This window comes from Symphodus melops (genome assembly GCF_947650265.1).
Source record: "Symphodus melops genome assembly, chromosome: 5".
NCBI classification, from domain to species: Eukaryota; Metazoa; Chordata; class Actinopteri; order Labriformes; family Labridae; genus Symphodus; species Symphodus melops.
In genome coordinates, this window is record NC_136695.1 from 6,040,710 (window position 1) to 6,311,062 (window position 270,353).

Below are 270,353 nucleotides of genomic sequence, written 5' to 3' on the forward strand. Positions count from 1 at the left end.
AAATGATGTTAATAGCTTTTTTACTACCATGCTTTATTTGAAATAAAAATTGAATTGAAATGGACTTGATTTTGTATAGACATTTCAGGAATCCAGCACATTTCAAGTCAATTCAAAAAACTTTATTTGTCCCCAGGGGGCAATTCAAGGGCACACAGAGCAGCAAATAACAACAGTGCAACTAATTTAATGTTTCCATAGTGATTGTTGTCATGGTTAACATTATTAAACAACAAAACAAAAAAAATACAGCTGAACATTCTATCCTTTGATGACAACAAATAAATAAATAAATAAATAAAAATCTCAGGAATCCAAGCACATCAAAGCACATTCTATCCTTTGATGACATCACATTCTAGCATCTACATACACAACAATGATGTCATAATACACGCTTATCTACAGCTGGAAACACAGGCACAAGAACAGAGCACACACAACAGAAGAACAAGGCAAGAAGGCGCGTCCCTTTTGTTTCAGAGATTTGAAAATGTCTGACGTCCACTTTCAGATTAGGAGAGCTACCTCTCTACAGGAGGTTAAACCTGCCCATAGGCAGGTTATGCCATGCTTGAAACAGCAGACTGCTACAATCACAGGTGCTTCACAGCTGACTTGTAGAAGCGACAATATGTCAAGAAGCCTTGTAGGTGAAATTCTCTGCAAACACCCACTTAAAGGAACAAAAAAAGATAGAATAAATAACATGCACAAGCATATCCAGAACCCTGCAGCAGACAAACAAGTGCAGTCAGTAATGGTACTTATCTCTGCGCTTGAGCTTGAGAAGCTAAAAAAAAAAGGGCCCAAGAAGACCGTAAGGCTCATGAAGCACAATCAAACTTTAGCGGCAGAGGTGGAACGTCTCAAAGAAGAGCTCCAAAAGCTCGAAGAGAAACATGACGAAGCACAGCTGATGAGAGACATAGAGGTGGGAGACTTGGAGCGTCGGCTGTCAGGGACGAGTGATTTCGAATATAAGCGTTATAAAAAGGTCCAGGAGTTGGAGGAAGATTTAAAGAACCAAAGGAATAGTTACCTTCAACTGGAACAGCAAGTGAAGAATCAAAAGAAAAAAATTGGCAAATTGAGGGGGTCACTGTCCCGAACAAAGTCACAGATGAAGAATCAGCAGCTGCTATGGGAGGAGGAGAGGTCCAACCTCCTCCAGTCCCTCAGCAGTGCCAAAGAAACGGTGCAGAACAGAGACCCAGCTATAGGAGCAAATCAAGGTGATGTACACCACATTCAAAAGCAAGACGACCATATCTTAGAAGCCAAATCAGCACAGGCTGATCTCATTGATGGCAAGCCGACTTTATTGATCACAAAAAAGCAGACCAAACAGCAACAGGCGGTCAATAAGACTGTGGAAGCTCCGTTGGTGAAGGAAAAGCAAACCCCTGCCGAGGCTTGTGATAAGACAACGGCTCAGTCCGAGCCCATAATGACTTTTGTTTCTGAGCTTGAGCCTGAGCAGCTCGGAGACAAAAGAGCTGAGGAGGTCAAAAGGCACAAGAAGCACAATAAGGCTTCAGCGACAGAGGTGAAACGCCTCAAAGAAAAACGCAAAAGTAACGGTGAGCAGCATGAGGAAGAGAAGAAGACGAGGAACATAAAGGTCACAGACTTGGAGCCTCAGCTGTTGGAGAAGAAAGCTTTTAAATCTGAGTCTCCAACAAAGGTTCAGATGTTGGAACAAGATGGAGGTTACCAGAGTCAACCTGAACTGCGAGTGCAGCTAAGGCAGCAAAAAGAAGACAATGACAAACTGAAGGCATCACTGTCCAGCACAATGGCAGAGATGGAGAATCAGCAGCTGGAGTGGGAAGAGGAGAGGTCTGTCTTCCTCTATTCCATCAAAAGTCTCCATCAAACTATCCAGAGGAAAAACGAAACTCTGGACAAGAGGAGAAACAAGCTTGCTAAGCTGAAGGAGAAGATCTCCCAGCTGGAGGATAGACCAACAAAGGATAGACCAACAAAGGATAGACCAAAAAAGAAATCTCTGTGGACAAGAGTCATCGACTTTAAAGACATGATCTTTAGATATATAGGATACTCTAAAAACTAACCCAAGGTATTAGTCTGACTATTTTTGGGCACTTATAAGCTTCTGCTTCGGCCCACTCCTTTTGAGCAGAATTACAACTGCTCAAATAAAATAAACAATAATAATATAATAACAATATATATAACAAATAAAAAAAAAAAATAAATAAATAAATAAATAAATCCTCATCGGCCCCAAATCCACCAACAACTTCTCCCTCACCATCGATGGCTCTACTGTGCTCCCTTCTCCCCACATCTGTAACCTCGGTGTCGTCTTCCACCCAACCCTCTCAGCTGTCAGGGACGAGTGACTTCGAATATAAGCTTTTTAAAATGTTCCAGGAGTTGGAGGAAGATTTAAAGAACCAAAGGGATAGTTACCTTCAACTGGAAGAGCAAGTGAAAAATCAAAAGAAAAATGTTTGTATACTAAATTAATATTCGAAGTACATATTTTAAAAGCCACACTAATTGGTTGAACAAAAAGTATGTTGGAAGAAATGGTAGGTTATGTACATTTATGCTATATAAGTTTAAGTCCAATGCTAATGCTAACTGCACAGGTTCAACCTGTAATTATGTTTACTCTTAGTCACATAGGGGGCTGCTAAATCTTGCTTGGGGGATTATTGTATACAGAGGGGAGGGGGGACAGCGGGTGTGTATTGTAACTAATGTCTTGTGTGTTGTCTGTCTGTATACTGCTACTGAATGCCTTGAATTTCCCTCGGGATCAATAAAGTATCATCCATCCATCCATCTAGGTGTCCTATCTTTAAATAAAATAAAAGGAGTATCTGTGGTACTTCTAATAAACACAGGAAGACTTTCTTTGCAAACCAACAGGTGGTGCCAAGGCCCAGTGTGATGGACACAGCCACACATTAAAACGGTTGTATGCCACACAACATTGCACCCACGTTAGTTGCAAACATTTTGAATAAACGACACAGGTTATTTCTTTTAGCTGAGCATGTTTATTAAAGCCTTTGATTTAAGTACACACATTCAACTTATTTAGTCACTGTTTGTTTATAAAGTAAAGTGGTTGTAATTTATTTCTCTTTTCCTTTTGAGTTACCTGGCTGGTGTGCTCGCCTTCCTGGTTGAGCAAAGGATGAGGCTGAGGGTGGAGCTTGACTTTATGGAGGAGGACCATACCAAGTGCTCAAATATCAGGAGGGGGGATCAGGGTCCCTTGGGGTTAATTTTAAGTTATTTTGTTTGCCGTCCTCCCCTGTGTGTTGGTTTTGGTTCTGGTCAGCAGCTTTAAATATCCCCCTCAGTTCTCATTTTGTCAGGTCTGCTAGTTGAGTTCACACACTGTTTAGTTAGCACAAGCTTTCAGTAGAGTTATGTTATTTTGACCTCTTTTAACAAATCATTGACTTATACACCCTGACGGTGTTTGTTCAGGTGTTAAGTAATATTTTTAAATAAAGAAACTTTGTTTTTTGAACTTTTAACCTGTGTTCGCTTATCTTGACTGCTTGGTCCATGACATTTGGTGGCAGTGGTGGGATCATCCAGTTAAAAAGAACACAGGTTGTTTTTTTTTGTTTTTGTTTTTGTTTATTTTTTTTCTCGTCTCAGGACATGCAGCGAGGAGGAAAAGGGACAAAGGGTGCTCGAGGAGAGGTTCAAAACCGTCTGACACCTGAGGTACAACACAATGGTGAGGAGGAAAATGCAGCTTCTGGAGGGGTGGACAGCACGGAGGACCTAGGTAAGGAGCCAACGATATCAGACCTGGTTTCCCTTCTTCGGTGTCAAATGGGGCAGCAGGAGGCAAGGGAGGCAAGGCAAAGAGAGGAAAATACCCGGCAGGAACACCGCCTGAGGGCACTCCAACACCAGTTTCAGCTCCTACAGGTGGAAGTGCAGGCCCGCACTTCCCCTGAGCCTCTGGCAACTGAGCCACAACCACCAGACAATGAAACTCAAGGGAGTAACATGCCCTACCCAACTGCTGCCAGCAGTGAAACTCTCAATCAATCCTACGTCTCAGGTCAGTCTCGTTTTCATGAGCCAAGATTGGAGAAACTAACGGACGATGACGATGTTGAACATTTTTTAATAACTTTTGAACGAATTGCACAGGCTTGTAGATGGCAGAAAAATGACTGGGTTTTTCATCTTATACCACTACTAACCGGTAAAGCTAGGGCTGCATATGTACACATGGATATTGATGATTCTCTTGATTATGACAGTGTTAAAACAGCGATTCTCCACAAATATGATATAAATCCTGAGACGTACAGGCAGAGATTCCGCTCCCTTGATGTAAACCCAGATGAAAATCCAAAAGAGCTGTATGCACGTTTGAAGGAGCTGTATGGGAAGTGGATTTGCCCAAAAGAAAAAACGGTCCAGGAAATAGGTGAAACCTTAATCATGGAACAATTTTTGAGAATGCTTTCCCCTGAGTTGCAGGTGTGGATAAAGGAGCACAACCCGGGTTCTGCAGCTGAGGCAGCAAAACTGGCTGACGTGTTTGTGGCTGCACGAAGAAAGGAACAACCATGGAGCTATACTGCATGGGAAAGGAATGATGGTGGCAAGCCTGCCCCTCAGTACCACCAAAGAACAGCCTCAGGTGTGGGTAAGCCTCATATGAGGGAACGCCAATCAAGTCATATGTCGGCAAAGCCTCCTGTGAAAACACTAGTGTGTTATCTATGTGGAATGGAAGGCCATACAAAACCTATGTGCCCCCACAACTCAGCTAAGCTAACCCAGATGTGTTTTGTTCCCCGAATGGTTGAGACTGCAGTTAAATTTGACCCATGCGCAAGAATGGTGCCAATTGAGATTAATGGAAGCACTCTTAAGGCACTAGTTGACTCGGGCAGTAACCAAACGCTTGTACACAGACATTTTGTACCACAAAGCATTATCAGTTCTAATGACACTATCCCTGTTTGCTGTGTGCATGGCGATGAAAAGCCGTATCCAACAGCTGACATGTTTATAAAGGTTGAAGGGCAAACCTACCTCCTGAATGTTGGTGTTGCAGATAATCTGCCGTTTGCTGCCATACTGGGTCGAGATCTGCCTGTGTTGTTTGATTTATTGAATCCCAGCTATGGATGTCATGTGGCAGTTACCAGAGCTCAAGCGCAGAAGCTGGAAGAGCCTTCTCAGACACTTAGTGCCCTGCCTTTCTATGATGCTGACCTGGAGACAGCACCTGGGAAGTCGCGTAAGTCCCGCCGACAGAAAAGGCAAGACAAATTCCATCACACTGTTGTAACTCCAACTCCTAGCCTGACACCTGAACTGCCCTTGAGTTTCAAAATACCTAATAATGTCATTGAAATGCAACAGAATGACCCAACATTGGCACCGCTTTTGAAGAGAGCTAAAAAGGAGGGACATGGAACTGACTCAGAAACGCAGAACGGTGAGGACTTCTTCATGAAAGGAGGTATTCTATATCGACAACAGGGATCAGACATGCAACTGATAGTCCCTACAGCAGTCCGAGAAACTGTGCTAGCCCTGGGCCATTCCATTCCATGGGCAGGCCATCTTGGAAAGCACAGAACCTTTGCTCGTATTAAAAAAACACTTCTTTTGGCCTGGCTTGCGCTCGGAAGTAACCTTATTCTGCAAAAGTTGCCCTCAGTGCCAGAAGACATCCCCTAAAATCCCCTCCAGAGCTCCCCTTCAGCCTCTACCAATTATCAGCACTCCATTTGAGCGGCTAGGGATGGATATTGTTGGCCCAGTCGAACGGAGCAAAGCTGGAAACTGTTACATGCTTGTAATAACTGACTATGCAACAAAATACCCAGATGTGTTTCCTCTGAAGAGCATCAAGGCTAAATCAGTTGCCTTTTGTCTAGTACAGTTCTTTTCCAGAGTTGCATTTCCTCGTGAGATCCTCACAGATCGTGGCACTAACTTCATGTCCACTTTGTTAAAACAGGTCTACCAGCTGCTGGGTATAAAAGGTTTGAAGACAACTCCGTACCATCCACAAACGGATGGACTCACTGAACGCTTTAACCAGACTCTTAAACAGATGCTTAGAAAATTTGTGAATGACACCGGTGCTGACTTGGGATCAATGGCTACCTTACCTCCTTTTCGCATATAGAGAAGTACCTCAAGCCTCTACAGGTTTCTCTCCATTCGAACTGTTGTTTGGTCATGAGGTGAGGGGGCCGCTCTCTTTATTGAGAGAAATCTGGGAGGCAGATCAGACGGGGAGGGGGGCTGTAAACATTGTGTCTCATGTTGTGCAGATGCGAGACCGACTGAGGATGATGAGTGAGTTGGCTCAATCCCACATGGCAGAGGCCCAGAGGCGGCAAAAGACCTGGTATGATCAGTCGGCGCGGCAGAGGTCCTTCAATCCAGGCCAAAGGGTGCTCATACTCCTTCCAAGTGAGGACAGTAAGCTGCTGGCTAAATGGCAAGGGCCTTATGAAATCCAGCAGAAAATTGGATCAACCACCTATCGAGTGTCCACACCAGGTCAACCTCGCTCCTGCAGGGTGCTGCATGTAAACCTACTGAAGGAGTGGGTGGAACGACCAGAGAAAAAGACAGAGGTGTTTCTGATAAGGAGGGTTCCAGAAGAGGAGGAAGTGGAAGAACAATACTTGCCTACAGCTTCTTCCCTGGACCTGGATCTCAACCACCTCCCTGAAGTACAGCAGTGTCAGGTGAGAGAGTTGTGCAAGTCTGAAATATTCCAGGAAAATCCTGGAAGGACTAACCTGGTTAAACATGACATTGTGTTAAAAGAGGGGGCTTCAGTTAAACGTTTGAGTTACAGGATACCCGAGCGCCTGCTGACTTCATTGAAGGAGGAAATCAACCTAATGCTGTCACTGGGGATCATTGAACCGTCAAAGAGCGAGTGGTGCAACCCAGTGGTCTTGGTTCCAAAGAAGGACGGATGCCTACGGTTCTGTATTGACTTCAGGTATTTAAATGCAATCTCTCAATTTGATTCCTACCCTACCCCCCGGATTGATGACCTGATTGAGCGCCTGGGGAAGGCAAAGTATCTGACAACCATTGACCTCTGCAAAGGCTATTGGCAGGTTCCACTCACTCAACGCTCCAAACAACTGACAGCCTTCCGCACACCATGGGGTTTGTTCCAGTTCACAGTCCTACCCTTCGGACTACATGGTGCCCCAGCTACATTCCAGAGGTTGATGGATCAGGTGCTGTACGATCTCTCAGACTTTGCTGCTGCTTATCTTGATGACATTGTCATTTACAGCACCACTTGGGAGGAACACCTCAGCCACCTGGAGACGGTGATGGCGCGTCTTCAGTCAGCTGGCCTAACCATTAATCCATCCAAGTGTGCCTTTGCCAAGACTGAAACTGAGTACCTGGGATATGTCATTGGAAATGGGGTGATAAAACCACAAGTGAACAAGATCCAAGCCATTGAGTCTTGGCTTCGGCCGGAGACAAAAAAGCAACTGAGGTCTTTCTTGGGAATGGCAGGATTCTATCATCGGTTTATCCCCCACTTTTCAGCCAGAGCAGCTCCCCTTACAGATATGATTGGGTCTAAATGTCCAAACCAGGTTCAGTGGACAGACGAGGCAGAGGCAGCCTTTCAGGACGTCAGGCAGTCATTGAGTAGGAGCCCAGTTCTACACAGTCCAGATTTCCAGCAACAATTTATCCTTCAGACTGATGCTTCAGAGAGGGGTCTCGGTGCTGTTCTCCTGCAGGGATCTGAAAAGGAGCGACACCCAGTGGCCTTCATCAGTCGTAAGCTGTTTCCAAGGGAAGTCAGGTACTCAACAGTGGAGAAGGAGGCATTGGCAATAAAATGGGCCCTGGACTCTTTCAAGTACTACCTTCTGGGACGGGAGTTTCTGCTGGAAACGGACCACAAAGCTCTCCAGTGGCTGGAAAAAATGAAGGACACGAATGGAAGGATCACACGCTGGTACCTTGCAATGCAACCGTTCCGATTCATCATCCAGCACATTCCAGGAAAGAGCAACTGCACAGCAGATTACCTCTCTCGCTGTCCCAGCGAGATTTTCGAAGAGGGGGAGTGTGTGATGGACACAGCCACACATTAAAACGGTTGTATGCCACACAACATTGCACCCACGTTAGTTGCAAACATTTTGAATAAACGACACAGGTTATTTCTTTTAGCTGAGCATGTTTATTAAAGCCTTTGATTTAAGTACACACATTCAACTTATTTAGTCACTGTTTGTTTATAAAGTAAAGTGGTTGTAATTTATTTCTCTTTTCCTTTTGAGTTACCTGGCTGGTGTGCTCGCCTTCCTGGTTGAGCAAAGGATGAGGCTGAGGGTGGAGCTTGACTTTATGGAGGAGGACCATACCAAGTGCTCAAATATCAGGAGGGGGGATCAGGGTCCCTTGGGGTTAACTTTAAGTTATTTTGTTTGCCGTCCTCCCCTGTGTGTTGGTTTTGGTTCTGGTCAGCAACTTTAAATATCCCCCTCAGTTCTCATTTTGTCAGGTCTGTTAGTTGAGTTCACACACTGTTTAGTTAGCACAAGCTTTCAGTAGAGTTATGTTATTTTGACCTCTTTTAACAAGTCATTTACTTATACACCCTGACGGTGTTTATTTTTGCCTTTGTTAAATAACATTTTTGAATAAAGAAACCTTGTTTTTTGAACTTTTAACCTGTGTTCGCTTATCTTGACTGCTTGGTCCATGACATAGCAGGTTAAGCAGAGCTGGACTTGTAGTTTTTAAGCAGTGCTGTTACTAAGTGTTGTTTTGGTTTGAGTCATGTGTTGTATGTGACTATAGCACAAGTCTACTCAGCCATTGACATGAGCCGATTGCGTGTATTGTGACAATGACAGTAGCAAATAAAAGTGGGTGATTCCCAGTTATAGTGGCAAGGCGGGGTTAAGTGTGTTGCCAAAGAACACGCGGACATGTGGCTGCTCAGGTGGGAGTAGATCTCACAACCTAGTGGTTATAAGACGAAAACTCTAACCACTCGACTACGGCCACGCAAAGGTTCCAGAGAATTTCTGTGGTTTTGAGGTATTCACCCCAAATACAGTGAATGGAGAGCAGTAGTGAAGATGAAATCCAAGCTGGCACAAAAGCGCGTTAGCAAATGAAAATGACTTTAAACTGTGAACAGATGTAAATTCACTGAAAACAAGTGGTTTTACGTTTCTATGGAAACGGACAGCTAGCCTGGTTGTTGTTATCTGTCATCAATCTGTTGCTAATTTCCATCTGTTGTCTAATCCAATTGCACAACAGCATGTGAAAAGGATTGTCAAACAGTGTTGCTTCCTAAGTGGACAGTTTGATTTCACAGAAGTGTGATTGACTTGGAATTACATTGTGTTGTTTAAGAGTTCCCTTTATTTTGTTGAGCACAGACAGACAGACAGACAGACAGACAGACTTTATTGATCCCGATGAAGGTGCTGAGCTTCTAGTAGTATGTGTTGTTTATGCATGTACAGTTGTGTTTGAGGTGGGGGTAGTGCCAGAGGTGTGAGAACAGACATTAAACAGTCAATGCAGACATCAGGGGTGCAGATTAAAAAACAGATGAAATCCATAACATGCACAAACATTAAAGCAGCAAAGATTAAGGCTAAGAAATTAATTTAATACATTATTTTATGATATTACATATATCATATAGGGCAGGGAACAGAGAAAGACTTCCCTTTATTTTTTTGAGCCCAGACTGATTGACAAAGATCGACAGACAGACAGACAGACAGACAGACAGACAGACACTTACATTACATTACATTAAAGCAGCAAAGATGAAGGCTAAGAAATTAATTTAATACATTATTTTATGATATTACATATATCATATAGGGCAGGGAACAGAGAAACACTTCCCTTTTTTTTGAGCCCAGACTGATTGACAAAGATCGACAGACAGACAGACAGACAGACAGACAGACAGACAGACAGACAGACAGACACTTACATTACATGACATTAAAGCAGCAAAGATGAAGGCTAAGAAATTAATTTAATACATTATTTTATGATATTACATATATCATATAGGGCAGGGAACAGAGAAACACTTCCCTTTTTTTTTTGAGCCCAGACTGATTGACAAAGATCGACAGACAGACAGACAGACAGACAGACAGACATTAAAGCAGCAAAGATGAAGGTTAAGACATCAATTGAATACAATATTTGATGATATTGCATATATCATGAAGGGCAGGGAACAGAGAAACAATTTTCCAGACTTCCACTTTCAAAGTGTATTAGCAGGTTAAGCAGAGCTGGACTTGTAGTTTTTAAGCAGTGCTGTTACTAAGTGTTGTTTTGGTTTGAGTCATGTGTTGTATGTGACTATAGCACAAGTCTACTCAGCCATTGACATGAGCCGATTGGGTGTATTGTGACAATGACAGTAGCAAATAAAAGTGGGTGATTCCCAGTTATAGTGGCAAGGCGGGGTTAAGTGTGTTGCCAAAGGACACGCGGACATGTGGCCGCTCAGGTGGGAGTCGATCTCACAACCTAGTGGTTATAAGACGAAAACTCTAACCACTCGACTACAGCCACGCAAAGGTTCCAGAGAATTTCTGTGGTTTTGAGGTATTCACCCCAAATACAGTGAATGGAGAGCAGTAGTGAAGATGAAATCCAAGCTGGCACAAAAGCGCGTTAGCAAATGAAAATGACTTTAAACTGTGAACAGATGTAAATTCACTGAAAACAAGTGGTTTTACGTTTCTATGGAAACGGACAGCTAGCCTGGTTGTTGTTATCTGTCATCAATCTGTTGCTAATTTCCATCTGTTGTCTAATCCAATTGCACAACAGCATGTGAAAAGGATTGTCAAACAGTGTTGCTTCCTAAGTGGACAGTTTGATTTCACAGAAGTGTGATTGACTTGGAATTACATTGTGTTGTTTAAGAGTTCCCTTTATTTTGTTGAGCACAGACAGACAGACAGACAGACAGACAGACAGACTTTATTGATCCCGATGAAGGTGCTGAGCTTCTAGTAGTATGTGTTGTTTATGCATGTACAGTTGTGTTTGAGGTGGGGGTAGTGCCAGAGGTGTGAGAACAGACATTAAACAGTCAATGCAGACATCAGGGGTGCAGATTAAAAAACAGATGAAATCCATAACATGCACAAACATTAAAGCAGCAAAGATGAAGGCTAAGAAATTAATTTAATACATTATTTTATGATATTACATATATCATATAGGGCAGGGAACAGAGAAAGACTTCCCTTTATTTTTTTGAGCCCAGACTGATTGACAAAGATCGACAGACAGACAGACAGACAGACAGACAGACAGACACTTACATTACATTACATTAAAGCAGCAAAGATGAAGGCTAAGAAATTAATTTAATACATTATTTTATGATATTACATATATCATATAGGGCAGGGAACAGAGAAACACTTCCCTTTTTTTTGAGCCCAGACTGATTGACAAAGATCGACAGACAGACAGACAGACAGACAGACAGACAGACAGACAGACAGACACTTACATTACATTACATTAAAGCAGCAAAGATGAAGGCTAAGAAATTAATTTAATACATTATTTTATGATATTACATATATCATATAGGGCAGGGAACAGAGAAACACTTCCCTTTTTTTTTTGAGCCCAGACTGATTGACAAAGATCGACAGACAGACAGACAGACAGACATTAAAGCAGCAAAGATGAAGGTTAAGACATCAATTGAATACAATATTTGATGATATTGCATATATCATGAAGGGCAGGGAACAGAGAAACAATTTTCCAGACTTCCACTTTCAAAGTGTATTAGCAGGTTAAGCAGAGCTGGACTTGTAGTTTTTAAGCAGTGCTGTTACTAAGTGTTGTTTTGGTTTGAGTCATGTGTTGTATGTGACTATAGCACAAGTCTACTCAGCCATTGACATGAGCCGATTGGGTGTATTGTGACAATGACAGTAGCAAATAAAAGTGGGTGATTCCCAGTTATAGTGGCAAGGCGGGGTTAAGTGTGTTGCCAAAGGACACGCGGACATGTGGCCGCTCAGGTGGGAGTCGATCTCACAACCTAGTGGTTATAAGACGAAAACTCTAACCACTCGACTACGGCCACGCAAAGGTTCCAGAGAATTTCTGTGGTTTTGAGGTATTCACCCCAAATACAGTGAATGGAGAGCAGTAGTGAAGATGAAATCCAAGCTGGCACAAAAGCGCGTTAGCAAATGAAAATGACTTTAAACTGTGAACAGATGTAAATTCACTGAAAACAAGTGGTTTTACGTTTCTATGGAAACGGACAGCTAGCCTGGTTGTTGTTATCTGTCATCAATCTGTTGCTAATTTCCATCTGTTGTCTAATCCAATTGCACAACAGCATGTGAAAAGGATTGTCAAACAGTGTTGCTTCCTAAGTGGACAGTTTGATTTCACAGAAGTGTGATTGACTTGGAATTACATTGTGTTGTTTAAGAGTTCCCTTTATTTTGTTGAGCACAGACAGACAGACAGACAGACAGACAGACTTTATTGATCCCGATGAAGGTGCTGAGCTTCTAGTAGTATGTGTTGTTTATGCATGTACAGTTGTGTTTGAGGTGGGGGTAGTGCCAGAGGTGTGAGAACAGACATTAAACAGTCAATGCAGACATCAGGGGTGCAGATTAAAAAACAGATGAAATCCATAACATGCACAAACATTAAAGCAGCAAAGATTAAGGCTAAGAAATTAATTTAATACATTATTTTATGATATTACATATATCATATAGGGCAGGGAACAGAGAAAGACTTCCCTTTATTTTTTTGAGCCCAGACTGATTGACAAAGATCGACAGACAGACAGACAGACAGACAGACAGACAGACACTTACATTACATTACATTAAAGCAGCAAAGATGAAGGCTAAGAAATTAATTTAATACATTATTTTATGATATTACATATATCATATAGGGCAGGGAACAGAGAAACACTTCCCTTTTTTTTGAGCCCAGACTGATTGACAAAGATCGACAGACAGACAGACAGACAGACAGACAGACAGACAGACAGACAGACAGACACTTACATTACATTACATTAAAGCAGCAAAGATGAAGGCTAAGAAATTAATTTAATACATTATTTTATGATATTACATATATCATATAGGGCAGGGAACAGAGAAACACTTCCCTTTTTTTTTTGAGCCCAGACTGATTGACAAAGATCGACAGACAGACAGACAGACAGACATTAAAGCAGCAAAGATGAAGGTTAAGACATCAATTGAATACAATATTTGATGATATTGCATATATCATGAAGGGCAGGGAACAGAGAAACAATTTTCCAGACTTCCACTTTCAAAGTGTATTAGCAGGTTAAGCAGAGCTGGACTTGTAGTTTTTAAGCAGTGCTGTTACTAAGTGTTGTTTTGGTTTGAGTCATGTGTTGTATGTGACTATAGCACAAGTCTACTCAGCCATTGACATGAGCCGATTGGGTGTATTGTGACAATGACAGTAGCAAATAAAAGTGGGTGATTCCCAGTTATAGTGGCAAGGCGGGGTTAAGTGTGTTGCCAAAGGACACGCGGACATGTGGCCGCTCGGGTGGGAGTCGATCTCACAACCTAGTGGTTATAAGACGAAAACTCTAACCACTCGACTACGGCCACGCAAAGGTTCCAGAGAATTTCTGTGGTTTTGAGGTATTCACCCCAAATACAGTGAATGGAGAGCAGTAGTGAAGATGAAATCCAAGCTGGCACAAAAGCGCGTTAGCAAATGAAAATGACTTTAAACTGTGAACAGATGTAAATTCACTGAAAACAAGTGGTTTTACGTTTCTATGGAAACGGACAGCTAGCCTGGTTGTTGTTATCTGTCATCAATCTGTTGCTAATTTCCATCTGTTGTCTAATCCAATTGCACAACAGCATGTGAAAAGGATTGTCAAACAGTGTTGCTTCCTAAGTGGACAGTTTGATTTCACAGAAGTGTGATTGACTTGGAATTACATTGTGTTGTTTAAGAGTTCCCTTTATTTTGTTGAGCACAGACAGACAGACAGACAGACAGACAGACTTTATTGATCCCGATGAAGGTGCTGAGCTTCTAGTAGTATGTGTTGTTTATGCATGTACAGTTGTGTTTGAGGTGGGGGTAGTGCCAGAGGTGTGAGAACAGACATTAAACAGTCAATGCAGACATCAGGGGTGCAGATTAAAAAACAGATGAAATCCATAACATGCACAAACATTAAAGCAGCAAAGATTAAGGCTAAGAAATTAATTTAATACATTATTTTATGATATTACATATATCATATAGGGCAGGGAACAGAGAAAGACTTCCCTTTATTTTTTTGAGCCCAGACTGATTGACAAAGATCGACAGACAGACAGACAGACAGACAGACAGACAGACAGACACTTACATTACATTACATTAAAGCAGCAAAGATGAAGGCTAAGAAATTAATTTAATACATTATTTTATGATATTACATATATCATATAGGGCAGGGAACAGAGAAACACTTCCCTTTTTTTTTTGAGCCCAGACTGATTGACAAAGATCGACAGACAGACAGACAGACAGACATTAAAGCAGCAAAGATGAAGGTTAAGACATCAATTGAATACAATATTTGATGATATTGCATATATCATGAAGGGCAGGGAACAGAGAAACAATTTTCCAGACTTCCACTTTCAAAGTGTATTAGCAGGTTAAGCAGAGCTGGACTTGTAGTTTTTAAGCAGTGCTGTTACTAAGTGTTGTTTTGGTTTGAGTCATGTGTTGTATGTGACTATAGCACAAGTCTACTCAGCCATTGACATGAGCCGATTGGGTGTATTGTGACAATGACAGTAGCAAATAAAAGTGGGTGATTCCCAGTTATAGTGGCAAGGCGGGGTTAAGTGTGTTGCCAAAGGACACGCGGACATGTGGCCGCTCGGGTGGGAGTCGATCTCACAACCTAGTGGTTATAAGACGAAAACTCTAACCACTCGACTACGGCCACGCAAAGGTTCCAGAGAATTTCTGTGGTTTTGAGGTATTCACCCCAAATACAGTGAATGGAGAGCAGTAGTGAAGATGAAATCCAAGCTGGCACAAAAGCGCGTTAGCAAATGAAAATGACTTTAAACTGTGAACAGATGTAAATTCACTGAAAACAAGTGGTTTTACGTTTCTATGGAAACGGACAGCTAGCCTGGTTGTTGTTATCTGTCATCAATCTGTTGCTAATTTCCATCTGTTGTCTAATCCAATTGCACAACAGCATGTGAAAAGGATTGTCAAACAGTGTTGCTTCCTAAGTGGACAGTTTGATTTCACAGAAGTGTGATTGACTTGGAATTACATTGTGTTGTTTAAGAGTTCCCTTTATTTTGTTGAGCACAGACAGACAGACAGACAGACAGACAGACTTTATTGATCCCGATGAAGGTGCTGAGTTTCTAGTAGTATGTGTTGTTTATGCATGTACAGTTGTGTTTGAGGTGGGGGTAGTGCCAGAGGTGTGAGAACAGACATTAAACAGTCAATGCAGACATCAGGGGTGCAGATTAAAAAACAGATGAAATCCATAACATGCACAAACATTAAAGCAGCAAAGATTAAGGCTAAGAAATTAATTTAATACATTATTTTATGATATTACATATATCATATAGGGCAGGGAACAGAGAAAGACTTCCCTTTATTTTTTTGAGCCCAGACTGATTGACAAAGATCGACAGACAGACAGACAGACAGACAGACAGACAGACAGACAGACAGACAGACAGACAGACAGACAGACAGACACTTACATTACATTACATTAAAGCAGCAAAGATGAAGGCTAAGAAATTAATTTAATACATTATTTTATGATATTACATATATCATATAGGGCAGGGAACAGAGAAACACTTCCCTTTTTTTTGAGCCCAGACTGATTGACAAAGATCGACAGACAGACAGACAGACAGACAGACAGACAGACAGACACTTACATTACATTACATTAAAGCAGCAAAGATGAAGGCTAAGAAATTAATTTAATACATTATTTTATGATATTACATATATCATATAGGGCAGGGAACAGAGAAACACTTCCCTTTTTTTTTGAGCCCAGACTGATTGACAAAGATCGACAGACAGACAGACAGACAGACAGACAGACAGACACTTACATTACATTACATTAAAGCAGCAAAGATGAAGGCTAAGAAATTAATTTAATACATTATTTTATGATATTACATATATCATATAGGGCAGGGAACAGAGAAACACTTCCCTTTTTTTTTGAGCCCAGACTGATTGACAAAGATCGACAGACAGACAGACAGACAGACAGACAGACAGACATTAAAGCAGCAAAGATGAAGGTTAAGACATCAATTGAATACAATATTTGATGATATTGCATATATCATGAAGGGCAGGGAACAGAGAAACAATTTTCCAGACTTCCACTTTCAAAGTGTATTAGCAGGTTAAGCAGAGCTGGACTTGTAGTTTTTAAGCAGTGCTGTTACTAAGTGTTGTTTTGGTTTGAGTCATGTGTTGTATGTGACTATAGCACAAGTCTACTCAGCCATTGACATGAGCCGATTGGGTGTATTGTGACAATGACAGTAGCAAATAAAAGTGGGTGATTCCCAGTTATAGTGGCAAGGCGGGGTTAAGTGTGTTGCCAAAGGACACGCGGACATGTGGCCGCTCAGGTGGGAGTCGATCTCACAACCTAGTGGTTATAAGACAAAAACTCTAACCACTCGACTACGGCCACGCAAACATTCTTGAGAATTTCTGTGGTTTTGAGGTATTCACCCCAAATACAGTGAATGGAGAGCAGTAGTGAAGATGAAATCCAAGCTGGCACAAAAGCGCGTTAGCAAATGAAAATGACTTTAAACTGTGAACAGATGTAAATTCACTGAAAACAAGTGGTTTTACGTTTCTATGGAAACGGACAGCTAGCCTGGTTGTTGTTATCTGTCATCAATCTGTTGCTAATTTCCATCTGTTGTCTAATCCAATTGCACAACAGCATGTGAAAAGGATTGTCAAACAGTGTTGCTTCCTAAGTGGACAGTTTGATTTCACAGAAGTGTGATTGACTTGGAATTACATTGTGTTGTTTGAGAGTTCCCTTTATTTTGTTGAGCACAGACAGACAGACAGACAGACAGACAGACTTTATTGATCCCGATGAAGGTGCTGAGTTTCTAGTAGTATGTGTTGTTTATGCATGTACAGTTGTGTTTGAGGTGGGGGTAGTGCCAGAGGTGTGAGAACAGACATTAAACAGTCAATGCAGACATCAGGGGTGCAGATTAAAAAACAGATGAAATCCATAACATGCACAAACATTAAAGCAGCAAAGATTAAGGCTAAGAAATTAATTGAATACATTATTTTATGATATTACATATATCATATAGGGCAGGGAACAGAGAAAGACTTCCCTTTATTTTTTTGAGCCCAGACTGATTGACAAAGATCGACAGACAGACAGACAGACAGACAGACAGACAGACAGACACTTACATTACATTACATTAAAGCAGCAAAGATGAAGGCTAAGAAATTAATTTAATACATTATTTTATGATATTACATATATCATATAGGGCAGGGAACAGAGAAACACTTCCCTTTTTTTTTGAGCCCAGACTGATTGACAAAGATCGACAGACAGACAGACAGACAGACAGACAGACAGACAGACATTAAAGCAGCAAAGATGAAGGTTAAGACATCAATTGAATACAATATTTGATGATATTGCATATATCATGAAGGGCAGGGAACAGAGAAACAATTTTCCAGACTTCCACTTTCAAAGTGTATTAGCAGGTTAAGCAGAGCTGGACTTGTAGTTTTTAAGCAGTGCTGTTACTAAGTGTTGTTTTGGTTTGAGTCATGTGTTGTATGTGACTATAGCACAAGTCTACTCAGCCATTGACATGAGCCGATTGGGTGTATTGTGACAATGACAGTAGCAAATAAAAGTGGGTGATTCCCAGTTATAGTGGCAAGGCGGGGTTAAGTGTGTTGCCAAAGGACACGCGGACATGTGGCCGCTCAGGTGGGAGTCGATCTCACAACCTAGTGGTTATAAGACAAAAACTCTAACCACTCGACTACGGCCACGCAAACATTCTAGAGAATTTCTGTGGTTTTGAGGTATTCACCCCAAATACAGTGAATGGAGAGCAGTAGTGAAGATGAAATCCAAGCTGGCACAAAAGCGCGTTAGCAAATGAAAATGACTTTAAACTGTGAACAGATGTAAATTCACTGAAAACAAGTGGTTTTACGTTTCTATGGAAACGGACAGCTAGCCTGGTTGTTGTTATCTGTCATCAATCTGTTGCTAATTTCCATCTGTTGTCTAATCCAATTGCACAACAGCATGTGAAAAGGATTGTCAAACAGTGTTGCTTCCTAAGTGGACAGTTTGATTTCACAGAAGTGTGATTGACTTGGAATTACATTGTGTTGTTTGAGAGTTCCCTTTATTTTGTTGAGCACAGACAGACAGACAGACAGACAGACTTTATTGATCCCGATGAAGGTGCTGAGCTTCTAGTAGTATGTGTTGTTTATGCATGTACAGTTGTGTTTGAGGTGGGGGTAGTGCCAGAGGTGTGAGAACAGACATTAAACAGTCAATGCAGACATCAGGGGTGCAGATTAAAAAACAGATGAAATCCATAACATGCACAAACATTAAAGCAGCAAAGATTAAGGCTAAGAAATTAATTTAATACATTATTTTATGATATTACATATATCATATAGGGCAGGGAACAGAGAAAGACTTCCCTTTATTTTTTTGAGCCCAGACTGATTGACAAAGATCGACAGACAGACAGACAGACAGACAGACAGACAGACAGACAGACAGACAGACAGACACTTACATTACATTACATTAAAGCAGCAAAGATGAAGGCTAAGAAATTAATTTAATACATTATTTTATGATATTACATATATCATATAGGGCAGGGAACAGAGAAAGACTTCCCTTTTTTTTGAGCCCAGACTGATTGACAAAGATCGACAGACAGACAGACAGACAGACAGACAGACAGACAGACACTTACATTACATTACATTACATTAAAGCAGCAAAGATGAAGGCTAAGAAATTAATATATATAATATAAGTTTAAGTCCAATGCTAATGCTAACTGCACAGGTTCAACCTGTAATTATGTTTACTCTTAGTCACATAGGGGGCTGCTAAATCTTGCTTGGGGGATTATTGTATACAGAGGGGAGGGGGGACAGCGGGTGTGTATTGTAACTAATGTCTTGTGTGTTGTCTGTCTGTATACTGCTACTGAATGCCTTGAATTTCCCTCGGGATCAATAAAGTATCATCCATCCAGCCATCCATCCATCTAGGTGTCCTATCTTTAAATAAAATAAAAGGAGTATCTGTGGTACTTCTAATAAACACAGGAAGACTTTCTTTGCAAACCAACAGGTGGTGCCAAGGCCCAGCGAAGGGCAATCTGTAGAGATCTCTTACTTAAAGACGACAACAAAGTGTTGGGTTATTAACACAAAGGTTTTTGAAGTAACAGAAGCCGTTTAGCTGTCGACGTCCTTGTTTGAGCACAGTTGCGTTCACACAGTGCGTTGAACTGTGAAATGTTAGGATGGCTTAGGCACTGAAATGATAAAAATCCAAGTGTTAATTAAATTAGACACTTTTAAACGTCTTATCACTCTCACAACACGACGCATTCTTGACTTGTTTACACAACAGACATTTTATTTGTATGTTCTTTCAAAGTCAGAAGTCTAATATATATTTTTGGGGCTCTGGTACACTGTGCACGGAGGCTATAATCCTGCAAACAGCAGCTCCTTTCCATACCCTTCCCCACTGTTGGCTATATTTTGAAGACCCAATTTAACATTTTATATGCAACAATAAAATAACAAGCCAGTATTTGAGAACATTTACACTAAAATATTCATGTCAAAAAGGCCCCTTTCTCTCAAATGACAGTTTCCTTTATAATTTCTTTTCGTATCAAAGTCTTTGTTAATCAAAACAAGCAGGGAATAGCCAGTGATGTGTTTGGCTGTTACATCAGGCTGAGTCGGTGACGTCAGTGAACAGTTGCTCATTGGCAAAATGGTGATAACGAACTTAAAAAAGGACATTCAAAAAAATTTGACATAAACTGCTTTGAAAAAAAAAAAAAAACCCATTGAACTCTCTTTACTGAAAATAAAACAGGATGCCTTTGTTGGTCATCAGAAGTAAATATTATATGTATAAAAACACTAAGAAGGACTTATTGATTGTTTGGAAGAGGGATACAAGCCAGTTTAATTTTGAACACAGCTCCACTATCATTAGCCTAGCTCTGTACTTTCATATTGAATAGGATTCTTTATATTCTTTAAATAGTCCATAATATTTGTATTTAATACATTTCTAATACACCTCTGTGATAAAAGCATTAAAGACAAGACTTACAGGGTAGTAAATGTCCCCACATTTGGTCTCATATTGGTACACAACCAGGACAGATAAGGTTTACCACCTTGTCAACACAACTATATAAATGTTTCTCAAAGAAGCTCTGAGCTATGTGCAATTAAAAATGATGTTAATAGCTTTTTTACTACCATGCTTTATTTGAAATAAAAATTGAATTGAAATGGACTTGATTTTGTATAGACATTTCAGGAATCCAGCACATTTCAATTCAATTCAAAAAACTTTATTTGTCCCCAGGGGGCAATTCAAGGGCACACAGAGCAGCAAATAACAACAGTGCAACTAATTTAATGTTTCCATAGTGATTGTTGTCATGGTTAACATTATTAAACAACAAAACAAAAAAAATACAGCTGAACATTCTATCCTTTGATGACAACAAATAAATAAATAAATAAATAAAAATCTCAGGAATCCAAGCACATCAAAGCACATTCTATCCTTTGATGACATCACATTCTAGCATCTACATACACAACAATGATGTCATAATACACGCTTATCTACAGCTGGAAACACAGGCACAAGAACAGAGCACACACAACAGAAGAACAAGGCAAGAAGGCGCGTCCCTTTTGTTTCAGAGATTTGAAAATGTCTGACGTCCACTTTCAGATTAGGAGAGCTACCTCTCTACAGGAGGTTAAACCTGCCCATAGGCAGGTTATGCCATGCTTGAAACAGCAGACTGCTACAATCACAGGTGCTTCACAGCTGACTTGTAGAAGCGACAATATGTCAAGAAGCCTTGTAGGTGAAATTCTCTGCAAACACCCACTTAAAGGAACAAAAAAAGATAGAATAAATAACATGCACAAGCATATCCAGAACCCTGCAGCAGACAAACAAGTGCAGTCAGTAATGGTACTTATCTCTGCGCTTGAGCTTGAGAAGCTAAAAAAAAAAGGGCCCAAGAAGACCGTAAGGCTCATGAAGCACAATCAAACTTTAGCGGCAGAGGTGGAACGTCTCAAAGAAGAGCTCCAAAAGCTCGAAGAGAAACATGACGAAGCACAGCTGATGAGAGACATAGAGGTGGGAGACTTGGAGCGTCGGCTGTCAGGGACGAGTGATTTCGAATATAAGCGTTATAAAAAGGTCCAGGAGTTGGAGGAAGATTTAAAGAACCAAAGGAATAGTTACCTTCAACTGGAACAGCAAGTGAAGAATCAAAAGAAAAAAATTGGCAAATTGAGGGGGTCACTGTCCCGAACAAAGTCACAGATGAAGAATCAGCAGCTGCTATGGGAGGAGGAGAGGTCCAACCTCCTCCAGTCCCTCAGCAGTGCCAAAGAAACGGTGCAGAACAGAGACCCAGCTATAGGAGCAAATCAAGGTGATGTACACCACATTCAAAAGCAAGACGACCATATCTTAGAAGCCAAATCAGCACAGGCTGATCTCATTGATGGCAAGCCGACTTTATTGATCACAAAAAAGCAGACCAAACAGCAACAGGCGGTCAATAAGACTGTGGAAGCTCCGTTGGTGAAGGAAAAGCAAACCCCTGCCGAGGCTTGTGATAAGACAACGGCTCAGTCCGAGCCCATAATGACTTTTGTTTCTGAGCTTGAGCCTGAGCAGCTCGGAGACAAAAGAGCTGAGGAGGTCAAAAGGCACAAGAAGCACAATAAGGCTTCAGCGACAGAGGTGAAACGCCTCAAAGAAAAACGCAAAAGTAACGGTGAGCAGCATGAGGAAGAGAAGAAGACGAGGAACATAAAGGTCACAGACTTGGAGCCTCAGCTGTTGGAGAAGAAAGCTTTTAAATCTGAGTCTCCAACAAAGGTTCAGATGTTGGAACAAGATGGAGGTTACCAGAGTCAACCTGAACTGCGAGTGCAGCTAAGGCAGCAAAAAGAAGACAATGACAAACTGAAGGCATCACTGTCCAGCACAATGGCAGAGATGGAGAATCAGCAGCTGGAGTGGGAAGAGGAGAGGTCTGTCTTCCTCTATTCCATCAAAAGTCTCCATCAAACTATCCAGAGGAAAAACGAAACTCTGGACAAGAGGAGAAACAAGCTTGCTAAGCTGAAGGAGAAGATCTCCCAGCTGGAGGATAGACCAACAAAGGATAGACCAACAAAGGATAGACCAAAAAAGAAATCTCTGTGGACAAGAGTCATCGACTTTAAAGACATGATCTTTAGATATATAGGATACTCTAAAAACTAACCCAAGGTATTAGTCTGACTATTTTTGGGCACTTATAAGCTTCTGCTTCGGCCCACTCCTTTTGAGCAGAATTACAACTGCTCAAATAAAATAAACAATAATAATATAATAACAATATATATAACAAATAAAAAAAAAAAAAAAATAAATAAATAAATAAATCCTCATCGGCCCCAAATCCACCAACAACTTCTCCCTCACCATCGATGGCTCTACTGTGCTCCCTTCTCCCCACATCTGTAACCTCGGTGTCGTCTTCCACCCAACCCTCTCAGCTGTCAGGGACGAGTGACTTCGAATATAAGCTTTTTAAAATGTTCCAGGAGTTGGAGGAAGATTTAAAGAACCAAAGGGATAGTTACCTTCAACTGGAAGAGCAAGTGAAAAATCAAAAGAAAAATGTTTGTATACTAAATTAATATTCGAAGTACATATTTTAAAAGCCACACTAATTGGTTGAACAAAAAGTATGTTGGAAGAAATGGTAGGTTATGTACATTTATGCTATATAAGTTTAAGTCCAATGCTAATGCTAACTGCACAGGTTCAACCTGTAATTATGTTTACTCTTAGTCACATAGGGGGCTGCTAAATCTTGCTTGGGGGATTATTGTATACAGAGGGGAGGGGGGACAGCGGGTGTGTATTGTAACTAATGTCTTGTGTGTTGTCTGTCTGTATACTGCTACTGAATTCCTTGAATTTCCCTCGGGATCAATAAAGTATCATCCATCCATCCATCCATCCATCTAGGTGTCCTATCTTTAAATAAAATAAAAGGAGTATCTGTGGGACTTCTAATAAACACAGGAAGACTTTCTTTGCAAACCAACAGGTGGTGCCAAGGCCCAGCGAAGGGCAATCTGTAGAGATCTCTTACTTAAAGACGACAACAAAGTGTTGGGTTATTAACACAAAGGTTTTTGAAGTAACAGAAGCCGTTTAGCTGTCGACGTCCTTGTTTGAGCACAGTTGCGTTCACACAGTGCGTTGAACTGTGAAATGTTAGGATGGCTTAGGCACTGAAATGATAAAAATCCAAGTGTTAATTAAATTAGACACTTTTAAACGTCTTATCACTCTCACAACACGACGCATTCTTGACTTGTTTACACAACAGACATTTTATTTGTATGTTCTTTCAAAGTCAGAAGTCTAATATATATTTTTGGGGCTCTGGTACACTGTGCACGGAGGCTATAATCCTGCAAACAGCAGCTCCTTTCCATACCCTTCCCCACTGTTGGCTATATTTTGAAGACCCAATTTAACATTTTATATGCAACAATAAAATAACAAGCCAGTATTTGAGAACATTTACACTAAAATATTCATGTCAAAAAGGCCCCTTTCTCTCAAATGACAGTTTCCTTTATAATTTCTTTTCGTATCAAAGTCTTTGTTAATCAAAACAAGCAGGGAATAGCCAGTGATGTGTTTGGCTGTTACATCAGGCTGAGTCGGTGACTTCAGTGAACAGTTGCTCATTGGCAAAATGGTGATAACGAACTTAAAAAAGGACATTCAAAAAAATTTGACATAAACTGCTTTGAAAAAAAAAAAAAAACCCATTGAACTCTCTTTACTGAAAATAAAACAGGATGCCTTTGTTGGTCATCAGAAGTAAATATTATATGTATAAAAACACTAAGAAGGACTTATTGATTGTTTGGAAGAGGGATACAAGCCAGTTTAATTTTGAACACAGCTCCACTATCATTAGCCTAGCTCTGTACTTTCATATTGAATAGGATTCTTTATATTCTTTAAATAGTCCATAATATTTGTATTTAATACATTTCTAATACACCTCTGTGATAAAAGCATTAAAGACAAGACTTACAGGGTAGTAAATGTCCCCACATTTGGTCTCATATTGGTACACAACCAGGACAGATAAGGTTTACCACCTTGTCAACACAACTATATAAATGTTTCTCAAAGAAGCTCTGAGCTATGTGCAATTAAAAATGATGTTAATAGCTTTTTTACTACCATGCTTTATTTGAAATAAAAATTGAATTGAAATGGACTTGATTTTGTATAGACATTTCAGGAATCCAGCACATTTCAAGTCAATTCAAAAAACTTTATTTGTCCCCAGGGGGCAATTCAAGGGCACACAGAGCAGCAAATAACAACAGTGCAACTAATTTAATGTTTCCATAGTGATTGTTGTCATGGTTAACATTATTAAACAACAAAACAAAAAAAATACAGCTGAACATTCTATCCTTTGATGACAACAAATAAATAAATAAATAAATAAAAATCTCAGGAATCCAAGCACATCAAAGCACATTCTATCCTTTGATGACATCACATTCTAGCATCTACATACACAACAATGATGTCATAATACACGCTTATCTACAGCTGGAAACACAGGCACAAGAACAGAGCACACACAACAGAAGAACAAGGCAAGAAGGCGCGTCCCTTTTGTTTCAGAGATTTGAAAATGTCTGACGTCCACTTTCAGATTAGGAGAGCTACCTCTCTACAGGAGGTTAAACCTGCCCATAGGCAGGTTATGCCATGCTTGAAACAGCAGACTGCTACAATCACAGGTGCTTCACAGCTGACTTGTAGAAGCGACAATATGTCAAGAAGCCTTGTAGGTGAAATTCTCTGCAAACACCCACTTAAAGGAACAAAAAAAGATAGAATAAATAACATGCACAAGCATATCCAGAACCCTGCAGCAGACAAACAAGTGCAGTCAGTAATGGTACTTATCTCTGCGCTTGAGCTTGAGAAGCTAAAAAAAAAAGGGCCCAAGAAGACCGTAAGGCTCATGAAGCACAATCAAACTTTAGCGGCAGAGGTGGAACGTCTCAAAGAAGAGCTCCAAAAGCTCGAAGAGAAACATGACGAAGCACAGCTGATGAGAGACATAGAGGTGGGAGACTTGGAGCGTCGGCTGTCAGGGACGAGTGATTTCGAATATAAGCGTTATAAAAAGGTCCAGGAGTTGGAGGAAGATTTAAAGAACCAAAGGAATAGTTACCTTCAACTGGAACAGCAAGTGAAGAATCAAAAGAAAAAAATTGGCAAATTGAGGGGGTCACTGTCCCGAACAAAGTCACAGATGAAGAATCAGCAGCTGCTATGGGAGGAGGAGAGGTCCAACCTCCTCCAGTCCCTCAGCAGTGCCAAAGAAACGGTGCAGAACAGAGACCCAGCTATAGGAGCAAATCAAGGTGATGTACACCACATTCAAAAGCAAGACGACCATATCTTAGAAGCCAAATCAGCACAGGCTGATCTCATTGATGGCAAGCCGACTTTATTGATCACAAAAAAGCAGACCAAACAGCAACAGGCGGTCAATAAGACTGTGGAAGCTCCGTTGGTGAAGGAAAAGCAAACCCCTGCCGAGGCTTGTGATAAGACAACGGCTCAGTCCGAGCCCATAATGACTTTTGTTTCTGAGCTTGAGCCTGAGCAGCTCGGAGACAAAAGAGCTGAGGAGGTCAAAAGGCACAAGAAGCACAATAAGGCTTCAGCGACAGAGGTGAAACGCTTCAAAGAAAAACGCAAAAGTAACGGTGAGCAGCATGAGGAAGAGAAGAAGACGAGGAACATAAAGGTCACAGACTTGGAGCCTCAGCTGTTGGAGAAGAAAGCTTTTAAATCTGAGTCTCCAACAAAGGTTCAGATGTTGGAACAAGATGGAGGTTACCAGAGTCAACCTGAACTGCGAGTGCAGCTAAGGCAGCAAAAAGAAGACAATGACAAACTGAAGGCATCACTGTCCAGCACAATGGCAGAGATGGAGAATCAGCAGCTGGAGTGGGAAGAGGAGAGGTCTGTCTTCCTCTATTCCATCAAAAGTCTCCATCAAACTATCCAGAGGAAAAACGAAACTCTGGACAAGAGGAGAAACAAGCTTGCTAAGCTGAAGGAGAAGATCTCCCAGCTGGAGGATAGACCAACAAAGGATAGACCAACAAAGGATAGACCAAAAAAGAAATCTCTGTGGACAAGAGTCATCGACTTTAAAGACATGATCTTTAGATATATAGGATACTCTAAAAACTAACCCAAGGTATTAGTCTGACTATTTTTGGGCACTTATAAGCTTCTGCTTCGGCCCACTCCTTTTGAGCAGAATTACAACTGCTCAAATAAAATAAACAATAATAATATAATAACAATATATATAACAAATAAAAAAAAAATAAAAAAAAATAAATAAATAAATCCTCATCGGCCCCAAATCCACCAACAACTTCTCCCTCACCATCGATGGCTCTACTGTGCTCCCTTCTCCCCACATCTGTAACCTCGGTGTCGTCTTCCACCCAACCCTCTCAGCTGTCAGGGACGAGTGACTTCGAATATAAGCTTTTTAAAATGTTCCAGGAGTTGGAGGAAGATTTAAAGAACCAAAGGGATAGTTACCTTCAACTGGAAGAGCAAGTGAAAAATCAAAAGAAAAATGTTTGTATACTAAATTAATATTCGAAGTACATATTTTAAAAGCCACACTAATTGGTTGAACAAAAAGTATGTTGGAAGAAATGGTAGGTTATGTACATTTATGCTATATAAGTTTAAGTCCAATGCTAATGCTAACTGCACAGGTTCAACCTGTAATTATGTTTACTCTTAGTCACATAGGGGGCTGCTAAATCTTGCTTGGGGGATTATTGTATACAGAGGGGAGGGGGGACAGCGGGTGTGTATTGTAACTAATGTCTTGTGTGTTGTCTGTCTGTATACTGCTACTGAATGCCTTGAATTTCCCTCGGGATCAATAAAGTATCATCCATCCATCCATCCATCCATCTAGGTGTCCTATCTTTAAATAAAATAAAAGGAGTATCTGTGGGACTTCTAATAAACACAGGAAGACTTTCTTTGCAAACCAACAGGTGGTGCCAAGGCCCAGCGAAGGGCAATCTGTAGAGATCTCTTACTTAAAGACGACAACAAAGTGTTGGGTTATTAACACAAAGGTTTTTGAAGTAACAGAAGCCGTTTAGCTGTCGACGTCCTTGTTTGAGCACAGTTGCGTTCACACAGTGCGTTGAACTGTGAAATGTTAGGATGGCTTAGGCACTGAAATGATAAAAATCCAAGTGTTAATTAAATTAGACACTTTTAAACGTCTTATCACTCTCACAACACGACGCATTCTTGACTTGTTTACACAACAGACATTTTATTTGTATGTTCTTTCAAAGTCAGAAGTCTAATATATATTTTTGGGGCTCTGGTACACTGTGCACGGAGGCTATAATCCTGCAAACAGCAGCTCCTTTCCATACCCTTCCCCACTGTTGGCTATATTTTGAAGACCCAATTTAACATTTTATATGCAACAATAAAATAACAAGCCAGTATTTGAGAACATTTACACTAAAATATTCATGTCAAAAAGGCCCCTTTCTCTCAAATGACAGTTTCCTTTATAATTTCTTTTCGTATCAAAGTCTTTGTTAATCAAAACAAGCAGGGAATAGCCAGTGATGTGTTTGGCTGTTACATCAGGCTGAGTCGGTGACGTCAGTGAACAGTTGCTCATTGGCAAAATGGTGATAACGAACTTAAAAAAGGACATTCAAAAAAATTTGACATAAACTGCTTTGAAAAAAAAAAAAAACCCATTGAACTCTCTTTACTGAAAATAAAACAGGACGCCTTTGTTGGTCATCAGAAGTAAATATTATATGTATAAAAACACTAAGAAGGACTTATTGATTGTTTGGAAGAGGGATACAAGCCAGTTTAATTTTGAACACAGCTCCACTATCATTAGCCTAGCTCTGTACTTTCATATTGAATAGGATTCTTTATATTCTTTAAATAGTCCATAACAGTTTGATTTCACAGAAGTGTGATTGACTTGGAATTACATTGTGTTGTTTAAGAGTTCCCTTTATTTTGTTGAGCACAGACAGACAGACAGACAGACAGACAGACAGACTTTATTGATCCCGATGAAGGTGCTGAGCTTCTAGTAGTATGTGTTGTTTATGCATGTACAGTTGTGTTTGAGGTGGGGGTAGTGCCAGAGCTGTGAGAACAGACATTAAACAGTCAATGCAGACATCAGGGGTGCAGATTAAAAAACAGATGAAATCCATAACATGCACAAACATTAAAGCTGCAAAGATTAAGGCTAAGAAATTAATTTAATACATTATTTTATGATATTACATGTATCATATAGGGCAGGGAACAGAGAAACACTTCCCTTTTTTTTTGAGCCCAGACTGATTGACAAAGATCGACAGACAGACAGACAGACAGACAGACAGACAGACAGACATTAAAGCAGCAAAGATGAAGGTTAAGACATTAATTGAATACAATATTTGATGATATTGCATATATCATGAAGGGCAGGGAACAGAGAAACAATTTTCCAGACTTCCACTTTCAAAGTGTATTAGCAGGTTAAGCAGAGCTGGACTTGTAGTTTTTAAGCAGTGCTGTTACTAAGTGTTGTTTTGGTTTGAGTCATGTGTTGTATGTGACTATAGCACAAGTCTACTCAGCCATTGACATGAGCCGATTGCGTGTATTGTGACAATGACAGTAGCAAATAAAAGTGGGTGATTCCCAGTTATAGTGGCAAGGCGGGGTTAAGTGTGTTGCCAAAGGACACGCGGACATGTGGCCGCTCAGGTGGGAGTCGATCTCACAACCTAGTGGTTATAAGACGAAAACTCTAATCACTCGACTACGGCCACGCAAACGTTCCAGAGAATTTCTGTGATTTTGAGGTATTCACCCCAAATACAGTGAATGGAGAGCAGTAGTGAAGATGAAATCCAAGCTGGCACAAAAGCGCGTTAGCAAATGAAAATGACTTTAAACTGTGAACAGATGTAAATTCACTGAAAACAAGTGGTTTTACGTTTCTATGGAAACGGACAGCTAGCCTGGTTGTTGTTATCTGTCATCAATCTGTTGCTAATTTCCATCTGTTGTCTAATCCAATTGCACAACAGCATGTGAAAAGGATTGTGTTGGTTACTACTTTACTGATGATTGATGAAAGCTCCTCATACGAATGATGCTGTTTAAGGAAGTACACTCATTCTCTAAAACTTTCCTTGATCAAGATCTATGTATAGCCACAAGTTCTGCTGAATACACCCACATCCCATTATTATCACCACACGTCTCTGCTTCTTTTAGATATTCCACGTGAAAACATGGGAGATAATTCAGTGGTGAAACATCTTAACAGTCCATATCTGAACTGAACTCAACAACCTCTATTATTTCTGAGTAAAGTCAGAAGAATTGTCTATTTTAGAATAATGGTTGTAGTTGTGACCTTAAAGCATCAACTATCCTACTATAGTACCTATCCTACTCTTCTGTCTGCATCTTGTCCCATCTCCCCCATCCCATTTCAAGCCCGGCACAGTTTAGCAGATGGCTGTTCTATTTCGTATAGGCTTCGCCCTCTGAGGCTATCGCTATTGGGTTTATCCCTCGCGCGCATGTGCAGCACTGAAGAGTTGTAGTCCACGACCACCCACGATGCGGGCCCCTCCCACAGTCAACCTGCCGGTATATAACCGGAAGGGACCGTGTGTTCTGTTCCCTCTTTTCTTCAGCGAGTAAGTATGCTACAAGCACCTGTAAGAGAAACATAAATTAACCATGTCTACCTCTTCCATCCGTGTGTGTCCAGAGTGTCAGACTGGGTACATCATGCCGGCTGATTCCCACCGTCTCTGTGAGGCCTGCCTTGGGCCGGAGCATGCCAGCCTGGCTTTAACTTCACGGGCAATGGGTAGCAGCTGCCTACGCCTTCCCCGTGATGACCTGCAGCGGAGAGCGGAAGCCCTCGCTGTAGCTGCAGAGCTGGTGTGGCAGGTGGGGGAATACACAATGGAACGGGCGATAAACATGCTGGACCATGGAGAGGAGTCTGCGGATTCACCGTGCTCCATCCGTGGGTCAGTGTCAGGGTTCCCATCCCTCCCCTCTCCCTGTCGGGAGGGCTGGAGGATGCACCTGACACCGTCGCCGAGTCAGATTGCCCAGGCTTCCCTGGGAATCGGGCTGCGAGCGGCTCCCGGCCCCCGCCGTCAGTGGGGACCGGGAGCCGCTCGGATAGTTCAGAGAGCCGAGGTAGATTGCCCAGGCTCCCCTGGGAATCAGGCTGCGGGCGGTGGTGGGGGCTGGGAGCCGCTCTCGCCCCCCGCCGGTGGTGGGGGGGTCTGCTTCAGGAGCTGCCGGGAATCATTAGAACGGCTGCAGCTCGACGGGGCCTCACTGTGCTGGTGGCTTCTCCGACCGGTCCGGCGAGACCCGTTGTGGCCGCGGTTCCCGGCTCTGACCCCCTATCAGGAGGGGGCAGCGGCGGTTTCGAGGCTCTTGAGGGCTCCGGTCTCCACCTACACTTCCATCACAAAAGTGGAGGGGGTGGCGGACCGTGGGTTCCCCCCGGTGCCGCCTTTGGAGGCTAACCTGACGGCCGTTTTCGGGGTCCGGGCCGGGGGTTCGGGGCGGCGTCCTGTCCCTCCATCGAGCCGGGATCTGTTAACAGAGCGCCTGACGGACAGGTCGCACCAGTGTGCCTACCAGGCCTCTGCTGCGGCTAATAATTTGTCCATGTTGGCTCATTCCATGTCGAGACTGGCGGTCCAGTCCCACAATGAGCGTACAGCCAGCTCGTTTTTTGTGCTAAAGAAACCCAGCGGGGCTGTATGAGCCAACTGCGACGTCGGCAACGAGACACCTGCTATCTCCTCAGTCCTCTTTTCACCGGAGTGTTCCTCACTCGGTGAGCTCTCCTGCGGACAGGTGGGGGGGCCATCATGAGCCCACGAGCGCTGGCTCGGCGCGTCGTGTGGACCTTTCTCTCCCGTCTCCATCCTGTGTGTGAGCCTCTGCGGGCTCACCAACAGCCCTGTCGAGTCGGCCCCCTCTTGGGCTGCACGGGAGCTCGCTCCTCGTGCAGTGGTCGGGGCGCTGACGTGGCTGATGGACAGGGGGCGGAGCCTCCTCTACATGTACGCCCGCTCTCGGAGCATTACTCCGTGTGGCGGCACGTATGTTCCCTGGACAGCTGGCTGGACAGACTGCTTCAACGGGGTTACGCCCTGCAGTTTGCGTCTCCCCCTCCACGATTCAATGGGGTAGTGGAGACGATCATGCCATCCGGGGAGGGACGCCTGGCTCTTCGGTCAGAGCTGCAGGAGCTCTTGACAAAGGGTGCCATCTCCAGAGTGGAGCGAGAGGAGGAGAGCCGGGGTTATTACCCCGCTACTTCTCTCGTGCGGAAGAAGACAGACGGGATGAGGCCCATCTTCGACCTGTCTCTTTTCAATAAATCGATTGTGGTCAGACCATTTCATATGTTGACAATCAACATATGGAGTGTGTTCACCAGGACGACTGGTTCACGTCCATCAACCTAAAGGACGTCTACTTCCATGTCACCATCCTCCCGAAACACAGGCAGCTCCTGCGCTTTGCGTCCGGTTTTTCCTGGCCCCACGCACGTTCTCCAAGTGCATAGAAGCAGCTCTGGCTCCGCTTCACCGGGCAGGGATGAGAGTGTTATCTTATCTGGACGACCTGTTGTTACAGGCTCGCTCCAGAGAGGAAGTAGCTCTCCAGACGAGGGCGCTCGTGTCTCATCTGTCGAGCTTGGGGTTCATTGTGAACTGGGCGAAAAGCTCCCCCATCCCATCCCGGTCCATAATGTACCTGGGGGTGATGTTGGACTCGGCCGACATGTCAGCGCGGCTCCCCCAGCAGAGGGTGGAGGCGCTGAGAGGATTATTAAGCCGAGTGAAGCCATGCAGCACGGTGACAGCTCTCACTGTCATGCGGCTGCTGGGCATGATGGCGGCGGCCCATGTCGTTATTCCTCTGGGCCTGCCCCACATGAGACGTCTGCAGCGGTGTTTCTTTGTTAACGCATCGATCCCCGGCTGCAGCGGAGACGTCTGTTCCGCGTTCCTTTATCCATTGTATTGGACTTGGCCCTGGGAAGGGCTACGTCACGCATCACAAAAGAAAAGAAAAATACAGAGAAAAAGATTTTTCACAGACGCATCCCTCTGCTAAAAAAATCATCATGTGCTGATCAGCACAGACAACAGGGCGTCAGCCCAGCTTCTCGGCATAGCCAGAAAGCTGCTGGTCTGGGCGAGCACACGGTTACTTTCTCTCCGTGCTCTGTATGTCCCCGGCGAACTAAACCGGGGAGCGGACATCATGTCAAGGGGGGGTCCTCGTCCGGGATCTTGGACCCTTCATGCAGACCTGGTTTCCCAGTTATGGGAAAGGTTCGGCAGAGCAGAGGTGGACATGTTCGCAGCACGCGAAAATGCACAGTGCCCCCTTTGGTTCTCCCTGAGCACAAAGGACGACCCTCCTCTCGGGGTGGACGCCTTTTCGCACCGGCTATGGCCGAGGACGCTCATTTATGCATTTCCCCCTGTCCCGTTGATTTCGAGCTTCCTGGACAGAGTGAGGAAGGAGAAGCTGTGCGCCATCCTGATCGCCCCGCTGCGCGAGCATGCGATGTGGTTTCCGTGTCTACGTCAGATGACGTCAGGCGAGCCCTGGGAAATCCCTTGGAGGGGGGATGCCCTCTCGCAGGCAGGGGGCGTGCTCACGAGCTACCCGATCATCGGCCAGCGTCTCTGGGCTTGGCCGCTTAACGGGCACATCTGGTAGGTATGGGGCTGGCTCAGGATGTGGTGCGCACTATTCAAGGCGCCCGGGCTGCCTCCACAACGGCATCTTACGCCGCAAAGTGGGCTGCGTTTCAACGCTGGTGCGGAGAGAGAGAACTCTCCGCTACTGCGTGTGCAAGCCTATACGAAATAGAACGTTGGTTACATACTGTAACTTCAGATTCTATGAGTATAGGCGCAGCCCTCTAAGCAGTGGGCCCCACTGACTCCGTGAACGGCTGAAGAAAAGCCCTTTATTGGGGAACAGAACACACGGTCCCTTCCGGTTATATACCGGCAGGTTGACTGTGGGAGGGGCCCACATCGTGGGTGGGCGTGGACTACAACTCTTCAGTGCTGCGCATGCGCGCGAGGGATAAACCCAATAGCGATAGCCTTAGAGGGCTGCGCCTATACTCATAGAATCTGAAGTTACAGTATGTAACCAACGTTCCGTCATGAGCTCGGGTCTGCTGAAGATTTCTGCCTGTTAAAAGGAAGTTTTTTCATGCCACGCTATGACGGATTAAGGTGGGCTCTTGTAATACAGCCATAAGTAAGGTCCTTTACCTGCTTTTTGTAAACATAACAATGAGCATGGTCTTGTTTCGTGCTCTTTTGTTAATGTTAACAGACAAACAGTATGGTCCTTTACCTGCTTTTTGTAAAGTGTCTCGAGATAACACCTGTTATGAATTGACGTTATACAAATAAAGATTGATTGTTTGATTGAACGAGAAGAGGATCATTTGAAAATAGAATGATTAAAAGTAGAATAATAATCTCTGGAGAAAAAACTCCATTACTCCGGCCAGTTGTATTTACATGCAGTCATCATTTGTTTTAAAGAGTCTGTTAAAGCTTCCTGTCCTCCTCTCCTTGATATTTGCCTTCGCTTTGACCTTCGCTGTCCCAGGTGCTGAACTGGAGCATGTTGTGTCATTTTCTTGATAAAAATAGAATTAAAGCAGTGATAATCTCCCTTTATATCGCTGTATAATGATTATACTCTAATATGTTGGATATTTCCTGCGGTCAGTGTGGAGCTCGGTCAGTCCAACATGAGTCAATGTTTAAATGTGACTAAATGAACAAAATGAGAAATGAAATTTGACTACAGATCAAGTAAAAACCTGCAAAAAAAGGGAGTACAAGTACAACAATTAAGCTGTTAAAGCTTCCTGTCCTCCTCTCCGTGATGTTTTTCTTGACCTTCGCTGTCCGAGGTGCTGAACTGGAGCGTGTTGTGTCATTTGCTTAGAAATGGTATAAAACAGTAATGAGCTTAATTCATATCGGTGTTCATGATTTCACCCCAATATGTTGAAGGTTTGCTGCAACTCCTGCTCATCGTGGAGCTCAGTCAGTCCAACAGGATGTCCCAGATTCACAGTGCTGTTCAGAGGGGGGCGCTAATGCTTCAAAGGATTGTGTTTTTAAAAGACGTGACCCAAGAAGAAGAAAAGCAGAGCTCTGTGTTCTACGAGGTTCTCAGACCAGACTTAAAGAACCGTGATTCCGGAGCAGGAAGTATTCAGCCCTCATCGTCTGATCTACTAAAATGTCTGGAAGAGGAAAGGGAGGCGGGTAGTTTGTCTTCTTCGCCCGTGTTAGTCGGCCACCATGGCCTCTCTTCGAGCAGCCCCCTTTTCTGCCAATTTCGGAAATTTGTGGGTGAGATTGAAATACATTGGAGATAGAGAACCCCCCTCTCGCGAGTATGTTGCTGAGCACCTGTTGTTTCAGACTTCTTGGATCACAGCCCAAGATATTTACTCATTCATCTCTTTGCCCAACAAACGTGATTTTGAGCTCATGTTCTGTAATGAAGCTCCTCTTCGTCGTTTCCTAGAGATAGCCTCCAACAAAACCAACCCTAAATGGAAAGACTGGGACATTGAAGCAGCAGCTGAATTCGAAACCACTTTCGTTGTTGTTAAATTCTGGACGGGTAAAATACCTGATCATGACATCGAAATCTACCTGAAACGATATTGTGAACTACTTCAGCCCCCCATCAAACCCGTTGATAAATTTGGGATTTGGTATGGTGTCAGAAAATATCGTGTCAAATTGCACAAAGACAGCAACGGCCACCCAGTCCAACTACCGAGCTCTATATCCCTCGGACCTTACAACGGCCGAGTGATTTATAGTGGTCAGGTGCCCAAATGCTTCATCTGTCAATCTTCTGACCATCAGGTTAAAGAATGTTCCACTATGAAGTGCTGGCGCTGTGGCCTCTTAGGCCACAAGGCCAGGTCATGTCAGGAGGAAAGTGAGTGCTCCCTCTGCGGACAAAAAGGTCACACCTTTTTCAACTGTCCGATGTCATACTCTAACAAGATGAAAAGCGCCAGAGCTGTTATCTCTTTAACAAATAGTGTAGATTCAGCTACTCCTCAGCTTATCCGTGCTGCTCCCCCTTCTGCCCTGGATTCTGAATCTGCCCCTCCTCAGCCCGATCAGCAGATCGTTGTTCCTCAATCTCAACCTGCGACGCTGCGGCCTCCTGATCAGCCTTTGCCCCAACTACCGACTGACGCCCAGCAGGAATCGGAGGAGTCTCCTTCTGGTGTGCTGCAGCCTGTGGAGGAGCAACAGGCGGAGACTGTCGGAGCTTCCGCTTCGATGGTTGTCTCGGAGATCAGCAGTCTTATCTGTGATAATGAAGATGGCGGTGTTGATGGTGGAGACTACGATGATGCCTGTGACAGTGAAAGAAACCGTGATGATGAAGATGAAGGAGAAGACTGCAAGGGAGACAGAGAGGAAGGTAGTGATGAGGGTTCGTCATACGAAAGCGCCAGTGAAAGCGATGAGCTCAGCTCGTCTTTGGTTCCCGGAGGACAGCGCACCAGCTCCCCTCTAGATTCTTCTTGTGAAGCTGTGAGCATCCCATCATCCTCCAGTTCCACTCATCCTTTCCCCACTGAGCTCGTCCCTGACGATCCTGTCAGCAAGAAGCGCCCAGCCTCTGCTGCGGATAATGGCAGAAAGAAACGACCAGACCTGAGGACAAGTATGTAGGTTTTCTCCTTGGCCCTTTTTCTCATGTGTACCCTAAACATTGCTTCTTGGAATGTGAGAGGTATACAGTCTGAAAAGTGTAGAAAGGAAAAAATGAACTACCTTTTACAAACTGATTTAGATTTTGTCTGTCTTCAAGAGCTGAGACTTAATTACTATTCAGATGTGGAAGCAGTCAGCCGCCTTTGGAATAAAGGTGTATGTGTCATATCCATCGGCGAGAATAGGGCTGATGGGGTGGGCATCTTTTTTAAAAATCATAATGTAGAAATAACGAAGCGAAGAGAAATAATACCTGGCAGACTGCTTATGATTGACTGTTTTTACCTGGGTCAAAAACTTAGAATAGTTAATGTATACACTTCACCTGATAGAGCTGGTAAAATGCAGTTATTAAAAAAACTAAAGGAGGTTATTAACGTGGGTTTTAATGTAATTTTGTGCGGTGACTTTAACATCATAACAAGTGAAAACGATAGAGTTGCTGCCACTTCCTTCAAAATTACAAGAGAAGGGAAATTACTTACTGATGTTTGTAATAATGCTCCTTTAAATGACATATGCAGGATCTTGAACCCTAATGGAATCCATTTTACTCGTTTTGATGGGAAAACTAAAACCAGAATTGATAGAGTTTACGTTTCCCCACAGATAAAACCTATCAGTTATAATACCATCCCCAATGACTTTTCAGATCACTTAATAGTCAAAGTACGCATTATATGTGATAAAAAAGACAGAAAGGGTTTCTGGAAACTCAATATACAATGTCTTAAGAATGTTGAACTAACAAATGAACTGAGTACCGAAATAAGTAAAATAATGGATTTAAGGTTTCTTGTAAAATCAGATATTGAACTGTGGGAATTAATGAAAACGAGGTTGAAGGATTTCTTTAGATTTAAATGTCGCGAAATAAACAAAATAAAAAATATTGAGTATAACGGCAATATTAAAAGATACATAGAGCTTAAATGTATCAAACAAAGAACAGAATTCGAGGACAATGAATTTAAAGACCTGAAAAGTAAAGTAGAAGTAATACATAACGAGCTATTATTTCATATGCAGAAGGTGAGTGGTACAGATGGCAGGGGAAGTGTTGCCCATACAATTTCTGTCAGCCAGAGAAAGAGAAACAGTAATTTTATAAAATGTATAAAAGACCTTAATGGTAAGTTGTGTTTTAGTGAGGAGGAGAAACGACGGGCCGTCGCGGAGAGCTGCTCCCTGATGTATGGGAGTTTAGTATCTGACGATGACGCCATCAACTCTCTTTTAGATATCATCAAACCTCATGAGCCTTCTACCTTTTTGTCTTTGTTAGGTGATTTTAGGAAAGATGAGGTTATCACAGCAATAGAACAGTTAAACAGTAATAAGTCTCCTGGTCTAGACGGCCTGCCCTCTGAGTTTTATAAACTGCTTTGTGATGACGTCCTCAACATCTTAACTTGTGCTTTTAATACAGGTTTTAAAAATGGCGTCTTACATGATTCCTTTTATCAAGGTGTCATGTGCATGTTGTATAAAAAGGGTGAAGAACATAATTTGGAAAACTATAGGCATCTTACAATCATGAATGTAGATTATAAAATACTTGCAAAAATAATAATGAACAGGCTCAATGATGTTCTGGACATAGTTATTGAGAAAGAACAAACATGTGCAGTTAAAGGTCGTCTGATGTGGGACAACCTTTGTTGTCTCAGAGAGATTATCCACGGTCAAAACACTGAGTTCTATATTTTGGGTTTAGACCAGAAAAAAGCTTTTGATTTTCTTTCCCATGACTATCTCTGGGCCGTTATGAAAGCTTACGGTTTCCCAGCTGACTTCATTAGCATGGTTAAATTATTATATGTAAAATCTGTAGTGCAGGTCAATTTTAATGGTGTGTTAACCAAACCCTTCCAGGTCTCCCGTGGCGTGAAGCAAGGTTGCCCATTGAGCGCTGCTTTGTATGTCCTTGCCATCAGTCCATTAATTAAAAGAATAAATAATGACAGCGCTATTAAAGGTGCTCTTATCGGAGACTCTCTCAGGGTGGCTTCTATGGCTTACGCCGATGATGTCACTGTTATCATTAGAAATCAAAGAGAGATGGACGCTCTGAACTCTCTATTTCGACTTTATGAACGCGCTTCAGGCGCTGTTTTAAATCAGGATAAAACTGAAGCTGTGTGGATAGGCTCAGAGCAGAACAAAACTGATATTAATGTTCAGGTAAGAGAAGAAATAAAAGTTCTTGGTATATGGATTAGTGGTAAGGATAGTTGTTTTTTAAATTGGTCTAAAAAAGAGAGTGAGATAAAGGAAGAGGCTCTGAAGTGGGAAAATAAAGACACCAGTTATAAAGTCCGTGTGAATATAGTTAAAACTTACATCGTGTCCAAATTATTGTACCTCTCAACTGTGTTTCCTCCACCTCCAAAAACAATCATTTCGTTAAATAAAATGTGTGTAAAACTTATTTGGGGAACCAATAGAGAAGTAACAAAAAGATCTCTTATGTATAAAAGTAAAAAAAATGGAGGTTTGGCTGCCCCCGACCTTAATTTATTGTTGAAAATTCCCTTTATAAAAAATGTGTCCAGCGCGTTGAACAGGAACGCTGCGTGGACGGGTGGAGACAAAACAAAATGGAACAAATTAAAAGCGAGAGCAAGAACAAAAATCCCTTATTATAAACTGTTATTTGGCGATTTTAAATCAAAGTATGAAGTTTTAAACATAAATTGGACTACATCTGCCAGTAAAGAAATCTATAAAATTTTAAATGACTTTGTAAATGGAGGATTAATCGAATATAAACATGTAAATCCTGCTGAGTGTGTTCAGATATCTGAAAATGTTCAGGAAAAACTATTGTCTGAACGCCTCCGGGACACTGCATGGCTAGTCTCGGTTAATAGACTTCCAGTAAGAGCAGTGGTGCAATGGAGTTGTTTTGTTAAAACAAAAAAGTGTCCCATGATCAACTGTACTGAGGATGAAACATTAGAACACCTGTTGATCCACTGCTATCGCACAAAGGAAGTCAGAACAAAACTGGCTGATGTAGGTTTTAAAGTTGTTAATAATTATAAATCTGTCATGTATGGTTTGTTTTCGGAGTCCTTCACGGATGACACACGGAGACTGTTCTGGCTGGTGATGTGTGTTATTAACACAACTATCTGGAAAACGAGGGCAAAAGTAGTCATCAACCAGCGCATGATCTGCAGTGACTCTGTTTATAAGAATATTATTTGTTTCCTTAGAAGAAGGAAAACCATGGACATAAAGAACAAGAGTCTATTACCCTGGGACCTGTTGAATATTTAACATGTTCCTTTCCTTTTTCCCTTTTTGTTTCGTTTTTTTTTTGCATTCTTTATTTTTCTGTTTTGATTATTTAGGTGGTGGGTATTGTAAATGTTGTGTGGTTAACCTGCTACCTTTAGTTTTTATCAGTCGTTTGAAATAAAAGTTTGTTCTTTTAACGTTAACACATGAATATTGGAAAAAAAATAAGACTATGAAGATATTTGCCAAACAACCACTTTTAAAAAACAAGAAAGGGGTTGGCGTCTGAGTCTTAAAGAAAAAAAAAAAAAAAAAAAAAAAAAAAAAAAGAAAGGGAGGTAAAGGACTCGGCAAAGGAGGCGCCAAGCGTCACCGTAAAGTCCTCCGTGATAACATCCAGGGAATCACCAAGCCCGCCATCCGCCGTCTTGCTCGCCGTGGTGGTGTGAAGCGTATCTCCGGTCTGATCTACGAGGAGACCCGCGGTGTGTTGAAGGTGTTCCTGGAGAACGTGATCCGTGATGCCGTCACTTACACCGAGCATGCCAAGAGGAAGACCGTGACCGCCATGGATGTGGTGTACGCCCTGAAGAGACAGGGACGCACTCTGTACGGCTTCGGAGGTTAAACCTGATCCTGACCCGCTCATACTCAAACCCAAAGGCTCTTTTAAGAGCCACACACTCAATCTGAAGAGTCATTTCTCAATGTCTATATCTCTGTCATAAGCGAGTAATATGCCGTGTAAACTGCTTGTATTTGTGCTTTTTAACGAACACAGCACTTACAATGTTGCAATAACAACGGAAGGAAAGAACAGTCTCGTGAAGGGCGGGAATAGTGTTACAAACATCAACCTCAATAATTAAAGGCTTTGACTCAAGTGTAAAAACCAAAGAGCACCGGATGCTAGACCTTATTTTTTATCGAAAACGACATGATACAAATGAGTCCTGTACTTCAGCCTCCTCGCAGTTAACGCACATATTCGACACAATAAATACAGTCAAGAGGCTTATTAAAAATCATGATGTTCATGATACATGAATAACATCATTGCACTCTTCATGAACCTCATGTTAACACACATGAGGCTTTACTTACGTCCATGAGGTATTAGGCCACATGTCAAACAAGTAGGACTGAAGCATGTAAAAGTAGTGCTGCATTCACTTTTGAGGAACAGCTCAAAGTAAAGAAGGTACAATGCTAAAGGCATGCATGTGAACCAACAACAAAAAGATAGAACAATACAAATAACAAGGTAGGTTTAAATATGTATTCAAGTCCTTTTTTAGGCCTACACCGTCAACTTACATTGGTTATTACACAGTAAATATAGGCTATCAATAGTAATAGTGGAATATTTGTCTCAACTTTCTCGAGGCTCGAAATGAGAAGATCATTTGGGAATTGCCAGTCTTCTGTTTACACCATTTTAATATTGAGTATGTGTCGGTCAAAACTCTGGTCTTTTTCCCTCTGAGGGGTTTCACTGCTGTCTCTTTCCTCCACTATCTTGCATGTTGACATGTTGCTGTCTTGATGGGCTGTACAGTTAACGGCTCAAGGTAACCTCGGGCATTTGTTGGCTTCATTTGTGAGTCGGCATGGCCTACTATATTTGGATGGCAACATCTGGAATAACTACTGAGAGAGGTCAGGGAAAAGGATTTCGGACCAAGCCCGCTCACTCCACACAAAGCACGGCCCTGAGAGCCCAAGCTCCAGCCAATCCCCTGTGAGCAACAGCACGCCCTCATTTGCATCAGCAGCAAATAAAGAGAGACTCCCGACCAGGCGTAGCCATCTGATCCTGAGACCACCACTCAGAAATCATGCCTGAAACCGTGAAAGCGCCCAAGAAGGGCTCCAAGAAAGCCGTGTCTAAGGCCACCAAGACCGGCAAGAAGAGGAGGAGGACCAGGAAAGAGAGCTACGCCATCTACGTCTACAAGGTCCTGAAGCAGGTCCACCCCGACACCGGTATCTCCTCCAAGGCTATGGGCATCATGAACTCCTTCGTGAGCGACATCTTTGAGCGCATCGCTGGGGAGGCATCCCGCCTGGCTCACTACAACAAGCGCTCCACCATCACCTCCAGGGAGATCCAGACCGCCGTCCGTCTGCTGCTGCCCGGTGAGCTGGCCAAGCACGCCGTGTCCGAGGGCACCAAGGCTGTGACCAAGTACACCAGCTCCAAGTAAACCCGCTGATAACCAGCAACAACATAACGGTCCTTTTCAGGACCACCCAACCCTTCCTTCAAGAGCTCAACTCCAATTCATATATTACAACATGCATGTGCATATTCCTTTCTTTCATTTGCACACTGCAATACATCTTCTACCCCTTTTCACAAACCTATCCATTCTTTCAACACGCCCCAATTCAAGGCAACTTTACTTTCACGCTTTCTTCATCTGGACAACATAAACCCACTCATTCACCTATTCACAAGGCTTCAATATATCACACTGCAACTTAGTGCTCACTGTGTAAGCTTACTGCAAGCGAGACCAACTTTCTGGATACTAATACTCTATACAAACGGCAGACATATCTAATGTTTACACAAGACACACATTAATGTTAGACAACACATCAAAACCTACTTTTGTCAGTGAACATCTGACTTACGCATTCCTCATGTATTGGACCATTTAACCCTTTACATTAGCTTATTACATGTATAGGAGACTGAATTTCATTGTATCACAAACCTCGCAGCAAGCCTGCGACTCAACACCCAGGGAGACAAAACCCACACTTACCGCGAGGGAGATTAAATCTCAAAAAGTTGCGTAAACAATATTGAGTATCTCAAAGGTAAGTAGATTTTACAAAGTACTTACCTGCAAAATACTGGACAAGTGCAGACGCATTCAATTTGCCTTCCAGGTTGCAGCTGAGGTGTGGGCGGAAGTGCTCACCTGAGACAACCCGGCACAACTGTTCCGTCGTTGTCAGTTCCATCTGAGGTGCTGCTCTGCTTTACAATAATATTGCATGAATTTTTTCCCTTTCCTCTCAAAAGAAAGAATATTTTAAAGGAATATTCCACCTCCGCGGTCAAAAGATTTAGATGTCATTGTCTCAGATTTCCGGTCTCCCCTAAAGCCAAAGAGGTGAACTTTAAAACATTCAATGACATTTATCCATGTGCTGAATTTCTAAGACGGATATTTCATTTGGACAGTAAAACAGAAACACTTGAGCACTTGAAGTTTTCCTGCAAGGTATGTGATTTATTTTGGAAGAATTTCACAAGTTGGACAGCCCGTAATAACATGGAGGTGCCTCCCCTGACATCCAACAGTGTGAAACTTGGTTTTATAATGGAGGACAGAAAATTAGAATTTAACATAAATAACTTACTTGTACTTGCCAAATATTTTCTACACAAATGTAAATACTCAAATACTGCCCCACTCTTCAGCATGTGTTTGAAGGAGCTGCAGCTTTATGTTGATTCTTTGAAACTTATGAAATCAAGGAAGGCCCTATATGTCTATGTGAGAGCTTGTCAGGTTTTGATTGATTGTTGTTGTTTTTCTGTTTGTTGCTCTGTTGTACAAAACAAACAAAAAAACAATAACATTGCACCGTGTATGTAATGAAACAAAAACTATTAAATGCCCATCTGCTCGTAATATGGGCTTTCAAGTCGTTAGAAAATACCTTTTAACCAGCTCAATCCAAAATAAACACAAAAGTGCTCACATATCTTTGGGTGTGCCACAATTACATGTGGGACAATAACTACAGGGCTTGGACCTCTTAAAGAGGCCTATAGCTTGATTTTTAGTTTGTAACACAATGAAAGGAATTTCTCTCACTTGAGATCTTGAAACGGCATGCACGTGATATCATCAATGGGATTTTTCGTTCTCAATTAAACCAAATGAACACAACCACAGTTGTCATCCTTCCTGTGTGCAATGGCTATAGAGGTTCAGAGAGACGTACTCCTATACACATACTGTGTTCATACACAAAGCTTCAATGTATTTTCTATGGATTCATTTCAACTGTTCACATTACACATTTCACAGTAAAGTGATATAAGCAGCCAATTTATTCACAACTCGTCGGCTGTTACAGCCCACTATAATCCAAATGATCTCCGCTGCACTGATATGAACTGTAAATAAATAAATGTGTCCAATCCCTGATCAGGAGAATGTCTGTCGCTCTAATCTGCTTTAATATCTTGTGTACAGTGGTTGCCACCTGGTTTAGCATCAAGGCTAACTTCTTCATGAAAAATCACAACCATACTTTTTTGTTTTCATCGAATCAGAAAAGATTGTGCTGTTAAAAGGTACAAGAATGTGACAGAACAAAGGGATGTTTAAAAAGCACTTCATCGACTTGGTGACACTTTTTTAAGGCACAATGAAAACGGCCTGCGACCAGTTGAGAAACTGTTTAACAATGTGTAACAAACACGTTTTCTACACGCTGAAATACTAAACAGAAAACCAATCAATCACCAACTCACCTTAAGAACAACTGTGACTTGACTATTTCAGAGACAAAACTGCTCTCCACACAAACTGAAAACTTAAAGTGGAATAAACACATTAAAATACGTAACATAAAACAAACCAATCAATAACTAATGATGAGGATATTTACTGTCAAGACAAACGCTCATTTCATACAGCCTTTGTTGATTTGATTAGTTTCTCAGCTTCTGGGTAAGACTAGGCTGTGCTTCAGAGACAGTAACCTGCTCTCCACACAAATGGAAACTGCTGTGATTCATTCAGCCCGCATTAACTCTCATGTCAGATTGTTAAGACGTACAGTTTCCAAACTTTAACTTTGTCCCCTTCTCATAAAATCTACCATTTAGTCGGACCTGGAGCTGAAACCGACAACAACAACATCATCTGTGAGTCTTTCTGACCGCCTGAGTCTGCGTGTGTTTACCTCCCCAGAAAAGTGTCCGATTAAAACGAAACTAATCAAAGTATAACGTCAATGCTCGTTTTGTTCGATTAACGGAAGCCTCTGCGCACACTAGCAACATTTTAAACGTTCACAGGTCTCATGAAGCCACTTTAGAAGCCGAAATGTGACGGAAAATCCCCGCGTGTTACACAAACACACCGGGTACCGTCGAGGTTTGAAGCCTGCTGTCGCGAAATAACGGAGCCCTGGCCCCCAAACACGAGCTGGGTCTGAAGAGAGGAGGGTTTTCTAACTGCTGCCACACATTTCTTCGTTTCAACAGATTGTCTGTCTGAGATATATCCCCACAATGTTGAAGATAAAACACAAAGTGTCGCCACATTTCAGGCGGGAGTAGGGCTTTCTGCAGGGGTTGACTCTTCACGGTTCTCATGTTCCATTTATGTCCCTCCTCCGCTCGTTCGCTCCGCACGTCCAGTGAGAGATCATCATGGCAGAAGAAGCTCCAGCAGTAGCCCCGGCGAAAGCCCCCAAGAAGAAATCGGCTCCCAAGCCCAAGAAGGAGGGACCCACCCTCCCGAAGCTCATCCTCAGCGCTGTGGCCGAGTCCAAAGAGCGCAAAGGTGTGTCTTTGGCGGCGGTGAAGAAGGCACTGGCGGCTAAAGGTGTGGATGTGAGCAAGGCTAACAAACGCATCAACACCGCCGTGATTAAGCTGGTGACAAAGGGCACTTTGTCCCAGACTAAAGGCACGGGGGCCGCAGGATCTTTCAAGCTCGCAAAGAAAGAGCCCAAAGCCGCCAAACCCGCAGCCAAGAAGGTCGCAAAGAAAGCTCCAGCCAAGGCAAAGAAGCCCGCCGCAAAGAAAGCGACACCCAAGAAGAAGGCTGCAGTCAAGAAAGTAGCAGTCAAGAAGTCCCCGAAGAAGGCAGCCGCAGCCAAGAAAACTCCGGTGAAGAAGGCAGCCAAAAAGCCTGCAGCCAAGAGCCCCAAGAAGGCTGCACCGAAGAAGGTGGCGAAGAAGACTCCCGTGAAGAAAGCTCCAGCTAAGAAAGCACCCGCAAAGAAGACTGCAGTCAAGAAGGCCAAGAAGTAAATCTTGAGACCACTATTCAAAGCATCAAAGGCTCTTTTAAGAGCCACCACAACTTCTAAAGAGTCTGTCCTAAGCAATCAGCTGTTCTCGGTTCTTTTATAATCTTGTAATACACACATATTGCACTGCACTGTTAAATGTACCTTTCTCAGGTCTGTAGCCAGCCTAATGCGTGTGCGGGCGCCTTAGTATCCTAACACATTTTTATCTTAAGCTACATGTAATTTATTCCTGCATACTGGATGTGTTATGCACTATACGTTCTTCTTTTTTCTTTTTTTAACAAAATGCTCCAAATTCTCAGTTGATTTATTCCCTCGTGATAAGATTGTGTTGTTGGTCTCGGTCTGTAGTACAGCATGATGTTACTTTTGTAGGTCCCATGGTTCCAACAGTTTGTGTTGAATTTCAGAGTGATTAGTTTGTTTTTATACTTAGAAAATATAATACCCAAAGTATCCTATAATGTCCGAATTTATTCTAGGGACTTAAAAATCATGGAGAGCAAAGGCTTTTAACAATGTCTCAAACAGTCCATGAGAAAAATGAAATCCACGGGACAATAAATCACTAAACAACTGTGCTTTCCTCCTCCATGCACACGCAAGAAAGTGCCGTTGTTTACATCTCAATGCTGCTACTGACACCTACTGGCCACAATGAATATTGCCCTGCGGGTGATTTAAACTGAAGCGGGTGAATATCTCCTATTTAAAGTTCCACAAATCATGTAGTAGTTTTGGCAAGCAACTTCCAGAACCAAATAAAAAAAGTTCCTCGTGTTTGTCTTTGGCAACACCCTGAACCCCAAATTACTCCGACTGCTTCAACACCAGTGTGTGAATGGAGGACTAATGATGTCAAAGCACCTTGATACGTCTGAAGACTAGAAATGTTGTTTCTGGCAGATTCAACCTTAGAAAGTTAAAAAAATATATATATATCTGAGGTAGAAAATACTCTTAATACTCTGGCATTCTGCAGCTATCGTTATTTCTCAATGAAAAGTCATTATTTCAGTAAAATTGAAATTAAGAAACCGTTCAGTAATATTCGTATTTTGTCATGTGGGATTATGGGATTTATAGTAAAATAATATACATTATTTCTGATTGTTTATTTTTTTTTAAAGTAGTTAAAAAAACAAAGCAAAACCTGTTTATGGTGGCTTGCTAAGATTGTAGAGAAGACACCATATGAACAGAAACAACAGCCCTGGTTATACTGGACGCAGGTTTGACCCCTGAAGTAAGATGTATAAACAAATGACACCTGCTGGAACACGCTGTGCCATTTGCCTTGTTGTTCTTTCTTCATCAGGGCCCTGCACTGTTAAATGTACCTTGCTCAGGTCTGTAGCCAGCTTAATGTGTCTCCGATTTTTTTTTTAATTTAAGCTACATGTAATTCATTCCTGCATACTGGATGATTTATGCACTATACTTTTTTTCCCCTACAAAATGTTCCGAATTCTCAGTTGATTTATTCCCTCGTCTCCTGATAAGTTTGTGTTGTTGGTCTCGGTCTGTAGTACAGCATGATGTTACTTTTGCAGGTCCCATGGTTCCAACAGTTTGTGTTGAATTTCAGAGTGATTAGTTTGTTTTTATACTTAGAAAATATAATACCCAAAGTATCCTATAATGTCCGAATTTATTCTAGGGACTTAAAAATCATGGAGAGCAAAGGCTTTTTACAATGTCTCAAACAGTCCATGAGAAAAATGAAATCCACGGGACAATAAATCACTAAACAACTGTGCTTTCCTCCTCCATGCACACGCAAGAAAGTGCCGTTGTTTACATATCAATGCTGCTACTGACACCTACTGGCCACAATGAATATTGCCCTGCGGTTGATTTAAACTGAAGCGGGTGAATCTCTCCTATTTAAAGTTCCACAAATCATTTGTCCCTCGGTGGAGAGGCCAATAGCTTCAAGTGTCTCGGCCACCACTTGTCCACGTATCTCAGCTTTTCTTAGGAGTAAACTTCACTGCGCCTGTTAGAAATGGATCAGGATTTTCAGAAAACATTCAATATATTGGAATGAAATGGTTATACATCGATATGAAGGAAAATTATTAGTGTTTACACGCAACAACATGCACAACATACTCCGGTTCAGTACCAAGGACAGCGAAAGTCAAAGCCAGGCAGGATGCGCTGACAGCTTCTTTCTTGGACTTGTATTGCTTTATTGCATGTTCTCGTCAATGAGTCTAACACGGCTGAGTAGCACAGACAAACACCACGGTGCATCTGCGCAGCTTTAAGACTCTCTGCGCGCCACTTTGAAAACGTTGTATACGCGTATAATTACAAGTGCTACAGCGGCAGTAGTTATGGCAATATGTGTAATCTGTGCGCGTGATATATTGGGAATTGGTTTATATTGTGTGGTTGCAGCAAGTCGTGTCCTTATTGCTGGACACGGGACTAGTTATAATATGTCATCTTGCAGTAGACAGTGGACAGTAGAGGAAGAGCTCTGAATAAATGTGGTGGCTCTTAAAAGAGCCGTTGTTGTGGTTTTGGAGCAGTAGACAGATTAAGCTCTCTCTCCGCGGATCCTTCTTGCCAGCTGGATGTCTTTGGGCATGATGGTGACCCTCTTGGCGTGGATGGCGCACAGATTGGTGTCCTCAAAGAGGCCGACCAGGTAAGCCTCGCTGGCCTCCTGCAGAGCCATGACAGCGGAGCTCTGGAAGCGCAGGTCGGTCTTGAAGTCCTGAGCGATCTCACGGACCAGACGCTGGAAGGGCAGCTTGCGGATCAGCAGCTCGGTGGATTTCTGGTACCGACGGATCTCTCTCAGAGCCACGGTACCGGGCCTGTAACGATGGGGCTTCTTCACGCCACCGGTGGCCGGGGCGCTCTTACGGGCAGCCTTGGTGGCCAGCTGCTTCCTGGGGGCTTTGCCTCCGGTGGACTTACGAGCGGTCTGCTTGGTTCTTGCCATCGTCTCTTGTCTCTCTAAACGGGAGAAAAAATGTACTTCGACACGGGCCGAGCTGCTCTTAAAGCGGAGGAGCGGGTGTGCCGCAGTGACGTTGCCTCAGACCTCCGGCCCCTGATTGGTGACGGGTTGCTTCTGGAGCTCAGCCCCGACGGGGGGAGCGAGCCCCCGCTTCGATCTCCGCTGCTCATTGGAGGAAAAGTTGTTCAAACTGTGGAGCCAAAGTCGGAGCGAGCCGCCCCCTGCTGCTCTGCTGGAAGCCTCTCTTCTGGTTGGAGGGGCAGGAAAACGCCCGCGCTCCGCGGACATATAATGGAGAGCATGTCCGCCTTGGCTACATTTCTCTCAGTCCCGACTCAAGAGATAAATAACAACCATGTCTGGAAGAGGCAAGACAGGCGGGTAGTTTGTCTTCTTCGCCCGTGTTAGTCGGCCACCATGGCCTCTCTTCGAGCAGCCCCCTTTTCTGCCAATTTCGGAAATTTGTGGGTGAGATTGAAATACATTGGAGATAGAGAACCCCCCTCTCGCGAGTATGTTGCTGAGCACCTGTTGTTTCAGACTTCTTGGATCACAGCCCAAGATATTTACTCATTCATCTCTTTGCCCAACAAACGAGATTTTGAGCTCATGTTCTGTAATGAAGCTCCTCTTCGTCGTTTCCTAGAGATAGCCTCCAACAAAACCAACCCTAAATGGAAAGACTGGGACATTGAAGCAGCAGCTGAATTCGAAACCACTTTCGTTGTTGTTAAATTCTGGACGGGTAAAATACCTGATCATGACATCGAAATCTACCTGAAACGATATTGTGAACTACTTCAGCCCCCCATCAAACCCGTTGATAAATTTGGGATTTGGTATGGTGTCAGAAAATATCGTGTCAAATTGCACAAAGACAGCAACGGCCACCCAGTCCAACTACCGAGCTCTATATCCCTCGGACCTTACAACGGCCGAGTGATTTATAGTGGTCAGGTGCCCAAATGCTTCATTTGTCAATCTTCTGACCATCAGGTTAAAGAATGTTCCACTATGAAGTGCTGGCGCTGTGGCCTCTTAGGCCACAAGGCCAGGTCATGTCAGGAGGAAAGTGAGTGCTCCCTCTGCGGACAAAAAGGTCACACCTTTTTCAACTGTCCGATGTCATACTCTAACAAGATGAAAAGCGCCAGAGCTGTTATCTCTTTAACAAATAGTGTAGATTCAGCTACTCCTCAGCTTATCCGTGCTGCTCCCCCTTCTGCCCTGGATTCTGAATCTGCCCCTCCTCAGCCCGATCAGCAGATCGTTGCTCCTCAATCTCAACCTGCGACGCTGCGGCCTCCTGATCAGCCTTTGCCCCAACTACCGACTGACGCCCAGCAGGAAGCGGAGGAGTCTCCTTCTGGTGTGCTGCAGCCTGTGGAGGAGCAACAGGCGGAGACTGTCGGAGCTCCCGCTTCGATGGTTGCCTCGGAGATCAGCAGTCTTATCTGTGATAATGAAGATGGCGGTGTTGATGGTGGAGACTACGATGATGCCTGTGACAGTGAAAGAAACCGTGATGATGAAGATGAAGGAGAAGACTGCAAGGGAGACAGAGAGGAAGGTAGTGATGAGGGTTCGTCATACGAAAGCGCCAGTGAAAGCGATGAGCTTAGCTCGTCTTTGGTTCCCGGAGGACAGCGCACCAGCTCCCCTCTAGATTCTTCTTGTGAAGCTGTGAGCATCCCATCATCCTCCAGTTCCACTCATCCTTTCCCCGCTGAGCTCGTCCCTGACGATCCTGTCAGCAAGAAGCGCCCAGCCTCTGCTGCGGATAATGGCAGAAAGAAACGACCAGACCTGAGGACAAGTATGTAGGTTTTCTCTTTGGCCCTTTTTCTCATGTGTACCCTAAACATTGCTTCTTGGAATGTGAGAGGTATACAGTCTGAAAAGTGTAGAAAGGAAAAAATGAACTACCTTTTACAAACTGATTTAGATTTTGTCTGTCTTCAAGAGCTGAGACTTAATTACTATTCAGATGTGGAAGCAGTCAGCCGCCTTTGGAATAAAGGTGTATGTGTCATATCCATCGGCGAGAATAGGGCTGATGGGGTGGGCATCTTTTTTAAAAATCATAATGTAGAAATAACGAAGCGAAGAGAAATAATACCGGGCAGACTGCTTATGATTGACTGTTTTTACCTGGGTCAAAAACTTAGAATAGTTAATGTATACACTTCACCTGATAGAGCTGGTAAAATGCAGTTATTAAAAAAACTAAAGGAGGTTATTAACGTGGGTTTTAATGTAATTTTGTGCGGTGACTTTAACATCATAACAAGTGAAAACGATAGAGTTGCTGCCACTTCCTTCAAAATTACAAGAGAAGGGAAATTACTTACTGATGTTTGTAATAATGCTCCTTTAAATGACATATGCAGGATCTTGAACCCTAATGGAATCCATTTTACTCGTTTTGATGGGAAAACTAAAACTAGAATTGATAGAGTTTACGTTTCCCCACAGATAAAACCTATCAGTTATAATACCATCCCCAATGACTTTTCAGATCACTTAATAGTCAAAGTACGCATTATATGTGATAAAAAAGACAGAAAGGGTTTCTGGAAACTCAATATACAATGTCTTAAGAATGTTGAACTAACAAATGAACTGAGTACCGAAATAAGTAAAATAATGGATTTAAGGTTTCTTGTAAAATCAGATATTGAACTGTGGGAATTAATGAAAACGAGGTTGAAGGATTTCTTTAGATTTAAATGTCGCGAAATAAACAAAATAAAAAATATTGAGTATAACGGCAATATTAAAAGATACGTAGAGCTTAAATGTATCAAACAAAGAACAGAATTCGAGGACAATGAATGTAAAGACCTGAAAAGTAAAGTAGAAGTAATACATAACGAGCTATTATTTCATATGCAGAAGGTGAGTGGTACAGATGGCAGGGGTAGTGTTGCCCATACAATTTCTGTCAGCCAGAGAAAGAGAAACAGTAATTTTATAAAATGTATAAAAGACCTTAATGGTAAGTTGTGTTTTAGTGAGGAGGAGAAACGACGGGCCGTCGCGGAGAGCTGCTCCCTGATGTATGGGAGTTTAGTATCTGACGATGACGCCATCAACTCTCTTTTAGATATCATCAAACCTCATGAGCCTTCTACCTTTTTGTCTTTGTTAGGTGATTTTAGGAAAGATGAGGTTATCACAGCAATAGAACAGTTAAACAGTAATAAGTCTCCTGGTCTAGACGGCCTGCCCTCTGAGTTTTATAAACTGCTTTGTGATGACGTTCTCAACATCTTAACTTGTGCTTTTAATACAGGTTTTAAAAATGGCGTCTTACATGATTCCTTTTATCAAGGTGTCATGTGCATGTTGTATAAAAAGGGTGAAGAACATAATTTGGAAAACTATAGGCATCTTACAATCATGAATGTAGATTATAAAATACTTGCAAAAATAATAATGAACAGGCTCAATGATGTTCTGGATATAGTTATTGAGAAAGAACAAACATGTGCAGTTAAAGGTCGTCTGATGTGGGACAACCTTTGTTGTCTCAGAGAGATTATCCACGGTCAAAACACTGAGTTCTATATTTTGGGTTTAGACCAGAAAAAAGCTTTTGATTTTCTTTCCCATGACTATCTCTGGGCCGTTATGAAAGCTTACGGTTTCCCAGCTGACTTCATTAGCATGGTTAAATTATTATATGTAAAATCTGTAGTGCAGGTCAATTTTAATGGTGTGTTAACCAAACCCTTCCAGGTCTCCCGTGGCGTGAAGCAAGGTTGCCCATTGAGCGCTGCTTTGTATGTCCTTGCCATCAGTCCATTAATTAAAAGAATAAATAATGACAGCGCTATTAAAGGTGCTCTTATCGGAGACTCTCTCAGGGTGGCTTCTATGGCTTACGCCGATGATGTCACTGTTATCATTAGAAATCAAAGAGAGATGGACGCTCTGAACTCTCTATTTCGACTTTATGAACGCGCTTCAGGTGCTGTTTTAAATCAGGATAAAACTGAAGCTGTGTGGATAGGCTCAGAGCAGAATAAAACTGATATTAATGTTCAGGTAAGAGAAGAAATAAAAGTTCTTGGTATATGGATTAGTGGTAAGGATAGTTGTTTTTTAAATTGGTCTAAAAAAGAGAGTGAGATAAAGGAAGAGGCTCTGAAGTGGGAAAATAAAGACACCAGTTATAAAGTCCGTGTGAATATAGTTAAAACTTACATCGTGTCCAAATTATTGTTCCTCTCAACTGTGTTTCCTCCACCTCCAAAAACAATCATTTTGTTAAATAAAATGTGTGTAAAACTTATTTGGGGAACCAATAGAGAAGTAACAAAAAGATCTCTTATGTATAAAAGTAAAAAAAATGGAGGTTTGGCTGCCCCCGACCTTAATTTATTGTTGAAAATTCCCTTTATAAAAAATGTGTCCAGCGCGTTGAACAGGAACGCTGCGTGGACGGGTGGAGACAAAACAAAATGGAACAAATTAAAAGCGAGAGCAAGAACAAAAATCCCTTATTATAAACTGTTATTTGGCGATTTTAAATCAAAGTATGAAGTTTTAAACATAAATTGGACTACATCTGCCAGTAAAGAAATCTATAAAATTTTAAATGACTTTGTAAATGGAGGATTAATCGAATATAAACATGTAAATCCTGCCGAGTGTGTTCAGATATCTGAAAATGTTCAGGAAAAACTATTGTCTGAACGCCTCCGGGACACTGCATGGCTAGTCTCGGTTAATAGACTTCCAGTAAGAGCAGTGGTGCAATGGAGTTGTTTTGTTAAAACAAAAAAGTGTCCCATGATCAACTGTACTGAGGATGAAACATTAGAACACCTGTTGATCCACTGCTATCGCACAAAGGAAGTCAGAGCAAAACTGGCTGATGTAGGTTTTAAAGTTGTTAATAATTATAAATCTGTCATGTATGGTTTGTTTTCGGAGTCCTTCACGGATGACACACGGAGACTGTTCTGGCTGGTGATGTGTGTTATTAACACAACTATCTGGAAAACGAGGGCAAAAGTAGTCATCAACCAGCGCATGATCTGCAGTGACTCTGTTTATAAGAATATTATTTGTTTCCTTAGAAGAAGGAAAACCATGGACATAAAGAACAAGAGTCTATTACCCTGGGACCTGTTGAATATTTAACATGTTCCTTTCCTTTTTCCCTTTTTGTTTCGTTTTTTTTTTTGCTTTTTTTACTTTTCTGTTTTGATTATTTAGGTGGTGGGTATTGTAAATGTTGTGTGGTTAACCTGCTACCTTTAGTTTTTATCAGTCGTTTGAAATAAAAGTTTGTTCTTTTAACTTTAACACATGAATATTGGAAAAAAAATAAGACTATGAAGATATTTGCCAAACAACCACTTTTAAAAAACAAGAAAGGGGTTGGCGTCTGAGTCTTAAAGAAAAAAAGAAGAAAAAAAAAAAAAAAAAAAAAAAAAAAAAGCAAGACAGGCGGAAAGGCCAGAGCAAAGGCAAAGACCCGCTCTTCCCGTGCTGGGCTCCAGTTCCCAGTCGGTCGTGTTCACAGGCTGCTGCGCAAAGGAAACTACGCCCAACGTGTTGGAGCCGGTGCCCCCGTCTACCTGGCGGCTGTGCTGGAGTACCTGACCGCTGAGATCCTGGAGCTGGCCGGTAACGCTGCCCGTGACAACAAGAAGACCCGTATCATCCCCCGTCACTTGCAGCTGGCTGTCCGCAACGACGAGGAGCTCAACAAGCTGCTCGGAGGAGTGACCATCGCTCAGGGTGGCGTGCTGCCCAACATCCAGGCTGTCCTGCTGCCCAAGAAGACCGAGAAGGCCGCCAAGAAGTAGAGACGCACGGCGTACACTCACCAACACAACGGCTCTTTTAAGAGCCACCCACACTCCACCAAGAGAGCAATTTACCTGAATGAATGAATCTGATTATTCTGATGATTTTAATATATATTTATTTTTTGTATATTCAACGATCTTTTTGTAAATCTTGAACATCACTTATTTTTACTGGACCCCGGTCACTTTTACACACTGACACTTTAAACTGTTTACAGTATTCTATGCTATACTTAATATTTTTGTGAAACCCCTTTTATTTCTTTAGCTATATTCTATTATTGTGAAACTGTGTTTATTGTTATTGCGTGGCCTGCGGAAAAGTCCTTCCATTTCACTGCACATCTGTATGAGCACGTGACAAATAAAAATCTTGAAATGAATCTTGACTCTGATGAAAATCAAATGGGCATAGTTATAGTTTGTGATAAGATACACGATGATAGGTGGGCTCAGCATAACAAAATCACAGACGTTGCTAGATAATTCATTTTAGTTGGTGTTCTGATATCAGTAGCTCTATGCGAAGCTGTTCAGCTTCACGCACGCAACGAAAAGTACAGGTTCATCTGCTGCACAACGGAGACACATCCGCCCTCATCTGCAACTGTGTGACGTGTCAATTAATCGCTCATTCACAAATGTTGCTTATCACGTAACTGGTGAGCTTTAATGAAGGCAAACTTCAAGCACAGTACACTTCCTTGGCCTCAATGGAAGCATCAAGGCCAGATACAGCGGGGACTCACGAATGCAGACTCAACAGCAAGACTCCAGAAAGGGCAGAGTTTTACACAGCCCAGGTCGGTACACAGATAACAAATAAACAAACATAACTCAAGTAACTTCAAGGATTGTGTAAGGAAGACGTGTGCTTTGACAAATGGAACGAACCGCGCGCACACACTCACAAGTGTTGGTTACTACTTTACTGATGATTTATGAAATCTCCTAATACGAATGATGCTGTTTAAGGAAGTACACTCATTCTCTAAAACTTTCCTTGATCACGATCTATGTATAGCCACAAGTTCTGCTGAATACACCCACATCCCATTATTATCACCACACGTCTCTGCCTCTTTTCGATATTCCACTTGAAAACATGGGAGATAATTCAGTGGTGAAACATCTTAACAGTCCATATCTGAACTGAACTCAACAACCTCTATTATTTCTGAGTAAAGTCAGAAGAATTGTCTATTTTAGAATAATGGTTGTAGTTGTGACCTTAAAGCATCAACTATCCTACTATAGTACCTATCCTACTCTTCTTTCTGCATCTTGTCCCATCTCCCCCATCCCATTTCAAGCCCGGCACAGTTTAGCAGATGGCTGTTCCGTCATGAGCCCGGGTCTGCTGAAGATTACTGCCTGTTAAAAGGAAGTTTTTTCATGCCACGCTATGACGGATTAAGGTGGGCTCTTGTAATATAGCCATAAGTAAGGTCTTTTACCTGCTTTTTGTAAACATAACAATGAGCATGGTCTTGTTACCTGCTCTTTTGTTAATGTTAACAGACAAACAGTAACGTCCTTTACCTGCTTTTTGTAAAGTGTCTCGAGATAACACCTGTTATGAATTGCCGCTATACAAAAAAAGATTGATTGATTGATTTATTGATTGAACGAGAAGAGGATCATTTGAAAATAGAATGATTAAAAGTAGAATAATAATCTCTGGAGAAAAAAAAGTCCATCACTCCGGCCACTTGTATTTACATGCAGTCATCATATGTTTTAAAGAGTCTGTTAAAGCTTCCTGTCCTCCTCTCCTTGATATTTTTCTTGACCTTCGCTGTCCCAGGTGCTGAACTGGAAACCTGAACATGTTGTGTCATTTTCTTGATAAAAAAAATAGAATTAAAGCAGTGATAATCTCCCTTTATATCGCTGTATAATGATTATACTCTAATATGTTGGATATTTTCTGCAACTCCTGCGGTCAGTCCAACATGAGTCAATGTTTAAATGTGACTAAATGAACAAAATGAGAGATGAAATTTGACTACAGGTCAAAACTCTGGTCTTTTTCCCTCTGAGGGGTTTCACTGCTGTCTCTTTCCTCCACTATCTTGCATGTTGACATGTTGCTGTCTTGATGGGCTGTACAGTTAACGGCTCAAGGTAACCTCGGGCATTTGTTGGCTTCATTTGTGAGTCGGCATGGCCTACTATATTTGGATGGCAACATCTGGAATAACTACTGAGAGAGGTCAGGGAAAAGGATTTCGGACCAAGCCCGCTCACTCCACACAAAGCACGGCCCCGAGAGCCCAAGCTCCAGCCAATCCCCTGTGAGCAACAGCACGCCCTCATTTGCATCAGCAGCAAATAAAGAGAGACTCCCGACCAGGCGTAGCCATCTGATCCTGAGACCACCACTCAGAAATCATGCCTGAAACCGTGAAAGCGCCCAAGAAGGGCTCCAAGAAAGCCGTGTCTAAGGCCACCAAGACCGGCAAGAAGAGGAGGAGGACCAGGAAAGAGAGCTACGCCATCTACGTCTACAAGGTCCTGAAGCAGGTCCACCCCGACACCGGTATCTCCTCCAAGGCTATGGGCATCATGAACTCCTTCGTGAGCGACATCTTTGAGCGCATCGCTGGGGAGGCATCCCGCCTGGCTCACTACAACAAGCGCTCCACCATCACCTCCAGGGAGATCCAGACCGCCGTCCGTCTGCTGCTGCCCGGTGAGCTGGCCAAGCACGCCGTGTCCGAGGGCACCAAGGCTGTGACCAAGTACACCAGCTCCAAGTAAACCCGCTGATAACCAGCAACAACATAACGGTCCTTTTCAGGACCACCCAACCCTTCCTTCAAGAGCTCAACTCCAATTCATATATTACAACATGCATGTGCATATTCCTTTCTTTCATTTGCACACTGCAATACATCTTCTACCCCTTTTCACAAACCTATCCATTCTTTCAACACGCCCCAATTCAAGGCAACTTTACTTTCACGCTTTCTTCATCTGGACAACATAAACCCACTCATTCACCTATTCACAAGGCTTCAATATATCACACTGCAACTTAGTGCTCACTGTGTAAGCTTACTGCAAGCGAGACCAACTTTCTGGATACTAATACTCTATACAAACGGCAGACATATCTAATGTTTACACAAGACACACATTAATGTTAGACAACACATCAAAACCTACTTTTGTCAGTGAACATCTGACTTACGCATTCCTCATGTATTGGAACATTTAACCCTTTACATTAGCTTATTACATGTATAGGAGACTGAATTTCATTGTATCACAAACCTCGCAGCAAGCCTGCGACTCAACACCCAGGGAGACAAAACCCACACTTACCGCGAGGGAGATTAAATCCCCCCGCGACAAATTACGTTTTTTGAATTAAATTGAAAAAGCGCGAACCAAACACCGCGATTTTAAAGCTTTTACACATCCACACAAATCTTCCAAATAAAACAGAGGACAAAAAGTTGCGTAAACAATATTGAGTATCTCAAAGGTAAGTAGATTTTACAAAGTACTTACCTGCAAAATACAGGACAAGTGCAGACGCATTCAATTGGCCTTCCAGGTTGCAGCTGAGGTGTGGGCGGAAGTGCTCACCTGAGACAACCCGGCACAACTGTTCCGTCGTTGTCAGTTCCATCTGAGGTGCTGCTCTGCTTTACAATAATATTGCATGAATTTTTTCCCTTTCCTCTCAAAAGAAAGAATATTTTAAAGGAATATTCCACCTCCGCGGCCAAAAATATTAGATGTCATTGTCTCAGATTTCCGATCTCCCCTAAAGCCAAAGAGGTGAACTTTAAAACATTCAATGACATTTATCCATGTGCTGAATTTCTAAGACGGATATTTCATTTGGACAGTAAAACAGAAACACTTGAGCACTTGAAGTTTTCCTGCAAGGTATGTGATTTATTTTGGAAGAATTTCACAAGTTGGACAGCCCGTAATAACATGGAGGTGCCTCCCCTGACATCCAACAGTGTGAAACTTGGTTTTATAATGGAGGACAGAAAATTAGAATTTAACATAAATAACTTACTTGTACTTGCCAAATATTTTCTACACAAATGTAAATACTCAAATACTGCCCCACTCTTCAGCATGTGTTTGAAGGAGCTGCAGCTTTATGTTGATTCTTTGAAACTTATGAAATCAAGGAAGGCCCTATATGTCTATGTGAGAGCTTGTCAGGTTTTGATTGATTGTTGTTGTTTTTCTGTTTGTTGCTCTGTTGTACAAAACAAACAAAAAAACAATAACATTGCACCGTGTATGTAATGAAACAAAAACTATTAAATGCCCATCTGCTCGTAATATGGGCTTTCAAGTCGTTAGAAAATACCTTTTAACCAGCTCAATCCAAAATAAACACAAAAGTGCTCACATATCTTTGGGTGTGCCACAATTACATGTGGGACAATAACTACAGGGCTTGGACCTCTTAAAGAGGCCTATAGCTTGATTTTTAGTTTGTAACACAATGAAAGGAATTTCTCTCACTTGAGATCTTGAAACGGCATGCACGTGATATCATCAATGGGATTTTTCGTTCTCAATTAAACCAAATGAACACAACCACAGTTGTCATCCTTCCTGTGTGCAATGGCTATAGAGGTTCAGAGAGACGTACTCCTATACACATACTGTGTTCATACACAAAGCTTCAATGTATTTTCTATGGATTCATTTCAACTGTTCACATTACACATTTCACAGTAAAGTGATATAAGCAGCCAATTTATTCACAACTCGTCGGCTGTTACAGCCCACTATAATCCAAATGATCTCCGCTGCACTGATATGAACTGTAAATAAATAAATGTGTCCAATCCCTGATCAGGAGAATGTCTGTCGCTCTAATCTGCTTTAATATCTTGTGTACAGTGGTTGCCACCTGGTTTAGCATCAAGGCTAACTTCTTCATGAAAAATCACAACCATACTTTTTTGTTTTCATCGAATCAGAAAAGATTGTGCTGTTAAAAGGTACAAGAATGTGACAGAACAAAGGGATGTTTAAAAAGCACTTCATCGACTTGGTGACACTTTTTTAAGGCACAATGAAAACGGCCTGCGACCAGTTGAGAAACTGTTTAACAATGTGTAACAAACACGTTTTCTACACGCTGAAATACTAAACAGAAAACCAATCAATCACCAACTCACCTTAAGAACAACTGTGACTTGACTATTTCAGAGACAAAACTGCTCTCCACACAAACTGAAAACTTAAAGTGGAATAAACACATTAAAATACGTAACATAAAACAAACCAATCAATAACTAATGATGAGGATATTTACTGTCAAGACAAACGCTCATTTCATACAGCCTTTGTTGATTTGATTAGTTTCTCAGCTTCTGGGTAAGACTAGGCTGTGCTTCAGAGACAGTAACCTGCTCTCCACACAAATGGAAACTGCTGTGATTCATTCAGCCCGCATTAACTCTCATGTCAGATTGTTAAGACGTACAGTTTCCAAACTTTAACTTTGTCCCCTTCTCATAAAATCTACCATTTAGTCGGACCTGGAGCTGAAACCGACAACAACAACATCATCTGTGAGTCTTTCTGACCGCCTGAGTCTGCGTGTGTTTACCTCCCCAGAAAAGTGTCCGATTAAAACGAAACTAATCAAAGTATAACGTCAATGCTCGTTTTGTTCGATTAACGGAAGCCTCTGCGCACACTAGCAACATTTTAAACGTTCACAGGTCTCATGAAGCCACTTTAGAAGCCGAAATGTGACGGAAAATCCCCGCGTGTTACACAAACACACCGGGTACCGTCGAGGTTTGAAGCCTGCTGTCGCGAAATAACGGAGCCCTGGCCCCCAAACACGAGCTGGGTCTGAAGAGAGGAGGGTTTTCTAACTGCTGCCACACATTTCTTCGTTTCAACAGATTGTCTGTCTGAGATATATCCCCACAATGTTGAAGATAAAACACAAAGTGTCGCCACATTTCAGGCGGGAGTAGGGCTTTCTGCAGGGGTTGACTCTTCACGGTTCTCATGTTCCATTTATGTCCCTCCTCCGCTCGTTCGCTCCGCACGTCCAGTGAGAGATCATCATGGCAGAAGAAGCTCCAGCAGTAGCCCCGGCGAAAGCCCCCAAGAAGAAATCGGCTCCCAAGCCCAAGAAGGAGGGACCCACCCTCCCGAAGCTCATCCTCAGCGCTGTGGCCGAGTCCAAAGAGCGCAAAGGTGTGTCTTTGGCGGCGGTGAAGAAGGCACTGGCGGCTAAAGGTGTGGATGTGAGCAAGGCTAACAAACGCATCAACACCGCCGTGATTAAGCTGGTGACAAAGGGCACTTTGTCCCAGACTAAAGGCACGGGGGCCGCAGGATCTTTCAAGCTCGCAAAGAAAGAGCCCAAAGCCGCCAAACCCGCAGCCAAGAAGGTCGCAAAGAAAGCTCCAGCCAAGGCAAAGAAGCCCGCCGCAAAGAAAGCGACACCCAAGAAGAAGGCTGCAGTCAAGAAAGTAGCAGTCAAGAAGTCCCCGAAGAAGGCAGCCGCAGCCAAGAAAACTCCGGTGAAGAAGGCAGCCAAAAAGCCTGCAGCCAAGAGCCCCAAGAAGGCTGCACCGAAGAAGGTGGCGAAGAAGACTCCCGTGAAGAAAGCTCCAGCTAAGAAAGCACCCGCAAAGAAGACTGCAGTCAAGAAGGCCAAGAAGTAAATCTTGAGACCACTATTCAAAGCATCAAAGGCTCTTTTAAGAGCCACCACAACTTCTAAAGAGTCTGTCCTAAGCAATCAGCTGTTCTCGGTTCTTTTATAATCTTGTAATACACACATATTGCACTGCACTGTTAAATGTACCTTTCTCAGGTCTGTAGCCAGCCTAATGCGTGTGCGGGCGCCTTAGTATCCTAACACATTTTTATCTTAAGCTACATGTAATTTATTCCTGCATACTGGATGTGTTATGCACTATACGTTCTTCTTTTTTCTTTTTTTAACAAAATGCTCCAAATTCTCAGTTGATTTATTCCCTCGTGATAAGATTGTGTTGTTGGTCTCGGTCTGTAGTACAGCATGATGTTACTTTTGTAGGTCCCATGGTTCCAACAGTTTGTGTTGAATTTCAGAGTGATTAGTTTGTTTTTATACTTAGAAAATATAATACCCAAAGTATCCTATAATGTCCGAATTTATTCTAGGGACTTAAAAATCATGGAGAGCAAAGGCTTTTAACAATGTCTCAAACAGTCCATGAGAAAAATGAAATCCACGGGACAATAAATCACTAAACAACTGTGCTTTCCTCCTCCATGCACACGCAAGAAAGTGCCGTTGTTTACATCTCAATGCTGCTACTGACACCTACTGGCCACAATGAATATTGCCCTGCGGGTGATTTAAACTGAAGCGGGTGAATATCTCCTATTTAAAGTTCCACAAATCATGTAGTAGTTTTGGCAAGCAACTTCCAGAACCAAATAAAAAAAGTTCCTCGTGTTTGTCTTTGGCAACACCCTGAACCCCAAATTACTCCGACTGCTTCAACACCAGTGTGTGAATGGAGGACTAATGATGTCAAAGCACCTTGATACGTCTGAAGACTAGAAATGTTGTTTCTGGCAGATTCAACCTTAGAAAGTTAAAAAAATATATATATATCTGAGGTAGAAAATACTCTTAATACTCTGGCATTCTGCAGCTATCGTTATTTCTCAATGAAAAGTCATTATTTCAGTAAAATTGAAATTAAGAAACCGTTCAGTAATATTCGTATTTTGTCATGTGGGATTATGGGATTTATAGTAAAATAATATACATTATTTCTGATTGTTTATTTTTTTTTAAAGTAGTTAAAAAAACAAAGCAAAACCTGTTTATGGTGGCTTGCTAAGATTGTAGAGAAGACACCATATGAACAGAAACAACAGCCCTGGTTATACTGGACGCAGGTTTGACCCCTGAAGTAAGATGTATAAACAAATGACACCTGCTGGAACACGCTGTGCCATTTGCCTTGTTGTTCTTTCTTCATCAGGGCCCTGCACTGTTAAATGTACCTTGCTCAGGTCTGTAGCCAGCTTAATGTGTCTCCGATTTTTTTTTTAATTTAAGCTACATGTAATTCATTCCTGCATACTGGATGATTTATGCACTATACTTTTTTTCCCCTACAAAATGTTCCGAATTCTCAGTTGATTTATTCCCTCGTCTCCTGATAAGTTTGTGTTGTTGGTCTCGGTCTGTAGTACAGCATGATGTTACTTTTGCAGGTCCCATGGTTCCAACAGTTTGTGTTGAATTTCAGAGTGATTAGTTTGTTTTTATACTTAGAAAATATAATACCCAAAGTATCCTATAATGTCCGAATTTATTCTAGGGACTTAAAAATCATGGAGAGCAAAGGCTTTTTACAATGTCTCAAACAGTCCATGAGAAAAATGAAATCCACGGGACAATAAATCACTAAACAACTGTGCTTTCCTCCTCCATGCACACGCAAGAAAGTGCCGTTGTTTACATATCAATGCTGCTACTGACACCTACTGGCCACAATGAATATTGCCCTGCGGTTGATTTAAACTGAAGCGGGTGAATCTCTCCTATTTAAAGTTCCACAAATCATTTGTCCCTCGGTGGAGAGGCCAATAGCTTCAAGTGTCTCGGCCACCACTTGTCCACGTATCTCAGCTTTTCTTAGGAGTAAACTTCACTGCGCCTGTTAGAAATGGATCAGGATTTTCAGAAAACATTCAATATATTGGAATGAAATGGTTATACATCGATATGAAGGAAAATTATTAGTGTTTACACGCAACAACATGCACAACATACTCCGGTTCAGTACCAAGGACAGCGAAAGTCAAAGCCAGGCAGGATGCGCTGACAGCTTCTTTCTTGGACTTGTATTGCTTTATTGCATGTTCTCGTCAATGAGTCGAACACGGCTGAGTAGCACAGACAAACACCACGGTGCATCTGCGCAGCTTTAAGACTCTCTGCGCGCCACTTTGAAAACGTTGTATACGCGTATAATTACAAGTGCTACAGCGGCAGTAGTTATGGCAATATGTGTAATCTGTGCGCGTGATATATTGGGAATTGGTTTATATTGTGTGGTTGCAGCAAGTCGTGTCCTTATTGCTGGACACGGGACTAGTTATAATATGTCATCTTGCAGTAGACAGTGGACAGTAGAGGAAGAGCTCTGAATAAATGTGGTGGCTCTTAAAAGAGCCGTTGTTGTGGTTTTGGAGCAGTAGACAGATTAAGCTCTCTCTCCGCGGATCCTTCTTGCCAGCTGGATGTCTTTGGGCATGATGGTGACCCTCTTGGCGTGGATGGCGCACAGATTGGTGTCCTCAAAGAGGCCGACCAGGTAAGCCTCGCTGGCCTCCTGCAGAGCCATGACAGCGGAGCTCTGGAAGCGCAGGTCGGTCTTGAAGTCCTGAGCGATCTCACGGACCAGACGCTGGAAGGGCAGCTTGCGGATCAGCAGCTCGGTGGATTTCTGGTACCGACGGATCTCTCTCAGAGCCACGGTACCGGGCCTGTAACGATGGGGCTTCTTCACGCCACCGGTGGCCGGGGCGCTCTTACGGGCAGCCTTGGTGGCCAGCTGCTTCCTGGGGGCTTTGCCTCCGGTGGACTTACGAGCGGTCTGCTTGGTTCTTGCCATCGTCTCTTGTCTCTCTAAACGGGAGAAAAAATGTACTTCGACACGGGCCGAGCTGCTCTTAAAGCGGAGGAGCGGGTGTGCCGCAGTGACGTTGCCTCAGACCTCCGGCCCCTGATTGGTGACGGGTTGCTTCTGGAGCTCAGCCCCGACGGGGGGAGCGAGCCCCCGCTTCGATCTCCGCTGCTCATTGGAGGAAAAGTTGTTCAAACTGTGGAGCCAAAGTCGGAGCGAGCCGCCCCCTGCTGCTCTGCTGGAAGCCTCTCTTCTGGTTGGAGGGGCAGGAAAACGCCCGCGCTCCGCGGACATATAATGGAGAGCATGTCCGCCTTGGCTACATTTCTCTCAGTCCCGACTCAAGAGATAAACAACAACCATGTCTGGAAGAGGCAAGACAGGCGGGTAGTTTGTCTTCTTCGCCCGTGTTAGTCGGCCACCATGGCCTCTCTTCGAGCAGCCCCCTTTTCTGCCAATTTCGGAAATTTGTGGGTGAGATTGAAATACATTGGAGATAGAGAACCCCCCTCTCGCGAGTATGTTGCTGAGCACCTGTTGTTTCAGACTTCTTGGATCACAGCCCAAGATATTTACTCATTCATCTCTTTGCCCAACAAACGAGATTTTGAGCTCATGTTCTGTAATGAAGCTCCTCTTCGTCGTTTCCTAGAGATAGCCTCCAACAAAACCAACCCTAAATGGAAAGACTGGGACATTGAAGCAGCAGCTGAATTCGAAACCACTTTCGTTGTTGTTAAATTCTGGACGGGTAAAATACCTGATCATGACATCGAAATCTACCTGAAACGATATTGTGAACTACTTCAGCCCCCCATCAAACCCGTTGATAAATTTGGGATTTGGTATGGTGTCAGAAAATATCGTGTCAAATTGCACAAAGACAGCAACGGCCACCCAGTCCAACTACCGAGCTCTATATCCCTCGGACCTTACAACGGCCGAGTGATTTATAGTGGTCAGGTGCCCAAATGCTTCATTTGTCAATCTTCTGACCATCAGGTTAAAGAATGTTCCACTATGAAGTGCTGGCGCTGTGGCCTCTTAGGCCACAAGGCCAGGTCATGTCAGGAGGAAAGTGAGTGCTCCCTCTGCGGACAAAAAGGTCACACCTTTTTCAACTGTCCGATGTCATACTCTAACAAGATGAAAAGCGCCAGAGCTGTTATCTCTTTAACAAATAGTGTAGATTCAGCTACTCCTCAGCTTATCCGTGCTGCTCCCCCTTCTGCCCTGGATTCTGAATCTGCCCCTCCTCAGCCCGATCAGCAGATCGTTGCTCCTCAATCTCAACCTGCGACGCTGCGGCCTCCTGATCAGCCTTTGCCCCAACTACCGACTGACGCCCAGCAGGAAGCGGAGGAGTCTCCTTCTGGTGTGCTGCAGCCTGTGGAGGAGCAACAGGCGGAGACTGTCGGAGCTTCCGCTTCGATGGTTGCCTCGGAGATCAGCAGTCTTATCTGTGATAATGAAGATGGCGGTGTTGATGGTGGAGACTACGATGATGCCTGTGACAGTGAAAGAAACCGTGATGATGAAGATGAAGGAGAAGACTGCAAGGGAGACAGAGAGGAAGGTAGTGATGAGGGTTCGTCATACGAAAGCGCCAGTGAAAGCGATGAGCTTAGCTCGTCTTTGGTTCCCGGAGGACAGCGCACCAGCTCCCCTCTAGATTCTTCTTGTGAAGCTGTGAGCATCCCATCATCCTCCAGTTCCACTCATCCTTTCCCCGCTGAGCTCGTCCCTGACGATCCTGTCAGCAAGAAGCGCCCAGCCTCTGCTGCGGATAATGGCAGAAAGAAACGACCAGACCTGAGGACAAGTATGTAGGTTTTCTCTTTGGCCCTTTTTCTCATGTGTACCCTAAACATTGCTTCTTGGAATGTGAGAGGTATACAGTCTGAAAAGTGTAGAAAGGAAAAAATGAACTACCTTTTACAAACTGATTTAGATTTTGTCTGTCTTCAAGAGCTGAGACTTAATTACTATTCAGATGTGGAAGCAGTCAGCCGCCTTTGGAATAAAGGTGTATGTGTCATATCCATCGGCGAGAATAGGGCTGATGGGGTGGGCATCTTTTTTAAAAATCATAATGTAGAAATAACGAAGCGAAGAGAAATAATACCGGGCAGACTGCTTATGATTGACTGTTTTTACCTGGGTCAAAAACTTAGAATAGTTAATGTATACACTTCACCTGATAGAGCTGGTAAAATGCAGTTATTAAAAAAACTAAAGGAGGTTATTAACGTGGGTTTTAATGTAATTTTGTGCGGTGACTTTAACATCATAACAAGTGAAAACGATAGAGTTGCTGCCACTTCCTTCAAAATTACAAGAGAAGGGAAATTACTTACTGATGTTTGTAATAATGCTCCTTTAAATGACATATGCAGGATCTTGAACCCTAATGGAATCCATTTTACTCGTTTTGATGGGAAAACTAAAACCAGAATTGATAGAGTTTACGTTTCCCCACAGATAAAACCTATCAGTTATAATACCATCCCCAATGACTTTTCAGATCACTTAATAGTCAAAGTACGCATTATATGTGATAAAAAAGACAGAAAGGGTTTCTGGAAACTCAATATACAATGTCTTAAGAATGTTGAACTAACAAATGAACTGAGTACCGAAATAAGTAAAATAATGGATTTAAGGTTTCTTGTAAAATCAGATATTGAACTGTGGGAATTAATGAAAACGAGGTTGAAGGATTTCTTTAGATTTAAATGTCGCGAAATAAACAAAATAAAAAATATTGAGTATAACGGCAATATTAAAAGATACGTAGAGCTTAAATGTATCAAACAAAGAACAGAATTCGAGGACAATGAATTTAAAGACCTGAAAAGTAAAGTAGAAGTAATACATAACGAGCTATTATTTCATATGCAGAAGGTGAGTGGTACAGATGGCAGGGGTAGTGTTGCCCATACAATTTCTGTCAGCCAGAGAAAGAGAAACAGTAATTTTATAAAATGTATAAAAGACCTTAATGGTAAGTTGTGTTTTAGTGAGGAGGAGAAACGACGGGCCGTCGCGGAGAGCTGCTCCCTGATGTATGGGAGTTTAGTATCTGACGATGACGCCATCAACTCTCTTTTAGATATCATCAAACCTCATGAGCCTTCTACCTTTTTGTCTTTGTTAGGTGATTTTAGGAAAGATGAGGTTATCACAGCAATAGAACAGTTAAACAGTAATAAGTCTCCTGGTCTAGACGGCCTGCCCTCTGAGTTTTATAAACTGCTTTGTGATGACGTTCTCAACATCTTAACTTGTGCTTTTAATACAGGTTTTAAAAATGGCGTCTTACATGATTCCTTTTATCAAGGTGTCATGTGCATGTTGTATAAAAAGGGTGAAGAACATAATTTGGAAAACTATAGGCATCTTACAATCATGAATGTAGATTATAAAATACTTGCAAAAATAATAATGAACAGGCTCAATGATGTTCTGGATATAGTTATTGAGAAAGAACAAACATGTGCAGTTAAAGGTCGTCTGATGTGGGACAACCTTTGTTGTCTCAGAGAGATTATCCACGGTCAAAACACTGAGTTCTATATTTTGGGTTTAGACCAGAAAAAAGCTTTTGATTTTCTTTCCCATGACTATCTCTGGGCCGTTATGAAAGCTTACGGTTTCCCAGCTGACTTCATTAGCATGGTTAAATTATTATATGTAAAATCTGTAGTGCAGGTCAATTTTAATGGTGTGTTAACCAAACCCTTCCAGGTCTCCCGTGGCGTGAAGCAAGGTTGCCCATTGAGCGCTGCTTTGTATGTCCTTGCCATCAGTCCATTAATTAAAAGAATAAATAATGACAGCGCTATTAAAGGTGCTCTTATCGGAGACTCTCTCAGGGTGGCTTCTATGGCTTACGCCGATGATGTCACTGTTATCATTAGAAATCAAAGAGAGATGGACGCTCTGAACTCTCTATTTCGACTTTATGAACGCGCTTCAGGTGCTGTTTTAAATCAGGATAAAACTGAAGCTGTGTGGATAGGCTCAGAGCAGAATAAAACTGATATTAATGTTCAGGTAAGAGAAGAAATAAAAGTTCTTGGTATATGGATTAGTGGTAAGGATAGTTGTTTTTTAAATTGGTCTAAAAAAGAGAGTGAGATAAAGGAAGAGGCTCTGAAGTGGGAAAATAAAGACACCAGTTATAAAGTCCGTGTGAATATAGTTAAAACTTACATCGTGTCCAAATTATTGTTCCTCTCAACTGTGTTTCCTCCACCTCCAAAAACAATCATTTCGTTAAATAAAATGTGTGTAAAACTTATTTGGGGAACCAATAGAGAAGTAACAAAAAGATCTCTTATGTATAAAAGTAAAAAAAATGGAGGTTTGGCTGCCCCCGACCTTAATTTATTGTTGAAAATTCCCTTTATAAAAAATGTGTCCAGCGCGTTGAACAGGAACGCTGCGTGGACGGGTGGAGACAAAACAAAATGGAACAAATTAAAAGCGAGAGCAAGAACAAAAATCCCTTATTATAAACTGTTATTTGGCGATTTTAAATCAAAGTATGAAGTTTTAAACATAAATTGGACTACATCTGCCAGTAAAGAAATCTATAAAATTTTAAATGACTTTGTAAATGGAGGATTAATCGAATATAAACATGTAAATCCTGCCGAGTGTGTTCAGATATCTGAAAATGTTCAGGAAAAACTATAGTCTGAGCGCCTCCGGGACACTGCATGGCTAGTCTCGGTTAATAGACTTCCAGTAAGAGCAGTGGTGCAATGGAGTTGTTTTGTTAAAACAAAAAAGTGTCCCATGATCAACTGTACTGAGGATGAAACATTAGAACACCTGTTGATCCACTGCTATCGCACAAAGGAAGTCAGAGCAAAACTGGCTGATGTAGGTTTTAAAGTTGTTAATAATTATAAATCTGTCATGTATGGTTTGTTTTCGGAGTCCTTCACGGATGACACACGGAGACTGTTCTGGCTGGTGATGTGTGTTATTAACACAACTATCTGGAAAACGAGGGCAAAAGTAGTCATCAACCAGCGCATGATCTGCAGTGACTCTGTTTATAAGAATATTATTTGTTTCCTTAGAAGAAGGAAAACCATGGACATAAAGAACAAGAGTCTATTACCCTGGGACCTGTTGAATATTTAACATGTTCCTTTCCTTTTTCCCTTTTTGTTTCGTTTTTTTTTTTGCTTTTTTTACTTTTCTGTTTTGATTATTTAGGTGGTGGGTATTGTAAATGTTGTGTGGTTAACCTGCTACCTTTAGTTTTTATCAGTCGTTTGAAATAAAAGTTTGTTCTTTTAACTTTAACACATGAATATTGGAAAAAAAATAAGACTATGAAGATATTTGCCAAACAACCACTTTTAAAAAACAAGAAAGGGGTTGGCGTCTGAGTCTTAAAGAAAAAAAGAAGAAAAAAAAAAAAAAAAAAAAAAAAAAAAAGCAAGACAGGCGGAAAGGCCAGAGCAAAGGCAAAGACCCGCTCTTCCCGTGCTGGGCTCCAGTTCCCAGTCGGTCGTGTTCACAGGCTGCTGCGCAAAGGAAACTACGCCCAACGTGTTGGAGCCGGTGCCCCCGTCTACCTGGCGGCTGTGCTGGAGTACCTGACCGCTGAGATCCTGGAGCTGGCCGGTAACGCTGCCCGTGACAACAAGAAGACCCGTATCATCCCCCGTCACTTGCAGCTGGCTGTCCGCAACGACGAGGAGCTCAACAAGCTGCTCGGAGGAGTGACCATCGCTCAGGGTGGCGTGCTGCCCAACATCCAGGCTGTCCTGCTGCCCAAGAAGACCGAGAAGGCCGCCAAGAAGTAGAGACGCACGGCGTACACTCACCAACACAACGGCTCTTTTAAGAGCCACCCACACTCCACCAAGAGAGCAATTTACCTGAATGAATGAATCTGATTATTCTGATGATTTTAATATATATTTATTTTTTGTATATTCAACGATCTTTTTGTAAATCTTGAACATCACTTATTTTTACTGGACCCCGGTCACTTTTACACACTGACACTTTAAACTGTTTACAGTATTCTATGCTATACTTAATATTTTTGTGAAACCCCTTTTATTTCTTTAGCTATATTCTATTATTGTGAAACTGTGTTTATTGTTATTGCGTGGCCTGCGGAAAAGTCCTTCCATTTCACTGCACATCTGTATGAGCACGTGACAAATAAAAATCTTGAAATGAATCTTGACTCTGATGAAAATCAAATGGGCATAGTTATAGTTTGTGATAAGATACACGATGATAGGTGGGCTCAGCATAACAAAATCACAGACGTTGCTAGATAATTCATTTTAGTTGGTGTTCTGATATCAGTAGCTCTATGCGAAGCTGTTCAGCTTCACGCACGCAACGAAAAGTACAGGTTCATCTGCTGCACAACGGAGACACATCCGCCCTCATCTGCAACTGTGTGACGTGTCAATTAATCGCTCATTCACAAATGTTGCTTATCACGTAACTGGTGAGCTTTAATGAAGGCAAACTTCAAGCACAGTACACTTCCTTGGCCTCAATGGAAGCATCAAGGCCAGATACAGCGGGGACTCACGAATGCAGACTCAACAGCAAGACTCCAGAAAGGGCAGAGTTTTACACAGCCCAGGTCGGTACACAGATAACAAATAAACAAACATAACTCAAGTAACTTCAAGGATTGTGTAAGGAAGACGTGTGCTTTGACAAATGGAACGAACCGCGCGCACACACTCACAAGTGTTGGTTACTACTTTACTGATGATTTATGAAATCTCCTAATACGAATGATGCTGTATAAGGAAGTACACTCATTCTCTAAAACTTTCCTTGATCACGATCTATGTATAGCCACAAGTTCTGCTGAATACACCCACATCCCATTATTATCACCACACGTCTCTGCCTCTTTTCGATATTCCACTTGAAAACATGGGAGATAATTCAGTGGTGAAACATCTTAACAGTCCATATCTGAACTGAACTCAACAACCTCTATTATTTCTGAGTAAAGTCAGAAGAATTGTCTATTTTAGAATAATGGTTGTAGTTGTGACCTTAAAGCATCAACTATCCTACTATAGTACCTATCCTACTCTTCTTTCTGCATCTTGTCCCATCTCCCCCATCCCATTTCAAGCCCGGCACAGTTTAGCAGATGGCTGTTCCGTCATGAGCCCGGGTCTGCTGAAGATTACTGCCTGTTAAAAGGAAGTTTTTTCATGCCACGCTATGACGGATTAAGGTGGGCTCTTGTAATATAGCCATAAGTAAGGTCTTTTACCTGCTTTTTGTAAACATAACAATGAGCATGGTCTTGTTACCTGCTCTTTTGTTAATGTTAACAGACAAACAGTAACGTCCTTTACCTGCTTTTTGTAAAGTGTCTCGAGATAACACCTGTTATGAATTGCCGCTATACAAAAAAAGATTGATTGATTGATTTATTGATTGAACGAGAAGAGGATCATTTGAAAATAGAATGATTAAAAGTAGAATAATAATCTCTGGAGAAAAAAAAGTCCATCACTCCGGCCACTTGTATTTACATGCAGTCATCATATGTTTTAAAGAGTCTGTTAAAGCTTCCTGTCCTCCTCTCCTTGATATTTTTCTTGACCTTCGCTGTCCCAGGTGCTGAACTGGAAACCTGAACATGTTGTGTCATTTTCTTGATAAAAAAAATAGAATTAAAGCAGTGATAATCTCCCTTTATATCGCTGTATAATGATTATACTCTAATATGTTGGATATTTTCTGCAACTCCTGCGGTCAGTCCAACATGAGTCAATGTTTAAATGTGACTAAATGAACAAAATGAGAGATGAAATTTGACTACAGGTCAAAACTCTGGTCTTTTTCCCTCTGAGGGGTTTCACTGCTGTCTCTTTCCTCCACTATCTTGCATGTTGACATGTTGCTGTCTTGATGGGCTGTACAGTTAACGGCTCAAGGTAACCTCGGGCATTTGTTGGCTTCATTTGTGAGTCGGCATGGCCTACTATATTTGGATGGCAACATCTGGAATAACTACTGAGAGAGGTCAGGGAAAAGGATTTCGGACCAAGCCCGCTCACTCCACACAAAGCACGGCCCCGAGAGCCCAAGCTCCAGCCAATCCCCTGTGAGCAACAGCACGCCCTCATTTGCATCAGCAGCAAATAAAGAGAGACTCCCGACCAGGCGTAGCCATCTGATCCTGAGACCACCACTCAGAAATCATGCCTGAAACCGTGAAAGCGCCCAAGAAGGGCTCCAAGAAAGCCGTGTCTAAGGCCACCAAGACCGGCAAGAAGAGGAGGAGGACCAGGAAAGAGAGCTACGCCATCTACGTCTACAAGGTCCTGAAGCAGGTCCACCCCGACACCGGTATCTCCTCCAAGGCTATGGGCATCATGAACTCCTTCGTGAGCGACATCTTTGAGCGCATCGCTGGGGAGGCATCCCGCCTGGCTCACTACAACAAGCGCTCCACCATCACCTCCAGGGAGATCCAGACCGCCGTCCGTCTGCTGCTGCCCGGTGAGCTGGCCAAGCACGCCGTGTCCGAGGGCACCAAGGCTGTGACCAAGTACACCAGCTCCAAGTAAACCCGCTGATAACCAGCAACAACATAACGGTCCTTTTCAGGACCACCCAACCCTTCCTTCAAGAGCTCAACTCCAATTCATATATTACAACATGCATGTGCATATTCCTTTCTTTCATTTGCACACTGCAATACATCTTCTACCCCTTTTCACAAACCTATCCATTCTTTCAACACGCCCCAATTCAAGGCAACTTTACTTTCACGCTTTCTTCATCTGGACAACATAAACCCACTCATTCACCTATTCACAAGGCTTCAATATATCACACTGCAACTTAGTGCTCACTGTGTAAGCTTACTGCAAGCGAGACCAACTTTCTGGATACTAATACTCTATACAAACGGCAGACATATCTAATGTTTACACAAGACACACATTAATGTTAGACAACACATCAAAACCTACTTTTGTCAGTGAACATCTGACTTACGCATTCCTCATGTATTGGAACATTTAACCCTTTACATTAGCTTATTACATGTATAGGAGACTGAATTTCATTGTATCACAAACCTCGCAGCAAGCCTGCGACTCAACACCCAGGGAGACAAAACCCACACTTACCGCGAGGGAGATTAAATCCCCCCGCGACAAATTACGTTTTTTGAATTAAATTGAAAAAGCGCGAACCAAACACCGCGATTTTAAAGCTTTTACACATCCACACAAATCTTCCAAATAAAACAGAGGACAAAAAGTTGCGTAAACAATATTGAGTATCTCAAAGGTAAGTAGATTTTACAAAGTACTTACCTGCAAAATACAGGACAAGTGCAGACGCATTCAATTGGCCTTCCAGGTTGCAGCTGAGGTGTGGGCGGAAGTGCTCACCTGAGACAACCCGGCACAACTGTTCCGTCGTTGTCAGTTCCATCTGAGGTGCTGCTCTGCTTTACAATAATATTGCATGAATTTTTTCCCTTTCCTCTCAAAAGAAAGAATATTTTAAAGGAATATTCCACCTCCGCGGCCAAAAATATTAGATGTCATTGTCTCAGATTTCCGATCTCCCCTAAAGCCAAAGAGGTGAACTTTAAAACATTCAATGACATTTATCCATGTGCTGAATTTCTAAGACGGATATTTCATTTGGACAGTAAAACAGAAACAGAAACACTTGAGCACTTGAAGTTTTCCTGCAAGGTATGTGATTTATTTTGGAAGAATTTCACAAGTTGGACAGCCCGTAATAACATGGATGTGCCTCCCCTGACATCCAACAGTGTGAAACTTGGTTTTATAATGGAGGACAGAAAATTAGAATTTAACTTAAATAACTTACTTGTACTTGCCAAATATTTTCTACACAAATGTAAATACTCAAATACTGCCCCACTCTTCAGCATGTGTTTGAAGGAGCTGCAGCTTTATGTTGATTCTTTGAAACTTATGAAATCAAGGAAGGCCCTATATGTCTATGTGAGAGCTTGTCAGGTTTTGATTGATTGTTGTTTTTTTCTGTTTGTTGCTCTGTTGTACAAAACAAACAAAAACAATAACATTGCACCGTGTATGTAATGAAACAAAAACTATTAAATGCCCATCTGCTCGTAATATGGGCTTTCAAGTCGTTAGAAAATACCTTTTAACCAGCTCAATCCAAAATAAACACAAAAGTGCTCACATATCTTTGGGTGTGCCACAATTACATGTGGGACAATAACTACAGGGCTTGGACCTCTTAACATAAAACAAACCAATCAATAACTAATGATGAGGATATTTACTGTCAAGACAAACGCTCATTTCATACAGCCTTTGTTGATTTGATTAGTTTCTCAGCTTCTGGGTAAGACTAGGCTGTGCTTCAGAGACAGTAACCTGCTCTCCACACAAATGGAAACTGCTGTGATTCATTCAGCCCGCATTAACTCTCATGTCAGATTGTTAAGACGTACAGTTTCCAAACTTTAACTTTGTCCCCTTCTCATAAAATCTACCATTTAGTCGGACCTGGAGCTGAAACCGACAACAACAACATCATCTGTGAGTCTTTCTGACCGCCTGAGTCTGCGTGTGTTTACCTCCCCAGAAAAGTGTCCGATTAAAACGAAACTAATCAAAGTATAACGTCAATGCTCGTTTTGTTCGATTAACGGAAGCCTCTGCGCACACTAGCAACATTTTAAACGTTCACAGGTCTCATGAAGCCACTTTAGAAGCCGAAATGTGACGGAAAATCCCCGCGTGTTACACAAACACACCGGGTACCGTCGAGGTTTGAAGCCTGCTGTCGCGAAATAACGGAGCCCTGGCCCCCAAACACGAGCTGGGTCTGAAGAGAGGAGGGTTTTCTAACTGCTGCCACACATTTCTTCGTTTCAACAGATTGTCTGTCTGAGATATATCCCCACAATGTTGAAGATAAAACACAAAGTGTCGCCACATTTCAGGCGGGAGTAGGGCTTTCTGCAGGGGTTGACTCTTCACGGTTCTCATGTTCCATTTATGTCCCTCCTCCGCTCGTTCGCTCCGCACGTCCAGTGAGAGATCATCATGGCAGAAGAAGCTCCAGCAGTAGCCCCGGCGAAAGCCCCCAAGAAGAAATCGGCTCCCAAGCCCAAGAAGGAGGGACCCACCCTCCCGAAGCTCATCCTCAGCGCTGTGGCCGAGTCCAAAGAGCGCAAAGGTGTGTCTTTGGCGGCGGTGAAGAAGGCACTGGCGGCTAAAGGTGTGGATGTGAGCAAGGCTAACAAACGCATCAACACCGCCGTGATTAAGCTGGTGACAAAGGGCACTTTGTCCCAGACTAAAGGCACGGGGGCCGCAGGATCTTTCAAGCTCGCAAAGAAAGAGCCCAAAGCCGCCAAACCCGCAGCCAAGAAGGTCGCAAAGAAAGCTCCAGCCAAGGCAAAGAAGCCCGCCGCAAAGAAAGCGACACCCAAGAAGAAGGCTGCAGTCAAGAAAGTAGCAGTCAAGAAGTCCCCGAAGAAGGCAGCCGCAGCCAAGAAAACTCCGGTGAAGAAGGCAGCCAAAAAGCCTGCAGCCAAGAGCCCCAAGAAGGCTGCACCGAAGAAGGTGGCGAAGAAGACTCCCGTGAAGAAAGCTCCAGCTAAGAAAGCACCCGCAAAGAAGACTGCAGCCAAGAAGGCCAAGAAGTAAATCTTGAGACCACTATTCAAAGCATCAAAGGCTCTTTTAAGAGCCACCACAACTTCTAAAGAGTCTGTCCTAAGCAATCAGCTGTTCTCGGTTCTTTTATAATCTTGTAATACACACATATTGCACTGCACTGTTAAATGTACCTTTCTCAGGTCTGTAGCCAGCCTAATGCGTGTGCGGGCGCCTTAGTATCCTAACACATTTTTATCTTAAGCTACATGTAATTTATTCCTGCATACTGGATGTGTTATGCACTATACGTTCTTCTTTTTTCTTTTTTTAACAAAATGCTCCAAATTCTCAGTTGATTTATTCCCTCGTGATAAGATTGTGTTGTTGGTCTCGGTCTGTAGTATAGCATGATGTTACTTTTGTAGGTCCCATGGTTCCAACAGTTTGTGTTGAATTTCAGAGTGATTAGTTTGTTTTTATACTTAGAAAATATAATACCCAAAGTATCCTATAATGTCCGAATTTATTCTAGGGACTTAAAAATCATGGAGAGCAAAGGCTTTTAACAATGTCTCAAACAGTCCATGAGAAAAATGAAATCCACGGGACAATAAATCACTAAACAACTGTGCTTTCTTTTTTCTTTTTCTTTAAGACTCAGACGCCAACCCCTTTCTTGTTTTTTAAAAGTGGTTGTTTGGCAAATATCTTCATAGTCTTATTTTTTTTTCCAATATTCATGTGTTAAAGTTAAAAGAACAAACTTTTATTTCAAACTACTGATAAAAACTAAAGGTAGCAGGTTAACCACACAACATTTACAAAACCCACCACCTAAATAATCAAAACAGGAAAGTAAAAAAAAGCACAAAAAAAAACGAAACAAAAAAGGGAAAAAGGAAAGCAACATGTTAAATATTCAACAGGTCCCAGGGTAATAGACTCTTGTTCTTTATGTCCATGGTTTTCCTTCTTCTAAGGAAACAAATAATATTCTTATAAACAGAGTCACTGCAGATCATGCGCTGGTTGATGACTACTTTTGCCCTCGTTTTCCAGATAGTTGTGTTAATAACACACATCACCAGCCAGAACAGTCTCCGTGTGTCATCCGTGAAGGACTCCGAAAACAAACCATACATGACAGATTTATAATTATTAACAACTTTAAAACCTACATCAGCCAGTTTTGCTCTGACTTCCTTTGTGCGATAGCAGTGGATCAACAGGTGTTCTAATGTTTCATCCTCAGTACAGTTGATCATGGGACACTTTTTTGTTTTAACAAAACAACTCCATTGCACCACTGCTCTTACTGGAAGTCTATTAACCGAGACTAGCCATGCAGTGTCCCGGAGGCGTTCAGACAATAGTTTTTCCTGAACATTTTCAGATATCTGAACACACTCAGCAGGATTTACATGTTTATATTCGATTAATCCTCCATTTACAAAGTCATTTAAAATTTTATAGATTTCTTTACTGGCAGATGTAGTCCAATTTATGTTTAAAACTTCATACTTTGATTTAAAATCGCCAAATAACAGTTTATAATAAGGGATTTTTGTTCTTGCTCTCGCTTTTAATTTGTTCCATTTTGTTTTGTCTCCACCCGTCCACGCAGCGTTCCTTTTCAACGCGCTGGACACATTTTTTATAAAGGGAATTTTCAACAATAAGTTAAGGTCGGGGGCAGCCAAACCTCCATTTTTTTTACTTTTATACATAAGAGATCTTTTTGTTACTTCTCTATTGGTTCCCCAAATAAGTTTTACACACATTTTATTTAACGAAATGATTGTTTTTGGAGGTGGAGGAAACACAGTTGAGAGGAACAATAATTTGGACACGATGTAAGTTTTAACTATATTCACACGGACTTTATAACTGGTGTCTTTATTTTCCCACTTCAGAGCCTCTTCCTTTATCTCACTCTCTTTTTTAGACCAATTTAAAAAACAACTATCCTTACCACTAATCCATATACCAAGAACTTTTATTTCTTCTCTTACCTGAACATTAATATCAGTTTTGTTCTGCTCTGAGCCTATCCACACAGCTTCAGTTTTATCCTGATTTAAAACAGCACCTGAAGCGCGTTCATAAAGTCGAAATAGAGAGTTCAGAGCGTCCATCTCTCTTTGATTTCTGATGATAACAGTGACATCATCGGCGTAAGCCATAGAAGCCACCCTGAGAGAGTCTCCGATAAGAGCACCTTTAATAGCGCTGTCATTATTTATTCTTTTAATTAATGGACTGATGGCAAGGACATACAAAGCAGCGCTCAAGGGGCAACCTTGCTTCACGCCACGGGAGACCTGGAAGGGTTTGGTTAACACACCATTAAAATTGACCTGCACTACAGATTTTACATATAATAATTTAACCATGCTAATGAAGTCAGCTGGGAAACCGTAAGCTTTCATAACGGCCCAGAGATAGTCATGGGAAAGAAAATCAAAAGCTTTTTTCTGGTCTAAACCCAAAATATAGAACTCAGTGTTTTGACCGTGGATAATCTCTCTGAGACAACAAAGGTTGTCCCACATCAGACGACCTTTAACTGCACATGTTTGTTCTTTCTCAATAACTATGTCCAGAACATCATTGAGCCTGTTCATTATTATTTTTGCAAGTATTTTATAATCTACATTCATGATTGTAAGATGCCTATAGTTTTCCAAATTATGTTCTTCACCCTTTTTATACAACATGCACATGACACCTTGATAAAAGGAATCATGTAAGACGCCATTTTTAAAACCTGTATTAAAAGCACAAGTTAAGATGTTGAGGACGTCATCACAAAGCAGTTTATAAAACTCAGAGGGCAGGCCGTCTAGACCAGGAGACTTATTACTGTTTAACTGTTCTATTGCTGTGATAACCTCATCTTTCCTAAAATCACCTAACAAAGACAAAAAGGTAGAAGGCTCATGAGGTTTGATGATATCTAAAAGAGAGTTGATGGCGTCATCGTCAGATACTAAACTCCCATACATCAGGGAGCAGCTCTCCGCGACGGCCCGTCGTTTCTCCTCCTCACTAAAACACAACTTACCATTAAGGTCTTTTATACATTTTATAAAATTACTGTTTCTCTTTCTCTGGCTGACAGAAATTGTATGGGCAACACTTCCCCTGCCATCTGTACCACTCACCTTCTGCATATGAAATAATAGCTCGTTATGTATTACTTCTACTTTACTTTTCAGGTCTTTAAATTCATTGTCCTCGAATTCTGTTCTTTGTTTGATACATTTAAGCTCTACGTATCTTTTAATATTGCCGTTATACTCAATATTTTTTATTTTGTTTATTTCGCGACATTTAAATCTAAAGAAATCCTTCAACCTCGTTTTCATTAATTCCCACAGTTCAATATCTGATTTTACAAGAAGCCTTAAATCCATTATTTTACTTATTTCGGTACTCAGTTCATTTGTTAGTTCAACATTCTTAAGACATTGTATATTGAGTTTCCAGAAACCCTTTCTGTCTTTTTTATCACATATAATGCATACGTTGACTATTAAGTGATCTGAAAAGTCATTGGGGATGGTATTATAACTGATAGGTTTTATCTGTGGGGAAACGTAAACTCTATCAATTCTGGTTTTAGTTTTCCCATCAAAACGAGTAAAATGGATTCCATTAGGGTTCAAGATCCTGCATATGTCATTTAAAGGAGCATTATTACAAACATCAGTAAGTAATTTCCCTTCTCTTGTAATTTTGAAGGAAGTGGCAGCAACTCTATCGTTTTCACTTGTTATGATGTTAAAGTCACCGCACAAAATTACATTAAAACCCACGTTAATAACCTCCTTTAGTTTTTTTAATAACTGCATTTTACCAGCTCTATCAGGTGAAGTGTATACATTAACTATTCTAAGTTTTTGACCCAGGTAAAAACAGTCAATCATAAGCAGTCTGCCAGGTATTATTTCTCTTCGCTTCGTTATTTCTACATTATGATTTTTAAAAAAGATGCCCACCCCATCAGCCCTATTCTCGCCGATGGATATGACACATACACCTTTATTCCAAAGGCGGCTGACTGCTTCCACATCTGAATAGTAATTAAGTCTCAGCTCTTGAAGACAGACAAAATCTAAATCAGTTTGTAAAAGGTAGTTCATTTTTTCCTTTCTACACTTTTCAGACTGTATACCTCTCACATTCCAAGAAGCAATGTTTAGGGTACACATGAGAAAAAGGGCCAAAGAGAAAACCTACATACTTGTCCTCAGGTCTGGTCGTTTCTTTCTGCCATTATCCGCAGCAGAGGCTGGGCGCTTCTTGCTGACAGGATCGTCAGGGACGAGCTCAGTGGGGAAAGGATGAGTGGAACTGGAGGATGATGGGATGCTCACAGCTTCACAAGAAGAATCTAGAGGGGAGCTGGTGCGCTGTCCTCCGGGAACCAAAGACGAGCTGAGCTCATCGCTTTCACTGGCGCTTTCGTATGACGAACCCTCATCACTACCTTCCTCTCTGTCTCCCTTGCAGTCTTCTCCTTCATCTTCATCATCACGGTTTCTTTCACTGTCACAGGCATCATCGTAGTCTCCACCATCAACACCGCCATCTTCATTATCACAGATAAGACTGCTGATCTCCGAGACGACCATCGAAGCGGAAGTTCCGACAGTCTCCGCCTGTTGCTCCTCCACAGGCTGCAGCACACCAGAAGGAGACTCCTCCGCTTCCTGCTGGGCGTCAGTCGGTAGTTGGGGCAAAGGCTGATCAGGAGGCCGCAGCGTCGCAGGTTGAGATTGAGGAACAACGATCTGCTGATCGGGCTGAGGAGGGGCAGATTCAGAATCCAGGGCAGAAGGGGGAGCAGCACGGATAAGCTGAGGAGTAGCTGAATCTACACTATTTGTTAATGAGATAACAGCTCTGGCGCTTTTCATCTTGTTAGAGTATGACATCGGACAGTTGAAAAAGGTGTGACCTTTTTGTCCGCAGAGGGAGCACTCACTTTCCTCCTGACATGACCTGGCCTTGTGGCCTAAGAGGCCACAGCGCCAGCACTTCATAGTGGAACATTCTTTAACCTGATGGTCAGAAGATTGACAAATGAAGCATTTGGGCACCTGACCACTATAAATCACTCGGCCGTTGTAAGGTCCGAGGGATATAGAGCTCGGTAGTTGGACTGGGTGGCCGTTGCTGTCTTTGTGCAATTTGACACGATATTTTCTGACACCATACCAAATCCCAAATTTATCAACGGGTTTGATGGGGGGCTGAAGTAGTTCACAATATCGTTTCAGGTAGATTTCGATGTCATGATCAGGTATTTTACCCGTCCAAAATTTAACAACAACGAAAGTGGTTTCGAATTCAGCTGCTGCTTCAATGTCCCAGTCTTTCCATTTAGGGTTGGTTTTGTTGGAGGCTATCTCTAGGAAACGACGAAGAGGAGCTTCATTACAGAACATGAGCTCAAAATCTCGTTTGTTGGGCAAAGAGATGAATGAGTAAATATCTTGGGCTGTGATCCAAGAAGTCTGAAACAACAGGTGCTCAGCAACATACTCGCGAGAGGGGGGTTCTCTATCTCCAATGTATTTCAATCTCACCCACAAATTTCCGAAATTGGCAGAAAAGGGGGCTGCTCGAAGAGAGGCCATGGTGGCCGACTAACACGGGCGAAGAAGACAAACTACCCGCCTGTTTTACCTCTTCCAGACATGGTGTAGGTTAATCTCTGAAGTCAGGACCTCCTCCATGCACGCGCAAGAAAGTGCCGTTGTTTACATCTCAATGCTGCTACTGACACCTACTGGCCACAATGAATATTGCCCTGCGGGTGATTTAAACTGAAGCGGGTGAATATCTCCTATTTAAAGTTCCACAAATCATGTAGTAGTTTTGGCAAGCAACTTCCAGAACCAAATAAAAAAAGTTCCTCGTGTTTGTCTTTGGCAACACCCTGAACCCCAAATTACTCCGACTGCTTCAACACCAGTGTGTGAATGGAGGACTAATGATGTCAAAGCACCTTGATACGTCTGAAGACTAGAAATGTTGTTTCTGGCAGATTCAACCTTAGAAAGTTAAAAAAAAATATTTATATCTGAGGTAGAAAATACTCTTAATACTCTGGCATTCTGCAGCTATCGTTATTTCTCAATGAAAAGTCATTATTTCAGTAAAATTGAAATTAAGAAACCGTTCAGTAATATTCGTATTTTGTCATGTGGGATTATGGGATTTATAGTAAAATAATATACATTATTTCTGATTGTTTATTTTTTTTTAAAGTAGTTAAAAAAACAAAGCAAAACCTGTTTATGGTGGCTTGCTAAGATTGTAGAGAAGACACCATATGAACAGAAACAACAGCCCTGGTTATACTGGACGCAGGTTTGACCCCTGAAGTAAGATGTATAAACAAATGACACCTGCTGGAACACGCTGTGCCATTTGCCTTGTTGTTCTTTCTTCATCAGGGCCCTGCACTGTTAAATGTACCTTGCTCAGGTCTGTAGCCAGCTTAATGTGTCTCCGATTTTTTTTTTAATTTAAGCTACATGTAATTCATTCCTGCATACTGGATGATTTATGCACTATACTTTTTTTCCCCTACAAAATGTTCCGAATTCTCAGTTGATTTATTCCCTCGTCTCCTGATAAGTTTGTGTTGTTGGTCTCGGTCTGTAGTACAGCATGATGTTACTTTTGCAGGTCCCATGGTTCCAACAGTTTGTGTTGAATTTCAGAGTGATTAGTTTGTTTTTATACTTAGAAAATATAATACCCAAAGTATCCTATAATGTCCGAATTTATTCTAGGGACTTAAAAATCATGGAGAGCAAAGGCTTTTTACAATGTCTCAAACAGTCCATGAGAAAAATGAAATCCACGGGACAATAAATCACTAAACAACTGTGCTTTCCTCCTCCATGCACACGCAAGAAAGTGCCGTTGTTTACATCTCAATGCTGCTACTGACACCTACTGGCCACAATGAATATTGCCCTGCGGTTGATTTAAACTGAAGCGGGTGAATCTCTCCTATTTAAAGTTCCACAAATCATTTGTCCCTCGGTGGAGAGGCCAATAGCTTCAAGTGTCTCGGCCACCACTTGTCCACGTATCTCAGCTTTTCTTAGGAGAAAACTTCACTGCGCCTGTTAGAAATGGATCAGGATTTTCAGAAAACATTCAATATATTGGAATGAAATGGTTATACATCGATATGAAGGAAAATTATTAGTGTTTACACGCAACAACATGCACAACATACTCCGGTTCAGTACCAAGGACAGCGAAAGTCAAAGCCAGGCAGGACGCGCTGACAGCTTATTGCTTTATTGCATGTTCTCGTCAATTAGTCGAACACGGCTGAGTAGCACAGACAAACACCACGGTGCATCTGCGCAGCTTCAAGACTCTCTGCGTGCCACTTTGAAAACGTTGTATACGCGTATAATTACAAGTGCTACAGCGGCAGTAGTTATGGCAATATGTGTAATCTGTGCGCGTGATATATTGGGAATTGGTTTATATTGTGTGGTTGCAGCAAGTCGTGTCCTTATTGCTGGACACGGGACTAGTTATAATATGTCATCTTGCAGTAGACAGTGGACAGTAGAGGAAGAGCTCTGAATAAATGTGGTGGCTCTTAAAAGAGCCGTTGTTGTGGTTTTGGAGCAGTAGACAGATTAAGCTCTCTCTCCGCGGATCCTTCTTGCCAGCTGGATGTCTTTGGGCATGATGGTGACCCTCTTGGCGTGGATGGCGCACAGATTGGTGTCCTCAAAGAGGCCGACCAGGTAAGCCTCGCTGGCCTCCTGCAGAGCCATGACAGCGGAGCTCTGGAAGCGCAGGTCGGTCTTGAAGTCCTGAGCGATCTCACGGACCAGACGCTGGAAGGGCAGCTTGCGGATCAGCAGCTCGGTGGATTTCTGGTACCGACGGATCTCTCTCAGAGCCACGGTACCGGGCCTGTAACGATGGGGCTTCTTCACGCCACCGGTGGCCGGGGCGCTCTTACGGGCAGCCTTGGTGGCCAGCTGCTTCCTGGGGGCTTTGCCTCCGGTGGACTTACGAGCGGTCTGCTTGGTTCTTGCCATCGTCTCTTGTCTCTCTAAACGGGAGAAAAAATGTACTTCGACACGGGCCGAGCTGCTCTTAAAGCGGAGGAGCGGGTGTGCCGCAGTGACGTTGCCTCAGACCTCCGGCCCCTGATTGGTGACGGGTTGCTTCTGGAGCTCAGCCCCGACGGGGGGAGCGAGCCCCCGCTTCGATCTCCGCTGCTCATTGGAGGAAAAGTTGTTCAAACTGTGGAGCCAAAGTCGGAGCGAGCCGCCCCCTGCTGCTCTGCTGGAAGCCTCTCTTCTGGTTGGAGGGGCAGGAAAACGCCCGCGCTCCGCGGACATATAATGGAGAGCATGTCCGCCTTGGCTACATTTCTCTCAGTCCCGACTCAAGAGATAAACAACAACCATGTCTGGAAGAGGCAAGACAGGCGGAAAGGCCAGAGCAAAGGCAAAGACCCGCTCTTCCCGTGCTGGGCTCCAGTTCCCAGTCGGTCGTGTTCACAGGCTGCTGCGCAAAGGAAACTACGCCCAGCGTGTTGGAGCCGGTGCCCCCGTCTACCTGGCGGCTGTGCTGGAGTACCTGACCGCTGAGATCCTGGAGCTGGCCGGTAACGCTGCCCGTGACAACAAGAAGACCCGTATCATCCCCCGTCACTTGCAGCTGGCTGTCCGCAACGACGAGGAGCTCAACAAGCTGCTCGGAGGAGTGACCATCGCTCAGGGTGGCGTGCTGCCCAACATCCAGGCTGTCCTGCTGCCCAAGAAGACCGAGAAGGCCGCCAAGAAGTAGAGACGCACGGCGTACACTCACCAACACAACGGCTCTTTTAAGAGCCACCCACACTCCACCAAGAGAGCAATTTACCTGAATGAATGAATCTGATTATTCTGATGATTTTAATATATATTTATTTTTTGTATATTCAACGATCTTTTTGTAAATCTTGAACATCACTTATTTTTACTGGACCCCGGTCACTTTTACACACTGACACTTTAAACTGTTTACAGTATTCTATGCTATACTTAATATTTTTGTGAAACTCCTTTTATTTCTTTAGCTATATTCTATTATTGTGAAACTGTGTTTATTGTTATTGCGTAGCCTGCGGAAAAGTCCTTCCATTTCACTGCACATCTGTATGAGCACGTGACAAATAAAAATCTTGAAATGAATCTTGACTCTGATGAAAATCAAATGGGCATAGTTATAGTTTGTGATAAGATACACGATGATAGGTGGGCTCAGCATAACAAAATCACAGACGTTGCTAGATAATTCATTTTAGTTGGTGTTCTGATATCAGTAGCTCTATGCGAAGCTGTTCAGCTTCACGCACGCAACGAAAAGTACAGGTTCATCTGCTGCACAACGGAGACACATCCGCCCTCATCTGCAACTGTGTGACGTGTCAATTAATCGCTCATTCACAAATGTTGCTTATCACGTAACTGGTGAGCTTTAATGAAGGCAAACTTCAAGCACAGTACACTTCCTTGGCCTCAATGGAAGCATCAAGGCCAGATACAGCGGGGACTCACGAATGCAGACTCAACAGCAAGACTCCAGAAAGGGCAGAGTTTTACACAGCCCAGGTCGGTACACAGATAACAAATAAACAAACATAACTCAAGTAACTTCAAGGATTGTGTAAGGAAGACGTGTGCTTTGACAAATGGAACGAACCGCGCGCACACACTCACAAGTGTTGGTTACTACTTTACTGATGATTTATGAAATCTCCTAATACGAATGATGCTGTTTAAGGAAGTACACTCATTCTCTAAAACTTTCCTTGATCACGATCTATGTATAGCCACAAGTTCTGCTGAATACACCCACATCCCATTATTATCACCACACGTCTCTGCCTCTTTTCGATATTCCACTTGAAAACATGGGAGATAATTCAGTGGTGAAACATCTTAACAGTCCATATCTGAACTGAACTCAACAACCTCTATTATTTCTGAGTAAAGTCAGAAGAATTGTCTATTTTAGAATAATGGTTGTAGTTGTGACCTTAAAGCATCAACTATCCTACTATAGTACCTATCCTACTCTTCTTTCTGCATCTTGTCCCATCTCCCCCATCCCATTTCAAGCCCGGCACAGTTTAGCAGATGGCTGTTCCGTCATGAGCCCGGGTCTGCTGAAGATTACTGCCTGTTAAAAGGAAGTTTTTTCATGCCACGCTATGACGGATTAAGGTGGGCTCTTGTAATATAGCCATAAGTAAGGTCTTTTACCTGCTTTTTGTAAACATAACAATGAGCATGGTCTTGTTACCTGCTCTTTTGTTAATGTTAACAGACAAACAGTAACGTCCTTTACCTGCTTTTTGTAAAGTGTCTCGAGATAACACCTGTTATGAATTGCCGCTATACAAAAAAAGATTGATTGATTGATTTATTGATTGAACGAGAAGAGGATCATTTGAAAATAGAATGATTAAAAGTAGAATAATAATCTCTGGAGAAAAGAAAGTCCATCACTCCGGCCACTTGTATTTACATGCAGTCATCATATGTTTTAAAGAGTCTGTTAAAGCTTCCTGTCCTCCTCTCCTTGATATTTTTCTTGACCTTCGCTGTCCCAGGTGCTGAACTGGAAACCTGAACATGTTGTGTCATTTTCTTGATAAAAAAAATAGAATTAAAGCAGTGATAATCTCCCTTTATATCGCTGTATAATGATTATACTCTAATATGTTGGATATTTTCTGCAACTCCTGCGGTCAGTGTGGAGCTCGGTCAGTCCAACATGAGTCAATGTTTAAATGTGACTAAATGAACAAAATGAGAGATGAAATTTGACTACAGATCAAGTAAAAACCTGCAAAAAAAGGGAGTACAAGTACAACAATGAAGCTGTTAAAGCTTCCTGTCCTCCTCTCCGTGATGTTTTTCTTGACCTTCGCTGTCCGAGGTGCTGAACTGGAGCGTGTTGTGTCATTTGCTTAGAAATGGTATAAAACAGTAATGAGCTTAATTCATATCGGTGTTCATGATTTCACCCCAATATGTTGAAGGTTTGCTGCAACTCCTGCTCATCGTGGAGCTCAGTCAGTCCAACAGGATGTCCCAGATTCACAGTGCTGTTCAGAGGGGGGCGCTAATGCTTCAAAGGATTGTGTTTTTAAAAGACGTGACCCAAGAAGAAGAAAAGCAGAGCTCTGTGTTCTACGAGGTTCTCAGACCAGACTTAAAGAACCGTGATTCCGGAGCAGGAAGTATTCAGCCCTCATCGTCTGATCTACTAAAATGTCTGGAAGAGGAAAGGGAGGTAAAGGACTCGGCAAAGGAGGCGCCAAGCGTCACCGTAAAGTCCTCCGTGATAACATCCAGGGAATCACCAAGCCCGCCATCCGCCGTCTTGCTCGCCGTGGTGGTGTGAAGCGTATCTCCGGTCTGATCTACGAGGAGACCCGCGGTGTGTTGAAGGTGTTCCTGGAGAACGTGATCCGTGATGCCGTCACTTACACCGAGCATGCCAAGAGGAAGACCGTGACCGCCATGGATGTGGTGTACGCCCTGAAGAGACAGGGACGCACTCTGTACGGCTTCGGAGGTTAAACCTGATCCTGACCCGCTCATACTCAAACCCAAAGGCTCTTTTAAGAGCCACACACTCAATCTGAAGAGTCATTTCTCAATGTCTATATCTCTATCATAAGCCAGTAATACGCCGTGTAAACTGCTTGTATTTGTGCTTTTTAACGAACACAGCACTTACAATGTTGCAATAACAACGGAAGGAAAGAACAGTCTCGTGAAGGGCGGGAATAGTGTTACAAACATCAACCTCAATAATTAAAGGCTTTGACTCGAGTGTAAAAACCAAAGAGCACCGGATACTAGACCTTATTTTTTATCGAAAACGACATGATACAAATGAGTCCTGTACTTCAGCCTCCTCGCAGTTAACGCACATATTCGACACAATAAATACAGTCAAGAGGCTTATTAAAAATCATGATGTTCATGATACATGAATAACATCATTGCACTCTTCATGAACCTCATGTTAACACACATGAGGCTTTACTTACGTCCATGAGGTATTAGGCCACATGTCAAACAAGTAGGACTGAAACATGTAAAAGTAGTGCTGCATTCACTTTTGAGGAACAGCTCAAAGTAAAGAAGGTACAATGCTAAAGGCATGCATGTGAACCAACAACAAAAAGATAGAACAATACAAATAACAAGGTAGGTTTAAATATGTATTCAAGTCCTTTTTTAGGCCTACACCGTCAACTTACATTGGTTATTACACAGTAAATATAGGCTATCAATAGTAATAGTGGAATATTTGTCTCAACTTTCTCGAGGCTCGAAATGAGAAGATCATTTGGGAATTGGCAGTCTTCTGTTTACACCATTTTAATATTGAGTATGTGTCGGTCAAAACTCTGGTCTTTTTCCCTCTGAGGGGTTTCACTGCTGTCTCTTTCCTCCACTATCTTGCATGTTGACATGTTGCTGTCTTGATGGGCTGTACAGTTAACGGCTCAAGGTAACCTCGGGCATTTGTTGGCTTCATTTGTGAGTCGGCATGGCCTACTATATTTGGATGGCAACATCTGGAATAACGACTGAGATAGTTCAGGGAAACGGATTTCGGACCAAGCCCGCTCACTCCACACAAAGCACGGCCCCGAGAGCCCAAGCTCCAGCCAATCCCCTGTGAGCAACAGCACGCCCTCATTTGCATCAGCAGCAAATAAAGAGAGACTCCCGACCAGGCGTAGCCATCTGATCCTGAGACCACCACTCAGAAATCATGCCTGAAACCGTGAAAGCGCCCAAGAAGGGCTCCAAGAAAGCCGTGTCTAAGGCCACCAAGACCGGCAAGAAGAGGAGGAGGACCAGGAAAGAGAGCTACGCCATCTACGTCTACAAGGTCCTGAAGCAGGTCCACCCCGACACCGGTATCTCCTCCAAGGCTATGGGCATCATGAACTCCTTCGTGAGCGACATCTTTGAGCGCATCGCTGGGGAGGCATCCCGCCTGGCTCACTACAACAAGCGCTCCACCATCACCTCCAGGGAGATCCAGACCGCCGTCCGTCTGCTGCTGCCCGGTGAGCTGGCCAAGCACGCCGTGTCCGAGGGCACCAAGGCTGTGACCAAGTACACCAGCTCCAAGTAAACCCGCTGATAACCAGCAACAACATAACGGTCCTTTTCAGGACCACCCAACCCTTCCTTCAAGAGCTCAACTCCAATTCATATATTACAACATGCATGTGCATATTCCTTTCTTTCATTTGCACACTGCAATACATCTTCTACCCCTTTTCACAAACCTATCCATTCTTTCAACACGCCCCAATTCAAGGCAACTTTACTTTCACGCTTTCTTCATCTGGACAACATAAACCCACTCATTCACCTATTCACAAGGCTTCAATATATCACACTGCAACTTAGTGCTCACTGTGTAAGCTTACTGCAAGCGAGACCAACTTTCTGGATACTAATACTCTATACAAACGGCAGACATATCTAATGTTTACACAAGACACACATTAATGTTAGACAACACATCAAAACCTACTTTTGTCAGTGAACATCTGACTTACGCATTCCTCATGTATTGGAACATTTAACCCTTTACATTAGCTTATTACATGTATAGGAGACTGAATTTCATTGTATCACAAACCTCGCAGCAAGCCTGCGACTCAACACCCAGGGAGACAAAACCCACACTTACCGCGAGGGAGATTAAATCCCCCCGCGACAAATTACGTTTTTTGAATTAAATTGAAAAAGCGCGAACCAAACACCGCGATTTTAAAGCTTTTACACATCCACACAAATCTTCCAAATAAAACAGAGGACAAAAAGTTGCGTAAACAATATTGAGTATCTCAAAGGTAAGTAGATTTTACAAAGTACTTACCTGCAAAATACAGGACAAGTGCAGACGCATTCAATTGGCCTTCCAGGTTGCAGCTGAGGTGTGGGCGGAAGTGCTCACCTGAGACAACCCGGCACAACTGTTCCGTCGTTGTCAGTTCCATCTGAGGTGCTGCTCTGCTTTACAATAATATTGCATGAATTTTTTCCCTTTCCTCTCAAAAGAAAGAATATTTTAAAGGAATATTCCACCTCCGCGGCCAAAAATATTAGATGTCATTGTCTCAGATTTCCGATCTCCCCTAAAGGTGAACTTTAAAACATTCAATGACATTTATCCATGTGCTGAATTTCTAAGACGGATATTTCATTTGGACAGTAAAACAGAAACAGAAACACTTGAGCACTTGAAGTTTTCCTGCAAGGTATGTGATTTATTTTGGAAGAATTTCACAAGTTGGACAGCCCGTAATAACATGGAGGTGCCTCCCCTGACATCCAACAGTGTGAAACTTGGTTTTATAATGGAGGACAGAAAATTAGAATTTAACTTAAATAACTTACTTGTACTTGCCAAATATTTTCTACACAAATGTAAATACTCAAATACTGCCCCACTCTTCAGCATGTGTTTGAAGGAGCTGCAGCTTTATGTTGATTCTTTGAAACTTATGAAATCAAGGAAGGCCCTATATGTCTATGTGAGAGCTTGTCAGGTTTTGATTGATTGTTGTTTTTTTCTGTTTGTTGCTCTGTTGTACAAAACAAACAAAAACAATAACATTGCACCGTGTATGTAATGAAACAAAAACTATTAAATGCCCATCTGCTCGTAATATGGGCTTTCAAGTCGTTAGAAAATACCTTTTAACCAGCTCAATCCAAAATAAACACAAAAGTGCTCACATATCTTTGGGTGTGCCACAATTACATGTGGGACAATAACTACAGGGCTTGGACCTCTTAACATAAAACAAACCAATCAATAACTAATGATGAGGATATTTACTGTCAAGACAAACGCTCATTTCATACAGCCTTTGCTGATTTGATTAGTTTCTCAGCTTCTGGGTAAGACTAGGCTGTGCTTCAGAGACAGTAACCTGCTCTCCACACAAATGGAAACTGCTGTGATTCATTCAGCCCGCATTAACTCTCATGTCAGATTGTTAAGACGTACAGTTTCCAAACTTTAACTTTGTCCCCTTCTCATAAAATCTACCATTTAGTCGGACCTGGAGCTGAAACCGACAACAACAACATCATCTGTGAGTCTTTCTGACCGCCTGAGTCTGCGTGTGTTTACCTCCCCAGAAAAGTGTCCGATTAAAACGAAACTAATCAAAGTATAACGTCAATGCTCGTTTTGTTCGATTAACGGAAGCCTCTGCGCACACTAGCAACATTTTAAACGTTCACAGGTCTCATGAAGCCACTTTAGAAGCCGAAATGTGACGGAAAATCCCCGCGTGTTACACAAACACACCGGGTACCGTCGAGGTTTGAAGCCTGCTGTCGCGAAATAACGGAGCCCTGGCCCCCAAACACGAGCTGGGTCTGAAGAGAGGAGGGTTTTCTAACTGCTGCCACACATTTCTTCGTTTCAACAGATTGTCTGTCTGAGATATATCCCCACAATGTTGAAGATAAAACACAAAGTGTCGCCACATTTCAGGCGGGAGTAGGGCTTTCTGCAGGGGTTGACTCTTCACGGTTCTCATGTTCCATTTATGTCCCTCCTCCGCTCGTTCGCTCCGCACGTCCAGTGAGAGATCATCATGGCAGAAGAAGCTCCAGCAGTAGCCCCGGCGAAAGCCCCCAAGAAGAAATCGGCTCCCAAGCCCAAGAAGGAGGGACCCACCCTCCCGAAGCTCATCCTCAGCGCTGTGGCCGAGTCCAAAGAGCGCAAAGGTGTGTCTTTGGCGGCGGTGAAGAAGGCACTGGCGGCTAAAGGTGTGGATGTGAGCAAGGCTAACAAACGCATCAACACCGCCGTGATTAAGCTGGTGACAAAGGGCACTTTGTCCCAGACTAAAGGCACGGGGGCCGCAGGATCTTTCAAGCTCGCAAAGAAAGAGCCCAAAGCCGCCAAACCCGCAGCCAAGAAGGTCGCAAAGAAAGCTCCAGCCAAGGCAAAGAAGCCCGCCGCAAAGAAAGCGACACCCAAGAAGAAGGCTGCAGTCAAGAAAGTAGCAGTCAAGAAGTCCCCGAAGAAGGCAGCCGCAGCCAAGAAAACTCCGGTGAAGAAGGCAGCCAAAAAGCCTGCAGCCAAGAGCCCCAAGAAGGCTGCACCGAAGAAGGTGGCGAAGAAGACTCCCGTGAAGAAAGCTCCAGCTAAGAAAGCACCCGCAAAGAAGACTGCAGCCAAGAAGGCCAAGAAGTAAATCTTGAGACCACTATTCAAAGCATCAAAGGCTCTTTTAAGAGCCACCACAACTTCTAAAGAGTCTGTCCTAAGCAATCAGCTGTTCTCAGTTCTTTTATAATCTTGTAATACACACATATTGCACTGCACTGTTAAATGTACCTTTCTCAGGTCTGTAGCCAGCCTAATGCGTGTGCGGGCGCCTTAGTATCCTAACACATTTTTATCTTAAGCTACATGTAATTTATTCCTGCATACTGGATGTGTTATGCACTATACGTTCTTCTTTTTTCTTTTTTTAACAAAATGCTCCAAATTCTCAGTTGATTTATTCCCTCGTGATAAGATTGTGTTGTTGGTCTCGGTCTGTAGTACAGCATGATGTTACTTTTGTAGGTCCCATGGTTCCAACAGTTTGTGTTGAATTTCAGAGTGATTAGTTTGTTTTTATACTTAGAAAATATAATACCCAAAGTATCCTATAATGTCCGAATTTATTCTAGGGACTTAAAAATCATGGAGAGCAAAGGCTTTTAACAATGTCTCAAACAGTCCATGAGAAAAATGAAATCCACGGGACAATAAATCACTAAACAACTGTGCTTTCCTCCTCCATGCACGCGCAAGAAAGTGCCGTTGTTTACATCTCAATGCTGCTACTGACACCTACTGGCCACAATGAATATTGCCCTGCGGGTGATTTAAACTGAAGCGGGTGAATATCTCCTATTTAAAGTTCCACAAATCATGTAGTAGTTTTGGCAAGCAACTTCCAGAACCAAATAAAAAAAGTTCCTCGTGTTTGTCTTTGGCAACACCCTGAACCCCAAATTACTCCGACTGCTTCAACACCAGTGTGTGAATGGAGGACTAATGATGTCAAAGCACCTTGATACGTCTGAAGACTAGAAATGTTGTTTCTGGCAGATTCAACCTTAGAAAGTTAAAAAAATATATATATATCTGAGGTAGAAAATACTCTTAATACTCTGGCATTCTGCAGCTATCGTTATTTCTCAATGAAAAGTCATTATTTCAGTAAAATTGAAATTAAGAAACCGTTCAGTAATATTCGTATTTTGTCATGTGGGATTATGGGATTTATAGTAAAATAATATACATTATTTCTGATTGTTTATTTTTTTTTAAAGTAGTTAAAAAAACAAAGCAAAACCTGTTTATGGTGGCTTGCTAAGATTGTAGAGAAGACACCATATGAACAGAAACAACAGCCCTGGTTATACTGGACGCAGGTTTGACCCCTGAAGTAAGATGTATAAACAAATGACACCTGCTGGAACACGCTGTGCCATTTGCCTTGTTGTTCTTTCTTCATCAGGGCCCTGCACTGTTAAATGTACCTTGCTCAGGTCTGTAGCCAGCTTAATGTGTCTCCGATTTTTTTTTTAATTTAAGCTACATGTAATTCATTCCTGCATACTGGATGATTTATGCACTATACTTTTTTTCCCCTACAAAATGTTCCGAATTCTCAGTTGATTTATTCCCTCGTCTCCTGATAAGTTTGTGTTGTTGGTCTCGGTCTGTAGTACAGCATGATGTTACTTTTGCAGGTCCCATGGTTCCAACAGTTTGTGTTGAATTTCAGAGTGATTAGTTTGTTTTTATACTTAGAAAATATAATACCCAAAGTATCCTATAATGTCCGAATTTATTCTAGGGACTTAAAAATCATGGAGAGCAAAGGCTTTTTACAATGTCTCAAACAGTCCATGAGAAAAATGAAATCCACGGGACAATAAATCACTAAACAACTGTGCTTTCCTCCTCCATGCACACGCAAGAAAGTGCCGTTGTTTACATCTCAATGCTGCTACTGACACCTACTGGCCACAATGAATATTGCCCTGCGGTTGATTTAAACTGAAGCGGGTGAATCTCTCCTATTTAAAGTTCCACAAATCATTTGTCCCTCGGTGGAGAGGCCAATAGCTTCAAGTGTCTCGGCCACCACTTGTCCACGTATCTCAGCTTTTCTTAGGAGAAAACTTCACTGCGCCTGTTAGAAATGGATCAGGATTTTCAGAAAACATTCAATATATTGGAATGAAATGGTTATACATCGATATGAAGGAAAATTATTAGTGTTTACACGCAACAACATGCACAACATACTCCGGTTCAGTACCAAGGACAGCGAAAGTCAAAGCCAGGCAGGACGCGCTGACAGCTTATTGCTTTATTGCATGTTCTCGTCAATTAGTCGAACACGGCTGAGTAGCACAGACAAACACCACGGTGCATCTGCGCAGCTTCAAGACTCTCTGCGTGCCACTTTGAAAACGTTGTATACGCGTATAATTACAAGTGCTACAGCGGCAGTAGTTATGGCAATATGTGTAATCTGTGCGCGTGATATATTGGGAATTGGTTTATATTGTGTGGTTGCAGCAAGTCGTGTCCTTATTGCTGGACACGGGACTAGTTATAATATGTCATCTTGCAGTAGACAGTGGACAGTAGAGGAAGAGCTCTGAATAAATGTGGTGGCTCTTAAAAGAGCCGTTGTTGTGGTTTTGGAGCAGTAGACAGATTAAGCTCTCTCTCCGCGGATCCTTCTTGCCAGCTGGATGTCTTTGGGCATGATGGTGACCCTCTTGGCGTGGATGGCGCACAGATTGGTGTCCTCAAAGAGGCCGACCAGGTAAGCCTCGCTGGCCTCCTGCAGAGCCATGACAGCGGAGCTCTGGAAGCGCAGGTCGGTCTTGAAGTCCTGAGCGATCTCACGGACCAGACGCTGGAAGGGCAGCTTGCGGATCAGCAGCTCGGTGGATTTCTGGTACCGACGGATCTCTCTCAGAGCCACGGTACCGGGCCTGTAACGATGGGGCTTCTTCACGCCACCGGTGGCCGGGGCGCTCTTACGGGCAGCCTTGGTGGCCAGCTGCTTCCTGGGGGCTTTGCCTCCGGTGGACTTACGAGCGGTCTGCTTGGTTCTTGCCATCGTCTCTTGTCTCTCTAAACGGGAGAAAAAATGTACTTCGACACGGGCCGAGCTGCTCTTAAAGCGGAGGAGCGGGTGTGCCGCAGTGACGTTGCCTCAGACCTCCGGCCCCTGATTGGTGACGGGTTGCTTCTGGAGCTCAGCCCCGACGGGGGGAGCGAGCCCCCGCTTCGATCTCCGCTGCTCATTGGAGGAAAAGTTGTTCAAACTGTGGAGCCAAAGTCGGAGCGAGCCGCCCCCTGCTGCTCTGCTGGAAGCCTCTCTTCTGGTTGGAGGGGCAGGAAAACGCCCGCGCTCCGCGGACATATAATGGAGAGCATGTCCGCCTTGGCTACATTTCTCTCAGTCCCGACTCAAGAGATAAACAACAACCATGTCTGGAAGAGGCAAGACAGGCGGAAAGGCCAGAGCAAAGGCAAAGACCCGCTCTTCCCGTGCTGGGCTCCAGTTCCCAGTCGGTCGTGTTCACAGGCTGCTGCGCAAAGGAAACTACGCCCAGCGTGTTGGAGCCGGTGCCCCCGTCTACCTGGCGGCTGTGCTGGAGTACCTGACCGCTGAGATCCTGGAGCTGGCCGGTAACGCTGCCCGTGACAACAAGAAGACCCGTATCATCCCCCGTCACTTGCAGCTGGCTGTCCGCAACGACGAGGAGCTCAACAAGCTGCTCGGAGGAGTGACCATCGCTCAGGGTGGCGTGCTGCCCAACATCCAGGCTGTCCTGCTGCCCAAGAAGACCGAGAAGGCCGCCAAGAAGTAGAGACGCACGGCGTACACTCACCAACACAACGGCTCTTTTAAGAGCCACCCACACTCCATCAAGAGAGCAATTTACCTGAATGAATGAATCTGATTATTCTGATGATTTTAATATATATTTATTTTTTGTATATTCAACGATCTTTTTGTAAATCTTGAACATCACTTATTTTTACTGGACCCCGGTCACTTTTACACACTGACACTTTAAACTGTTTACAGTATTCTATGCTATACTTAATATTTTTGTGAAACAACTTTTATTTCTTTAGCTATATTCTATTATTGTGAAACTGTGTTTATTGTTATTGCGTGGCCTGCGTCCATTTCACTGCACATCTGTATGAGCACGTGACAAATAAAAATCTTGAAATGAATCTTGACTGATGAAAATCAAATGGGCATAGTTATAGTTTGTGATAAGATACACGATGATAGGTGGGCTCAGCATAACAAAATCACAGACGTTGCTAGATAATTCATTTTAGTTGGTGTTCTGATATCAGTAGCTCCATGCGAAGCTGTTCAGCTTCACCACGCAACGAATAGTACAGGTTCATCTGCTGCACAACGGAGACACATCCGCCCTCATCTGCAACTGTGTGACGTGTCAATTAATCGCTCATTCACAAATGTTGCTTATCACGTAACTGGTGAGCTTTAATGAAGGCAAACTTCAAGCACAGTACACTTCCTTGGCCTCAATGGAAGCATCAAGGCCAGATACAGCGGGGACTCACAAATACTCAACAGCAAGACTCCAGAAAGGGCAGAGTTTTACACAGCCCAGGTCGGTACACGGATAACAAATAAACAAACATAACTCAAGTAACTTCAAGGATTGTGTAAGGAAGACGTGAGCTTTGACAAATGGAACGAACCGCGCGCACACACTCACAAGTGTTGGTTATTACTTTACTGATGATTGATGAAATCTCCTCATACGAATGATGCTGTTTAAGGAAGTACACTCATTCTCTAAAACTTTCCTTGATGACGATCTATGTATAGCCACAAGTTCTGCTGAATACACCCACATCCCATTATTATCACCACACGTCTCTGCCTCTTTTCGATATTCCACTTGAAAACATGGGAGATAATTCAGTGGTGAAACATCTTAACAGTCCATATCTGAACTGAACTCAACAACCTCTATTATTTCTGAGTAAAGTCAGAAGAATTGTCTATTTTAGAATAATGGTTGTAGTTGTGACCTTAAAGCATCAACTATCCTACTATAGTACCTATCCTACTCTTCTTTCTGCATCTTGTCCCATCTCCCCCATCCCATTTCAAGCCCGGCACAGTTTAGCAGATGGCTGTTCCGTCATGAGCCCGGGTCTGCTGAAGATTACTGCCTGTTAAAAGGAAGTTTTTTCATGCCACGCTATGACGGATTAAGGTGGGCTCTTGTAATATAGCCATAAGTAAGGTCTTTTACCTGCTTTTTGTAAACATAACAATGAGCATGGTCTTGTTACCTGCTCTTTTGTTAATGTTAACAGACAAACAGTAACGTCCTTTACCTGCTTTTTGTAAAGTGTCTCGAGATAACACCTGTTATGAATTGCCGCTATACAAAAAAAGATTGATTGATTGATTTATTGATTGAACGAGAAGAGGATCATTTGAAAATAGAATGATTAAAAGTAGAATAATAATCTCTGGAGAAAAGAAAGTCCATCACTCCGGCCACTTGTATTTACATGCAGTCATCATATGTTTTAAAGAGTCTGTTAAAGCTTCCTGTCCTCCTCTCCTTGATATTTTTCTTGACCTTCGCTGTCCCAGGTGCTGAACTGGAAACCTGAACATGTTGTGTCATTTTCTTGATAAAAAAAATAGAATTAAAGCAGTGATAATCTCCCTTTATATCGCTGTATAATGATTATACTCTAATATGTTGGATATTTTCTGCAACTCCTGCGGTCAGTGTGGAGCTCGGTCAGTCCAACATGAGTCAATGTTTAAATGTGACTAAATGAACAAAATGAGAGATGAAATTTGACTACAGATCAAGTAAAAACCTGCAAAAAAAGGGAGTACAAGTACAACAATGAAGCTGTTAAAGCTTCCTGTCCTCCTCTCCGTGATGTTTTTCTTGACCTTCGCTGTCCGAGGTGCTGAACTGGAGCGTGTTGTGTCATTTGCTTAGAAATGGTATAAAACAGTAATGAGCTTAATTCATATCGGTGTTCATGATTTCACCCCAATATGTTGAAGGTTTGCTGCAACTCCTGCTCATCGTGGAGCTCAGTCAGTCCAACAGGATGTCCCAGATTCACAGTGCTGTTCAGAGGGGGGCGCTAATGCTTCAAAGGATTGTGTTTTTAAAAGACGTGACCCAAGAAGAAGAAAAGCAGAGCTCTGTGTTCTACGAGGTTCTCAGACCAGACTTAAAGAACCGTGATTCCGGAGCAGGAAGTATTCAGCCCTCATCGTCTGATCTACTAAAATGTCTGGAAGAGGAAAGGGAGGTAAAGGACTCGGCAAAGGAGGCGCCAAGCGTCACCGTAAAGTCCTCCGTGATAACATCCAGGGAATCACCAAGCCCGCCATCCGCCGTCTTGCTCGCCGTGGTGGTGTGAAGCGTATCTCCGGTCTGATCTACGAGGAGACCCGCGGTGTGTTGAAGGTGTTCCTGGAGAACGTGATCCGTGATGCCGTCACTTACACCGAGCATGCCAAGAGGAAGACCGTGACCGCCATGGATGTGGTGTACGCCCTGAAGAGACAGGGACGCACTCTGTACGGCTTCGGAGGTTAAACCTGATCCTGACCCGCTCATACTCAAACCCAAAGGCTCTTTTAAGAGCCACACACTCAATCTGAAGAGTCATTTCTCAATGTCTATATCTCTATCATAAGCCAGTAATACGCCGTGTAAACTGCTTGTATTTGTGCTTTTTAACGAACACAGCACTTACAATGTTGCAATAACAACGGAAGGAAAGAACAGTCTCGTGAAGGGCGGGAATAGTGTTACAAACATCAACCTCAATAATTAAAGGCTTTGACTCGAGTGTAAAAACCAAAGAGCACCGGATACTAGACCTTACTTTTTATCGAAAACGACATGATACAAATGAGTCCTGTACTTCAGCCTCCTCGCAGTTAACGCACATATTCGACACAATAAATACAGTCAAGAGGCTTATTAAAAATCATGATGTTCATGATACATGAATAACATCATTGCACTCTTCATGAACCTCATGTTAACACACATGAGGCTTTACTTACGTCCATGAGGTATTAGGCCACATGTCAAACAAGTAGGACTGAAACATGTAAAAGTAGTGCTGCATTCACTTTTGAGGAACAGCTCAAAGTAAAGAAGGTACAATGCTAAAGGCATGCATGTGAACCAACAACAAAAAGATAGAACAATACAAATAACAAGGTAGGTTTAAATATGTATTCAAGTCCTTTTTTAGGCCTACACCGTCAACTTACATTGGTTATTACACAGTAAATATAGGCTATCAATAGTAATAGTGGAATATTTGTCTCAACTTTCTCGAGGCTCGAAATGAGAAGATCATTTGGGAATTGGCAGTCTTCTGTTTACACCATTTTAATATTGAGTATGTGTCGGTCAAAACTCTGGTCTTTTTCCCTCTGAGGGGTTTCACTGCTGTCTCTTTCCTCCACTATCTTGCATGTTGACATGTTGCTGTCTTGATGGGCTGTACAGTTAACGGCTCAAGGTAACCTCGGGCATTTGTTGGCTTCATTTGTGAGTCGGCATGGCCTACTATATTTGGATGGCAACATCTGGAATAACGACTGAGATAGTTCAGGGAAACGGATTTCGGACCAAGCCCGCTCACTCCACACAAAGCACGGCCCCGAGAGCCCAAGCTCCAGCCAATCCCCTGTGAGCAACAGCACGCCCTCATTTGCATCAGCAGCAAATAAAGAGAGACTCCCGACCAGGCGTAGCCATCTGATCCTGAGACCACCACTCAGAAATCATGCCTGAAACCGTGAAAGCGCCCAAGAAGGGCTCCAAGAAAGCCGTGTCTAAGGCCACCAAGACCGGCAAGAAGAGGAGGAGGACCAGGAAAGAGAGCTACGCCATCTACGTCTACAAGGTCCTGAAGCAGGTCCACCCCGACACCGGTATCTCCTCCAAGGCTATGGGCATCATGAACTCCTTCGTGAGCGACATCTTTGAGCGCATCGCTGGGGAGGCATCCCGCCTGGCTCACTACAACAAGCGCTCCACCATCACCTCCAGGGAGATCCAGACCGCCGTCCGTCTGCTGCTGCCCGGTGAGCTGGCCAAGCACGCCGTGTCCGAGGGCACCAAGGCTGTGACCAAGTACACCAGCTCCAAGTAAACCCGCTGATAACCAGCAACAACATAACGGTCCTTTTCAGGACCACCCAACCCTTCCTTCAAGAGCTCAACTCCAATTCATATATTACAACATGCATGTGCATATTCCTTTCTTTCATTTGCACACTGCAATACATCTTCTACCCCTTTTCACAAACCTATCCATTCTTTCAACACGCCCCAATTCAAGGCAACTTTACTTTCACGCTTTCTTCATCTGGACAACATAAACCCACTCATTCACCTATTCACAAGGCTTCAATATATCACACTGCAACTTAGTGCTCACTGTGTAAGCTTACTGCAAGCGAGACCAACTTTCTGGATACTAATACTCTATACAAACGGCAGACATATCTAATGTTTACACAAGACACACATTAATGTTAGACAACACATCAAAACCTACTTTTGTCAGTGAACATCTGACTTACGCATTCCTCATGTATTGGAACATTTAACCCTTTACATTAGCTTATTACATGTATAGGAGACTGAATTTCATTGTATCACAAACCTCGCAGCAAGCCTGCGACTCAACACCCAGGGAGACAAAACCCACACTTACCGCGAGGGAGATTAAATCCCCCCGCGACAAATTACGTTTTTTGAATTAAATTGAAAAAGCGCGAACCAAACACCGCGATTTTAAAGCTTTTACACATCCACACAAATCTTCCAAATAAAACAGAGGACAAAAAGTTGCGTAAACAATATTGAGTATCTCAAAGGTAAGTAGATTTTACAAAGTACTTACCTGCAAAATACAGGACAAGTGCAGACGCATTCAATTGGCCTTCCAGGTTGCAGCTGAGGTGTGGGCGGAAGTGCTCACCTGAGACAACCCGGCACAACTGTTCCGTCGTTGTCAGTTCCATCTGAGGTGCTGCTCTGCTTTACAATAATATTGCATGAATTTTTTCCCTTTCCTCTCAAAAGAAAGAATATTTTAAAGGAATATTCCACCTCCGCGGCCAAAAATATTAGATGTCATTGTCTCAGATTTCCGATCTCCCCTAAAGCCAAAGAGGTGAACTTTAAAACATTCAATGACATTTATCCATGTGCTGAATTTCTAAGACGGATATTTCATTTGGACAGTAAAACAGAAACAGAAACACTTGAGCACTTGAAGTTTTCCTGCAAGGTATGTGATTTATTTTGGAAGAATTTCACAAGTTGGACAGCCCGTAATAACATGGAGGTGCCTCCCCTGACATCCAACAGTGTGAAACTTGGTTTTATAATGGAGGACAGAAAATTAGAATTTAACTTAAATAACTTACTTGTACTTGCCAAATATTTTCTACACAAATGTAAATACTCAAATACTGCCCCACTCTTCAGCATGTGTTTGAAGGAGCTGCAGCTTTATGTTGATTCTTTGAAACTTATGAAATCAAGGAAGGCCCTATATGTCTATGTGAGAGCTTGTCAGGTTTTGATTGATTGTTGTTTTTTTCTGTTTGTTGCTCTGTTGTACAAAACAAACAAAAACAATAACATTGCACCGTGTATGTAATGAAACAAAAACTATTAAATGCCCATCTGCTCGTAATATGGGCTTTCAAGTCGTTAGAAAATACCTTTTAACCAGCTCAATCCAAAATAAACACAAAAGTGCTCACATATCTTTGGGTGTGCCACAATTACATGTGGGACAATAACTACAGGGCTTGGACCTCTTAACATAAAACAAACCAATCAATAACTAATGATGAGGATATTTACTGTCAAGACAAACGCTCATTTCATACAGCCTTTGCTGATTTGATTAGTTTCTCAGCTTCTGGGTAAGACTAGGCTGTGCTTCAGAGACAGTAACCTGCTCTCCACACAAATGGAAACTGCTGTGATTCATTCAGCCCGCATTAACTCTCATGTCAGATTGTTAAGACGTACAGTTTCCAAACTTTAACTTTGTCCCCTTCTCATAAAATCTACCATTTAGTCGGACCTGGAGCTGAAACCGACAACAACAACATCATCTGTGAGTCTTTCTGACCGCCTGAGTCTGCGTGTGTTTACCTCCCCAGAAAAGTGTCCGATTAAAACGAAACTAATCAAAGTATAACGTCAATGCTCGTTTTGTTCGATTAACGGAAGCCTCTGCGCACACTAGCAACATTTTAAACGTTCACAGGTCTCATGAAGCCACTTTAGAAGCCGAAATGTGACGGAAAATCCCCGCGTGTTACACAAACACACCGGGTACCGTCGAGGTTTGAAGCCTGCTGTCGCGAAATAACGGAGCCCTGGCCCCCAAACACGAGCTGGGTCTGAAGAGAGGAGGGTTTTCTAACTGCTGCCACACATTTCTTCGTTTCAACAGATTGTCTGTCTGAGATATATCCCCACAATGTTGAAGATAAAACACAAAGTGTCGCCACATTTCAGGCGGGAGTAGGGCTTTCTGCAGGGGTTGACTCTTCACGGTTCTCATGTTCCATTTATGTCCCTCCTCCGCTCGTTCGCTCCGCACGTCCAGTGAGAGATCATCATGGCAGAAGAAGCTCCAGCAGTAGCCCCGGCGAAAGCCCCCAAGAAGAAATCGGCTCCCAAGCCCAAGAAGGAGGGACCCACCCTCCCGAAGCTCATCCTCAGCGCTGTGGCCGAGTCCAAAGAGCGCAAAGGTGTGTCTTTGGCGGCGGTGAAGAAGGCACTGGCGGCTAAAGGTGTGGATGTGAGCAAGGCTAACAAACGCATCAACACCGCCGTGATTAAGCTGGTGACAAAGGGCACTTTGTCCCAGACTAAAGGCACGGGGGCCGCAGGATCTTTCAAGCTCGCAAAGAAAGAGCCCAAAGCCGCCAAACCCGCAGCCAAGAAGGTCGCAAAGAAAGCTCCAGCCAAGGCAAAGAAGCCCGCCGCAAAGAAAGCGACACCCAAGAAGAAGGCTGCAGTCAAGAAAGTAGCAGTCAAGAAGTCCCCGAAGAAGGCAGCCGCAGCCAAGAAAACTCCGGTGAAGAAGGCAGCCAAAAAGCCTGCAGCCAAGAGCCCCAAGAAGGCTGCACCGAAGAAGGTGGCGAAGAAGACTCCCGTGAAGAAAGCTCCAGCTAAGAAAGCACCCGCAAAGAAGACTGCAGCCAAGAAGGCCAAGAAGTAAATCTTGAGACCACTATTCAAAGCATCAAAGGCTCTTTTAAGAGCCACCACAACTTCTAAAGAGTCTGTCCTAAGCAATCAGCTGTTCTCAGTTCTTTTATAATCTTGTAATACACACATATTGCACTGCACTGTTAAATGTACCTTTCTCAGGTCTGTAGCCAGCCTAATGCGTGTGCGGGCGCCTTAGTATCCTAACACATTTTTATCTTAAGCTACATGTAATTTATTCCTGCATACTGGATGTGTTATGCACTATACGTTCTTCTTTTTTCTTTTTTTAACAAAATGCTCCAAATTCTCAGTTGATTTATTCCCTCGTGATAAGATTGTGTTGTTGGTCTCGGTCTGTAGTACAGCATGATGTTACTTTTGTAGGTCCCATGGTTCCAACAGTTTGTGTTGAATTTCAGAGTGATTAGTTTGTTTTTATACTTAGAAAATATAATACCCAAAGTATCCTATAATGTCCGAATTTATTCTAGGGACTTAAAAATCATGGAGAGCAAAGGCTTTTAACAATGTCTCAAACAGTCCATGAGAAAAATGAAATCCACGGGACAATAAATCACTAAACAACTGTGCTTTCCTCCTCCATGCACGCGCAAGAAAGTGCCGTTGTTTACATCTCAATGCTGCTACTGACACCTACTGGCCACAATGAATATTGCCCTGCGGGTGATTTAAACTGAAGCGGGTGAATATCTCCTATTTAAAGTTCCACAAATCATGTAGTAGTTTTGGCAAGCAACTTCCAGAACCAAATAAAAAAAGTTCCTCGTGTTTGTCTTTGGCAACACCCTGAACCCCAAATTACTCCGACTGCTTCAACACCAGTGTGTGAATGGAGGACTAATGATGTCAAAGCACCTTGATACGTCTGAAGACTAGAAATGTTGTTTCTGGCAGATTCAACCTTAGAAAGTTAAAAAAATATATATATATCTGAGGTAGAAAATACTCTTAATACTCTGGCATTCTGCAGCTATCGTTATTTCTCAATGAAAAGTCATTATTTCAGTAAAATTGAAATTAAGAAACCGTTCAGTAATATTCGTATTTTGTCATGTGGGATTATGGGATTTATAGTAAAATAATATACATTATTTCTGATTGTTTATTTTTTTTTAAAGTAGTTAAAAAAACAAAGCAAAACCTGTTTATGGTGGCTTGCTAAGATTGTAGAGAAGACACCATATGAACAGAAACAACAGCCCTGGTTATACTGGACGCAGGTTTGACCCCTGAAGTAAGATGTATAAACAAATGACACCTGCTGGAACACGCTGTGCCATTTGCCTTGTTGTTCTTTCTTCATCAGGGCCCTGCACTGTTAAATGTACCTTGCTCAGGTCTGTAGCCAGCTTAATGTGTCTCCGATTTTTTTTTTAATTTAAGCTACATGTAATTCATTCCTGCATACTGGATGATTTATGCACTATACTTTTTTTCCCCTACAAAATGTTCCGAATTCTCAGTTGATTTATTCCCTCGTCTCCTGATAAGTTTGTGTTGTTGGTCTCGGTCTGTAGTACAGCATGATGTTACTTTTGCAGGTCCCATGGTTCCAACAGTTTGTGTTGAATTTCAGAGTGATTAGTTTGTTTTTATACTTAGAAAATATAATACCCAAAGTATCCTATAATGTCCGAATTTATTCTAGGGACTTAAAAATCATGGAGAGCAAAGGCTTTTTACAATGTCTCAAACAGTCCATGAGAAAAATGAAATCCACGGGACAATAAATCACTAAACAACTGTGCTTTCCTCCTCCATGCACACGCAAGAAAGTGCCGTTGTTTACATCTCAATGCTGCTACTGACACCTACTGGCCACAATGAATATTGCCCTGCGGTTGATTTAAACTGAAGCGGGTGAATCTCTCCTATTTAAAGTTCCACAAATCATTTGTCCCTCGGTGGAGAGGCCAATAGCTTCAAGTGTCTCGGCCACCACTTGTCCACGTATCTCAGCTTTTCTTAGGAGAAAACTTCACTGCGCCTGTTAGAAATGGATCAGGATTTTCAGAAAACATTCAATATATTGGAATGAAATGGTTATACATCGATATGAAGGAAAATTATTAGTGTTTACACGCAACAACATGCACAACATACTCCGGTTCAGTACCAAGGACAGCGAAAGTCAAAGCCAGGCAGGACGCGCTGACAGCTTATTGCTTTATTGCATGTTCTCGTCAATTAGTCGAACACGGCTGAGTAGCACAGACAAACACCACGGTGCATCTGCGCAGCTTCAAGACTCTCTGCGTGCCACTTTGAAAACGTTGTATACGCGTATAATTACAAGTGCTACAGCGGCAGTAGTTATGGCAATATGTGTAATCTGTGCGCGTGATATATTGGGAATTGGTTTATATTGTGTGGTTGCAGCAAGTCGTGTCCTTATTGCTGGACACGGGACTAGTTATAATATGTCATCTTGCAGTAGACAGTGGACAGTAGAGGAAGAGCTCTGAATAAATGTGGTGGCTCTTAAAAGAGCCGTTGTTGTGGTTTTGGAGCAGTAGACAGATTAAGCTCTCTCTCCGCGGATCCTTCTTGCCAGCTGGATGTCTTTGGGCATGATGGTGACCCTCTTGGCGTGGATGGCGCACAGATTGGTGTCCTCAAAGAGGCCGACCAGGTAAGCCTCGCTGGCCTCCTGCAGAGCCATGACAGCGGAGCTCTGGAAGCGCAGGTCGGTCTTGAAGTCCTGAGCGATCTCACGGACCAGACGCTGGAAGGGCAGCTTGCGGATCAGCAGCTCGGTGGATTTCTGGTACCGACGGATCTCTCTCAGAGCCACGGTACCGGGCCTGTAACGATGGGGCTTCTTCACGCCACCGGTGGCCGGGGCGCTCTTACGGGCAGCCTTGGTGGCCAGCTGCTTCCTGGGGGCTTTGCCTCCGGTGGACTTACGAGCGGTCTGCTTGGTTCTTGCCATCGTCTCTTGTCTCTCTAAACGGGAGAAAAAATGTACTTCGACACGGGCCGAGCTGCTCTTAAAGCGGAGGAGCGGGTGTGCCGCAGTGACGTTGCCTCAGACCTCCGGCCCCTGATTGGTGACGGGTTGCTTCTGGAGCTCAGCCCCGACGGGGGGAGCGAGCCCCCGCTTCGATCTCCGCTGCTCATTGGAGGAAAAGTTGTTCAAACTGTGGAGCCAAAGTCGGAGCGAGCCGCCCCCTGCTGCTCTGCTGGAAGCCTCTCTTCTGGTTGGAGGGGCAGGAAAACGCCCGCGCTCCGCGGACATATAATGGAGAGCATGTCCGCCTTGGCTACATTTCTCTCAGTCCCGACTCAAGAGATAAACAACAACCATGTCTGGAAGAGGCAAGACAGGCGGAAAGGCCAGAGCAAAGGCAAAGACCCGCTCTTCCCGTGCTGGGCTCCAGTTCCCAGTCGGTCGTGTTCACAGGCTGCTGCGCAAAGGAAACTACGCCCAGCGTGTTGGAGCCGGTGCCCCCGTCTACCTGGCGGCTGTGCTGGAGTACCTGACCGCTGAGATCCTGGAGCTGGCCGGTAACGCTGCCCGTGACAACAAGAAGACCCGTATCATCCCCCGTCACTTGCAGCTGGCTGTCCGCAACGACGAGGAGCTCAACAAGCTGCTCGGAGGAGTGACCATCGCTCAGGGTGGCGTGCTGCCCAACATCCAGGCTGTCCTGCTGCCCAAGAAGACCGAGAAGGCCGCCAAGAAGTAGAGACGCACGGCGTACACTCACCAACACAACGGCTCTTTTAAGAGCCACCCACACTCCATCAAGAGAGCAATTTACCTGAATGAATGAATCTGATTATTCTGATGATTTTAATATATATTTATTTTTTGTATATTCAACGATCTTTTTGTAAATCTTGAACATCACTTATTTTTACTGGACCCCGGTCACTTTTACACACTGACACTTTAAACTGTTTACAGTATTCTATGCTATACTTAATATTTTTGTGAAACAACTTTTATTTCTTTAGCTATATTCTATTATTGTGAAACTGTGTTTATTGTTATTGCGTGGCCTGCGTCCATTTCACTGCACATCTGTATGAGCACGTGACAAATAAAAATCTTGAAATGAATCTTGACTGATGAAAATCAAATGGGCATAGTTATAGTTTGTGATAAGATACACGATGATAGGTGGGCTCAGCATAACAAAATCACAGACGTTGCTAGATAATTCATTTTAGTTGGTGTTCTGATATCAGTAGCTCCATGCGAAGCTGTTCAGCTTCACCACGCAACGAATAGTACAGGTTCATCTGCTGCACAACGGAGACACATCCGCCCTCATCTGCAACTGTGTGACGTGTCAATTAATCGCTCATTCACAAATGTTGCTTATCACGTAACTGGTGAGCTTTAATGAAGGCAAACTTCAAGCACAGTACACTTCCTTGGCCTCAATGGAAGCATCAAGGCCAGATACAGCGGGGACTCACAAATACTCAACAGCAAGACTCCAGAAAGGGCAGAGTTTTACACAGCCCAGGTCGGTACACGGATAACAAATAAACAAACATAACTCAAGTAACTTCAAGGATTGTGTAAGGAAGACGTGAGCTTTGACAAATGGAACGAACCGCGCGCACACACTCACAAGTGTTGGTTATTACTTTACTGATGATTGATGAAATCTCCTCATACGAATGATGCTGTTTAAGGAAGTACACTCATTCTCTAAAACTTTCCTTGATGACGATCTATGTATAGCCACAAGTTCTGCTGAATACACCCACATCCCATTATTATCACCACACGTCTCTGCCTCTTTTCGATATTCCACTTGAAAACATGGGAGATAATTCAGTGGTGAAACATCTTAACAGTCCATATCTGAACTGAACTCAACAACCTCTATTATTTCTGAGTAAAGTCAGAAGAATTGTCTATTTTAGAATAATGGTTGTAGTTGTGACCTTAAAGCATCAACTATCCTACTATAGTACCTATCCTACTCTTCTTTCTGCATCTTGTCCCATCTCCCCCATCCCATTTCAAGCCCGGCACAGTTTAGCAGATGGCTGTTCCGTCATGAGCCCGGGTCTGCTGAAGATTACTGCCTGTTAAAAGGAAGTTTTTTCATGCCACGCTATGACGGATTAAGGTGGGCTCTTGTAATATAGCCATAAGTAAGGTCTTTTACCTGCTTTTTGTAAACATAACAATGAGCATGGTCTTGTTACCTGCTCTTTTGTTAATGTTAACAGACAAACAGTAACGTCCTTTACCTGCTTTTTGTAAAGTGTCTCGAGATAACACCTGTTATGAATTGCCGCTATACAAAAAAAGATTGATTGATTGATTTATTGATTGAACGAGAAGAGGATCATTTGAAAATAGAATGATTAAAAGTAGAATAATAATCTCTGGAGAAAAGAAAGTCCATCACTCCGGCCACTTGTATTTACATGCAGTCATCATATGTTTTAAAGAGTCTGTTAAAGCTTCCTGTCCTCCTCTCCTTGATATTTTTCTTGACCTTCGCTGTCCCAGGTGCTGAACTGGAAACCTGAACATGTTGTGTCATTTTCTTGATAAAAAAAATAGAATTAAAGCAGTGATAATCTCCCTTTATATCGCTGTATAATGATTATACTCTAATATGTTGGATATTTTCTGCAACTCCTGCGGTCAGTGTGGAGCTCGGTCAGTCCAACATGAGTCAATGTTTAAATGTGACTAAATGAACAAAATGAGAGATGAAATTTGACTACAGATCAAGTAAAAACCTGCAAAAAAAGGGAGTACAAGTACAACAATGAAGCTGTTAAAGCTTCCTGTCCTCCTCTCCGTGATGTTTTTCTTGACCTTCGCTGTCCGAGGTGCTGAACTGGAGCGTGTTGTGTCATTTGCTTAGAAATGGTATAAAACAGTAATGAGCTTAATTCATATCGGTGTTCATGATTTCACCCCAATATGTTGAAGGTTTGCTGCAACTCCTGCTCATCGTGGAGCTCAGTCAGTCCAACAGGATGTCCCAGATTCACAGTGCTGTTCAGAGGGGGGCGCTAATGCTTCAAAGGATTGTGTTTTTAAAAGACGTGACCCAAGAAGAAGAAAAGCAGAGCTCTGTGTTCTACGAGGTTCTCAGACCAGACTTAAAGAACCGTGATTCCGGAGCAGGAAGTATTCAGCCCTCATCGTCTGATCTACTAAAATGTCTGGAAGAGGAAAGGGAGGTAAAGGACTCGGCAAAGGAGGCGCCAAGCGTCACCGTAAAGTCCTCCGTGATAACATCCAGGGAATCACCAAGCCCGCCATCCGCCGTCTTGCTCGCCGTGGTGGTGTGAAGCGTATCTCCGGTCTGATCTACGAGGAGACCCGCGGTGTGTTGAAGGTGTTCCTGGAGAACGTGATCCGTGATGCCGTCACTTACACCGAGCATGCCAAGAGGAAGACCGTGACCGCCATGGATGTGGTGTACGCCCTGAAGAGACAGGGACGCACTCTGTACGGCTTCGGAGGTTAAACCTGATCCTGACCCGCTCATACTCAAACCCAAAGGCTCTTTTAAGAGCCACACACTCAATCTGAAGAGTCATTTCTCAATGTCTATATCTCTATCATAAGCCAGTAATACGCCGTGTAAACTGCTTGTATTTGTGCTTTTTAACGAACACAGCACTTACAATGTTGCAATAACAACGGAAGGAAAGAACAGTCTCGTGAAGGGCGGGAATAGTGTTACAAACATCAACCTCAATAATTAAAGGCTTTGACTCGAGTGTAAAAACCAAAGAGCACCGGATACTAGACCTTACTTTTTATCGAAAACGACATGATACAAATGAGTCCTGTACTTCAGCCTCCTCGCAGTTAACGCACATATTCGACACAATAAATACAGTCAAGAGGCTTATTAAAAATCATGATGTTCATGATACATGAATAACATCATTGCACTCTTCATGAACCTCATGTTAACACACATGAGGCTTTACTTACGTCCATGAGGTATTAGGCCACATGTCAAACAAGTAGGACTGAAACATGTAAAAGTAGTGCTGCATTCACTTTTGAGGAACAGCTCAAAGTAAAGAAGGTACAATGCTAAAGGCATGCATGTGAACCAACAACAAAAAGATAGAACAATACAAATAACAAGGTAGGTTTAAATATGTATTCAAGTCCTTTTTTAGGCCTACACCGTCAACTTACATTGGTTATTACACAGTAAATATAGGCTATCAATAGTAATAGTGGAATATTTGTCTCAACTTTCTCGAGGCTCGAAATGAGAAGATCATTTGGGAATTGGCAGTCTTCTGTTTACACCATTTTAATATTGAGTATGTGTCGGTCAAAACTCTGGTCTTTTTCCCTCTGAGGGGTTTCACTGCTGTCTCTTTCCTCCACTATCTTGCATGTTGACATGTTGCTGTCTTGATGGGCTGTACAGTTAACGGCTCAAGGTAACCTCGGGCATTTGTTGGCTTCATTTGTGAGTCGGCATGGCCTACTATATTTGGATGGCAACATCTGGAATAACGACTGAGATAGTTCAGGGAAACGGATTTCGGACCAAGCCCGCTCACTCCACACAAAGCACGGCCCCGAGAGCCCAAGCTCCAGCCAATCCCCTGTGAGCAACAGCACGCCCTCATTTGCATCAGCAGCAAATAAAGAGAGACTCCCGACCAGGCGTAGCCATCTGATCCTGAGACCACCACTCAGAAATCATGCCTGAAACCGTGAAAGCGCCCAAGAAGGGCTCCAAGAAAGCCGTGTCTAAGGCCACCAAGACCGGCAAGAAGAGGAGGAGGACCAGGAAAGAGAGCTACGCCATCTACGTCTACAAGGTCCTGAAGCAGGTCCACCCCGACACCGGTATCTCCTCCAAGGCTATGGGCATCATGAACTCCTTCGTGAGCGACATCTTTGAGCGCATCGCTGGGGAGGCATCCCGCCTGGCTCACTACAACAAGCGCTCCACCATCACCTCCAGGGAGATCCAGACCGCCGTCCGTCTGCTGCTGCCCGGTGAGCTGGCCAAGCACGCCGTGTCCGAGGGCACCAAGGCTGTGACCAAGTACACCAGCTCCAAGTAAACCCGCTGATAACCAGCAACAACATAACGGTCCTTTTCAGGACCACCCAACCCTTCCTTCAAGAGCTCAACTCCAATTCATATATTACAACATGCATGTGCATATTCCTTTCTTTCATTTGCACACTGCAATACATCTTCTACCCCTTTTCACAAACCTATCCATTCTTTCAACACGCCCCAATTCAAGGCAACTTTACTTTCACGCTTTCTTCATCTGGACAACATAAACCCACTCATTCACCTATTCACAAGGCTTCAATATATCACACTGCAACTTAGTGCTCACTGTGTAAGCTTACTGCAAGCGAGACCAACTTTCTGGATACTAATACTCTATACAAACGGCAGACATATCTAATGTTTACACAAGACACACATTAATGTTAGACAACACATCAAAACCTACTTTTGTCAGTGAACATCTGACTTACGCATTCCTCATGTATTGGAACATTTAACCCTTTACATTAGCTTATTACATGTATAGGAGACTGAATTTCATTGTATCACAAACCTCGCAGCAAGCCTGCGACTCAACACCCAGGGAGACAAAACCCACACTTACCGCGAGGGAGATTAAATCCCCCCGCGACAAATTACGTTTTTTGAATTAAATTGAAAAAGCGCGAACCAAACACCGCGATTTTAAAGCTTTTACACATCCACACAAATCTTCCAAATAAAACAGAGGACAAAAAGTTGCGTAAACAATATTGAGTATCTCAAAGGTAAGTAGATTTTACAAAGTACTTACCTGCAAAATACAGGACAAGTGCAGACGCATTCAATTGGCCTTCCAGGTTGCAGCTGAGGTGTGGGCGGAAGTGCTCACCTGAGACAACCCGGCACAACTGTTCCGTCGTTGTCAGTTCCATCTGAGGTGCTGCTCTGCTTTACAATAATATTGCATGAATTTTTTCCCTTTCCTCTCAAAAGAAAGAATATTTTAAAGGAATATTCCACCTCCGCGGCCAAAAATATTAGATGTCATTGTCTCAGATTTCCGATCTCCCCTAAAGCCAAAGAGGTGAACTTTAAAACATTCAATGACATTTATCCATGTGCTGAATTTCTAAGACGGATATTTCATTTGGACAGTAAAACAGAAACAGAAACACTTGAGCACTTGAAGTTTTCCTGCAAGGTATGTGATTTATTTTGGAAGAATTTCACAAGTTGGACAGCCCGTAATAACATGGAGGTGCCTCCCCTGACATCCAACAGTGTGAAACTTGGTTTTATAATGGAGGACAGAAAATTAGAATTTAACTTAAATAACTTACTTGTACTTGCCAAATATTTTCTACACAAATGTAAATACTCAAATACTGCCCCACTCTTCAGCATGTGTTTGAAGGAGCTGCAGCTTTATGTTGATTCTTTGAAACTTATGAAATCAAGGAAGGCCCTATATGTCTATGTGAGAGCTTGTCAGGTTTTGATTGATTGTTGTTTTTTTCTGTTTGTTGCTCTGTTGTACAAAACAAACAAAAACAATAACATTGCACCGTGTATGTAATGAAACAAAAACTATTAAATGCCCATCTGCTCGTAATATGGGCTTTCAAGTCGTTAGAAAATACCTTTTAACCAGCTCAATCCAAAATAAACACAAAAGTGCTCACATATCTTTGGGTGTGCCACAATTACATGTGGGACAATAACTACAGGGCTTGGACCTCTTAACATAAAACAAACCAATCAATAACTAATGATGAGGATATTTACTGTCAAGACAAACGCTCATTTCATACAGCCTTTGCTGATTTGATTAGTTTCTCAGCTTCTGGGTAAGACTAGGCTGTGCTTCAGAGACAGTAACCTGCTCTCCACACAAATGGAAACTGCTGTGATTCATTCAGCCCGCATTAACTCTCATGTCAGATTGTTAAGACGTACAGTTTCCAAACTTTAACTTTGTCCCCTTCTCATAAAATCTACCATTTAGTCGGACCTGGAGCTGAAACCGACAACAACAACATCATCTGTGAGTCTTTCTGACCGCCTGAGTCTGCGTGTGTTTACCTCCCCAGAAAAGTGTCCGATTAAAACGAAACTAATCAAAGTATAACGTCAATGCTCGTTTTGTTCGATTAACGGAAGCCTCTGCGCACACTAGCAACATTTTAAACGTTCACAGGTCTCATGAAGCCACTTTAGAAGCCGAAATGTGACGGAAAATCCCCGCGTGTTACACAAACACACCGGGTACCGTCGAGGTTTGAAGCCTGCTGTCGCGAAATAACGGAGCCCTGGCCCCCAAACACGAGCTGGGTCTGAAGAGAGGAGGGTTTTCTAACTGCTGCCACACATTTCTTCGTTTCAACAGATTGTCTGTCTGAGATATATCCCCACAATGTTGAAGATAAAACACAAAGTGTCGCCACATTTCAGGCGGGAGTAGGGCTTTCTGCAGGGGTTGACTCTTCACGGTTCTCATGTTCCATTTATGTCCCTCCTCCGCTCGTTCGCTCCGCACGTCCAGTGAGAGATCATCATGGCAGAAGAAGCTCCAGCAGTAGCCCCGGCGAAAGCCCCCAAGAAGAAATCGGCTCCCAAGCCCAAGAAGGAGGGACCCACCCTCCCGAAGCTCATCCTCAGCGCTGTGGCCGAGTCCAAAGAGCGCAAAGGTGTGTCTTTGGCGGCGGTGAAGAAGGCACTGGCGGCTAAAGGTGTGGATGTGAGCAAGGCTAACAAACGCATCAACACCGCCGTGATTAAGCTGGTGACAAAGGGCACTTTGTCCCAGACTAAAGGCACGGGGGCCGCAGGATCTTTCAAGCTCGCAAAGAAAGAGCCCAAAGCCGCCAAACCCGCAGCCAAGAAGGTCGCAAAGAAAGCTCCAGCCAAGGCAAAGAAGCCCGCCGCAAAGAAAGCGACACCCAAGAAGAAGGCTGCAGTCAAGAAAGTAGCAGTCAAGAAGTCCCCGAAGAAGGCAGCCGCAGCCAAGAAAACTCCGGTGAAGAAGGCAGCCAAAAAGCCTGCAGCCAAGAGCCCCAAGAAGGCTGCACCGAAGAAGGTGGCGAAGAAGACTCCCGTGAAGAAAGCTCCAGCTAAGAAAGCACCCGCAAAGAAGACTGCAGCCAAGAAGGCCAAGAAGTAAATCTTGAGACCACTATTCAAAGCATCAAAGGCTCTTTTAAGAGCCACCACAACTTCTAAAGAGTCTGTCCTAAGCAATCAGCTGTTCTCAGTTCTTTTATAATCTTGTAATACACACATATTGCACTGCACTGTTAAATGTACCTTTCTCAGGTCTGTAGCCAGCCTAATGCGTGTGCGGGCGCCTTAGTATCCTAACACATTTTTATCTTAAGCTACATGTAATTTATTCCTGCATACTGGATGTGTTATGCACTATACGTTCTTCTTTTTTCTTTTTTTAACAAAATGCTCCAAATTCTCAGTTGATTTATTCCCTCGTGATAAGATTGTGTTGTTGGTCTCGGTCTGTAGTACAGCATGATGTTACTTTTGTAGGTCCCATGGTTCCAACAGTTTGTGTTGAATTTCAGAGTGATTAGTTTGTTTTTATACTTAGAAAATATAATACCCAAAGTATCCTATAATGTCCGAATTTATTCTAGGGACTTAAAAATCATGGAGAGCAAAGGCTTTTAACAATGTCTCAAACAGTCCATGAGAAAAATGAAATCCACGGGACAATAAATCACTAAACAACTGTGCTTTCCTCCTCCATGCACGCGCAAGAAAGTGCCGTTGTTTACATCTCAATGCTGCTACTGACACCTACTGGCCACAATGAATATTGCCCTGCGGGTGATTTAAACTGAAGCGGGTGAATATCTCCTATTTAAAGTTCCACAAATCATGTAGTAGTTTTGGCAAGCAACTTCCAGAACCAAATAAAAAAAGTTCCTCGTGTTTGTCTTTGGCAACACCCTGAACCCCAAATTACTCCGACTGCTTCAACACCAGTGTGTGAATGGAGGACTAATGATGTCAAAGCACCTTGATACGTCTGAAGACTAGAAATGTTGTTTCTGGCAGATTCAACCTTAGAAAGTTAAAAAAATATATATATATCTGAGGTAGAAAATACTCTTAATACTCTGGCATTCTGCAGCTATCGTTATTTCTCAATGAAAAGTCATTATTTCAGTAAAATTGAAATTAAGAAACCGTTCAGTAATATTCGTATTTTGTCATGTGGGATTATGGGATTTATAGTAAAATAATATACATTATTTCTGATTGTTTATTTTTTTTTAAAGTAGTTAAAAAAACAAAGCAAAACCTGTTTATGGTGGCTTGCTAAGATTGTAGAGAAGACACCATATGAACAGAAACAACAGCCCTGGTTATACTGGACGCAGGTTTGACCCCTGAAGTAAGATGTATAAACAAATGACACCTGCTGGAACACGCTGTGCCATTTGCCTTGTTGTTCTTTCTTCATCAGGGCCCTGCACTGTTAAATGTACCTTGCTCAGGTCTGTAGCCAGCTTAATGTGTCTCCGATTTTTTTTTTAATTTAAGCTACATGTAATTCATTCCTGCATACTGGATGATTTATGCACTATACTTTTTTTCCCCTACAAAATGTTCCGAATTCTCAGTTGATTTATTCCCTCGTCTCCTGATAAGTTTGTGTTGTTGGTCTCGGTCTGTAGTACAGCATGATGTTACTTTTGCAGGTCCCATGGTTCCAACAGTTTGTGTTGAATTTCAGAGTGATTAGTTTGTTTTTATACTTAGAAAATATAATACCCAAAGTATCCTATAATGTCCGAATTTATTCTAGGGACTTAAAAATCATGGAGAGCAAAGGCTTTTTACAATGTCTCAAACAGTCCATGAGAAAAATGAAATCCACGGGACAATAAATCACTAAACAACTGTGCTTTCCTCCTCCATGCACACGCAAGAAAGTGCCGTTGTTTACATCTCAATGCTGCTACTGACACCTACTGGCCACAATGAATATTGCCCTGCGGTTGATTTAAACTGAAGCGGGTGAATCTCTCCTATTTAAAGTTCCACAAATCATTTGTCCCTCGGTGGAGAGGCCAATAGCTTCAAGTGTCTCGGCCACCACTTGTCCACGTATCTCAGCTTTTCTTAGGAGAAAACTTCACTGCGCCTGTTAGAAATGGATCAGGATTTTCAGAAAACATTCAATATATTGGAATGAAATGGTTATACATCGATATGAAGGAAAATTATTAGTGTTTACACGCAACAACATGCACAACATGCTCCGGTTCAGTACCAAGGACAGCGAAAGTCAAAGCCAGGCAGGACGCGCTGACAGCTTATTGCTTTATTGCATGTTCTCGTCAATTAGTCGAACACGGCTGAGTAGCACAGACAAACACCACGGTGCATCTGCGCAGCTTCAAGACTCTCTGCGTGCCACTTTGAAAACGTTGTATACGCGTATAATTACAAGTGCTACAGCGGCAGTAGTTATGGCAATATGTGTAATCTGTGCGCGTGATATATTGGGAATTGGTTTATATTGTGTGGTTGCAGCAAGTCGTGTCCTTATTGCTGGACACGGGACTAGTTATAATATGTCATCTTGCAGTAGACAGTGGACAGTAGAGGAAGAGCTCTGAATAAATGTGGTGGCTCTTAAAAGAGCCGTTGTTGTGGTTTTGGAGCAGTAGACAGATTAAGCTCTCTCTCCGCGGATCCTTCTTGCCAGCTGGATGTCTTTGGGCATGATGGTGACCCTCTTGGCGTGGATGGCGCACAGATTGGTGTCCTCAAAGAGGCCGACCAGGTAAGCCTCGCTGGCCTCCTGCAGAGCCATGACAGCGGAGCTCTGGAAGCGCAGGTCGGTCTTGAAGTCCTGAGCGATCTCACGGACCAGACGCTGGAAGGGCAGCTTGCGGATCAGCAGCTCGGTGGATTTCTGGTACCGACGGATCTCTCTCAGAGCCACGGTACCGGGCCTGTAACGATGGGGCTTCTTCACGCCACCGGTGGCCGGGGCGCTCTTACGGGCAGCCTTGGTGGCCAGCTGCTTCCTGGGGGCTTTGCCTCCGGTGGACTTACGAGCGGTCTGCTTGGTTCTTGCCATCGTCTCTTGTCTCTCTAAACGGGAGAAAAAATGTACTTCGACACGGGCCGAGCTGCTCTTAAAGCGGAGGAGCGGGTGTGCCGCAGTGACGTTGCCTCAGACCTCCGGCCCCTGATTGGTGACGGGTTGCTTCTGGAGCTCAGCCCCGACGGGGGGAGCGAGCCCCCGCTTCGATCTCCGCTGCTCATTGGAGGAAAAGTTGTTCAAACTGTGGAGCCAAAGTCGGAGCGAGCCGCCCCCTGCTGCTCTGCTGGAAGCCTCTCTTCTGGTTGGAGGGGCAGGAAAACGCCCGCGCTCCGCGGACATATAATGGAGAGCATGTACGCCTTGGCTACATTTCTCTCAGTCCCGACTCAAGAGATAAACAACAACCATGTCTGGAAGAGGCAAGACAGGCGGAAAGGCCAGAGCAAAGGCAAAGACCCGCTCTTCCCGTGCTGGGCTCCAGTTCCCAGTCGGTCGTGTTCACAGGCTGCTGCGCAAAGGAAACTACGCCCAGCGTGTTGGAGCCGGTGCCCCCGTCTACCTGGCGGCTGTGCTGGAGTACCTGACCGCTGAGATCCTGGAGCTGGCCGGTAACGCTGCCCGTGACAACAAGAAGACCCGTATCATCCCCCGTCACTTGCAGCTGGCTGTCCGCAACGACGAGGAGCTCAACAAGCTGCTCGGAGGAGTGACCATCGCTCAGGGTGGCGTGCTGCCCAACATCCAGGCTGTCCTGCTGCCCAAGAAGACCGAGAAGGCCGCCAAGAAGTAGAGACGCACGGCGTACACTCACCAACACAACGGCTCTTTTAAGAGCCACCCACACTCCATCAAGAGAGCAATTTACCTGAATGAATGAATCTGATTATTCTGATGATTTTAATATATATTTATTTTTTGTATATTCAACGATCTTTTTGTAAATCTTGAACATCACTTATTTTTACTGGACCCCGGTCACTTTTACACACTGACACTTTAAACTGTTTACAGTATTCTATGCTATACTTAATATTTTTGTGAAACAACTTTTATTTCTTTAGCTATATTCTATTATTGTGAAACTGTGTTTATTGTTATTGCGTGGCCTGCGTCCATTTCACTGCACATCTGTATGAGCACGTGACAAATAAAAATCTTGAAATGAATCTTGACTGATGAAAATCAAATGGGCATAGTTATAGTTTGTGATAAGATACACGATGATAGGTGGGCTCAGCATAACAAAATCACAGACGTTGCTAGATAATTCATTTTAGTTGGTGTTCTGATATCAGTAGCTCCATGCGAAGCTGTTCAGCTTCACCACGCAACGAATAGTACAGGTTCATCTGCTGCACAACGGAGACACATCCGCCCTCATCTGCAACTGTGTGACGTGTCAATTAATCGCTCATTCACAAATGTTGCTTATCACGTAACTGGTGAGCTTTAATGAAGGCAAACTTCAAGCACAGTACACTTCCTTGGCCTCAATGGAAGCATCAAGGCCAGATACAGCGGGGACTCACAAATACTCAACAGCAAGACTCCAGAAAGGGCAGAGTTTTACACAGCCCAGGTCGGTACACGGATAACAAATAAACAAACATAACTCAAGTAACTTCAAGGATTGTGTAAGGAAGACGTGAGCTTTGACAAATGGAACGAACCGCGCGCACACACTCACAAGTGTTGGTTATTACTTTACTGATGATTGATGAAATCTCCTCATACGAATGATGCTGTTTAAGGAAGTACACTCATTCTCTAAAACTTTCCTTGATGACGATCTATGTATAGCCACAAGTTCTGCTGAATACACCCACATCCCATTATTATCACCACACGTCTCTGCCTCTTTTCGATATTCCACTTGAAAACATGGGAGATAATTCAGTGGTGAAACATCTTAACAGTCCATATCTGAACTGAACTCAACAACCTCTATTATTTCTGAGTAAAGTCAGAAGAATTGTCTATTTTAGAATAATGGTTGTAGTTGTGACCTTAAAGCATCAACTATCCTACTATAGTACCTATCCTACTCTTCTTTCTGCATCTTGTCCCATCTCCCCCATCCCATTTCAAGCCCGGCACAGTTTAGCAGATGGCTGTTCCGTCATGAGCCCGGGTCTGCTGAAGATTACTGCCTGTTAAAAGGAAGTTTTTTCATGCCACGCTATGACGGATTAAGGTGGGCTCTTGTAATATAGCCATAAGTAAGGTCTTTTACCTGCTTTTTGTAAACATAACAATGAGCATGGTCTTGTTACCTGCTCTTTTGTTAATGTTAACAGACAAACAGTAACGTCCTTTACCTGCTTTTTGTAAAGTGTCTCGAGATAACACCTGTTATGAATTGCCGCTATACAAAAAAAGATTGATTGATTGATTTATTGATTGAACGAGAAGAGGATCATTTGAAAATAGAATGATTAAAAGTAGAATAATAATCTCTGGAGAAAAGAAAGTCCATCACTCCGGCCACTTGTATTTACATGCAGTCATCATATGTTTTAAAGAGTCTGTTAAAGCTTCCTGTCCTCCTCTCCTTGATATTTTTCTTGACCTTCGCTGTCCCAGGTGCTGAACTGGAAACCTGAACATGTTGTGTCATTTTCTTGATAAAAAAAATAGAATTAAAGCAGTGATAATCTCCCTTTATATCGCTGTATAATGATTATACTCTAATATGTTGGATATTTTCTGCAACTCCTGCGGTCAGTGTGGAGCTCGGTCAGTCCAACATGAGTCAATGTTTAAATGTGACTAAATGAACAAAATGAGAGATGAAATTTGACTACAGATCAAGTAAAAACCTGCAAAAAAAGGGAGTACAAGTACAACAATGAAGCTGTTAAAGCTTCCTGTCCTCCTCTCCGTGATGTTTTTCTTGACCTTCGCTGTCCGAGGTGCTGAACTGGAGCGTGTTGTGTCATTTGCTTAGAAATGGTATAAAACAGTAATGAGCTTAATTCATATCGGTGTTCATGATTTCACCCCAATATGTTGAAGGTTTGCTGCAACTCCTGCTCATCGTGGAGCTCAGTCAGTCCAACAGGATGTCCCAGATTCACAGTGCTGTTCAGAGGGGGGCGCTAATGCTTCAAAGGATTGTGTTTTTAAAAGACGTGACCCAAGAAGAAGAAAAGCAGAGCTCTGTGTTCTACGAGGTTCTCAGACCAGACTTAAAGAACCGTGATTCCGGAGCAGGAAGTATTCAGCCCTCATCGTCTGATCTACTAAAATGTCTGGAAGAGGAAAGGGAGGTAAAGGACTCGGCAAAGGAGGCGCCAAGCGTCACCGTAAAGTCCTCCGTGATAACATCCAGGGAATCACCAAGCCCGCCATCCGCCGTCTTGCTCGCCGTGGTGGTGTGAAGCGTATCTCCGGTCTGATCTACGAGGAGACCCGCGGTGTGTTGAAGGTGTTCCTGGAGAACGTGATCCGTGATGCCGTCACTTACACCGAGCATGCCAAGAGGAAGACCGTGACCGCCATGGATGTGGTGTACGCCCTGAAGAGACAGGGACGCACTCTGTACGGCTTCGGAGGTTAAACCTGATCCTGACCCGCTCATACTCAAACCCAAAGGCTCTTTTAAGAGCCACACACTCAATCTGAAGAGTCATTTCTCAATGTCTATATCTCTATCATAAGCCAGTAATACGCCGTGTAAACTGCTTGTATTTGTGCTTTTTAACGAACACAGCACTTACAATGTTGCAATAACAACGGAAGGAAAGAACAGTCTCGTGAAGGGCGGGAATAGTGTTACAAACATCAACCTCAATAATTAAAGGCTTTGACTCGAGTGTAAAAACCAAAGAGCACCGGATACTAGACCTTACTTTTTATCGAAAACGACATGATACAAATGAGTCCTGTACTTCAGCCTCCTCGCAGTTAACGCACATATTCGACACAATAAATACAGTCAAGAGGCTTATTAAAAATCATGATGTTCATGATACATGAATAACATCATTGCACTCTTCATGAACCTCATGTTAACACACATGAGGCTTTACTTACGTCCATGAGGTATTAGGCCACATGTCAAACAAGTAGGACTGAAACATGTAAAAGTAGTGCTGCATTCACTTTTGAGGAACAGCTCAAAGTAAAGAAGGTACAATGCTAAAGGCATGCATGTGAACCAACAACAAAAAGATAGAACAATACAAATAACAAGGTAGGTTTAAATATGTATTCAAGTCCTTTTTTAGGCCTACACCGTCAACTTACATTGGTTATTACACAGTAAATATAGGCTATCAATAGTAATAGTGGAATATTTGTCTCAACTTTCTCGAGGCTCGAAATGAGAAGATCATTTGGGAATTGGCAGTCTTCTGTTTACACCATTTTAATATTGAGTATGTGTCGGTCAAAACTCTGGTCTTTTTCCCTCTGAGGGGTTTCACTGCTGTCTCTTTCCTCCACTATCTTGCATGTTGACATGTTGCTGTCTTGATGGGCTGTACAGTTAACGGCTCAAGGTAACCTCGGGCATTTGTTGGCTTCATTTGTGAGTCGGCATGGCCTACTATATTTGGATGGCAACATCTGGAATAACGACTGAGATAGTTCAGGGAAACGGATTTCGGACCAAGCCCGCTCACTCCACACAAAGCACGGCCCCGAGAGCCCAAGCTCCAGCCAATCCCCTGTGAGCAACAGCACGCCCTCATTTGCATCAGCAGCAAATAAAGAGAGACTCCCGACCAGGCGTAGCCATCTGATCCTGAGACCACCACTCAGAAATCATGCCTGAAACCGTGAAAGCGCCCAAGAAGGGCTCCAAGAAAGCCGTGTCTAAGGCCACCAAGACCGGCAAGAAGAGGAGGAGGACCAGGAAAGAGAGCTACGCCATCTACGTCTACAAGGTCCTGAAGCAGGTCCACCCCGACACCGGTATCTCCTCCAAGGCTATGGGCATCATGAACTCCTTCGTGAGCGACATCTTTGAGCGCATCGCTGGGGAGGCATCCCGCCTGGCTCACTACAACAAGCGCTCCACCATCACCTCCAGGGAGATCCAGACCGCCGTCCGTCTGCTGCTGCCCGGTGAGCTGGCCAAGCACGCCGTGTCCGAGGGCACCAAGGCTGTGACCAAGTACACCAGCTCCAAGTAAACCCGCTGATAACCAGCAACAACATAACGGTCCTTTTCAGGACCACCCAACCCTTCCTTCAAGAGCTCAACTCCAATTCATATATTACAACATGCATGTGCATATTCCTTTCTTTCATTTGCACACTGCAATACATCTTCTACCCCTTTTCACAAACCTATCCATTCTTTCAACACGCCCCAATTCAAGGCAACTTTACTTTCACGCTTTCTTCATCTGGACAACATAAACCCACTCATTCACCTATTCACAAGGCTTCAATATATCACACTGCAACTTAGTGCTCACTGTGTAAGCTTACTGCAAGCGAGACCAACTTTCTGGATACTAATACTCTATACAAACGGCAGACATATCTAATGTTTACACAAGACACACATTAATGTTAGACAACACATCAAAACCTACTTTTGTCAGTGAACATCTGACTTACGCATTCCTCATGTATTGGAACATTTAACCCTTTACATTAGCTTATTACATGTATAGGAGACTGAATTTCATTGTATCACAAACCTCGCAGCAAGCCTGCGACTCAACACCCAGGGAGACAAAACCCACACTTACCGCGAGGGAGATTAAATCCCCCCGCGACAAATTACGTTTTTTGAATTAAATTGAAAAAGCGCGAACCAAACACCGCGATTTTAAAGCTTTTACACATCCACACAAATCTTCCAAATAAAACAGAGGACAAAAAGTTGCGTAAACAATATTGAGTATCTCAAAGGTAAGTAGATTTTACAAAGTACTTACCTGCAAAATACAGGACAAGTGCAGACGCATTCAATTGGCCTTCCAGGTTGCAGCTGAGGTGTGGGCGGAAGTGCTCACCTGAGACAACCCGGCACAACTGTTCCGTCGTTGTCAGTTCCATCTGAGGTGCTGCTCTGCTTTACAATAATATTGCATGAATTTTTTCCCTTTCCTCTCAAAAGAAAGAATATTTTAAAGGAATATTCCACCTCCGCGGCCAAAAATATTAGATGTCATTGTCTCAGATTTCCGATCTCCCCTAAAGCCAAAGAGGTGAACTTTAAAACATTCAATGACATTTATCCATGTGCTGAATTTCTAAGACGGATATTTCATTTGGACAGTAAAACAGAAACAGAAACACTTGAGCACTTGAAGTTTTCCTGCAAGGTATGTGATTTATTTTGGAAGAATTTCACAAGTTGGACAGCCCGTAATAACATGGAGGTGCCTCCCCTGACATCCAACAGTGTGAAACTTGGTTTTATAATGGAGGACAGAAAATTAGAATTTAACTTAAATAACTTACTTGTACTTGCCAAATATTTTCTACACAAATGTAAATACTCAAATACTGCCCCACTCTTCAGCATGTGTTTGAAGGAGCTGCAGCTTTATGTTGATTCTTTGAAACTTATGAAATCAAGGAAGGCCCTATATGTCTATGTGAGAGCTTGTCAGGTTTTGATTGATTGTTGTTTTTTTCTGTTTGTTGCTCTGTTGTACAAAACAAACAAAAACAATAACATTGCACCGTGTATGTAATGAAACAAAAACTATTAAATGCCCATCTGCTCGTAATATGGGCTTTCAAGTCGTTAGAAAATACCTTTTAACCAGCTCAATCCAAAATAAACACAAAAGTGCTCACATATCTTTGGGTGTGCCACAATTACATGTGGGACAATAACTACAGGGCTTGGACCTCTTAACATAAAACAAACCAATCAATAACTAATGATGAGGATATTTACTGTCAAGACAAACGCTCATTTCATACAGCCTTTGCTGATTTGATTAGTTTCTCAGCTTCTGGGTAAGACTAGGCTGTGCTTCAGAGACAGTAACCTGCTCTCCACACAAATGGAAACTGCTGTGATTCATTCAGCCCGCATTAACTCTCATGTCAGATTGTTAAGACGTACAGTTTCCAAACTTTAACTTTGTCCCCTTCTCATAAAATCTACCATTTAGTCGGACCTGGAGCTGAAACCGACAACAACAACATCATCTGTGAGTCTTTCTGACCGCCTGAGTCTGCGTGTGTTTACCTCCCCAGAAAAGTGTCCGATTAAAACGAAACTAATCAAAGTATAACGTCAATGCTCGTTTTGTTCGATTAACGGAAGCCTCTGCGCACACTAGCAACATTTTAAACGTTCACAGGTCTCATGAAGCCACTTTAGAAGCCGAAATGTGACGGAAAATCCCCGCGTGTTACACAAACACACCGGGTACCGTCGAGGTTTGAAGCCTGCTGTCGCGAAATAACGGAGCCCTGGCCCCCAAACACGAGCTGGGTCTGAAGAGAGGAGGGTTTTCTAACTGCTGCCACACATTTCTTCGTTTCAACAGATTGTCTGTCTGAGATATATCCCCACAATGTTGAAGATAAAACACAAAGTGTCGCCACATTTCAGGCGGGAGTAGGGCTTTCTGCAGGGGTTGACTCTTCACGGTTCTCATGTTCCATTTATGTCCCTCCTCCGCTCGTTCGCTCCGCACGTCCAGTGAGAGATCATCATGGCAGAAGAAGCTCCAGCAGTAGCCCCGGCGAAAGCCCCCAAGAAGAAATCGGCTCCCAAGCCCAAGAAGGAGGGACCCACCCTCCCGAAGCTCATCCTCAGCGCTGTGGCCGAGTCCAAAGAGCGCAAAGGTGTGTCTTTGGCGGCGGTGAAGAAGGCACTGGCGGCTAAAGGTGTGGATGTGAGCAAGGCTAACAAACGCATCAACACCGCCGTGATTAAGCTGGTGACAAAGGGCACTTTGTCCCAGACTAAAGGCACGGGGGCCGCAGGATCTTTCAAGCTCGCAAAGAAAGAGCCCAAAGCCGCCAAACCCGCAGCCAAGAAGGTCGCAAAGAAAGCTCCAGCCAAGGCAAAGAAGCCCGCCGCAAAGAAAGCGACACCCAAGAAGAAGGCTGCAGTCAAGAAAGTAGCAGTCAAGAAGTCCCCGAAGAAGGCAGCCGCAGCCAAGAAAACTCCGGTGAAGAAGGCAGCCAAAAAGCCTGCAGCCAAGAGCCCCAAGAAGGCTGCACCGAAGAAGGTGGCGAAGAAGACTCCCGTGAAGAAAGCTCCAGCTAAGAAAGCACCCGCAAAGAAGACTGCAGCCAAGAAGGCCAAGAAGTAAATCTTGAGACCACTATTCAAAGCATCAAAGGCTCTTTTAAGAGCCACCACAACTTCTAAAGAGTCTGTCCTAAGCAATCAGCTGTTCTCAGTTCTTTTATAATCTTGTAATACACACATATTGCACTGCACTGTTAAATGTACCTTTCTCAGGTCTGTAGCCAGCCTAATGCGTGTGCGGGCGCCTTAGTATCCTAACACATTTTTATCTTAAGCTACATGTAATTTATTCCTGCATACTGGATGTGTTATGCACTATACGTTCTTCTTTTTTCTTTTTTTAACAAAATGCTCCAAATTCTCAGTTGATTTATTCCCTCGTGATAAGATTGTGTTGTTGGTCTCGGTCTGTAGTACAGCATGATGTTACTTTTGTAGGTCCCATGGTTCCAACAGTTTGTGTTGAATTTCAGAGTGATTAGTTTGTTTTTATACTTAGAAAATATAATACCCAAAGTATCCTATAATGTCCGAATTTATTCTAGGGACTTAAAAATCATGGAGAGCAAAGGCTTTTAACAATGTCTCAAACAGTCCATGAGAAAAATGAAATCCACGGGACAATAAATCACTAAACAACTGTGCTTTCCTCCTCCATGCACGCGCAAGAAAGTGCCGTTGTTTACATCTCAATGCTGCTACTGACACCTACTGGCCACAATGAATATTGCCCTGCGGGTGATTTAAACTGAAGCGGGTGAATATCTCCTATTTAAAGTTCCACAAATCATGTAGTAGTTTTGGCAAGCAACTTCCAGAACCAAATAAAAAAAGTTCCTCGTGTTTGTCTTTGGCAACACCCTGAACCCCAAATTACTCCGACTGCTTCAACACCAGTGTGTGAATGGAGGACTAATGATGTCAAAGCACCTTGATACGTCTGAAGACTAGAAATGTTGTTTCTGGCAGATTCAACCTTAGAAAGTTAAAAAAATATATATATATCTGAGGTAGAAAATACTCTTAATACTCTGGCATTCTGCAGCTATCGTTATTTCTCAATGAAAAGTCATTATTTCAGTAAAATTGAAATTAAGAAACCGTTCAGTAATATTCGTATTTTGTCATGTGGGATTATGGGATTTATAGTAAAATAATATACATTATTTCTGATTGTTTATTTTTTTTTAAAGTAGTTAAAAAAACAAAGCAAAACCTGTTTATGGTGGCTTGCTAAGATTGTAGAGAAGACACCATATGAACAGAAACAACAGCCCTGGTTATACTGGACGCAGGTTTGACCCCTGAAGTAAGATGTATAAACAAATGACACCTGCTGGAACACGCTGTGCCATTTGCCTTGTTGTTCTTTCTTCATCAGGGCCCTGCACTGTTAAATGTACCTTGCTCAGGTCTGTAGCCAGCTTAATGTGTCTCCGATTTTTTTTTTAATTTAAGCTACATGTAATTCATTCCTGCATACTGGATGATTTATGCACTATACTTTTTTTCCCCTACAAAATGTTCCGAATTCTCAGTTGATTTATTCCCTCGTCTCCTGATAAGTTTGTGTTGTTGGTCTCGGTCTGTAGTACAGCATGATGTTACTTTTGCAGGTCCCATGGTTCCAACAGTTTGTGTTGAATTTCAGAGTGATTAGTTTGTTTTTATACTTAGAAAATATAATACCCAAAGTATCCTATAATGTCCGAATTTATTCTAGGGACTTAAAAATCATGGAGAGCAAAGGCTTTTTACAATGTCTCAAACAGTCCATGAGAAAAATGAAATCCACGGGACAATAAATCACTAAACAACTGTGCTTTCCTCCTCCATGCACACGCAAGAAAGTGCCGTTGTTTACATCTCAATGCTGCTACTGACACCTACTGGCCACAATGAATATTGCCCTGCGGTTGATTTAAACTGAAGCGGGTGAATCTCTCCTATTTAAAGTTCCACAAATCATTTGTCCCTCGGTGGAGAGGCCAATAGCTTCAAGTGTCTCGGCCACCACTTGTCCACGTATCTCAGCTTTTCTTAGGAGAAAACTTCACTGCGCCTGTTAGAAATGGATCAGGATTTTCAGAAAACATTCAATATATTGGAATGAAATGGTTATACATCGATATGAAGGAAAATTATTAGTGTTTACACGCAACAACATGCACAACATACTCCGGTTCAGTACCAAGGACAGCGAAAGTCAAAGCCAGGCAGGACGCGCTGACAGCTTATTGCTTTATTGCATGTTCTCGTCAATTAGTCGAACACGGCTGAGTAGCACAGACAAACACCACGGTGCATCTGCGCAGCTTCAAGACTCTCTGCGTGCCACTTTGAAAACGTTGTATACGCGTATAATTACAAGTGCTACAGCGGCAGTAGTTATGGCAATATGTGTAATCTGTGCGCGTGATATATTGGGAATTGGTTTATATTGTGTGGTTGCAGCAAGTCGTGTCCTTATTGCTGGACACGGGACTAGTTATAATATGTCATCTTGCAGTAGACAGTGGACAGTAGAGGAAGAGCTCTGAATAAATGTGGTGGCTCTTAAAAGAGCCGTTGTTGTGGTTTTGGAGCAGTGGACAGATTAAGCTCTCTCTCCGCGGATCCTTCTTGCCAGCTGGATGTCTTTGGGCATGATGGTGACCCTCTTGGCGTGGATGGCGCACAGATTGGTGTCCTCAAAGAGGCCGACCAGGTAAGCCTCGCTGGCCTCCTGCAGAGCCATGACAGCGGAGCTCTGGAAGCGCAGGTCGGTCTTGAAGTCCTGAGCGATCTCACGGACCAGACGCTGGAAGGGCAGCTTGCGGATCAGCAGCTCGGTGGATTTCTGGTACCGACGGATCTCTCTCAGAGCCACGGTACCGGGCCTGTAACGATGGGGCTTCTTCACGCCACCGGTGGCCGGGGCGCTCTTACGGGCAGCCTTGGTGGCCAGCTGCTTCCTGGGGGCTTTGCCTCCGGTGGACTTACGAGCGGTCTGCTTGGTTCTTGCCATCGTCTCTTGTCTCTCTAAACGGGAGAAAAAATGTACTTCGACACGGGCCGAGCTGCTCTTAAAGCGGAGGAGCGGGTGTGCCGCAGTGACGTTGCCTCAGACCTCCGGCCCCTGATTGGTGACGGGTTGCTTCTGGAGCTCAGCCCCGACGGGGGGAGCGAGCCCCCGCTTCGATCTCCGCTGCTCATTGGAGGAAAAGTTGTTCAAACTGTGGAGCCAAAGTCGGAGCGAGCCGCCCCCTGCTGCTCTGCTGGAAGCCTCTCTTCTGGTTGGAGGGGCAGGAAAACGCCCGCGCTCCGCGGACATATAATGGAGAGCATGTCCGCCTTGGCTACATTTCTCTCAGTCCCGACTCAAGAGATAAACAACAACCATGTCTGGAAGAGGCAAGACAGGCGGAAAGGCCAGAGCAAAGGCAAAGACCCGCTCTTCCCGTGCTGGGCTCCAGTTCCCAGTCGGTCGTGTTCACAGGCTGCTGCGCAAAGGAAACTACGCCCAGCGTGTTGGAGCCGGTGCCCCCGTCTACCTGGCGGCTGTGCTGGAGTACCTGACCGCTGAGATCCTGGAGCTGGCCGGTAACGCTGCCCGTGACAACAAGAAGACCCGTATCATCCCCCGTCACTTGCAGCTGGCTGTCCGCAACGACGAGGAGCTCAACAAGCTGCTCGGAGGAGTGACCATCGCTCAGGGTGGCGTGCTGCCCAACATCCAGGCTGTCCTGCTGCCCAAGAAGACCGAGAAGGCCGCCAAGAAGTAGAGACGCACGGCGTACACTCACCAACACAACGGCTCTTTTAAGAGCCACCCACACTCCATCAAGAGAGCAATTTACCTGAATGAATGAATCTGATTATTCTGATGATTTTAATATATATTTATTTTTTGTATATTCAACGATCTTTTTGTAAATCTTGAACATCACTTATTTTTACTGGACCCCGGTCACTTTTACACACTGACACTTTAAACTGTTTACAGTATTCTATGCTATACTTAATATTTTTGTGAAACAACTTTTATTTCTTTAGCTATATTCTATTATTGTGAAACTGTGTTTATTGTTATTGCGTGGCCTGCGTCCATTTCACTGCACATCTGTATGAGCACGTGACAAATAAAAATCTTGAAATGAATCTTGACTGATGAAAATCAAATGGGCATAGTTATAGTTTGTGATAAGATACACGATGATAGGTGGGCTCAGCATAACAAAATCACAGACGTTGCTAGATAATTCATTTTAGTTGGTGTTCTGATATCAGTAGCTCCATGCGAAGCTGTTCAGCTTCACCACGCAACGAATAGTACAGGTTCATCTGCTGCACAACGGAGACACATCCGCCCTCATCTGCAACTGTGTGACGTGTCAATTAATCGCTCATTCACAAATGTTGCTTATCACGTAACTGGTGAGCTTTAATGAAGGCAAACTTCAAGCACAGTACACTTCCTTGGCCTCAATGGAAGCATCAAGGCCAGATACAGCGGGGACTCACAAATACTCAACAGCAAGACTCCAGAAAGGGCAGAGTTTTACACAGCCCAGGTCGGTACACGGATAACAAATAAACAAACATAACTCAAGTAACTTCAAGGATTGTGTAAGGAAGACGTGAGCTTTGACAAATGGAACGAACCGCGCGCACACACTCACAAGTGTTGGTTATTACTTTACTGATGATTGATGAAATCTCCTCATACGAATGATGCTGTTTAAGGAAGTACACTCATTCTCTAAAACTTTCCTTGATGACGATCTATGTATAGCCACAAGTTCTGCTGAATACACCCACATCCCATTATTATCACCACACGTCTCTGCCTCTTTTCGATATTCCACTTGAAAACATGGGAGATAATTCAGTGGTGAAACATCTTAACAGTCCATATCTGAACTGAACTCAACAACCTCTATTATTTCTGAGTAAAGTCAGAAGAATTGTCTATTTTAGAATAATGGTTGTAGTTGTGACCTTAAAGCATCAACTATCCTACTATAGTACCTATCCTACTCTTCTTTCTGCATCTTGTCCCATCTCCCCCATCCCATTTCAAGCCCGGCACAGTTTAGCAGATGGCTGTTCCGTCATGAGCCCGGGTCTGCTGAAGATTACTGCCTGTTAAAAGGAAGTTTTTTCATGCCACGCTATGACGGATTAAGGTGGGCTCTTGTAATATAGCCATAAGTAAGGTCTTTTACCTGCTTTTTGTAAACATAACAATGAGCATGGTCTTGTTACCTGCTCTTTTGTTAATGTTAACAGACAAACAGTAACGTCCTTTACCTGCTTTTTGTAAAGTGTCTCGAGATAACACCTGTTATGAATTGCCGCTATACAAAAAAAGATTGATTTATTGATTGAACGAGAAGAGGATCATTTGAAAATAGAATGATTAAAAGTAGAATAATAATCTCTGGAGAAAAGAAAGTCCATCACTCCGGCCACTTGTATTTACATGCAGTCATCATATGTTTTAAAGAGTCTGTTAAAGCTTCCTGTCCTCCTCTCCTTGATATTTTTCTTGACCTTCGCTGTCCCAGGTGCTGAACTGGAAACCTGAACATGTTGTGTCATTTTCTTGATAAAAAAAATAGAATTAAAGCAGTGATAATCTCCCTTTATATCGCTGTATAATGATTATACTCTAATATGTTGGATATTTTCTGCAACTCCTGCGGTCAGTGTGGAGCTCGGTCAGTCCAACATGAGTCAATGTTTAAATGTGACTAAATGAACAAAATGAGAGATGAAATTTGACTACAGATCAAGTAAAAACCTGCAAAAAAAGGGAGTACAAGTACAACAATGAAGCTGTTAAAGCTTCCTGTCCTCCTCTCCGTGATGTTTTTCTTGACCTTCGCTGTCCGAGGTGCTGAACTGGAGCGTGTTGTGTCATTTGCTTAGAAATGGTATAAAACAGTAATGAGCTTAATTCATATCGGTGTTCATGATTTCACCCCAATATGTTGAAGGTTTGCTGCAACTCCTGCTCATCGTGGAGCTCAGTCAGTCCAACAGGATGTCCCAGATTCACAGTGCTGTTCAGAGGGGGGCGCTAATGCTTCAAAGGATTGTGTTTTTAAAAGACGTGACCCAAGAAGAAGAAAAGCAGAGCTCTGTGTTCTACGAGGTTCTCAGACCAGACTTAAAGAACCGTGATTCCGGAGCAGGAAGTATTCAGCCCTCATCGTCTGATCTACTAAAATGTCTGGAAGAGGAAAGGGAGGTAAAGGACTCGGCAAAGGAGGCGCCAAGCGTCACCGTAAAGTCCTCCGTGATAACATCCAGGGAATCACCAAGCCCGCCATCCGCCGTCTTGCTCGCCGTGGTGGTGTGAAGCGTATCTCCGGTCTGATCTACGAGGAGACCCGCGGTGTGTTGAAGGTGTTCCTGGAGAACGTGATCCGTGATGCCGTCACTTACACCGAGCATGCCAAGAGGAAGACCGTGACCGCCATGGATGTGGTGTACGCCCTGAAGAGACAGGGACGCACTCTGTACGGCTTCGGAGGTTAAACCTGATCCTGACCCGCTCATACTCAAACCCAAAGGCTCTTTTAAGAGCCACACACTCAATCTGAAGAGTCATTTCTCAATGTCTATATCTCTATCATAAGCCAGTAATACGCCGTGTAAACTGCTTGTATTTGTGCTTTTTAACGAACACAGCACTTACAATGTTGCAATAACAACGGAAGGAAAGAACAGTCTCGTGAAGGGCGGGAATAGTGTTACAAACATCAACCTCAATAATTAAAGGCTTTGACTCGAGTGTAAAAACCAAAGAGCACCGGATACTAGACCTTACTTTTTATCGAAAACGACATGATACAAATGAGTCCTGTACTTCAGCCTCCTCGCAGTTAACGCACATATTCGACACAATAAATACAGTCAAGAGGCTTATTAAAAATCATGATGTTCATGATACATGAATAACATCATTGCACTCTTCATGAACCTCATGTTAACACACATGAGGCTTTACTTACGTCCATGAGGTATTAGGCCACATGTCAAACAAGTAGGACTGAAACATGTAAAAGTAGTGCTGCATTCACTTTTGAGGAACAGCTCAAAGTAAAGAAGGTACAATGCTAAAGGCATGCATGTGAACCAACAACAAAAAGATAGAACAATACAAATAACAAGGTAGGTTTAAATATGTATTCAAGTCCTTTTTTAGGCCTACACCGTCAACTTACATTGGTTATTACACAGTAAATATAGGCTATCAATAGTAATAGTGGAATATTTGTCTCAACTTTCTCGAGGCTCGAAATGAGAAGATCATTTGGGAATTGGCAGTCTTCTGTTTACACCATTTTAATATTGAGTATGTGTCGGTCAAAACTCTGGTCTTTTTCCCTCTGAGGGGTTTCACTGCTGTCTCTTTCCTCCACTATCTTGCATGTTGACATGTTGCTGTCTTGATGGGCTGTACAGTTAACGGCTCAAGGTAACCTCGGGCATTTGTTGGCTTCATTTGTGAGTCGGCATGGCCTACTATATTTGGATGGCAACATCTGGAATAACGACTGAGATAGTTCAGGGAAACGGATTTCGGACCAAGCCCGCTCACTCCACACAAAGCACGGCCCCGAGAGCCCAAGCTCCAGCCAATCCCCTGTGAGCAACAGCACGCCCTCATTTGCATCAGCAGCAAATAAAGAGAGACTCCCGACCAGGCGTAGCCATCTGATCCTGAGACCACCACTCAGAAATCATGCCTGAAACCGTGAAAGCGCCCAAGAAGGGCTCCAAGAAAGCCGTGTCTAAGGCCACCAAGACCGGCAAGAAGAGGAGGAGGACCAGGAAAGAGAGCTACGCCATCTACGTCTACAAGGTCCTGAAGCAGGTCCACCCCGACACCGGTATCTCCTCCAAGGCTATGGGCATCATGAACTCCTTCGTGAGCGACATCTTTGAGCGCATCGCTGGGGAGGCATCCCGCCTGGCTCACTACAACAAGCGCTCCACCATCACCTCCAGGGAGATCCAGACCGCCGTCCGTCTGCTGCTGCCCGGTGAGCTGGCCAAGCACGCCGTGTCCGAGGGCACCAAGGCTGTGACCAAGTACACCAGCTCCAAGTAAACCCGCTGATAACCAGCAACAACATAACGGTCCTTTTCAGGACCACCCAACCCTTCCTTCAAGAGCTCAACTCCAATTCATATATTACAACATGCATGTGCATATTCCTTTCTTTCATTTGCACACTGCAATACATCTTCTACCCCTTTTCACAAACCTATCCATTCTTTCAACACGCCCCAATTCAAGGCAACTTTACTTTCACGCTTTCTTCATCTGGACAACATAAACCCACTCATTCACCTATTCACAAGGCTTCAATATATCACACTGCAACTTAGTGCTCACTGTGTAAGCTTACTGCAAGCGAGACCAACTTTCTGGATACTAATACTCTATACAAACGGCAGACATATCTAATGTTTACACAAGACACACATTAATGTTAGACAACACATCAAAACCTACTTTTGTCAGTGAACATCTGACTTACGCATTCCTCATGTATTGGAACATTTAACCCTTTACATTAGCTTATTACATGTATAGGAGACTGAATTTCATTGTATCACAAACCTCGCAGCAAGCCTGCGACTCAACACCCAGGGAGACAAAACCCACACTTACCGCGAGGGAGATTAAATCCCCCCGCGACAAATTACGTTTTTTGAATTAAATTGAAAAAGCGCGAACCAAACACCGCGATTTTAAAGCTTTTACACATCCACACAAATCTTCCAAATAAAACAGAGGACAAAAAGTTGCGTAAACAATATTGAGTATCTCAAAGGTAAGTAGATTTTACAAAGTACTTACCTGCAAAATACAGGACAAGTGCAGACGCATTCAATTGGCCTTCCAGGTTGCAGCTGAGGTGTGGGCGGAAGTGCTCACCTGAGACAACCCGGCACAACTGTTCCGTCGTTGTCAGTTCCATCTGAGGTGCTGCTCTGCTTTACAATAATATTGCATGAATTTTTTCCCTTTCCTCTCAAAAGAAAGAATATTTTAAAGGAATATTCCACCTCCGCGGCCAAAAATATTAGATGTCATTGTCTCAGATTTCCGATCTCCCCTAAAGCCAAAGAGGTGAACTTTAAAACATTCAATGACATTTATCCATGTGCTGAATTTCTAAGACGGATATTTCATTTGGACAGTAAAACAGAAACAGAAACACTTGAGCACTTGAAGTTTTCCTGCAAGGTATGTGATTTATTTTGGAAGAATTTCACAAGTTGGACAGCCCGTAATAACATGGATGTGCCTCCCCTGACATCCAACAGTGTGAAACTTGGTTTTATAATGGAGGACAGAAAATTAGAATTTAACTTAAATAACTTACTTGTACTTGCCAAATATTTTCTACACAAATGTAAATACTCAAATACTGCCCCACTCTTCAGCATGTGTTTGAAGGAGCTGCAGCTTTATGTTGATTCTTTGAAACTTATGAAATCAAGGAAGGCCCTATATGTCTATGTGAGAGCTTGTCAGGTTTTGATTGATTGTTGTTTTTTTCTGTTTGTTGCTCTGTTGTACAAAACAAACAAAAACAATAACATTGCACCGTGTATGTAATGAAACAAAAACTATTAAATGCCCATCTGCTCGTAATATGGGCTTTCAAGTCGTTAGAAAATACCTTTTAACCAGCTCAATCCAAAATAAACACAAAAGTGCTCACATATCTTTGGGTGTGCCACAATTACATGTGGGACAATAACTACAGGGCTTGGACCTCTTAACATAAAACAAACCAATCAATAACTAATGATGAGGATATTTACTGTCAAGACAAACGCTCATTTCATACAGCCTTTGCTGATTTGATTAGTTTCTCAGCTTCTGGGTAAGACTAGGCTGTGCTTCAGAGACAGTAACCTGCTCTCCACACAAATGGAAACTGCTGTGATTCATTCAGCCCGCATTAACTCTCATGTCAGATTGTTAAGACGTACAGTTTCCAAACTTTAACTTTGTCCCCTTCTCATAAAATCTACCATTTAGTCGGACCTGGAGCTGAAACCGACAACAACAACATCATCTGTGAGTCTTTCTGACCGCCTGAGTCTGCGTGTGTTTACCTCCCCAGAAAAGTGTCCGATTAAAACGAAACTAATCAAAGTATAACGTCAATGCTCGTTTTGTTCGATTAACGGAAGCCTCTGCGCACACTAGCAACATTTTAAACGTTCACAGGTCTCATGAAGCCACTTTAGAAGCCGAAATGTGACGGAAAATCCCCGCGTGTTACACAAACACACCGGGTACCGTCGAGGTTTGAAGCCTGCTGTCGCGAAATAACGGAGCCCTGGCCCCCAAACACGAGCTGGGTCTGAAGAGAGGAGGGTTTTCTAACTGCTGCCACACATTTCTTCGTTTCAACAGATTGTCTGTCTGAGATATATCCCCACAATGTTGAAGATAAAACACAAAGTGTCGCCACATTTCAGGCGGGAGTAGGGCTTTCTGCAGGGGTTGACTCTTCACGGTTCTCATGTTCCATTTATGTCCCTCCTCCGCTCGTTCCCTCCGCACGTCCAGTGAGAGATCATCATGGCAGAAGAAGCTCCAGCAGTAGCCCCGGCGAAAGCCCCCAAGAAGAAATCGGCTCCCAAGCCCAAGAAGGAGGGACCCACCCTCCCGAAGCTCATCCTCAGCGCTGTGGCCGAGTCCAAAGAGCGCAAAGGTGTGTCTTTGGCGGCGGTGAAGAAGGCACTGGCGGCTAAAGGTGTGGATGTGAGCAAGGCTAACAAACGCATCAACACCGCCGTGATTAAGCTGGTGACAAAGGGCACTTTGTCCCAGACTAAAGGCACGGGGGCCGCAGGATCTTTCAAGCTCGCAAAGAAAGAGCCCAAAGCCGCCAAACCCGCAGCCAAGAAGGTCGCAAAGAAAGCTCCAGCCAAGGCAAAGAAGCCCGCCGCAAAGAAAGCGACACCCAAGAAGAAGGCTGCAGTCAAGAAAGTAGCAGTCAAGAAGTCCCCGAAGAAGGCAGCCGCAGCCAAGAAAACTCCGGTGAAGAAGGCAGCCAAAAAGCCTGCAGCCAAGAGCCCCAAGAAGGCTGCACCGAAGAAGGTGGCGAAGAAGACTCCCGTGAAGAAAGCTCCAGCTAAGAAAGCACCCGCAAAGAAGACTGCAGCCAAGAAGGCCAAGAAGTAAATCTTGAGACCACTATTCAAAGCATCAAAGGCTCTTTTAAGAGCCACCACAACTTCTAAAGAGTCTGTCCTAAGCAATCAGCTGTTCTCAGTTCTTTTATAATCTTGTAATACACACATATTGCACTGCACTGTTAAATGTACCTTTCTCAGGTCTGTAGCCAGCCTAATGCGTGTGCGGGCGCCTTAGTATCCTAACACATTTTTATCTTAAGCTACATGTAATTTATTCCTGCATACTGGATGTGTTATGCACTATACGTTCTTCTTTTTTCTTTTTTTAACAAAATGCTCCAAATTCTCAGTTGATTTATTCCCTCGTGATAAGATTGTGTTGTTGGTCTCGGTCTGTAGTACAGCATGATGTTACTTTTGTAGGTCCCATGGTTCCAACAGTTTGTGTTGAATTTCAGAGTGATTAGTTTGTTTTTATACTTAGAAAATATAATACCCAAAGTATCCTATAATGTCCGAATTTATTCTAGGGACTTAAAAATCATGGAGAGCAAAGGCTTTTTACAATGTCTCAAACAGTCCATGAGAAAAATGAAATCCACGGGACAATAAATCACTAAACAACTGTGCTTTCCTCCTCCATGCACGCGCAAGAAAGTGCCGTTGTTTACATCTCAATGCTGCTACTGACACCTACTGGCCACAATGAATATTGCCCTGCGGGTGATTTAAACTGAAGCGGGTGAATATCTCCTATTTAAAGTTCCACAAATCATGTAGTAGTTTTGGCAAGCAACTTCCAGAACCAAATAAAAAAAGTTCCTCGTGTTTGTCTTTGGCAACACCCTGAACCCCAAATTACTCCGACTGCTTCAACACCAGTGTGTGAATGGAGGACTAATGATGTCAAAGCACCTTGATACGTCTGAAGACTAGAAATGTTGTTTCTGGCAGATTCAACCTTAGAAAGTTAAAAAAAAATATATATATCTGAGGTAGAAAATACTCTTAATACTCTGGCATTCTGCAGCTATCGTTATTTCTCAATGAAAAGTCATTATTTCAGTAAAATTGAAATTAAGAAACCGTTCAGTAATATTCGTATTTTGTCATGTGGGATTATGGGATTTATAGTAAAATAATATACATTATTTCTGATTGTTTATTTTTTTTTAAAGTAGTTAAAAAAACAAAGCAAAACCTGTTTATGGTGGCTTGCTAAGATTGTAGAGAAGACACCATATGAACAGAAACAACAGCCCTGGTTATACTGGACGCAGGTTTGACCCCTGAAGTAAGATGTATAAACAAATGACACCTGCTGGAACACGCTGTGCCATTTGCCTTGTTGTTCTTTCTTCATCAGGGCCCTGCACTGTTAAATGTACCTTGCTCAGGTCTGTAGCCAGCTTAATGTGTCTCCGATTTTTTTTTTAATTTAAGCTACATGTAATTCATTCCTGCATACTGGATGATTTATGCACTATACTTTTTTTCCCCTACAAAATGTTCCGAATTCTCAGTTGATTTATTCCCTCGTCTCCTGATAAGTTTGTGTTGTTGGTCTCGGTCTGTAGTACAGCATGATGTTACTTTTGCAGGTCCCATGGTTCCAACAGTTTGTGTTGAATTTCAGAGTGATTAGTTTGTTTTTATACTTAGAAAATATAATACCCAAAGTATCCTATAATGTCCGAATTTATTCTAGGGACTTAAAAATCATGGAGAGCAAAGGCTTTTTACAATGTCTCAAACAGTCCATGAGAAAAATGAAATCCACGGGACAATAAATCACTAAACAACTGTGCTTTCCTCCTCCATGCACACGCAAGAAAGTGCCGTTGTTTACATCTCAATGCTGCTACTGACACCTACTGGCCACAATGAATATTGCCCTGCGGTTGATTTAAACTGAAGCGGGTGAATCTCTCCTATTTAAAGTTCCACAAATCATTTGTCCCTCGGTGGAGAGGCCAATAGCTTCAAGTGTCTCGGCCACCACTTGTCCACGTATCTCAGCTTTTCTTAGGAGAAAACTTCACTGCGCCTGTTAGAAATGGATCAGGATTTTCAGAAAACATTCAATATATTGGAATGAAATGGTTATACATCGATATGAAGGAAAATTATTAGTGTTTACACGCAACAACATGCACAACATGCTCCGGTTCAGTACCAAGGACAGCGAAAGTCAAAGCCAGGCAGGACGCGCTGACAGCTTATTGCTTTATTGCATGTTCTCGTCAATTAGTCGAACACGGCTGAGTAGCACAGACAAACACCACGGTGCATCTGCGCAGCTTCAAGACTCTCTGCGTGCCACTTTGAAAACGTTGTATACGCGTATAATTACAAGTGCTACAGCGGCAGTAGTTATGGCAATATGTGTAATCTGTGCGCGTGATATATTGGGAATTGGTTTATATTGTGTGGTTGCAGCAAGTCGTGTCCTTATTGCTGGACACGGGACTAGTTATAATATGTCATCTTGCAGTAGACAGTGGACAGTAGAGGAAGAGCTCTGAATAAATGTGGTGGCTCTTAAAAGAGCCGTTGTTGTGGTTTTGGAGCAGTAGACAGATTAAGCTCTCTCTCCGCGGATCCTTCTTGCCAGCTGGATGTCTTTGGGCATGATGGTGACCCTCTTGGCGTGGATGGCGCACAGATTGGTGTCCTCAAAGAGGCCGACCAGGTAAGCCTCGCTGGCCTCCTGCAGAGCCATGACAGCGGAGCTCTGGAAGCGCAGGTCGGTCTTGAAGTCCTGAGCGATCTCACGGACCAGACGCTGGAAGGGCAGCTTGCGGATCAGCAGCTCGGTGGATTTCTGGTACCGACGGATCTCTCTCAGAGCCACGGTACCGGGCCTGTAACGATGGGGCTTCTTCACGCCACCGGTGGCCGGGGCGCTCTTACGGGCAGCCTTGGTGGCCAGCTGCTTCCTGGGGGCTTTGCCTCCGGTGGACTTACGAGCGGTCTGCTTGGTTCTTGCCATCGTCTCTTGTCTCTCTAAACGGGAGAAAAAATGTACTTCGACACGGGCCGAGCTGCTCTTAAAGCGGAGGAGCGGGTGTGCCGCAGTGACGTTGCCTCAGACCTCCGGCCCCTGATTGGTGACGGGTTGCTTCTGGAGCTCAGCCCCGACGGGGGGAGCGAGCCCCCGCTTCGATCTCCGCTGCTCATTGGAGGAAAAGTTGTTCAAACTGTGGAGCCAAAGTCGGAGCGAGCCGCCCCCTGCTGCTCTGCTGGAAGCCTCTCTTCTGGTTGGAGGGGCAGGAAAACGCCCGCGCTCCGCGGACATATAATGGAGAGCATGTACGCCTTGGCTACATTTCTCTCAGTCCCGACTCAAGAGATAAACAACAACCATGTCTGGAAGAGGCAAGACAGGCGGAAAGGCCAGAGCAAAGGCAAAGACCCGCTCTTCCCGTGCTGGGCTCCAGTTCCCAGTCGGTCGTGTTCACAGGCTGCTGCGCAAAGGAAACTACGCCCAGCGTGTTGGAGCCGGTGCCCCCGTCTACCTGGCGGCTGTGCTGGAGTACCTGACCGCTGAGATCCTGGAGCTGGCCGGTAACGCTGCCCGTGACAACAAGAAGACCCGTATCATCCCCCGTCACTTGCAGCTGGCTGTCCGCAACGACGAGGAGCTCAACAAGCTGCTCGGAGGAGTGACCATCGCTCAGGGTGGCGTGCTGCCCAACATCCAGGCTGTCCTGCTGCCCAAGAAGACCGAGAAGGCCGCCAAGAAGTAGAGACGCACGGCGTACACTCACCAACACAACGGCTCTTTTAAGAGCCACCCACACTCCATCAAGAGAGCAATTTACCTGAATGAATGAATCTGATTATTCTGATGATTTTAATATATATTTATTTTTTGTATATTCAACGATCTTTTTGTAAATCTTGAACATCACTTATTTTTACTGGACCCCGGTCACTTTTACACACTGACACTTTAAACTGTTTACAGTATTCTATGCTATACTTAATATTTTTGTGAAACAACTTTTATTTCTTTAGCTATATTCTATTATTGTGAAACTGTGTTTATTGTTATTGCGTGGCCTGCGTCCATTTCACTGCACATCTGTATGAGCACGTGACAAATAAAAATCTTGAAATGAATCTTGACTGATGAAAATCAAATGGGCATAGTTATAGTTTGTGATAAGATACACGATGATAGGTGGGCTCAGCATAACAAAATCACAGACGTTGCTAGATAATTCATTTTAGTTGGTGTTCTGATATCAGTAGCTCCATGCGAAGCTGTTCAGCTTCACCACGCAACGAATAGTACAGGTTCATCTGCTGCACAACGGAGACACATCCGCCCTCATCTGCAACTGTGTGACGTGTCAATTAATCGCTCATTCACAAATGTTGCTTATCACGTAACTGGTGAGCTTTAATGAAGGCAAACTTCAAGCACAGTACACTTCCTTGGCCTCAATGGAAGCATCAAGGCCAGATACAGCGGGGACTCACAAATACTCAACAGCAAGACTCCAGAAAGGGCAGAGTTTTACACAGCCCAGGTCGGTACACGGATAACAAATAAACAAACATAACTCAAGTAACTTCAAGGATTGTGTAAGGAAGACGTGAGCTTTGACAAATGGAACGAACCGCGCGCACACACTCACAAGTGTTGGTTATTACTTTACTGATGATTGATGAAATCTCCTCATACGAATGATGCTGTTTAAGGAAGTACACTCATTCTCTAAAACTTTCCTTGATGACGATCTATGTATAGCCACAAGTTCTGCTGAATACACCCACATCCCATTATTATCACCACACGTCTCTGCCTCTTTTCGATATTCCACTTGAAAACATGGGAGATAATTCAGTGGTGAAACATCTTAACAGTCCATATCTGAACTGAACTCAACAACCTCTATTATTTCTGAGTAAAGTCAGAAGAATTGTCTATTTTAGAATAATGGTTGTAGTTGTGACCTTAAAGCATCAACTATCCTACTATAGTACCTATCCTACTCTTCTTTCTGCATCTTGTCCCATCTCCCCCATCCCATTTCAAGCCCGGCACAGTTTAGCAGATGGCTGTTCCGTCATGAGCCCGGGTCTGCTGAAGATTACTGCCTGTTAAAAGGAAGTTTTTTCATGCCACGCTATGACGGATTAAGGTGGGCTCTTGTAATATAGCCATCAGTAAGGTCTTTTACCTGCTTTTTGTAAACATAACAATGAGCATGGTCTTGTTACCTGCTCTTTTGTTAATGTTAACAGACAAACAGTAACGTCCTTTACCTGCTTTTTGTAAAGTGTCTCGAGATAACACCTGTTATGAATTGCCGCTATACAAAAAAAGATTGATTGATTGATTTATTGATTGAACGAGAAGAGGATCATTTGAAAATAGAATGATTAAAAGTAGAATAATAATCTCTGGAGAAAAGAAAGTCCATCACTCCGGCCACTTGTATTTACATGCAGTCATCATATGTTTTAAAGAGTCTGTTAAAGCTTCCTGTCCTCCTCTCCTTGATATTTTTCTTGACCTTCGCTGTCCCAGGTGCTGAACTGGAAACCTGAACATGTTGTGTCATTTTCTTGATAAAAAAAATAGAATTAAAGCAGTGATAATCTCCCTTTATATCGCTGTATAATGATTATACTCTAATATGTTGGATATTTTCTGCAACTCCTGCGGTCAGTGTGGAGCTCGGTCAGTCCAACATGAGTCAATGTTTAAATGTGACTAAATGAACAAAATGAGAGATGAAATTTGACTACAGATCAAGTAAAAACCTGCAAAAAAAGGGAGTACAAGTACAACAATGAAGCTGTTAAAGCTTCCTGTCCTCCTCTCCGTGATGTTTTTCTTGACCTTCGCTGTCCGAGGTGCTGAACTGGAGCGTGTTGTGTCATTTGCTTAGAAATGGTATAAAACAGTAATGAGCTTAATTCATATCGGTGTTCATGATTTCACCCCAATATGTTGAAGGTTTGCTGCAACTCCTGCTCATCGTGGAGCTCAGTCAGTCCAACAGGATGTCCCAGATTCACAGTGCTGTTCAGAGGGGGGCGCTAATGCTTCAAAGGATTGTGTTTTTAAAAGACGTGACCCAAGAAGAAGAAAAGCAGAGCTCTGTGTTCTACGAGGTTCTCAGACCAGACTTAAAGAACCGTGATTCCGGAGCAGGAAGTATTCAGCCCTCATCGTCTGATCTACTAAAATGTCTGGAAGAGGAAAGGGAGGTAAAGGACTCGGCAAAGGAGGCGCCAAGCGTCACCGTAAAGTCCTCCGTGATAACATCCAGGGAATCACCAAGCCCGCCATCCGCCGTCTTGCTCGCCGTGGTGGTGTGAAGCGTATCTCCGGTCTGATCTACGAGGAGACCCGCGGTGTGTTGAAGGTGTTCCTGGAGAACGTGATCCGTGATGCCGTCACTTACACCGAGCATGCCAAGAGGAAGACCGTGACCGCCATGGATGTGGTGTACGCCCTGAAGAGACAGGGACGCACTCTGTACGGCTTCGGAGGTTAAACCTGATCCTGACCCGCTCATACTCAAACCCAAAGGCTCTTTTAAGAGCCACACACTCAATCTGAAGAGTCATTTCTCAATGTCTATATCTCTATCATAAGCCAGTAATACGCCGTGTAAACTGCTTGTATTTGTGCTTTTTAACGAACACAGCACTTACAATGTTGCAATAACAACGGAAGGAAAGAACAGTCTCGTGAAGGGCGGGAATAGTGTTACAAACATCAACCTCAATAATTAAAGGCTTTGACTCGAGTGTAAAAACCAAAGAGCACCGGATACTAGACCTTATTTTTTATCGAAAACGACATGATACAAATGAGTCCTGTACTTCAGCCTCCTCGCAGTTAACGCACATATTCGACACAATAAATACAGTCAAGAGGCTTATTAAAAATCATGATGTTCATGATACATGAATAACATCATTGCACTCTTCATGAACCTCATGTTAACACACATGAGGCTTTACTTACGTCCATGAGGTATTAGGCCACATGTCAAACAAGTAGGACTGAAACATGTAAAAGTAGTGCTGCATTCACTTTTGAGGAACAGCTCAAAGTAAAGAAGGTACAATGCTAAAGGCATGCATGTGAACCAACAACAAAAAGATAGAACAATACAAATAACAAGGTAGGTTTAAATATGTATTCAAGTCCTTTTTTAGGCCTACACCGTCAACTTACATTGGTTATTACACAGTAAATATAGGCTATCAATAGTAATAGTGGAATATTTGTCTCAACTTTCTCGAGGCTCGAAATGAGAAGATCATTTGGGAATTGGCAGTCTTCTGTTTACACCATTTTAATATTGAGTATGTGTCGGTCAAAACTCTGGTCTTTTTCCCTCTGAGGGGTTTCACTGCTGTCTCTTTCCTCCACTATCTTGCATGTTGACATGTTGCTGTCTTGATGGGCTGTACAGTTAACGGCTCAAGGTAACCTCGGGCATTTGTTGGCTTCATTTGTGAGTCGGCATGGCCTACTATATTTGGATGGCAACATCTGGAATAACGACTGAGATAGTTCAGGGAAACGGATTTCGGACCAAGCCCGCTCACTCCACACAAAGCACGGCCCCGAGAGCCCAAGCTCCAGCCAATCCCCTGTGAGCAACAGCACGCCCTCATTTGCATCAGCAGCAAATAAAGAGAGACTCCCGACCAGGCGTAGCCATCTGATCCTGAGACCACCACTCAGAAATCATGCCTGAAACCGTGAAAGCGCCCAAGAAGGGCTCCAAGAAAGCCGTGTCTAAGGCCACCAAGACCGGCAAGAAGAGGAGGAGGACCAGGAAAGAGAGCTACGCCATCTACGTCTACAAGGTCCTGAAGCAGGTCCACCCCGACACCGGTATCTCCTCCAAGGCTATGGGCATCATGAACTCCTTCGTGAGCGACATCTTTGAGCGCATCGCTGGGGAGGCATCCCGCCTGGCTCACTACAACAAGCGCTCCACCATCACCTCCAGGGAGATCCAGACCGCCGTCCGTCTGCTGCTGCCCGGTGAGCTGGCCAAGCACGCCGTGTCCGAGGGCACCAAGGCTGTGACCAAGTACACCAGCTCCAAGTAAACCCGCTGATAACCAGCAACAACATAACGGTCCTTTTCAGGACCACCCAACCCTTCCTTCAAGAGCTCAACTCCAATTCATATATTACAACATGCATGTGCATATTCCTTTCTTTCATTTGCACACTGCAATACATCTTCTACCCCTTTTCACAAACCTATCCATTCTTTCAACACGCCCCAATTCAAGGCAACTTTACTTTCACGCTTTCTTCATCTGGACAACATAAACCCACTCATTCACCTATTCACAAGGCTTCAATATATCACACTGCAACTTAGTGCTCACTGTGTAAGCTTACTGCAAGCGAGACCAACTTTCTGGATACTAATACTCTATACAAACGGCAGACATATCTAATGTTTACACAAGACACACATTAATGTTAGACAACACATCAAAACCTACTTTTGTCAGTGAACATCTGACTTACGCATTCCTCATGTATTGGAACATTTAACCCTTTACATTAGCTTATTACATGTATAGGAGACTGAATTTCATTGTATCACAAACCTCGCAGCAAGCCTGCGACTCAACACCCAGGGAGACAAAACCCACACTTACCGCGAGGGAGATTAAATCCCCCCGCGACAAATTACGTTTTTTGAATTAAATTGAAAAAGCGCGAACCAAACACCGCGATTTTAAAGCTTTTACACATCCACACAAATCTTCCAAATAAAACAGAGGACAAAAAGTTGCGTAAACAATATTGAGTATCTCAAAGGTAAGTAGATTTTACAAAGTACTTACCTGCAAAATACAGGACAAGTGCAGACGCATTCAATTGGCCTTCCAGGTTGCAGCTGAGGTGTGGGCGGAAGTGCTCACCTGAGACAACCCGGCACAACTGTTCCGTCGTTGTCAGTTCCATCTGAGGTGCTGCTCTGCTTTACAATAATATTGCATGAATTTTTTCCCTTTCCTCTCAAAAGAAAGAATATTTTAAAGGAATATTCCACCTCCGCGGCCAAAAATATTAGATGTCATTGTCTCAGATTTCCGATCTCCCCTAAAGCCAAAGAGGTGAACTTTAAAACATTCAATGACATTTATCCATGTGCTGAATTTCTAAGACGGATATTTCATTTGGACAGTAAAACAGAAACAGAAACACTTGAGCACTTGAAGTTTTCCTGCAAGGTATGTGATTTATTTTGGAAGAATTTCACAAGTTGGACAGCCCGTAATAACATGGAGGTGCCTCCCCTGACATCCAACAGTGTGAAACTTGGTTTTATAATGGAGGACAGAAAATTAGAATTTAACTTAAATAACTTACTTGTACTTGCCAAATATTTTCTACACAAATGTAAATACTCAAATACTGCCCCACTCTTCAGCATGTGTTTGAAGGAGCTGCAGCTTTATGTTGATTCTTTGAAACTTATGAAATCAAGGAAGGCCCTATATGTCTATGTGAGAGCTTGTCAGGTTTTGATTGATTGTTGTTTTTTTCTGTTTGTTGCTCTGTTGTACAAAACAAACAAAAACAATAACATTGCACCGTGTATGTAATGAAACAAAAACTATTAAATGCCCATCTGCTCGTAATATGGGCTTTCAAGTCGTTAGAAAATACCTTTTAACCAGCTCAATCCAAAATAAACACAAAAGTGCTCACATATCTTTGGGTGTGCCACAATTACATGTGGGACAATAACTACAGGGCTTGGACCTCTTAACATAAAACAAACCAATCAATAACTAATGATGAGGATATTTACTGTCAAGACAAACGCTCATTTCATACAGCCTTTGCTGATTTGATTAGTTTCTCAGCTTCTGGGTAAGACTAGGCTGTGCTTCAGAGACAGTAACCTGCTCTCCACACAAATGGAAACTGCTGTGATTCATTCAGCCCGCATTAACTCTCATGTCAGATTGTTAAGACGTACAGTTTCCAAACTTTAACTTTGTCCCCTTCTCATAAAATCTACCATTTAGTCGGACCTGGAGCTGAAACCGACAACAACAACATCATCTGTGAGTCTTTCTGACCGCCTGAGTCTGCGTGTGTTTACCTCCCCAGAAAAGTGTCCGATTAAAACGAAACTAATCAAAGTATAACGTCAATGCTCGTTTTGTTCGATTAACGGAAGCCTCTGCGCACACTAGCAACATTTTAAACGTTCACAGGTCTCATGAAGCCACTTTAGAAGCCGAAATGTGACGGAAAATCCCCGCGTGTTACACAAACACACCGGGTACCGTCGAGGTTTGAAGCCTGCTGTCGCGAAATAACGGAGCCCTGGCCCCCAAACACGAGCTGGGTCTGAAGAGAGGAGGGTTTTCTAACTGCTGCCACACATTTCTTCGTTTCAACAGATTGTCTGTCTGAGATATATCCCCACAATGTTGAAGATAAAACACAAAGTGTCGCCACATTTCAGGCGGGAGTAGGGCTTTCTGCAGGGGTTGACTCTTCACGGTTCTCATGTTCCATTTATGTCCCTCCTCCGCTCGTTCGCTCCGCACGTCCAGTGAGAGATCATCATGGCAGAAGAAGCTCCAGCAGTAGCCCCGGCGAAAGCCCCCAAGAAGAAATCGGCTCCCAAGCCCAAGAAGGAGGGACCCACCCTCCCGAAGCTCATCCTCAGCGCTGTGGCCGAGTCCAAAGAGCGCAAAGGTGTGTCTTTGGCGGCGGTGAAGAAGGCACTGGCGGCTAAAGGTGTGGATGTGAGCAAGGCTAACAAACGCATCAACACCGCCGTGATTAAGCTGGTGACAAAGGGCACTTTGTCCCAGACTAAAGGCACGGGGGCCGCAGGATCTTTCAAGCTCGCAAAGAAAGAGCCCAAAGCCGCCAAACCCGCAGCCAAGAAGGTCGCAAAGAAAGCTCCAGCCAAGGCAAAGAAGCCCGCCGCAAAGAAAGCGACACCCAAGAAGAAGGCTGCAGTCAAGAAAGTAGCAGTCAAGAAGTCCCCGAAGAAGGCAGCCGCAGCCAAGAAAACTCCGGTGAAGAAGGCAGCCAAAAAGCCTGCAGCCAAGAGCCCCAAGAAGGCTGCACCGAAGAAGGTGGCGAAGAAGACTCCCGTGAAGAAAGCTCCAGCTAAGAAAGCACCCGCAAAGAAGACTGCAGCCAAGAAGGCCAAGAAGTAAATCTTGAGACCACTATTCAAAGCATCAAAGGCTCTTTTAAGAGCCACCACAACTTCTAAAGAGTCTGTCCTAAGCAATCAGCTGTTCTCAGTTCTTTTATAATCTTGTAATACACACATATTGCACTGCACTGTTAAATGTACCTTTCTCAGGTCTGTAGCCAGCCTAATGCGTGTGCGGGCGCCTTAGTATCCTAACACATTTTTATCTTAAGCTACATGTAATTTATTCCTGCATACTGGATGTGTTATGCACTATACGTTCTTCTTTTTTCTTTTTTTAACAAAATGCTCCAAATTCTCAGTTGATTTATTCCCTCGTGATAAGATTGTGTTGTTGGTCTCGGTCTGTAGTACAGCATGATGTTACTTTTGTAGGTCCCATGGTTCCAACAGTTTGTGTTGAATTTCAGAGTGATTAGTTTGTTTTTATACTTAGAAAATATAATACCCAAAGTATCCTATAATGTCCGAATTTATTCTAGGGACTTAAAAATCATGGAGAGCAAAGGCTTTTAACAATGTCTCAAACAGTCCATGAGAAAAATGAAATCCACGGGACAATAAATCACTAAACAACTGTGCTTTCCTCCTCCATGCACGCGCAAGAAAGTGCCGTTGTTTACATCTCAATGCTGCTACTGACACCTACTGGCCACAATGAATATTGCCCTGCGGGTGATTTAAACTGAAGCGGGTGAATATCTCCTATTTAAAGTTCCACAAATCATGTAGTAGTTTTGGCAAGCAACTTCCAGAACCAAATAAAAAAAGTTCCTCGTGTTTGTCTTTGGCAACACCCTGAACCCCAAATTACTCCGACTGCTTCAACACCAGTGTGTGAATGGAGGACTAATGATGTCAAAGCACCTTGATACGTCTGAAGACTAGAAATGTTGTTTCTGGCAGATTCAACCTTAGAAAGTTAAAAAAATATATATATATCTGAGGTAGAAAATACTCTTAATACTCTGGCATTCTGCAGCTATCGTTATTTCTCAATGAAAAGTCATTATTTCAGTAAAATTGAAATTAAGAAACCGTTCAGTAATATTCGTATTTTGTCATGTGGGATTATGGGATTTATAGTAAAATAATATACATTATTTCTGATTGTTTATTTTTTTTTAAAGTAGTTAAAAAAACAAAGCAAAACCTGTTTATGGTGGCTTGCTAAGATTGTAGAGAAGACACCATATGAACAGAAACAACAGCCCTGGTTATACTGGACGCAGGTTTGACCCCTGAAGTAAGATGTATAAACAAATGACACCTGCTGGAACACGCTGTGCCATTTGCCTTGTTGTTCTTTCTTCATCAGGGCCCTGCACTGTTAAATGTACCTTGCTCAGGTCTGTAGCCAGCTTAATGTGTCTCCGATTTTTTTTTTAATTTAAGCTACATGTAATTCATTCCTGCATACTGGATGATTTATGCACTATACTTTTTTTCCCCTACAAAATGTTCCGAATTCTCAGTTGATTTATTCCCTCGTCTCCTGATAAGTTTGTGTTGTTGGTCTCGGTCTGTAGTACAGCATGATGTTACTTTTGCAGGTCCCATGGTTCCAACAGTTTGTGTTGAATTTCAGAGTGATTAGTTTGTTTTTATACTTAGAAAATATAATACCCAAAGTATCCTATAATGTCCGAATTTATTCTAGGGACTTAAAAATCATGGAGAGCAAAGGCTTTTTACAATGTCTCAAACAGTCCATGAGAAAAATGAAATCCACGGGACAATAAATCACTAAACAACTGTGCTTTCCTCCTCCATGCACACGCAAGAAAGTGCCGTTGTTTACATCTCAATGCTGCTACTGACACCTACTGGCCACAATGAATATTGCCCTGCGGTTGATTTAAACTGAAGCGGGTGAATCTCTCCTATTTAAAGTTCCACAAATCATTTGTCCCTCGGTGGAGAGGCCAATAGCTTCAAGTGTCTCGGCCACCACTTGTCCACGTATCTCAGCTTTTCTTAGGAGAAAACTTCACTGCGCCTGTTAGAAATGGATCAGGATTTTCAGAAAACATTCAATATATTGGAATGAAATGGTTATACATCGATATGAAGGAAAATTATTAGTGTTTACACGCAACAACATGCACAACATGCTCCGGTTCAGTACCAAGGACAGCGAAAGTCAAAGCCAGGCAGGACGCGCTGACAGCTTATTGCTTTATTGCATGTTCTCGTCAATTAGTCGAACACGGCTGAGTAGCACAGACAAACACCACGGTGCATCTGCGCAGCTTCAAGACTCTCTGCGTGCCACTTTGAAAACGTTGTATACGCGTATAATTACAAGTGCTACAGCGGCAGTAGTTATGGCAATATGTGTAATCTGTGCGCGTGATATATTGGGAATTGGTTTATATTGTGTGGTTGCAGCAAGTCGTGTCCTTATTGCTGGACACGGGACTAGTTATAATATGTCATCTTGCAGTAGACAGTGGACAGTAGAGGAAGAGCTCTGAATAAATGTGGTGGCTCTTAAAAGAGCCGTTGTTGTGGTTTTGGAGCAGTAGACAGATTAAGCTCTCTCTCCGCGGATCCTTCTTGCCAGCTGGATGTCTTTGGGCATGATGGTGACCCTCTTGGCGTGGATGGCGCACAGATTGGTGTCCTCAAAGAGGCCGACCAGGTAAGCCTCGCTGGCCTCCTGCAGAGCCATGACAGCGGAGCTCTGGAAGCGCAGGTCGGTCTTGAAGTCCTGAGCGATCTCACGGACCAGACGCTGGAAGGGCAGCTTGCGGATCAGCAGCTCGGTGGATTTCTGGTACCGACGGATCTCTCTCAGAGCCACGGTACCGGGCCTGTAACGATGGGGCTTCTTCACGCCACCGGTGGCCGGGGCGCTCTTACGGGCAGCCTTGGTGGCCAGCTGCTTCCTGGGGGCTTTGCCTCCGGTGGACTTACGAGCGGTCTGCTTGGTTCTTGCCATCGTCTCTTGTCTCTCTAAACGGGAGAAAAAATGTACTTCGACACGGGCCGAGCTGCTCTTAAAGCGGAGGAGCGGGTGTGCCGCAGTGACGTTGCCTCAGACCTCCGGCCCCTGATTGGTGACGGGTTGCTTCTGGAGCTCAGCCCCGACGGGGGGAGCGAGCCCCCGCTTCGATCTCCGCTGCTCATTGGAGGAAAAGTTGTTCAAACTGTGGAGCCAAAGTCGGAGCGAGCCGCCCCCTGCTGCTCTGCTGGAAGCCTCTCTTCTGGTTGGAGGGGCAGGAAAACGCCCGCGCTCCGCGGACATATAATGGAGAGCATGTACGCCTTGGCTACATTTCTCTCAGTCCCGACTCAAGAGATAAACAACAACCATGTCTGGAAGAGGCAAGACAGGCGGAAAGGCCAGAGCAAAGGCAAAGACCCGCTCTTCCCGTGCTGGGCTCCAGTTCCCAGTCGGTCGTGTTCACAGGCTGCTGCGCAAAGGAAACTACGCCCAGCGTGTTGGAGCCGGTGCCCCCGTCTACCTGGCGGCTGTGCTGGAGTACCTGACCGCTGAGATCCTGGAGCTGGCCGGTAACGCTGCCCGTGACAACAAGAAGACCCGTATCATCCCCCGTCACTTGCAGCTGGCTGTCCGCAACGACGAGGAGCTCAACAAGCTGCTCGGAGGAGTGACCATCGCTCAGGGTGGCGTGCTGCCCAACATCCAGGCTGTCCTGCTGCCCAAGAAGACCGAGAAGGCCGCCAAGAAGTAGAGACGCACGGCGTACACTCACCAACACAACGGCTCTTTTAAGAGCCACCCACACTCCATCAAGAGAGCAATTTACCTGAATGAATGAATCTGATTATTCTGATGATTTTAATATATATTTATTTTTTGTATATTCAACGATCTTTTTGTAAATCTTGAACATCACTTATTTTTACTGGACCCCGGTCACTTTTACACACTGACACTTTAAACTGTTTACAGTATTCTATGCTATACTTAATATTTTTGTGAAACAACTTTTATTTCTTTAGCTATATTCTATTATTGTGAAACTGTGTTTATTGTTATTGCGTGGCCTGCGTCCATTTCACTGCACATCTGTATGAGCACGTGACAAATAAAAATCTTGAAATGAATCTTGACTGATGAAAATCAAATGGGCATAGTTATAGTTTGTGATAAGATACACGATGATAGGTGGGCTCAGCATAACAAAATCACAGACGTTGCTAGATAATTCATTTTAGTTGGTGTTCTGATATCAGTAGCTCCATGCGAAGCTGTTCAGCTTCACCACGCAACGAATAGTACAGGTTCATCTGCTGCACAACGGAGACACATCCGCCCTCATCTGCAACTGTGTGACGTGTCAATTAATCGCTCATTCACAAATGTTGCTTATCACGTAACTGGTGAGCTTTAATGAAGGCAAACTTCAAGCACAGTACACTTCCTTGGCCTCAATGGAAGCATCAAGGCCAGATACAGCGGGGACTCACAAATACTCAACAGCAAGACTCCAGAAAGGGCAGAGTTTTACACAGCCCAGGTCGGTACACGGATAACAAATAAACAAACATAACTCAAGTAACTTCAAGGATTGTGTAAGGAAGACGTGAGCTTTGACAAATGGAACGAACCGCGCGCACACACTCACAAGTGTTGGTTATTACTTTACTGATGATTGATGAAATCTCCTCATACGAATGATGCTGTTTAAGGAAGTACACTCATTCTCTAAAACTTTCCTTGATGACGATCTATGTATAGCCACAAGTTCTGCTGAATACACCCACATCCCATTATTATCACCACACGTCTCTGCCTCTTTTCGATATTCCACTTGAAAACATGGGAGATAATTCAGTGGTGAAACATCTTAACAGTCCATATCTGAACTGAACTCAACAACCTCTATTATTTCTGAGTAAAGTCAGAAGAATTGTCTATTTTAGAATAATGGTTGTAGTTGTGACCTTAAAGCATCAACTATCCTACTATAGTACCTATCCTACTCTTCTTTCTGCATCTTGTCCCATCTCCCCCATCCCATTTCAAGCCCGGCACAGTTTAGCAGATGGCTGTTCCGTCATGAGCCCGGGTCTGCTGAAGATTACTGCCTGTTAAAAGGAAGTTTTTTCATGCCACGCTATGACGGATTAAGGTGGGCTCTTGTAATATAGCCATCAGTAAGGTCTTTTACCTGCTTTTTGTAAACATAACAATGAGCATGGTCTTGTTACCTGCTCTTTTGTTAATGTTAACAGACAAACAGTAACGTCCTTTACCTGCTTTTTGTAAAGTGTCTCGAGATAACACCTGTTATGAATTGCCGCTATACAAAAAAAGATTGATTGATTGATTTATTGATTGAACGAGAAGAGGATCATTTGAAAATAGAATGATTAAAAGTAGAATAATAATCTCTGGAGAAAAGAAAGTCCATCACTCCGGCCACTTGTATTTACATGCAGTCATCATATGTTTTAAAGAGTCTGTTAAAGCTTCCTGTCCTCCTCTCCTTGATATTTTTCTTGACCTTCGCTGTCCCAGGTGCTGAACTGGAAACCTGAACATGTTGTGTCATTTTCTTGATAAAAAAAATAGAATTAAAGCAGTGATAATCTCCCTTTATATCGCTGTATAATGATTATACTCTAATATGTTGGATATTTTCTGCAACTCCTGCGGTCAGTGTGGAGCTCGGTCAGTCCAACATGAGTCAATGTTTAAATGTGACTAAATGAACAAAATGAGAGATGAAATTTGACTACAGATCAAGTAAAAACCTGCAAAAAAAGGGAGTACAAGTACAACAATGAAGCTGTTAAAGCTTCCTGTCCTCCTCTCCGTGATGTTTTTCTTGACCTTCGCTGTCCGAGGTGCTGAACTGGAGCGTGTTGTGTCATTTGCTTAGAAATGGTATAAAACAGTAATGAGCTTAATTCATATCGGTGTTCATGATTTCACCCCAATATGTTGAAGGTTTGCTGCAACTCCTGCTCATCGTGGAGCTCAGTCAGTCCAACAGGATGTCCCAGATTCACAGTGCTGTTCAGAGGGGGGCGCTAATGCTTCAAAGGATTGTGTTTTTAAAAGACGTGACCCAAGAAGAAGAAAAGCAGAGCTCTGTGTTCTACGAGGTTCTCAGACCAGACTTAAAGAACCGTGATTCCGGAGCAGGAAGTATTCAGCCCTCATCGTCTGATCTACTAAAATGTCTGGAAGAGGAAAGGGAGGTAAAGGACTCGGCAAAGGAGGCGCCAAGCGTCACCGTAAAGTCCTCCGTGATAACATCCAGGGAATCACCAAGCCCGCCATCCGCCGTCTTGCTCGCCGTGGTGGTGTGAAGCGTATCTCCGGTCTGATCTACGAGGAGACCCGCGGTGTGTTGAAGGTGTTCCTGGAGAACGTGATCCGTGATGCCGTCACTTACACCGAGCATGCCAAGAGGAAGACCGTGACCGCCATGGATGTGGTGTACGCCCTGAAGAGACAGGGACGCACTCTGTACGGCTTCGGAGGTTAAACCTGATCCTGACCCGCTCATACTCAAACCCAAAGGCTCTTTTAAGAGCCACACACTCAATCTGAAGAGTCATTTCTCAATGTCTATATCTCTATCATAAGCCAGTAATACGCCGTGTAAACTGCTTGTATTTGTGCTTTTTAACGAACACAGCACTTACAATGTTGCAATAACAACGGAAGGAAAGAACAGTCTCGTGAAGGGCGGGAATAGTGTTACAAACATCAACCTCAATAATTAAAGGCTTTGACTCGAGTGTAAAAACCAAAGAGCACCGGATACTAGACCTTATTTTTTATCGAAAACGACATGATACAAATGAGTCCTGTACTTCAGCCTCCTCGCAGTTAACGCACATATTCGACACAATAAATACAGTCAAGAGGCTTATTAAAAATCATGATGTTCATGATACATGAATAACATCATTGCACTCTTCATGAACCTCATGTTAACACACATGAGGCTTTACTTACGTCCATGAGGTATTAGGCCACATGTCAAACAAGTAGGACTGAAACATGTAAAAGTAGTGCTGCATTCACTTTTGAGGAACAGCTCAAAGTAAAGAAGGTACAATGCTAAAGGCATGCATGTGAACCAACAACAAAAAGATAGAACAATACAAATAACAAGGTAGGTTTAAATATGTATTCAAGTCCTTTTTTAGGCCTACACCGTCAACTTACATTGGTTATTACACAGTAAATATAGGCTATCAATAGTAATAGTGGAATATTTGTCTCAACTTTCTCGAGGCTCGAAATGAGAAGATCATTTGGGAATTGGCAGTCTTCTGTTTACACCATTTTAATATTGAGTATGTGTCGGTCAAAACTCTGGTCTTTTTCCCTCTGAGGGGTTTCACTGCTGTCTCTTTCCTCCACTATCTTGCATGTTGACATGTTGCTGTCTTGATGGGCTGTACAGTTAACGGCTCAAGGTAACCTCGGGCATTTGTTGGCTTCATTTGTGAGTCGGCATGGCCTACTATATTTGGATGGCAACATCTGGAATAACGACTGAGATAGTTCAGGGAAACGGATTTCGGACCAAGCCCGCTCACTCCACACAAAGCACGGCCCCGAGAGCCCAAGCTCCAGCCAATCCCCTGTGAGCAACAGCACGCCCTCATTTGCATCAGCAGCAAATAAAGAGAGACTCCCGACCAGGCGTAGCCATCTGATCCTGAGACCACCACTCAGAAATCATGCCTGAAACCGTGAAAGCGCCCAAGAAGGGCTCCAAGAAAGCCGTGTCTAAGGCCACCAAGACCGGCAAGAAGAGGAGGAGGACCAGGAAAGAGAGCTACGCCATCTACGTCTACAAGGTCCTGAAGCAGGTCCACCCCGACACCGGTATCTCCTCCAAGGCTATGGGCATCATGAACTCCTTCGTGAGCGACATCTTTGAGCGCATCGCTGGGGAGGCATCCCGCCTGGCTCACTACAACAAGCGCTCCACCATCACCTCCAGGGAGATCCAGACCGCCGTCCGTCTGCTGCTGCCCGGTGAGCTGGCCAAGCACGCCGTGTCCGAGGGCACCAAGGCTGTGACCAAGTACACCAGCTCCAAGTAAACCCGCTGATAACCAGCAACAACATAACGGTCCTTTTCAGGACCACCCAACCCTTCCTTCAAGAGCTCAACTCCAATTCATATATTACAACATGCATGTGCATATTCCTTTCTTTCATTTGCACACTGCAATACATCTTCTACCCCTTTTCACAAACCTATCCATTCTTTCAACACGCCCCAATTCAAGGCAACTTTACTTTCACGCTTTCTTCATCTGGACAACATAAACCCACTCATTCACCTATTCACAAGGCTTCAATATATCACACTGCAACTTAGTGCTCACTGTGTAAGCTTACTGCAAGCGAGACCAACTTTCTGGATACTAATACTCTATACAAACGGCAGACATATCTAATGTTTACACAAGACACACATTAATGTTAGACAACACATCAAAACCTACTTTTGTCAGTGAACATCTGACTTACGCATTCCTCATGTATTGGAACATTTAACCCTTTACATTAGCTTATTACATGTATAGGAGACTGAATTTCATTGTATCACAAACCTCGCAGCAAGCCTGCGACTCAACACCCAGGGAGACAAAACCCACACTTACCGCGAGGGAGATTAAATCCCCCCGCGACAAATTACGTTTTTTGAATTAAATTGAAAAAGCGCGAACCAAACACCGCGATTTTAAAGCTTTTACACATCCACACAAATCTTCCAAATAAAACAGAGGACAAAAAGTTGCGTAAACAATATTGAGTATCTCAAAGGTAAGTAGATTTTACAAAGTACTTACCTGCAAAATACAGGACAAGTGCAGACGCATTCAATTGGCCTTCCAGGTTGCAGCTGAGGTGTGGGCGGAAGTGCTCACCTGAGACAACCCGGCACAACTGTTCCGTCGTTGTCAGTTCCATCTGAGGTGCTGCTCTGCTTTACAATAATATTGCATGAATTTTTTCCCTTTCCTCTCAAAAGAAAGAATATTTTAAAGGAATATTCCACCTCCGCGGCCAAAAATATTAGAAAATAAAAATATTGTCTCAGATTTCCGATCTCCCCTAAAGCCAAAGAGGTGAACTTTAAAACATTCAATGACATTTATCCATGTGCTGAATTTCTAAGACGGATATTTCATTTGGACAGTAATGAATGTAAAACAGAAACACTTGAGCACTTGAAGTTTTCCTGCAAGGTATGTGATTTATTTTGGAAGAATTTCACAAGTTGGACAGCCCGTAATAACATGGATGTGCCTCCCCTGACATCCAACAGTGTGAAACTTGGTTTTATAATGGAGGACAGAAAATTAGAATTTAACTTAAATAACTTACTTGTACTTGCCAAATATTTTCTACATTTTGTACAAAACAAACAAAAACAATAACATTGCACCGTGTATGTAATGAAACAAAAACTATTAAATGCCCATCTGCTCGTAATATGGGCTTTCAAGTCGTTAGAAAATACCTTTTAACCAGCTCAATCCAAAATAAACACAAAAGTGCTCACATATCTTGGGTGTGCCACAATTACATGTGGGACAATAACTACAGGGCTTGGACCTCTTAAAGAGGCCTATAGCTTGATTTTTAGTTTGTAACACAATGAAAGGAATTTCTCTCACTTGAGATCTTGAAACGGCATGCACGTGATATCATCAATGGGATTTTTCGTTCTCAATTAAACCAAATAAACACAACCACAGTTGTCATCCTTCCTGTGTGCAATGGCTATAGAGGTTCAGAGAGACGTACTCCTATACACATACTGTGTTCATACACAAAGCTTCAATGTATTTTCTATGGATTCATTTCAACTGTTCACATTACACATTTCACAGTAAAGTGATATAAGCAGCCAATTTATTCACAACTCGTCGGCTGTTACAGCCCACTATAATCCAAATGATCTCCGCTGCACTGATATGAACTGTAAATAAATGTAAATAAATAAATGTGTCCAATCCCTGATCAGGAGAATGTCTGTCGCTCTAATCTGCTTTAATATCTTGTGTACAGTGGTTGCCACCTGGTTTAGCATCAAGGCTAACTTCTTCATGAAAAATCACAACCATACTTTTTTGTTTTCATCGAATCAGAAAAGATTGTGCTGTTAAAAGGTACAAAAATGTGACAGAACAAAGGGATGTTTAAAAAGCACTTCATCGACTTGGTGACACTTTTTTAAGGCACAATGAAAACGGCCTGCGACCAGTTGAGAAACTGTTTAACAATGTGTAACAAACACGTTTTCTACACGCTGAAATACTAAACAGAAAACCAATCAATCACCAACTCACCTTAAGAACAACTGTGACTTGACTATTTCAGAGACAAAACTGCTCTCCACACAAACTGAAAACTTAAAGTGGAATAAACACATTAAAATACGTAACATAAAACAAACCAATCAATAACTAATGATGAGGATATTTACTGTCAAGACAAACGCTCATTTCATACAGCCTTTGTTGATTTGATTAGTTTCTCAGCTTCTGGGTAAGACTACGCTGTGCTTCAGAGACAGTAACCTGCTCTCCACACAAATGGAAACTGCTGTGATTCATTCAGCCCGCATTAACTCTCATGTCAGATTGTTAAGACGTACAGTTTCCAAACTTTAACTTTGTCCCCTTCTCATAAAATCTACCATTTAGTCGGACCTGGAGCTGAAACCGACAACAACAGCATCATCTGTGAGTCTTTCTGACCGCCTGAGTCTGCGTGTGTTTACCTCCCCAGAAAAGTGTCCGATTAAAACGAAACTAATCAAAGTATAACGTCAATGCTCGTTTTGTTCGATTAACGGAAGCCTCTGCGCACACTAGCAACATTTTAAACGTTCACAGGTCTCATGAAGCCACTTTAGAAGCCGAAATGTGACGGAAAATCCCCGCGTGTTACACAAACACACCGGGTACCGTCGAGGTTTGAAGCCTGCTGTCGCGAAATAACGGAGCCCTGGCCCCCAAACACGAGCTGGGTCTGAAGAGAGGAGGGTTTTCTAACTGCTGCCACACATTTCTTCGTTTCAACAGATTGTCTGTCTGAGATATATCCCCACAATGTTGAAGATAAAACACAAAGTGTCGCCACATTTCAGGCGGGAGTAGGGCTTTCTGCAGGGGTTGACTCTTCACGGTTCTCATGTTCCATTTATGTCCCTCCTCCGCTCGTTCCCTCCGCACGTCCAGTGAGAGATCATCATGGCAGAAGAAGCTCCAGCAGTAGCCCCGGCGAAAGCCCCCAAGAAGAAATCGGCTCCCAAGCCCAAGAAGGAGGGACCCACCCTCCCGAAGCTCATCCTCAGCGCTGTGGCCGAGTCCAAAGAGCGCAAAGGTGTGTCTTTGGCGGCGGTGAAGAAGGCACTGGCGGCTAAAGGTGTGGATGTGAGCAAGGCTAACAAACGCATCAACACCGCCGTGATTAAGCTGGTGACAAAGGGCACTTTGTCCCAGACTAAAGGCACGGGGGCCGCAGGATCTTTCAAGCTCGCAAAGAAAGAGCCCAAAGCCGCCAAACCCGCAGCCAAGAAGGTCGCAAAGAAAGCTCCAGCCAAGGCAAAGAAGCCCGCCGCAAAGAAAGCGACACCCAAGAAGAAGGCTGCAGTCAAGAAAGTAGCAGTCAAGAAGTCCCCGAAGAAGGCAGCCGCAGCCAAGAAAACTCCGGTGAAGAAGGCAGCCAAAAAGCCTGCAGCCAAGAGCCCCAAGAAGGCTGCACCGAAGAAGGTGGCGAAGAAGACTCCCGTGAAGAAAGCTCCAGCTAAGAAAGCACCCGCAAAGAAGACTACAGCCAAGAAGGCCAAGAAGTAAATCTTGAGACCACTATTCAAAGCATCAAAGGCTCTTTTAAGAGCCACCACAACTTCTAAAGAGTCTGTCCTAAGCAATCAGCTGTTCTCGGTTCTTTTATAATCTTGTAATACACACATATTGCACTGCACTGTTAAATGTACCTTTCTCAGGTCTGTAGCCAGCCTAATGCGTGTGCGGGCGCCTTAGTATCCTAACACATTTTTATCTTAAGCTACATGTAATTTATTCCTGCATACTGGATGTGTTATGCACTATACGTTCTTCTTTTTTCTTTTTTTAACAAAATGCTCCAAATTCTCAGTTGATTTATTCCCTCGTGATAAGATTGTGTTGTTGGTCTCGGTCTGTAGTACAGCATGATGTTACTTTTGCAGGTCCCATGGTTCCAACAGTTTGTGTTGAATTTCAGAGTGATTAGTTTGTTTTTATACTTAGAAAATATAATACCCAAAGTATCCTATAATGTCCGAATTTATTCTAGGGACTTAAAAATCATGGAGAGCAAAGGCTTTTTACAATGTCTCAAACAGTCCATGAGAAAAATGAAATCCACGGGACAATAAATCACTAAACAACTGTGCTTTCCTCCTCCATACACACGCAAGAAAGTGCCGTTGTTTACATCTCAATGCTGCTACTGACACCTACTGGCCACAATGAATATTGCCCTGCGGGTGATTTAAACTGAAGCGGGTGAATATCTCCTATTTAAAGTTCCACAAATCATGTAGTAGTTTTGGCAAGCAACTTCCAGAACCAAATAAAAAAAGTTCCTCGTGTTTGTCTTTGGCAACACCCTGAACCCCAAATTACTCCGACTGCTTCAACACCAGTGTGTGAATGGAGGACTAATGATGTCAAAGCACCTTGATACGTCTGAAGACTAGAAATGTTGTTTCTGGCAGATTCAACCTTAGAAAGTTAAAAAAATATATATATATATCTGAGGTAGAAAATACTCTTAATACTCTGGCATTCTGCAGCTATCATTATTTCTCAATGAAAAGTCATTATTTCAGTAAAATTGAAATTAAGAAACCGTTCAGTAATATTCGTATTTTGTCATGTGGGATTATGGGATTTATAGTAAAATAATATACATTATTTCTGATTGTTTTTTTTTTTTTAAAGTAGTTAAAAAAACAAAGCAAAACCTGTTTATGGTGGCTTGCTAAGATTGTAGAGAAGACACCATATGAACAGAAACAACAGCCCTGGTTATACTGGACGCAGGTTTGACCCCTGAAGTAAGATGTATAAACAAATGACACCTGCTGGAACACGCTGTGCCATTTGCCTTGTTGTTCTTTCTTCATCAGGGCCCTGCACTGTTAAATGTACCTTGCTCAGGTCTGTAGCCAGCTTAATGTGTCTCCGATTTTTTTTTTAATTTAAGCTACATGTAATTCATTCCTGCATACTGGATGATTTATGCACTATACTTTTTTTCCCCTACAAAATGTTCCGAATTCTCAGTTGATTTATTCCCTCGTCTCCTGATAAGTTTGTGTTGTTGGTCTCGGTCTGTAGTACAGCATGATGTTACTTTTGCAGGTCCCATGGTTCCAACAGTTTGTGTTGAATTTCAGAGTGATTAGTTTGTTTTTATACTTAGAAAATATAATACCCAAAGTATCCTATAATGTCCGAATTTATTCTAGGGACTTAAAAATCATGGAGAGCAAAGGCTTTTTACAATGTCTCAAACAGTCCATGAGAAAAATGAAATCCACGGGACAATAAATCACTAAACAACTGTGCTTTCCTCCTCCATGCACACGCAAGAAAGTGCCGTTGTTTACATATCAATGCTGCTACTGACACCTACTGGCCACAATGAATATTGCCCTGCGGGTGATTTAAACTGAAGCGGGTGAATCTCTCCTATTTAAAGTTCCACAAATCATTTGTCCCTCGGTGGAGAGGCCAATAGCTTCAAGTGTCTCGGCCACCACTTGTCCACGTATCTCAGCTTTTCTTAGGAGAAAACTTCACTGCGCCTGTTAGAAATGGATCAGGATTTTCAGAAAACATTCAATATATTGGAATGAAATGGTTATACATCGATATGAAGGAAAATTATTAGTGTTTACACGCAACAACATGCACAACATACTCCGGTTCAGTACCAAGGACAGCGAAAGTCAAAGCCAGGCAGGACGCGCTGACAGCTTATTGCTTTATTGCATGTTCTCGTCAATTAGTCGAACACGGCTGAGTAGCACAGACAAACACCACGGTGCATCTGCGCAGCTTCAAGACTCTCTGCGTGCCACTTTGAAAACGTTGTATACGCGTATAATTACAAGTGCTACAGCGGCAGTAGTTATGGCAATATGTGTAATCTGTGCGCGTGATATATTGGGAATTGGTTTATATTGTGTGGTTGCAGCAAGTCTAGTTATAGACTAGTTATAATATGTCATCTTGCAGTAGACAGTGGACAGTAGAGGAAGAGCTCTGAATAAATGTGGTGGCTCTTAAAAGAGCCGTTGTTGTGGTTTTGGAGCAGTAGACAGATTAAGCTCTCTCTCCGCGGATCCTTCTTGCCAGCTGGATGTCTTTGGGCATGATGGTGACCCTCTTGGCGTGGATGGCGCACAGATTGGTGTCCTCAAAGAGGCCGACCAGGTAAGCCTCGCTGGCCTCCTGCAGAGCCATGACAGCGGAGCTCTGGAAGCGCAGGTCGGTCTTGAAGTCCTGAGCGATCTCACGGACCAGACGCTGGAAGGGCAGCTTGCGGATCAGCAGCTCGGTGGATTTCTGGTACCGACGGATCTCTCTCAGAGCCACGGTACCGGGCCTGTAACGATGGGGCTTCTTCACGCCACCGGTGGCCGGTGCGCTCTTACGGGCAGCCTTGGTGGCCAGCTGCTTCCTGGGGGCTTTGCCTCCGGTGGACTTACGAGCGGTCTGCTTGGTTCTTGCCATCGTCTCTTGTCTCTCTAAACGGGAGAAAAAATGTACTTCGACACGGGCCGAGCTGCTCTTAAAGCGGAGGAGCGGGTGTGCCGCAGTGACGTTGCCTCAGACCTCCGGCCCCTGATTGGTGACGGGTTGCTTCTGGAGCTCAGCCCCGACGGGGGGAGCGAGCCCCCGCTTCGATCTCCGCTGCTCATTGGAGGAAAAGTTGTTCAAACTGTGGAGCCAAAGTCGGAGCGAGCCACCCCCTGCTGCTCTGCTGGAAGCCTCTCTTCTGGTTGGAGGGGCAGGAAAACGCCCGCGCTCCGCGGACATATAATGGAGAGCATGTCCGCCTTGGCTACATTTCTCTCAGTCCCGACTCAAGAGATAAACAACAACCATGTCTGGAAGAGGCAAGACAGGCGGAAAGGCCAGAGCAAAGGCAAAGACCCGCTCTTCCCGTGCTGGGCTCCAGTTCCCAGTCGGTCGTGTTCACAGGCTGCTGCGCAAAGGAAACTACGCCCAGCGTGTTGGAGCCGGTGCCCCCGTCTACCTGGCGGCTGTGCTGGAGTACCTGACCGCTGAGATCCTGGAGCTGGCCGGTAACGCTGCCCGTGACAACAAGAAGACCCGTATCATCCCCCGTCACTTGCAGCTGGCTGTCCGCAACGACGAGGAGCTCAACAAGCTGCTCGGAGGAGTGACCATCGCTCAGGGTGGCGTGCTGCCCAACATCCAGGCTGTCCTGCTGCCCAAGAAGACCGAGAAGGCCGCCAAGAAGTAGAGACGCACGGCGTACACTCACCAACACAACGGCTCTTTTAAGAGCCACCCACACTCCATCAAGAGAGCAATTTACCTGAATGAATTCATCTGATTATTCTGATGATTTTAATATGTATTTATTTTTTGTATATTCAACGATCTTTTTGTAAATCTTGAACATCACTTATTTTTACTGGACCCCGGTCACTTTTACACACTGACACTTTAAACTGTTTACAGTATTCTATGCTATACTTAATATTTTTGTGAAACAACTTTTATTTCTTTAGCTATATTCTATTATTGTGAAACTGTGTTTATTGTTATTGCGTGGCCTGCGGAAAAGTCCTTCCATTTCACTGCACATCTGTATGAGCACGTGACAAATAAAAATCTTGAAATGAATCTTGACTCTGATGAAAATCAAATGGGCATAGTTATAGTTTGTGATAAGATACACGATGATAGGTGGGCTCAGCATAACAAAATCACAGACGTTGCTAGATAATTCATTTTAGTTGGTGTTCTGATATCAGTAGCTCTATGCGAAGCTGTTCAGCTTCACGCACGCAACGAAAAGTACAGGTTCATCTGCTGCACAACGGAGACACATCCGCCCTCATCTGCAACTGTGTGACGTGTCAATTAATCGCTCATTCACAAATGTTGCTTATCACGTAACTGGTGAGCTTTAATGAAGGCAAACTTCAAGCACAGTACACTTCCTTGGCCTCAATGGAAGCATCAAGGCCAGATACAGCGGGGACTCACGAATGCAGACTCAACAGCAAGACTCCAGAAAGGGCAGAGTTTTACACAGCCCAGGTCGGTACACAGATAACAAATAAACAAACATAACTCAAGTAACTTCAAGGATTGTGTAAGGAAGACGTGTGCTTTGACAAATGGAACGAACCGCGCGCACACACTCACAAGTGTTGGTTACTACTTTACTGATGATTTATGAAATCTCCTAATACGAATGATGCTGTTTAAGGCTGTTTAAGGAAGTACACTCATTCTCTAAAACTTTCCTTGATGACTATCTATGTATAGCCACAAGTTCTGCTGAATACACCCACATCCCATTATTATCACCACACGTCTCTGCCTCTTTTCGATATTCCACTTGAAAACATGGGAGATAATTCAGTGGTGAAACATCTTAACAGTCCATATCTGAACTGAACTCAACAACCTCTATTATTTCTGAGTAAAGTCAGAAGAATTGTCTATTTTAGAATAATGGTTGTAGTTGTGACCTTAAAGCATCAACTATCCTACTATAGTACCTATCCTACTCTTCTTTCTGCATCTATCCTACTCTTCTGTCTGCATCTTGTCCCATCTCCCCCATCCCATTTCAAGCCCGGCACAGTTTAGCAGATGGCTGTTCCGTCGTGAGCCCGGGTCTGTTGAAGATTACTGCCTGTTAAAAGGAAATTTCTTCTTGCCACGCTATGACGGATTAAGCTGGGCTCTTGTAATACAGCCATAAGTAAGGTCTTTTACCTGCTGTTTGTAAACATAACAATGAGCATGGTCTTGTTTCGTGCTCTTTTGTTAATGTTAACAGACAAACAGTAAGGTCCTTTACCTGCTTTTTGTAAAGTGTCTCGAGATAACACCTGTTATGAATTGCCGCTATACAAAAAAGATTGATTGATTGATTTATTGATTGAACGAGAAGAGGATCATTTGAAAATAGAATGATTAAAAGTAGAATAATAATCTCTGGAGAAAAAAAAGTCCATCACTCCGGCCAGTTGTATTTACATGCAGTCATCATATGTTTTAAAGAGTCTGTTAAAGCTTCCTGTCCTCCTCTCCTTGATATGTTTCTTGACCTTCGCTGTCCCAGGTTCTGAACTGGAAACCTGAACATGTTGTGTCATTTTCTTGATAAAAAAATAGAATTAAAGCAGTGATAATCTCCCTTTATATCGCTGTATAATGATTATACTCTAATATGTTGGATATTTTCTGCAACTCCTGCGGTCAGTGTGGAGCTCGGTCAGTCCAACATGAGTCAATGTTTAAATGTGACTAAATGAACAAAATGAGAGATGAAATTTGACTACAGATAAAGTAAAAACCTGCAAAAAAAGGGAGTACAAGTACAACAATTAAGCTGTTAAAGCTTCCTGTCCTCCTCTCCGTGATGTTTTTCTTGACCTTCGCTGTCCGAGGTGCTGAACTGGAGCGTGTTGTGTCATTTGCTTAGAAATGGTATAAAACAGTAATGAGCTTAATTCATATCGGTGTTCATGATTTCACCCCAATATGTTGAAGGTTTGCTGCAACTCCTGCTCATCGTGGAGCTCAGTCAGTCCAACAGGATGTCCCAGATTCACAGTGCTGTTCAGAGGGGGGCGCTAATGCTTCAAAGGATTGTGTTTTTAAAAGACGTGACCCAAGAAGAAAAGCAGAGCTCTGTGTTCTACGAGGTTCTCAGACAAGACTTAAAGAACCGTGATTCCGGAGCAGGAAGTATTCAGCCCTCATCGTCTGATCTACTAAAATGTCTGGAAGAGGAAAGGGAGGTAAAGGACTCGGCAAAGGAGGCGCCAAGCGTCACCGTAAAGTCCTCCGTGATAACATCCAGGGAATCACCAAGCCCGCCATCCGCCGTCTTGCTCGCCGTGGTGGTGTGAAGCGTATCTCCGGTCTGATCTACGAGGAGACCCGCGGTGTGTTGAAGGTGTTCCTGGAGAACGTGATCCGTGATGCCGTCACTTACACCGAGCATGCCAAGAGGAAGACCGTGACCGCCATGGATGTGGTGTACGCCCTGAAGAGACAGGGACGCACTCTGTACGGCTTCGGAGGTTAAACCTGATCCTGACCCGCTCATACTCAAACCCAAAGGCTCTTTTAAGAGCCACACACTCAATCTGAAGAGTCATTTCTCAATGTCTATATCTCTATCATAAGCCAGTAATACGCCGTGTAAACTGCTTGTATTTGTGCTTTTTAACGAACACAGCACTTACAATGTTGCAATAACAACGGAAGGAAAGAACAGTCTCGTGAAGGGCGGGAATAGTGTTACAAACATCAACCTCAATAATTAAAGGCTTTGACTCAAGTGTAAAAACCAAAGAGCACCGGATGCTAGACCTTATTTTTTATCGAAAACGACATGATACAAATGAGTCCTGTACTTCAGCCTCCTCGCAGTTAACGCACATATTCGACACAATAAATACAGTCAAGAGGCTTATTAAAAATCATGATGTTCATGATACATGAATAACATCATTGCACTCTTCATGAACCTCATGTTAACACACATGAGGCTTTACTTACGTCCATGAGGTATTAGGCCACATGTCAAACAAGTAGGACTGAAGCATGTAAAAGTAGTGCTGCATTCACTTTTGAGGAACAGCTCAAAGTAAAGAAGGTACAATGCTAAAGGCATGCATGTGAACCAACAACAAAAAGATAGAACAATACAAATAACAAGGTAGGTTTAAATATGTATTCAAGTCCTTTTTTAGGCCTACACCGTCAACTTACATTGGTTATTACACAGTAAATATAGGCTATCAATAGTAATAGTGGAATATTTGTCTCAACTTTCTCGAGGCTCGAAATGAGAAGATCATTTGGGAATTGCCAGTCTTCTGTTTACACCATTTTAATATTGAGTATGTGTCGGTCAAAACTCTGGTCTTTTTCCCTCTGAGGGGTTTCACTGCTGTCTCTTTCCTCCACTATCTTGCATGTTGACATGTTGCTGTCTTGATGGGCTGTACAGTTAACGGCTCAAGGTAACCTCGGGCATTTGTTGGCTTCATTTGTGAGTCGGCATGGCCTACTATATTTGGATGGCAACATCTGGAATAACGACTGAGATAGTTCAGGGAAACGGATTTCGGACCAAGCCCGCTCACTCCACACAAAGCACGGCCCCGAGAGCCCAAGCTCCAGCCAATCCCCTGTGAGCAACAGCACGCCCTCATTTGCATCAGCAGCAAATAAAGAGAGACTCCCGACCAGGCGTAGCCATCTGATCCTGAGACCACCACTCAGAAATCATGCCTGAAACCGTGAAAGCGCCCAAGAAGGGCTCCAAGAAAGCCGTGTCTAAGGCCACCAAGACCGGCAAGAAGAGGAGGAGGACCAGGAAAGAGAGCTACGCCATCTACGTCTACAAGGTCCTGAAGCAGGTCCACCCCGACACCGGTATCTCCTCCAAGGCTATGGGCATCATGAACTCCTTCGTGAGCGACATCTTTGAGCGCATCGCTGGGGAGGCATCCCGCCTGGCTCACTACAACAAGCGCTCCACCATCACCTCCAGGGAGATCCAGACCGCCGTCCGTCTGCTGCTGCCCGGTGAGCTGGCCAAGCACGCCGTGTCCGAGGGCACCAAGGCTGTGACCAAGTACACCAGCTCCAAGTAAACCCGCTGATAACCAGCAACAACATAACGGTCCTTTTCAGGACCACCCAACCCTTCCTTCAAGAGCTCAACTCCAATTCATATATTACAACATGCATGTGCATATTCCTTTCTTTCATTTGCACACTGCCATACATCTTCTACCCCTTTTCACAAACCTATCCATTCTTTCAACACGCCCCAATTCAAGGCAACTTTACTTTCACGCTTTCTTCATCTGGACAACATAAACCCACTCATTCACCTATTCACAAGGCTTCAATATATCACACTGCAACTTAGTGCTCACTGTGTAAGCTTACTGCAAGCGAGACCAACTTTCTGGATACTAATACTCTATACAAACGGCAGACATATCTAATGTTTACACAAGACACACATTAATGTTAGTCAACACATCAAAACCTACTTTTGTCAGTGAACATCTGACTTACGCATTCCTCATGTATTGGAACATTTAACCCTTTACATTAGCTTATTACATGTATAGGAGACTGAATTTCATTGTATCACAAACCTCGCAGCAAGCCTGCGACTCAACACACAGGGAGACAAAACCCACACTTACCGCGAGGGAGATTAAATCCCCCCGCGACAAATTACGTTTTTTGAATTAAATTGAAAAAGCGCGAACCAAACACCGCGATTTTAAAGCTTTTACACATCCACACAAATCTTCCAAATAAAACAGAGGACAAAAAGTTGCGTAAACAATATTGAGTATCTCAAAGGTAAGTAGATTTTACAAAGTACTTACCTGCAAAATACAGGACAAGTGCAGACGCATTCAATTGGCCTTCCAGGTTGCAGCTGAGGTGTGGGCGGAAGTGCTCACCTGAGACAACCCGGCACAACTGTTCCGTCGTTGTCAGTTCCATCTGAGGTGCTGCTCTGCTTTACAATAATATTGCATGAATTTTTTCCCTTTCCTCTCAAAAGAAAGAATATTTTAAAGGAATATTCCACCTCCGCGGCCAAAAATATTAGAAAATAAAAATATTGTCTCAGATTTCCGATCTCCCCTAAAGCCAAAGAGGTGAACTTTAAAACATTCAATGACATTTATCCATGTGCTGAATTTCTAAGACGGATATTTCATTTGGACAGTAATGAATGTAAAACAGAAACACTTGAGCACTTGAAGTTTTCCTGCAAGGTATGTGATTTATTTTGGAAGAATTTCACAAGTTGGACAGCCCGTAATAACATGGATGTGCCTCCCCTGACATCCAACAGTGTGAAACTTGGTTTTATAATGGAGGACAGAAAATTAGAATTTAACTTAAATAACTTACTTGTACTTGCCAAATATTTTCTACACAAATGTAAATACTCAAATACTGCCCCACTCTTCAGCATGTGTTTGAAGGAGCTGCAGCTTTATGTTGATTCTTTGAAACTTATGAAATCAAGGAAGGCCCTATATGTCTATGTGAGAGCTTGTCAGGTTTTGATTGATTGTTGTTTTTTTCTGTTTGTTGCTCTGTTGTACAAAACAAACAAAAACAATAACATTGCACCGTGTATGTAATGAAACAAAAACTATTAAATGCCCATCTGCTCGTAATATGGGCTTTCAAGTCGTTAGAAAATACCTTTTAACCAGCTCAATCCAAAATAAACACAAAAGTGCTCACATATCTTGGGTGTGCCACAATTACATGTGGGACAATAACTACAGGGCTTGGACCTCTTAAAGAGGCCTATAGCTTGATTTTTAGTTTGTAACACAATGAAAGGAATTTCTCTCACTTGAGATCTTGAAACGGCATGCACGTGATATCATCAATGGGATTTTTCGTTCTCAATTAAACCAAATAAACACAACCACAGTTGTCATCCTTCCTGTGTGCAATGGCTATAGAGGTTCAGAGAGACGTACTCCTATACACATACTGTGTTCATACACAAAGCTTCAATGTATTTTCTATGGATTCATTTCAACTGTTCACATTACACATTTCACAGTAAAGTGATATAAGCAGCCAATTTATTCACAACTCGTCGGCTGTTACAGCCCACTATAATCCAAATGATCTCCGCTGCACTGATATGAACTGTAAATAAATGTAAATAAATAAATGTGTCCAATCCCTGATCAGGAGAATGTCTGTCGCTCTAATCTGCTTTAATATCTTGTGTACAGTGGTTGCCACCTGGTTTAGCATCAAGGCTAACTTCTTCATGAAAAATCACAACCATACTTTTTTGTTTTCATCGAATCAGAAAAGATTGTGCTGTTAAAAGGTACAAAAATGTGACAGAACAAAGGGATGTTTAAAAAGCACTTCATCGACTTGGTGACACTTTTTTAAGGCACAATGAAAACGGCCTGCGACCAGTTGAGAAACTGTTTAACAATGTGTAACAAACACGTTTTCTACACGCTGAAATACTAAACAGAAAACCAATCAATCACCAACTCACCTTAAGAACAACTGTGACTTGACTATTTCAGAGACAAAACTGCTCTCCACACAAACTGAAAACTTAAAGTGGAATAAACACATTAAAATACGTAACATAAAACAAACCAATCAATAACTAATGATGAGGATATTTACTGTCAAGACAAACGCTCATTTCATACAGCCTTTGTTGATTTGATTAGTTTCTCAGCTTCTGGGTAAGACTACGCTGTGCTTCAGAGACAGTAACCTGCTCTCCACACAAATGGAAACTGCTGTGATTCATTCAGCCCGCATTAACTCTCATGTCAGATTGTTAAGACGTACAGTTTCCAAACTTTAACTTTGTCCCCTTCTCATAAAATCTACCATTTAGTCGGACCTGGAGCTGAAACCGACAACAACAGCATCATCTGTGAGTCTTTCTGACCGCCTGAGTCTGCGTGTGTTTACCTCCCCAGAAAAGTGTCCGATTAAAACGAAACTAATCAAAGTATAACGTCAATGCTCGTTTTGTTCGATTAACGGAAGCCTCTGCGCACACTAGCAACATTTTAAACGTTCACAGGTCTCATGAAGCCACTTTAGAAGCCGAAATGTGACGGAAAATCCCCGCGTGTTACACAAACACACCGGGTACCGTCGAGGTTTGAAGCCTGCTGTCGCGAAATAACGGAGCCCTGGCCCCCAAACACGAGCTGGGTCTGAAGAGAGGAGGGTTTTCTAACTGCTGCCACACATTTCTTCGTTTCAACAGATTGTCTGTCTGAGATATATCCCCACAATGTTGAAGATAAAACACAAAGTGTCGCCACATTTCAGGCGGGAGTAGGGCTTTCTGCAGGGGTTGACTCTTCACGGTTCTCATGTTCCATTTATGTCCCTCCTCCGCTCGTTCCCTCCGCACGTCCAGTGAGAGATCATCATGGCAGAAGAAGCTCCAGCAGTAGCCCCGGCGAAAGCCCCCAAGAAGAAATCGGCTCCCAAGCCCAAGAAGGAGGGACCCACCCTCCCGAAGCTCATCCTCAGCGCTGTGGCCGAGTCCAAAGAGCGCAAAGGTGTGTCTTTGGCGGCGGTGAAGAAGGCACTGGCGGCTAAAGGTGTGGATGTGAGCAAGGCTAACAAACGCATCAACACCGCCGTGATTAAGCTGGTGACAAAGGGCACTTTGTCCCAGACTAAAGGCACGGGGGCCGCAGGATCTTTCAAGCTCGCAAAGAAAGAGCCCAAAGCCGCCAAACCCGCAGCCAAGAAGGTCGCAAAGAAAGCTCCAGCCAAGGCAAAGAAGCCCGCCGCAAAGAAAGCGACACCCAAGAAGAAGGCTGCAGTCAAGAAAGTAGCAGTCAAGAAGTCCCCGAAGAAGGCAGCCGCAGCCAAGAAAACTCCGGTGAAGAAGGCAGCCAAAAAGCCTGCAGCCAAGAGCCCCAAGAAGGCTGCACCGAAGAAGGTGGCGAAGAAGACTCCCGTGAAGAAAGCTCCAGCTAAGAAAGCACCCGCAAAGAAGACTACAGCCAAGAAGGCCAAGAAGTAAATCTTGAGACCACTATTCAAAGCATCAAAGGCTCTTTTAAGAGCCACCACAACTTCTAAAGAGTCTGTCCTAAGCAATCAGCTGTTCTCGGTTCTTTTCTAATCTTGTAATACACACATATTGCACTGCACTGTTAAATGTACCTTTCTCAGGTCTGTAGCCAGCCTAATGCGTGTGCGGGCGCCTTAGCATCCTAACACATTTTTATCTTAAGCTACATGTAATTTATTCCTGCATACTGGATGTGTTATGCACTATACGTTCTTCTTTTTTCTTTTTTTAACAAAATGCTCCAAATTCTCAGTTGATTTATTCCCTCGTGATAAGATTGTGTTGTTGGTCTCGGTCTGTAGTACAGCATGATGTTACTTTTGCAGGTCCCATGGTTCCAACAGTTTGTGTTGAATTTCAGAGTGATTAGTTTGTTTTTATACTTAGAAAATATAATACCCAAAGTATCCTATAATGTCCGAATTTATTCTAGGGACTTAAAAATCATGGAGAGCAAAGGCTTTTTACAATGTCTCAAACAGTCCATGAGAAAAATGAAATCCACGGGACAATAAATCACTAAACAACTGTGCTTTCCTCCTCCATACACACGCAAGAAAGTGCCGTTGTTTACATCTCAATGCTGCTACTGACACCTACTGGCCACAATGAATATTGCCCTGCGGGTGATTTAAACTGAAGCGGGTGAATATCTCCTATTTAAAGTTCCACAAATCATGTAGTAGTTTTGGCAAGCAACTTCCAGAACCAAATAAAAAAAGTTCCTCGTGTTTGTCTTTGGCAACACCCTGAACCCCAAATTACTCCGACTGCTTCAACACCAGTGTGTGAATGGAGGACTAATGATGTCAAAGCACCTTGATACGTCTGAAGACTAGAAATGTTGTTTCTGGCAGATTCAACCTTAGAAAGTTAAAAAAATATATATATATCTGAGGTAGAAAATACTCTTAATACTCTGGCATTCTGCAGCTATCGTTATTTCTCAATGAAAAGTCATTATTTCAGTAAAATTGAAATTAAGAAACCGTTCAGTAATATTCGTATTTTGTCATGTGGGATTATGGGATTTATAGTAAAATAATATACATTATTTCTGATTGTTTATTTTTTTTTAAAGTAGTTAAAAAAACAAAGCAAAACCTGTTTATGGTGGCTTGCTAAGATTGTAGAGAAGACACCATATGAACAGAAACAACAGCCCTGGTTATACTGGACGCAGGTTTGACCCCTGAAGTAAGATGTATAAACAAATGACACCTGCTGGAACACGCTGTGCCATTTGCCTTGTTGTTCTTTCTTCATCAGGGCCCTGCACTGTTAAATGTACCTTGCTCAGGTCTGTAGCCAGCTTAATGTGTCTCCGATTTTTTTTTTAATTTAAGCTACATGTAATTCATTCCTGCATACTGGATGATTTATGCACTATACTTTTTTTCCCCTACAAAATGTTCCGAATTCTCAGTTGATTTATTCCCTCGTCTCCTGATAAGTTTGTGTTGTTGGTCTCGGTCTGTAGTACAGCATGATGTTACTTTTGCAGGTCCCATGGTTCCAACAGTTTGTGTTGAATTTCAGAGTGATTAGTTTGTTTTTATACTTAGAAAATATAATACCCAAAGTATCCTATAATGTCCGAATTTATTCTAGGGACTTAAAAATCATGGAGAGCAAAGGCTTTTTACAATGTCTCAAACAGTCCATGAGAAAAATGAAATCCACGGGACAATAAATCACTAAACAACTGTGCTTTCCTCCTCCATGCACACGCAAGAAAGTGCCGTTGTTTACATATCAATGCTGCTACTGACACCTACTGGCCACAATGAATATTGCCCTGCGGGTGATTTAAACTGAAGCGGGTGAATCTCTCCTATTTAAAGTTCCACAAATCATTTGTCCCTCGGTGGAGAGGCCAATAGCTTCAAGTGTCTCGGCCACCACTTGTCCACGTATCTCAGCTTTTCTTAGGAGAAAACTTCACTGCGCCTGTTAGAAATGGATCAGGATTTTCAGAAAACATTCAATATATTGGAATGAAATGGTTATACATCGATATGAAGGAAAATTATTAGTGTTTACACGCAACAACATGCACAACATACTCCGGTTCAGTACCAAGGACAGCGAAAGTCAAAGCCAGGCAGGACGCGCTGACAGTTTATTGCTTTATTGCATGTTCTCGTCAATTAGTCGAACACGGCTGAGTAGCACAGACAAACACCACGGTGCATCTGCGCAGCTTCAAGACTCTCTGCGTGCCACTTTGAAAACGTTGTATACGCGTATAATTACAAGTGCTACAGCGGCAGTAGTTATGGCAATATGTGTAATCTGTGCGCGTGATATATTGGGAATTGGTTTATATTGTGTGGTTGCAGCAAGTCTAGTTATAGACTAGTTATAATATGTCATCTTGCAGTAGACAGTGGACAGTAGAGGAAGAGCTCTGAATAAATGTGGTGGCTCTTAAAAGAGCCGTTGTTGTGGTTTTGGAGCAGTAGACAGATTAAGCTCTCTCTCCGCGGATCCTTCTTGCCAGCTGGATGTCTTTGGGCATGATGGTGACCCTCTTGGCGTGGATGGCGCACAGATTGGTGTCCTCAAAGAGGCCGACCAGGTAAGCCTCGCTGGCCTCCTGCAGAGCCATGACAGCGGAGCTCTGGAAGCGCAGGTCGGTCTTGAAGTCCTGAGCGATCTCACGGACCAGACGCTGGAAGGGCAGCTTGCGGATCAGCAGCTCGGTGGATTTCTGGTACCGACGGATCTCTCTCAGAGCCACGGTACCGGGCCTGTAACGATGGGGCTTCTTCACGCCACCGGTGGCCGGTGCGCTCTTACGGGCAGCCTTGGTGGCCAGCTGCTTCCTGGGGGCTTTGCCTCCGGTGGACTTACGAGCGGTCTGCTTGGTTCTTGCCATCGTCTCTTGTCTCTCTAAACGGGAGAAAAAATGTACTTCGACACGGGCCGAGCTGCTCTTAAAGCGGAGGAGCGGGTGTGCCGCAGTGACGTTGCCTCAGACCTCCGGCCCCTGATTGGTGACGGGTTGCTTCTGGAGCTCAGCCCCGACGGGGGGAGCGAGCCCCCGCTTCGATCTCCGCTGCTCATTGGAGGAAAAGTTGTTCAAACTGTGGAGCCAAAGTCGGAGCGAGCCACCCCCTGCTGCTCTGCTGGAAGCCTCTCTTCTGGTTGGAGGGGCAGGAAAACGCCCGCGCTCCGCGGACATATAATGGAGAGCATGTCCGCCTTGGCTACATTTCTCTCAGTCCCGACTCAAGAGATAAACAACAACCATGTCTGGAAGAGGCAAGACAGGCGGAAAGGCCAGAGCAAAGGCAAAGACCCGCTCTTCCCGTGCTGGGCTCCAGTTCCCAGTCGGTCGTGTTCACAGGCTGCTGCGCAAAGGAAACTACGCCCAGCGTGTTGGAGCCGGTGCCCCCGTCTACCTGGCGGCTGTGCTGGAGTACCTGACCGCTGAGATCCTGGAGCTGGCCGGTAACGCTGCCCGTGACAACAAGAAGACCCGTATCATCCCCCGTCACTTGCAGCTGGCTGTCCGCAACGACGAGGAGCTCAACAAGCTGCTCGGAGGAGTGACCATCGCTCAGGGTGGCGTGCTGCCCAACATCCAGGCTGTCCTGCTGCCCAAGAAGACCGAGAAGGCCGCCAAGAAGTAGAGACGCACGGCGTACACTCACCAACACAACGGCTCTTTTAAGAGCCACCCACACTCCATCAAGAGAGCAATTTACCTGAATGAATTCATCTGATTATTCTGATGATTTTAATATGTATTTATTTTTTGTATATTCAACGATCTTTTTGTAAATCTTGAACATCACTTATTTTTACTGGACCCCGGTCACTTTAACACACTGACACTTTAAACTGTTTACAGTATTCTATGATATACTTAATATTTTTGTGAAACAACTTTTATTTCTTTAGCTATATTCTATTATTGTGAAACTGTGTTTATTGTTATTGCGTGGCCTGCGGAAAAGTCCTTCCATTTCACTGCACATCTGTATGAGCACGTGACAAATAAAAATCTTGAAATGAATCTTGACTCTGATGAAAATCAAATGGGCATAGTTATAGTTTGTGATAAGATACACGATGATAGGTGGGCTCAGCATAACAAAATCACAGACGTTGCTAGATAATTCATTTTAGTTGGTGTTCTGATATCAGTAGCTCTATGCGAAGCTGTTCAGCTTCACGCACGCAACGAAAAGTACAGGTTCATCTGCTGCACAACGGAGACACATCCGCCCTCATCTGCAACTGTGTGACGTGTCAATTAATCGCTCATTCACAAATGTTGCTTATCACGTAACTGGTGAGCTTTAATGAAGGCAAACTTCAAGCACAGTACACTTCCTTGGCCTCAATGGAAGCATCAAGGCCAGATACAGCGGGGACTCACGAATGCAGACTCAACAGCAAGACTCCAGAAAGGGCAGAGTTTTACACAGCCCAGGTCGGTACACAGATAACAAATAAACAAACATAACTCAAGTAACTTCAAGGATTGTGTAAGGAAGACGTGTGCTTTGACAAATGGAACGAACCGCGCGCACACACTCACAAGTGTTGGTTACTACTTTACTGATGATTTATGAAATCTCCTAATACGAATGATGCTGTTTAAGGCTGTTTAAGGAAGTACACTCATTCTCTAAAACTTTCCTTGATGACTATCTATGTATAGCCACAAGTTCTGCTGAATACACCCACATCCCATTATTATCACCACACGTCTCTGCCTCTTTTCGATATTCCACTTGAAAACATGGGAGATAATTCAGTGGTGAAACATCTTAACAGTCCATATCTGAACTGAACTCAACAACCTCTATTATTTCTGAGTAAAGTCAGAAGAATTGTCTATTTTAGAATAATGGTTGTAGTTGTGACCTTAAAGCATCAACTATCCTACTATAGTACCTATCCTACTCTTCTTTCTGCATCTATCCTACTCTTCTGTCTGCATCTTGTCCCATCTCCCCCATCCCATTTCAAGCCCGGCACAGTTTAGCAGATGGCTGTTCCGTCGTGAGCCCGGGTCTGTTGAAGATTACTGCCTGTTAAAAGGAAATTTCTTCTTGCCACGCTATGACGGATTAAGCTGGGCTCTTGTAATACAGCCATAAGTAAGGTCTTTTACCTGCTGTTTGTAAACATAACAATGAGCATGGTCTTGTTTCGTGCTCTTTTGTTAATGTTAACAGACAAACAGTAAGGTCCTTTACCTGCTTTTTGTAAAGTGTCTCGAGATAACACCTGTTATGAATTGCCGCTATACAAAAAAGATTGATTGATTGATTTATTGATTGAACGAGAAGAGGATCATTTGAAAATAGAATGATTAAAAGTAGAATAATAATCTCTGGAGAAAAAAAAGTCCATCACTCCGGCCAGTTGTATTTACATGCAGTCATCATATGTTTTAAAGAGTCTGTTAAAGCTTCCTGTCCTCCTCTCCTTGATATGTTTCTTGACCTTCGCTGTCCCAGGTTCTGAACTGGAAACCTGAACATGTTGTGTCATTTTCTTGATAAAAAAATAGAATTAAAGCAGTGATAATCTCCCTTTATATCGCTGTATAATGATTATACTCTAATATGTTGGATATTTTCTGCAACTCCTGCGGTCAGTGTGGAGCTCGGTCAGTCCAACATGAGTCAATGTTTAAATGTGACTAAATGAACAAAATGAGAGATGAAATTTGACTACAGATAAAGTAAAAACCTGCAAAAAAAGGGAGTACAAGTACAACAATTAAGCTGTTAAAGCTTCCTGTCCTCCTCTCCGTGATGTTTTTCTTGACCTTCGCTGTCCGAGGTGCTGAACTGGAGCGTGTTGTGTCATTTGCTTAGAAATGGTATAAAACAGTAATGAGCTTAATTCATATCGGTGTTCATGATTTCACCCCAATATGTTGAAGGTTTGCTGCAACTCCTGCTCATCGTGGAGCTCAGTCAGTCCAACAGGATGTCCCAGATTCACAGTGCTGTTCAGAGGGGGGCGCTAATGCTTCAAAGGATTGTGTTTTTAAAAGACGTGACCCAAGAAGAAAAGCAGAGCTCTGTGTTCTACGAGGTTCTCAGACAAGACTTAAAGAACCGTGATTCCGGAGCAGGAAGTATTCAGCCCTCATCGTCTGATCTACTAAAATGTCTGGAAGAGGAAAGGGAGGTAAAGGACTCGGCAAAGGAGGCGCCAAGCGTCACCGTAAAGTCCTCCGTGATAACATCCAGGGAATCACCAAGCCCGCCATCCGCCGTCTTGCTCGCCGTGGTGGTGTGAAGCGTATCTCCGGTCTGATCTACGAGGAGACCCGCGGTGTGTTGAAGGTGTTCCTGGAGAACGTGATCCGTGATGCCGTCACTTACACCGAGCATGCCAAGAGGAAGACCGTGACCGCCATGGATGTGGTGTACGCCCTGAAGAGACAGGGACGCACTCTGTACGGCTTCGGAGGTTAAACCTGATCCTGACCCGCTCATACTCAAACCCAAAGGCTCTTTTAAGAGCCACACACTCAATCTGAAGAGTCATTTCTCAATGTCTATATCTCTATCATAAGCCAGTAATACGCCGTGTAAACTGCTTGTATTTGTGCTTTTTAACGAACACAGCACTTCCAATGTTGCAATAACAACGGAAGGAAAGAACAGTCTCGTGAAGGGCGGGAATAGTGTTACAAACATCAACCTCAATAATTAAAGGCTTTGACTCAAGTGTAAAAACCAAAGAGCACCGGATGCTAGACCTTATTTTTTATCGAAAACGACATGATACAAATGAGTCCTGTACTTCAGCCTCCTCGCAGTTAACGCACATATTCGATTGCATCATTGCACATCATTGCACTCTTCATGAACCTCATGTTAACACACATGAGGCTTTACTTACGTCCATGAGGTATTAGGCCACATGTCAAACAAGTAGGACTGAAGCATGTAAAAGTAGTGCTGCATTCACTTTTGAGGAACAGCTCAAAGTAAAGAAGGTACAATGCTAAAGGCATGCATGTGAACCAACAACAAAAAGATAGAACAATACAAATAACAAGGTAGGTTTAAATATGTATTCAAGTCCTTTTTTAGGCCTACACCGTCAACTTACATTGGTTATTACACAGTAAATATAGGCTATCAATAGTAATAGTGGAATATTTGTCTCAACTTTCTCGAGGCTCGAAATGAGAAGATCATTTGGGAATTGGCAGTCTTCTGTTTACACCATTTTAATATTGAGTATGTGTCGGTCAAAACTCTGGTCTTTTTCCCTCTGAGGGGTTTCACTGCTGTCTCTTTCCTCCACTATCTTGCATGTTGACATGTTGCTGTCTTGATGGGCTGTACAGTTAACGGCTCAAGGTAACCTCGGGCATTTGTTGGCTTCATTTGTGAGTCGGCATGGCCTACTATATTTGGATGGCAACATCTGGAATAACGACTGAGATAGTTCAGGGAAACGGATTTCGGACCAAGCCCGCTCACTCCACACAAAGCACGGCCCCGAGAGCCCAAGCTCCAGCCAATCCCCTGTGAGCAACAGCACGCCCTCATTTGCATCAGCAGCAAATAAAGAGAGACTCCCGACCAGGCGTAGCCATCTGATCCTGAGACCACCACTCAGAAATCATGCCTGAAACCGTGAAAGCGCCCAAGAAGGGCTCCAAGAAAGCCGTGTCTAAGGCCACCAAGACCGGCAAGAAGAGGAGGAGGACCAGGAAAGAGAGCTACGCCATCTACGTCTACAAGGTCCTGAAGCAGGTCCACCCCGACACCGGTATCTCCTCCAAGGCTATGGGCATCATGAACTCCTTCGTGAGCGACATCTTTGAGCGCATCGCTGGGGAGGCATCCCGCCTGGCTCACTACAACAAGCGCTCCACCATCACCTCCAGGGAGATCCAGACCGCCGTCCGTCTGCTGCTGCCCGGTGAGCTGGCCAAGCACGCCGTGTCCGAGGGCACCAAGGCTGTGACCAAGTACACCAGCTCCAAGTAAACCCGCTGATAACCAGCAACAACATAACGGTCCTTTTCAGGACCACCCAACCCTTCCTTCAAGAGCTCAACTCCAATTCATATATTACAACATGCATGTGCATATTCCTTTCTTTCATTTGCACACTGCAATACATCTTCTACCCCTTTTCACAAACCTATCCATTCTTTCAACACGCCCCAATTCAAGGCAACTTTACTTTCACGCTTTCTTCATCTGGACAACATAAACCCACTCATTCACCTATTCACAAGGCTTCAATATATCACACTGCAACTTAGTGCTCACTGTGTAAGCTTACTGCAAGCGAGACCAACTTTCTGGATACTAATACTCTATACAAACGGCAGACATATCTAATGTTTACACAAGACACACATTAATGTTAGACAACACATCAAAACCTACTTTTGTCAGTGAACATCTGACTTACGCATTCCTCATGTATTGGAACATTTAACCCTTTACATTAGCTTATTACATGTATAGGAGACTGAATTTCATTGTATCACAAACCTCGCAGCAAGCCTGCGACTCAACACACAGGGAGACAAAACCCACACTTACCGCGAGGGAGATTAAATCTCAAAAAGTTGCGTAAACAATATTGAGTATCTCAAAGGTAAGTAGATTTTACAAAGTACTTACCTGCAAAATACAGGACAAGTGCAGACGCATTCAATTTGCCTTCCAGGTTGCAGCTGAGGTGTGGGCGGAAGTGCTCACCTGAGACAACCCGGCACAACTGTTCCGTCGTTGTCAGTTCCATCTGAGGTGCTGCTCTGCTTTACAATAATATTGCATGAATTTTTTCCCTTTCCTCTCAAAAGAAAGAATATTTTAAAGGAATATTCCACCTCCGCGGCCAAAAATATTAGATGTCATTGTCTCAGATTTCCGATCTCCCCTAAAGCCAAAGAGGTGAACTTTAAAACATTCAATGACATTTATCCATGTGCTGAATTTCTAAGACGGATATTTCATTTGGACAGTAAAACAGAAACAGAAACACTTGAGCACTTGAAGTTTTCCTGCAAGGTATGTGATTTATTTTGGAAGAATTTCACAAATTGGACAGCCCGTAATAACATGGAGGTGCCTCCCCTGACATCCAACAGTGTGAAACTTGGTTTTATAATGGAGGACAGAAAATTAGAATTTAACTTAAATAACTTACTTGTACTTGCCAAATATTTTCTACACAAATGTAAATACTCAAATACTGACCCACTCTTCAGCATGTGTTTGAAGGAGCTGCAGCTTTATGTTGATTCTTTGAAACTTATGAAATCAAGGAAGGCCCTATATGTCTATGTGAGAGCTTGTCAGGTTTTGATTGATTGTTGTTGTTTTTCTGTTTGTTGCTCTGTTGTACAAAACAAACAAAAAAACAATAACATTGCACCGTGTATGTAATGAAACAAAAACTATTAAATGCCCATCTGCTCGTAATATGGGCTTTCAAGTCGTTAGAAAATACCTTTTAACCAGCTCAATCCAAAATAAACACAAAAGTGCTTACATATCTTTGGGTGTGCCACAATTACATGTGGGACAATAACTACAGGGCTTGGACCTCTTAAAGAGGCCTATAGCTTGATTTTTAGTTTGTAACACAATGAAAGGAATTTCTCTCACTTGAGATCTTGTATTTTCTATGGATTCATTTCAACTGTTCATGTTACACATTTCACAGTAAAGTGATATAAGCGGCTAATTTATTCACAACTCGTCGGCTGTTACAGCCCACTATAATCCAAATGATCTCCGCTGCACTGATATGAACTGTGAATAAATGTAAATAAATAAATGTGTCCAATCCCTGATCAGGAGAATGTCTGTCGCTCTAATCTGCTTTAATATCTTGTGTACAGGGGTTGCCACCTGGTTTAGCATCAAGGCTAACTTCTTCATGAAAAATCACAACCATACTTTTTTGTTTTCATCGAATCAGAAAAGATTGTGCTGTTAAAAGGTACAAAAATGTGACAGAACAAAGGGATGTTTAAAAAGCACTTCATCGACTTTGTGACACTTTTTTAAGGCACAATGAAAACGGCCTGCGACCAGTTGAGAAACTGTTTAACAATGTGTAACAAACACGTTTTCTACACGCTGAAATACTAAACAGAAAACCAATCAATCACCAACTCACCTTAAGAACAACTGTGACTTGACTATTTCAGAGACAAAACTGCTCTCCACACAAACTGAAAACTTAAAGTGGAATAAACACATTAAAACACGTAACATAAAACAAACCAATCAATAACTAATGATGAGGATATTTACTGTCAAGACAAACGCTCATTTCATACAGCCTTTGCTGATTTGATTAGTTTCTCAGCTTCTGGGTAAGACTAGGCTGTGCTTCAGAGACAGTAACCTGCTCTCCACACAAATGGAAACTGCTGTGATTCATTCAGCCCGCATTAACTCTCATGTCAGATTGTTAAGACGTACAGTTTCCAAACTTTAACTTTGTCCCCTTCTCATAAAATCAACCATTTAGTCGGACCTGGAGCTGAAACCGACAACAACAACATCATCTGTGAGTCTTTCTAACCGCCTGAGTCTGCGTGTGTTTACCTCCCCAGAAAAGTGTCAGATTATAACGAAACTAATCAAAGTATAACGTCAATGCTTGTTTTGTTCGATTAACGGAAGCCTCTGCGCACACTAGCAACATTTTAAACGTTCACAGGTCTCATGAAGCCACTTTAGCAGCCGAAATGTGACGGAAAATCCCCGCGTGTTACACAAACACACCGGGTACCGTCGAGGTTTGAAGCCTGCTGTCGCGAAATAACGGAGCCCTGGCCCCCAAACACGAGCTGGGTCTGAAGAGAGGAGGGTTTTCTAACTGCTGCCACACATTTCTTCGTTTCAACAGATTGTCTGTCTGAGATATATCCCCACAATGTTGAAGATAAAACACAAAGTGTCGCCACATTTCAGGCGGGAGTAGGGCTTTCTGCAGGGGTTGACTCTTCACGGTTCTCATGTTCCATTTACGTCCCTCCTCCGCTCGTTCCCTCCGCACGTCCAGTGAGAGATCATCATGGCAGAAGAAGCTCCAGCAGTAGCCCCGGCGAAAGCCCCCAAGAAGAAATCGGCTCCCAAGCCCAAGAAGGAGGGACCCACCCTCCCGAAGCTCATCCTCAGCGCTGTGGCCGAGTCCAAAGAGCGCAAAGGTGTGTCTTTGGCGGCGGTGAAGAAGGCACTGGCGGCTAAAGGTGTGGATGTGAGCAAGGCTAACAAACGCATCAACACCGCCGTGATTAAGCTGGTGACAAAGGGCACTTTGTCCCAGACTAAAGGCACGGGGGCCGCAGGATCTTTCAAGCTCGCAAAGAAAGAGCCCAAAGCCGCCAAACCCGCAGCCAAGAAGGTCGCAAAGAAAGCTCCAGCCAAGGCAAAGAAGCCCGCCGCAAAGAAAGCGACACCCAAGAAGAAGGCTGCAGTCAAGAAAGTAGCAGTCAAGAAGTCCCCGAAGAAGGCAGCCGCAGCCAAGAAAACTCCGGTGAAGAAGGCAGCCAAAAAGCCTGCAGCCAAGAGCCCCAAGAAGGCTGCACCGAAGAAGGTGGCGAAGAAGACTCCCGTGAAGAAAGCTCCAGCTAAGAAAGCACCCGCAAAGAAGACTACAGCCAAGAAGGCCAAGAAGTAAATCTTGAGACCACTATTCAAAGCATCAAAGGCTCTTTTAAGAGCCACCACAACTTCTAAAGAGTCTGTCCTAAGCAATCAGCTGTTCTCGGTTCTTTTCTAATCTTGTAATACACACATATTGCACTGCACTGTTAAATGTACCTTTCTCAGGTCTGTAGCCAGCCTAATGCGTGTGCGGGCGCCTTAGTATCCTAACACATTTTTATCTTAAGCTACATGTAATTTATTCCTGCATACTGGATGTGTTATGCACTATACGTTCTTCTTTTTTCTTTTTTTAACAAAATGCTCCAAATTCTCAGTTGATTTATTCCCTCGTGATAAGTTTGTGTTGTTGGTCTCGGTCTGTAGTACAGCATGATGTTACTTTTGCAGGTCCCATGGTTCCAACAGTTTGTGTTGAATTTCAGAGTGATTAGTTTGTTTTTATACTTAGAAAATATAATACCCAAAGTATCCTATAATGTCCGAATTTATTCTAGGGACTTAAAAATCATGGAGAGCAAAGGCTTTTTACAATGTCTCAAACAGTCCATGAGAAAAATGAAATCCACGGGACAATAAATCACTAAACAACTGTGCTTTCCTCCTCCATACACACGCAAGAAAGTGCCGTTGTTTACATCTCAATGCTGCTACTGACACCTACTGGCCACAATGAATATTGCCCTGCGGGTGATTTAAACTGAAGCGGGTGAATATCTCCTATTTAAAGTTCCACAAATCATGTAGTAGTTTTGGCAAGCAACTTCCAGAACCAAATAAAAAAAGTTCCTCGTGTTTGTCTTTGGCAACACCCTGAACCCCAAATTACTCCGACTGCTTCAACACCAGTGTGTGAATGGAGGACTAATGATGTCAAAGCACCTTGATACGTCTGAAGACTAGAAATGTTGTTTCTGGCAGATTCAACCTTAGAAAGTTAAAAAAATATATGTATATCTGAGGTAGAAAATACTCTTAATACTCTGGCATTCTGCAGCTATCGTTATTTCTCAATGAAAAGTCATTATTTCAGTAAAATTGAAATTAAGAAACCGTTCAGTAATATTCGTATTTTGTCATGTGGGATTATGGGATTTATAGTAAAATAATATACATTATTTCTGATTGTTTATTTTTTTTTAAAGTAGTTAAAAAAACAAAGCAAAACCTGTTTATGGTGGCTTGCTAAGATTGTAGAGAAGACACCATATGAACAGAAACAACAGCCCTGGTTATACTGGACGCAGGTTTGACCCCTGAAGTAAGATGTATAAACAAATGACACCTGCTGGAACACGCTGTGCCATTTGCCTTGTTGTTCTTTCTTCATCAGGGCCCTGCACTGTTAAATGTACCTTGCTCAGGTCTGTAGCCAGCTTAATGTGTCTCCGATTTTTTTTTTAATTTAAGCTACATGTAATTCATTCCTGCATACTGGATGATTTATGCACTATACTTTTTTTCCCCTACAAAATGTTCCGAATTCTCAGTTGATTTATTCCCTCGTCTCCTGATAAGTTTGTGTTGTTGGTCTCGGTCTGTAGTACAGCATGATGTTACTTTTGCAGGTCCCATGGTTCCAACAGTTTGTGTTGAATTTCAGAGTGATTAGTTTGTTTTTATACTTAGAAAATATAATACCCAAAGTATCCTATAATGTCCGAATTTATTCTAGGGACTTAAAAATCATGGAGAGCAAAGGCTTTTTACAATGTCTCAAACAGTCCATGAGAAAAATGAAATCCACGGGACAATAAATCACTAAACAACTGTGCTTTCCTCCTCCATGCACACGCAAGAAAGTGCCGTTGTTTACATATCAATGCTGCTACTGACACCTACTGGCCACAATGAATATTGCCCTGCGGGTGATTTAAACTGAAGCGGGTGAATCTCTCCTATTTAAAGTTCCACAAATCATTTGTCCCTCGGTGGAGAGGCCAATAGCTTCAAGTGTCTCGGCCACCACTTGTCCACGTATCTCAGCTTTTCTTAGGAGAAAACTTCACTGCGCCTGTTAGAAATGGATCAGGATTTTCAGAAAACATTCAATATATTGGAATGAAATGGTTATACATCGATATGAAGGAAAATTATTAGTGTTTACACGCAACAACATGCACAACATACTCCGGTTCAGTACCAAGGACAGCGAAAGTCAAAGCCAGGCAGGACGCGCTGACAGCTTATTGCTTTATTGCATGTTCTCGTCAATTAGTCGAACACGGCTGAGTAGCACAGACAAACACCACGGTGCATCTGCGCAGCTTCAAGACTCTCTGCGTGCCACTTTGAAAACGTTGTATACGCGTATAATTACAAGTGCTACAGCGGCAGTAGTTATGGCAATATGTGTAATCTGTGCGCGTGATATATTGGGAATTGGTTTATATTGTGTGGTTGCAGCAAGTCTAGTTATAGACTAGTTATAATATGTCATCTTGCAGTAGACAGTGGACAGTAGAGGAAGAGCTCTGAATAAATGTGGTGGCTCTTAAAAGAGCCGTTGTTGTGGTTTTGGAGCAGTAGACAGATTAAGCTCTCTCTCCGCGGATCCTTCTTGCCAGCTGGATGTCTTTGGGCATGATGGTGACCCTCTTGGCGTGGATGGCGCACAGATTGGTGTCCTCAAAGAGGCCGACCAGGTAAGCCTCGCTGGCCTCCTGCAGAGCCATGACAGCGGAGCTCTGGAAGCGCAGGTCGGTCTTGAAGTCCTGAGCGATCTCACGGACCAGACGCTGGAAGGGCAGCTTGCGGATCAGCAGCTCGGTGGATTTCTGGTACCGACGGATCTCTCTCAGAGCCACGGTACCGGGCCTGTAACGATGGGGCTTCTTCACGCCACCGGTGGCCGGTGCGCTCTTACGGGCAGCCTTGGTGGCCAGCTGCTTCCTGGGGGCTTTGCCTCCGGTGGACTTACGAGCGGTCTGCTTGGTTCTTGCCATCGTCTCTTGTCTCTCTAAACGGGAGAAAAAATGTACTTCGACACGGGCCGAGCTGCTCTTAAAGCGGAGGAGCGGGTGTGCCGCAGTGACGTTGCCTCAGACCTCCGGCCCCTGATTGGTGACGGGTTGCTTCTGGAGCTCAGCCCCGACGGGGGGAGCGAGCCCCCGCTTCGATCTCCGCTGCTCATTGGAGGAAAAGTTGTTCAAACTGTGGAGCCAAAGTCGGAGCGAGCCACCCCCTGCTGCTCTGCTGGAAGCCTCTCTTCTGGTTGGAGGGGCAGGAAAACGCCCGCGCTCCGCGGACATATAATGGAGAGCATGTCCGCCTTGGCTACATTTCTCTCAGTCCCGACTCAAGAGATAAACAACAACCATGTCTGGAAGAGGCAAGACAGGCGGAAAGGCCAGAGCAAAGGCAAAGACCCGCTCTTCCCGTGCTGGGCTCCAGTTCCCAGTCGGTCGTGTTCACAGGCTGCTGCGCAAAGGAAACTACGCCCAGCGTGTTGGAGCCGGTGCCCCCGTCTACCTGGCGGCTGTGCTGGAGTACCTGACCGCTGAGATCCTGGAGCTGGCCGGTAACGCTGCCCGTGACAACAAGAAGACCCGTATCATCCCCCGTCACTTGCAGCTGGCTGTCCGCAACGACGAGGAGCTCAACAAGCTGCTCGGAGGAGTGACCATCGCTCAGGGTGGCGTGCTGCCCAACATCCAGGCTGTCCTGCTGCCCAAGAAGACCGAGAAGGCCGCCAAGAAGTAGAGACGCACGGCGTACACTCACCAACACAACGGCTCTTTTAAGAGCCACCCACACTCCATCAAGAGAGCAATTTACCTGAATGAATTCATCTGATTATTCTGATGATTTTAATATGTATTTATTTTTTGTATATTCAACGATCTTTTTGTAAATCTTGAACATCACTTATTTTTACTGGACCCCGGTCACTTTAACACACTGACACTTTAAACTGTTTACAGTATTCTATGATATACTTAATATTTTTGTGAAACAACTTTTATTTCTTTAGCTATATTCTATTATTGTGAAACTGTGTTTATTGTTATTGCGTGGCCTGCGGAAAAGTCCTTCCATTTCACTGCACATCTGTATGAGCACGTGACAAATAAAAATCTTGAAATGAATCTTGACTCTGATGAAAATCAAATGGGCATAGTTATAGTTTGTGATAAGATACACGATGATAGGTGGGCTCAGCATAACAAAATCACAGACGTTGCTAGATAATTCATTTTAGTTGGTGTTCTGATATCAGTAGCTCTATGCGAAGCTGTTCAGCTTCACGCACGCAACGAAAAGTACAGGTTCATCTGCTGCACAACGGAGACACATCCGCCCTCATCTGCAACTGTGTGACGTGTCAATTAATCGCTCATTCACAAATGTTGCTTATCACGTAACTGGTGAGCTTTAATGAAGGCAAACTTCAAGCACAGTACACTTCCTTGGCCTCAATGGAAGCATCAAGGCCAGATACAGCGGGGACTCACGAATGCAGACTCAACAGCAAGACTCCAGAAAGGGCAGAGTTTTACACAGCCCAGGTCGGTACACAGATAACAAATAAACAAACATAACTCAAGTAACTTCAAGGATTGTGTAAGGAAGACGTGTGCTTTGACAAATGGAACGAACCGCGCGCACACACTCACAAGTGTTGGTTACTACTTTACTGATGATTTATGAAATCTCCTAATACGAATGATGCTGTTTAAGGAAGTACACTCATTCTCTAAAACTTTCCTTGATGACTATCTATGTATAGCCACAAGTTCTGCTGAATACACCCACATCCCATTATTATCACCACACGTCTCTGCCTCTTTTCGATATTCCACTTGAAAACATGGGAGATAATTCAGTGGTGAAACATCTTAACAGTCCATATCTGAACTGAACTCAACAACCTCTATTATTTCTGAGTAAAGTCAGAAGAATTGTCTATTTTAGAATAATGGTTGTAGTTGTGACCTTAAAGCATCAACTATCCTACTATAGTACCTATCCTACTCTTCTTTCTGCATCTATCCTACTCTTCTGTCTGCATCTTGTCCCATCTCCCCCATCCCATTTCAAGCCCGGCACAGTTTAGCAGATGGCTGTTCCGTCGTGAGCCCGGGTCTGTTGAAGATTACTGCCTGTTAAAAGGAAATTTCTTCTTGCCACGCTATGACGGATTAAGCTGGGCTCTTGTAATACAGCCATAAGTAAGGTCTTTTACCTGCTGTTTGTAAACATAACAATGAGCATGGTCTTGTTTCGTGCTCTTTTGTTAATGTTAACAGACAAACAGTAAGGTCCTTTACCTGCTTTTTGTAAAGTGTCTCGAGATAACACCTGTTATGAATTGCCGCTATACAAAAAAGATTGATTGATTGATTTATTGATTGAACGAGAAGAGGATCATTTGAAAATAGAATGATTAAAAGTAGAATAATAATCTCTGGAGAAAAAAAAGTCCATCACTCCGGCCAGTTGTATTTACATGCAGTCATCATATGTTTTAAAGAGTCTGTTAAAGCTTCCTGTCCTCCTCTCCTTGATATGTTTCTTGACCTTCGCTGTCCCAGGTTCTGAACTGGAAACCTGAACATGTTGTGTCATTTTCTTGATAAAAAAATAGAATTAAAGCAGTGATAATCTCCCTTTATATCGCTGTATAATGATTATACTCTAATATGTTGGATATTTTCTGCAACTCCTGCGGTCAGTGTGGAGCTCGGTCAGTCCAACATGAGTCAATGTTTAAATGTGACTAAATGAACAAAATGAGAGATGAAATTTGACTACAGATAAAGTAAAAACCTGCAAAAAAAGGGAGTACAAGTACAACAATTAAGCTGTTAAAGCTTCCTGTCCTCCTCTCCGTGATGTTTTTCTTGACCTTCGCTGTCCGAGGTGCTGAACTGGAGCGTGTTGTGTCATTTGCTTAGAAATGGTATAAAACAGTAATGAGCTTAATTCATATCGGTGTTCATGATTTCACCCCAATATGTTGAAGGTTTGCTGCAACTCCTGCTCATCGTGGAGCTCAGTCAGTCCAACAGGATGTCCCAGATTCACAGTGCTGTTCAGAGGGGGGCGCTAATGCTTCAAAGGATTGTGTTTTTAAAAGACGTGACCCAAGAAGAAAAGCAGAGCTCTGTGTTCTACGAGGTTCTCAGACAAGACTTAAAGAACCGTGATTCCGGAGCAGGAAGTATTCAGCCCTCATCGTCTGATCTACTAAAATGTCTGGAAGAGGAAAGGGAGGTAAAGGACTCGGCAAAGGAGGCGCCAAGCGTCACCGTAAAGTCCTCCGTGATAACATCCAGGGAATCACCAAGCCCGCCATCCGCCGTCTTGCTCGCCGTGGTGGTGTGAAGCGTATCTCCGGTCTGATCTACGAGGAGACCCGCGGTGTGTTGAAGGTGTTCCTGGAGAACGTGATCCGTGATGCCGTCACTTACACCGAGCATGCCAAGAGGAAGACCGTGACCGCCATGGATGTGGTGTACGCCCTGAAGAGACAGGGACGCACTCTGTACGGCTTCGGAGGTTAAACCTGATCCTGACCCGCTCATACTCAAACCCAAAGGCTCTTTTAAGAGCCACACACTCAATCTGAAGAGTCATTTCTCAATGTCTATATCTCTATCATAAGCCAGTAATACGCCGTGTAAACTGCTTGTATTTGTGCTTTTTAACGAACACAGCACTTCCAATGTTGCAATAACAACGGAAGGAAAGAACAGTCTCGTGAAGGGCGGGAATAGTGTTACAAACATCAACCTCAATAATTAAAGGCTTTGACTCAAGTGTAAAAACCAAAGAGCACCGGATGCTAGACCTTATTTTTTATCGAAAACGACATGATACAAATGAGTCCTGTACTTCAGCCTCCTCGCAGTTAACGCACATATTCGATTGCATCATTGCACATCATTGCACTCTTCATGAACCTCATGTTAACACACATGAGGCTTTACTTACGTCCATGAGGTATTAGGCCACATGTCAAACAAGTAGGACTGAAGCATGTAAAAGTAGTGCTGCATTCACTTTTGAGGAACAGCTCAAAGTAAAGAAGGTACAATGCTAAAGGCATGCATGTGAACCAACAACAAAAAGATAGAACAATACAAATAACAAGGTAGGTTTAAATATGTATTCAAGTCCTTTTTTAGGCCTACACCGTCAACTTACATTGGTTATTACACAGTAAATATAGGCTATCAATAGTAATAGTGGAATATTTGTCTCAACTTTCTCGAGGCTCGAAATGAGAAGATCATTTGGGAATTGGCAGTCTTCTGTTTACACCATTTTAATATTGAGTATGTGTCGGTCAAAACTCTGGTCTTTTTCCCTCTGAGGGGTTTCACTGCTGTCTCTTTCCTCCACTATCTTGCATGTTGACATGTTGCTGTCTTGATGGGCTGTACAGTTAACGGCTCAAGGTAACCTCGGGCATTTGTTGGCTTCATTTGTGAGTCGGCATGGCCTACTATATTTGGATGGCAACATCTGGAATAACGACTGAGATAGTTCAGGGAAACGGATTTCGGACCAAGCCCGCTCACTCCACACAAAGCACGGCCCCGAGAGCCCAAGCTCCAGCCAATCCCCTGTGAGCAACAGCACGCCCTCATTTGCATCAGCAGCAAATAAAGAGAGACTCCCGACCAGGCGTAGCCATCTGATCCTGAGACCACCACTCAGAAATCATGCCTGAAACCGTGAAAGCGCCCAAGAAGGGCTCCAAGAAAGCCGTGTCTAAGGCCACCAAGACCGGCAAGAAGAGGAGGAGGACCAGGAAAGAGAGCTACGCCATCTACGTCTACAAGGTCCTGAAGCAGGTCCACCCCGACACCGGTATCTCCTCCAAGGCTATGGGCATCATGAACTCCTTCGTGAGCGACATCTTTGAGCGCATCGCTGGGGAGGCATCCCGCCTGGCTCACTACAACAAGCGCTCCACCATCACCTCCAGGGAGATCCAGACCGCCGTCCGTCTGCTGCTGCCCGGTGAGCTGGCCAAGCACGCCGTGTCCGAGGGCACCAAGGCTGTGACCAAGTACACCAGCTCCAAGTAAACCCGCTGATAACCAGCAACAACATAACGGTCCTTTTCAGGACCACCCAACCCTTCCTTCAAGAGCTCAACTCCAATTCATATATTACAACATGCATGTGCATATTCCTTTCTTTCATTTGCACACTGCAATACATCTTCTACCCCTTTTCACAAACCTATCCATTCTTTCAACACGCCCCAATTCAAGGCAACTTTACTTTCACGCTTTCTTCATCTGGACAACATAAACCCACTCATTCACCTATTCACAAGGCTTCAATATATCACACTGCAACTTAGTGCTCACTGTGTAAGCTTACTGCAAGCGAGACCAACTTTCTGGATACTAATACTCTATACAAACGGCAGACATATCTAATGTTTACACAAGACACACATTAATGTTAGACAACACATCAAAACCTACTTTTGTCAGTGAACATCTGACTTACGCATTCCTCATGTATTGGAACATTTAACCCTTTACATTAGCTTATTACATGTATAGGAGACTGAATTTCATTGTATCACAAACCTCGCAGCAAGCCTGCGACTCAACACACAGGGAGACAAAACCCACACTTACCGCGAGGGAGATTAAATCTCAAAAAGTTGCGTAAACAATATTGAGTATCTCAAAGGTAAGTAGATTTTACAAAGTACTTACCTGCAAAATACAGGACAAGTGCAGACGCATTCAATTTGCCTTCCAGGTTGCAGCTGAGGTGTGGGCGGAAGTGCTCACCTGAGACAACCCGGCACAACTGTTCCGTCGTTGTCAGTTCCATCTGAGGTGCTGCTCTGCTTTACAATAATATTGCATGAATTTTTTCCCTTTCCTCTCAAAAGAAAGAATATTTTAAAGGAATATTCCACCTCCGCGGTCAAAAGATTTAGATGTCATTGTCTCAGATTTCCGATCTCCCCTAAAGCCAAAGAGGTGAACTTTAAAACATTCAATGACATTTATCCATGTGCTGAATTTCTAAGACGGATATTTCATTTGGACAGTAAAACAGAAACAGAAACACTTGAGCACTTGAAGTTTTCCTGCAAGGTATGTGATTTATTTTGGAAGAATTTCACAAATTGGACAGCCCGTAATAACATGGAGGTGCCTCCCCTGACATCCAACAGTGTGAAACTTGGTTTTATAATGGAGGACAGAAAATTAGAATTTAACTTAAATAACTTACTTGTACTTGCCAAATATTTTCTACACAAATGTAAATACTCAAATACTGACCCACTCTTCAGCATGTGTTTGAAGGAGCTGCAGCTTTATGTTGATTCTTTGAAACTTATGAAATCAAGGAAGGCCCTATATGTCTATGTGAGAGCTTGTCAGGTTTTGATTGATTGTTGTTGTTTTTCTGTTTGTTGCTCTGTTGTACAAAACAAACAAAAAAACAATAACATTGCACCGTGTATGTAATGAAACAAAAACTATTAAATGCCCATCTGCTCGTAATATGGGCTTTCAAGTCGTTAGAAAATACCTTTTAACCAGCTCAATCCAAAATAAACACAAAAGTGCTTACATATCTTTGGGTGTGCCACAATTACATGTGGGACAATAACTACAGGGCTTGGACCTCTTAAAGAGGCCTATAGCTTGATTTTTAGTTTGTAACACAATGAAAGGAATTTCTCTCACTTGAGATCTTGTATTTTCTATGGATTCATTTCAACTGTTCATGTTACACATTTCACAGTAAAGTGATATAAGCGGCTAATTTATTCACAACTCGTCGGCTGTTACAGCCCACTATAATCCAAATGATCTCCGCTGCACTGATATGAACTGTGAATAAATGTAAATAAATAAATGTGTCCAATCCCTGATCAGGAGAATGTCTGTCGCTCTAATCTGCTTTAATATCTTGTGTACAGGGGTTGCCACCTGGTTTAGCATCAAGGCTAACTTCTTCATGAAAAATCACAACCATACTTTTTTGTTTTCATCGAATCAGAAAAGATTGTGCTGTTAAAAGGTACAAAAATGTGACAGAACAAAGGGATGTTTAAAAAGCACTTCATCGACTTTGTGACACTTTTTTAAGGCACAATGAAAACGGCCTGCGACCAGTTGAGAAACTGTTTAACAATGTGTAACAAACACGTTTTCTACACGCTGAAATACTAAACAGAAAACCAATCAATCACCAACTCACCTTAAGAACAACTGTGACTTGACTATTTCAGAGACAAAACTGCTCTCCACACAAACTGAAAACTTAAAGTGGAATAAACACATTAAAACACGTAACATAAAACAAACCAATCAATAACTAATGATGAGGATATTTACTGTCAAGAGAAACGCTCATTTCATACAGCCTTTGCTGATTTGATTAGTTTCTCAGCTTCTGGGTAAGACTAGGCTGTGCTTCAGAGACAGTAACCTGCTCTCCACACAAATGGAAACTGCTGTGATTCATTCAGCCCGCATTAACTCTCATGTCAGATTGTTAAGACGTACAGTTTCCAAACTTTAACTTTGTCCCCTTCTCATAAAATCAACCATTTAGTCGGACCTGGAGCTGAAACCGACAACAACAACATCATCTGTGAGTCTTTCTAACCGCCTGAGTCTGCGTGTGTTTACCTCCCCAGAAAAGTGTCAGATTATAACGAAACTAATCAAAGTATAACGTCAATGCTTGTTTTGTTCGATTAACGGAAGCCTCTGCGCACACTAGCAACATTTTAAACGTTCACAGGTCTCATGAAGCCACTTTAGCAGCCGAAATGTGACGGAAAATCCCCGCGTGTTACACAAACACACCGGGTACCGTCGAGGTTTGAAGCCTGCTGTCGCGAAATAACGGAGCCCTGGCCCCCAAACACGAGCTGGGTCTGAAGAGAGGAGGGTTTTCTAACTGCTGCCACACATTTCTTCGTTTCAACAGATTGTCTGTCTGAGATATATCCCCACAATGTTGAAGATAAAACACAAAGTGTCGCCACATTTCAGGCGGGAGTAGGGCTTTCTGCAGGGGTTGACTCTTCACGGTTCTCATGTTCCATTTATGTCCCTCCTCCGCTCGTTCGCTCCGCACGTCCAGTGAGAGATCATCATGGCAGAAGAAGCTCCAGCAGTAGCCCCGGCGAAAGCCCCCAAGAAGAAATCGGCTCCCAAGCCCAAGAAGGAGGGACCCACCCTCCCGAAGCTCATCCTCAGCGCTGTGGCCGAGTCCAAAGAGCGCAAAGGTGTGTCTTTGGCGGCGGTGAAGAAGGCACTGGCGGCTAAAGGTGTGGATGTGAGCAAGGCTAACAAACGCATCAACACCGCCGTGATTAAGCTGGTGACAAAGGGCACTTTGTCCCAGACTAAAGGCACGGGGGCCGCAGGATCTTTCAAGCTCGCAAAGAAAGAGCCCAAAGCCGCCAAACCCGCAGCCAAGAAGGTCGCAAAGAAAGCTCCAGCCAAGGCAAAGAAGCCCGCCGCAAAGAAAGCGACACCCAAGAAGAAGGCTGCAGTCAAGAAAGTAGCAGTCAAGAAGTCCCCGAAGAAGGCAGCCGCAGCCAAGAAAACTCCGGTGAAGAAGGCAGCCAAAAAGCCTGCAGCCAAGAGCCCCAAGAAGGCTGCACCGAAGAAGGTGGCGAAGAAGACTCCCGTGAAGAAAGCTCCAGCTAAGAAAGCACCCGCAAAGAAGACTACAGCCAAGAAGGCCAAGAAGTAAATCTTGAGACCACTATTCAAAGCATCAAAGGCTCTTTTAAGAGCCACCACAACTTCTAAAGAGTCTGTCCTAAGCAATCAGCTGTTCTCGGTTCTTTTCTAATCTTGTAATACACACATATTGCACTGCACTGTTAAATGTACCTTTCTCAGGTCTGTAGCCAGCCTAATGCGTGTGCGGGCGCCTTAGTATCCTAACACATTTTTATCTTAAGCTACATGTAATTTATTCCTGCATACTGGATGTGTTATGCACTATACGTTCTTCTTTTTTCTTTTTTTAACAAAATGCTCCAAATTCTCAGTTGATTTATTCCCTCGTGATAAGTTTGTGTTGTTGGTCTCGGTCTGTAGTACAGCATGATGTTACTTTTGCAGGTCCCATGGTTCCAACAGTTTGTGTTGAATTTCAGAGTGATTAGTTTGTTTTTATACTTAGAAAATATAATACCCAAAGTATCCTATAATGTCCGAATTTATTCTAGGGACTTAAAAATCATGGAGAGCAAAGGCTTTTTACAATGTCTCAAACAGTCCATGAGAAAAATGAAATCCACGGGACAATAAATCACTAAACAACTGTGCTTTCCTCCTCCATACACACGCAAGAAAGTGCCGTTGTTTACATCTCAATGCTGCTACTGACACCTACTGGCCACAATGAATATTGCCCTGCGGGTGATTTAAACTGAAGCGGGTGAATATCTCCTATTTAAAGTTCCACAAATCATGTAGTAGTTTTGGCAAGCAACTTCCAGAACCAAATAAAAAAAGTTCCTCGTGTTTGTCTTTGGCAACACCCTGAACCCCAAATTACTCCGACTGCTTCAACACCAGTGTGTGAATGGAGGACTAATGATGTCATAGCACCTTGATACGTCTGAAGACTAGAAATGTTGTTTCTGGCAGATTCAACCTTAGAAAGTTAAAAAAATATATATATATCTGAGGTAGAAAATACTCTTAATACTCTGGCATTCTGCAGCTATCGTTATTTCTCAATGAAAAGTCATTATTTCAGTAAAATTGAAATTAAGAAACCGTTCAGTAATATTCGTATTTTGTCATGTGGGATTATGGGATTTATAGTAAAATAATATACATTATTTCTGATTGTTTATTTTTTTTTAAAGTAGTTAAAAAAACAAAGCAAAACCTGTTTATGGTGGCTTGCTAAGATTGTAGAGAAGACACCATATGAACAGAAACAACAGCCCTGGTTATACTGGACGCAGGTTTGACCCCTGAAGTAAGATGTATAAACAAATGACACCTGCTGGAACACGCTGTGCCATTTGCCTTGTTGTTCTTTCTTCATCAGGGCCCTGCACTGTTAAATGTACCTTGCTCAGGTCTGTAGCCAGCTTAATGTGTCTCCGATTTTTTTTTTAATTTAAGCTACATGTAATTCATTCCTGCATACTGGATGATTTATGCACTATACTTTTTTTCCCCTACAAAATGTTCCGAATTCTCAGTTGATTTATTCCCTCGTCTCCTGATAAGTTTGTGTTGTTGGTCTCGGTCTGTAGTACAGCATGATGTTACTTTTGCAGGTCCCATGGTTCCAACAGTTTGTGTTGAATTTCAGAGTGATTAGTTTGTTTTTATACTTAGAAAATATAATACCCAAAGTATCCTATAATGTCCGAATTTATTCTAGGGACTTAAAAATCATGGAGAGCAAAGGCTTTTTACAATGTCTCAAACAGTCCATGAGAAAAATGAAATCCACGGGACAATAAATCACTAAACAACTGTGCTTTCCTCCTCCATGCACACGCAAGAAAGTGCCGTTGTTTACATATCAATGCTGCTACTGACACCTACTGGCCACAATGAATATTGCCCTGCGGGTGATTTAAACTGAAGCGGGTGAATCTCTCCTATTTAAAGTTCCACAAATCATTTGTCCCTCGGTGGAGAGGCCAATAGCTTCAAGTGTCTCGGCCACCACTTGTCCACGTATCTCAGCTTTTCTTAGGAGAAAACTTCACTGCGCCTGTTAGAAATGGATCAGGATTTTCAGAAAACATTCAATATATTGGAATGAAATGGTTATACATCGATATGAAGGAAAATTATTAGTGTTTACACGCAACAACATGCACAACATACTCCGGTTCAGTACCAAGGACAGCGAAAGTCAAAGCCAGGCAGGACGCGCTGACAGCTTATTGCTTTATTGCATGTTCTCGTCAATTAGTCGAACACGGCTGAGTAGCACAGACAAACACCACGGTGCATCTGCGCAGCTTCAAGACTCTCTGCGTGCCACTTTGAAAACGTTGTATACGCGTATAATTACAAGTGCTACAGCGGCAGTAGTTATGGCAATATGTGTAATCTGTGCGCGTGATATATTGGGAATTGGTTTATATTGTGTGGTTGCAGCAAGTCTAGTTATAGACTAGTTATAATATGTCATCTTGCAGTAGACAGTGGACAGTAGAGGAAGAGCTCTGAATAAATGTGGTGGCTCTTAAAAGAGCCGTTGTTGTGGTTTTGGAGCAGTAGACAGATTAAGCTCTCTCTCCGCGGATCCTTCTTGCCAGCTGGATGTCTTTGGGCATGATGGTGACCCTCTTGGCGTGGATGGCGCACAGATTGGTGTCCTCAAAGAGGCCGACCAGGTAAGCCTCGCTGGCCTCCTGCAGAGCCATGACAGCGGAGCTCTGGAAGCGCAGGTCGGTCTTGAAGTCCTGAGCGATCTCACGGACCAGACGCTGGAAGGGCAGCTTGCGGATCAGCAGCTCGGTGGATTTCTGGTACCGACGGATCTCTCTCAGAGCCACGGTACCGGGCCTGTAACGATGGGGCTTCTTCACGCCACCGGTGGCCGGTGCGCTCTTACGGGCAGCCTTGGTGGCCAGCTGCTTCCTGGGGGCTTTGCCTCCGGTGGACTTACGAGCGGTCTGCTTGGTTCTTGCCATCGTCTCTTGTCTCTCTAAACGGGAGAAAAAATGTACTTCGACACGGGCCGAGCTGCTCTTAAAGCGGAGGAGCGGGTGTGCCGCAGTGACGTTGCCTCAGACCTCCGGCCCCTGATTGGTGACGGGTTGCTTCTGGAGCTCAGCCCCGACGGGGGGAGCGAGCCCCCGCTTCGATCTCCGCTGCTCATTGGAGGAAAAGTTGTTCAAACTGTGGAGCCAAAGTCGGAGCGAGCCACCCCCTGCTGCTCTGCTGGAAGCCTCTCTTCTGGTTGGAGGGGCAGGAAAACGCCCGCGCTCCGCGGACATATAATGGAGAGCATGTCCGCCTTGGCTACATTTCTCTCAGTCCCGACTCAAGAGATAAACAACAACCATGTCTGGAAGAGGCAAGACAGGCGGAAAGGCCAGAGCAAAGGCAAAGACCCGCTCTTCCCGTGCTGGGCTCCAGTTCCCAGTCGGTCGTGTTCACAGGCTGCTGCGCAAAGGAAACTACGCCCAGCGTGTTGGAGCCGGTGCCCCCGTCTACCTGGCGGCTGTGCTGGAGTACCTGACCGCTGAGATCCTGGAGCTGGCCGGTAACGCTGCCCGTGACAACAAGAAGACCCGTATCATCCCCCGTCACTTGCAGCTGGCTGTCCGCAACGACGAGGAGCTCAACAAGCTGCTCGGAGGAGTGACCATCGCTCAGGGTGGCGTGCTGCCCAACATCCAGGCTGTCCTGCTGCCCAAGAAGACCGAGAAGGCCGCCAAGAAGTAGAGACGCACGGCGTACACTCACCAACACAACGGCTCTTTTAAGAGCCACCCACACTCCATCAAGAGAGCAATTTACCTGAATGAATTCATCTGATTATTCTGATGATTTTAATATGTATTTATTTTTTGTATATTCAACGATCTTTTTGTAAATCTTGAACATCACTTATTTTTACTGGACCCCGGTCACTTTAACACACTGACACTTTAAACTGTTTACAGTATTCTATGATATACTTAATATTTTTGTGAAACAACTTTTATTTCTTTAGCTATATTCTATTATTGTGAAACTGTGTTTATTGTTATTGCGTGGCCTGCGGAAAAGTCCTTCCATTTCACTGCACATCTGTATGAGCACGTGACAAATAAAAATCTTGAAATGAATCTTGACTCTGATGAAAATCAAATGGGCATAGTTATAGTTTGTGATAAGATACACGATGATAGGTGGGCTCAGCATAACAAAATCACAGACGTTGCTAGATAATTCATTTTAGTTGGTGTTCTGATATCAGTAGCTCTATGCGAAGCTGTTCAGCTTCACGCACGCAACGAAAAGTACAGGTTCATCTGCTGCACAACGGAGACACATCCGCCCTCATCTGCAACTGTGTGACGTGTCAATTAATCGCTCATTCACAAATGTTGCTTATCACGTAACTGGTGAGCTTTAATGAAGGCAAACTTCAAGCACAGTACACTTCCTTGGCCTCAATGGAAGCATCAAGGCCAGATACAGCGGGGACTCACGAATGCAGACTCAACAGCAAGACTCCAGAAAGGGCAGAGTTTTACACAGCCCAGGTCGGTACACAGATAACAAATAAACAAACATAACTCAAGTAACTTCAAGGATTGTGTAAGGAAGACGTGTGCTTTGACAAATGGAACGAACCGCGCGCACACACTCACAAGTGTTGGTTACTACTTTACTGATGATTTATGAAATCTCCTAATACGAATGATGCTGTTTAAGGCTGTTTAAGGAAGTACACTCATTCTCTAAAACTTTCCTTGATGACTATCTATGTATAGCCACAAGTTCTGCTGAATACACCCACATCCCATTATTATCACCACACGTCTCTGCCTCTTTTCGATATTCCACTTGAAAACATGGGAGATAATTCAGTGGTGAAACATCTTAACAGTCCATATCTGAACTGAACTCAACAACCTCTATTATTTCTGAGTAAAGTCAGAAGAATTGTCTATTTTAGAATAATGGTTGTAGTTGTGACCTTAAAGCATCAACTATCCTACTATAGTACCTATCCTACTCTTCTTTCTGCATCTATCCTACTCTTCTGTCTGCATCTTGTCCCATCTCCCCCATCCCATTTCAAGCCCGGCACAGTTTAGCAGATGGCTGTTCCGTCGTGAGCCCGGGTCTGTTGAAGATTACTGCCTGTTAAAAGGAAATTTCTTCTTGCCACGCTATGACGGATTAAGCTGGGCTCTTGTAATACAGCCATAAGTAAGGTCTTTTACCTGCTGTTTGTAAACATAACAATGAGCATGGTCTTGTTTCGTGCTCTTTTGTTAATGTTAACAGACAAACAGTAAGGTCCTTTACCTGCTTTTTGTAAAGTGTCTCGAGATAACACCTGTTATGAATTGCCGCTATACAAAAAAGATTGATTGATTGATTTATTGATTGAACGAGAAGAGGATCATTTGAAAATAGAATGATTAAAAGTAGAATAATAATCTCTGGAGAAAAAAAAGTCCATCACTCCGGCCAGTTGTATTTACATGCAGTCATCATATGTTTTAAAGAGTCTGTTAAAGCTTCCTGTCCTCCTCTCCTTGATATGTTTCTTGACCTTCGCTGTCCCAGGTTCTGAACTGGAAACCTGAACATGTTGTGTCATTTTCTTGATAAAAAAATAGAATTAAAGCAGTGATAATCTCCCTTTATATCGCTGTATAATGATTATACTCTAATATGTTGGATATTTTCTGCAACTCCTGCGGTCAGTGTGGAGCTCGGTCAGTCCAACATGAGTCAATGTTTAAATGTGACTAAATGAACAAAATGAGAGATGAAATTTGACTACAGATAAAGTAAAAACCTGCAAAAAAAGGGAGTACAAGTACAACAATTAAGCTGTTAAAGCTTCCTGTCCTCCTCTCCGTGATGTTTTTCTTGACCTTCGCTGTCCGAGGTGCTGAACTGGAGCGTGTTGTGTCATTTGCTTAGAAATGGTATAAAACAGTAATGAGCTTAATTCATATCGGTGTTCATGATTTCACCCCAATATGTTGAAGGTTTGCTGCAACTCCTGCTCATCGTGGAGCTCAGTCAGTCCAACAGGATGTCCCAGATTCACAGTGCTGTTCAGAGGGGGGCGCTAATGCTTCAAAGGATTGTGTTTTTAAAAGACGTGACCCAAGAAGAAAAGCAGAGCTCTGTGTTCTACGAGGTTCTCAGACAAGACTTAAAGAACCGTGATTCCGGAGCAGGAAGTATTCAGCCCTCATCGTCTGATCTACTAAAATGTCTGGAAGAGGAAAGGGAGGTAAAGGACTCGGCAAAGGAGGCGCCAAGCGTCACCGTAAAGTCCTCCGTGATAACATCCAGGGAATCACCAAGCCCGCCATCCGCCGTCTTGCTCGCCGTGGTGGTGTGAAGCGTATCTCCGGTCTGATCTACGAGGAGACCCGCGGTGTGTTGAAGGTGTTCCTGGAGAACGTGATCCGTGATGCCGTCACTTACACCGAGCATGCCAAGAGGAAGACCGTGACCGCCATGGATGTGGTGTACGCCCTGAAGAGACAGGGACGCACTCTGTACGGCTTCGGAGGTTAAACCTGATCCTGACCCGCTCATACTCAAACCCAAAGGCTCTTTTAAGAGCCACACACTCAATCTGAAGAGTCATTTCTCAATGTCTATATCTCTATCATAAGCCAGTAATACGCCGTGTAAACTGCTTGTATTTGTGCTTTTTAACGAACACAGCACTTCCAATGTTGCAATAACAACGGAAGGAAAGAACAGTCTCGTGAAGGGCGGGAATAGTGTTACAAACATCAACCTCAATAATTAAAGGCTTTGACTCAAGTGTAAAAACCAAAGAGCACCGGATGCTAGACCTTATTTTTTATCGAAAACGACATGATACAAATGAGTCCTGTACTTCAGCCTCCTCGCAGTTAACGCACATATTCGATTGCATCATTGCACATCATTGCACTCTTCATGAACCTCATGTTAACACACATGAGGCTTTACTTACGTCCATGAGGTATTAGGCCACATGTCAAACAAGTAGGACTGAAGCATGTAAAAGTAGTGCTGCATTCACTTTTGAGGAACAGCTCAAAGTAAAGAAGGTACAATGCTAAAGGCATGCATGTGAACCAACAACAAAAAGATAGAACAATACAAATAACAAGGTAGGTTTAAATATGTATTCAAGTCCTTTTTTAGGCCTACACCGTCAACTTACATTGGTTATTACACAGTAAATATAGGCTATCAATAGTAATAGTGGAATATTTGTCTCAACTTTCTCGAGGCTCGAAATGAGAAGATCATTTGGGAATTGGCAGTCTTCTGTTTACACCATTTTAATATTGAGTATGTGTCGGTCAAAACTCTGGTCTTTTTCCCTCTGAGGGGTTTCACTGCTGTCTCTTTCCTCCACTATCTTGCATGTTGACATGTTGCTGTCTTGATGGGCTGTACAGTTAACGGCTCAAGGTAACCTCGGGCATTTGTTGGCTTCATTTGTGAGTCGGCATGGCCTACTATATTTGGATGGCAACATCTGGAATAACGACTGAGATAGTTCAGGGAAACGGATTTCGGACCAAGCCCGCTCACTCCACACAAAGCACGGCCCCGAGAGCCCAAGCTCCAGCCAATCCCCTGTGAGCAACAGCACGCCCTCATTTGCATCAGCAGCAAATAAAGAGAGACTCCCGACCAGGCGTAGCCATCTGATCCTGAGACCACCACTCAGAAATCATGCCTGAAACCGTGAAAGCGCCCAAGAAGGGCTCCAAGAAAGCCGTGTCTAAGGCCACCAAGACCGGCAAGAAGAGGAGGAGGACCAGGAAAGAGAGCTACGCCATCTACGTCTACAAGGTCCTGAAGCAGGTCCACCCCGACACCGGTATCTCCTCCAAGGCTATGGGCATCATGAACTCCTTCGTGAGCGACATCTTTGAGCGCATCGCTGGGGAGGCATCCCGCCTGGCTCACTACAACAAGCGCTCCACCATCACCTCCAGGGAGATCCAGACCGCCGTCCGTCTGCTGCTGCCCGGTGAGCTGGCCAAGCACGCCGTGTCCGAGGGCACCAAGGCTGTGACCAAGTACACCAGCTCCAAGTAAACCCGCTGATAACCAGCAACAACATAACGGTCCTTTTCAGGACCACCCAACCCTTCCTTCAAGAGCTCAACTCCAATTCATATATTACAACATGCATGTGCATATTCCTTTCTTTCATTTGCACACTGCAATACATCTTCTACCCCTTTTCACAAACCTATCCATTCTTTCAACACGCCCCAATTCAAGGCAACTTTACTTTCACGCTTTCTTCATCTGGACAACATAAACCCACTCATTCACCTATTCACAAGGCTTCAATATATCACACTGCAACTTAGTGCTCACTGTGTAAGCTTACTGCAAGCGAGACCAACTTTCTGGATACTAATACTCTATACAAACGGCAGACATATCTAATGTTTACACAAGACACACATTAATGTTAGACAACACATCAAAACCTACTTTTGTCAGTGAACATCTGACTTACGCATTCCTCATGTATTGGAACATTTAACCCTTTACATTAGCTTATTACATGTATAGGAGACTGAATTTCATTGTATCACAAACCTCGCAGCAAGCCTGCGACTCAACACACAGGGAGACAAAACCCACACTTACCGCGAGGGAGATTAAATCTCAAAAAGTTGCGTAAACAATATTGAGTATCTCAAAGGTAAGTAGATTTTACAAAGTACTTACCTGCAAAATACAGGACAAGTGCAGACGCATTCAATTTGCCTTCCAGGTTGCAGCTGAGGTGTGGGCGGAAGTGCTCACCTGAGACAACCCGGCACAACTGTTCCGTCGTTGTCAGTTCCATCTGAGGTGCTGCTCTGCTTTACAATAATATTGCATGAATTTTTTCCCTTTCCTCTCAAAAGAAAGAATATTTTAAAGGAATATTCCACCTCCGCGGTCAAAAGATTTAGATGTCATTGTCTCAGATTTCCGATCTCCCCTAAAGCCAAAGAGGTGAACTTTAAAACATTCAATGACATTTATCCATGTGCTGAATTTCTAAGACGGATATTTCATTTGGACAGTAAAACAGAAACAGAAACACTTGAGCACTTGAAGTTTTCCTGCAAGGTATGTGATTTATTTTGGAAGAATTTCACAAATTGGACAGCCCGTAATAACATGGAGGTGCCTCCCCTGACATCCAACAGTGTGAAACTTGGTTTTATAATGGAGGACAGAAAATTAGAATTTAACTTAAATAACTTACTTGTACTTGCCAAATATTTTCTACACAAATGTAAATACTCAAATACTGACCCACTCTTCAGCATGTGTTTGAAGGAGCTGCAGCTTTATGTTGATTCTTTGAAACTTATGAAATCAAGGAAGGCCCTATATGTCTATGTGAGAGCTTGTCAGGTTTTGATTGATTGTTGTTGTTTTTCTGTTTGTTGCTCTGTTGTACAAAACAAACAAAAAAACAATAACATTGCACCGTGTATGTAATGAAACAAAAACTATTAAATGCCCATCTGCTCGTAATATGGGCTTTCAAGTCGTTAGAAAATACCTTTTAACCAGCTCAATCCAAAATAAACACAAAAGTGCTTACATATCTTTGGGTGTGCCACAATTACATGTGGGACAATAACTACAGGGCTTGGACCTCTTAAAGAGGCCTATAGCTTGATTTTTAGTTTGTAACACAATGAAAGGAATTTCTCTCACTTGAGATCTTGTATTTTCTATGGATTCATTTCAACTGTTCATGTTACACATTTCACAGTAAAGTGATATAAGCGGCTAATTTATTCACAACTCGTCGGCTGTTACAGCCCACTATAATCCAAATGATCTCCGCTGCACTGATATGAACTGTGAATAAATGTAAATAAATAAATGTGTCCAATCCCTGATCAGGAGAATGTCTGTCGCTCTAATCTGCTTTAATATCTTGTGTACAGGGGTTGCCACCTGGTTTAGCATCAAGGCTAACTTCTTCATGAAAAATCACAACCATACTTTTTTGTTTTCATCGAATCAGAAAAGATTGTGCTGTTAAAAGGTACAAAAATGTGACAGAACAAAGGGATGTTTAAAAAGCACTTCATCGACTTTGTGACACTTTTTTAAGGCACAATGAAAACGGCCTGCGACCAGTTGAGAAACTGTTTAACAATGTGTAACAAACACGTTTTCTACACGCTGAAATACTAAACAGAAAACCAATCAATCACCAACTCACCTTAAGAACAACTGTGACTTGACTATTTCAGAGACAAAACTGCTCTCCACACAAACTGAAAACTTAAAGTGGAATAAACACATTAAAACACGTAACATAAAACAAACCAATCAATAACTAATGATGAGGATATTTACTGTCAAGAGAAACGCTCATTTCATACAGCCTTTGCTGATTTGATTAGTTTCTCAGCTTCTGGGTAAGACTAGGCTGTGCTTCAGAGACAGTAACCTGCTCTCCACACAAATGGAAACTGCTGTGATTCATTCAGCCCGCATTAACTCTCATGTCAGATTGTTAAGACGTACAGTTTCCAAACTTTAACTTTGTCCCCTTCTCATAAAATCAACCATTTAGTCGGACCTGGAGCTGAAACCGACAACAACAACATCATCTGTGAGTCTTTCTAACCGCCTGAGTCTGCGTGTGTTTACCTCCCCAGAAAAGTGTCAGATTATAACGAAACTAATCAAAGTATAACGTCAATGCTTGTTTTGTTCGATTAACGGAAGCCTCTGCGCACACTAGCAACATTTTAAACGTTCACAGGTCTCATGAAGCCACTTTAGCAGCCGAAATGTGACGGAAAATCCCCGCGTGTTACACAAACACACCGGGTACCGTCGAGGTTTGAAGCCTGCTGTCGCGAAATAACGGAGCCCTGGCCCCCAAACACGAGCTGGGTCTGAAGAGAGGAGGGTTTTCTAACTGCTGCCACACATTTCTTCGTTTCAACAGATTGTCTGTCTGAGATATATCCCCACAATGTTGAAGATAAAACACAAAGTGTCGCCACATTTCAGGCGGGAGTAGGGCTTTCTGCAGGGGTTGACTCTTCACGGTTCTCATGTTCCATTTATGTCCCTCCTCCGCTCGTTCGCTCCGCACGTCCAGTGAGAGATCATCATGGCAGAAGAAGCTCCAGCAGTAGCCCCGGCGAAAGCCCCCAAGAAGAAATCGGCTCCCAAGCCCAAGAAGGAGGGACCCACCCTCCCGAAGCTCATCCTCAGCGCTGTGGCCGAGTCCAAAGAGCGCAAAGGTGTGTCTTTGGCGGCGGTGAAGAAGGCACTGGCGGCTAAAGGTGTGGATGTGAGCAAGGCTAACAAACGCATCAACACCGCCGTGATTAAGCTGGTGACAAAGGGCACTTTGTCCCAGACTAAAGGCACGGGGGCCGCAGGATCTTTCAAGCTCGCAAAGAAAGAGCCCAAAGCCGCCAAACCCGCAGCCAAGAAGGTCGCAAAGAAAGCTCCAGCCAAGGCAAAGAAGCCCGCCGCAAAGAAAGCGACACCCAAGAAGAAGGCTGCAGTCAAGAAAGTAGCAGTCAAGAAGTCCCCGAAGAAGGCAGCCGCAGCCAAGAAAACTCCGGTGAAGAAGGCAGCCAAAAAGCCTGCAGCCAAGAGCCCCAAGAAGGCTGCACCGAAGAAGGTGGCGAAGAAGACTCCCGTGAAGAAAGCTCCAGCTAAGAAAGCACCCGCAAAGAAGACTGCAGCCAAGAAGGCCAAGAAGTAAATCTTGAGACCACTATTCAAAGCATCAAAGGCTCTTTTAAGAGCCACCACAACTTCTAAAGAGTCTGTCCTAAGCAATCAGCTGTTCTCGGTTCTTTTATAATCTTGTAATACACACATATTGCACTGCACTGTTAAATGTACCTTTCTCAGGTCTGTAGCCAGCCTAATGCGTGTGCGGGCGCCTTAGTATCCTAACACATTTTTATCTTAAGCTACATGTAATTTATTCCTGCATACTGGATGTGTTATGCACTATACGTTCTTCTTTTTTCTTTTTTTAACAAAATGCTCCAAATTCTCAGTTGATTTATTCCCTCGTGATAAGTTTGTGTTGTTGGTCTCGGTCTGTAGTACAGCATGATGTTACTTTTGCAGGTCCCATGGTTCCAACAGTTTGTGTTGAATTTCAGAGTGATTAGTTTGTTTTTATACTTAGAAAATATAATACCCAAAGTATCCTATAATGTCCGAATTTATTCTAGGGACTTAAAAACCATGGAGAGCAAAGGCTTTTTACTCAATGTCTCAAACAGTCCATGAGAAAAATGAAATCCACGGGACAATAAATCACTAAACAACTGTGCTTTCCTCCTCCATGCACACGCAAGAAAGTGCCGTTGTTTACATATCAATGCTGCTACTGACACCTACTGGCCACAATGAATATTGCCCTGCGGGTGATTTAAACTGAAGCGGGTGAATATCTCCTATTTAAAGTTCCACAAATCATGTAGTAGTTTTGGCAAGCAACTTCCAGAACCAAATAAAAAAAGTTCCTAGTGTTTGTCTTTGGCAACACCCTGAACCCCAAATTACTCCGACTGCTTCAACACCAGTGTGTGAATGGAGGACTAATGATGTCAAAGCACCTTGACACGTCTGAAGACTAGAAATGTTGTTTCTGGCAGATTCAACCTTAGAAAGTTAAAAAAATATATATATATATCTGAGGTAGAAAATACTCTTAATACTCTGGCATTCTGCAGCTATCGTTATTTCTCAATGAAAAGTCATTATTTCAGTAAAATTGAAATTAAGAAACCGTTCAGTAATATTCGTATTTTGTCATGTGGGATTATGGGATTTATTGTAAAATAATATACATTATTGCTGATTGTTTTTTTTTAAAAAGTAGTTAAAAAAACAAAGCAAAACCTGTTTATGGTGGCCTGCTAAGATTGTAGAGAAGACACCATATGAACAGAAACAACAGCCCTGGTTATACTGGACGCAGGTTTGACCCCTGAAGTAAGATGTATAAACAAATGACACCTGCTGGAACACGCTGTGCCATTTGCCTTGTTGTTCTGTCTTCATCAGGGCCCTGCACTGTTAAATGTACCTTGCTCAGGTCTGTAGCCAGCTTAATGTGTCTCCGATTTTTTTTTTTTATTTAAGCTACATGTAATTCATTCCTGCATACTGGATGTGTTATGCACTATACTTTTTTTCCCCTACAAAATGTTCCGAATTCTCAGTTGATTTATTCCCTCGTGATAAGATTGTGTTGTTGGTCTCGGTCTGTAGTACAGCATGATGTTACTTTTGTAGGTCCCATGGTTCCAACAGTTTGTGTTGAATTTCAGAGTGATTAGTTTGTTTTTATACTTAGAAAATATAATACCCAAAGTATCCTATAATGTCCGAATTTATTCTAGGGACTTAAAAATCATGGAGAGCAAAGGCTTTTAACAATGTCTCAAACAGTCCATGAGAAAAATGAAATCCACGGGACAATAAATCACTAAACAACTGTGCTTTCCTCCTCCATGCACACGCAAGAAAGTGCCGTTGTTTACATCTCAATGCTGCTACTGACACCTACTGGCCACAATGAATATTGCCCTGCGGGTGATTTAAACTGAAGCGGGTGAATCTCTCCTATTTAAAGTTCCACAAATCATTTGTCCCTCGGTGGAGAGGCCAATAGCTTCAAGTGTCTCGGCCACCACTTGTCCACGTATCTCAGCTTTTCTTAGGAGAAAACTTCACTGCGCCTGTTAGAAATGGATCAGGATTTTCAGAAAACATTCAATATATTGGAATGAAATGGTTATACATCGATATGAAGGACGATTATTAGTGTTTACACGCAACAACATGCACAACATGCTCCGGTTCAGTACCAAGGACAGCGAAAGTCAAAGCCAGGCAGGACGCGCTGACAGCTTCTTTCTTGGACTTGTATTGCTTTATTGCATGTTCTCGTCAATGAGTCTAGCACGGCTGAGTACCACAGACAAACACCACGGTGCATCTGCGCAGCTTCAAGACTCTCTGCGTGCCACTTTGAAAACGTTGTATACGCGTATAATTACAAGTGCTACAGCGGCAGTAGTTATGGCAATATGTGTTATCTGTGCGCGTGATATATTGGGAATTGGTTTATAGTGTGTGGTTGCAGCAAGTCGTGTCCTTATTGCTGGACACGGGACTAGTTATAATATGTCATCTTGAAGTAGACAGTGGACAGTAGAGGAAGAGCTCTGAATAAATGTGGTGGCTCTTAAAAGAGCCGTTGTTGTGGTTTTGGAGCAGTGGACAGATTAAGCTCTCTCTCCGCGGATCCTTCTTGCCAGCTGGATGTCTTTGGGCATGATGGTGACCCTCTTGGCGTGGATCGCGCACAGATTGGTGTCCTCAAAGAGGCCGACCAGGTAAGCCTCGCTGGCCTCCTGCAGAGCCATGACAGCGGAGCTCTGGAAGCGCAGGTCGGTCTTGAAGTCCTGAGCGATCTCACGGACCAGACGCTGGAAGGGCAGCTTGCGGATCAGCAGCTCGGTGGATTTCTGGTACCGACGGATCTCTCTCAGAGCCACGGTACCGGGCCTGTAACGATGGGGCTTCTTCACGCCACCGGTGGCCGGGGCGCTCTTACGGGCAGCCTTGGTGGCCAGCTGCTTCCTGGGGGCTTTGCCTCCGGTGGACTTACGAGCGGTCTGCTTGGTTCTTGCCATCGTCTCTTGTCTCTCTAAACGGGAGAAAAAATGTACTTCGACACGGGCCGAGCTGCTCTTAAAGCGGAGGAGCGGGTGTGCCGCAGTGACGTTGCCTCAGACCTCCGGCCCCTGATTGGTGACGGGTTGCTTCTGGAGCTCAGCCCCGACGAGGGGAGCGAGCCCCCGCTTCGATCTCCGCTGCTCATTGGAGGAAAAGTTGTTCAAACTGTGGAGCCAAAGTCGGAGCGAGCCGCCCCCTGCTGCTCTGCTGGAAGCCTCTCTTCTGGTTGGAGGGGCAGGAAAACGCCCGCGCTCCGCGGACATATAATGGAGAGCATGTCCGCCTTGGCTACATTTCTCTCAGTCCCGACTCAAGAGATAAACAACAACCATGTCTGGAAGAGGCAAGACAGGCGGAAAGGCCAGAGCAAAGGCAAAGACCCGCTCTTCCCGTGCTGGGCTCCAGTTCCCAGTCGGTCGTGTTCACAGGCTGCTGCGCAAAGGAAACTACGCCCAGCGTGTTGGAGCCGGTGCCCCCGTCTACCTGGCGGCTGTGCTGGAGTACCTGACCGCTGAGATCCTGGAGCTGGCCGGTAACGCTGCCCGTGACAACAAGAAGACCCGTATCATCCCCCGTCACTTGCAGCTGGCTGTCCGCAACGACGAGGAGCTCAACAAGCTGCTCGGAGGAGTGACCATCGCTCAGGGTGGCGTGCTGCCCAACATCCAGGCTGTCCTGCTGCCCAAGAAGACCGAGAAGGCCGCCAAGAAGTAGAGACGCACGGCGCACACTCACCAACACAACGGCTCTTTTAAGAGCCACCCACACTCCATCAAGAGAGCAATTTACCTGAATGAATTCATCTGATTATTCTGATGATTTTAATATATATTTATTTTTTGTATATTCAACGATCTTTTTGTAAATCTTGAACATCACTTATTTTTACTGGACCCCGGTCACTTTTACACACTGACACTTTAAACTGTTTACAGTATTCTATGATATACTTAATATTTTTGTGAAACAACTTTTATTTCTTTAGCTATATTCTATTATTGTGAAACTGTGTTTATTGTTATTGCGTGGCCTGCGTCCATTTCACTGCACATCTGTATGAGCACGTGACAAATAAAAATCTTGAAATGAATCTTGACTGATGAAAATCAAATGGGCATAGTTATAGTTTGTGATAAGATACACTATGATAGGTGGGCTCAGCATAACAAAATCACAGACGTTGCTAGATAATTCATTTTAGTTGGTGTTCTGATATCAGTAGCTCTATGCGAAGCTGTTCAGCTTCACGCACGCAACGAATAGTACAGGTTCATCTGCTGCACAACGGAGACACATCCGCCCTCATCTGCAACTGTGTGACGTGTCAATTAATCGCTCATTCACAAATGTTGCTTATCACGTAACTGGTGAGCTTTAATGAAGGCAAACTTCAAGCACAGTACACTTCCTTGGCCTCAATGGAAGCATCAAGGCCAGATACAGCGGGGACTCACAAATACTCAACAGCAAGACTCCAGAAAGGGCAGAGTTTTACACAGCCCAGGTCGGTACACGGATAACAAATAAACAAACATAACTCAAGTGACTTCAAGGATTGTGTAAGGAAGACGTGAGCTTTGACAAATGGAACGAACCGCGCGCACACACTCACAAGTGTTGGTTATTACTTTACTGATGATTGATGAAATCTCCTCATACGAATGATGCTGTTTAAGGAAGTACACTCATTCTCTAAAACTTTCCTTGATGACGATCTATGTATAGCCACAAGTTCTGCTGAATACACCCACATCCCATTATTATCACCACACGTCTCTGCCTCTTTTCGATATTCCACTTGAAAACATGGGAGATAATTCAGTGGTGAAACATCTTAACAGTCCATATCTGAACTGAACTCAACAACCTCTATTATTTCTGAGTAAAGTCAGAAGAATTGTCTATTTTAGAATAATGGTTGTAGTTGTGACCTTAAAGCATCAACTATCCTACTATAGTACCTATCCTACTCTTCTTTCTGCATCTTGTCCCATCTCCCCCATCCCATTTCAAGCCCGGCACAGTTTAGCAGATGGCTGTTCCGTCATGAGCCCGGGTCTGCTGAAGATTACTGCCTGTTAAAAGGAAGTTTTTTCATGCCACGCTATGACGGATTAAGGTGGGCTCTTGTAATATAGCCATAAGTAAGGTCTTTTACCTGCTTTTTGTAAACATAACAATGAGCATGGTCTTGTTACCTGCTCTTTTGTTAATGTTAACAGACAAACAGTAACGTCCTTTACCTGCTTTTTGTAAAGTGTCTCGAGATAACACCTGTTATGAATTGCCGCTATACAAAAAAAGATTGATTGATTGATTTATTGATTGAACGAGAAGAGGATCATTTGAAAATAGAATGATTAAAAGTAGAATAATAATCTCTGGAGAAAAAAAAGTCCATCACTCCGGCCAGTTGTATTTACATGCAGTCATCATATGTTTTAAAGAGTCTGTTAAAGCTTCCTGTCCTCCTCTCTTTGATATTTTTCTTGACCTTCGCTGTCCCAGGTGCTGAACTGGAAACCTGAACATGTTGTGTCATTTTCTTGATAAAAAAAATAGAATTAAAGCAGTGATAATCTCCCTTTATATCGCTGTATAATGATTATACTCTAATATGTTGGATATTTTCTGCAACTCCTGCGGTCAGTGTGGAGCTCGGTCAGTCCAACATGAGTCAATGTTTAAATGTGACTAAATGAACAAAATGAGAGATGAAATTTGACTACAGATAAAGTAAAAACCTGCAAAAAAAGGGAGTACAAGTACAACAATTAAGCTGTTAAAGCTTCCTGTCCTCCTCTCCGTGATGTTTTTCTTGACCTTCGCTGTCCGAGGTGCTGAACTGGAGCGTGTTGTGTCATTTGCTTAGAAATGGTATAAAACAGTAATGAGCTTAATTCATATCGGTGTTCATGATTTCACCCCAATATGTTGAAGGTTTGCTGCAACTCCTGCTCATCGTGGAGCTCAGTCAGTCCAACAGGATGTCCCAGATTCACAGTGCTGTTCAGAGGGGGGCGCTAATGCTTCAAAGGATTGTGTTTTTAAAAGACGTGACCCAAGAAGAAGAAAAGCAGAGCTCTGTGTTCTACGAGGTTCTCAGACAAGACTTAAAGAACCGTGATTCCGGAGCAGGAAGTATTCAGCCCTCATCGTCTGATCTACTAAAATGTCTGGAAGAGGAAAGGGAGGTAAAGGACTCGGCAAAGGAGGCGCCAAGCGTCACCGTAAAGTCCTCCGTGATAACATCCAGGGAATCACCAAGCCCGCCATCCGCCGTCTTGCTCGCCGTGGTGGTGTGAAGCGTATCTCCGGTCTGATCTACGAGGAGACCCGCGGTGTGTTGAAGGTGTTCCTGGAGAACGTGATCCGTGATGCCGTCACTTACACCGAGCATGCCAAGAGGAAGACCGTGACCGCCATGGATGTGGTGTACGCCCTGAAGAGACAGGGACGCACTCTGTACGGCTTCGGAGGTTAAACCTGATCCTGACCCGCTCATACTCGAACCCAAAGGCTCTTTTAAGAGCCACACACTCAATCTGAAGAGTCATTTCTCAATGTCTATATCTCTGTCATAAGCGAGTAATATGCCGTGTAAACTGCTTGTATTTGTGCTTTTTAATGAACACCGCACTTACAATGTCGCAACAACAACGGAAGGAAACAACAGTCTCGTGAAGGGCGGGAATAGTGTTACGAACATCAACCTCAATAATTAAAGGCTTTATGAACAGTGTTTGACTAAAGTGTAGAAATAAAAAAAAACGGATGCAAGACCGTATATTTATCGAAAATGACATGATACAAATGAGTCCTGTACTTCAGCCTCCTCGCAGTTAACATGTATCAAATCGTCACATGTTGTCTCCTGCAGTAGAACCGCTCCAAATCGACGAGGGATCGGAATAATAAAGAACATCCTCAAAAACAAAAACACGACCATCAAAACTCACTTCTACTGTGGACATAAATCAAGATCACAAATACTTTTCACATTTGACACAATAAATACATTCAAGAGGCTTATTAAAAATCATGATGTTCATGATACATGAACAACATCATTGCAATCTTCATGAACCTCATGTTAACACAAATGAGGCTTTACTTACATCCATGAGGTATTAGGCCACATGTCAAACAAGTAGGACTGAAGCATGTAAAAGTAGTGCTGCATTCACTTTTGAGGAACAGCTCAAAGTAAAGAAGGTACAATGCTAAAGGCATGCATGTGAACCAACAACAAAAAGATAGAACAATACAAATAACAAGGTAGGTTTAAATATGTATTCAAGTCCTTTTTTAGGCCTACACCGTCAACTTACATTGGTTATTACACAGTAAATATAGGCTATCAATAGTAATAGTGGAATATTTGTCTCAACTTTCTCGAGGCTCGAAATGAGAAGATCATTTGGGAATTGGCAGTCTTCTGTTTACACCATTTTAATATTGAGTATGTGTCGGTCAAAACTCTGGTCTTTTTCCCTCTGAGGGGTTTCACTGCTGTCTCTTTCCTCCACTATCTTGCATGTTGACATGTTGCTGTCTTGATGGGCTGTACAGTTAACGGCTCAAGGTAACCTCGGGCATTTGTTGGCTTCATTTGTGAGTCGGCATGGCCTACTATATTTGGATGGCAACATCTGGAATAACGACTGAGATAGTTCAGGGAAACGGATTTCGGACCAAGCCCGCTCACTCCACACAAAGCACGGCCCCGAGAGCCCAAGCTCCAGCCAATCCCCTGTGAGCAACAGCACGCCCTCATTTGCATCAGCAGCAAATAAAGAGAGACTCCCGACCAGGCGTAGCCATCTGATCCTGAGACCACCACTCAGAAATCATGCCTGAAACCGTGAAAGCGCCCAAGAAGGGCTCCAAGAAAGCCGTGTCTAAGGCCACCAAGACCGGCAAGAAGAGGAGGAGGACCAGGAAAGAGAGCTACGCCATCTACGTCTACAAGGTCCTGAAGCAGGTCCACCCCGACACCGGTATCTCCTCCAAGGCTATGGGCATCATGAACTCCTTCGTGAGCGACATCTTTGAGCGCATCGCTGGGGAGGCATCCCGCCTGGCTCACTACAACAAGCGCTCCACCATCACCTCCAGGGAGATCCAGACCGCCGTCCGTCTGCTGCTGCCCGGTGAGCTGGCCAAGCACGCCGTGTCCGAGGGCACCAAGGCTGTGACCAAGTACACCAGCTCCAAGTAAACCCGCTGATAACCAGCAACAACATAACGGTCCTTTTCAGGACCACCCAACCCTTCCTTCAAGAGCTCAACTCCAATTCATATATTACAACATGCATGTGCATATTCCTTTCTTTCATTTGCACACTGCAATACATCTTCTACCCCTTTTCACAAACCTATCCATTCTTTCAACACGCCCCAATTCAAGGCAACTTTACTTTCACGCTTTCTTCATCTGGACAACATAAACCCACTCATTCACCTATTCACAAGGCTTCAATATATCACACTGCAACTTAGTGCTCACTGTGTAAGCTTACTGCAAGCGAGACCAACTTTCTGGATACTAATACTCTATACAAACGGCAGACATATCTAATGTTTACACAAGACACACATTAATGTTAGACAACACATCAAAACCTACTTTTGTCAGTGAACATCTGACTTACGCATTCCTCATGTATTGGAACATTTAACCCTTTACATTAGCTTATTACATGTATAGGAGACTGAATTTCATTGTATCACAAACCTCGCAGCAAGCCTGCGACTCAACACACAGGGAGACAAAACCCACACTTACCGCGAGGGAGATTAAATCTCAAAAAGTTGCGTAAACAATATTGAGTATCTCAAAGGTAAGTAGATTTTACAAAGTACTTACCTGCAAAATACAGGACAAGTGCAGACGCATTCAATTTGCCTTCCAGGTTGCAGCTGAGGTGTGGGCGGAAGTGCTCACCTGAGACAACCCGGCACAACTGTTCCGTCGTTGTCAGTTCCATCTGAGGTGCTGCTCTGCTTTACAATAATATTGCATGAATTTTTTCCCTTTCCTCTCAAAAGAAAGAATATTTTAAAGGAATATTCCACCTCCGCGGTCAAAAGATTTAGATGTCATTGTCTCAGATTTCCGATCTCCCCTAAAGCCAAAGAGGTGAACTTTAAAACATTCAATGACATTTATCCATGTGCTGAATTTCTAAGACGGATATTTCATTTGGACAGTAAAACAGAAACAGAAACACTTGAGCACTTGAAGTTTTCCTGCAAGGTATGTGATTTATTTTGGAAGAATTTCACAAATTGGACAGCCCGTAATAACATGGAGGTGCCTCCCCTGACATCCAACAGTGTGAAACTTGGTTTTATAATGGAGGACAGAAAATTAGAATTTAACTTAAATAACTTACTTGTACTTGCCAAATATTTTCTACACAAATGTAAATACTCAAATACTGACCCACTCTTCAGCATGTGTTTGAAGGAGCTGCAGCTTTATGTTGATTCTTTGAAACTTATGAAATCAAGGAAGGCCCTATATGTCTATGTGAGAGCTTGTCAGGTTTTGATTGATTGTTGTTGTTTTTCTGTTTGTTGCTCTGTTGTACAAAACAAACAAAAAAACAATAACATTGCACCGTGTATGTAATGAAACAAAAACTATTAAATGCCCATCTGCTCGTAATATGGGCTTTCAAGTCGTTAGAAAATACCTTTTAACCAGCTCAATCCAAAATAAACACAAAAGTGCTCACATATCTTTGGGTGTGCCACAATTACATGTGGGACAATAACTACAGGGCTTGGACCTCTTAAAGAGGCCTATAGCTTGATTTTTAGTTTGTAACACAATGAAAGGAATTTCTCTCACTTGAGATCTTGTATTTTCTATGGATTCATTTCAACTGTTCATGTTACACATTTCACAGTAAAGTGATATAAGCGGCTAATTTATTCACAACTCGTCGGCTGTTACAGCCCACTATAATCCAAATGATCTCCGCTGCACTGATATGAACTGTGAATAAATGTAAATAAATAAATGTGTCCAATCCCTGATCAGGAGAATGTCTGTCGCTCTAATCTGCTTTAATATCTTGTGTACAGGGGTTGCCACCTGGTTTAGCATCAAGGCTAACTTCTTCATGAAAAATCACAACCATACTTTTTTGTTTTCATCGAATCAGAAAAGATTGTGCTGTTAAAAGGTACAAAAATGTGACAGAACAAAGGGATGTTTAAAAAGCACTTCATCGACTTTGTGACACTTTTTTAAGGCACAATGAAAACGGCCTGCGACCAGTTGAGAAACTGTTTAACAATGTGTAACAAACACGTTTTCTACACGCTGAAATACTAAACAGAAAACCAATCAATCACCAACTCACCTTAAGAACAACTGTAACTTGACTATTTCAGAGACAAAACTGCTCTCCACACAAACTGAAAACTTAAAGTGGAATAAACACATTAAAACACGTAACATAAAACAAACCAATCAATAACTAATGATGAGGATATTTACTGTCAAGAGAAACGCTCATTTCATACAGCCTTTGCTGATTTGATTAGTTTCTCAGCTTCTGGGTAAGACTAGGCTGTGCTTCAGAGACAGTAACCTGCTCTCCACACAAATGGAAACTGCTGTGATTCATTCAGCCCGCATTAACTCTCATGTCAGATTGTTAAGACGTACAGTTTCCAAACTTTAACTTTGTCCCCTTCTCATAAAATCAACCATTTAGTCGGACCTGGAGCTGAAACCGACAACAACAACATCATCTGTGAGTCTTTCTAACCGCCTGAGTCTGCGTGTGTTTACCTCCCCAGAAAAGTGTCAGATTATAACGAAACTAATCAAAGTATAACGTCAATGCTTGTTTTGTTCGATTAACGGAAGCCTCTGCGCACACTAGCAACATTTTAAACGTTCACAGGTCTCATGAAGCCACTTTAGCAGCCGAAATGTGACGGAAAATCCCCGCGTGTTACACAAACACACCGGGTACCGTCGAGGTTTGAAGCCTGCTGTCGCGAAATAACGGAGCCCTGGCCCCCAAACACGAGCTGGGTCTGAAGAGAGGAGGGTTTTCTAACTGCTGCCACACATTTCTTCGTTTCAACAGATTGTCTGTCTGAGATATATCCCCACAATGTTGAAGATAAAACACAAAGTGTCGCCACATTTCAGGCGGGAGTAGGGCTTTCTGCAGGGGTTGACTCTTCACGGTTCTCATGTTCCATTTATGTCCCTCCTCCGCTCGTTCGCTCCGCACGTCCAGTGAGAGATCATCATGGCAGAAGAAGCTCCAGCAGTAGCCCCGGCGAAAGCCCCCAAGAAGAAATCGGCTCCCAAGCCCAAGAAGGAGGGACCCACCCTCCCGAAGCTCATCCTCAGCGCTGTGGCCGAGTCCAAAGAGCGCAAAGGTGTGTCTTTGGCGGCGGTGAAGAAGGCACTGGCGGCTAAAGGTGTGGATGTGAGCAAGGCTAACAAACGCATCAACACCGCCGTGATTAAGCTGGTGACAAAGGGCACTTTGTCCCAGACTAAAGGCACGGGGGCCGCAGGATCTTTCAAGCTCGCAAAGAAAGAGCCCAAAGCCGCCAAACCCGCAGCCAAGAAGGTCGCAAAGAAAGCTCCAGCCAAGGCAAAGAAGCCCGCCGCAAAGAAAGCGACACCCAAGAAGAAGGCTGCAGTCAAGAAAGTAGCAGTCAAGAAGTCCCCGAAGAAGGCAGCCGCAGCCAAGAAAACTCCGGTGAAGAAGGCAGCCAAAAAGCCTGCAGCCAAGAGCCCCAAGAAGGCTGCACCGAAGAAGGTGGCGAAGAAGACTCCCGTGAAGAAAGCTCCAGCTAAGAAAGCACCCGCAAAGAAGACTGCAGCCAAGAAGGCCAAGAAGTAAATCTTGAGACCACTATTCAAAGCATCAAAGGCTCTTTTAAGAGCCACCACAACTTCTAAAGAGTCTGTCCTAAGCAATCAGCTGTTCTCGGTTCTTTTATAATCTTGTAATACACACATATTGCACTGCACTGTTAAATGTACCTTTCTCAGGTCTGTAGCCAGCCTAATGCGTGTGCGGGCGCCTTAGTATCCTAACACATTTTTATCTTAAGCTACATGTAATTTATTCCTGCATACTGGATGTGTTATGCACTATACGTTCTTCTTTTTTCTTTTTTTAACAAAATGCTCCAAATTCTCAGTTGATTTATTCCCTCGTGATAAGTTTGTGTTGTTGGTCTCGGTCTGTAGTACAGCATGATGTTACTTTTGCAGGTCCCATGGTTCCAACAGTTTGTGTTGAATTTCAGAGTGATTAGTTTGTTTTTATACTTAGAAAATATAATACCCAAAGTATCCTATAATGTCCGAATTTATTCTAGGGACTTAAAAACCATGGAGAGCAAAGGCTTTTTACTCAATGTCTCAAACAGTCCATGAGAAAAATGAAATCCACGGGACAATAAATCACTAAACAACTGTGCTTTCCTCCTCCATGCACACGCAAGAAAGTGCCGTTGTTTACATATCAATGCTGCTACTGACACCTACTGGCCACAATGAATATTGCCCTGCGGGTGATTTAAACTGAAGCGGGTGAATCTCTCCTATTTAAAGTTCCACAAATCATGTAGTAGTTTTGGCAAGCAACTTCCAGAACCAAATAAAAAAAGTTCCTAGTGTTTGTCTTTGGCAACACCCTGAACCCCAAATTACTCCGACTGCTTCAACACCAGTGTGTGAATGGAGGACTAATGATGTCAAAGCACCTTGACACGTCTGAAGACTAGAAATGTTGTTTCTGGCAGATTCAACCTTAGAAAGTTAAAAAAATATATATATATATCTGAGGTAGAAAATACTCTTAATACTCTGGCATTCTGCAGCTATCGTTATTTCTCAATGAAAAGTCATTATTTCAGTAAAATTGAAATTAAGAAACCGTTCAGTAATATTCGTATTTTGTCATGTGGGATTATGGGATTTATTGTAAAATAATATACATTATTGCTGATTGTTTTTTTTTAAAAAGTAGTTAAAAAAACAAAGCAAAACCTGTTTATGGTGGCCTGCTAAGATTGTAGAGAAGACACCATATGAACAGAAACAACAGCCCTGGTTATACTGGACGCAGGTTTGACCCCTGAAGTAAGATGTATAAACAAATGACACCTGCTGGAACACGCTGTGCCATTTGCCTTGTTGTTCTGTCTTCATCAGGGCCCTGCACTGTTAAATGTACCTTGCTCAGGTCTGTAGCCAGCTTAATGTGTCTCCGATTTTTTTTTTTTATTTAAGCTACATGTAATTCATTCCTGCATACTGGATGTGTTATGCACTATACTTTTTTTCCCCTACAAAATGTTCCGAATTCTCAGTTGATTTATTCCCTCGTGATAAGATTGTGTTGTTGGTCTCGGTCTGTAGTACAGCATGATGTTACTTTTGTAGGTCCCATGGTTCCAACAGTTTGTGTTGAATTTCAGAGTGATTAGTTTGTTTTTATACTTAGAAAATATAATACCCAAAGTATCCTATAATGTCCGAATTTATTCTAGGGACTTAAAAATCATGGAGAGCAAAGGCTTTTAACAATGTCTCAAACAGTCCATGAGAAAAATGAAATCCACGGGACAATAAATCACTAAACAACTGTGCTTTCCTCCTCCATGCACACGCAAGAAAGTGCCGTTGTTTACATCTCAATGCTGCTACTGACACCTACTGGCCACAATGAATATTGCCCTGCGGGTGATTTAAACTGAAGCGGGTGAATCTCTCCTATTTAAAGTTCCACAAATCATTTGTCCCTCGGTGGAGAGGCCAATAGCTTCAAGTGTCTCGGCCACCACTTGTCCACGTATCTCAGCTTTTCTTAGGAGAAAACTTCACTGCGCCTGTTAGAAATGGATCAGGATTTTCAGAAAACATTCAATATATTGGAATGAAATGGTTATACATCGATATGAAGGACGATTATTAGTGTTTACACGCAACAACATGCACAACATGCTCCGGTTCAGTACCAAGGACAGCGAAAGTCAAAGCCAGGCAGGACGCGCTGACAGCTTCTTTCTTGGACTTGTATTGCTTTATTGCATGTTCTCGTCAATGAGTCTAGCACGGCTGAGTACCACAGACAAACACCACGGTGCATCTGCGCAGCTTCAAGACTCTCTGCGTGCCACTTTGAAAACGTTGTATACGCGTATAATTACAAGTGCTACAGCGGCAGTAGTTATGGCAATATGTGTTATCTGTGCGCGTGATATATTGGGAATTGGTTTATAGTGTGTGGTTGCAGCAAGTCGTGTCCTTATTGCTGGACACGGGACTAGTTATAATATGTCATCTTGAAGTAGACAGTGGACAGTAGAGGAAGAGCTCTGAATAAATGTGGTGGCTCTTAAAAGAGCCGTTGTTGTGGTTTTGGAGCAGTGGACAGATTAAGCTCTCTCTCCGCGGATCCTTCTTGCCAGCTGGATGTCTTTGGGCATGATGGTGACCCTCTTGGCGTGGATCGCGCACAGATTGGTGTCCTCAAAGAGGCCGACCAGGTAAGCCTCGCTGGCCTCCTGCAGAGCCATGACAGCGGAGCTCTGGAAGCGCAGGTCGGTCTTGAAGTCCTGAGCGATCTCACGGACCAGACGCTGGAAGGGCAGCTTGCGGATCAGCAGCTCGGTGGATTTCTGGTACCGACGGATCTCTCTCAGAGCCACGGTACCGGGCCTGTAACGATGGGGCTTCTTCACGCCACCGGTGGCCGGGGCGCTCTTACGGGCAGCCTTGGTGGCCAGCTGCTTCCTGGGGGCTTTGCCTCCGGTGGACTTACGAGCGGTCTGCTTGGTTCTTGCCATCGTCTCTTGTCTCTCTAAACGGGAGAAAAAATGTACTTCGACACGGGCCGAGCTGCTCTTAAAGCGGAGGAGCGGGTGTGCCGCAGTGACGTTGCCTCAGACCTCCGGCCCCTGATTGGTGACGGGTTGCTTCTGGAGCTCAGCCCCGACGAGGGGAGCGAGCCCCCGCTTCGATCTCCGCTGCTCATTGGAGGAAAAGTTGTTCAAACTGTGGAGCCAAAGTCGGAGCGAGCCGCCCCCTGCTGCTCTGCTGGAAGCCTCTCTTCTGGTTGGAGGGGCAGGAAAACGCCCGCGCTCCGCGGACATATAATGGAGAGCATGTCCGCCTTGGCTACATTTCTCTCAGTCCCGACTCAAGAGATAAACAACAACCATGTCTGGAAGAGGCAAGACAGGCGGAAAGGCCAGAGCAAAGGCAAAGACCCGCTCTTCCCGTGCTGGGCTCCAGTTCCCAGTCGGTCGTGTTCACAGGCTGCTGCGCAAAGGAAACTACGCCCAGCGTGTTGGAGCCGGTGCCCCCGTCTACCTGGCGGCTGTGCTGGAGTACCTGACCGCTGAGATCCTGGAGCTGGCCGGTAACGCTGCCCGTGACAACAAGAAGACCCGTATCATCCCCCGTCACTTGCAGCTGGCTGTCCGCAACGACGAGGAGCTCAACAAGCTGCTCGGAGGAGTGACCATCGCTCAGGGTGGCGTGCTGCCCAACATCCAGGCTGTCCTGCTGCCCAAGAAGACCGAGAAGGCCGCCAAGAAGTAGAGACGCACGGCGCACACTCACCAACACAACGGCTCTTTTAAGAGCCACCCACACTCCATCAAGAGAGCAATTTACCTGAATGAATTCATCTGATTATTCTGATGATTTTAATATATATTTATTTTTTGTATATTCAACGATCTTTTTGTAAATCTTGAACATCACTTATTTTTACTGGACCCCGGTCACTTTTACACACTGACACTTTAAACTGTTTACAGTATTCTATGATATACTTAATATTTTTGTGAAACAACTTTTATTTCTTTAGCTATATTCTATTATTGTGAAACTGTGTTTATTGTTATTGCGTGGCCTGCGTCCATTTCACTGCACATCTGTATGAGCACGTGACAAATAAAAATCTTGAAATGAATCTTGACTGATGAAAATCAAATGGGCATAGTTATAGTTTGTGATAAGATACACTATGATAGGTGGGCTCAGCATAACAAAATCACAGACGTTGCTAGATAATTCATTTTAGTTGGTGTTCTGATATCAGTAGCTCTATGCGAAGCTGTTCAGCTTCACGCACGCAACGAATAGTACAGGTTCATCTGCTGCACAACGGAGACACATCCGCCCTCATCTGCAACTGTGTGACGTGTCAATTAATCGCTCATTCACAAATGTTGCTTATCACGTAACTGGTGAGCTTTAATGAAGGCAAACTTCAAGCACAGTACACTTCCTTGGCCTCAATGGAAGCATCAAGGCCAGATACAGCGGGGACTCACAAATACTCAACAGCAAGACTCCAGAAAGGGCAGAGTTTTACACAGCCCAGGTCGGTACACGGATAACAAATAAACAAACATAACTCAAGTGACTTCAAGGATTGTGTAAGGAAGACGTGAGCTTTGACAAATGGAACGAACCGCGCGCACACACTCACAAGTGTTGGTTATTACTTTACTGATGATTGATGAAATCTCCTCATACGAATGATGCTGTTTAAGGAAGTACACTCATTCTCTAAAACTTTCCTTGATGACGATCTATGTATAGCCACAAGTTCTGCTGAATACACCCACATCCCATTATTATCACCACACGTCTCTGCCTCTTTTCGATATTCCACTTGAAAACATGGGAGATAATTCAGTGGTGAAACATCTTAACAGTCCATATCTGAACTGAACTCAACAACCTCTATTATTTCTGAGTAAAGTCAGAAGAATTGTCTATTTTAGAATAATGGTTGTAGTTGTGACCTTAAAGCATCAACTATCCTACTATAGTACCTATCCTACTCTTCTTTCTGCATCTTGTCCCATCTCCCCCATCCCATTTCAAGCCCGGCACAGTTTAGCAGATGGCTGTTCCGTCATGAGCCCGGGTCTGCTGAAGATTACTGCCTGTTAAAAGGAAGTTTTTTCATGCCACGCTATGACGGATTAAGGTGGGCTCTTGTAATATAGCCATAAGTAAGGTCTTTTACCTGCTTTTTGTAAACATAACAATGAGCATGGTCTTGTTACCTGCTCTTTTGTTAATGTTAACAGACAAACAGTAACGTCCTTTACCTGCTTTTTGTAAAGTGTCTCGAGATAACACCTGTTATGAATTGCCGCTATACAAAAAAAGATTGATTGATTGATTTATTGATTGAACGAGAAGAGGATCATTTGAAAATAGAATGATTAAAAGTAGAATAATAATCTCTGGAGAAAAAAAAGTCCATCACTCCGGCCAGTTGTATTTACATGCAGTCATCATATGTTTTAAAGAGTCTGTTAAAGCTTCCTGTCCTCCTCTCTTTGATATTTTTCTTGACCTTCGCTGTCCCAGGTGCTGAACTGGAAACCTGAACATGTTGTGTCATTTTCTTGATAAAAAAAATAGAATTAAAGCAGTGATAATCTCCCTTTATATCGCTGTATAATGATTATACTCTAATATGTTGGATATTTTCTGCAACTCCTGCGGTCAGTGTGGAGCTCGGTCAGTCCAACATGAGTCAATGTTTAAATGTGACTAAATGAACAAAATGAGAGATGAAATTTGACTACAGATAAAGTAAAAACCTGCAAAAAAAGGGAGTACAAGTACAACAATTAAGCTGTTAAAGCTTCCTGTCCTCCTCTCCGTGATGTTTTTCTTGACCTTCGCTGTCCGAGGTGCTGAACTGGAGCGTGTTGTGTCATTTGCTTAGAAATGGTATAAAACAGTAATGAGCTTAATTCATATCGGTGTTCATGATTTCACCCCAATATGTTGAAGGTTTGCTGCAACTCCTGCTCATCGTGGAGCTCAGTCAGTCCAACAGGATGTCCCAGATTCACAGTGCTGTTCAGAGGGGGGCGCTAATGCTTCAAAGGATTGTGTTTTTAAAAGACGTGACCCAAGAAGAAGAAAAGCAGAGCTCTGTGTTCTACGAGGTTCTCAGACAAGACTTAAAGAACCGTGATTCCGGAGCAGGAAGTATTCAGCCCTCATCGTCTGATCTACTAAAATGTCTGGAAGAGGAAAGGGAGGTAAAGGACTCGGCAAAGGAGGCGCCAAGCGTCACCGTAAAGTCCTCCGTGATAACATCCAGGGAATCACCAAGCCCGCCATCCGCCGTCTTGCTCGCCGTGGTGGTGTGAAGCGTATCTCCGGTCTGATCTACGAGGAGACCCGCGGTGTGTTGAAGGTGTTCCTGGAGAACGTGATCCGTGATGCCGTCACTTACACCGAGCATGCCAAGAGGAAGACCGTGACCGCCATGGATGTGGTGTACGCCCTGAAGAGACAGGGACGCACTCTGTACGGCTTCGGAGGTTAAACCTGATCCTGACCCGCTCATACTCGAACCCAAAGGCTCTTTTAAGAGCCACACACTCAATCTGAAGAGTCATTTCTCAATGTCTATATCTCTGTCATAAGCGAGTAATATGCCGTGTAAACTGCTTGTATTTGTGCTTTTTAATGAACACCGCACTTACAATGTCGCAACAACAACGGAAGGAAACAACAGTCTCGTGAAGGGCGGGAATAGTGTTACGAACATCAACCTCAATAATTAAAGGCTTTATGAACAGTGTTTGACTAAAGTGTAGAAATAAAAAAAAACGGATGCAAGACCGTATATTTATCGAAAATGACATGATACAAATGAGTCCTGTACTTCAGCCTCCTCGCAGTTAACATGTATCAAATCGTCACATGTTGTCTCCTGCAGTAGAACCGCTCCAAATCGACGAGGGATCGGAATAATAAAGAACATCCTCAAAAACAAAAACACGACCATCAAAACTCACTTCTACTGTGGACATAAATCAAGATCACAAATACTTTTCACATTTGACACAATAAATACATTCAAGAGGCTTATTAAAAATCATGATGTTCATGATACATGAACAACATCATTGCAATCTTCATGAACCTCATGTTAACACAAATGAGGCTTTACTTACATCCATGAGGTATTAGGCCACATGTCAAACAAGTAGGACTGAAGCATGTAAAAGTAGTGCTGCATTCACTTTTGAGGAACAGCTCAAAGTAAAGAAGGTACAATGCTAAAGGCATGCATGTGAACCAACAACAAAAAGATAGAACAATACAAATAACAAGGTAGGTTTAAATATGTATTCAAGTCCTTTTTTAGGCCTACACCGTCAACTTACATTGGTTATTACACAGTAAATATAGGCTATCAATAGTAATAGTGGAATATTTGTCTCAACTTTCTCGAGGCTCGAAATGAGAAGATCATTTGGGAATTGGCAGTCTTCTGTTTACACCATTTTAATATTGAGTATGTGTCGGTCAAAACTCTGGTCTTTTTCCCTCTGAGGGGTTTCACTGCTGTCTCTTTCCTCCACTATCTTGCATGTTGACATGTTGCTGTCTTGATGGGCTGTACAGTTAACGGCTCAAGGTAACCTCGGGCATTTGTTGGCTTCATTTGTGAGTCGGCATGGCCTACTATATTTGGATGGCAACATCTGGAATAACGACTGAGATAGTTCAGGGAAACGGATTTCGGACCAAGCCCGCTCACTCCACACAAAGCACGGCCCCGAGAGCCCAAGCTCCAGCCAATCCCCTGTGAGCAACAGCACGCCCTCATTTGCATCAGCAGCAAATAAAGAGAGACTCCCGACCAGGCGTAGCCATCTGATCCTGAGACCACCACTCAGAAATCATGCCTGAAACCGTGAAAGCGCCCAAGAAGGGCTCCAAGAAAGCCGTGTCTAAGGCCACCAAGACCGGCAAGAAGAGGAGGAGGACCAGGAAAGAGAGCTACGCCATCTACGTCTACAAGGTCCTGAAGCAGGTCCACCCCGACACCGGTATCTCCTCCAAGGCTATGGGCATCATGAACTCCTTCGTGAGCGACATCTTTGAGCGCATCGCTGGGGAGGCATCCCGCCTGGCTCACTACAACAAGCGCTCCACCATCACCTCCAGGGAGATCCAGACCGCCGTCCGTCTGCTGCTGCCCGGTGAGCTGGCCAAGCACGCCGTGTCCGAGGGCACCAAGGCTGTGACCAAGTACACCAGCTCCAAGTAAACCCGCTGATAACCAGCAACAACATAACGGTCCTTTTCAGGACCACCCAACCCTTCCTTCAAGAGCTCAACTCCAATTCATATATTACAACATGCATGTGCATATTCCTTTCTTTCATTTGCACACTGCAATACATCTTCTACCCCTTTTCACAAACCTATCCATTCTTTCAACACGCCCCAATTCAAGGCAACTTTACTTTCACGCTTTCTTCATCTGGACAACATAAACCCACTCATTCACCTATTCACAAGGCTTCAATATATCACACTGCAACTTAGTGCTCACTGTGTAAGCTTACTGCAAGCGAGACCAACTTTCTGGATACTAATACTCTATACAAACGGCAGACATATCTAATGTTTACACAAGACACACATTAATGTTAGACAACACATCAAAACCTACTTTTGTCAGTGAACATCTGACTTACGCATTCCTCATGTATTGGAACATTTAACCCTTTACATTAGCTTATTACATGTATAGGAGACTGAATTTCATTGTATCACAAACCTCGCAGCAAGCCTGCGACTCAACACACAGGGAGACAAAACCCACACTTACCGCGAGGGAGATTAAATCTCAAAAAGTTGCGTAAACAATATTGAGTATCTCAAAGGTAAGTAGATTTTACAAAGTACTTACCTGCAAAATACAGGACAAGTGCAGACGCATTCAATTTGCCTTCCAGGTTGCAGCTGAGGTGTGGGCGGAAGTGCTCACCTGAGACAACCCGGCACAACTGTTCCGTCGTTGTCAGTTCCATCTGAGGTGCTGCTCTGCTTTACAATAATATTGCATGAATTTTTTCCCTTTCCTCTCAAAAGAAAGAATATTTTAAAGGAATATTCCACCTCCGCGGTCAAAAGATTTAGATGTCATTGTCTCAGATTTCCGATCTCCCCTAAAGCCAAAGAGGTGAACTTTAAAACATTCAATGACATTTATCCATGTGCTGAATTTCTAAGACGGATATTTCATTTGGACAGTAAAACAGAAACAGAAACACTTGAGCACTTGAAGTTTTCCTGCAAGGTATGTGATTTATTTTGGAAGAATTTCACAAATTGGACAGCCCGTAATAACATGGAGGTGCCTCCCCTGACATCCAACAGTGTGAAACTTGGTTTTATAATGGAGGACAGAAAATTAGAATTTAACTTAAATAACTTACTTGTACTTGCCAAATATTTTCTACACAAATGTAAATACTCAAATACTGACCCACTCTTCAGCATGTGTTTGAAGGAGCTGCAGCTTTATGTTGATTCTTTGAAACTTATGAAATCAAGGAAGGCCCTATATGTCTATGTGAGAGCTTGTCAGGTTTTGATTGATTGTTGTTGTTTTTCTGTTTGTTGCTCTGTTGTACAAAACAAACAAAAAAACAATAACATTGCACCGTGTATGTAATGAAACAAAAACTATTAAATGCCCATCTGCTCGTAATATGGGCTTTCAAGTCGTTAGAAAATACCTTTTAACCAGCTCAATCCAAAATAAACACAAAAGTGCTCACATATCTTTGGGTGTGCCACAATTACATGTGGGACAATAACTACAGGGCTTGGACCTCTTAAAGAGGCCTATAGCTTGATTTTTAGTTTGTAACACAATGAAAGGAATTTCTCTCACTTGAGATCTTGTATTTTCTATGGATTCATTTCAACTGTTCATGTTACACATTTCACAGTAAAGTGATATAAGCGGCTAATTTATTCACAACTCGTCGGCTGTTACAGCCCACTATAATCCAAATGATCTCCGCTGCACTGATATGAACTGTGAATAAATGTAAATAAATAAATGTGTCCAATCCCTGATCAGGAGAATGTCTGTCGCTCTAATCTGCTTTAATATCTTGTGTACAGGGGTTGCCACCTGGTTTAGCATCAAGGCTAACTTCTTCATGAAAAATCACAACCATACTTTTTTGTTTTCATCGAATCAGAAAAGATTGTGCTGTTAAAAGGTACAAAAATGTGACAGAACAAAGGGATGTTTAAAAAGCACTTCATCGACTTTGTGACACTTTTTTAAGGCACAATGAAAACGGCCTGCGACCAGTTGAGAAACTGTTTAACAATGTGTAACAAACACGTTTTCTACACGCTGAAATACTAAACAGAAAACCAATCAATCACCAACTCACCTTAAGAACAACTGTAACTTGACTATTTCAGAGACAAAACTGCTCTCCACACAAACTGAAAACTTAAAGTGGAATAAACACATTAAAACACGTAACATAAAACAAACCAATCAATAACTAATGATGAGGATATTTACTGTCAAGAGAAACGCTCATTTCATACAGCCTTTGCTGATTTGATTAGTTTCTCAGCTTCTGGGTAAGACTAGGCTGTGCTTCAGAGACAGTAACCTGCTCTCCACACAAATGGAAACTGCTGTGATTCATTCAGCCCGCATTAACTCTCATGTCAGATTGTTAAGACGTACAGTTTCCAAACTTTAACTTTGTCCCCTTCTCATAAAATCAACCATTTAGTCGGACCTGGAGCTGAAACCGACAACAACAACATCATCTGTGAGTCTTTCTAACCGCCTGAGTCTGCGTGTGTTTACCTCCCCAGAAAAGTGTCAGATTATAACGAAACTAATCAAAGTATAACGTCAATGCTTGTTTTGTTCGATTAACGGAAGCCTCTGCGCACACTAGCAACATTTTAAACGTTCACAGGTCTCATGAAGCCACTTTAGCAGCCGAAATGTGACGGAAAATCCCCGCGTGTTACACAAACACACCGGGTACCGTCGAGGTTTGAAGCCTGCTGTCGCGAAATAACGGAGCCCTGGCCCCCAAACACGAGCTGGGTCTGAAGAGAGGAGGGTTTTCTAACTGCTGCCACACATTTCTTCGTTTCAACAGATTGTCTGTCTGAGATATATCCCCACAATGTTGAAGATAAAACACAAAGTGTCGCCACATTTCAGGCGGGAGTAGGGCTTTCTGCAGGGGTTGACTCTTCACGGTTCTCATGTTCCATTTATGTCCCTCCTCCGCTCGTTCCCTCCGCACGTCCAGTGAGAGATCATCATGGCAGAAGAAGCTCCAGCAGTAGCCCCGGCGAAAGCCCCCAAGAAGAAATCGGCTCCCAAGCCCAAGAAGGAGGGACCCACCCTCCCGAAGCTCATCCTCAGCGCTGTGGCCGAGTCCAAAGAGCGCAAAGGTGTGTCTTTGGCGGCGGTGAAGAAGGCACTGGCGGCTAAAGGTGTGGATGTGAGCAAGGCTAACAAACGCATCAACACCGCCGTGATTAAGCTGGTGACAAAGGGCACTTTGTCCCAGACTAAAGGCACGGGGGCCGCAGGATCTTTCAAGCTCGCAAAGAAAGAGCCCAAAGCCGCCAAACCCGCAGCCAAGAAGGTCGCAAAGAAAGCTCCAGCCAAGGCAAAGAAGCCCGCCGCAAAGAAAGCGACACCCAAGAAGAAGGCTGCAGTCAAGAAAGTAGCAGTCAAGAAGTCCCCGAAGAAGGCAGCCGCAGCCAAGAAAACTCCGGTGAAGAAGGCAGCCAAAAAGCCTGCAGCCAAGAGCCCCAAGAAGGCTGCACCGAAGAAGGTGGCGAAGAAGACTCCCGTGAAGAAAGCTCCAGCTAAGAAAGCACCCGCAAAGAAGACTGCAGCCAAGAAGGCCAAGAAGTAAATCTTGAGACCACTATTCAAAGCATCAAAGGCTCTTTTAAGAGCCACCACAACTTCTAAAGAGTCTGTCCTAAGCAATCAGCTGTTCTCGGTTCTTTTATAATCTTGTAATACACACATATTGCACTGCACTGTTAAATGTACCTTTCTCAGGTCTGTAGCCAGCCTAATGCGTGTGCGGGCGCCTTAGTATCCTAACACATTTTTATCTTAAGCTACATGTAATTTATTCCTGCATACTGGATGTGTTATGCACTATACGTTCTTCTTTTTTCTTTTTTTAACAAAATGCTCCAAATTCTCAGTTGATTTATTCCCTCGTGATAAGTTTGTGTTGTTGGTCTCGGTCTGTAGTACAGCATGATGTTACTTTTGCAGGTCCCATGGTTCCAACAGTTTGTGTTGAATTTCAGAGTGATTAGTTTGTTTTTATACTTAGAAAATATAATACCCAAAGTATCCTATAATGTCCGAATTTATTCTAGGGACTTAAAAACCATGGAGAGCAAAGGCTTTTTACTCAATGTCTCAAACAGTCCATGAGAAAAATGAAATCCACGGGACAATAAATCACTAAACAACTGTGCTTTCCTCCTCCATGCACACGCAAGAAAGTGCCGTTGTTTACATATCAATGCTGCTACTGACACCTACTGGCCACAATGAATATTGCCCTGCGGGTGATTTAAACTGAAGCGGGTGAATCTCTCCTATTTAAAGTTCCACAAATCATGTAGTAGTTTTGGCAAGCAACTTCCAGAACCAAATAAAAAAAGTTCCTAGTGTTTGTCTTTGGCAACACCCTGAACCCCAAATTACTCCGACTGCTTCAACACCAGTGTGTGAATGGAGGACTAATGATGTCAAAGCACCTTGACACGTCTGAAGACTAGAAATGTTGTTTCTGGCAGATTCAACCTTAGAAAGTTAAAAAAATATATATATATATCTGAGGTAGAAAATACTCTTAATACTCTGGCATTCTGCAGCTATCGTTATTTCTCAATGAAAAGTCATTATTTCAGTAAAATTGAAATTAAGAAACCGTTCAGTAATATTCGTATTTTGTCATGTGGGATTATGGGATTTATTGTAAAATAATATACATTATTGCTGATTGTTTTTTTTTAAAAAGTAGTTAAAAAAACAAAGCAAAACCTGTTTATGGTGGCCTGCTAAGATTGTAGAGAAGACACCATATGAACAGAAACAACAGCCCTGGTTATACTGGACGCAGGTTTGACCCCTGAAGTAAGATGTATAAACAAATGACACCTGCTGGAACACGCTGTGCCATTTGCCTTGTTGTTCTGTCTTCATCAGGGCCCTGCACTGTTAAATGTACCTTGCTCAGGTCTGTAGCCAGCTTAATGTGTCTCCGATTTTTTTTTTTTATTTAAGCTACATGTAATTCATTCCTGCATACTGGATGTGTTATGCACTATACTTTTTTTCCCCTACAAAATGTTCCGAATTCTCAGTTGATTTATTCCCTCGTGATAAGATTGTGTTGTTGGTCTCGGTCTGTAGTACAGCATGATGTTACTTTTGTAGGTCCCATGGTTCCAACAGTTTGTGTTGAATTTCAGAGTGATTAGTTTGTTTTTATACTTAGAAAATATAATACCCAAAGTATCCTATAATGTCCGAATTTATTCTAGGGACTTAAAAATCATGGAGAGCAAAGGCTTTTAACAATGTCTCAAACAGTCCATGAGAAAAATGAAATCCACGGGACAATAAATCACTAAACAACTGTGCTTTCCTCCTCCATGCACACGCAAGAAAGTGCCGTTGTTTACATCTCAATGCTGCTACTGACACCTACTGGCCACAATGAATATTGCCCTGCGGGTGATTTAAACTGAAGCGGGTGAATCTCTCCTATTTAAAGTTCCACAAATCATTTGTCCCTCGGTGGAGAGGCCAATAGCTTCAAGTGTCTCGGCCACCACTTGTCCACGTATCTCAGCTTTTCTTAGGAGAAAACTTCACTGCGCCTGTTAGAAATGGATCAGGATTTTCAGAAAACATTCAATATATTGGAATGAAATGGTTATACATCGATATGAAGGACGATTATTAGTGTTTACACGCAACAACATGCACAACATGCTCCGGTTCAGTACCAAGGACAGCGAAAGTCAAAGCCAGGCAGGACGCGCTGACAGCTTCTTTCTTGGACTTGTATTGCTTTATTGCATGTTCTCGTCAATGAGTCTAGCACGGCTGAGTACCACAGACAAACACCACGGTGCATCTGCGCAGCTTCAAGACTCTCTGCGTGCCACTTTGAAAACGTTGTATACGCGTATAATTACAAGTGCTACAGCGGCAGTAGTTATGGCAATATGTGTTATCTGTGCGCGTGATATATTGGGAATTGGTTTATAGTGTGTGGTTGCAGCAAGTCGTGTCCTTATTGCTGGACACGGGACTAGTTATAATATGTCATCTTGAAGTAGACAGTGGACAGTAGAGGAAGAGCTCTGAATAAATGTGGTGGCTCTTAAAAGAGCCGTTGTTGTGGTTTTGGAGCAGTGGACAGATTAAGCTCTCTCTCCGCGGATCCTTCTTGCCAGCTGGATGTCTTTGGGCATGATGGTGACCCTCTTGGCGTGGATGGCGCACAGATTGGTGTCCTCAAAGAGGCCGACCAGGTAAGCCTCGCTGGCCTCCTGCAGAGCCATGACAGCGGAGCTCTGGAAGCGCAGGTCGGTCTTGAAGTCCTGAGCGATCTCACGGACCAGACGCTGGAAGGGCAGCTTGCGGATCAGCAGCTCGGTGGATTTCTGGTACCGACGGATCTCTCTCAGAGCCACGGTACCGGGCCTGTAACGATGGGGCTTCTTCACGCCACCGGTGGCCGGGGCGCTCTTACGGGCAGCCTTGGTGGCCAGCTGCTTCCTGGGGGCTTTGCCTCCGGTGGACTTACGAGCGGTCTGCTTGGTTCTTGCCATCGTCTCTTGTCTCTCTAAACGGGAGAAAAAATGTACTTCGACACGGGCCGAGCTGCTCTTAAAGCGGAGGAGCGGGTGTGCCGCAGTGACGTTGCCTCAGACCTCCGGCCCCTGATTGGTGACGGGTTGCTTCTGGAGCTCAGCCCCGACGAGGGGAGCGAGCCCCCGCTTCGATCTCCGCTGCTCATTGGAGGAAAAGTTGTTCAAACTGTGGAGCCAAAGTCGGAGCGAGCCGCCCCCTGCTGCTCTGCTGGAAGCCTCTCTTCTGGTTGGAGGGGCAGGAAAACGCCCGCGCTCCGCGGACATATAATGGAGAGCATGTCCGCCTTGGCTACATTTCTCTCAGTCCCGACTCAAGAGATAAACAACAACCATGTCTGGAAGAGGCAAGACAGGCGGGTAGTTTGTCTTCTTCGCCCGTGTTAGTCGGCCACCATGGCCTCTCTTCGAGCAGCCCCCTTTTCTGCCAATTTCGGAAATTTGTGGGTGAGATTGAAATACATTGGAGATAGAGAACCCCCCTCTCGCGAGTATGTTGCTGAGCACCTGTTGTTTCAGACTTCTTGGATCACAGCCCAAGATATTTACTCATTCATCTCTTTGCCCAACAAACGAGATTTTGAGCTCATGTTCTGTAATGAAGCTCCTCTTCGTCGTTTCCTAGAGATAGCCTCCAACAAAACCAACCCTAAATGGAAAGACTGGGACATTGAAGCAGCAGCTGAATTCGAAACCACTTTCGTTGTTGTTAAATTTTGGACGGGTAAAATACCTGATCATGACATCGAAATCTACCTGAAACGATATTGTGAACTACTTCAGCCCCCCATCAAACCCGTTGATAAATTTGGGATTTGGTATGGTGTCAGAAAATATCGTGTCAAATTGCACAAAGACAGCAACGGCCACCCAGTCCAACTACCGAGCTCTATATCCCTCGGACCTTACAACGGCCGAGTGATTTATAGTGGTCAGGTGCCCAAATGCTTCATTTGTCAATCTTCTGACCATCAGGTTAAAGAATGTTCCACTATGAAGTGCTGGCGCTGTGGCCTCTTAGGCCACAAGGCCAGGTCATGTCAGGAGGAAAGTGAGTGCTCCCTCTGCGGACAAAAAGGTCACACCTTTTTCAACTGTCCGATGTCATACTCTAACAAGATGAAAAGCGCCAGAGCTGTTATCTCATTAACAAATAGTGTAGATTCAGCTACTCCTCAGCTTATCCGTGCTGCTCCCCCTTCTGCCCTGGATTCTGAATCTGCCCCTCCTCAGCCCGATCAGCAGATCGTTGTTCCTCAATCTCAACCTGCGACGCTGCGGCCTCCTGATCAGCCTTTGCCCCAACTACCGACTGACGCCCAGCAGGAAGCGGAGGAGTCTCCTTCTGGTGTGCTGCAGCCTGTGGAGGAGCAACAGGCGGAGACTGTCGGAACTTCCGCTTCGATGGTCGTCTCGGAGATCAGCAGTCTTATCTGTGATAATGAAGATGGCGGTGTTGATGGTGGAGACTACGATGATGCCTGTGACAGTGAAAGAAACCGTGATGATGAAGATGAAGGAGAAGACTGCAAGGGAGACAGAGAGGAAGGTAGTGATGAGGGTTCGTCATACGAAAGCGCCAGTGAAAGCGATGAGCTCAGCTCGTCTTTGGTTCCCGGAGGACAGCGCACCAGCTCCCCTCTAGATTCTTCTTGTGAAGCTGTGAGCATCCCATCATCCTCCAGTTCCACTCATCCTTTCCCCACTGAGCTCGTCCCTGACGATCCTGTCAGCAAGAAGCGCCCAGCCTCTGCTGCGGATAATGGCAGAAAGAAACGACCAGACCTGAGGACAAGTATGTAGGTTTTCTCTTTGGCCCTTTTTCTCATGTGTACCCTAAACATTGCTTCTTGGAATGTGAGAGGTATACAGTCTGAAAAGTGTAGAAAGGAAAAAATGAACTACCTTTTACAAACTGATTTAGATTTTGTCTGTCTTCAAGAGCTGAGACTCAATTACTATTCAGATGTGGAAGCAGTCAGCCGCCTTTGGAATAAAGGTGTATGTGTCATATCCATCGGCGAGAATAGGGCTGATGGGGTGGGCATCTTTTTTAAAAATCATAATGTAGAAATAACGAAGCGAAGAGAAATAATACCTGGCAGACTGCTTATGATTGACTGTTTTTACCTGGGTCAAAAACTTAGAATAGTTAATGTATACACTTCACCTGATAGAGCTGGTAAAATGCAGTTATTAAAAAAACTAAAGGAGGTTATTAACGTGGGTTTTAATGTAATTTTGTGCGGTGACTTTAACATCATAACAAGTGAAAACGATAGAGTTGCTGCCACTTCCTTCAAAATTACAAGAGAAGGGAAATTACTTACTGATGTTTGTAATAATGCTCCTTTAAATGACATATGCAGGATCTTGAACCCTAATGGAATCCATTTTACTCGTTTTGATGGGAAAACTAAAACCAGAATTGATAGAGTTTACGTTTCCCCACAGATAAAACCTATCAGTTATAATACCATCCCCAATGACTTTTCAGATCACTTAATAGTCAAAGTATGCATTATATGTGATAAAAAAGACAGAAAGGGTTTCTGGAAACTCAATATACAATGTCTTAAGAATGTTGAACTAACAAATGAACTGAGTACCGAAATAAGTAAAATAATGGATTTAAGGCTTCTTGTAAAATCAGATATTGAACTGTGGGAATTAATGAAAACGAGGTTGAAGGATTTCTTTAGATTTAAATGTCGCGAAATAAACAAAATAAAAAATATTGAGTATAACGGCAATATTAAAAGATACGTAGAGCTTAAATGTATCAAACAAAGAACAGAATTCGAGGACAATGAATTTAAAGACCTGAAAAGTAAAGTAGAAGTAATACATAACGAGCTATTATTTCATATGCAGAAGGTGAGTGGTACAGATGGCAGGGGAAGTGTTGCCCATACAATTTCTGTCAGCCAGAGAAAGAGAAACAGTAATTTTATAAAATGTATAAAAGACCTTAATGGTAAGTTGTGTTTTAGTGAGGAGGAGAAACGACGGGCCGTCGCGGAGAGCTGCTCCCTGATGTATGGGAGTTTAGTATCTGACGATGACGCCATCAACTCTCTTTTAGATATCATCAAACCTCATGAGCCTTCTACCTTTTTGTCTTTGTTAGGTGATTTTAGGAAAGATGAGGTTATCACAGCAATAGAACAGTTAAACAGTAATAAGTCTCCTGGTCTAGACGGCCTGCCCTCTGAGTTTTATAAACTGCTTTGTGATGACGTCCTCAACATCTTAACTTGTGCTTTTAATACAGGTTTTAAAAATGGCGTCTTACATGATTCCTTTTATCAAGGTGTCATGTGCATGTTGTATAAAAAGGGTGAAGAACATAATTTGGAAAACTATAGGCATCTTACAATCATGAATGTAGATTATAAAATACTTGCAAAAATAATAATGAACAGGCTCAATGATGTTCTGGACATAGTTATTGAGAAAGAACAAACATGTGCAGTTAAAGGTCGTCTGATGTGGGACAACCTTTGTTGTCTCAGAGAGATTATCCACGGTCAAAACACTGAGTTCTATATTTTGGGTTTAGACCAGAAAAAAGCTTTTGATTTTCTTTCCCATGACTATCTCTGGGCCGTTATGAAAGCTTACGGTTTCCCAGCTGACTTCATTAGCATGGTTAAATTATTATATGTAAAATCTGTAGTGCAGGTCAATTTTAATGGTGTGTTAACCAAACCCTTCCAGGTCTCCCGTGGCGTGAAGCAAGGTTGCCCATTGAGCGCTGCTTTGTATGTCCTTGCCATCAGTCCATTAATTAAAAGAATAAATAATGACAGCGCTATTAAAGGTGCTCTTATCGGAGACTCTCTCAGGGTGGCTTCTATGGCTTACGCCGATGATGTCACTGTTATCATCAGAAATCAAAGAGAGATGGACGCTCTGAACTCTCTATTTCGACTTTATGAACGCGCTTCAGGTGCTGTTTTAAATCAGGATAAAACTGAAGCTGTGTGGATAGGCTCAGAGCAGAACAAAACTGATATTAATGTTCAGGTAAGAGAAGAAATAAAAGTTCTTGGTATATGGATTAGTGGTAAGGATAGTTGTTTTTTAAATTGGTCTAAAAAAGAGAGTGAGATAAAGGAAGAGGCTCTGAAGTGGGAAAATAAAGACACCAGTTATAAAGTCCGTGTGAATATAGTTAAAACTTACATCGTGTCCAAATTATTGTTTCTCTCAACTGTGTTTCCTCCACCTCCAAAAACAATCATTTCGTTAAATAAAATGTGTGTAAAACTTATTTGGGGAACCAATAGAGAAGTAACAAAAAGATCTCTTATGTATAAAAGTAAAAAGAATGGAGGTTTGGCTGCACCTGACCTTAACTTATTGTTGAAAATTCCCTTTATAAAAAATGTGTCCAGCGCGTTGAACAGGAACGCTGCGTGGACGGGTGGAGACAAAACAAAATGGAACAAATTAAAAGCGAGAGCAAGAACAAAAATCCCTTATTATAAACTGTTATTTGGCGATTTTAAATCAAAGTATGAAGTTTTAAACATAAATTGGACTACATCTGCCAGTAAAGAAATCTATAAAATTTTAAATGACTTTGTAAATGGAGGATTAATCGAATATAAACATGTAAATCCTGCTGAGTGTGTTCAGATATCTGAAAATGTTCAGGAAAAACTATTGTCTGAACGCCTCCGGGACACTGCATGGCTAGTTTCGGTTAATAGACTTCCAGTAAGAGCAGTGGTGCAATGGAGTTGTTTTGTTAAAACAAAAAAGTGTCCCATGATCAACTGTACTGAGGATGAAACATTAGAACACCTGTTGATCCACTGCTATCGCACAAAGGAAGTCAGAGCAAAACTGGCTGATGTAGGTTTTAAAGTTGTTAATAATTATAAATCTGTCATGTATGGTTTGTTTTCGGAGTCCTTCACGGATGACACACGGAGACTGTTCTGGCTGGTGATGTGTGTTATTAACACAACTATCTGGAAAACGAGGGCAAAAGTAGTCATCAACCAGCGCATGATCTGCAGTGACTCTGTTTATAAGAATATTATTTGTTTCCTTAGAAGAAGGAAAACCATGGACATAAAGAACAAGAGTCTATTACCCTGGGACCTGTTGAATATTTAACATGTTGCTTTCCTTTTTCCCTTTTTTGTTTCGTTTTTTTTTTGCTTTTTTTACTTTCCTGTTTTGATTATTTAGGTGGTGGGTTTTGTAAATGTTGTGTGGTTAACCTGCTACCTTTAGTTTTTATCAGTAGTTTGAAATAAAAGTTTGTTCTTTTAACTTTAACACATGAATATTGGAAAAAAAAATAAGACTATGAAGATATTTGCCAAACAACCACTTTTAAAAAACAAGAAAGGGGTTGGCGTCTGAGTCTTAAGAAAAAAAAAAAAAAAAAAAAAAAAGCAAGACAGGCGGAAAGGCCAGAGCAAAGGCAAAGACCCGCTCTTCCCGTGCTGGGCTCCAGTTCCCAGTCGGTCGTGTTCACAGGCTGCTGCGCAAAGGAAACTACGCCCAGCGTGTTGGAGCCGGTGCCCCCGTCTACCTGGCGGCTGTGCTGGAGTACCTGACCGCTGAGATCCTGGAGCTGGCCGGTAACGCTGCCCGTGACAACAAGAAGACCCGTATCATCCCCCGTCACTTGCAGCTGGCTGTCCGCAACGACGAGGAGCTCAACAAGCTGCTCGGAGGAGTGACCATCGCTCAGGGTGGCGTGCTGCCCAACATCCAGGCTGTCCTGCTGCCCAAGAAGACCGAGAAGGCCGCCAAGAAGTAGAGACGCACGGCGCACACTCACCAACACAACGGCTCTTTTAAGAGCCACCCACACTCCATCAAGAGAGCAATTTACCTGAATGAATTCATCTGATTATTCTGATGATTTTAATATATATTTATTTTTTGTATATTCAACGATCTTTTTGTAAATCTTGAACATCACTTATTTTTACTGGACCCCGGTCACTTTTACACACTGACACTTTAAACTGTTTACAGTATTCTATGATATACTTAATATTTTTGTGAAACAACTTTTATTTCTTTAGCTATATTCTATTATTGTGAAACTGTGTTTATTGTTATTGCGTGGCCTGCGTCCATTTCACTGCACATCTGTATGAGCACGTGACAAATAAAAATCTTGAAATGAATCTTGACTGATGAAAATCAAATGGGCATAGTTATAGTTTGTGATAAGATACACTATGATAGGTGGGCTCAGCATAACAAAATCACAGACGTTGCTAGATAATTCATTTTAGTTGGTGTTCTGATATCAGTAGCTCTATGCGAAGCTGTTCAGCTTCACGCACGCAACGAATAGTACAGGTTCATCTGCTGCACAACGGAGACACATCCGCCCTCATCTGCAACTGTGTGACGTGTCAATTAATCGCTCATTCACAAATGTTGCTTATCACGTAACTGGTGAGCTTTAATGAAGGCAAACTTCAAGCACAGTACACTTCCTTGGCCTCAATGGAAGCATCAAGGCCAGATACAGCGGGGACTCACAAATACTCAACAGCAAGACTCCAGAAAGGGCAGAGTTTTACACAGCCCAGGTCGGTACACGGATAACAAATAAACAAACATAACTCAAGTGACTTCAAGGATTGTGTAAGGAAGACGTGAGCTTTGACAAATGGAACGAACCGCGCGCACACACTCACAAGTGTTGGTTATTACTTTACTGATGATTGATGAAATCTCCTCATACGAATGATGCTGTTTAAGGAAGTACACTCATTCTCTAAAACTTTCCTTGATGACGATCTATGTATAGCCACAAGTTCTGCTGAATACACCCACATCCCATTATTATCACCACACGTCTCTGCCTCTTTTCGATATTCCACTTGAAAACATGGGAGATAATTCAGTGGTGAAACATCTTAACAGTCCATATCTGAACTGAACTCAACAACCTCTATTATTTCTGAGTAAAGTCAGAAGAATTGTCTATTTTAGAATAATGGTTGTAGTTGTGACCTTAAAGCATCAACTATCCTACTATAGTACCTATCCTACTCTTCTTTCTGCATCTTGTCCCATCTCCCCCATCCCATTTCAAGCCCGGCACAGTTTAGCAGATGGCTGTTCCGTCATGAGCCCGGGTCTGCTGAAGATTACTGCCTGTTAAAAGGAAGTTTTTTCATGCCACGCTATGACGGATTAAGGTGGGCTCTTGTAATATAGCCATAAGTAAGGTCTTTTACCTGCTTTTTGTAAACATAACAATGAGCATGGTCTTGTTACCTGCTCTTTTGTTAATGTTAACAGACAAACAGTAACGTCCTTTACCTGCTTTTTGTAAAGTGTCTCGAGATAACACCTGTTATGAATTGCCGCTATACAAAAAAAGATTGATTGATTGATTTATTGATTGAACGAGAAGAGGATCATTTGAAAATAGAATGATTAAAAGTAGAATAATAATCTCTGGAGAAAAAAAAGTCCATCACTCCGGCCAGTTGTATTTACATGCAGTCATCATATGTTTTAAAGAGTCTGTTAAAGCTTCCTGTCCTCCTCTCTTTGATATTTTTCTTGACCTTCGCTGTCCCAGGTGCTGAACTGGAAACCTGAACATGTTGTGTCATTTTCTTGATAAAAAAAATAGAATTAAAGCAGTGATAATCTCCCTTTATATCGCTGTATAATGATTATACTCTAATATGTTGGATATTTTCTGCAACTCCTGCGGTCAGTGTGGAGCTCGGTCAGTCCAACATGAGTCAATGTTTAAATGTGACTAAATGAACAAAATGAGAGATGAAATTTGACTACAGATAAAGTAAAAACCTGCAAAAAAAGGGAGTACAAGTACAACAATTAAGCTGTTAAAGCTTCCTGTCCTCCTCTCCGTGATGTTTTTCTTGACCTTCGCTGTCCGAGGTGCTGAACTGGAGCGTGTTGTGTCATTTGCTTAGAAATGGTATAAAACAGTAATGAGCTTAATTCATATCGGTGTTCATGATTTCACCCCAATATGTTGAAGGTTTGCTGCAACTCCTGCTCATCGTGGAGCTCAGTCAGTCCAACAGGATGTCCCAGATTCACAGTGCTGTTCAGAGGGGGGCGCTAATGCTTCAAAGGATTGTGTTTTTAAAAGACGTGACCCAAGAAGAAGAAAAGCAGAGCTCTGTGTTCTACGAGGTTCTCAGACAAGACTTAAAGAACCGTGATTCCGGAGCAGGAAGTATTCAGCCCTCATCGTCTGATCTACTAAAATGTCTGGAAGAGGAAAGGGAGGTAAAGGACTCGGCAAAGGAGGCGCCAAGCGTCACCGTAAAGTCCTCCGTGATAACATCCAGGGAATCACCAAGCCCGCCATCCGCCGTCTTGCTCGCCGTGGTGGTGTGAAGCGTATCTCCGGTCTGATCTACGAGGAGACCCGCGGTGTGTTGAAGGTGTTCCTGGAGAACGTGATCCGTGATGCCGTCACTTACACCGAGCATGCCAAGAGGAAGACCGTGACCGCCATGGATGTGGTGTACGCCCTGAAGAGACAGGGACGCACTCTGTACGGCTTCGGAGGTTAAACCTGATCCTGACCCGCTCATACTCGAACCCAAAGGCTCTTTTAAGAGCCACACACTCAATCTGAAGAGTCATTTCTCAATGTCTATATCTCTGTCATAAGCGAGTAATATGCCGTGTAAACTGCTTGTATTTGTGCTTTTTAATGAACACCGCACTTACAATGTCGCAACAACAACGGAAGGAAACAACAGTCTCGTGAAGGGCGGGAATAGTGTTACGAACATCAACCTCAATAATTAAAGGCTTTATGAACAGTGTTTGACTAAAGTGTAGAAATAAAAAAAAACGGATGCAAGACCGTATATTTATCGAAAATGACATGATACAAATGAGTCCTGTACTTCAGCCTCCTCGCAGTTAACATGTATCAAATCGTCACATGTTGTCTCCTGCAGTAGAACCGCTCCAAATCGACGAGGGATCGGAATAATAAAGAACATCCTCAAAAACAAAAACACGACCATCAAAACTCACTTCTACTGTGGACATAAATCAAGATCACAAATACTTTTCACATTTGACACAATAAATACATTCAAGAGGCTTATTAAAAATCATGATGTTCATGATACATGAACAACATCATTGCAATCTTCATGAACCTCATGTTAACACAAATGAGGCTTTACTTACATCCATGAGGTATTAGGCCACATGTCAAACAAGTAGGACTGAAGCATGTAAAAGTAGTGCTGCATTCACTTTTGAGGAACAGCTCAAAGTAAAGAAGGTACAATGCTAAAGGCATGCATGTGAACCAACAACAAAAAGATAGAACAATACAAATAACAAGGTAGGTTTAAATATGTATTCAAGTCCTTTTTTAGGCCTACACCGTCAACTTACATTGGTTATTACACAGTAAATATAGGCTATCAATAGTAATAGTGGAATATTTGTCTCAACTTTCTCGAGGCTCGAAATGAGAAGATCATTTGGGAATTGGCAGTCTTCTGTTTACACCATTTTAATATTGAGTATGTGTCGGTCAAAACTCTGGTCTTTTTCCCTCTGAGGGGTTTCACTGCTGTCTCTTTCCTCCACTATCTTGCATGTTGACATGTTGCTGTCTTGATGGGCTGTACAGTTAACGGCTCAAGGTAACCTCGGGCATTTGTTGGCTTCATTTGTGAGTCGGCATGGCCTACTATATTTGGATGGCAACATCTGGAATAACGACTGAGATAGTTCAGGGAAACGGATTTCGGACCAAGCCCGCTCACTCCACACAAAGCACGGCCCCGAGAGCCCAAGCTCCAGCCAATCCCCTGTGAGCAACAGCACGCCCTCATTTGCATCAGCAGCAAATAAAGAGAGACTCCCGACCAGGCGTAGCCATCTGATCCTGAGACCACCACTCAGAAATCATGCCTGAAACCGTGAAAGCGCCCAAGAAGGGCTCCAAGAAAGCCGTGTCTAAGGCCACCAAGACCGGCAAGAAGAGGAGGAGGACCAGGAAAGAGAGCTACGCCATCTACGTCTACAAGGTCCTGAAGCAGGTCCACCCCGACACCGGTATCTCCTCCAAGGCTATGGGCATCATGAACTCCTTCGTGAGCGACATCTTTGAGCGCATCGCTGGGGAGGCATCCCGCCTGGCTCACTACAACAAGCGCTCCACCATCACCTCCAGGGAGATCCAGACCGCCGTCCGTCTGCTGCTGCCCGGTGAGCTGGCCAAGCACGCCGTGTCCGAGGGCACCAAGGCTGTGACCAAGTACACCAGCTCCAAGTAAACCCGCTGATAACCAGCAACAACATAACGGTCCTTTTCAGGACCACCCAACCCTTCCTTCAAGAGCTCAACTCCAATTCATATATTACAACATGCATGTGCATATTCCTTTCTTTCATTTGCACACTGCAATACATCTTCTACCCCTTTTCACAAACCTATCCATTCTTTCAACACGCCCCAATTCAAGGCAACTTTACTTTCACGCTTTCTTCATCTGGACAACATAAACCCACTCATTCACCTATTCACAAGGCTTCAATATATCACACTGCAACTTAGTGCTCACTGTGTAAGCTTACTGCAAGCGAGACCAACTTTCTGGATACTAATACTCTATACAAACGGCAGACATATCTAATGTTTACACAAGACACACATTAATGTTAGACAACACATCAAAACCTACTTTTGTCAGTGAACATCTGACTTACGCATTCCTCATGTATTGGAACATTTAACCCTTTACATTAGCTTATTACATGTATAGGAGACTGAATTTCATTGTATCACAAACCTCGCAGCAAGCCTGCGACTCAACACACAGGGAGACAAAACCCACACTTACCGCGAGGGAGATTAAATCTCAAAAAGTTGCGTAAACAATATTGAGTATCTCAAAGGTAAGTAGATTTTACAAAGTACTTACCTGCAAAATACAGGACAAGTGCAGACGCATTCAATTTGCCTTCCAGGTTGCAGCTGAGGTGTGGGCGGAAGTGCTCACCTGAGACAACCCGGCACAACTGTTCCGTCGTTGTCAGTTCCATCTGAGGTGCTGCTCTGCTTTACAATAATATTGCATGAATTTTTTCCCTTTCCTCTCAAAAGAAAGAATATTTTAAAGGAATATTCCACCTCCGCGGTCAAAAATATTAGATGTCATTGTCTCAGATTTCCGATCTCCCCTAAAGCCAAAGAGGTGAACTTTAAAACATTCAATGACATTTATCCATGTGCTGAATTTCTAAGACGGATATTTCATTTGGACAGTAAAACAGAAACAGAAACACTTGAGCACTTGAAGTTTTCCTGCAAGGTATGTGATTTATTTTGGAAGAATTTCACAAGTTGGACAGCCCGTAATAACATGGAGGTGCCTCCCCTGACATCCAACAGTGTGAAACTTGGTTTTATAATGGAGGACAGAAAATTAGAATTTAACATAAATAACTTACTTGTACTTGCCAAATATTTTCTACACAAATGTAAATACTCAAATACTGACCCACTCTTCAGCATGTGTTTGAAGGAGCTGCAGCTTTATGTTGATTCTTTGAAACTTATGAAATCAAGGAAGGCCCTATATGTCTATGTGAGAGCTTGTCAGGTTTTGATTGATTGTTGTTGTTTTTCTGTTTGTTGCTCTGTTGTACAAAACAAACAAAAAAACAATAACATTGCACCGTGTATGTAATGAAACAAAAACTATTAAATGCCCATCTGCTCGTAATATGGGCTTTCAAGTCGTTAGAAAATACCTTTTAACCAGCTCAATCCAAAATAAACACAAAAGTGCTCACATATCTTTGGGTGTGCCACAATTACATGTGGGACAATAACTACAGGGCTTGGACCTCTTAAAGAGGCCTATAGCTTGATTTTTAGTTTGTAACACAATGAAAGGAATTTCTCTCACTTGAGATCTTGTATTTTCTATGGATTCATTTCAACTGTTCATGTTACACATTTCACAGTAAAGTGATATAAGCGGCTAATTTATTCACAACTCGTCGGCTGTTACAGCCCACTATAATCCAAATGATCTCCGCTGCACTGATATGAACTGTAAATAAATGTAAATAAATAAATGTGTCCAATCCCTGATCAGGAGAATGTCTGTCGCTCTAATCTGCTTTAATATCTTGTGTACAGGGGTTGCCACCTGGTTTAGCATCAAGGCTAACTTCTTCATGAAAAATCACAACCATACTTTTTTGTTTTCATCGAATCAGAAAAGATTGTGCTGTTAAAAGGTACAAAAATGTGACAGAACAAAGGGATGTTTAAAAAGCACTTCATCGACTTGGTGACACTTTTTTAAGGCACAATGAAAACGGCCTGCGACCAGTTGAGAAACTGTTTAACAATGTGTAACAAACACGTTTTCTACACGCTGAAATACTAAACAGAAAACCAATCAATCACCAACTCACCTTAAGAACAACTGTGACTTGACTATTTCAGAGACAAAACTGCTCTCCACACAAACTGAAAACTTAAAGTGGAATAAACACATTAAAACACGTAACATAAAACAAACCAATCAATAACTAATGATGAGGATATTTACTGTCAAGAGAAACGCTCATTTCATACAGCCTTTGTTGATTTGATTAGTTTCTCAGCTTCTGGGTAAGACTAGGCTGTGCTTCAGAGACAGTAACCTGCTCTCCACACAAATGGAAACTGCTGTGATTCATTCAGCCCGCATTAACTCTCATGTCAGATTGTTAAGACGTACAGTTTCCAAACTTTAACTTTGTCCCCTTCTCATAAAATCAACCATTTAGTCGGACCTGGAGCTGAAACCGACAACAACAGCATCATCTGTGAGTCTTTCTGACCGCCTGAGTCTGCGTGTGTTTACCTCCCCAGAAAAGTGTCCGATTAAAACGAAACTAATCAAAGTATAACGTCAATGCTTGTTTTGTTCGATTAACGGAAGCCTCTGCGCACACTAGCAACATTTTAAACGTTCACAGGTCTCATGAAGCCACTTTAGAAGCCGAAATGTGACGGAAAATCCCCGCGTGTTACACAAACACACCGGGTACCGTCGAGGTTTGAAGCCTGCTGTCGCGAAATAACGGAGCCCTGGCCCCCAAACACGAGCTGGGTCTGAAGAGAGGAGGGTTTTCTAACTGCTGCCACACATTTCTTCGTTTCAACAGATTGTCTGTCTGAGATATATCCCCACAATGTTGAAGATAAAACACAAAGTGTCGCCACATTTCAGGCGGGAGTAGGGCTTTCTGCAGGGGTTGACTCTTCACGGTTCTCATGTTCCATTTATGTCCCTCCTCCGCTCGTTCCCTCCGCACGTCCAGTGAGAGATCATCATGGCAGAAGAAGCTCCAGCAGTAGCCCCGGCGAAAGCCCCCAAGAAGAAATCGGCTCCCAAGCCCAAGAAGGAGGGACCCACCCTCCCGAAGCTCATCCTCAGCGCTGTGGCCGAGTCCAAAGAGCGCAAAGGTGTGTCTTTGGCGGCGGTGAAGAAGGCACTGGCGGCTAAAGGTGTGGATGTGAGCAAGGCTAACAAACGCATCAACACCGCCGTGATTAAGCTGGTGACAAAGGGCACTTTGTCCCAGACTAAAGGCACGGGGGCCGCAGGATCTTTCAAGCTCGCAAAGAAAGAGCCCAAAGCCGCCAAACCCGCAGCCAAGAAGGTCGCAAAGAAAGCTCCAGCCAAGGCAAAGAAGCCCGCCGCAAAGAAAGCGACACCCAAGAAGAAGGCTGCAGTCAAGAAAGTAGCAGTCAAGAAGTCCCCGAAGAAGGCAGCCGCAGCCAAGAAAACTCCGGTGAAGAAGGCAGCCAAAAAGCCTGCAGCCAAGAGCCCCAAGAAGGCTGCACCGAAGAAAGTGGCGAAGAAGACTCCCGTGAAGAAAGCTCCAGCTAAGAAAGCACCCGCAAAGAAGACTGCAGCCAAGAAGGCCAAGAAGTAAATCTTGAGACCACTATTCAAAGCATCAAAGGCTCTTTTAAGAGCCACCACAACTTCTAAAGAGTCTGTCCTAAGCAATCAGCTGTTCTCGGTTCTTTTATAATCTTGTAATACACACATATTGCACTGCACTGTTAAATGTACCTTTCTCAGGTCTGTAGCCAGCCTAATGCGTGTGCGGGCGCCTTAGTATCCTAACACATTTTTATCTTAAGCTACATGTAATTTATTCCTGCATACTGGATGTGTTATGCACTATACGTTCTTCTTTTTTCTTTTTTTAACAAAATGCTCCAAATTCTCAGTTGATTTATTCCCTCGTGATAAGTTTCTGTTGTTGGTCTCGGTCTGTAGTACAGCATGATGTTACTTTTGCAGGTCCCATGGTTCCAACAGTTTGTGTTGAATTTCAGAGTGATTAGTTTGTTTTTATACTTAGAAAATATAATACCCAAAGTATCCTATAATGTCCGAATTTATTCTAGGGACTTAAAAACCATGGAGAGCAAAGGCTTTTTACTCAATGTCTCAAACAGTCCATGAGAAAAATGAAATCCACGGGACAATAAATCACTAAACAACTGTGCTTTCCTCCTCCATGCACACGCAAGAAAGTGCCGTTGTTTACATATCAATGCTGCTACTGACACCTACTGGCCACAATGAATATTGCCCTGCGGGTGATTTAAACTGAATCTCTCCTATTTAAAGTTCCACAAATCATTTGTCCCTCGGTGGAGAGGCCGATAGCTTCAATTGTCTCGGCCACCACTTGTCCTCGTATCTCAGCTTTTCTTAGGAGTAAACTTCACTGCGCCTGTTAGAAATGGATCAGGATTTTCAGAAAACATTCAATATATTGGAATGAAATGGTTGTACATCGATATGAAGGAAGATTATTAGTGTTTACACGCAACAACATGCTCCGGTTCAGTACCAAGGACAGCGAAAGTCAAAGCCAGGCAGGATGCGCTGACAGCTTCTTTCTTGGACTTGTATTGCTTTATTGCATGTTCTCGTCAATGAGTCTAACACGGCTGAGTAGCACAGACAAACACCACGGTGCATCTGCGCAGCTTTAAGACTGTGCTTTCCTCCTCCATACACACGCAAGAAAGTGCCGTTGTTTACATCTCAATGCTGCTACTGACACCTACTGGCCACAATGAATATTGCCCTGCGGGTGATTTAAACTGAAGCGGGTGAATCTCTCCTATTTAAAGTTCCACAAATCATGTAGTAGTTTTGGCAAGCAACTTCCAGAACCAAATAAAAAAAGTTCCTAGTGTTTGTCTTTGGCAACACCCTGAACCCCAAATTACTCCGACTGCTTCAACACCAGTGTGTGAATGGAGGACTAATGATGTCAAAGCACCTTGATACGTCTGAAGACTAGAAATGTTGTTTCTGGCAGATTCAACCTTAGAAAGTTAAAAAAATATATATATATATCTGAGGTAGAAAATACTCTTAATACTCTGGCATTCTGCAGCTATCGTTATTTCTCAATGAAAAGTCATTATTTCAGTAAAATTGAAATTAAGAAACCGTTCAGTAATATTCGTATTTTGTCATGTGGGATTATGGGATTTATTGTAAAATAATATACATTATTGCTGATTGTTTTTTTTAAAAAAGTAGTTAAAAAAACAAAGCAAAACCTGTTTATGGTGGCCTGCTAAGATTGTAGAGAAGACACCATATGAACAGAAACAACAGCCCTGGTTATACTGGACGCAGGTTTGACCCCTGAAGTAAGATGTATAAACAAATGACACCTGCTGGAACACGCTGTGCCATTTGCCTTGTTGTTCTGTCTTCATCAGGGCCCTGCACTGTTAAATGTACCTTGCTCAGGTCTGTAGCCAGCTTAATGTGTCTCCGATTTTTTTTTTTTATTTAAGCTACATGTAATTCATTCCTGCATACTGGATGATTTATGCACTATACTTTTTTTCCCCTACAAAATGTTCCGAATTCTCAGTTGATTTATTCCCTCGTCTCCTGATAAGTTTGTGTTGTTGGTCTCGGTCTGTAGTACAGCATGATGTTACTTTTGCAGGTCCCATGGTTCCAACAGTTTGTGTTGAATTTCAGAGTGATTAGTTTGTTTTTATACTTAGAAAATATAATACCCAAAGTATCCTATAATGTCCGAATTTATTCTAGGGACTTAAAAATCATGGAGAGCAAAGGCTTTTTACAATGTCTCAAACAGTCCATGAGAAAAATGAAATCCACGGGACAATAAATCACTAAACAACTGTGCTTTCCTCCTCCATGCACACGCAAGAAAGTGCCGTTGTTTACATATCAATGCTGCTACTGACACCTACTGGCCACAATGAATATTGCCCTGCGGGTGATTTAAACTGAAGCGGGTGAATCTCTCCTATTTAAAGTTCCACAAATCATTTGTCCCTCGGTGGAGAGGCCAATAGCTTCAAGTGTCTCGGCCACCACTTGTCCACGTATCTCAGCTTTTCTTAGGAGAAAACTTCACTGCGCCTGTTAGAAATGGATCAGGATTTTCAGAAAACATTCAATATATTGGAATGAAATGGTTATACATCGATATGAAGGAAAATTATTAGTGTTTACACGCAACAACATGCACAACATGCTCCGGTTCAGTACCAAGGACAGCGAAAGTCAAAGCCAGGCAGGACGCGCTGACAGCTTATTGCTTTATTCCATGTTCTCGTCAATTAGTCGAACACGGCTGAGTAGCACAGACAAACACCACGGTGCATATGCGCAGCTTCAAGACTCTCTGCGTGCCACTTTGAAAACGTTGTATACGCGTATAATTACAAGTGCTACAGCGGCAGTAGTTATGGCAATATGTGTAATCTGTGCGCGTGATATATTGGGAATTGGTTTATATTGTGTGGTTGCAGCAAGTCGTGTCCTTATTGCTGGACACGGGACTAGTTATAATATGTCATCTTGAAGTAGACAGTGGACAGTAGAGGAAGAGCTCTGAATAAATGTGGTGGCTCTTAAAAGAGCCATTTTTGTGGTTTTGGAGCAGTAGACAGATTAAGCTCTCTCTCCGCGGATCCTTCTTGCCAGCTGGATGTCTTTGGGCATGATGGTGACCCTCTTGGCGTGGATGGCGCACAGATTGGTGTCCTCAAAGAGGCCGACCAGGTAAGCCTCGCTGGCCTCCTGCAGAGCCATGACAGCGGAGCTCTGGAAGCGCAGGTCGGTCTTGAAGTCCTGAGCGATCTCACGGACCAGACGCTGGAAGGGCAGCTTGCGGATCAGCAGCTCGGTGGATTTCTGGTACCGACGGATCTCTCTCAGAGCCACGGTACCGGGCCTGTAACGATGGGGCTTCTTCACGCCACCGGTGGCCGGGGCGCTCTTACGGGCAGCCTTGGTGGCCAGCTGCTTCCTGGGGGCTTTGCCTCCGGTGGACTTACGAGCGGTCTGCTTGGTTCTTGCCATCGTCTCTTGTCTCTCTAAACGGGAGAAAAAATGTACTTCGACACGGGCCGAGCTGCTCTTAAAGCGGAGGAGCGGGTGTGCCGCAGTGACGTTGCCTCAGTCCTCCGGCCCCTGATTGGTGACGGGTTGCTTCTGGAGCTCAGCCCCGACGGGGGGAGCGAGCCCCCGCTTCGATCTCCGCTGCTCATTGGAGGAAAAGTTGTTCAAACTGTGGAGCCAAAGTCGGAGCGAGCCGCCCCCTGCTGCTCTGCTGGAAGCCTCTCTTCTGGTTGGAGGGGCAGGAAAACGCCCGCGCTCCGCGGACATATAATGGAGAGCATGTCCGCCTTGGCTACATTTCTCTCAGTCCCGACTCAAGAGATAAACAACAACCATGTCTGGAAGAGGCAAGACAGGCGGAAAGGCCAGAGCAAAGGCAAAGACCCGCTCTTCCCGTGCTGGGCTCCAGTTCCCAGTCGGTCGTGTTCACAGGCTGCTGCGCAAAGGAAACTACGCCCAGCGTGTTGGAGCCGGTGCCCCCGTCTACCTGGCGGCTGTGCTGGAGTACCTGACCGCTGAGATCCTGGAGCTGGCCGGTAACGCTGCCCGTGACAACAAGAAGACCCGTATCATCCCCCGTCACTTGCAGCTGGCTGTCCGCAACGACGAGGAGCTCAACAAGCTGCTCGGAGGAGTGACCATCGCTCAGGGTGGCGTGCTGCCCAACATCCAGGCTGTCCTGCTGCCCAAGAAGACCGAGAAGGCCGCCAAGAAGTAGAGACGCACGGCGCACACTCACCAACACAACGGCTCTTTTAAGAGCCACCCACACTCAATCAAGAGAGCAATTTCCCTGAATGAATTCATCTGATTTATTCTGATGATTTTTATACAATTTTAATTTCTGTATTTTCAACAATCTTTTTGTAAATCTTGAACATCACTTATTTTTACTGGACCCCGGTCACTTTTACACACTGACACTTTAAACTGTTTACAGTATTCTATGCTATACTTAATATTTTTGTGAAACAACAACTTTTATTTCTTTAGCTATATTCTATTATTGTGAAACTGTGTTTATTGTTATTGCGTGGCCTGCGGAAAAGTCCTTCCATTTCACTGCACATCTGTATGAGCACGTGACAAATAGAAATCTTGAAATGAATCTTGACTCTGATGAAAATCAAATGGGCATAGTTATAGTTTGTGATAAGATACACGATGATAGGTGGGCTCACCAAAACAAAATCAGACACGTTGCTAGATAATTCATTTTAGTTGGTGTTCTGATATCAGTAGCTCTATGCGAAGCTGTTCAGCTATAATTTCTGAGTAAAGAAAGTCAGAAGAATTCTCTATATTAGAATAATAATTGTATTTGTGACCTTAACGCAGGAACTAGAATGATAATGTGAAATAATTAGAACAATAATCTATGAAAACAGTCCATAACTCTGGTCGGTTTCACTGCCATTTCTTTCAGCGTACAGTGAAGTGATGGTAATGTGTGATGCAGACACATGGTTCAATTCAAGAAACTCTGACATGTCCACACAGTGAAACAAATCATCTCATGATGCAGGATGTCGGAGAGCTGATTTCATGTTTAATATTTCAAATGTTACAGCCACAAACATTTCCTAAAAACACAAGAAAATCATATTCACATTTTAAAAATGACACGACTGCATTGACAAGAATGCATTGTTACTACATAGTTATACAGCTCCTTGGCCGAAGCTAAGATATATTCATACATCCAATACATTATTGAATGTAATAAATACACTACAACAAGTACACATCTGATGACATCATCGGGCAGTACATATAAACAAGAGCAGATTTCAGTTTTAGTGAATGGATTTGAGGAGTATTTGAAGCGTGTTAACCTTCATACGAGAAGCAGAAAAAGATGCAGTGATGTCTCGACACCTTCTAGGATCAGGCGTTGAATGTCCCACACCTGTGGTAGAGGCATCTTTTGTTTTTGTGGAAAAGATTGCTTTTCTTTGTTCCCTTAGTGGAAGCTTCAGAAACTCAGGAAGACAAGTTTTTAAAAAAGTTGAAGAGATATCATGAACAGCAAGTAGAGAAGTATCCATTTTTACTAAGAAGTATTTAAAAAAAAGAAAAAAAGAGGAATCACCCAGGTAATGAATTTCACAGGTCAGAGTAAAACCAAAGATGAATCAGTGCACTTGTTTTTGTATCTGTTGTTGGTTAACTTTCATGTATCAGATTGAGTTGCATAGTTTGCTTGGCACAGAATGTCAATCAAATGTTTTGTTTTTCACTTCAGAACTAAAAAATATCTCTTTACTGCTGTTACAGTGAAACTAAGAATAAAAAAAGTCACCATATTAAAATCTTTGATAGGTTTAATTGACTGTAAAATTAAACTTGAAGACACACATCAGTTATATATAGTGAATACTCACTGTCATCAATGGGCTAACAGATGCAGACTACTGGCATCGTCCTTGAAAATTAACTACAGAATGGAGGCGCTTCACAACGGGATGAACTCCAGACAATCTTCTGCTATACACAAATGTTCTTGTCTGTCAATAAGATGAAACATTTGACTGTTAATGTTCACTTTGATTCCACTCTGTTACAGAGGTTTATGAGTCTCCTCAGTAACATTTAATCGTCCTCTTCCTCTTCATCTCCTCCGAAGGACAGGAGGCTGTTATTTTTCACTTTTTTCCCAGACTTCACCTCCTTCTTCTCCTTCTCCTTCTCCTTCTCCTTCTCCTCCTCCTCCTCCTCCACTCCTCCATCACTCTTCTTCTTCTTGCTGGAGCTGGCAGTGATGCCCTGGAATTTGTCAGAGGAGGAGCGCTTCGCTGGCTTCTTAAACAGAATTTTACCATCAGGAGGCGGTTTATCATCTGGGCAAAAATAAAAGTGTGAACCATTAAAACACACTCCTTTGTATGCAGTCTATGCAATAGCATCATTAAAATTAGAGTCAGAACGATTAATTGAACAACAGACAACAACGGCCGATATTAGCATATCAAGTGGCTACAGTTGTCAGCTAATTTCATCACATCAGAGGGGAGGGGGGACAGCGGGTGTGTATTGTAACTAATGTCTTGTGTCCTGCCTGTCTGTATACTGCTACTGGATGCCTTGAATTTCCCTCGGGATCAATAAAGTATCTATCTATCTATCTATCACAGATGTGTCGATATTTCTTGAGTTATTCATCAGTCAAATAGTAGTTCATTTGAGTTTCATTGGATTAAAACAGTTCATTTTCACCAGCAGAATGTGTTATATGGATTATTCCCCTCCAGAGCGTCAAACGAAGATGCATGTTACATGTGAAGTTACTTTCCCAATGAGAGACCATCTTGTCTTCCTTACAGGGATGTAAAGATTAATCATGAGGCATATAAAGAGCGACAGAGGGGCACAAGGGGGGCTCTGGGAACTACGTAAATATATTTCTTCTTAAACCATTTCGGCTGGTATAAAACATGTTTGGAGGGGGATTTTTTTTATTTAGCTGCCACCATGGTCAGTCAAAAAGTTAATTTGGGACCCCATCAGTAATATGGTGAGAGTCAGCAGCTGCAGAGCAGAGAACCTCCAGGTTCTGCAACAGCTTCTTCCCTCAGGCCATAAGACTTTTGAACATGACAATATAACGTACATCAAAGACACATGCAATATATTTATCTGTATGGTATAGCTTTTGTTGATCTATTTATATATGCCCCTTACCATGTAAATACTACAGTCCTTATTTAAATACTTGATGCTGTTTTTTTTTATCCTGCACTACAACGATCTGCACTGTAAAGTTTAAATTTGAATGGCAACAAAGAAAGTCTATGGCTGATATCTTGTACTCAGATCTTCAGTGTTCTCAAATACGATGTCAAATTTCCGCCCAGATCTCCCCCGCCCAGTTGTCGCGTCATTCTGTGGGAAACACAGATATCGGTCAGGCCCGTAATGAAAATGAAAATATGTGTAGAAGTATATCCTGGTATTCTTGGCATGTAACATTTGATGAACATGTATGCAACAAACTAAAAAAACAAACAAACCTGGCACACCAAATAATACTGGCATATGGACAAACACATGCAGCCTTACTTTTTTCTGCTCCACCTCCTGTGCGGATTTCACCCTTGATTTTCTTTACATCATCTGCGGTCAGGTCTCCACCTTTAAGGACTACAACCTGAGGTAACTCATCCTCCCGATCACTGCCGCTGTCATCATCCAGGGTTGGCATCGCCTGCCGCTGATGTGACAAACAAGTTTTATTTTTACTCTTCAAATACTTTCACCTGTGTTTTCATAATGCAATACTAATTCTTCAACCACCAAACCAGTACTGGTAACAGAGTGGTGGGAGGTATGAATGTTAGAGCCCGACTGCTTAATCAGCCAGCAGATAATATCAACTGATATTAAGGTATCAAGTGACTATCAGTATGGATATAATGAGATTTATTAAACAGACAAAATACATTTCTTTTGAGTATCATTGAACCAGCAGGATGTGCTATATGGGTAACAACAAGCACCATCACTCATATGAGTGTCAAGCAGTGATGAACGTACGTACTCTGTTATGTTCCAGTTGAACTCTCTACATTACATATCTTTTCTATAAGTGTATGATAACTGCATTAGAAGGATGAACTCAATATTTTAAAGATTCTAAATCGATTTAGAAAATATATATTAGCCAACATATCAGTATAAGACTTTTTCTTTCCTTATCAGTATTGGTATCGGCACCAAAACTTGCATAATAAGGAAGATCAGCACTGAATATGATGCTGAAACTGTGGGGTATGTGTCCCAAAGACCAAACTTAAACTCATGCCAATCATGGCCACGTTAAGACTGTCAAATAGGTCCTATTACTTCATTATTGGGGGTAAAGGGGAGTCAGATTTCACGTTTAAATTTTAACTTTCAAAGACTATATTACAGACTCAGAAACAATTAACATTACATCATAAATAAACGCAGATTTCAATTTGAAATATGAAAACCTAAAAACATAGTTTCTAATAAAGTGGATGTCGAGTAGACAAGTGTTACTTATTTGTTCTGAAATGTACAGTTAGTAAACACGAAGAGGACAATACTGACAAAATAAATCATCAAAAACAACCCTATGTCATTTTAAGTCCTTCGGGAATATTTTTTTTTTGAGGAAAGGAGGTGTGAGTGGGAGGAGCAGCTGTGAGAAATGAGGTTGTGTGCTTTATAAGACACAGAGGTTAGTTCTTGTTTCTATCACACGGGGTTGTTAAATCGGCTCCCTGTCCGGTAAAATGAATGAATACAAACTACTGAACTGAAAGCTAACACCAATGAAAACATCCAAATGAGGAGCAGTGCTTGGTCTGCCTCTGAGCTAAAGAGCCATATTAGCATACGAACCTTAGTGTCCACGGTCGGCCCTTCTTTGTAACCGACATCATTTTTGAACTTCTTCAGGAAAGATGGTTCCGCTGGTTTTACCCACGACACGCCACTGGCCTTACTTTTGTTCATCGCAGAGGAGTTCACAGTACAAACAAACGAATAACAGGCCTTCACAAACCTCCCGACAAGCACTGCACACCAAAACACAAGATACGTGCCGCGGCAAGTCACATGACCTAACAGACAATTGCTACTGGTGGAATTCTTCTTCTTCTGTTTTTTTTTACAAGGGTTTCAATCCACTACCTTTGCATTACTGACAGCCAGTGGTGGGCATCAGAATTGTAAGAGTCAGAATCTATAATCCCATCCGTAGTTCATTTTGCCAACCATCGATATTGGTAAAAAAAAAAAAAATCAATATACATCACCAGCAAAAAGTTCAATTAATTTTGAAACATGTTGAGTTATCTTAGCTTTATTGAAAATGCAGGCAGATTGTTTAAATAGAGCTACGTACATCAATGTGGAAATTTACAGAAGATAGAACATAGAATAAATGCATGACAATTAAATTTACTTTGTAAATAATAAGCTACAAATGAACATGCTTAGGGGATCCACGCTAATGCATGTTTATTGGATGACACATGCTTTGTTTTGACCACACTCCTCTCCAACCCAGTAGGGGGCCATAATGTGTCTGACAGCTGAGTGCCAACAGACAAAACAGAATAAAGAAGAAGGACACACGTTAACTGCTGTCAGTGAGGTTTTCAGGGTTTTCCCCCCCGCTTGTTAGTTTCATATTTTCCAGTTATGTTGTCAGGATCTCTTTATGCCTTACTGGCGGGGTTCATGGGGGCCGCAGCTTCTCTGACTGCCAAGCTGTCATTCGGTGCGCACTACCTGAGCGACATGTGTGAGGCCGGGCTCAGCCGGACTGGAACACACCGAGAGACTGCTTCAGTCTGTGACTGGGTGAGATGAACTCAAACAACAACAGCTTGCATGTCTGGTTGTCTCTATTTTCTTTAGTTTCTCTTCATAACGTTGACCTCGTTTTTGCTTTCAGTCGGAGTTTGGAAATATCGCTAAATGTGTTGAACTTTCATGTGAACATAGAGACAGTTTAAAATCTCTCTTGAACCTGAGAGGTGACATTTTATTATCATGTTTGTACAAGATATTGAGTTGTGTTAATGTTTTGGTTTCTACCTCATTAATTGTTGAACTTTGATGTGTTTTGTTATCCTTTTAACAAAGTATGTTAAAAAAATATTTTCAACAAATCATCACCTCTCTTAACGTTTCTTTCTAGAAGATTTAGTATGTGCTCAAGAAAATCTGAATTGTGTGCTCTGGTATATTCAGTCTCCAGAGCTGATCCATCCAAAGCTACGTCAGACTGCTGCCTTCTCATAATGTGTCTCTGTGTGTGTTTCCAGCTTCACATCCCTCTGCGGCTGCTGTGCGCTGGACTGCTGTTCACCTTTAATACTGTCATGTGGACCTTTTTCTCCAAAGCTCTCCGACACTGCTCCTCTTCAGCCAGGGCCACAGTCACTACCACTGCATCCAACTTCATCTCCTCAGTAAATTGCTGTGCCGCTCTTACAGTCACCTTACATACAGTAGAGGAAGAAAATATATTTAGCAGCTAGTGTGAGAGAGGGCTGAGATTTATTTTTTTGTCCTCTTTTTTATTTTACATATATGTTTCCAGGCTGTCCTGGGGAGGCTGATTTTTGGAGAGACCCATGCAACTCTATGGTGGGTTGGCATCTCTCTCACTCTGTGTGGACTGCTGGTGCTTCATGGATCAACACCGAAGGCTCTTCCACAAGAAGAGGTTAAAAAGGACACGTGATGAAACCATGGCTCTTTACAAGCATGCAGCTGCTGCTCTTCAGCCCCAGTTAAAGAAACCTGCTGTTGGACTTTTGGGAACTTGATGGAAGGGGTAAAAGTTGCTTATTGAAATGGTCATATAGGGTCTTAATATTTGTTATACTTTGTCCCACTACACCGTATGTAATGTTTAATGGTACAAAGACTTATTTTACTGAATATGACACAATCTATACAGATTCTTCTATATTACCTAAAATTGCAAACCAAAACATCCACCACAAGATGGACTTTTTCTGTACAGTTATTCTGAATGCCTATGTTTCTGTTGGATTGCTTGTAAGTCAGACCAAGAGCCATTATGGCCAACAGACCAATGAGTCTATGTTTACATTTCCTTTGGCAATGATTTGATTTGATTTGCAACTGAGAAACAACTGGGAAAAAAAGGCAGTGAGAAAGACAAGAGACATTAAGCGTTAGCCAAATGAAATAGTTGCCAACTGTAGTGACTTGATGGGTAATTCCTCATTCCTTCAGGAGTCTGGTAATGTGCAGTTGAAGTGATTGAAGCAGGTTTTACTTTGCATGAGAATGTGAGATGGTCATGTAACGTGGTGCAGTTATTTTCAGTAAACATACTAATTGGCCTTATAAACGGACCATGTTTAATTACGAATATATAATTGTACAATAAAAAATGTTAATTGTTAAGGTCAATTAAAGAAAATCTGAACAGGCCAAAATCAGAATCAGCAAGTAACACTTTTACAAAATCAGAACGGCCAAAGACTTACACATTAACACACTAACATTCGGTGCATCTTCAACACGGATCCATTCCAAAATATCCATTCCAAAAACTAACAGGTTTTCTTCTTCCCTTTCTGTTTCTCCTTAGTCTAAATGGTGCTTCTTCACCGGTGGCGAACCACTATCACCACCTACTGTTGGAGTGTGGACCTATTTACATTAACAACAATTAACAATAAACTTCATTTCATTTGTATTCTTCAAATAAGATTTCAACACCATTCCAGTAGTACATGCTATTGGTATAATTGTTTAATACAATGTTAGTAGACTACCCAACTTCTGCCAAACGGAGTCATTAATGAAACAGCACTTTTTTTTTGTCTTAAAAGTTAAAATATGATTGAATGAATGAAGGAAACCTTTATTGCCCCTAGCGAAGTTTGCCTTGCAAGGACAGCATGAAAATATAGTGTCAAAAGACATAGACAACCACACAGGATAGCTCATTAAAAAAAAATCATGAAAAAATCACTGAAGCATTGCATGATTACATGTGGGGATTTCAAGTAGCAATTCAATGAAGTGCAGAGTGCCAAGTTCAACAATCACAGCTTGTTGAGCAGCTCAATGCTGTTTTGTATGTGATGCCACTTTTAGTCCTTATTTGGTCATTCTGTACCTGTGCCCTGAAGTTCAGATCCCATGCTCAGAACAAAGGGGGTGCAGAGGGCGTTTTTAATACATTTCAAAACCTTTAGATTGCTCAGAGACAAAGCAAACAAGAAATGAACTATGGAGACATAAAACAGTTGCGTTTCTATTTGTTCCAGTTTCCAGGCACTAAAACATTTAATTCTGCCTGAAAGTGTGCCTTTTTTTATATGGGGCCTCATTGAGACACTTGGAGAACTGCACCTTTTGGAGCTACTTAAACTAGAGTGAGGCAGACCAAACATATTCTGCCTTGGTTAATACCAATTCCTTCTAGTAACTTCAGTGTTCTATTGTAAATGACATTGAATCACAAGGTAGTCTATAAAAGAATAGGAAGATTAGTTTGTCTCAGTGTCCAGCGGTTTTTTCCATAACAGAGGTCCCCATTTAATAAGGAGCACCGGACGTCTTTAGCACACCCTGATTTCCTTTAGTACAATTCACTCTTACTCTAATTTTGAAAGTTTAATAATGGATGTCTTTGACCTTAGGATGGTCCAAATGCTTTCACTCTCTCATACCCAGATCAACAAAAAGGAGCAGCGACAGCAACATTTCTCACCACAGTGTGGCAATCGGCATTCTATTGTAGTGACTGTTGAAGGCCGGCGAGTCTTGAGCAGTCGTCGTAGGGTCACAGCCGTTTCTCAGTGACTCCTCAGGAATCTGACACAGCATCAGCAGCTGTTCCCTGTGCATTTACTATTTCTGTCCTTCCTTTTCTCTCCATCCATTTCTTCATGTCTCGTACACACTGTTTTGCCATTTTGCTTTCTGTAAAATAAACATTCTACCATCTCTGATAGCATTGCCCCACCCTTTGTCCTGCAATGTTTCTTTATTTCCATTTGCCTCATCTTCCTCCTCTTTGTCTTTATGAGTTTATTTGATTAAGTAGCTTTTGAAATAAAATATGAGCTTCTCTTTTATTCATTCTTGCTTTTTTGCCTCATGGCATTATTTTTAATTGTTTTATTTTAGTCATGAAAAAAAGTTTTTTCCTGGTTCTGCAGGTTCCTGAGTGACGTCTAATGTTGTCATAGAGTTTATTCAGAAATGTTTACTGTTGTTTCCAAACACTTGTGTTTATATACTAATTGGCCTTATAAACAGATTATCTATCTGTCTATATACAGAACATGACACCTTCTGAGACGGAGCTTCAGGCCCGGCAACGCAACAGGACGGTGAGGGAGCGGGCAGTCATTCTACCTATGATGGCTAACGAGGTCAAGAAGCTCCACTCGACATTTCTTGCAGCTCAGTGTCAAGAGGCACCTGAGGAGAAGATGCAGACCAAGGAGAGAGCCGGACGAGAGATGGTGGAACAAAAAGCCCAAGAGTACGTGCACACTAAAGAGCGCCGAAAACAAATAGAACAGGGTTTCAATACTGATAATTACGAACTAATGTTGCAAAAACATAAAGAGAAACAAAAAGTCAAAGACCATGAACAAAAAGAGAGACTGAGAATGGAGCAAAGTGACAGAGAGATGGTGAGACAAAAGAAAATCGAGGATCGGACACAGCAAAGAGACATAGCACGGTTTTATCAGGCAGTTAATTGGGACCTCATTGTCGAGAAAAAGGAAGCAAAGAATCGAAGAGGAGAAGCGCGAGTTAGCCAGAGAAGAGATATTTCTTAAAACCTAAATATTGAATCCAAAGACTTTAACATAAACACATTTTGTGAAACTGCTCATCCACACAGGTGTTTAAACTCACCAACGCAGGCCAGAATGGATAATTTCGGAATTTATGCCACACAAACACTCCTTCTGTTATAGATGGAGGCTCTGAAAGATAAAAGAACATACAGTCCCTTACTACACAGTGTGTATGCACAATACTGTTCATAGGTCAACAAGTTCATCTCTCTCACTTTTGTCCCTCTGCATTAAGAAACTCGGTAGTTCCTCCTCCTCTTCACTTTCTTGATCTTGAAATGACAAGGGCAGCATCTGATGCTCATGGTGACTCAGCTCTATTGATAGATCCGAAGACAGCAAAGACTCGTCCTCTTCTGGGGTGTGAGTAAGGAAGGATGCGATGGGGCAGCAAGAACACAGAGTTAGATTAAAGAATTGCAATCACTAGGATAATTACATTATGAGCTGTTCTATATAATTAAAAGTGAGTCTAGCAAATACAGATACACACAGCATACAACAATGGACTCCGCAATAATGTGGAGGATGTAATGTTGATGTTCTTCTGAATTACACAGCTAATAGTTCTGTAAAAGAATGTATGTTATGTGACATAATTACCTTTCTCTGCTGCATTAAAACCTCTCCAGCTCAAATCTTGGTCTTGAGTGAACAGTTGGTTTAGTGGCACGACCCTTCTGCAAATTTGCTTTGCAGGAGGGCTTCGAATCCGGAGTGGAGTTGTTTCGATGCGTTTCTGTCACAGCGTCTCCGTGTAAACGGGGCCAGAGAGAAACGCATCAAAACGACCCCACTCCGGATTCGAAACACAGACCGTATGAAATGATGTAGTTCTCACGTCAGGCCAGTAGTGGGCAGTGGAACTTTACAACGCGACGCACGCTACACTCACCAGTACAACCACTTCCTCCACAACATCCTCTTTAGCAGCTAGTTCTCCCAAGTCTTACCCAAATACTGCGTATGGTCGCCCTGTGCTTAGGTAAAGGTTGAACAATTTGCCGCAAGTGTTCGATGCCCTTTCGGCGGCGACATACACAGTGTATCATATCAAGGTTCTGTTTATACAACGCGATTACAGCACATAGCACATAGCACAAGCGAATCCGCCGCCATTGTTGTTTGTTCTCAACTACTCCGCATGTCCAAATGTATGTGGGGGGGGGGGGGGCGTCATTGCAGCCAGAGAGTTCGCTCCGTTTCGTTCTCATGGCTGCGATACGCCCCCGTATTCGTTTCGCTCCACTCTGGAGGTCGAATTCAAAAGCTTGCATTTTCACCCCCGTGAAACACAGACGCCGTGTGAACGAAAGGCCAATCTGATACTCAACTGTTTCGTTTTACTGTCACAGCGTCTCCGTGTAAACAGGGCCATAGTTTCCTGTCACAGTCCAGGTTTCTCTCATCAGCAGCGAGGACAGTGAAAGTAACCACGATGAACAGAATGTGAAAATGTACATGATTTATAGTATAATTTCAATATATAAGTACAAGTATAAATGTTATATAAGCATCATCTGGATGAAGCTCATGTGACTTGGACTGTTGACAGTGCAATATTTGACTTGATATAAGTCTTTCCAGATAGAAATGTCAGTTTTAATCTCTCTAAAATAGGTAATAAAAATTTGAAACTTTGTAAATAACCTTTGTGTGTAATGTGAAACTACAGATTTGTAGAAAAAAACAAAAACATTAAAGATGCTTTTATTAGACTTAGACTTAGACTGAACTTTATTGATCCTTTGGGATGACTCCCTCAGGAAATTTAGGTTCCAGCAGCATATACAATAAAAGTAAAAAATAAAGATAAAAATGTAACACAAAATACAAAAATGTATTGTAAGTAACAATATAAAGAATAATATAGCATAAATAATAGAACACTCTCCCGTTGGAAGGAATATACCAAAGATATGCATGGAAGAAGCAAAATATACAAAAAAGGCAATGATTATTGTTGCGATTATTGCACTTGGTTGAGATTATTATTGCACTTACAAGTGAAAGTGTCCATGTGTTATTGCACAGTGAGGGTAGAAGGAAAGAAAGAAAGAAAGACGCTCCAACTCCTACCCCTCTGTCCCGTGTGCTCTAGTCCTCCTCCCCCCAAGTGAGGAGTTGTAGAGCGTGATGGCATGATGGACAAAGGAGTTTTTGAGTCTGTTGGTTCTGCACTTGGGAAGGAGCAGTCTCTCACTGAAACGGCTCCTCTGGTTACTGATGACGGTGTGCAGAGGGTGGCTGGCATTGTCCATAATATCCAGCAGTTTGTTCAGTGTCCTCTTCTCTGCCACCGTCACCAGAGTCCAGCTTCATGCCGACCACAGAGCCGGCCCGCCTGATCAATTTGTCCAGTCTGGATGTGTGCTGTTTGGATATGCTGCCCCCCCAGCATATCACGGTGTAAAAAAGCACGCTGGAAACCACGGACTGGTAAAACATCCCCAGCAACTTGCTGCAGATGTTAAAGGACCGCAGTCTCCTTAGGAAGTTCATCCTGCTTTGTGTCTTCCCGTACAGGTGGTTGGTGTGTGTTGTCCAGTCCAGTTTATTGTCTAGACACAGCCCGAGGTATTTGTAGGAGTCCACAGCCTCCACTTCAGCTCCCTCTAACAGAAGAGGTTGCATCCTCTGTCTGGACCTCCCAAAGTCAATGACCAGCTCCTTGGTCTTAGAGGTGTTGAGCTGTAGCTGGTTCGTGTGGCACCATGCAGCAAAGTCCCCCACCAGTGTCCGGTACTCCTCCTCCCTGCCATCCCTGATACACCCGACAATGGCTGTGTCGTCAGCGTACTTCTGTATGTGACACAGCTCAGAGTTGTAGCAGAAGTCCGAGGTGTACAGGGTGAAGAGAACAGGGGCCAGCACTGTGCCCTGGGGGGCTCCAGTGCTGCTGACCACAGTGTCTGACATGATGTCCATCAGCCTGACGTACTGAGGCCTGCCCGTGAGGTAGTCAGAGAGTAAGTGCCACTGGTCGGAAGTCATTCAGCTCGCTGGGCCGGTTCTTCTTTGGAACCGGAACGATGCATGATGTCTTCCATAGGGTGGGCACTCTCCCTAGCTGCAGGCTAAGGTTGAAGAGCCGTTGTAGTGGTTCCCCCAGTTCATCAGCGCAGGTCTTCAATAGCCTTGGACACACTTTGTCCGGACCTGCTGCTTTCCTGGGTTGGAGCTTCCTCAGCTGTCCTTTGACCTGGTCTGTGGTAAGATGGGGCGGAGATTGTGTTGAGGAGGGGGGTGTTGTGGTTTCCGGGGGGAGGTGTGCAGAGGGAAGGAGGAGAGATGGCTGCGGTGAGGGTGGGAGAGGGGGGGGGACAGGGACTGGTCGAACCGGTTGAAGAAGTCGTTCAGTTCGTTTGCCCTCTCCATTGTTCCCCCTGCGGCCCTGGTCTTTGTGTTGTGACCTGTAATGGTCCTCACACCTTCCCAGACCTCTCTCATGTTGTTTTCCCTCAGCTTTTGTTCCACCTTTCTCCTGTAGGTGTCCTTTGCTTCCCTCACACAGCACTTGACCTCCTGCTGTGCTGCCTTCATGGCCTCCCTGTCTCTGCTCCTGAAGGCAGCCTTCTTTTTATTAAGGACAGCCTTAACTTCCCGCGTTACCCATGGCTTGTTATTAGGGAAACAGCGTACAGTCTTAACAGGGGCGACCACGTCGACGCAGAAGTTCAAGTAATCCATCACACAGTGTGTCATCCCCTCTATATCCTCACCATGCGGATCCATCAGCACCTCCCAGGCTGTGGTGTTATAACAGTCTCTGAGGGCACTTTCCATCTCTGGGGACCACCTCCTGATGGATCGAGTTTTAACCGGCAGCTTTTGGACCAGGGGGGTGTAAGATGGCTGTAGGTGAACCAAGTTGTGATCAGACTTCCCTAATGGGGGGAGGGGAGTCGCTCTGTATGCATCCTTCACATTAACATACATGAGATCTATTGTCCTGTGGCGAGTCTGAAAATGTACAGCAAAGCAGGTGACATAGTGCAAAATACACTGAACTATGTTTTTCAAACACTTACTTACACATACGTGTCTCTAGCCTGTCTATAAACGTGTTGAAAACGAGGATAATGTTATAAAGAAAAACAATCGAAAGAGTGCAGTTATGAAAAATGCTTTTAATGAAATAAAAAAAAATAACCCAAACAATGAGAAACCAGTTTTGTTAAAATAATGTAAACAAAAAACATGAGTGGTCCCATTACAACCAGCACCTATTGGACAGATCAAAGCCCTTATCCAGCACCTTACTTGATAACCTTATCTCTTCCATATAAAGTCAGTTACTGTCTAGTTCCCATTTTTACCAGGCAGATAAAGATGAATATGGCGAAGACAGACACAGAGGCCTGAATAGGATGTACGAGTGGTTAATTGTATCTAGTATCACCATTTTTTTTCTCCACACATTTAAACGTTTGCTTGTCAAGACAGATAAGGCACAATGTGAATTCACAAACTCAAACAAAAGGCATCAGAGACAGCAAAGTGGTTAAAAGAAAACATTTCTTCCATATGTCACACAAGTGCTACTGTTAGTGTTCACCTGAGACGGCTCAATGACACGCTGTAACATCCATCATCTTCCCAAGTTAAAGTCAGAGTCACTTTGGTTGTGCTTTGGAGTCCTTCTGGCTCCTTCACTTAGTTAGTTTTGAATCTATTATCATAAATACTGCAGGTTTGGCAGCACAAGGTGAGTAGAAAAGGATCATTTACATATCATTAAAGATTTCCATTTGTGCAACAGCGGAACATTTATAAAGGGCAAAGATACAGTTTGGTTAAAGTATTCACAAAATCTTAAGCTAACTCCTGCACATTAGATGCTATCCTACAGTTTGTAGACATGGGCCTTTTACACATATATTGGTTATTATGTATGTTTACTTATGTGAGCCAATATGACAGATGTTTATATAATATTTGTAGAGAACATTGCTCAGGCGGTTCATGTTGTTCTCATCAGAAAAACCTGCTCTTACTCTTATTTACAAACAGACTTATCAATAAAGTTACTTGTAATGGTTTGATAAAAACAGCTGGATAGGATAGGCCAATCCTGTGCTGTTATTGGTACTATTCAATTCCTTGTTTAAATATACTGTATGTGTACTTCGTCATGGTTGCCCAACGTTAGGAGCCAATTGTTCGCCACATGGAGATGGCATGTCAGCTGTTAGGACTTTTTTTTTAAATTTTTTTCTTTTTTTTACTACTGCTACATCAAAGTCATTGCTCCTTTCATTATCTGCAAAGTTGTGATATTTCACCTACAGAAAACAATGTGCATCGTTTACTTTCAAACACTGAGGGCATACAGTTTAGTTACTGAACACTGGTACTTGGTATCGGTCGATACCAAGAGCAGAGGTATTTGAACATAGACTGAGAAGTCACATCTGTTAATAATGACTGTTCAGAATACTCTGAGTAGTGTTTGCGCATTTTGGAGTCTTGGTCCTCTCTAAAAGTGATAGACGACGTATAATTACGTACTTTTTCTTTAATAATGTTTATAATATAAGGAGGACACCTGAGTGACTTTGCATAGTCAAATTGGCTTACTATCCAAATGGAAAAGTTCAACTTTTGTGACTAAGGAAAAAAATTCAATATATCAGCTGCCATATTCACATTCTGCTATTTTTTCATTCTGAAGTCACTATTGGGTTAAAAAATCTCATAACTGACCAGCTGTACCCCTAACTCTGCTTGCTGGCTGCACTGAGAATAAGAGGCCATACTTACACATAGAAAAGTCTTTGAGATAAAAAATAAATAAATGAATTGCACAAGGTTTGTCACTAGTTGGAAAGCCCAAAAAGATCCAAAGAGTTCATTTGTGTTTTGTTAAGACAGACAAGGCTATTCTAGTGGTATCTCTATGATGTCCTCCTCGATGATGTCCCCCTGTGGGACAGTGACGTGTTCTGCGGGGGTTGTCTTGCAGCTCAGCCCTGCGAAGGGGCTGCACCAGGACAGAGAGAAGGGGCCACCAAACGCTATTTTCATGGCCTCCCAACATGGCACCTTCCCCCACTTCCCCGTTTCTCCCTTCAAACGCTCGATTCCCTGAGGAAGACAATAAAAAACAGTCTGAAGTGAAAGAGGCTTATCAAACAGGACTGGACGTCTGCCATTTTCTTCATGCACTTTCCATCACAACAATGACAACGATGATTTCTCAAACTGCAACAACACAGTATGATTTAATTCTTTGGGCTTGTTTCTCAAAACAAACTGGGCTTAAGATGTGCAGACTCATTTATTAGGGCTCAAAGTGATATGTCTACTTTGACTGACAGGTGGATGCTGCAAGCCGTCTTTTTAATGTCCAGCTGCTGGATTGTGTTGGTGCTTAAATTCTTTTTTTCTGGGATTCAATGTACTCACTGGCCACGTAAGAAGTCTGTGCTCCAGTATTTATTTTTTGAAAATCTAATTTATATTTACATTTCCCACATCACAGCAGCTATAAGAGCCTGAACCCACCTGACATGTTTGTTAGCTCTTTGAGTGTTTCTCATGCACTGATTTTAATTTCCCTCAGAATCAATAAAGTATCTATCTATCTATCTATCTATCTATCTATCTATCTATCTATACATACAGCAGACAGGATTGATGTTTGCTGTCTTTGCATCTCATGAGAGAATCTCATTCTGTCAACAAACCAACAGGTGCATGATGGGTACATCCATGAACCAAAAAACATGATTTGCAGTAATTTAACTGAAAGAAAAAGTATTCTGTATTATTCTTTAATTATTGCTTGTTCTTAAATTTGTTTCTGATGCAGCGTCAGCACTGCAGTGCTACAAGAATTGTCCAGTGGAGTTGGAAAAAAAAAAAAAAAAAAGTCTGAAATGATGCCTCGCTGACCCTGTTCTGACCATAAGAGTGAAACATTTTGACCTATTCTGAACATATCTGAATAATATACACTGATCTGGATGCTTCTCCTGATTCACATTGTCTCTGCACCTCAGAAATAGACTTTTCTGAGGTGCAGTGTTGCTAATATTGCCATTATCTCCTGTTAAGCTTCAGCAGAGTGAAATAAAGCAAGTGAGGACTGTTGACCTGATCACTATGAGCAAGTATGCTGTCACCGCTCCTCAAGGTGCTTTTCTTTCTCTGTGTGTTTGAGAGACAAACGTCTCTGGCTGCTATATGCTCAGGTTAAGAACATTTGAGTTTATGTTCCAGGAACCAATTCCTCTTCAAGTACAATAAGCCACTAAAAGGCCAGGTTGGTAATTTATGAAAACTAGCATGATTCTGAAAGTAGCATTCCCTCTGTGCTCCTTCAAAAGCTACGCCCCTCGCACTTTGAGTGTGGGCACGCAAGGGGTAGAGAACGAGCAGGGACGAATGATTGGTTTATTAAATTGGCGCCTCATAACAGCCACTGGTTGAAGTTTTTTTTGCATGTTTACTGCTACGGATGACAGGTTTTCTTTGTTCCTTTTTCAGAGCACATGAGATATTCAATTCATTTCTAGAGACAATTTCAACCAAAATCTTTCAAAGTATATCTGGAGAAAATGACCAACCTTGCCTTTAAGGGTTGTATTTAAATAGTTTAAGACTATCTTTGAATATTTACAGTTTGTACTGAGAAACCTGCCTAAAATGCAATAAAACACTGTATAAAATGACTCACATGCACTCTAAATAAAAACTGAAAAAGAAAAAAAAAAAGCCTGTGGAAGAAGCTAAGATGTCTTATGGTCACAGTGCATGCACCAGATCACACTCAATGCTTCATTATGTTTGGTTGAAAACAGAAAGAGCGAAAAAAAAGACATGTAGCACACTTTGGTCTTCAGGTTGAAATCTGCATGCTCGTGATGTATTAAACTTAGCTGGACATCATAGTGACCTTTGTTGCAGCTTACCTCTCCTTAAGTCTACAAAGAGTTGTCTGCTTCAGAAAGCGTTTGGCAGAGCGAGTTATCAACCAAAGCAAATGCATGAGTGTGGAGAGAACATTTGATGGGAAAGGGTAGATTACGGACAGTACAGTGGGAACAGAATGAAAGACAAGGACAGAGTGAAAGTTCAACAATGCAGGGTGTGAGAGGCCTGAATGCAGGAGAAGTGGAAACCTTTAGTTTAACAGTGTTTGATAAAACAGAGGCATAAACACATTCTTTGGATGTGAACTGCCCTCCTCACTTGAAGGACATAACATCAGAAAAGCAAGCAAACACACTTTTTGCATCGCAACTGAGAAATATTTATTCTCTGCGAATGTGCTGAAAGATCTTAAGAATATTTAGAAAGAATTAAAATTTCAGTAAAAAAACAAATCATCTCTCCATCACTGTCACCAGCACGGCCCGCATCATCATACCAGCAGTGATTCACATACAGTAATAAACCAGCCTTCACCTGAACAATGCATTCAGATACCAAAGATACATACAATATAATGTAAACAAAGAAAGGAAGAATAAAGAATAAAATGCAAACATTAGAACAGAGCAGAAGAATTCTTAATGATAAAAACAAAGTGCAAATGAACCTTTTAAGTACTCAGTCAATGAGGAATATTAAATGCTGTACTTTGACATAAATTGCAAAAGTCCAGAAATAGAGTCCGCTGTACAGGTTTACACTTCATATGGCGCTTCTCTGCTTGATGGTTAAAACCCATTTGGTTTTAACCAGCAAATACTATTTTAAAGCAAAGCCAGACTCCCTTTTTTTCTGAGGATTTTCATGTCAAAGCTTACCAAATTAGTCATGTAATTGTGGAGGTCATTAAATCCAAAATGCTAAATGTAAAAAAGGGGCATGTGTTTGAAGCACAGGGGCTGTTTTACTGTCTACTGATCATGTTTGTGATGGTTTCAGCAGCACAACCGTTCATCGAAAAAAGGGAGATTGAGCC

The 270,353-nt window shown here is 43.1% G+C and overlaps 81 protein-coding genes across 82 annotated transcripts in view; 62 read left to right on the forward strand and 19 right to left on the reverse strand.

The window, feature by feature from the left end:
- Positions 1–3,098: 3,098 nt before the first annotated feature.
- LOC306823398 (uncharacterized protein) lies at positions 3,099–6,122 on the forward strand. Its single transcript, XM_079342885.1, has 2 exons — positions 3,099–4,066; positions 4,495–6,122. Exons 1-2 carry the CDS (start codon positions 3,992–3,994, stop codon positions 5,707–5,709), a joined length of 1,290 nt encoding a protein of 429 aa, XP_079199011.1. The 5' UTR covers positions 3,099–3,991; the 3' UTR covers positions 5,710–6,122.
- A 35,363-nt stretch (positions 6,123–41,485) lies between these two features.
- LOC306823938 (histone H2B 1/2-like) lies at positions 41,486–41,974 on the forward strand. The gene has a single exon (XM_079343875.1). It carries the CDS (start codon positions 41,556–41,558, stop codon positions 41,922–41,924), a length of 369 nt encoding a protein of 122 aa, XP_079200001.1. The 5' UTR covers positions 41,486–41,555; the 3' UTR covers positions 41,925–41,974.
- A 3,135-nt stretch (positions 41,975–45,109) lies between these two features.
- On the forward strand, positions 45,110–45,733 carry LOC306823935 (histone H1-like; the record flags this gene model as incomplete). Its single annotated transcript, XM_079343872.1, has 1 exon — positions 45,110–45,733. The coding sequence occupies exon 1, from the start codon at positions 45,128–45,130 to the stop codon at positions 45,731–45,733; it is 606 nt and encodes a 201-aa protein (XP_079199998.1). The 5' UTR covers positions 45,110–45,127.
- Positions 45,734–48,258: 2,525 nt separating this feature from the next.
- LOC306823937 (histone H3.2) lies at positions 48,259–48,739 on the reverse strand. The gene has a single exon (XM_079343874.1). It carries the CDS (start codon positions 48,692–48,694, stop codon positions 48,284–48,286), a length of 411 nt encoding a protein of 136 aa, XP_079200000.1. The 5' UTR covers positions 48,695–48,739; the 3' UTR covers positions 48,259–48,283.
- An 8,143-nt stretch (positions 48,740–56,882) lies between these two features.
- On the forward strand, positions 56,883–57,350 carry LOC306823939 (histone H2B 1/2-like). Its single transcript, XM_079343876.1, has one exon. It carries the CDS (start codon positions 56,932–56,934, stop codon positions 57,298–57,300), a length of 369 nt encoding a protein of 122 aa, XP_079200002.1. The 5' UTR covers positions 56,883–56,931; the 3' UTR covers positions 57,301–57,350.
- Positions 57,351–60,593: 3,243 nt separating this feature from the next.
- Positions 60,594–61,217, forward strand: LOC306823936 (histone H1-like; the record flags this gene model as incomplete). The annotated part of the gene is made up of 1 exon (XM_079343873.1): positions 60,594–61,217. Exon 1 carries the CDS (start codon positions 60,612–60,614, stop codon positions 61,215–61,217), a length of 606 nt encoding a protein of 201 aa, XP_079199999.1. The 5' UTR covers positions 60,594–60,611.
- A 2,525-nt stretch (positions 61,218–63,742) lies between these two features.
- Positions 63,743–64,222, reverse strand: LOC306823462 (histone H3.2). The gene has a single exon (XM_079343012.1). It carries the CDS (start codon positions 64,176–64,178, stop codon positions 63,768–63,770), a length of 411 nt encoding a protein of 136 aa, XP_079199138.1. The 5' UTR covers positions 64,179–64,222; the 3' UTR covers positions 63,743–63,767.
- An 8,144-nt stretch (positions 64,223–72,366) lies between these two features.
- Positions 72,367–72,834, forward strand: LOC306823923 (histone H2B 1/2-like). The gene has a single exon (XM_079343858.1). The coding sequence runs from the start codon at positions 72,416–72,418 to the stop codon at positions 72,782–72,784; it is 369 nt and encodes a 122-aa protein (XP_079199984.1). The 5' UTR covers positions 72,367–72,415; the 3' UTR covers positions 72,785–72,834.
- A 2,431-nt stretch (positions 72,835–75,265) lies between these two features.
- LOC306824443 (histone H1-like) lies at positions 75,266–75,940 on the forward strand. Its single transcript, XM_079344596.1, has one exon. It carries the CDS (start codon positions 75,284–75,286, stop codon positions 75,887–75,889), a length of 606 nt encoding a protein of 201 aa, XP_079200722.1. The 5' UTR covers positions 75,266–75,283; the 3' UTR covers positions 75,890–75,940.
- Positions 75,941–83,495: 7,555 nt separating this feature from the next.
- On the reverse strand, positions 83,496–83,978 carry LOC306824444 (histone H3.2). Its single transcript, XM_079344597.1, has one exon. The coding sequence runs from the start codon at positions 83,932–83,934 to the stop codon at positions 83,524–83,526; it is 411 nt and encodes a 136-aa protein (XP_079200723.1). The 5' UTR covers positions 83,935–83,978; the 3' UTR covers positions 83,496–83,523.
- A 303-nt stretch (positions 83,979–84,281) lies between these two features.
- On the forward strand, positions 84,282–84,742 carry LOC306824445 (histone H2A). Its single transcript, XM_079344598.1, has one exon. It carries the CDS (start codon positions 84,308–84,310, stop codon positions 84,689–84,691), a length of 384 nt encoding a protein of 127 aa, XP_079200724.1. The 5' UTR covers positions 84,282–84,307; the 3' UTR covers positions 84,692–84,742.
- Positions 84,743–87,106: 2,364 nt separating this feature from the next.
- LOC306824447 (histone H4) lies at positions 87,107–87,530 on the forward strand. The gene has a single exon (XM_079344600.1). It carries the CDS (start codon positions 87,166–87,168, stop codon positions 87,475–87,477), a length of 312 nt encoding a protein of 103 aa, XP_079200726.1. The 5' UTR covers positions 87,107–87,165; the 3' UTR covers positions 87,478–87,530.
- Positions 87,531–88,637: 1,107 nt separating this feature from the next.
- LOC306824446 (histone H2B 1/2-like) lies at positions 88,638–89,106 on the forward strand. Its single transcript, XM_079344599.1, has one exon. It carries the CDS (start codon positions 88,688–88,690, stop codon positions 89,054–89,056), a length of 369 nt encoding a protein of 122 aa, XP_079200725.1. The 5' UTR covers positions 88,638–88,687; the 3' UTR covers positions 89,057–89,106.
- A 2,423-nt stretch (positions 89,107–91,529) lies between these two features.
- On the forward strand, positions 91,530–92,179 carry LOC306824442 (histone H1-like). The gene has a single exon (XM_079344595.1). The coding sequence runs from the start codon at positions 91,548–91,550 to the stop codon at positions 92,151–92,153; it is 606 nt and encodes a 201-aa protein (XP_079200721.1). The 5' UTR covers positions 91,530–91,547; the 3' UTR covers positions 92,154–92,179.
- A 2,481-nt stretch (positions 92,180–94,660) lies between these two features.
- LOC306824635 (histone H3.2) lies at positions 94,661–95,143 on the reverse strand. The gene has a single exon (XM_079344823.1). The coding sequence runs from the start codon at positions 95,097–95,099 to the stop codon at positions 94,689–94,691; it is 411 nt and encodes a 136-aa protein (XP_079200949.1). The 5' UTR covers positions 95,100–95,143; the 3' UTR covers positions 94,661–94,688.
- Positions 95,144–95,446: 303 nt separating this feature from the next.
- Positions 95,447–95,918, forward strand: LOC306824325 (histone H2A). The gene has a single exon (XM_079344420.1). The coding sequence runs from the start codon at positions 95,473–95,475 to the stop codon at positions 95,854–95,856; it is 384 nt and encodes a 127-aa protein (XP_079200546.1). The 5' UTR covers positions 95,447–95,472; the 3' UTR covers positions 95,857–95,918.
- Positions 95,919–98,254: 2,336 nt separating this feature from the next.
- LOC306823339 (histone H4) lies at positions 98,255–98,678 on the forward strand. The gene has a single exon (XM_079342798.1). The coding sequence runs from the start codon at positions 98,314–98,316 to the stop codon at positions 98,623–98,625; it is 312 nt and encodes a 103-aa protein (XP_079198924.1). The 5' UTR covers positions 98,255–98,313; the 3' UTR covers positions 98,626–98,678.
- Positions 98,679–99,785: 1,107 nt separating this feature from the next.
- On the forward strand, positions 99,786–100,254 carry LOC306824133 (histone H2B 1/2-like). Its single transcript, XM_079344138.1, has one exon. The coding sequence runs from the start codon at positions 99,836–99,838 to the stop codon at positions 100,202–100,204; it is 369 nt and encodes a 122-aa protein (XP_079200264.1). The 5' UTR covers positions 99,786–99,835; the 3' UTR covers positions 100,205–100,254.
- A 2,431-nt stretch (positions 100,255–102,685) lies between these two features.
- On the forward strand, positions 102,686–103,335 carry LOC306823510 (histone H1-like). The gene has a single exon (XM_079343089.1). It carries the CDS (start codon positions 102,704–102,706, stop codon positions 103,307–103,309), a length of 606 nt encoding a protein of 201 aa, XP_079199215.1. The 5' UTR covers positions 102,686–102,703; the 3' UTR covers positions 103,310–103,335.
- Positions 103,336–105,816: 2,481 nt separating this feature from the next.
- Positions 105,817–106,299, reverse strand: LOC306823512 (histone H3.2). Its single transcript, XM_079343091.1, has one exon. The coding sequence runs from the start codon at positions 106,253–106,255 to the stop codon at positions 105,845–105,847; it is 411 nt and encodes a 136-aa protein (XP_079199217.1). The 5' UTR covers positions 106,256–106,299; the 3' UTR covers positions 105,817–105,844.
- A 303-nt stretch (positions 106,300–106,602) lies between these two features.
- Positions 106,603–107,074, forward strand: LOC306823513 (histone H2A). Its single transcript, XM_079343092.1, has one exon. The coding sequence runs from the start codon at positions 106,629–106,631 to the stop codon at positions 107,010–107,012; it is 384 nt and encodes a 127-aa protein (XP_079199218.1). The 5' UTR covers positions 106,603–106,628; the 3' UTR covers positions 107,013–107,074.
- A 2,336-nt stretch (positions 107,075–109,410) lies between these two features.
- On the forward strand, positions 109,411–109,834 carry LOC306823515 (histone H4). The gene has a single exon (XM_079343094.1). The coding sequence runs from the start codon at positions 109,470–109,472 to the stop codon at positions 109,779–109,781; it is 312 nt and encodes a 103-aa protein (XP_079199220.1). The 5' UTR covers positions 109,411–109,469; the 3' UTR covers positions 109,782–109,834.
- A 1,107-nt stretch (positions 109,835–110,941) lies between these two features.
- Positions 110,942–111,410, forward strand: LOC306823514 (histone H2B 1/2-like). The gene has a single exon (XM_079343093.1). The coding sequence runs from the start codon at positions 110,992–110,994 to the stop codon at positions 111,358–111,360; it is 369 nt and encodes a 122-aa protein (XP_079199219.1). The 5' UTR covers positions 110,942–110,991; the 3' UTR covers positions 111,361–111,410.
- Positions 111,411–113,841: 2,431 nt separating this feature from the next.
- On the forward strand, positions 113,842–114,491 carry LOC306823511 (histone H1-like). Its single transcript, XM_079343090.1, has one exon. The coding sequence runs from the start codon at positions 113,860–113,862 to the stop codon at positions 114,463–114,465; it is 606 nt and encodes a 201-aa protein (XP_079199216.1). The 5' UTR covers positions 113,842–113,859; the 3' UTR covers positions 114,466–114,491.
- Positions 114,492–116,972: 2,481 nt separating this feature from the next.
- On the reverse strand, positions 116,973–117,455 carry LOC306824504 (histone H3.2). Its single transcript, XM_079344682.1, has one exon. The coding sequence runs from the start codon at positions 117,409–117,411 to the stop codon at positions 117,001–117,003; it is 411 nt and encodes a 136-aa protein (XP_079200808.1). The 5' UTR covers positions 117,412–117,455; the 3' UTR covers positions 116,973–117,000.
- Positions 117,456–117,763: 308 nt separating this feature from the next.
- LOC306824052 (histone H2A) lies at positions 117,764–118,230 on the forward strand. Its single transcript, XM_079344011.1, has one exon. It carries the CDS (start codon positions 117,785–117,787, stop codon positions 118,166–118,168), a length of 384 nt encoding a protein of 127 aa, XP_079200137.1. The 5' UTR covers positions 117,764–117,784; the 3' UTR covers positions 118,169–118,230.
- Positions 118,231–120,566: 2,336 nt separating this feature from the next.
- On the forward strand, positions 120,567–120,990 carry LOC306824473 (histone H4). Its single transcript, XM_079344647.1, has one exon. It carries the CDS (start codon positions 120,626–120,628, stop codon positions 120,935–120,937), a length of 312 nt encoding a protein of 103 aa, XP_079200773.1. The 5' UTR covers positions 120,567–120,625; the 3' UTR covers positions 120,938–120,990.
- A 1,107-nt stretch (positions 120,991–122,097) lies between these two features.
- LOC306823450 (histone H2B 1/2-like) lies at positions 122,098–122,566 on the forward strand. The gene has a single exon (XM_079342994.1). The coding sequence runs from the start codon at positions 122,148–122,150 to the stop codon at positions 122,514–122,516; it is 369 nt and encodes a 122-aa protein (XP_079199120.1). The 5' UTR covers positions 122,098–122,147; the 3' UTR covers positions 122,517–122,566.
- A 2,431-nt stretch (positions 122,567–124,997) lies between these two features.
- Positions 124,998–125,647, forward strand: LOC306824392 (histone H1-like). Its single transcript, XM_079344513.1, has one exon. The coding sequence runs from the start codon at positions 125,016–125,018 to the stop codon at positions 125,619–125,621; it is 606 nt and encodes a 201-aa protein (XP_079200639.1). The 5' UTR covers positions 124,998–125,015; the 3' UTR covers positions 125,622–125,647.
- A 2,509-nt stretch (positions 125,648–128,156) lies between these two features.
- Positions 128,157–128,618, reverse strand: LOC306824398 (histone H3.2; the record flags this gene model as incomplete). Its single annotated transcript, XM_079344519.1, has 1 exon — positions 128,157–128,618. Exon 1 carries the CDS (start codon positions 128,565–128,567, stop codon positions 128,157–128,159), a length of 411 nt encoding a protein of 136 aa, XP_079200645.1. The 5' UTR covers positions 128,568–128,618.
- A 296-nt stretch (positions 128,619–128,914) lies between these two features.
- Positions 128,915–129,386, forward strand: LOC306824399 (histone H2A). The gene has a single exon (XM_079344520.1). It carries the CDS (start codon positions 128,941–128,943, stop codon positions 129,322–129,324), a length of 384 nt encoding a protein of 127 aa, XP_079200646.1. The 5' UTR covers positions 128,915–128,940; the 3' UTR covers positions 129,325–129,386.
- Positions 129,387–131,714: 2,328 nt separating this feature from the next.
- On the forward strand, positions 131,715–132,138 carry LOC306824408 (histone H4). Its single transcript, XM_079344531.1, has one exon. The coding sequence runs from the start codon at positions 131,774–131,776 to the stop codon at positions 132,083–132,085; it is 312 nt and encodes a 103-aa protein (XP_079200657.1). The 5' UTR covers positions 131,715–131,773; the 3' UTR covers positions 132,086–132,138.
- Positions 132,139–133,245: 1,107 nt separating this feature from the next.
- Positions 133,246–133,714, forward strand: LOC306824403 (histone H2B 1/2-like). Its single transcript, XM_079344524.1, has one exon. It carries the CDS (start codon positions 133,296–133,298, stop codon positions 133,662–133,664), a length of 369 nt encoding a protein of 122 aa, XP_079200650.1. The 5' UTR covers positions 133,246–133,295; the 3' UTR covers positions 133,665–133,714.
- Positions 133,715–135,828: 2,114 nt separating this feature from the next.
- Positions 135,829–147,951, forward strand: LOC306823308 (uncharacterized protein). The gene is made up of 4 exons (XM_079342765.1): positions 135,829–136,757; positions 139,338–139,578; positions 139,741–139,983; positions 147,312–147,951. The coding sequence occupies exons 1-4, from the start codon at positions 136,164–136,166 to the stop codon at positions 147,923–147,925; spliced, it is 1,692 nt and encodes a 563-aa protein (XP_079198891.1). The 5' UTR covers positions 135,829–136,163; the 3' UTR covers positions 147,926–147,951.
- Positions 139,281–139,759, reverse strand: LOC306824396 (histone H3.2). The gene has a single exon (XM_079344517.1). The coding sequence runs from the start codon at positions 139,713–139,715 to the stop codon at positions 139,305–139,307; it is 411 nt and encodes a 136-aa protein (XP_079200643.1). The 5' UTR covers positions 139,716–139,759; the 3' UTR covers positions 139,281–139,304.
- On the forward strand, positions 140,068–140,534 carry LOC306824401 (histone H2A). The gene has a single exon (XM_079344522.1). It carries the CDS (start codon positions 140,089–140,091, stop codon positions 140,470–140,472), a length of 384 nt encoding a protein of 127 aa, XP_079200648.1. The 5' UTR covers positions 140,068–140,088; the 3' UTR covers positions 140,473–140,534.
- On the forward strand, positions 142,871–143,294 carry LOC306824409 (histone H4). The gene has a single exon (XM_079344532.1). It carries the CDS (start codon positions 142,930–142,932, stop codon positions 143,239–143,241), a length of 312 nt encoding a protein of 103 aa, XP_079200658.1. The 5' UTR covers positions 142,871–142,929; the 3' UTR covers positions 143,242–143,294.
- LOC306824405 (histone H2B 1/2-like) lies at positions 144,402–144,870 on the forward strand. The gene has a single exon (XM_079344528.1). It carries the CDS (start codon positions 144,452–144,454, stop codon positions 144,818–144,820), a length of 369 nt encoding a protein of 122 aa, XP_079200654.1. The 5' UTR covers positions 144,402–144,451; the 3' UTR covers positions 144,821–144,870.
- Positions 147,952–150,432: 2,481 nt separating the features above from the next.
- On the reverse strand, positions 150,433–150,915 carry LOC306824395 (histone H3.2). Its single transcript, XM_079344516.1, has one exon. The coding sequence runs from the start codon at positions 150,869–150,871 to the stop codon at positions 150,461–150,463; it is 411 nt and encodes a 136-aa protein (XP_079200642.1). The 5' UTR covers positions 150,872–150,915; the 3' UTR covers positions 150,433–150,460.
- A 308-nt stretch (positions 150,916–151,223) lies between these two features.
- Positions 151,224–151,690, forward strand: LOC306824400 (histone H2A). Its single transcript, XM_079344521.1, has one exon. The coding sequence runs from the start codon at positions 151,245–151,247 to the stop codon at positions 151,626–151,628; it is 384 nt and encodes a 127-aa protein (XP_079200647.1). The 5' UTR covers positions 151,224–151,244; the 3' UTR covers positions 151,629–151,690.
- Positions 151,691–154,026: 2,336 nt separating this feature from the next.
- LOC306824411 (histone H4) lies at positions 154,027–154,450 on the forward strand. Its single transcript, XM_079344534.1, has one exon. The coding sequence runs from the start codon at positions 154,086–154,088 to the stop codon at positions 154,395–154,397; it is 312 nt and encodes a 103-aa protein (XP_079200660.1). The 5' UTR covers positions 154,027–154,085; the 3' UTR covers positions 154,398–154,450.
- A 1,107-nt stretch (positions 154,451–155,557) lies between these two features.
- Positions 155,558–156,026, forward strand: LOC306824406 (histone H2B 1/2-like). The gene has a single exon (XM_079344529.1). The coding sequence runs from the start codon at positions 155,608–155,610 to the stop codon at positions 155,974–155,976; it is 369 nt and encodes a 122-aa protein (XP_079200655.1). The 5' UTR covers positions 155,558–155,607; the 3' UTR covers positions 155,977–156,026.
- Positions 156,027–158,811: 2,785 nt separating this feature from the next.
- Positions 158,812–159,750, forward strand: LOC306824394 (histone H1-like; the record flags this gene model as incomplete). The annotated part of the gene is made up of 1 exon (XM_079344515.1): positions 158,812–159,750. The coding sequence occupies exon 1, from the start codon at positions 159,145–159,147 to the stop codon at positions 159,748–159,750; it is 606 nt and encodes a 201-aa protein (XP_079200641.1). The 5' UTR covers positions 158,812–159,144.
- A 2,498-nt stretch (positions 159,751–162,248) lies between these two features.
- Positions 162,249–162,725, reverse strand: LOC306824397 (histone H3.2). The gene has a single exon (XM_079344518.1). The coding sequence runs from the start codon at positions 162,682–162,684 to the stop codon at positions 162,274–162,276; it is 411 nt and encodes a 136-aa protein (XP_079200644.1). The 5' UTR covers positions 162,685–162,725; the 3' UTR covers positions 162,249–162,273.
- A 306-nt stretch (positions 162,726–163,031) lies between these two features.
- LOC306824402 (histone H2A) lies at positions 163,032–163,499 on the forward strand. The gene has a single exon (XM_079344523.1). The coding sequence runs from the start codon at positions 163,058–163,060 to the stop codon at positions 163,439–163,441; it is 384 nt and encodes a 127-aa protein (XP_079200649.1). The 5' UTR covers positions 163,032–163,057; the 3' UTR covers positions 163,442–163,499.
- Positions 163,500–165,883: 2,384 nt separating this feature from the next.
- Positions 165,884–166,308, forward strand: LOC306824410 (histone H4). Its single transcript, XM_079344533.1, has one exon. The coding sequence runs from the start codon at positions 165,944–165,946 to the stop codon at positions 166,253–166,255; it is 312 nt and encodes a 103-aa protein (XP_079200659.1). The 5' UTR covers positions 165,884–165,943; the 3' UTR covers positions 166,256–166,308.
- A 1,107-nt stretch (positions 166,309–167,415) lies between these two features.
- LOC306824407 (histone H2B 1/2-like) lies at positions 167,416–167,884 on the forward strand. The gene has a single exon (XM_079344530.1). It carries the CDS (start codon positions 167,466–167,468, stop codon positions 167,832–167,834), a length of 369 nt encoding a protein of 122 aa, XP_079200656.1. The 5' UTR covers positions 167,416–167,465; the 3' UTR covers positions 167,835–167,884.
- A 2,949-nt stretch (positions 167,885–170,833) lies between these two features.
- Positions 170,834–171,772, forward strand: LOC306824393 (histone H1-like; the record flags this gene model as incomplete). The annotated part of the gene is made up of 1 exon (XM_079344514.1): positions 170,834–171,772. Exon 1 carries the CDS (start codon positions 171,167–171,169, stop codon positions 171,770–171,772), a length of 606 nt encoding a protein of 201 aa, XP_079200640.1. The 5' UTR covers positions 170,834–171,166.
- A 2,496-nt stretch (positions 171,773–174,268) lies between these two features.
- Positions 174,269–174,745, reverse strand: LOC306823690 (histone H3.2). The gene has a single exon (XM_079343423.1). It carries the CDS (start codon positions 174,702–174,704, stop codon positions 174,294–174,296), a length of 411 nt encoding a protein of 136 aa, XP_079199549.1. The 5' UTR covers positions 174,705–174,745; the 3' UTR covers positions 174,269–174,293.
- A 306-nt stretch (positions 174,746–175,051) lies between these two features.
- LOC306824595 (histone H2A) lies at positions 175,052–175,517 on the forward strand. The gene has a single exon (XM_079344780.1). It carries the CDS (start codon positions 175,078–175,080, stop codon positions 175,459–175,461), a length of 384 nt encoding a protein of 127 aa, XP_079200906.1. The 5' UTR covers positions 175,052–175,077; the 3' UTR covers positions 175,462–175,517.
- Positions 175,518–177,903: 2,386 nt separating this feature from the next.
- Positions 177,904–178,328, forward strand: LOC306824064 (histone H4). Its single transcript, XM_079344023.1, has one exon. The coding sequence runs from the start codon at positions 177,964–177,966 to the stop codon at positions 178,273–178,275; it is 312 nt and encodes a 103-aa protein (XP_079200149.1). The 5' UTR covers positions 177,904–177,963; the 3' UTR covers positions 178,276–178,328.
- Positions 178,329–179,389: 1,061 nt separating this feature from the next.
- LOC306824785 (histone H2B 1/2-like) lies at positions 179,390–179,858 on the forward strand. The gene has a single exon (XM_079345134.1). The coding sequence runs from the start codon at positions 179,440–179,442 to the stop codon at positions 179,806–179,808; it is 369 nt and encodes a 122-aa protein (XP_079201260.1). The 5' UTR covers positions 179,390–179,439; the 3' UTR covers positions 179,809–179,858.
- Positions 179,859–182,831: 2,973 nt separating this feature from the next.
- LOC306824546 (histone H1-like) lies at positions 182,832–183,475 on the forward strand (the record flags this gene model as incomplete). The annotated part of the gene is made up of 1 exon (XM_079344725.1): positions 182,832–183,475. The coding sequence occupies exon 1, from the start codon at positions 182,870–182,872 to the stop codon at positions 183,473–183,475; it is 606 nt and encodes a 201-aa protein (XP_079200851.1). The 5' UTR covers positions 182,832–182,869.
- A 2,496-nt stretch (positions 183,476–185,971) lies between these two features.
- Positions 185,972–186,448, reverse strand: LOC306824548 (histone H3.2). Its single transcript, XM_079344727.1, has one exon. The coding sequence runs from the start codon at positions 186,405–186,407 to the stop codon at positions 185,997–185,999; it is 411 nt and encodes a 136-aa protein (XP_079200853.1). The 5' UTR covers positions 186,408–186,448; the 3' UTR covers positions 185,972–185,996.
- Positions 186,449–186,754: 306 nt separating this feature from the next.
- On the forward strand, positions 186,755–187,220 carry LOC306824552 (histone H2A). Its single transcript, XM_079344731.1, has one exon. It carries the CDS (start codon positions 186,781–186,783, stop codon positions 187,162–187,164), a length of 384 nt encoding a protein of 127 aa, XP_079200857.1. The 5' UTR covers positions 186,755–186,780; the 3' UTR covers positions 187,165–187,220.
- Positions 187,221–189,596: 2,376 nt separating this feature from the next.
- Positions 189,597–190,021, forward strand: LOC306824562 (histone H4). Its single transcript, XM_079344741.1, has one exon. It carries the CDS (start codon positions 189,657–189,659, stop codon positions 189,966–189,968), a length of 312 nt encoding a protein of 103 aa, XP_079200867.1. The 5' UTR covers positions 189,597–189,656; the 3' UTR covers positions 189,969–190,021.
- A 1,061-nt stretch (positions 190,022–191,082) lies between these two features.
- LOC306824556 (histone H2B 1/2-like) lies at positions 191,083–191,551 on the forward strand. Its single transcript, XM_079344735.1, has one exon. It carries the CDS (start codon positions 191,133–191,135, stop codon positions 191,499–191,501), a length of 369 nt encoding a protein of 122 aa, XP_079200861.1. The 5' UTR covers positions 191,083–191,132; the 3' UTR covers positions 191,502–191,551.
- Positions 191,552–194,544: 2,993 nt separating this feature from the next.
- LOC306824547 (histone H1-like) lies at positions 194,545–195,168 on the forward strand (the record flags this gene model as incomplete). Its single annotated transcript, XM_079344726.1, has 1 exon — positions 194,545–195,168. The coding sequence occupies exon 1, from the start codon at positions 194,563–194,565 to the stop codon at positions 195,166–195,168; it is 606 nt and encodes a 201-aa protein (XP_079200852.1). The 5' UTR covers positions 194,545–194,562.
- A 2,496-nt stretch (positions 195,169–197,664) lies between these two features.
- LOC306824549 (histone H3.2) lies at positions 197,665–198,141 on the reverse strand. The gene has a single exon (XM_079344728.1). It carries the CDS (start codon positions 198,098–198,100, stop codon positions 197,690–197,692), a length of 411 nt encoding a protein of 136 aa, XP_079200854.1. The 5' UTR covers positions 198,101–198,141; the 3' UTR covers positions 197,665–197,689.
- Positions 198,142–198,447: 306 nt separating this feature from the next.
- Positions 198,448–198,913, forward strand: LOC306824553 (histone H2A). Its single transcript, XM_079344732.1, has one exon. The coding sequence runs from the start codon at positions 198,474–198,476 to the stop codon at positions 198,855–198,857; it is 384 nt and encodes a 127-aa protein (XP_079200858.1). The 5' UTR covers positions 198,448–198,473; the 3' UTR covers positions 198,858–198,913.
- A 2,386-nt stretch (positions 198,914–201,299) lies between these two features.
- On the forward strand, positions 201,300–201,724 carry LOC306824560 (histone H4). The gene has a single exon (XM_079344739.1). It carries the CDS (start codon positions 201,360–201,362, stop codon positions 201,669–201,671), a length of 312 nt encoding a protein of 103 aa, XP_079200865.1. The 5' UTR covers positions 201,300–201,359; the 3' UTR covers positions 201,672–201,724.
- Positions 201,725–202,785: 1,061 nt separating this feature from the next.
- Positions 202,786–203,254, forward strand: LOC306824557 (histone H2B 1/2-like). The gene has a single exon (XM_079344736.1). It carries the CDS (start codon positions 202,836–202,838, stop codon positions 203,202–203,204), a length of 369 nt encoding a protein of 122 aa, XP_079200862.1. The 5' UTR covers positions 202,786–202,835; the 3' UTR covers positions 203,205–203,254.
- Positions 203,255–206,247: 2,993 nt separating this feature from the next.
- On the forward strand, positions 206,248–206,922 carry LOC306824544 (histone H1-like). The gene has a single exon (XM_079344723.1). The coding sequence runs from the start codon at positions 206,266–206,268 to the stop codon at positions 206,869–206,871; it is 606 nt and encodes a 201-aa protein (XP_079200849.1). The 5' UTR covers positions 206,248–206,265; the 3' UTR covers positions 206,872–206,922.
- A 2,497-nt stretch (positions 206,923–209,419) lies between these two features.
- Positions 209,420–209,882, reverse strand: LOC306824620 (histone H3.2; the record flags this gene model as incomplete). The annotated part of the gene is made up of 1 exon (XM_079344811.1): positions 209,420–209,882. Exon 1 carries the CDS (start codon positions 209,828–209,830, stop codon positions 209,420–209,422), a length of 411 nt encoding a protein of 136 aa, XP_079200937.1. The 5' UTR covers positions 209,831–209,882.
- Positions 209,883–210,182: 300 nt separating this feature from the next.
- On the forward strand, positions 210,183–210,593 carry LOC306824278 (histone H2A). Its single transcript, XM_079344360.1, has one exon. It carries the CDS (start codon positions 210,204–210,206, stop codon positions 210,585–210,587), a length of 384 nt encoding a protein of 127 aa, XP_079200486.1. The 5' UTR covers positions 210,183–210,203; the 3' UTR covers positions 210,588–210,593.
- Positions 210,594–212,966: 2,373 nt separating this feature from the next.
- On the forward strand, positions 212,967–213,402 carry LOC306824291 (histone H4). Its single transcript, XM_079344377.1, has one exon. The coding sequence runs from the start codon at positions 213,046–213,048 to the stop codon at positions 213,355–213,357; it is 312 nt and encodes a 103-aa protein (XP_079200503.1). The 5' UTR covers positions 212,967–213,045; the 3' UTR covers positions 213,358–213,402.
- A 1,273-nt stretch (positions 213,403–214,675) lies between these two features.
- On the forward strand, positions 214,676–215,144 carry LOC306823395 (histone H2B 1/2-like). Its single transcript, XM_079342882.1, has one exon. It carries the CDS (start codon positions 214,726–214,728, stop codon positions 215,092–215,094), a length of 369 nt encoding a protein of 122 aa, XP_079199008.1. The 5' UTR covers positions 214,676–214,725; the 3' UTR covers positions 215,095–215,144.
- A 2,993-nt stretch (positions 215,145–218,137) lies between these two features.
- Positions 218,138–230,702, forward strand: LOC306823309 (uncharacterized protein). The gene is made up of 4 exons (XM_079342766.1): positions 218,138–218,749; positions 221,394–221,583; positions 221,746–221,988; positions 230,038–230,702. Exons 1-4 carry the CDS (start codon positions 218,156–218,158, stop codon positions 230,649–230,651), a joined length of 1,641 nt encoding a protein of 546 aa, XP_079198892.1. The 5' UTR covers positions 218,138–218,155; the 3' UTR covers positions 230,652–230,702.
- Positions 221,310–221,772, reverse strand: LOC306824551 (histone H3.2; the record flags this gene model as incomplete). Its single annotated transcript, XM_079344730.1, has 1 exon — positions 221,310–221,772. Exon 1 carries the CDS (start codon positions 221,718–221,720, stop codon positions 221,310–221,312), a length of 411 nt encoding a protein of 136 aa, XP_079200856.1. The 5' UTR covers positions 221,721–221,772.
- Positions 222,073–222,483, forward strand: LOC306824555 (histone H2A). The gene has a single exon (XM_079344734.1). The coding sequence runs from the start codon at positions 222,094–222,096 to the stop codon at positions 222,475–222,477; it is 384 nt and encodes a 127-aa protein (XP_079200860.1). The 5' UTR covers positions 222,073–222,093; the 3' UTR covers positions 222,478–222,483.
- Positions 224,857–225,292, forward strand: LOC306824561 (histone H4). Its single transcript, XM_079344740.1, has one exon. The coding sequence runs from the start codon at positions 224,936–224,938 to the stop codon at positions 225,245–225,247; it is 312 nt and encodes a 103-aa protein (XP_079200866.1). The 5' UTR covers positions 224,857–224,935; the 3' UTR covers positions 225,248–225,292.
- Positions 226,566–227,034, forward strand: LOC306824559 (histone H2B 1/2-like). The gene has a single exon (XM_079344738.1). It carries the CDS (start codon positions 226,616–226,618, stop codon positions 226,982–226,984), a length of 369 nt encoding a protein of 122 aa, XP_079200864.1. The 5' UTR covers positions 226,566–226,615; the 3' UTR covers positions 226,985–227,034.
- Positions 230,703–233,183: 2,481 nt separating the features above from the next.
- LOC306824550 (histone H3.2) lies at positions 233,184–233,662 on the reverse strand. Its single transcript, XM_079344729.1, has one exon. It carries the CDS (start codon positions 233,608–233,610, stop codon positions 233,200–233,202), a length of 411 nt encoding a protein of 136 aa, XP_079200855.1. The 5' UTR covers positions 233,611–233,662; the 3' UTR covers positions 233,184–233,199.
- An 8,150-nt stretch (positions 233,663–241,812) lies between these two features.
- Positions 241,813–242,249, forward strand: LOC306824563 (histone H4). The gene has a single exon (XM_079344742.1). The coding sequence runs from the start codon at positions 241,893–241,895 to the stop codon at positions 242,202–242,204; it is 312 nt and encodes a 103-aa protein (XP_079200868.1). The 5' UTR covers positions 241,813–241,892; the 3' UTR covers positions 242,205–242,249.
- A 1,273-nt stretch (positions 242,250–243,522) lies between these two features.
- Positions 243,523–243,991, forward strand: LOC306824558 (histone H2B 1/2-like). The gene has a single exon (XM_079344737.1). It carries the CDS (start codon positions 243,573–243,575, stop codon positions 243,939–243,941), a length of 369 nt encoding a protein of 122 aa, XP_079200863.1. The 5' UTR covers positions 243,523–243,572; the 3' UTR covers positions 243,942–243,991.
- Positions 243,992–246,670: 2,679 nt separating this feature from the next.
- On the forward strand, positions 246,671–247,646 carry LOC306824545 (histone H1-like). Its single transcript, XM_079344724.1, has one exon. It carries the CDS (start codon positions 247,003–247,005, stop codon positions 247,606–247,608), a length of 606 nt encoding a protein of 201 aa, XP_079200850.1. The 5' UTR covers positions 246,671–247,002; the 3' UTR covers positions 247,609–247,646.
- A 2,985-nt stretch (positions 247,647–250,631) lies between these two features.
- On the reverse strand, positions 250,632–251,106 carry LOC306824062 (histone H3.2). Its single transcript, XM_079344021.1, has one exon. It carries the CDS (start codon positions 251,058–251,060, stop codon positions 250,650–250,652), a length of 411 nt encoding a protein of 136 aa, XP_079200147.1. The 5' UTR covers positions 251,061–251,106; the 3' UTR covers positions 250,632–250,649.
- Positions 251,107–251,412: 306 nt separating this feature from the next.
- Positions 251,413–251,823, forward strand: LOC306824491 (histone H2A). Its single transcript, XM_079344665.1, has one exon. It carries the CDS (start codon positions 251,434–251,436, stop codon positions 251,815–251,817), a length of 384 nt encoding a protein of 127 aa, XP_079200791.1. The 5' UTR covers positions 251,413–251,433; the 3' UTR covers positions 251,818–251,823.
- Positions 251,824–252,628: 805 nt separating this feature from the next.
- Positions 252,629–256,702, reverse strand: kiaa1143 (KIAA1143 ortholog). The gene is made up of 3 exons (XM_079343684.1): positions 256,467–256,702; positions 255,159–255,309; positions 252,629–253,939 (listed from the first exon to the last, which is right to left on the reverse strand). Exons 1-3 carry the CDS (start codon positions 256,578–256,580, stop codon positions 253,692–253,694), a joined length of 513 nt encoding a protein of 170 aa, XP_079199810.1. The 5' UTR covers positions 256,581–256,702; the 3' UTR covers positions 252,629–253,691.
- Positions 256,703–257,140: 438 nt separating this feature from the next.
- LOC306824053 (transmembrane protein 42-like) lies at positions 257,141–259,038 on the forward strand. Its single transcript, XM_079344012.1, has 3 exons — positions 257,141–257,432; positions 257,900–258,046; positions 258,178–259,038. The coding sequence occupies exons 1-3, from the start codon at positions 257,271–257,273 to the stop codon at positions 258,319–258,321; spliced, it is 453 nt and encodes a 150-aa protein (XP_079200138.1). The 5' UTR covers positions 257,141–257,270; the 3' UTR covers positions 258,322–259,038.
- Positions 259,039–265,549: 6,511 nt separating this feature from the next.
- Positions 265,550–270,353, reverse strand: part of zdhhc3a (zDHHC palmitoyltransferase 3a) — a 15,658-nt gene continuing 10,854 nt past the window's right edge. For both annotated transcript variants that reach the window (XM_079343095.1, XM_079343096.1), the window contains exon 7: positions 265,550–267,526. In XM_079343095.1, the coding sequence (XP_079199221.1) occupies positions 267,320–267,526 (207 nt within the window). In that variant the 3' untranslated portion in view covers positions 265,550–267,319. The remainder of the gene's footprint in view (positions 267,527–270,353) is intronic.

What these genes read in the sequence shown, in the direction of transcription:
- LOC306823450 (XM_079342994.1), top strand. Translation starts at nt 122,148, where the DNA reads ATGCCTGAAACCGTGAAAGCGCCCAAGAAGGGCTCCAAGAAAGCCGTG.
- LOC306824402 (XM_079344523.1), top strand. Translation starts at nt 163,058, where the DNA reads ATGTCTGGAAGAGGCAAGACAGGCGGAAAGGCCAGAGCAAAGGCAAAG.
- LOC306824053 (XM_079344012.1), top strand. Translation starts at nt 257,271, where the DNA reads ATGTTGTCAGGATCTCTTTATGCCTTACTGGCGGGGTTCATGGGGGCC. An exon ending in CTGCTTCAGTCTGTGACTGG is followed by an intron (nt 257,433 to 257,899) that starts GTGAGATGAACT and finishes GTGTGTTTCCAG; the next exon opens with CTTCACATCCCTCTGCGGCT. An exon ending in CATCCAACTTCATCTCCTCA is followed by an intron (nt 258,047 to 258,177) that starts GTAAATTGCTGT and finishes ATATGTTTCCAG; the next exon opens with GCTGTCCTGGGGAGGCTGAT.
- LOC306824399 (XM_079344520.1), top strand. Translation starts at nt 128,941, where the DNA reads ATGTCTGGAAGAGGCAAGACAGGCGGAAAGGCCAGAGCAAAGGCAAAG.
- LOC306824560 (XM_079344739.1), top strand. Translation starts at nt 201,360, where the DNA reads ATGTCTGGAAGAGGAAAGGGAGGTAAAGGACTCGGCAAAGGAGGCGCC.
- LOC306823398 (XM_079342885.1), top strand. Translation starts at nt 3,992, where the DNA reads ATGAAACTCAAGGGAGTAACATGCCCTACCCAACTGCTGCCAGCAGTG. An exon ending in CAATCAATCCTACGTCTCAG is followed by an intron (nt 4,067 to 4,494) that starts GTCAGTCTCGTT and finishes CCTGAGTTGCAG; the next exon opens with GTGTGGATAAAGGAGCACAA.
- LOC306824408 (XM_079344531.1), top strand. Translation starts at nt 131,774, where the DNA reads ATGTCTGGAAGAGGAAAGGGAGGTAAAGGACTCGGCAAAGGAGGCGCC.
- LOC306824556 (XM_079344735.1), top strand. Translation starts at nt 191,133, where the DNA reads ATGCCTGAAACCGTGAAAGCGCCCAAGAAGGGCTCCAAGAAAGCCGTG.
- LOC306824395 (XM_079344516.1), bottom strand. Translation starts at nt 150,871, where the DNA reads ATGGCAAGAACCAAGCAGACCGCTCGTAAGTCCACCGGAGGCAAAGCC.
- LOC306823512 (XM_079343091.1), bottom strand. Translation starts at nt 106,255, where the DNA reads ATGGCAAGAACCAAGCAGACCGCTCGTAAGTCCACCGGAGGCAAAGCC.
- LOC306824396 (XM_079344517.1), bottom strand. Translation starts at nt 139,715, where the DNA reads ATGGCAAGAACCAAGCAGACCGCTCGTAAGTCCACCGGAGGCAAAGCC.
- LOC306824062 (XM_079344021.1), bottom strand. Translation starts at nt 251,060, where the DNA reads ATGGCAAGAACCAAGCAGACCGCTCGTAAGTCCACCGGAGGCAAAGCC.
- LOC306824559 (XM_079344738.1), top strand. Translation starts at nt 226,616, where the DNA reads ATGCCTGAAACCGTGAAAGCGCCCAAGAAGGGCTCCAAGAAAGCCGTG.
- LOC306823513 (XM_079343092.1), top strand. Translation starts at nt 106,629, where the DNA reads ATGTCTGGAAGAGGCAAGACAGGCGGAAAGGCCAGAGCAAAGGCAAAG.
- LOC306824444 (XM_079344597.1), bottom strand. Translation starts at nt 83,934, where the DNA reads ATGGCAAGAACCAAGCAGACCGCTCGTAAGTCCACCGGAGGCAAAGCC.
- LOC306823395 (XM_079342882.1), top strand. Translation starts at nt 214,726, where the DNA reads ATGCCTGAAACCGTGAAAGCGCCCAAGAAGGGCTCCAAGAAAGCCGTG.
- LOC306824635 (XM_079344823.1), bottom strand. Translation starts at nt 95,099, where the DNA reads ATGGCAAGAACCAAGCAGACCGCTCGTAAGTCCACCGGAGGCAAAGCC.
- LOC306824405 (XM_079344528.1), top strand. Translation starts at nt 144,452, where the DNA reads ATGCCTGAAACCGTGAAAGCGCCCAAGAAGGGCTCCAAGAAAGCCGTG.
- LOC306823308 (XM_079342765.1), top strand. Translation starts at nt 136,164, where the DNA reads ATGGCAGAAGAAGCTCCAGCAGTAGCCCCGGCGAAAGCCCCCAAGAAG. An exon ending in AGAAGACTGCAGCCAAGAAG is followed by an intron (nt 136,758 to 139,337) that starts GCCAAGAAGTAA and finishes CCTTCTTGCCAG; the next exon opens with CTGGATGTCTTTGGGCATGA. An exon ending in TGCTGGAAGCCTCTCTTCTG is followed by an intron (nt 139,984 to 147,311) that starts GTTGGAGGGGCA and finishes ACGTCCAGTGAG; the next exon opens with AGATCATCATGGCAGAAGAA.
- LOC306824064 (XM_079344023.1), top strand. Translation starts at nt 177,964, where the DNA reads ATGTCTGGAAGAGGAAAGGGAGGTAAAGGACTCGGCAAAGGAGGCGCC.
- LOC306823462 (XM_079343012.1), bottom strand. Translation starts at nt 64,178, where the DNA reads ATGGCAAGAACCAAGCAGACCGCTCGTAAGTCCACCGGAGGCAAAGCC.
- LOC306823309 (XM_079342766.1), top strand. Translation starts at nt 218,156, where the DNA reads ATGGCAGAAGAAGCTCCAGCAGTAGCCCCGGCGAAAGCCCCCAAGAAG. An exon ending in AGAAGACTGCAGCCAAGAAG is followed by an intron (nt 218,750 to 221,393) that starts GCCAAGAAGTAA and finishes GATCGCGCACAG; the next exon opens with ATTGGTGTCCTCAAAGAGGC. An exon ending in GGATCTCTCTCAGAGCCACG is followed by an intron (nt 221,584 to 221,745) that starts GTACCGGGCCTG and finishes TCTAAACGGGAG; the next exon opens with AAAAAATGTACTTCGACACG.
- LOC306824785 (XM_079345134.1), top strand. Translation starts at nt 179,440, where the DNA reads ATGCCTGAAACCGTGAAAGCGCCCAAGAAGGGCTCCAAGAAAGCCGTG.
- LOC306824442 (XM_079344595.1), top strand. Translation starts at nt 91,548, where the DNA reads ATGGCAGAAGAAGCTCCAGCAGTAGCCCCGGCGAAAGCCCCCAAGAAG.
- LOC306824563 (XM_079344742.1), top strand. Translation starts at nt 241,893, where the DNA reads ATGTCTGGAAGAGGAAAGGGAGGTAAAGGACTCGGCAAAGGAGGCGCC.
- LOC306824445 (XM_079344598.1), top strand. Translation starts at nt 84,308, where the DNA reads ATGTCTGGAAGAGGCAAGACAGGCGGAAAGGCCAGAGCAAAGGCAAAG.
- LOC306823514 (XM_079343093.1), top strand. Translation starts at nt 110,992, where the DNA reads ATGCCTGAAACCGTGAAAGCGCCCAAGAAGGGCTCCAAGAAAGCCGTG.
- LOC306824557 (XM_079344736.1), top strand. Translation starts at nt 202,836, where the DNA reads ATGCCTGAAACCGTGAAAGCGCCCAAGAAGGGCTCCAAGAAAGCCGTG.
- LOC306824552 (XM_079344731.1), top strand. Translation starts at nt 186,781, where the DNA reads ATGTCTGGAAGAGGCAAGACAGGCGGAAAGGCCAGAGCAAAGGCAAAG.
- LOC306823515 (XM_079343094.1), top strand. Translation starts at nt 109,470, where the DNA reads ATGTCTGGAAGAGGAAAGGGAGGTAAAGGACTCGGCAAAGGAGGCGCC.
- LOC306824491 (XM_079344665.1), top strand. Translation starts at nt 251,434, where the DNA reads ATGTCTGGAAGAGGCAAGACAGGCGGAAAGGCCAGAGCAAAGGCAAAG.
- LOC306824549 (XM_079344728.1), bottom strand. Translation starts at nt 198,100, where the DNA reads ATGGCAAGAACCAAGCAGACCGCTCGTAAGTCCACCGGAGGCAAAGCC.
- LOC306824595 (XM_079344780.1), top strand. Translation starts at nt 175,078, where the DNA reads ATGTCTGGAAGAGGCAAGACAGGCGGAAAGGCCAGAGCAAAGGCAAAG.
- LOC306824410 (XM_079344533.1), top strand. Translation starts at nt 165,944, where the DNA reads ATGTCTGGAAGAGGAAAGGGAGGTAAAGGACTCGGCAAAGGAGGCGCC.
- LOC306823510 (XM_079343089.1), top strand. Translation starts at nt 102,704, where the DNA reads ATGGCAGAAGAAGCTCCAGCAGTAGCCCCGGCGAAAGCCCCCAAGAAG.
- LOC306824473 (XM_079344647.1), top strand. Translation starts at nt 120,626, where the DNA reads ATGTCTGGAAGAGGAAAGGGAGGTAAAGGACTCGGCAAAGGAGGCGCC.
- LOC306823937 (XM_079343874.1), bottom strand. Translation starts at nt 48,694, where the DNA reads ATGGCAAGAACCAAGCAGACCGCTCGTAAGTCCACCGGAGGCAAAGCC.
- LOC306824401 (XM_079344522.1), top strand. Translation starts at nt 140,089, where the DNA reads ATGTCTGGAAGAGGCAAGACAGGCGGAAAGGCCAGAGCAAAGGCAAAG.
- LOC306824504 (XM_079344682.1), bottom strand. Translation starts at nt 117,411, where the DNA reads ATGGCAAGAACCAAGCAGACCGCTCGTAAGTCCACCGGAGGCAAAGCC.
- LOC306824545 (XM_079344724.1), top strand. Translation starts at nt 247,003, where the DNA reads ATGGCAGAAGAAGCTCCAGCAGTAGCCCCGGCGAAAGCCCCCAAGAAG.
- LOC306824446 (XM_079344599.1), top strand. Translation starts at nt 88,688, where the DNA reads ATGCCTGAAACCGTGAAAGCGCCCAAGAAGGGCTCCAAGAAAGCCGTG.
- LOC306824278 (XM_079344360.1), top strand. Translation starts at nt 210,204, where the DNA reads ATGTCTGGAAGAGGCAAGACAGGCGGAAAGGCCAGAGCAAAGGCAAAG.
- LOC306824052 (XM_079344011.1), top strand. Translation starts at nt 117,785, where the DNA reads ATGTCTGGAAGAGGCAAGACAGGCGGAAAGGCCAGAGCAAAGGCAAAG.
- LOC306824291 (XM_079344377.1), top strand. Translation starts at nt 213,046, where the DNA reads ATGTCTGGAAGAGGAAAGGGAGGTAAAGGACTCGGCAAAGGAGGCGCC.
- LOC306824562 (XM_079344741.1), top strand. Translation starts at nt 189,657, where the DNA reads ATGTCTGGAAGAGGAAAGGGAGGTAAAGGACTCGGCAAAGGAGGCGCC.
- LOC306824544 (XM_079344723.1), top strand. Translation starts at nt 206,266, where the DNA reads ATGGCAGAAGAAGCTCCAGCAGTAGCCCCGGCGAAAGCCCCCAAGAAG.
- LOC306824133 (XM_079344138.1), top strand. Translation starts at nt 99,836, where the DNA reads ATGCCTGAAACCGTGAAAGCGCCCAAGAAGGGCTCCAAGAAAGCCGTG.
- LOC306824397 (XM_079344518.1), bottom strand. Translation starts at nt 162,684, where the DNA reads ATGGCAAGAACCAAGCAGACCGCTCGTAAGTCCACCGGAGGCAAAGCC.
- LOC306824411 (XM_079344534.1), top strand. Translation starts at nt 154,086, where the DNA reads ATGTCTGGAAGAGGAAAGGGAGGTAAAGGACTCGGCAAAGGAGGCGCC.
- LOC306824561 (XM_079344740.1), top strand. Translation starts at nt 224,936, where the DNA reads ATGTCTGGAAGAGGAAAGGGAGGTAAAGGACTCGGCAAAGGAGGCGCC.
- LOC306824403 (XM_079344524.1), top strand. Translation starts at nt 133,296, where the DNA reads ATGCCTGAAACCGTGAAAGCGCCCAAGAAGGGCTCCAAGAAAGCCGTG.
- LOC306824555 (XM_079344734.1), top strand. Translation starts at nt 222,094, where the DNA reads ATGTCTGGAAGAGGCAAGACAGGCGGAAAGGCCAGAGCAAAGGCAAAG.
- LOC306824550 (XM_079344729.1), bottom strand. Translation starts at nt 233,610, where the DNA reads ATGGCAAGAACCAAGCAGACCGCTCGTAAGTCCACCGGAGGCAAAGCC.
- kiaa1143 (XM_079343684.1), bottom strand. Translation starts at nt 256,580, where the DNA reads ATGAACAAAAGTAAGGCCAGTGGCGTGTCGTGGGTAAAACCAGCGGAA. An exon ending in GGCCGACCGTGGACACTAAG is followed by an intron (nt 255,310 to 256,466) that starts GTTCGTATGCTA and finishes TTGTCACATCAG; the next exon opens with CGGCAGGCGATGCCAACCCT. An exon ending in AGGAGGTGGAGCAGAAAAAA is followed by an intron (nt 253,940 to 255,158) that starts GTAAGGCTGCAT and finishes ATTTTTGCCCAG; the next exon opens with ATGATAAACCGCCTCCTGAT.
- LOC306823939 (XM_079343876.1), top strand. Translation starts at nt 56,932, where the DNA reads ATGCCTGAAACCGTGAAAGCGCCCAAGAAGGGCTCCAAGAAAGCCGTG.
- LOC306824400 (XM_079344521.1), top strand. Translation starts at nt 151,245, where the DNA reads ATGTCTGGAAGAGGCAAGACAGGCGGAAAGGCCAGAGCAAAGGCAAAG.
- LOC306824443 (XM_079344596.1), top strand. Translation starts at nt 75,284, where the DNA reads ATGGCAGAAGAAGCTCCAGCAGTAGCCCCGGCGAAAGCCCCCAAGAAG.
- LOC306823938 (XM_079343875.1), top strand. Translation starts at nt 41,556, where the DNA reads ATGCCTGAAACCGTGAAAGCGCCCAAGAAGGGCTCCAAGAAAGCCGTG.
- LOC306823923 (XM_079343858.1), top strand. Translation starts at nt 72,416, where the DNA reads ATGCCTGAAACCGTGAAAGCGCCCAAGAAGGGCTCCAAGAAAGCCGTG.
- LOC306824406 (XM_079344529.1), top strand. Translation starts at nt 155,608, where the DNA reads ATGCCTGAAACCGTGAAAGCGCCCAAGAAGGGCTCCAAGAAAGCCGTG.
- LOC306824553 (XM_079344732.1), top strand. Translation starts at nt 198,474, where the DNA reads ATGTCTGGAAGAGGCAAGACAGGCGGAAAGGCCAGAGCAAAGGCAAAG.
- LOC306824325 (XM_079344420.1), top strand. Translation starts at nt 95,473, where the DNA reads ATGTCTGGAAGAGGCAAGACAGGCGGAAAGGCCAGAGCAAAGGCAAAG.
- LOC306823690 (XM_079343423.1), bottom strand. Translation starts at nt 174,704, where the DNA reads ATGGCAAGAACCAAGCAGACCGCTCGTAAGTCCACCGGAGGCAAAGCC.
- LOC306823339 (XM_079342798.1), top strand. Translation starts at nt 98,314, where the DNA reads ATGTCTGGAAGAGGAAAGGGAGGTAAAGGACTCGGCAAAGGAGGCGCC.
- LOC306824548 (XM_079344727.1), bottom strand. Translation starts at nt 186,407, where the DNA reads ATGGCAAGAACCAAGCAGACCGCTCGTAAGTCCACCGGAGGCAAAGCC.
- LOC306824407 (XM_079344530.1), top strand. Translation starts at nt 167,466, where the DNA reads ATGCCTGAAACCGTGAAAGCGCCCAAGAAGGGCTCCAAGAAAGCCGTG.
- LOC306824392 (XM_079344513.1), top strand. Translation starts at nt 125,016, where the DNA reads ATGGCAGAAGAAGCTCCAGCAGTAGCCCCGGCGAAAGCCCCCAAGAAG.
- LOC306824447 (XM_079344600.1), top strand. Translation starts at nt 87,166, where the DNA reads ATGTCTGGAAGAGGAAAGGGAGGTAAAGGACTCGGCAAAGGAGGCGCC.
- LOC306824558 (XM_079344737.1), top strand. Translation starts at nt 243,573, where the DNA reads ATGCCTGAAACCGTGAAAGCGCCCAAGAAGGGCTCCAAGAAAGCCGTG.
- LOC306823511 (XM_079343090.1), top strand. Translation starts at nt 113,860, where the DNA reads ATGGCAGAAGAAGCTCCAGCAGTAGCCCCGGCGAAAGCCCCCAAGAAG.
- LOC306824409 (XM_079344532.1), top strand. Translation starts at nt 142,930, where the DNA reads ATGTCTGGAAGAGGAAAGGGAGGTAAAGGACTCGGCAAAGGAGGCGCC.